The 288,358-nt window shown below is 39.0% G+C and overlaps 1 protein-coding gene across 4 annotated transcripts; it reads right to left on the bottom strand.

The window, feature by feature from the left end:
• Positions 1 to 18,796: 18,796 nt before the first annotated feature.
• On the bottom strand, positions 18,797 to 218,236 carry sorcs1 (sortilin-related VPS10 domain containing receptor 1). 4 transcript variants are annotated; one of them, XR_009064113.1, is made up of 27 exons: positions 217,520 to 218,236; positions 117,628 to 117,695; positions 112,837 to 112,936; positions 95,278 to 95,436; positions 90,141 to 90,214; positions 87,682 to 87,746; positions 84,804 to 84,922; positions 84,565 to 84,654; positions 81,371 to 81,550; positions 78,174 to 78,320; positions 75,514 to 75,616; positions 67,862 to 67,938; positions 66,661 to 66,752; positions 66,188 to 66,295; positions 62,029 to 62,146; positions 56,272 to 56,405; positions 54,338 to 54,451; positions 50,147 to 50,318; positions 47,914 to 48,100; positions 47,526 to 47,659; positions 43,545 to 43,671; positions 39,583 to 39,695; positions 36,968 to 37,102; positions 30,181 to 30,280; positions 26,417 to 26,522; positions 22,820 to 22,946; positions 18,797 to 19,715 (listed from the first exon to the last, which is right to left on the bottom strand). XR_009064113.1 is itself a non-coding variant. In XM_057843098.1 (27 exons), the coding sequence occupies exons 1-27, from the start codon at positions 218,126 to 218,128 to the stop codon at positions 19,654 to 19,656; spliced, it is 3,648 nt and encodes a 1,215-aa protein (XP_057699081.1). In that variant the 5' UTR covers positions 218,129 to 218,236; the 3' UTR covers positions 18,797 to 19,653. The 4 variants fall into 4 exon arrangements, 2 of the variants coding, with proteins under 2 accessions (XP_057699081.1, XP_057699080.1); XR_009064112.1 differs by having other exon boundaries at positions 22,820 to 22,973; XM_057843098.1 differs by having other exon boundaries at positions 22,820 to 22,977; positions 43,545 to 43,668.
• Positions 218,237 to 288,358: the final 70,122 nt, after the last annotated feature.

Here is a 288,358-nt window from a genome sequence, read left to right on the forward strand (position 1 = left end):
TTTGGGGTCGCTTTCCTGTCTCTGGCACTGGACTGCTTGACCGTGTGCATGGCATTATGAAGTCTGAAGACTACCAACAAATTTTGCAGCATAATGGAGGGCCCAGTGTGAGAAAGCTGGGTCTCCCTCAGAGGTCATGGGTCTTACAGTAGGACAATGACCCAAAACACACTTGAAAAGCGCTAGAAAATGGTTTGAGAGAAAGCACCGGAGACTTCTAAAGCGGCCAGCAATGAGTCCAGACCTGAATCCCATAGAACACCTGAGGAGTGATCTGAAAATGGCAGTTTGAAGAAGGCACCCTTCAAATCTCAGAGACCTGGAGCAGTTGGCCCAAGAGCATTATAAAAAAACTCATTGATGGCTCCCGGAAGCAGTTGTTTGCGTTTATTTTGTTTAAAGGTTGTGCTTCCAAGTATTAGGCTGAGGGTGCCAGTACTTTTGTCTGGCCCATTTTTGGAGTTTTGTGTAAAATGCTAATGATTATAATAATAATGTTTTTCATTGCAAGCTAAATCAATGAAGATATTACTACCAAAGCATTTGCAATTGCAAACATTTTCTGGGAAAAATTTAGCATTATCTGACAGAATTGCAGGGTTGCCAATACTATATACAGTGGGGAGAACAAGTATTTGATACACGCAGGATCTTAGCTGTCCCTAGGATTGCGCTCTACTGAACTGAGACGTCGACGTTATTCCTAGTATCAGTTGGAACCATGCAGACCAAGCTCAATCTTGGTCTCATCTGACCAAAGCACACGGTCCCAGTTGAAGCCTGGGACCGTGTGTATTTTTGTGTGAGACCAAGATTGAGCTTTTTGGCAACAAACACTCTAAGTGGGTCTTGCGTGCCACGAAAGATGCGCATGCTGAAAAGCACCTCATACCCACTGTGAAGTATCGGGGTGGGTCAGTGATGCTGTGGGGCTGTTTCGCTTCCAAAGGCCCTGGGAACCTTCTTAGGGTGCATGGCATCATGAATGCTTTGAAATACCAGGACATTTTAAATCAAAATCTGTTGCCCTCTGCCCGAAAGCTGAAGATGGGTCGTCACTGGGTCTTTCAGCAAGACAATGACCCTAAACATATGGCCAAATCTACACAGAAATGCTTCACCGGACATAAAATCAAGCTCCTCCCATGGCCATCTCAGTCCCCAGACCTTGTTTTGTTGGCAAAAGGGGGTTGTACAAAGTATTAACACCAGGGGTGCTAATAATTGTGACACACATTATTTGATGTCAAATAATTTTTTCTTTATGTGGGAGTTTTTTCCCCACTGAATGAATGCACTTGTATTGAAGGTTGGATTTTTCTCTTTTTTTCCATTAAGGTCCTATATTATTTGAATTAAAAAAATATATATATTAGAAGCTAAAAAACACATTTTAACCAGGGGTGCCAATAATTATGGAGGGCACTGTATATATATACTGTATATATATATATATATATATATATATATATATATATATATGATTTTCGTTACATATATATGATTTTCGTTACCTTTTTTTAAATGCAAAATCAACTGATATTTAAATTGGGATTATATTTGCTTAATAAATTCTTTTACTACATGACATCCAAGAGTAAACAAAGTAAAACTCCTTACCTAAGCGCGTTTCGCCATTTCTATCATCTGGAAGGACAAGAGGAAGCAGCAGCCAGCAGGTCTGCAATGGTGTGTCCCGTCCTCCTCTCTGTTTGAATGGTTGAACAATCGCCGTTCTGATTGGTTAGAATTTTGGCTCACGTTTACCCCGAAATTTATTTGTACATGCTCAGAAAACACTTGTAGATCATAAAAAAATAAATAAATAAACACATAGAACCAGACACGGCGCTCCGCGTACGCATAACATGCACTGCGCGTAGGGCACCAACTCTGCCTGAAGGGGCACCAAAAAAAAGAAAATCAGCACCAACTCTGCCTGAAGGGGCACCAAAAAAAAAAATCAAGTTTGTAAAAAATCCCAAAAAATAGTAATTGTAATAATAACAACAATATATAGTATTTAAAACAAAACTTTGTAAAGCCTGATAAATGCAAGTAATACAAATATAAGTAACATAGGCTCATTATTTACACAAAAAAAGAATCTCCTGTGCGGCCCTCTCATCAGTCTACCTTTGGTGCCCCCCCCCCCCCCAATTCCCTAGTGGTTTGCTCCATTATGCTTCAGTCGCAAATTTGGCAGAAGTTTATTCTTGAAAGGAAATGTCATCGAAAAGACAACAAGAGTCGGGGGCGGAAAAAAGGAAGAGGAAAAAGCAGCGAGATGATGCCCGCGCATCACTTGCAGGTAAGAATGTTTTTTTTTTTTGTTTGTTTGTTTTTTTAAACAATTGTTTATTTATTATCAGCTACGTTTACATGACTACAATAATCTGATAACTGGGAATAACCAGGTAATGACAATATTGAGATTTGACGCATTTACGTGCACTTCAGTGATGTGATAATCAGGAAAAACCTGGTTTACATGTGAAGTCAATAGTTCGATTTCTTTCCAAGTACATGACGTATAACTCCATGTCTACCAAAACCCATGCTTGCTTGAAGTTGTCCCACTGAACCTCTTCAAATGCGAGTGTGGCGATTGCGTTACACAAGCTCGCTAACTGCAGAGTAGGCCCATAGGCTGAAAGCGAATCAGTTTGGCGTCCCTAAGGCCTCTTTAGCGACATTCATTTTTCCATTTGTACACATGCTCAGAGAAGTAAAACAGCGGTGTTTATCAGATAAAGGATAGAGGATCATGCTCTGTACATGACCACTTGAATAATCTGGTAACTCCAGAAATCGGGTTATGATCGGTTTATTAGTGTGCACAACCAAAAAAAAAAAAACATTCCAAAACGCTGTGGTGGAAATGATGTGACTTGCAAACCACAAAGCATTTATGCCTAGGGCACCAAAATAGCTAGCGCCGGCCCTGCATAGAGCTATTCACTAGATTGTTTTCTTAACATCCTTTTTTTAACCACAACTTGGACAGATATTTTGTGGTTGTTTTTTACAACAGATTCTTTGGATGTACAAGTAGTTTTTTTCATCAGTGGTTACGAGTGACTTTTGTCTCACAAAACGCAACAAGGGTGAGACATAACTCGTACACTTGCAACTGGGCGTTTTTTAACCCAACAGAGGAAAAAATCACTTGCAGAGAAACAAAAAACACTTGAAGAACAAATTACTACCCTGTGATTTTTTTCCCGTTCTAATCGTTTAACCACCATTTGGAGATTGTTTTTGTGCTTTTGTTTTACAACACAACATTTGGATGTACAAGTAGTTTTTTTATGTGGTTACAAGTGACTTTTGTCTCTGAAAACGCGAAAAGGTGGAGACAAAACTCGTGCACTTGTAATTGGTGGTTTTTAACCTGTAGCGAAGAAAAAACACCTGTAGAATAAAAAAATCACTTGCAAACAGAAAAAAACAACTTGTAGAATTTTTTTTTTTACATTGTGTTTTTTTTCATGTTTATTTCACAACACAAAATTTTGAAATACAAGTTGGTTTTTTTTGTTTTACAAGTTAAAATTAGTCATTGTACAGAGATTTTTTTAAATTTTATTTTAAAACTAGGTTACAAGTAACTTTTTGGCTCATAAAACTCGACAAAATTGTGACAAAACTTGTGCACTTGTAATTGATAATTTTTAACCCGTAGTGAAGAAAAAACACCTGTAGAACAAAAAATAAATAAATACTTGCAAACAACAACAACAACAAAAAAACAACTTGTAGAACAATTTATTCCTTCGTGTTTTTTCCATGTTTATTTTACAACGCAAAATTTGGAAATACAAGTGTTTTTCTTTGTTTTACAAGTTAAAATTTGTCATTTTACAGGGATAATTTTCATTTTACAACTTCACTTCTTTTGGCACAATTCTATCTCAATGGTAGGTCTTTATTCTAAAGAGGAAGTTCAGAATTTTACATAGGCTTCATCTTCGCATTAGCAGTGTTTAATTTGTCGGTGAAGTTGATTTCAACAAATTCCGTGCAGTTTGTCAGTTATTTGTAAAACCCCTTTTAGATTTATATCTCTGAAAATTCCTGTGTAAGGTGACGTGGGATTTACCTGTGTCATGGCTTTCAGACTTGGGGAGAAACCCAACCCGGGTACAACTTGTCGCCTGTTGTCGACTCGGCGCTCTCTGTGTAGGGATGGTAGGTGATGGGATTTTACAACCCAAACATGTCATCATTTTTGCTCGCCATCAGCAACAAAATAAACCACACATTTCCAAAAATGGACGATGGACTGTCTCTTCCCTGGCTCAACGATCCAGTAGCAATTTAATTTCGTTATGTTTTGAGTTTAATGTTGCTATTTTCAATTTGCCATGTTAATAATTGGGATGGGTTTTTTTTACCGCTTTTCATGTTTCTGCAAAGAAAGAGGAAATGACAATTGGCTTGCCACAATATTTACGTCATCAGCCTTCGCGCTGTGACCCGGCAAATTCAACGCCTGCTTTCACACATGTCCCGTCCCTGGTGCTGGACATTATGTGAAGATGTGACCCAGTAAATGTCCACGTAATCTCCGTGTCGTGTTGACTCATAAAGGCTGTGGTGTTCAGGTATGTGTGAAAGAGGCTGAGGGGAGCACGAGTGGCTGAAGAACTCGTCTCTATTGTAGTTGCATTACGCATCAAAACAAATAGTCCTGCAAAATGAAAGGAATTACGGCTGTTTGGTGTGACATTGTTTTGGCCGCATGGGTATTTCGAATCGACCAAATAAACCCTTGCTAACTCGAAGATTAAGCCTTATGTCAAAAATTCTGAACTTAATCTTTAAATTCATTTATAGGAAAATTGTTTACATGCAATTACATTTTTCGGCCACCGGCTGCGCCTATATGCTTTGCTTTTGTTATTTTGACCAATATACTGTACATTTATACATATTCATATTCAACTAGTTTTGTGCTTGTGTTTTGCTTTTTCGGGTTGGTTATTGTTTCACTGTGGGTGTCATTCAACTTTAAAAGAAGGATCAGAGAGATGAAACAGATGTTTTTTTCACAGGCGCAATCAACAAGGAGGCTCACCATCTGGATCCATTATGAACTGTTTGTTTGGAGCACCGCTTTTAATGAAACTCACAGTTAGTATGCACCTAAATAGTGTTTTGCATAATGTAGTGATTGCAAACCTATCAAAAGTGGCGCATAAAACTGTTGTCATTATCACCACATGACTGGTGCATGCAAGGTCATTATAGTATGTGGTCAAAATAAAACCTGAATTGGTATGAAACTTTATGTACAGTACATCCATACCGGGATATAAGATTATATACCTATATCAGAAAATAACTTTTTCTCCGCGTAGCTCTAGAGGACACTATCATCTAATCTCCTTGCTGTTTGTTAAGCTCTTTTCGGTTTCCTCGCTTCTGCAATATTGAAAATGTGCTCTAGCTGGATTTTCAAATACTTTCTCATTGGATTTCAAATCAAGAGACAAGTCAAGTCGGATTTTTCTTTTCACTCCGCAGGTCAGTTATTTACGTACATTCATCAATAGTACCTACTACTCCAAACTTGTCTCTGAGCATGTCAACTACCGAGAGCAAGGATACGCCGATTTCCCACAGTGAAGTCAATTAGGTGCAGTTTTAGGTGTAGGCGCCACCTCAGGTTGTGCAAATTGTGTTATTTATAAACCTCTGTTGTCTGGCCAATTGTGCATCAGTACTACAAACTTTTTCATTTTTTAAACTTTAGTTTACTGTAAGTGTGTGTGTGCTCATAATGACATATTTTTTTAATAATGTTGGCAACTTGCTGACAGTCTTTTTTTCTCCACTGGTCAAGCCACTTTGAAGTGTCTAATTCTAGACTGTGAGTGTGCCCACGCCATGGAGAAAAATGCAGGAAGAGAGAATAGGAAAAGAAGGTGTTACCAGCTTGCTGACCCAGCAATCGCCACTGGTCAGGCCACTTTAAAGCCCTCATTCTGGGCTGTGAAATTTGTGTCACGTGTGGCTTATTGATTTCAATAATAAGATAATCCTTTATTGATCCCTCATAGGGGAAATTCAGGCAGTGATCCCTCATAGGGGAAATTCAGGCATTTCAGCAGCATCAAATAGTATACAATCAAAAGTATAAAATATAGAGAAGCTATAAATACTTTACAAAGGTATGTACATATTGCGTACAACTAGAGTAAGTACAAGTGGAATCTAAAATGACTGCAGATCGGCACTATGCAAAAACAAACAAACAAAATTGTGTACCTGACAGTGTCCTTATGTTTAATGTACATTTGAAGATGAGCACAGACCTCTGCTGTTGTAAAGTCTGATGGCAGTGGGCGCAAAGGAGCACTAATAGCGATCAGTTCTGCATCTAGGTGGCATAAAGCGCTGGCTGAAAGAGCTGCCCATCTGCCACAGCTCATGATGGAGAGGGGTTATCTAAGATGGCTTTGAATTTTATTCTTACCCACTCTCTCAAGACTGCCCAAATCAAGCCCCCCCACAGGCCTTCCTCACCAGTTTATTAAGTCTACCCACCTCACTTGTCTTGAGACCGCTCCCCCTAGCACACTACAGCGAAAAACAGAGCTCTGGCCACCACAGACCGATAAAAACTTTTCAGTGGCCTAAAACAGACGTTAAATGATCTGAGTCTCCTCAGGAAGAACAGCCTGCTCTGTCAGTTCCTTAGGAGGGTGTCAGTGTTATGAAACTAATCCAGTTTATTGTTAATGTGAACCCCAAGGTACTGTCAGGCGGCAGGGGCATGGAGGACCCAAACGCAGGGAAACAACAGGTAAAAAACGTAGAGGCAAGACAGGGTGACAGTGAAGTCAAAAATGTTTTAATCTTAACAAAAAACCCAAAGTACAAACAAAAAGACCGGGTATCAGAAGGCAAAGTCCAAAATAAAGTACTCAGAAGACTGGGAAACAAGCCAACTTACTACGTAAAACAGGGTCAGCAACACTGGTCACTCACAGACATGGACAAGACGTTGGGATAGACATTACGCAACAAGGATTGCACAAAAATGGGGAGCTTAAACAGACATGGGGTAACAAGATAATGAGGCACAGGTGGGTAATACAAGAGGCAGCGGATTGGTCAACACACAAGGCGCAGACACAACAGGTGAAATCAATGTTTAAAAACAAGGACCAGACACACTAGTGTCACGAAAGAGACGGAGGAACCAGTTGCCTATCGCAGACACAGGACTTTATTGATGTTGACAGGCAAAGGAAACAATCAGGTCAAGCGGTAATGGACAGTTGACATGCTAGCATACGCTGGAACGTTGACGACCTGACACTGAATGTGATTTGTTTGTGCTGTGGTGACCCTTTATTATAGGACATAATTCACCCACGGAACTTGTGTGTACATTTGGCCGAGCTCGTTACCGGCTACGTCACAGTCACGTGACAGATACATGACAGCCGTGCGCGTTCCAGCTTAGTTTAGAGTTCACGAGAGTTCACAGAGAGCAGCAGAGTTAAGAGCGGCTGGACACAGTAACACGAGCTAACAAGACTCTCAACATTTCAACTGCTACATTGGTGACCCTGACTTGCCTCGTTGAAGTCTCAGAGGCATTTTTGAATACTTTAAGCTATGGCGGACTCTAGCTTTCTCGAGCTAGCCTTGTTCGACGTGTCTTCTGCGGCCCCGTGGTTTGCACTCGCGGAGGAGCAGTTCGTCCTCCAGGGTATTTCCGATGATACCATTTGCTTCTACCACGTGGTGGCCGCGCTCGGGTACTCAACGGCGGTCAAAGCACAGCGCTTCGTGGTTTATTCGCCGAAGGTGGACAAGTATACGGGGCTCAAGGCGCACCTCCTTAGACTTTTTGAATCGTTGTACAAATTGACTTCAATGACGCCCAAGGTGCCCGCCTCGAGTGTCCTACTGCCCGAGGTTCCCGCCTTCGATGGTGGCGCTTCCACCCCGGTTCCTCGCGATCATACTCCTGTCCCGGTGCCCGCGCCGCCACAGCCCGCTTCCGCTATGGCGCTTCCCGACGCCGACGTTGCTGTCTCGTCTCCGGCTCCACTCTTGCTCGCTTCGGCTCCGGCGCTGCTCTCCGTCAACGCCGCTCCGCCCGTCCCCAGCTTTCTCAGCTTCGGCGCTGATGCGCCCGCTTGCGGCCTACTCAACAACAGTGCGCCCGCCTGCGGCCCACTCGACAACGCCCCGTCCGCCTCGGGCCTACTTGACGACGCCCCGTCCGCCTCTGGCCTTCTCGACGGCGTCCCGTCCGACCCTGGTTTTCTCGTCGACGCTGCGCCTGCTCTTGGCCTTCCTAACGACGTCAATCCTGTGCCTGCGTCTCTGGCCGCTGCTGACGTCGCTCCAGCACCTGCGCCTCTGGAAGTCTCCTAGGTCACCACAGTGCCGGTGCCGCTGGCCGCCGCCGCCACTGCCCTCGCTCCAGCGCCTCCGGGAGTCTCAGAGGTCAGTCCTCTGCCAGCACCGCTGGCCACCGCCGCTAACCTCGCTGCTGTGCCAGCGCCTCTGGAAGTCTCCGAGGTCGCACCTCGGCCAGCGCCTGCGAACGTCGCACCCGACGTCTCTCCTCGTCCACTGCTTTTGGACAACGATGACGTCGCTTCGACTCCGGTTTCGGCGTTTCCTTCGCTCCTGCTTCGACCGGTCGGCTTGGTGCATTTAGCCAGTTGCCCTCGTCCCCGGCCACGACTGGTCAGCTCCGACCGCCGCGCCCATTGCCCTCGTCTGCAGCCTCGACTGGGTGGTACTGCTCGTCGCACGTCTCGACCTCATTCTCGACCGCAGCAGAGCAAACTGTGCCGCCTCTCTCGGCGTCCGCTTCTCCGGCCATGCCTGAGCGATGATGCACGATGCGCTCCTCGTCCCGGACGTCCTCTTGATCATCGCTCTCGGTCTTCCAACGCCTGGCATCTCGGGCGTCCTCCTGATCGTCACTCTCGGTTGTCCAACGCCCGGCATCCCGGGCGTCCTCCTAATCGTCGCTCTCGGTCGTCCGGCACCTGGCGTCCAGGACGTCCCCCCGACCGTTCTGCTTGGACGTCCCGCATCTGGCATCCTGGACAGCCGCCTGATCGTCCGTTCGGTCGTCTTCCAGTCTTTCTAGCCATTGAGATCACTGGGTTGTCTTTTCTTTGGAACTGGGACATCTTCCACAGGTTGAAGACTGTGTTTTGGTTGTTGGGCTGTACTAAGTACACTTGTAATTAAACGCACCGCCCTGAGACACAGCAAGAGGAGAGTGGACGGGGATCTTCAGTTCACACAGTTTATTTGCGTTACAAAGTTTGGGCTAACCCGCGTTTGACTTCCTCGTCACACTCAGGGTACTCTCAATCCTCCCTCTCTGTGCGGCGTCCGTCCACAGAGAGGCCGGTCCACCTCCTCGTGTACTCTGGCCACGCCATATTTGTAGCCAGCCATACTCCCCCTCAGCCAATTAACCTGTCCAGGTGTTCATCAGCCTCAATAGGGAACAGCTGGGGAGAAGGGTTCATGCTCACTCATTGCCTGCCACACCTTCATTCCCCGCTGTCTGTTTACACACTTCATGCGCTGTATTTCTTGGGTCAACAGTTTTGTGTGATTGTTTTTTTTTTTTTTTTTTGGGGGGGGGGGATAAGCTAGGAATGCCAATGTACTGATGAAATACATATACAGTGTATCACAAAAGTGAGCACACCCCTCGCATTTCTGCAGATATTTAAGAATATCTTTTCATGGGACAACACTGACAAAATGACACTTTGACACAATGAAAAGTAGTCTGTGTGCAGCTTATATAATAGAGTTAATTAATTTTCCCCTCAAAATAACTCAAAATATAGCCATTAATATCTAAACCCCTGGCAACGAAAGTGAGTACACCGCATGGGAACTACGTACATCCCTAAATGTCAAAATTGAGTACTGCTTGTCATTTTCCCTCCAAAATGTCATGCGACTCATTACAGGAGTACTGTCAGCATTGCTGCAGAGGTTGAAGAGGTAGGGGGTCAGCCTGTTAGTGGTCAGACCATACGCCGTACTCTACATCAAAGTGGTGTGCATAGCTGTCACCCCAGGAGGAAAGCCTCTTCTGAAGACGGTACACAAGAAAGCCCGCACACAGTTTACTGAAGACACGTCAACAAAGCACATGGATTACTGGAACCATGTCCTATGGTCTGATGAGACGAAGATTAATTTGTTTGGGTCCGATGGTCTCAAGCATGTGTGGCGGCGTCCAGGTGACGAGTACAAAGATAAGTGTGTCATGCCTACAGTCAAGCATGGTGTAGGCACCACCTCTTCAATCCCTGCAGCAATGCTGACAGCACTCCTGTAACGAGTCACATGACATTTTGGAGGGAAAATGACAAGCAGTAATCAAATTGGACATTTAGGGATCTACGTAGTTCACATGCAGTGTACTCACTTTTGTTGCCAGGGGTTTAGATATTAATGGCTATATTTTGAGTTATTTTGAGGGGAATATAAATGAACTCTATTACATAAGCTGCACACAGACTACTTTTCATTGTGTCAAAGTGTCATTTTGTCAGTGTTGTCCCATGAAAAGATATACTTAAATATCTACAGAAATGCGAGGGGTGTACTCACTTTTGTGATACACTGTATGCTATGGAAAAACAAGCGTTTGGTGAGTTCATTCATTTTATCTCATTTTTCAACTTTTTGGGGAATTTTATTTCATAAATAATATCAAACAAATGACAACTGATGTTATATGTCATTAAGATATACATGTATATAGAAATATAAAGTATATAAAATAAAATACAAGTGTTATATATTTCACCCAAAAAACTAAATAAAAATAAAATGGAAACTCCACGCAGGATCTGTGATTTAGAACTTAGATCTCAGAACTGTGAGCGTGCACTGCAAAAACACACCTCCTTAAAACTAGTTAAATGTCCCTTGATTTCACTGTAAATCTGCTTGAAATAAGTGAAATTATCTAGCATTGCTTCAAGTAAATTTTTTTCACTTCAATTTCTTGAATTAAGAAAAATAGGTAGCCGAAAATAGGGTTTAACAGACCTATTTTAAGCAATAAACTAGTATGTTTAATCTGAAAAAAAAAAAAACACCTTGTTTGTTAGTATTGTTTTCATGGCTTATCACAAGCAACACGTCACTTCCGCTCATTAATATTCATGACGTTGGCAACTGTTGCTAAGGGGAGGACACACTACCGTTTGTCTGCAATAATTAATGAATGGAAATAGTGTACAAAGGAGATGTTTACAGAGCTAAACCTACCAATTCTGTCTGAGAATGATGTCCCTGGTGCCAAATTTACTGGTAAAGATGTGGAAGAATATACAAATGTTCAGTTAAAGAGTGTCGAGGGCTGAAAAGGACGGAAAAAAGAAACTAGCTGACCTAAGCTTAGCCTTAGCTTTTTTATCGACACCTTTTTCTTACGCCACTGACAGTGACATTCTCCTGTTTCAACAATCTATCCTTTACCACCATATGCCCTGTCTTTCTTATATATTATATCCTCTGGTTGTCTTATGTCTCTGACTGTTCTTTTGGGCAATTTATAATGCTATTTTTGTGTAGCGATCGCAAATGCTACTCGTTGACAGCTAACAAACACTTTTATTTTTTCATTAATAACAAATCTTAATTCTATAATTTATTTACACTTCCCCCTTACTAAAGTTGTTTTTTTTACTACAGAAAAGGTAACAATGACAGTCAGATACCATTTTAATTTGTTCAGGTCATTCATTGTCAGACAGAAGGAGCATGACAAAACGCCACGCTAAAAAATAAGTAGGAAAATATCAAAATGGCTTACCTTTTCATTCTCTGAAGGGCCATGCCCCCCAACAACATGTTGACTGCATATGAATTGTGAATGGCTTCACCTTGCTGGCGCTAAACGTCCGCGCAAGTTGATCCATTTTTCACATTTGTTTTAGTTTTTGAAACGTATGAAGAAAACATCCTTCATATGTCGTACTGTCTACAGTCGTTTCTACAAGTTCCATATCAGCAGTGCTTGATCGGAATGTTAGTTTTTAAAATATTACCGGAGAAAGCTAGCAGCAATATAATGGTTTGTATGCAAAGGGCATGTCTATAATGTCCCACTTCCACTTTACGATGCGACGTCACGGTCTAAAAATAGCATTCGTGTGGTACGCTATTCAAGAACAAAAATAGTTCAAAACAAGATTTGAAAGCAAATTTGTCTTGATTTAGGTGAAAAATGACAAACTTTTACATGTATGGACATAAGGAGAACAAAGTCATATTTAATTAAAGTAAAATGAATAATCTGACACATTAATCGGATAATTTGTTTGAAACACTCAAAACAAGATGGAGAAAATTATTTGACTAGATTTGAAAAAAAAAAAAAAATCTGATTAAGACGTTATGAATTTGCAGTGTACATGCTTTTATTTGAAGTTATTTGGGGGGAAATGGATCTTTAATTTATCTTTACAAAGGTAAAGTTGTCCAACTCTTGTTTCTAATGAGGCTTAAATTTGAATTATGTAAGGTAAATGTGGTGATTGAACAACTCAAAACTTGCTTCAGAAGGTCTGTGTATTGTTTGCCTTGTCACTCTTGCACACACAACAAAATCCTATTAAAGTGTTTCAGTTGAAAGACTAAGAGATGAGGGCATGCTTTTACTTCATGACAAGGATGGAAGTCTCAGAGGAATTAGCCGTTCATCAGCAAGTATTGCACAAAGATGTTATCTGGTGGAAAAGGGCACATTTGCATGTACTGTATCTCTGTCTGTCTGCCTATCTGTCTGTCATCTAACCTTCCTTCACCTCTTACTCAAACTTGTCTGGGATCCAGCTCACTCATAACCCTTAACAGACCAATGGATTGAAAATGGACGGATGAATGAAGAAAGTCTCCTTGTAGGCTATAGTTTATTGTCAGCATCTGTTACTACCAAATTACTTTGCAGACAGAAGCTGTTGCGAGTTGCTTGATGCATTTCGAAAAAAAAACAAGATAAGGCCCTCGGTGAATTATGGATTGAAATGATCAGCACAATTCAAATGTATGGCAGATAGTTAGTATGCTCCATTTCCATATACATCAGATCAATTTTAAGACTTTTCTGGATACAAAAGCTGGAAATAAAAATGCCTTTGCAACATTTTATTGAAATTAAATTCCACATTAAATTGAAAGGATACAGTTTTGGATACTGTCATGGTAATGGATACGGTATTTTTGTGAGGGTCTTTGCTTCTTCGATTTCTGGGTCTCTTGTAACCATCAATATAGAGCATCCATCCCATTACCAAAGAAAGAGCTGTGCACAGTGAGGAAACTAGTAAATGCCATGGAATGAGAACTCTTTCCCAAATTTGAGCTAATGCAGCCCAAAATCAGATCGATTATTTAGTTCTTATAAAAAAAAAAAAAAAAAAAAAAAAATTATATCATAGCAGTAGGGAATCCTTTTTAATTAGAAAAGGAATTTCAAAGAGGAATTCAAGAGTTCAATCTCAGCTCCAGCGGGTGGTTTAAGCGCATTACCTCTACCGCCCTCTGGCGTGGAGGAGGACTATCTCAGACAAAGATTGTTTATTTATTTATTTAATATTATTATAATTACTCCACTTCGCTACTTCGCCTTCTCACTGCGTGCACCAAACCGTGATGCCCGTAACGTGACAGTACGGGACGAATACAAATACGGTTACACTCTCAGTATATTGGTATTACAGACTTGTCACTCTCGTGGTTTGAATCTTATCTCGCAAATGGAACACACCGTGCAATTCATGTTAAAGTGACATCCAAATATTGTGATGATATGTGAGGTCCCACAGGGATGAGCTGCTCTCTATTATTTAGCATTTACTACAGTATATGCTGCAGCATGGTAGTATAATTCGCATATATAATGCAGTGGAACCTCTACTGATGACTTCAATTGGTTCTGGAAGTAGTCTCGTAACCCAAAATTTACTAAATAGGGACGCGTTTTACATGTAAATGCCCTAATCTGTTCCAAGCACGACTGACATGCCACATTAAATTTTTATAATTGAAGTAAAACCAGAATAAAACAACAGCCATACACATTTGAATCATTTGTAGGGACCACTACCTCCTCGTAACATAATTCACCCACAGAACTAATGTTGGGGGTTGTGTTCAGGAAGGGAACTCTTTGTCGCTCGGTTTCCAGCAGAGAGCGTGAATTGAAAACGAGAGACATAAGCAGCCGAACACAGCACACGAACTCAACTCTACAAGCGACGAGACTCACCAACATCATCCGCTACACATTCCATAAACCAAGCCTAAAAGTTAATACCTTTAATGAAGTAGATAATACAACAAACTGCAAAGAAATAAATAAAAATATATACGGCGGAAAACACTCAGGTGACTTGAAGTTCCGCTCTGAGACCCCCAATTTAGCCAACTCTCAAAATTGTCCGATATGCATGTGTGATACGTCATTGGAAAACTTAAGATCTCCATTTTCTTGGGGAAGAAACATTTTGAACAGGAGGGCATTAAAAAATGTTTTTTAAACAGCAAAACCCTATCTAGAGGTGAGCGCACGCGAGAGCAAAATTACAGACGCCATGACTTTAACGAGATATTATCGCGTACTTACCGTATTTTTTGGACTATAAGTCGCACCTGAGTATAAGTTGCACCAGCCATAAAATGCCCAACGAAGAGGAAAAAAACCATTTATAAGTCGCACCGGAGTATAAGTCGCATTTTTGGGGGGAATTTACTTGATAAAATCCAACACATAGAACAGTCATCTTGAAAGGCAATTTAACATAAAAATACAATAGAGAACAACATGCTGAATAAGTGTACAGATGATGATAATGAAGATAATGTTACATGATGCATGAACAACGAAATGCGAATATACTGTCCTCACCAGGACGCTACGGCTCGGTCCTGGCTATACAGCGAGATAAACTCCCGAATGCCGATGCTGGACGTCTGTATAATTTGCTGACTTTATTTTGGCCATCGTTATGACACCACCATTTGAAGAGTGAAACTAAAAATAGAAATAATACTAATAAATTTCATCCTCGAAACCAAACAGGTTTGCATCAACATAAATAAATAATAATTAGCTGCTGAATTAACAACAGCAATGACACAAACGGTTAGCATGTGTTCGCTAGCATTAGCAAATCATTCAAAAAACCACACAACTGTCTCTAAGTGTCTGATCGCGGTTGGAAAACACACAACAACAATAGAAAAGATGATACACACAGGTGTTGCCTCTGTAGAGATATTTTACAGGCATAAACAATGGGCGTAGGTCCGCAGCCGTGTTTCTCTCTCTCTCACTCAGACGATGTGTAGCTGTCTGTCTTTTTCTGGCATGTGGGCGCTCTTCTTCGCGTAAACAAGTGCGAGTGCGCCCACACTTGGGCATGAAAGCGCAACAAACTAAAAGCATGCATTTCAATGTAAAAAAGTCAATAATACAATTGAACACATATTGCCAAAGGCAGAACGCGAACTTGGCCATAACTATTAAGTTATTCAGAAAACTATAGCATAAATAACATTCTAATAAGTTTACCAAACCATCAGTATCACTCTAAAACACCAAAATAACGTGAAATGATATCATAATGTGTTAATAATTTCACACATAAGTCGCTCCTGAGTATATGTCGCACCCCCAGCCAAACTATGAAAAAAACTGCGACTTATAGTCCGAAAAATATGGTACCTTGTTTCGATCCAAAAACTCCATGTAGCATGTACCACTGAGTGTCAAGACACTGCTGTGAATGGCCACAGCTGGATTTTAGGGGGATTTTATGGGTGAAACATGGTTATATAACAAGGGTCGCGATGCAGAAATCGCAGACATCAAGGAGTGGTCAAGATTTTCTTTTTCATATATTTACCCTTTTTTTCAATTTTTCTTTGTTTGGATCGATTATTTATTGTCAACATAACGGAGAAAATGCGACAGTAACAAAAAAAAAAAAAAAATACAAATAAGCGATAGTTACGAGGTAAATATCTTTGACTTTTTTTACAGACGTCATTTTTTTCATTGTGACATAATTTGTTTAAAAGTTTAAAATATGTGAGTGAATAAGTTTTTAAAGTTTTTTTTTTTTTTTAAACGAAATATGAGATCAATTAATGATTCTAAGCTAAAAACGACAGACATTTTGAATAATAAATATAATTAATTACCTTCGTTTTATGGCTGGGTTGAAACAAAAGTGGTTGCGCGACATCTGTAAACAGGGGTTTTCAGGGTAAAACGTGCTAATGACAAGTAGTTCGGGGGCTTAATGTGCCATGAATCTGCTGTGGCAGCATATAGACATATTGTTCTATCAAACACAACAGTTGTTTTGGCTTAAAATACAGCAGTTTATGTTAAAGAGGAGTGCAAGAGCAGAAACTGCTTTTTCATTCTTGTCTGTGTTTTCCGCCATATACTAGTATTACCTTTCAAGTGAGGCAATGTCCTATCATGAGATCATTGGTGCCTATCGCCTATGTCCAACTTCAGGACACAAAAACGAAAGGAGACCTATGATCCAATATGCTAAATGTGCTGTAATGAACCATCTGTGGCTTAAAAAAAAATTAAGGGACTTGTGTTCTTTTGGCTCAGACGTCAACCCTCTCGTAACCTGAAATGTCTTTCTGAACAAGAGGCAATATTTACCCGTTTAAACGTGTCGTAACCTTAAAATAACGTTTGTAGAGATGTTCGTAAGTAGAGGTACCCCTGTATTAACTTCCATTCCTTTGCCAATGATACCCATTTATAAATGCCTTTAAAGTCCAATGACAGCAAAAAAGCATGTTTATTTTATATTCCACGCGGTATTTTATGCTCCTGAATTTGAAATGGACTGCTTGGATGTGTGTTGTTGCTGCACCAGGGAGAGGCGTGTTAGCCTTTTTGGGTTTCAAAAAGTTCCCGTTCACCACGGAGATTGGCCAAAACAAGTCAGACAACCGTGGGATCATTGGACTAACAAGGAAGTGAGAAAACATTGTGTTTTGTATTATGTCAAATACTGGGATCGTGGCACACATTTTAATAGGGAGGTGGCTTGTATTTTGTGGTTGACAACGCTCCTTTTCAACCGAGAAGGCCACTCGGTCGGCGGCTTGTCGCACACCCCCCTCGGTCCTCTTCGTGTGCCCGCCGGGAGAGCGCTATACTTGGCATATGCTCGTGCGGTTCTCCATATCGTTCAGATTTCCAGCCCCATCTGCTCTCTTCATGTGCCCGGCAATAGACCACTATCCTCGGGTGGGCTCGGGCAGCTACACGCTCATCCGACGTTGGCCGGTTTGTCCGGCAGTCATTCTCTAGCTGCTTCCCTGGCAACGAGAACTCCTGCCCACAGCAGGGGACGACGAACTGTAACCTGCTCGCTCCCGGTTGGATTGCCGATGGGTGAAGGCAATCGACAATCAGTTTGTTTACGCTGTCCGAAATGACAAAAGACGGACTAACTCTGGTGGCATAAAATATTGTTCGGAAGGTGTAAAAAGTCGACAGTTTTGACCATTATCGAGTAATTTTGCCCAGTTGTACTAAATACGTCGCATTTTCCTCATTCTGAATCTTCCCCACTCAATGGACTGAATTGTAAATCAGATGAAATCGTGATCCTGCCGACGTCATCCTCCAGCGGGGGATGCTAGAGCGCTAAAATGACAAGCGGGGCTAAACGGAAGACTAATTTCTCGTCATCTGCGCTTTGCCAAATGGTTGTATATAGTTAATTCGTCTCAAATATGATTCTAATTCACATAATAATGTTATTATTTTAATGCTGTCACAGGCACTTTAATAAATATTATTACCCACATAAATTAGCCATGTTCCTGCAGTTTTTTTTTTTTTCAATAGCAACACCGTGGGTCTGAAAGAGAGGTACTAAATCATAAAAAAGTGAGATTTTGTGTCGTTTAGCCAGTACTATCTCTTGCCGTCAGACTGGAAAATACAATGAAAGTCGAAACACATTGCGAATATTCATTTTGTGTACGTCAATGTTTTTAACACTTATGTTTACTACACTTAATAATAACTACTTTTTCTTCCTAATTTTTTGTTGGTTGACTGTTTTTTCTTACGTTCCATGTTTTGTTTTCATTTTCCAAAAATGATAATAGGTATGAAAAACACAACATTCTTTGTCCGTTAACCACCAGAGGGAGACTGCATACCACATAACTGAGAACCAGTGTTTTATCCTGTTCAGAGTAGTGACATTGTATGACAACGTAGCATTACACTACTGCCTGAATGCTGAAAGAAAGAAGGATAACAACCACTTGTAGAGGAAACCACATCTCAAGCTGGTTCTTTTTTGTAATAGCTTTCATTTGAGTGGGATATTTTATGTTTAAATAACAATTTAAGATTTAATCCAGGCATTTATTTTGAATGCCGTTTCTGGTCTGGGTTCCGGTGTAGTGGAGCCAATCCATTGCTGAGTGGGATTTAGTCCCACGCTGTCTTTGGCAAAGTTTGGTGAATGTACACCTATGTCTAATATCTAAAATAAAACTATTATGTATTTTGTTCCCACAGTGACCTAATATTTATATCCATGGGGTAACCAATAAAGGAATAAAGAACACATTCAATGAAGTTCTTCCCATTTAATAAATATGATTGTAAATGCATCAATTACATAGCACAGTTGAGGTCAAAACACCATAACATTAGTTTTTATTCAAAATCTGTACAGCAATAAAAATGCCCCCCCCCCCCCCCAATTATTATTCAGATTTCTCAAAAAAAAAAATCTGTATTTCTGCAGACTGGAGGATATGGTGTAAAAGAGTGGCACATAACACTTGCAGCACAAACCCATGAATAATGAAAAAGCGATAAATGTTCTTTTAACAGCACTTTTCATCAGCACAGACCTAGTAGATCCTTAACATAACCAACCAGATGATTTTGCCTGGCCCTTCCAACTGTTTCTAGAGTGTAATAGCGGTGTTTATTTAGGATTACTTGGATCAAATAGGCTCTAATTCTGAAATATTTATGAAATGTGTTCAGTTTAGGGCAACAGCAATATTAAAACCATTAAAAACACACCCTGTCCTAAATAAAAATTATAAATAGAAAAAATGTATTGTGCCATGTTTTCTAAAAACAACACATTTGTGGCAATAAAATACTGTTCCCTATTCATAACTTATGCAACAATTTTGTTTTATATAACACTTGTTATTTAAATACATACTGCATATTATTAACACGGAATGACATTCATTATTTACAAAGTACAAAGACGTAATTCAGTTCAATAACAACTTTAAATGAATAAATAATACACTGCTGCCTTCTTAGGTAGGTATAACCAAGCATTGCTTCTTATGAAATCTGTCAGCCTTCTTGGTCATGCTATTAATGAATTGTTGATGTGAGTTATATAAATATAGTGATAAAAATAGAGTTTATTGGATGTGTGTAAAGAAATTTATTCTCTGGTTTTAGTGGGGTACGCTATGTGACAGCTGGGTCGAACATGCACAGGTACGAAGCTAAAAGACACAGAGTCCCACATTTTTAAAAACAAATACAGTATATGATGCAGCAGGAGCAGTGTTCCATTCCACAGGTTAGACGACATACGTGGGGAGTTCTGTGGAGAATTTCACATAAACATCAGGTTTCTTACATCCTAGGAGAGGAGAAAAGCAAATATATAGTGAATTAATTGTCTTTCTTATAATCTAAAAAATGATTTTGTGGCGGGGGATAATTAGAAGCGTTAGTGAACACGTATAAACAGAGGTGGGTAGTCTAGCCAAAAAATTAACTCAAGTAAGAGTAGCGTTAATTCAAAATAATATTACTCATGTAAAAGTAAAAGTAGTCATCCAAAAAATGTACTCAAGTAAAAGTTAAAAAGTATGCAATGAAAAGAATACTCAAGTACTGAGTAACGGAGTAGCTGCTTATATTTTTGTTCGATTTTTTTTCTTTAATGGAATTTTTTTTCTCACCACAAAGTTATCTATATGGACTGTTGTTATAATGATACTGTACAACAACCCATTACATAACCACAGTAACCCAAAGAAATACAAAAAAATAAAAATAATAATCATAATTCATTGAAAAAAAAATCATTGAATTCCGGTGAAAGAAAGAAAAAAAAAAAGACAGATATGAAGGATTATTCGCCCAAGGAGCATGAGTGCCCTCTAGAGGAGAAAATAGTTCCTAGTTTGAATAGTGAATACTGTAGTTCCTTCATAGTTACAATTATGAAATTAAAAGGATCATATCTCCAGTTTTCTGTGGTCAATCGGTGCCAAATAAAAACTGGGAGAGAGCTTAAAATCCGCACTTTCGAGTCATGTCGAAGGCAGTGCTCTATGTCAAATACTTCAATTTTTACGGCGCTTTAAAGACTCCACGTCAATGAACAGGCTGGTGTCATCATAGAACGGCAGGCTTGCGTTAGATTGGCATAATGGAATCATGTGATGATCGTTGCGACGTCTCATTGGTGAAATTGTTAGAGGTACTCTTGGCATCGCTAGCAAAAAAATAATAAATGGAATAAAGAGGAAAAATGTAACGACTTGTGTACCGCAAAGTAGGGGAGTAAGTGTAGTGTTTTTTTCTTCACAAATATACTCAAGTAAAAGTAAAAAGTATGGCTTCGTAAAACTACTGTTAGAAGTACATTTTACAAGTTACTCAGGTAAATGTAACTGAGTAGATGTAACGCGTTACTACCCACCTCTGCATATACTCATATAAACAAACTTATTGCACATCAAACGCACGCACATACATAACAAATATACTGTATATATGTATATATATACAGTATACCTTATATACATAATATGATTAATAATTATAAATAATAATATAATAATATATGTTTATTGTTGTGACATCTCATTGGTGAAACAGGAAGCGCTACTGTCGGCATCTTTGGCAAAAATAAAAGTAAGAAAAATGTAACGACTGTTTTGTAGTCCAAAGTAGCAGAGTAAGAGTACTGTTTCTTCTTCAACAATCTACTCAACTGAAAGTAAAAATCATTGTGTGGTAAAACTACTCAAAGAATTACATTTCTTTCTCAAAAAGTTACTTAAGTAAATGTAACGAAGTAAATGTAACGCGTTACTACCCACCTCTGACGCTTACTAATGAGAGAGCCATGCAGACTGTACATGTGAAAATGATATCTATTCTGTGGCGCTACCTTTATTGACAGTCTATGGATGTTCCTGCCCGTTTGAATTGAATTGTTTATTTGACTATCTAGGCAGAGCTCGGCTCTAGGGTGGCGGAGCTCGGCTCCAGAGGGCTCCACTCTATTTTAACCCCTGAGTACAGCCAAAAGAAAAATTCATGCTCCTAAGGGTTACACGTGACCTCCTGGCATTGTGGGGGTCATGACTTACCATTTTCAAAGCACAGAGTGACACATGGTTTTTAGGTAAGAGGCATTACTTTTTTCAGGACAATTTCTAAATTTTAAGATCTTCACCATTCTTTTTATACACTTTACATAAAATGGTTCTAGTTCTGAAAGTTTTATCAATAATAAGCATGAACATAGACTTCATAATGTATTGACAGGACAGATCAATCATGCTCTGCGCCTCGCATTCAAGTAGGGGGCCGCTTACATCAAGTGGAGCTATTCACAAACACACACGCAGTGATCTAACGCCTGATTTCTGTTGAAAAAGTATGAAAGCTGTACCGCATGCAAACAGGAAGGATTGTCCTAGGAGTGATTTCTTTGAGGATTAAAGGTAATTATTATATTTTTCGTACCATGCATACATTTTGACACGTTGTGAAAAAAATCAATAGGAGAAGTTAGTCGCGACTGCATTGGCATCATAGTTCGCAATATTTACGTAAAATAAATGTTAACTGCACTTTTTTTTTTTTTTTTTTGCTTTTAACCAAGAACCGAGACTGTTTTACGTCCATATCTATAAAGAATCAGGGATTTAAGTATTTATTCACAAGAATTTTCACCGGAAAAGCTCTGTTTACATAAGGCGGCAGCTAGCTACATTCAGACTACCATTGTACTTCAACATATTTACGTAGAATAAATGCTAAAAGTTTTTTTTTTTTTTTGCTTTTAACTAAGAATCGAGACTGTTTTGCGTCCATATATGTAAAGAATTCAGGGATTTAAGCATTTGTTCACAGGAATTTTCAAGGAAAAAAGCTCGTCCGTGATTCCACTCGGTAAGCTTTGACGGCCTCGCCAACAATGCAGGCCCCCTATTTATCGGCCCCGTGTCCCATCAATACATTATTAAATCTATGGTATGAGGTATTTACGTTCCCCAGCCAGCCATTTGCTTGCTATCTGTTGGTTTAGCTTTTAGCCTAATTAGGCTAATTAGTAGGGTGTGCTCTTCACAAATTGGATGGAGATGACTGTCATACTTGACTTGAATGTTTTTTCTGCTTTTTCTTATTTAGTATTTTATTAATCAAAATAGATATACATTGACAGAAAACAGAAAGGTTAGTTGGAAAAATACACTACTTCAGTGAAAATCTTTATATGAATCTTATCTGACTGAACTGTTATTATTCACTTATGTACTGATCCTCATACGCATCTAGCGTTTCAGTTTCCATGCACTCCTGGACCGGAACATGTAAATGCTAAATCATGGGAAAAACAAAAACAAAAAAAAAATGTATAAGATGAGCTTCATGACAGACCATGTACATGATCATAAAGTTACGAGATAAAAAATAAACAGCCGTAAATGACATGTTTACCAATATGCTGTGGGTTGAACGCTGTGTCCAAAGTCTCCACAGAATGATCCACGTCCTGCTTGGAGCTGGGCGTAGCCTCTGTTGGAGTAGCTGGACTGATCATTTCTTGTTCCTTTTCGTTCTGCATCTGCGCATAGACGTTGAGGCCTGGGATCTTCCTTGAGAAAATATTTACATTGAGGCGATCGGATGAAGGGTGTAGCCTAACTTAAAAAAAACATGAGTGGGGAAACCACCTACAAACTATTTAATTTGTAATATTTCTCAATGTAATCAGAAGGGGTGTGGCAAAATATTGAAATGGTGATATATCATTATCCTTTGTATCCTAAAAGTTCATCAATATGCTCCTGCCAAGAATCGATAATCGTTTTAAAACAGTGTCACTGTTTAAAAAAACAAAAAGGAACCAACAAGTTGCTACCAAAATCTTCCACAAGAATAGTGTCTCTGTTAACTCATTTGACGGCGCTAGACGCCCAATCCATTTAGACTGGGCGGAGCGATTGAACATTTGTTTAATTGAAACCAGAGCATTCACAGCCATTCCGATTTTCGAAGCATTTACATTCTCATTTTCAGGTATTTACAGGTAACTTCCTGTTGAGTTTGAGTCACTGCCTATTCATTTGAGACAAATCCGGGGTCACTTTCTGTTCTGTGTCCTAAAATCAAAAGGAAGTGACTCAAAATTAACAGCAAATACCCAGAAACAAAAATCATAGCTTGCTATTGAGAGCCATAGAAATCCAATCCGTTTGAAGGAGGGGTGACAGCGAATTAACAAAGGTTTTTCGCTACCACCCTCCCACTTCTAATGAATTGGACATCTACTAGTGATAAATTCAATATTAATAATTTCCTGACCCATGCAGCGATAATTAAAGTGGTATGAAAAAGTATCTGAACCTTTTGGAATTTCTCACATTTCTGCATAAAAGGACCATCAAATGTGGTCTGATCTTTGTCAAAATCACACAGATGAAAAAACAGTGTCTGCTTTAACTAAAACCACAGTGAGCCATCACATCTAATATTTTGTGTCCCCCTTTGGCAGCAAGAACTTCAACCCGACGCTTCCTGTAGCTGCAGATCAGTCTGGCACATCTGATCTTGGACCATTCTTCTCTACAAAACTGCTGTAGTTCAGTCAGATTCCTGGGATGTCTGGTATAAATCGCTGTCTTTAGGCACAGCATCTCAATGGGGTTCAAGTCTGGACTTTGACTTGGCCACTCCAGAACGTGTATTTTGTTATTCTGAAACTATTCTGAAGTTAATTTACTTCTGTGTTGTGGATCATTGTTTTGTTGCAGGATCCACCCTCTTTTTAGCTTCAACTGTCTGACAGATGGCCTTGGGTTTTCCAGCAAAACATCCTGATAAACTTCATTCTTCCATTAATGATTGGAATTTGTCCAGGCCCTGAGGCAGCACAACAGCCCCAAATCATGATGTTCCCTCCACCATGCTTCAAGGTGGGTATGAGGTGTTGATGTTGGTGAGCTGTTCCTTTTTTCCTCCACACATGATGTTGTTTGTTTCTCCCAAACAATTCAACTTTGGTTTCATCAGTCCACAAAATATTTTGCCAAAACCTCTGTGGAGTGTCCATGTGCCTTTTTGTGAACATTAAACGAGCAACAATGTTTTTTTAGGCAGCAGTGGCTTCCACCGTGGACTCCTCCCATGCACACCATTCTTGGCCATAGTTTTACATATAGTTGATGTGTGCACCAAGATATTGGACTGTGCCAGTGATTTCTGTAAGTCCTTAGCAGGTACGTTCAGGTTCTTTTTTTAACTCTCTAAGTATTCTGCGTGGAACTCTTGGCGTCATCTTTGGTGGATGGCTACTCCTTGGGAGAGAAGCAACAGTGCCAAACTCTCTCCATTTGTAGAAAACTTCTATGACTGTCGATTCATGAAGATCCAGACTTTTAGAGATGGTTTTGTATCCTTTCCCAGCTTTATACAAATCAAAAACTGTTGATCGCGGGTCTTCAAAGAGATCTTTTGACCGAGACATGATGCACATCAGACAATGCTGCTCATCAAGACAATTCTTACTGGTTGTGTGTTTTATAGTGGACAGGGCAGCTTTAAACCACTCATCAGGGATTGAGCACACATCTGACTTAAATTGTTTGGTAAAAAATTGTTTTAATTGCTCTTTAAGTCTACTGAGGCAGAGGGTTCACTTACTTAGTTTTTCCCCTTCTGTCATTGATTGCATGCTATCCTCATTAAACTATGAAAACCTATAAATGTTTGGGTGGTTTCAGTTAAAGCAGACACTGTTTTTACATCTGTATGATTTTGACAAAGATCAGATTGCATTTGATTTTGATTTCATGCATAAATGTGAGAAATTCCAAAAGGTTCAGATACTTTTTCAGACCACTGTATATCGCCATATTGTGAGGTACAGTAATCCCTCACTTCTTCACGCTTCAGACTACGCACCCTCAGTCCATTTCAAATTTTTTTTTCCAATTTGAAAAAAATATATATACAGCTAAACTGTCCCGAGCCAATCGCGTAGTCTCACTGTCACTCCCACCCTCCCCCTCCCTTTCTCTTTGTTCGTCAGGCCGTGCACTGTTACTTTTTAAAGTTATTGATGTTGACAGATGTTTAAGTTTAATCTTTCCACAGATGCTTGTAAGCCAAAGCTCCAAAGTGCCGCATGCGTCAATCATCGTTTAACTTGTAAAACAGTTGCTCCGGCAACTCATTGTGTGTACATGAGCAGCTGGAGCGGATTTGAGTCGACTCACTCGATGAAGCATTTAATAAAGCCAAGCATTTTTCTATTACTTTAATTTTGTTTAAAAATAATTCGTAGGGACAGTAACACGTTTAAAACTTATCATAATCATACATTTGAAGCATTTCTTAAAATTAACATATACGTATATATTCTTTAATTCTACTTTGCAAAAAAAAAAGTTAAAAACATGTCTTACATGTATCTCTTTCAAATGGTAAATCTAAATACATATATTGAGCACACACACAAAAAAAAAGGTTTTCACTTATCGTGCCGGGTTTTAGTCCTCATTAATCGTGAAAAACCAGGGATCACTGTATTCGTTATCGTGAGCATGGTATCGCAAATCGTATCATATAGTGAGGTACCCAGAGGTTCCCACTCCTAGTCAACAGTTATCATTAGAGGTGATGAGGTTTTGGTCTTTGCGTTCATCAAGATACCTTTTACCCTCCTACCTTGCAACAACACATTCGTGAGAAGAAATGTTTCACATTTGAAAAAGGTCAGCTGTCTACATTCAAAGGGCCTTCTATTGATAAACAATGATGATTGGCATTTTTTTGAAAAAAATAGAAAATATATATATATCTATAAAATGACTAAATACATGACTTCAACAGGGAGGTGAAAAGAGGATTTTCTTCCATTGTGCTTAAACTGGCTTTTGATGGGTAGGTATCATTGCAAAATGTAACCTCAGAAAATGCTTTCGTTTAACAAAGCTGTCAGGTTACCACTGACAAGTAACAAGCTTACAGCAACTTTCACCTTCTTGCTTCATGTGGAATGCTCATACACATTTCATTTCATAAATATTTTACCTCTTAAATTTATAGATGACAAATACAGCTAAACCTCCAACCACAACTGACAGCAGCATCAGCATGGCAGGGGTATTGTGGTTCTCACTGCTGTCCACTAGGGGTGCTGCACAGAAAACAGAAAATGGAGGTATTTTTTGTACTTTGCATCGCTATTTCCACACAGATAGATCATGCTTTGTGATGTGTAAATTATAGAATAACTAGGGTGACCGGACATGTCCTCTTATTACGTGCTCTCCTGAGCATCCGGCCGGTTTCATAAATTCATGAAAATGTCCGGTTTTTATGATTTTTCACGGGACCAATTTGAAGAGAATCCCTCCGGCCGCTAGGGGGCAGCGCCTGCCTGCGTTGATGTAGCTCCGATTAGTAGGGGCGGGCGAAGGAGTAGATCTTCTTTTTGTTTTTTGTTGGCAGTTCACTCTATGTTTCATGGGGAATTACCACCATCTACTGATGGTTTGGCGAGAGATTAGACTACAGTAAGGAGTTCAATAAAGAGTTCTAAAACGTGGCTCCATACACCTTTCTGTAAGTTTATCTCCTGTTAATGTTGATCATGTGTCCTCTGTTGTATATTGGTTTATATGTGTACACAGAGATGCAGTATATTGTATGAGTCTTGTATTTGTTCTGCGTTCATTTATTTGGTTGAATGTTAGTGTTATATTCTAAGTAGCTGTGTTTCTTATGAGTTTTTTTTTTTTTTTTTTTTTACGATAAATACGTATATAATTGCAACTGTTGACTTCAGTCGGACATTTGTACTGGCGTAATCTGTAAAATCCCGTTTGGTGTTGCATCGTTGCACTGCAGATGACTGTAAACTTTTATAGCAAAGTGTGATTTCGCCTCGGGTCCTGGTACTCGCTAATAGGTGAGATCTTGTGGGCATTATGAGCAATGGAGTTTTGAACTGCTGCGTTTGGAAACATGCTGGTTGAATAGCTTGTCAGTTTATTTCGGGTATTGTTTGCGTACACTATAGAACATTGAATCAGAATAAAAATTGAGTGGGAATAACAATTTGTCAATGACAATTGTCGTGATAGTAATTTATAAAAATGTTGGGTTGGCACATAGCCTACTGTGTGTGTGTATTGACTGGACTACATTTCAATGGGTCTGCATTATATTATAATTTTTTTAATCATTATTGTTTTTTTCTTTTTTTTTTGTTTTCTTTCACTTGTTTGATTATTTTCTTTAGGAAGAATCAAGCCTGTTGAGTAACCAGTTGAGTAAAAAAAAAATATTTCCATATAGTATATAATTTGTAGTATATGGCAATAGGCCTGCTTTTTTGTTTTTTTTTTAAATAAAACTGAATTTTTCTATCCAGACGGAGGAGGCACACTTTATATATATAAAGTGATATAAGCATCTTTGAGTGAACTTCGAGTGAAATTCAAGTATCTCGAGACTGGGCCGAGTGTCCTCTTTTTTGGAAGTCAAAATATGGTCACCCTAAGAATAACAATATTCCAAATGTGCCTCAATTTCCTTAAATACTTTCCATGGCCATTTATTTACTCACTCACAGAATGAATCAGAACAAGAAGGCCCAACAGGTGACTCTCAACAAATTGTAGAGAATTAATTAGAATGTTCACATGGCAAAGACCTTTTTTTTCTTCCTCATGTGATATTCTACTTTCTTGAGGTGGTATCTGTTGTGTTTTTATTAGCTTTTTATTAGGAAAAAAATTGTTTACCATATTGTACTGACTTTTTTAATTGACCTACTGAAATATGGCAGCATGCCCATGTTACAACAGCAGTGATGGAGTGTAAAGAAGTAAAAGCACTTTGTTGCTGTACTAAAGTGCATTTTTGTGTATCTGTACTTGTTTACAAATAATAAGTGGTACTTTTTACTTCACTACATTTTACGGCAGGTATATGTGCTTTTCACTTCACTACTTCTTAAATTATCGGCTGCGTTACATGTTACTTATGTTTTTCTTTTTTTTCCTCATAGTGAATTAATAGTTATGTTTTCATACCTCCGGCACAATCAATAAGACCCGTGCAACTATACCTAACCGTACCTGAGCACTAGAGGCAGCTTCACAAGTACAAGTAAAATTTGGCAGATGAACAAGGTATTGACGAATAAAAACCACCTTGTACAGTAGGTGGTGGTATTCACCTGATAGTTGCTTGCAATCCGCCATCAAGCTAAATTTGGAAGTTTTTGAGCTTGTTAAGCTTCTGTTTACAGTGCAGTCATTATTTTTTGTTTTTTTCCATTCAATGGATTTTCTGGTTATTTCTTTGAATACTGACTCAGATCTCAGTATGGTGTACCTAATAAAGTGGCCGGTCAGTGTATATAAGGTAGACCTATATTACATTTTTGCATCATTAGAAAAATTCTTTTACTTTTTACTTGCAAATTTTACAGCAACTTTTAGTTGAGGACTTTTTTTCTTAGATACTTGCATTTTTAATTAAGTAATTTTGTGCACCTATATCTGTACTTTTGAGTAAAAAAAAGGGAGTACTTCATCCACCACTACCAAAAAGACATCCCAAGTCTCCTAGAAATTCTGAGAGTCTTCATGATATTGATAATAGGTCCTGATGCCTGGAAGTCAGATAAACTATCCCGGCTTTGTCGACTATGCAGAGAATGTTTTTATTTATTTATTTTTTTTTTTTGACAAGGCGAGTGAATCTGAGTGACAGCGTGCAGGCATAACAGAGGAAGGACTGGAGTCTGTTTTTAAAGCAAGTGCTCCCTCTGCTCATGGCGACTGCTTGAAAGAGAGCGCGCTGATTAGTTGTGTCAGCAAAATTAGCAAATAAGGTTTCGATACACATGTCCCTGAAATGAGTTGTTGGAACTTGGGATCTCTGTAATACTGTGCGTATTCATTGTGTAGTACGCATGGGTCAGGTGACTTCGCATACAGTATGCTATATTTATGCATTGGTACGGGTTCAGTGAAACAAGAAAAACAAAAAGACTTTTTTTTTGTTTGTTTTTTTGATCACAGCATTTGATAAAATTTATTCTATTGGTTAAAACTAAAAATCAGTTCTTATTAAAATTCAAAATAAATAAAAGAATACGTCAGAAAGAAAGAAAACATTTGAATTTGTATTTTATTGCTCAAACATTCTTTAATTCAGTTTATGTGCAAAATTTGACAACACACCCGTTTTTGTAGGGATCGACTGAGGTAACAGTTAAAGTCAGATAGCACTCGATAGCTAGCAACCTTTAACTTTTTTTTTTTTTTTTTTTTAATAAATACTACTATTTTCAATTTTGGGTTACACACAGTTAATTGTTAACCATTACCAGTGATTATACACTCCCACATAAGATATATTTTATAGTGGCTAAAATATAATTAAAAAAGTGAAATTATTTCCAAAACTGAAAAAGCATCCCTTGAAGTAGTGCAAAAATAAATACCTAGTGTTTCAGTGACTTCAGCCTAGAGCTAGAGCAAAATAGACATTTCCTGATTTAAAATTACGTTCGCCATAACTTAACTAGTAGTGATTAATGATAACTTCTTAGTCTGTTTTGGTTTGTTTTCTTTTACCCAGAATGTTGTTTGTTGGTTTAGGGTGATTACCTCTACTGGCCTCTGAAGTAAAGGAGGACAAACTCCAACATGGATTTATTTTTTTCATACTCAAACATATTTGACGTCTGACTGTGGCACCGAACCATGATGCCCGTACCGTGACGGTACGGGACGAATACAAATACCGTTGCACTCTTAATGTGGCTGTGTCATTACCTGCTGAAAGGTGTGCTGCGTAGACTGTGACCTGGACCCCAGGCCGCAGGGTGAACTGAACCAGATTTTGATTCAAGGCATTCAGCATCATCTCACAGAGCTGTGGGTAATAAGAATGAAAAACCTTGATCACCCATTCATCCATGTTTTCCCGTTATTAGAGGTCAGGTCATGGGGGCAGTAGCTTCAGCAGGGAAGCCCAGACTTCCTACTCCATAGGCACCTTGTACAGCTCTTCCAGGAGGGGGACATAATGTCCCCAGCATTTCCTGAGTCAGCCACACGGCCTCCTCATACAACTTTCACCCTATATTGGTTGTTATATGACACCTAAGTAAATTCTCATCATATTATTGGTTGTTTGCTATCAGTCATTTGGTCATTGTGCAATCTTGCAATTTGAAACCACTGATTGTGCAATTTTGGACCTCACGTTGAGGGGTTCGTATGTTCACGCTTGCTGATGCGTATGTGCACAACTTTGAAGTATGTTTTCTGATAGGAATGCTGATGTGGGTGAAGACAGCAACATTAAACATTTCACTCACTTGCTGAAGCTAGTAAAGCTGCAATAACCTCCCTTTTCTTTCTTAATATGAATAAAGTCATGACTTTCTTGTGCAACAATTAAACATCCAAACAATGGTGCGTGGGTCGAGAGCAGTCCTACTTACTTGATGCAGCTACGTCATGTTGCGTTTTGCTGAGGGACCTTTCATACTGGGGTCCCATTAGTGTGAAAAGTCTTTAAAACACTGCCCCTGGTATGTTGCTTGTGTTTTTAGCTTGCATGCAATGCGACAATAAAGTATTGATGGACTGCATGCTGAGCACCAGTGTTCCCTGTTTTCATGTGTCTGAGAAGACACACAAGCTCTCTGAGGTCACTGAGGACCACTGTGAGCAACATCAGATGTGTATGCTGTGGCCACACACCAGTATCACACCTGTTCAAAACCTTGGATCGTAGCAAGTTACATGGCTTATTAAAGGAATGAAATTACAGCAGCAATTTTCATTAGTTTACTTTTAATATAATTGATTTGACCAACTTAAAATGAAAAAGACAGAAATGTGGTTGTTCATGAGATGTGTACTATGTTATACTGGACTGTCTCAGAAAATTAGAATACACAATATTCTAATTTTTTGAGACAGTCCTGTGTATATATACAGGACTGTCTCAGGAAATTAGAATACACAATATTCTAATTTTCTGAGACAGTCCAGTATGTGAGAGTCCTGCTTGAACAATAGGAAGAGTCCTGATTTGGCCTGTTGTGGCATGGGCGAGTTAATAAATGAGTGGGTTAATACATAAAACATAATGAAAAAACAAAATGGGAGTATATCAAGTTCCCACATTAAAACTGTTCAGACAATAAGGACACTCAAGATTCCTATTCCTTGTGTCTAAGCAGCTATGCAGGACGCAAAAAAAAAAAAAAAAAAAAAAAAAAAAGATTTCACTCAGTTTCACTGCTTGTTCTTCAATTTGCACATACTCCGACAGCCATTAAATCTTACTTTGGCTTGATGGGTGTAGTATCGCTGCCCATTCCTTTCGCCATGAAAAGGGGTTATCATTTGCGTATCATAACTCCGCTGCACTGTTGTTAACTAGTTAACCTGCACGACACGTTTGGGGAGGGCACATATGCACAACACTGTCACAGCTATGATTGGCTGCGTAGTTTAAGTGAAGTGAACTGTATCGTATTTTTGGCTAGACACCTGTTTCTCATTCATTTACGTTGCAAAATGGTACAGAAAACAATTCTGTTGATCTAATTAACAAGAATGTATCAGTTTTAATGTTATATTACTAGTTGACTTTACACTCTTTATTTCCTCACCCACCCAGGTCATGCACATTACAACTATATACAATCGTGGTGTAGTAACCTACCAACGGGAGCATTGCGTTTTTGTATTGAACGCAGCAATAGGAGAAATGAGTTGCTGTATCGAACGCACCAATAGGTGTGTCGCGCTGACTCATCACTGCGGTGCCGACAGTAGTCCTCTATTAAATTTTATTTTGAGTGCTGCATATTTTTTCTTGTGCGCCGAGTATGTGCAAGCAGTGAGCAATTGCGCACTTGCGCAGCTTAGAGGGGACATTGCTAAGCTCTAACATCTACATAGCTGGCTAGCTACCCAACTTCTTTAACAGACTCTGCTCCTTTCCCTTTAAACTTCTAAATGTATATGTAAATGACCAATCTGCATTACTTTATATGCAAGCCACTGTGACTGAAAGAAAACATAGTCCTTTCACCAGCAACTACTTTACTTACAAGTGAAAGTCTGTCAGCTCCCTGGAATTATATACAACTAGGCGTGAAAGTGGGCCGGCATGAGATTTCGGGCTGGAACGGCATTCCAACATACTGTGCTTTGATCCCGAAAATATGACGGCAACTGTCAAAACCCCATGTTAAGCAAAAAACACGCCACACACGCATCTCCAGTCAGAACAATCTATTAACGTCAGATTTACATACACAAGTGTTAACAACAAGCCTAATAAACAGCTTGTGTAGCATAATCTGCTTCCACCGATATTTATTATTAATTTATTTATTCTATTTAGGGATTCCCAGCGTCTCTCTCTGTAACTGACAAGTTGTGTCGTCTTGCACATGCAGGCAGCAGAAAAAAAAAAAAAAAAAAAAAAAAAAAAACTGGACTCTGGAGCTGTCCGTTCAATTGGCTGACATACTGACATGTGATCAGCATGGATAGTTAGCTCTGATTGGTTCAAATGCACGTCTTTTTGGAACAACAATTAGAGGGAAAAAAACAAGCTTGGTGAATTAAAAGGGGAATGCAATGGAAAATGGATCAGATCTTTACTAAGAGTTGCTATTTTATTTTTAATTGGGAGGTTCAGAAAATCTTCCATGTTAATGTACACTTTGGACTTATTTTTGTTCATTTATGTGAGGCTGCTTATTTACAATGTTTGCTTTGTCTTCAAAATACATTCCATTTCACTGTGCATAATGTAAGTCATTTGTTCTTATTTTTTTTGTTAATTTATTTTACTCATCTATCTTTATTATTAAAAAAAAAAAAAAAAAAAGTTTACATTACCTTCGATTTTAAAGTACATCCTATGTTCCTGAATAGTTAAAATTGAGGTTTTGCGTTTAGATTTGAGGAAATGAGAGAAAATAAAAATTAGATGGAGTTTTAGATAGAATTTTGTAAATGAGTGAAAAAAACACTATTTTGGATGGAAATCAGTTTCTCATATATACCTTGTTCCAGTGTAATGAAGTAGCTTCTTACATGTGTGAAACCTTTCATTCATTCATTTTCCGAGCCGCTTATCCTCACGGGGGTCATGGGGGGTGCTGAAGCCAATCCCAGCTAACTATGGGCAGTATGCAGGGTACACTCCGAGTTGGTTGCCAGCCAATCACAGTGTACAAGGAGATGGACAACCATTCGCGCGCACAGTCATACTGTCAAACTGTGAGAGGAATGTGCAAACCATTGTGTGTGTGAAACCTGTTGTGTTTTATTGTGTGTTATATTTATAACTGTGCCAAAAGCAGTTTTTGTATTTCGGTGGTTTTACAAGGCTTCAAAAAAACAAAACAAAAAAAAAAATAAATAAACTTTATGTCAGGGAGTTCCGGCAAGAACTTCTAGCCACTTTCACCCCTTTATACAATATTACTTAATTGAAATCTAATTTTCAGATTGGTACAACCGTTTACACACTAAAAACATGTACTGTAAATTCGATGTAATGCTCTATGTATTGTAAACTTACACATATATTCCTATACTTAAATTGATGCATATGCGCAACTATCCTAAAACTGAGGCTAAGGTAATTATAATCACAACGAAGCAAGCTACTATATGTGCCTCGTAGCAACAGTTTGCATTGAAAAAAAAAGACTGGACTACAACTGCTTAGGGTGGTGGTCGGCAACCCGAGTTTTGAGAGCCGCATGTGGTTCTTTAGCGCTGCCTTGTATGTTTGAAATGTTTGAAAATGGAAAAAAAAGGGGGATGGAAATATATTTTTTGTTTGAACATGGTTTCTGTAGGAGGACAAACATTACACAAACAATTTTCACCTTTTCCAATGCTGTAAAAATGTGTAAAATAAATCTTACATTTCAACGTTTCTGTCAACAAAGATTTGCGTCATAGCCTGCAACGCACCTTTCCATCTACAGGGTGGCTGTTGTAAACAAACATCACCGACGGCTATATGATGGGACATGGATTCCAAAGAGGAAAAGAGAAAAAAAAACTGAGGAGAATAGAGGATTCAACGTTTCTTGGGCAGAATCAATTGCATTAATTGCCAATGCGGAAGGATTTTCAGAAGATATGCTCTGTAGTTGTCAAGTCACAAAACGAGTATTGTGGAAAGACATTTGGAAAGAAGCCATACTACCTTTGCAGCCGAATACCCAGTAAGTGCGATTGCATTACTTCTGGAGAAATTATAGGATTGCAAAAATAGATTTAAAAAGTGGATTGCATCTCCAAACTCCACTAATGCTTCAAGTTTTGTTGCAACCCGGGATAAATAAAACATGGAAAACCGTTCACAGATGGTGACTGGTAAATGAAGGAGTCATTCATCAACATATCAGAACACCTATTTGCAGACTTCAAAAACAAAACCAAGATTACAATACAGAAAATCAAATACATGCCTCTCGCACTAAGACAGTGAAGGAGAGGGCCATAAAAATGGCAGGCAACTTCACCAATCAGCAAATCAACGACATTAAATCAGCGGCAGCATACTCTGTGATGAGTCGTGTGATGTGATCGATATTGAACACCCATCGCTTACTTACAGGTATGTGAACTCCGATTATATACTTTACCTTTTCAAAAGGGTGCCGTTTTATTTTTATAAATGCAGGCTGCGGTTTTTTTCACTATGTTTGTTGCCCAGATAAGGGGCACGTTATGCACGTTCTATTTTTTTTAGGGCTGTCAAAATTATCACGTTAATGGGCGGTAATTAATTTTTTAAATTAATCACGTTAAAATATATGACGCAATTAACGCACATGCCCTGCTCAAACAGATTAAAATGTACAGTACAGTGTAATGTCTGCTTGTTACTTGTTTTTTGGTGTTTGGCGTCCTCTGCTGGCGCTTGGGTCCAACTGATTTTATGGGTTAGTACCATGAGTGACCATGGTGTAATTATTGACATCAACAATGGCGAGCTACTAGTTTATTTTTTTTGATTGAAAATTTTACAATTTTTAATAAAACAAAAACATTAAGAGGGGTTTTAAAATAAAATTTATAAAATAACTTACTAACATTTATCTTTTAAGAACTACAAGTCTTTCTATCCATGGATCGCTTTAAAAGAATGTTAATAATGTTAATGCCATCTTGCTGATTTAATGTTATAATAAAGAAATACAGTACTTATGTACCGTATGTTGAATATATATATATATATATATATCAGTCTTGTGTCTTATCTTTTCATTCCAACAATAATTTACAGAAAAATATGGCATATTTTATAGATGGTTTGAATTGCGATTAATTCCGATTAATTGTTTTTTAAGCTGTAATGAACTCGATTAAAAATTTTAATCGTTTGACAGCCCTAATTTTTTTGTTGTTTTTTTTTTCGAATCTTCAAAATACAAATGACATCAAAATTCAAATTTCTTTATTGCATTTCTTTAATTTTATCAAAACAATTAAACATAATTCATTAATATTGTAATGAAGTTAAACTTGAGGCAGTATTGGACAAGAACAAGTAGTCACTCCGTACGTCATTCTGTTTAGAATGCACCGCAAGGAAAATAAACATTTAATCATGAAGGCTCATAATGTATTCATAGCCAACTTAGTCATTTTGATAGTAGGCTACTATAGATACATACAACATGTGTTGCCTTCATTGTAATGCTTCTATTAGGCTTTTAATTTTTTGCAGCTCCAGACATATTTGTTTTTTGTTATTTTGGCCGAATATGGCTCTTTCAACATTTGGGGTACCGACCCCTGGTTTAGGGTAACTGAAGTAGTCATTTATGTTTCTAAGCAGAATAAACTTCTTTTTGTTCCACTGTAATGTATAAGATGGTCCGTAAATCTATCTATAAATTTCATTATGCAGAGTTCCTTTATGGTAACAACCTTGAACGAAGATTTATTGCCGGGTAGAATAATCAAAAGACCTTTTCCACGTGATTGACCACATGAATGTGAACCAAATTGATTTCCTTTGCAATTTCATATTTCACTCACACTCACAGAATTTTTTCAACAGAGAGGAGATCAAATATGATCACAATCAGTTACTTGAATGAGAAACTCAGAGCTTTTCGAAGTCCCTTTTTAGTCAGAAAAGATTCCGTTATTAATCAATCCAGACAGTATCTGTCTCCCTTTTCGGCTCCCACGAGATTTGCCACAGGGGAGTTTCAAGATCATTCTTCCTTGGTAATTTTCTAATATCTCCCTGGTTTAGATCAAATCGATGAGCATAATGAAGTGATTCCTCAAGGGTGGACATGTACTAGTAGTGTATCAACACTGACATCTACAGGAAGAAGATTGAAGTCAATGTGAGATATTATTTTCCAAATGCATTTACACATTTGATGGCCATAAACTGCAAATAACACTTTAGATTGCAAGAATCTCATTGGGGGAAAAAAAGCTAAAAATCAGCCTGCCCACACAAATACTCAAAAGCTTCAAATAATAATCAGAATAAAATACAGGTTGGTAGACATGGTGGTAAATTCTCAAATATTCTTACCTGATTTAAATGTGCAGATTTCTTCTTGTGATCCACTCCATTAAGCTGTTTGTCAAGCAGGAGGAAAACCTCTGCTGTTGTTGGCAAACCTGGGAGTACTGTGACAAGAAGATGATCCCATCTTACACCTGTGGCCTGTGGAAGAACATGTAGAAGAGAAAATCATGGGTAGTTCTGTAAGAATAGAATAGAATAGAATAGAATAGAATAGAATAGAATAGAATAGAATAGAACAGGTGACACAAATTCACAAACAAATTCACACATTCACATCACACATTTACAGTATCTTACACAAAAATGGATTAACGTAAATAAATACAGTAAATAAAAATACTACTAGCATACTTGTAATTTTGTGGCTTTAACATATTTGCGCAATGTTGTTATACAACACCATGTTACAGAAAAAAAAATACAATTTACCATTGTAGATATGAAGGAATTATATGTTTTTATTAGATATTTTGTTCTTTCCATTACTGAATGTGCTGACAACAAAATCACACAAAAATTATCAATGAAAATCAAATGTATCAACCCAAGGAGGTCTGGATTTCCAGTTTTACTTAAAATAAAAGTGGAAAAACGCTACAGGTCTAACTTTGATGTAATGTCCTTTAAACAAGTCAAAATGAAGCTAAGTAGTGTGTGTGGCCTCCACGTGCCTGTATGACCTCCCTACAACGTCTAGGCATGCTTCTAATGAGACGACGGTGGGTGTTCTGCAGGTGCTCCTCCCAGATCTAGACCAGGGCATCACTGAGCTCCTGAACAGTCTGAGGAGTAACCTGGCGGTGCCTGATGGACCTGAACATAATGTCCCAGATGTGTTCTATTGGATTTAGGTCAGGTGAATGTGGGGGCCAGTCAATGTTTTCAATTCCTTCTTCCTTCAGGAACTGCCGGCATACTCCAGCCACATGATGTTGGGCATTACCGTGGACCAGGAGGAACCCAGGTCCGACTGCACAAGCATAGCTTATGACAGTGGATCCAAGGACATTACATCAAAGTTGGATCAGCCTGTAGAGTGTTTTTCCGCCTTAATTTTGAGTATAACACCAAATCCAGACCTCTGTGCGTTGATACATTTGATTTCATGGACATTTTTTGTGTGGCTTTGTTGTCAGCACATTAAACATTGGAAAGAACAAACTATTTAATAAAAAAAAAATTATAATAATAATTCATACAGAGCTGCAATATATTACGCTAGTGTTCCCATTATTTTTTGAGCAGTGTATGTCACTGTTGGCCAAAAGTATTGGCACCCATGCAATTCTGTCATTTAATGCCCAAGAAATGATTGCAATTACAAATGCTTTGGTAGTAATATCTTGATTTATTTTGCTCGCAATGAAAAAACACAAAAGTGAATGGGAAAAAAAAAAAAAAATTAAATCATTATTATTTTACACAAAACTCCAAAAATGGGCCGGACAAAAGAATTGGCACTCTTTGAAAAATCTTGTGATACTTGTCTAATTTGTGTAATTAACAGCACCTGTTACTTACCTGTGGCACACAACAGTTGGTGGCAATAACTAAATCACACTTGCAGCCAGTTAAAATGGATTAAAGTTGACTCAACCTCTGTCCTGTGTCTTTGTGTGTACAACATTGAGCATGGAGAAAAGAAAGAAGACCTAAGAACTGTCTGAGGACCTGAGAAGCAAATTTGTGAGGAAGCATGGGAAATATCAATTCTACAATTTTACCTCTCTGCGCTAAACTCTAGGCATCATCTTTGGTGTACAGCCACGCCTTAGGAGAGAAACAAAAGTGCCAAACTCTCTCCATTTGAAGACAACTTCTGACTGTCAATTGATGAATATCCAGAATTTTAGAGATAAGTTTTCTATCCTTTCCCAGCTTTATACAAATCAAACATCCTTGATCGCAGGTCCGGTCGACAAAGATCAGATCACATTTGATGGGGATTTGATGCAGAAATGTGAGAAATTCCAAAAGGTTCAGATACTTTTTCATACCACTGTAATTACTCATCTTGTACTTTCTCTGATGAATATTTGCTGTTGCTGTGCAGTTTGCAGATGTTTTTTCATCTTGTCACATTTTTATCTCATATTTTGGTGGATACTCTGCCTCACAGGCTGTAGGTGTCATGGAAAACTGATGCTAATAATAAATAACGAAGACATAGCCTCTGGTAGAAGGAAATACTGTGTATTTTTTTCTGGCTCCAAGAAGAATTGTGTGCAGCCAATTTACAAAGCAAAACACTCAACTTCCATTCCCCATAAGTTTGAACTACAGTCTATCTCTCGCTTGATGAACTGCAAACACATTGATTTGAAACTACCCCTTTTGGGGGGCTCATCTTTGGTGTTTCATCTTTCATTGTCCCACCACTTCCATGTCCTGTGACACTCTATTCAGGTTTGCCAAGCCCTGTAATCCAAATGCTCTTGAACACTATTTTCACCTGCACTCTTTCTGTCTTATTCTATTATCGGATTCATCAACATAAAAGTCAGATTCACTTTCAAAATGTCATGCTGCAACTGCAGACTGTGAGATAGTCTGTTCAAGCCAGCAGTATTTACCAAAGAAATTCAATATTTTTGCAAGAAAATACCATATAATCTTACCTGGATAAGTGAATTTTTGATGACCCTACTCATATCCAACCTCCATTCTGGAACATCCGGATTGTGTTCGTCCAGGTTTGAAGAAAAAGCCAGTAAATGAGACTGGAAATATTCTAGATGAAAACAAAAAGATATTAGCTTTTACCTTGCTCACATCCTTAGAGTTAATTCCATTGGAGGCCATCTATCGTACTCCATAATGTGGACCATGTTGTATTGTGTCAAGGTCTTTTTTTCAGGGTAAATGCAATCTGAGGATTGTTGAGGCAATGTAATGACCACGTAATGATACAAATGTACTGTTCTTCTCAAAAGATGGTAAATTACACAGCAAGATGACATAGGACGCATAAATAAAACAGTCAAAGGTGCACAATGTCCAATTGAAAAATGGTACTGCAACTATATCAAAATATTGACTAGCACAAAAAGTCCCCCCAACCCCCCTTCGTGTTGCCTGAATACCACTTCAAATTGGAGAACCTGCAGGAAAAGAACTTTAAGTGGCAAGCAAGGAGTCCTCTGCGGAAGGTATATATTGTTTAATTTTAATGCAAGATGTTTTCAATGTAATTATGCCAACATTTAGTAATGACAATTAAAAGAGCCATGGTACGAGGTCCAAGTGCATTTATGTCATCATGACCGTACTACTTTTTTCAATGTATGGGCACACTGGCAAATAAATAAATTATTTGGTAATGCATTGACAGCATCCACAAAGACTATTTAATTGCTCTATCCATTTAATTTCATTTACTGACTAAATATAAGCACGTGTGAAGACTATCTTTGTCTCGGTCAATGGTTCAACATGCTAAATAACGCAGCGCAACCACGCCAAATGAATGTATATCCTTGTTTTGCTTCTTTTGTAATCCTGAACAATGTTCCCTCTAATTTGGCATGTGTCTGAACAGATACACAAGCTCCCTGAGCACACAGCGGATCACGGTGAGCAACATCAGATGGGTACACGGTGGCCACACACCAGTATAACGCCTGTTCAAAACCTTGGATCATAGCAAATTACAAGGCTTATTAAAAGAATGAAATTACAGCAACAATTTCTATTACTTTACTTTTAATATACCGTAATTTTTGCACTATAAAGCCCACTTGACAATAAACCGCCACCCACCAAATTTGGCACGAAAACGGCATTTTTCATAGATAAGCCGCACTGGACTATAAGGTGCAGGTGTTCTCACTGTATAATGGGAAATTCACATCAAAAGATATTAACCGGTAACACTTTATTTGACAGCGGCATCATACGACTGTCATAAGACTAAATGAACCACCATGAAGGTCATAACCAATTGTCTGCAAAGCTTCATTGCTTCAGGAAGCTTCGTTTCGCCATCACTACTCCCTTAGGGGGAGACAATCAACGTCTTCCACCAACTGCTGTCAACACTGTTGGTGTCCAACATGCCATTTTCTGTGCTAATTATTTCTTCAGTTGCTGTTCCAGTTGTTTCATTAATCGCTAGTTATGGTATTTAGTAACACCATATTTGACAGTGACGCCATAAGACTGTCATAAGACCGTCAAAATTATGACATGGCACTGTCTTGAGCATTAATGAATGCTTATGACGGATGTCATTTAGTGTCATCCGGCAAATGATCTCAATTTTGAATGGATATAAAAGATCAGAGCTGGACATAGTAATAAAATTTACCAGATTACACTTAATGACATTTGTCATAAGCATTCATTAATGCCCATGATAGTGTCATGTCATAATTAAGACGATTTTATGACAGTCTTATGACGCCACTGTCAAATGAAGTGTTACCTGTTAATCCAAAAAATGGTCAGTACTTATATAGCACATTTATCTGCATGGTTACCATGCCCAAAGCGCTTTACATTAGCACACATTTACCCGTTCACACACACACACATTCACATTCACACACCAATGGGGCTGCTGCCATGCAAGGCGCTGTCAACCCATTGGAGGCAAATCAGGGTTCCGTGCCTTGCCCAAGGGCACTTCGACAGTGGGCAGTCTGTGCCGGGAATCGAACCACTGACCCTTCGGTCCAAGGACAACTCCAGCTACCAACTGTGCCACGGCCGCCCACAAAATTCATTAAAAAAATCTACAAATAAACCGCATTGGACTATAGACCACAGGATGATAAAAAATTAGGGGAAAAAGTAGGGGTTTATGGTCCGTAAATTACAGTAATTGATTTGGCCCACTTAAAATGGAAAAAGACCAAAATCTCGTTGTTCTTGAGATGTGTACTATGTTATATATGAGAGTCCTGCTTAAACCACAGGAAGAGTCCTGCTTTGGCCTGGGTAAGGTCCAGTTATGGCATGGGTAAATTACTAAATAAAATATAATGAATAACCACAATGGGAGTACAATATATCAAACTCCCAGATTGAAACTGTTCAGACAATAAGGACACTCAAGATTCATATCCTCCATATCTAAGCAGCTCTACTGCAAAAACACACCTCCTTTGAAACTAGTTAAATTCCCTTGTTCTCAGTGTATATAGATAATAATAAATAACAGATAATAATTAATATTGTAGGGCTGGCAAAGTTTGGGAGCAGAATGTTGTTTCATCAGAAGAGAGTCAAGCTTGCTTTTCTCCACCAAAGGCAGCGTCGCGTTGCTGTATCGAACGCACAAATTGGAGCATCGCACTGACACATCACTGCGGTGCTGACAGGCAGTAGTCCTATTGACGCCACAATACGTTTCTGTTGAATTTTATTTTGTGCGCCGCTTAGATTTTCTTGTATGCTGAGTATGTGCAAGCAGTGCACAATTGCGCACGCGTGCAGCTTAGAAGGAACATTGGTCTTGAATTCTTTGAGATTCGTAACAAGGTATTTTATTTTTTGCTTGAGTGGTAGGCAAGTTGACACCTTAGTTTATCCCTAAATTCTTTATAGATCTGGACGTAAAACAGTCTCGGTTCTTTTCTTGGTTAAAAGCAAAAAAAAACAAAAAAAAAACGTGCAGGTAGCATTTATTTTACGTAAATATTGCAAACTATGAGGCTAGTCTGTAAGGAAATTAGCAGCCGCCATATGTAAACAAAGAGCTTTTTCAGTTGAAAATTATTGTGAATAAATGCTTAAATCCCTCAATTCTTTATAGATATGGACGTAAAACAGTCTCAATTCTTGGTTAAAAGCAAAAAAACTGTGCAGGTAGCATTTATTTTGCTTAAATATTGCAAACTATGAGGCTAGTCTGTAGGGAAATTAGCAGCCGCCATTTGTAAATTAACAGCTTTTTCTGTAGAAAATTCTTGTGAATAAATGCTTATATCCCTGAATTATTTATAGATATTGACGTAAAAAAAGTCTCAATTCTTGGTTAAAAGCAAAAAAACAAAAACAAAACAAAAAATGGGCAGTTTGCATTTTCTTTATGTAAATATGTTGACAAATGATGCTAGTCCGTAGCGGTTAATTTCTCCAATTGATTTTTTTCACAACCTTTCAAAATGCATGCATGGTAGGCAAAATATAATAATTACCTTGAACCCTCAAACAAATCACTCCTGAGACAATCCTTCCTGTTTGTATACGGTACCCTTTTTTAAACCTAAATCAGGTTTTGGATCACTGCATATGGTGACTCTGCGAACGACTGCGAATAACTGAAGCGGACTGTACGGCAGCCCCCCAACTTAAAGGCGTAGTGAAGGTGGAATCCGACCCGTCAATCATTATGAAGTCTATGGACAGTCTTATGACGCGACTGTCAAATAAAGTGTTGACCAAAAATAGTGTAAAGCATGTTCAATAGGTCATCCCATCCTGCGCTATGCACATTTGTGAACATACATTAAACCCATATGCAAAATCAATAACTAGTAACCATGTTTTGAAGTACTTTGACAATGATATTACAAAAGTTTCTTGTTGTAGTCTGTCATTTTTCCTACTACAATATCAGAAACAAACGTTCACTCACCGTGGACTGAAATGGCCTTTCTCTCCTGCAGAATAATATTCCCTGCAGACACCTGAACAGTGACTGTGCTGATTCCTTCCTGGGAAAATGTACACGTCAGACTTGGCTCAAGGGTAATTATGGGCTGCTGGGAAAATAAAGTCAGAGAGGAGTGGAAGAGAGTTGAGCGTGTTACAGTCACAGTCGGCACCTCAGAGCTCACGTGAGAACCTTAACATTGACTGGTGAACAACTCTCTCACAGCTGTTATTTACACTATAGATGTGTCAACTTGATTTGCAATGCAACTGTGTCTAGAATAAGCCACTTTACAACTCTTGTTAAATGAGAGTCAACCAGCTGTCAATCAAAAGTGCCTTCTAACGCTTTTTCTGATGGCTTAAATATTGAACTGACCTGCATTTAAAACTTACATGAAATAATATGTATTTGTTTCCAACATTTTTCTACAGCTTCCAGTCGTTTTTGGGTTAGTTTTCTTTTTTGTTCAATCAGAATTCAGCTTTTCTGAGTTGCTATCTCAACGTGACCAGACCAGGGCTTCTTTTAATCAATCTAAACCACTCGGATTTCAGTTTTAATTCAGATTAAAAAATAACAGATCAAGCAATATAAGTAAATAATGACTCTAAAAAAAAAACTGTTTTTGTCATATACATGCATACATATTCATTGTTAATATATTTACTATATTTTCACTTTAATGATCATCTAAAGCAGGGGTGTCAAAATCATTTCACGGGCAACTTTCATGGCAATTAGTTCTTACATATGTGGGCCGGACTAGTTTATTTTTGGCCAAATATGGATAGATGGAAGTTAACTCACTGGCTGCCATTGACGGAGCAGGACATACAATCCAATGGCGTACCGCACGCAGGCTATTTTTAGACCATGACGTCACATCGTAAAGCGGAAGTAAAGCCGAAGTGGGACATTATAGACCCGCCCTCGCATAGACCCAACGTAATTAGTGCTACTTTTCTCCAGTAATCTTTCAAAAATGAACATGCCGATCACGCATTGCTTTTTTGGAACTTGTAGAAACGACTCTAGACATTACGACACACGAGGATGTTTTCGTCATATGTTTCCGGAAACCAAAAAATCGGGAGTAAAAAATGTGAAGACCGAATCAACTAGCGCGGACTTTAACACCAGCTCGGCGAATCCATTCACGTTTCATATGCAGTAAACATTATGTTGGGTTGGCATGGTCTTTCAGAGGACAAAGAGGTAAGCTATTTTTATATTTTTAACTTATTTTTTTAGCGTAACGTTGTGCCGTACTGCTTCTGTCTGACAATGAATGACCTGAAAAGAATTACAATGGTATCTGACTCCCACTGTTACCGTTTCTGTTATACAAATATATATATATATATATATATATATATATATATATAAACAACTTTAGTAAGGGGGAAGTGTAAATAAAATATAGGATTAAGATGTGTTATCAATGAAAAAATTAAAAGTGTTCGTTGGCTGTCACTGAGTAGCATTTGCGATCGCTACACAAAGCTAACTAAATTACCGCCAGAACAGTAAGAGACATAGGACAACCAGAGGATATATAAGAAAGACAGGGCTGATGGTAAAGGATAGCATGTTTAAATAGGAGAATGTCATTGTCAGTCGCGTCGATAAAAAAGCTCAAGCTAAGCTTAGGTCGGCTCGTTTTTTTCATCTTTTTCAGCCTTCGACACTAAAGCCATCTCTTTAACTGAACATTCTTATGTTCTTCCATATCTTTGCCAGTCAATTTAGCACCAGGCACATCATTTTCGGAGAGAATTGGAAGGTTTAGCTCTGTAAACATCTCCTTCATACACGATTTCCATTAATTTCCTATTAGGGACAAACGGTGGCTTGTCCCTACTTAGCAACAGTAGCTAATGTCATGAATATTAATGAGCGGAAGTGATGTGTTGCTTGCGGTACGCCATTCGAATGATATCCATATCAAAATGGATTAGACGTCTCGCGCCCTCAGTGGCACTGAAATATGAGCATTCACAGCAAATGTTCGCAGTTTAAGTGTTATTGTTGTCATAATAAGTCAAAATGTTGATTTCGGGTCACGTCCTTGTAATTTTAGGGTACTTATGTTTCACTTACTGTACATTTTGGGGCATTTCGGGATGTCTTCCTGTATATTTTGGACAATTTCCTTTTAATTTATGGATTTTCTGGGCCGCTACCAATTCATTGGTCTATTCCTGTTGATTTTGGGTCATTTCCTGTTGGTTTAAAGTACTTGTTAATGCTTTGCCCATTGTCCAATCCATTTTGACTGGGAGGGAGGAATGAACAAATGTGACCAGAGGTGGGTAGTAAAATGTTACATTTACTCCATTACATTTACTTGAGTAACCTTTTGAGAAAAATGTACTTCTTGGAGCAGTTTTACCACACAGTACTTTTTACTTTTACCTGAGTCGATTTGTGAAGAAGAAACACTACTCTTACTCCAGTAATTTGGGCTACACTAGAGACTTTACATGTTTCCTCTTTACTTTTTTTTTTTTTTTTTTGCCAGAGATGCCCACAGTAGCGCTACCAGTTTCGCCAATGAGATGTTGCAACAATAAACACATAACTCCATAATAATTCAGAGATAACAATGTTTTTTTTCTCCACTAGAGAGCACTCATGCTCCTTGGACGGGTAATGGGCAATAATGTTCTGGTCTAAATTGGATGATTTTTGTGTAATCTTTTTGGCATAATACTATTATGTAATAGGCTCAGCAACTCAGTAGGGATCCCCAACCATCGCGCTGGGGACCGGTACCAGTCCGTGGCGCATTTGTTACCGGGCCACAGAGAAATAATAAAATAATTTGTTAACAACCCCAATCTGACCCGTGTGCCAGCGTCAGTAAATGTAAACAGTAACGTTAGCTGCTGTTGGCTGGGTGCTGCAGACGGCAACATCTTTGGACAGCTTTTTTACAGGGAAAAGGCCACCTACTGAGTCAGAAGAGGAACCTACAACCAAGTCCATTCTCTATATATAGGTGGCTAAAAGCTAGCAAACGAGGCAACAAATGTGAATGCACTGAGAGCATCATACCTCGTTGCGAACCGTATTGCTAAATCCAAGAAAGACTTACTCATTATGCCTGTGACCAGGGATATTTGTCGTCAAGATTTAGGAGACGCCACTGTTAAAAAAGGTTGATCTGGCGTACAGTGAGTTACATTTTCCCTGCACTTAAAGTTCGTTTTTAGCCCTGTCGTGTTATTTTATATTTACTGTAATTTTATGCTATACATTGCCTGTCCGTGAAAAAAAAGGCCCATATCGCACCGGTCCGTGGTGTAAAAAAGGTTGGGGACCACTGGGCTATAGTACAGTATTATAATAACAGTTAATATAGATGAAGCTGAGAAAAAAATATATCATTATTTTTTTTTTTTAATCAAACATTATAAGCAGTTAGTCACAATGTTACTCTATATTTGAGTATTCTTTTCAACGAATACTTTTTTACTTGTCCTTGAGTACATTTTTTTTATCAAACATTGTAAGCAGTTACTCACAATGGTACTATATATTTAAGTATTCTTTTCAACGAATACTTTTTTACTTGTATTTGAGTACATTTTTAGGTGACTACTTTTACTTGCGTAATATTATTTAGAAGTAACGCTACTCTTACTTGATTTAAATTTTTGGCTACCCACCTCTGAATGTGACCGAGGACACAAGCGTGAGTCATGTGCAATTGTGTACACAGTCGATCATACAAAACACAAATCTCCGGTTTTATGATGTCGGTGTCAAAATTAAAGCATGTGACCTTGTATGTACAGTATGAATGAGCTACAACGTACCTGCCAGGCAGAACCCCGCAGGCCACATCATATGTTTGACACCCCTGATCTAAAGCAACTGAAGTGTTCTCTTGTTAGCTATCATCTACCAACATTCAGTACAAACATTTAAGCCAACTACAGTATATGCATACAGTACCTCAGTGCTATTTCCAATCCACCAGATATAGGTGACTGTTCCCACTTGGCTAGGCCACAGGATCGCTGTCAGGTTCACTTTCTTATTCTTCACAGCAACAAATGGAGCGGAGAGATGTAAGGATTCCAGTAGACCTAAACAAGATCACATACAATACTTGCATACATAAATGGAAGGGAAAATACTGTACATCACCTATGAAGTGTGATGCTCCATATTCAGAATTTTTTTTCTGTGTTATTTGACCTTTGGTGCATCTACACGACACATAAGTACGTACTGTAATGTGTCTTATTTACCAAATTTGACCACAAAACTTAAGAAAACTATCTACCTAAAAACAAACTTGTGAAAATATATATGAAATAATAAATGATGTACATCTCACATATAATGTGCAGATAAAGAATAGCAGTTTCTGTGCCAAGCTTGTTTTCCCCCAGAGCAGTAACCCGGTAGATCCCTGCGTTTTTGTAGATGTGTTTGATCCCATTCTCAATGGAGCTGAGATTGGAATACGTTAGGGCGTGACCGTCCCCGAACTCCAGGGTGATGCTTGTTTGTGCTGCGTCACCCTGTAAAAAGAGACAGGAAATCTGAAAGTCCACTTGTCTCTAGTGCAAAAATTAATGTCATCAAATCACTCTGTAGCTAAAGTGCACTGCTATCTTCTTTGAAAAGGTATATACTGTATTGGTCATTCCTTTCCAAAAATATTGGAAAAATATAGAGCAATTTCTTTTTTTCCCCTGTAGAGTGAAAAGGCTTGGGTTCGACATGTAAAGATGAATACAAAGATCCAGGTTTAAATTTACATTACTTTTAGTCTTCATTTTAGGCAAAAATAAAGCAACCTGATCTGGTGGGTGAGGTAATTGGGGATGGGAATTTCGACAAATTTCCCTGCCGACTACTTTCAGATTTTGTTTGCGACTAGTCTAAAGCAAGAAAACTCACAATTTAGTACACATATTAAATAAAAGGTTTTGTATATCTATGAGCTATTTTAGCCCAAAAAATCAGAATGTTATTTAGATTCTATTGATGTAACAACAACTGACTGGATAAAGGTAAACAATTGAAAGAGAAATACATTCCTGAGACGTTCGCCAAAACTTCCCCAATCTTTGTGTACCTGCCCCCTCCTACGTGTATGGATGGGTGGTGGAGCACTTCTCTCCTTGGCTACTAAGTCCTTTTCAGACTTATATCACGCTAAATTCTCGTGTAATGTGACACAGGATTTCTCCGTGTCATGGCTTTCAGACATTGGCAGATGTACCACGAATTACCAGGGTTGGACACTTTCAGACTTGACCCGTGTTGGCGACTCGGCGCTCTCTGTGCGTGGAGGGCGAGGCACGGGATTTTATAACATGGACATTATATCATTTTTGGTTGGCATTGGCAACAAAATAGACCACACATTTCCAAAGATGGACAATGGGCTGTCTCTTCCTTGGTTCAAAGATTCTGTACCAATTAATAGCGTTATGTTTACAGTTGAATTTTGCCAACTTTTCAGTTTGCCGTGTTGATAATTGCGATGTTTGTTTGCAGCTTTTTATCTTACTGTGAAGAAAGAGGAAATAACAATCGGCCTGTCATGATATTTATGTCATCAGCTATTGTGCTGTGATTTATCGGGCTGCTTTCATGCATGCCGCGTCCCGGTGAGTCCCGGACATTATACGAGGATGCCACTCGGTTAATGTCCGTGTCAACTCCCTGTCAGTCGACCAGGGAAATTGCTTTCAGACATAAGGGCTACCAGTTTAAATTCTGGGATTTAACCGGAGTTCAGCATATGTCTGAAAGGGGCTCAAGATGCCTGATGCTGGGTTTAATTGATTAGTAAAATACTAAATATTTAATTATGAGTAGGCGGTTCAATGATTAAACGAGTAGTCGCACACACCCTGAGTGGTAATAATATATATATATATTTTTTTTACCAGAAAATACCAAAATGAATTTGGACAGGACGGGAGTTTTCATCCAAAGAGCTCATAGTCTGCTCGCTAGAACGCACATGTATTACATAATGTACTCTGTCAAATTGCCGTGTAGTTAGTTTGTTTTTCTGATCGCGAGTTATCCAGCATGAATTGAAGATGAAGGAATGTATCAATCTTACAATTTTGTTTTTTTGTCCTTAAATGTACCAATGGCAAAGCCCAAAAAAATCTACAGATGAATCTGTTGTGCCATCTTCGATGCAAACTCTTTGTCACTGTTTCAGGCTATTAGCTCTATTTAGTGGTAAAAAGCTTGAACTGAATTGATCAAACTTTAATCAAGTTAAGACTTTCATGTTTTGAGCATGCATCTGGGTTCACTTGACCAAAAAGGGCAAGACTGATCTTTGCAACAAACAAGCAAAACATTTAGGGTTCACTTGACCAAAGAGGGCAAGGCTGCTCTTTGCAACGGACATGCAAAAAACTTAGGGAACTTGCTAAATGTTACCTTCCGAGCTCTGAAATATTTGTGGTTGTGATCTGTTATTTTAATTTTTAATCAAATTTAAACGATAACCTCAACAAGCAGTTTGTACAACCAGAGCAGTGATCAAATCAAACCACTCACATTTCCTAGGTAAAAGACAAAGAGGTAATTACATGCTCCAGAAAAATGAGGAAGGTGACATTGGTGCCCACTACAGCCGATAGTGTACCCCCACTGGTAACCAGGTGAAGACCTTTGGGTGCTTGCATGGTACACTGCTGCTTCTTGGCTGTGTATTCCACAATGACTCCAGCTGTACAGTTGTTTGAGACCACCTTCCTGTAGCTGTTATTGAAATAAACACAAATGTGTAATCATGACTGTTAGAAAATCTGATTTATGTCATTCTAATATGCAAAGGCAGAGCGTTAAGATTGAAAAAATCTTAATTGAAAATCTTATCAAGTTTTAAACCACAGCCTCGCATATAAAATCCTCCATGGTTTGGCTCCTCCACCCCTTATTAACGTTATATGTATAAGGTCCAATATCAGTCACCAAACCAGACGAATATCTAGAGGTGACTGTGTGATTTCTTTGCGAAACACTGAATTTAGTAAATCAGCTTTTCTATTAAAACCTCAAAGGTTTGGAATAGTATTCCCACACCAATCAAAGAAATCACTTATTTCTTATAGGGTCCCTGTAATTTTATACTGCTCTGGCTTTTATTCCTCCTTTTTCACTCGTTTTTCTTTAACCAAATGCTTTGTAATGTCTTCTACTGTGTTTTTTATTTCATGAAAATCATTAATGCAAATGTTTTACTGTTTCCAGGATGCCTATGTACATCTGGCCTAGGACTACATATGAAAACCACCCTTTTGGCTTATTGTGGCATATTTTACAATGAGTTGTAATTTTATTATGCACTGTCAATGTAAATACTATAAATTAACTAAAATAACATCCACAAGATGCAAAGAGTTTTAATTTTAATGTAAAGATCATCTCATCTCAAAGACTGGGTTTTGTACTAACAAGCATGCTCCCTAGGAGTTTCACTGAATAGCATTTTTTCACATTTATAAGAGAAAAGAAAAACAAGCTGCCAGCTGCCAAATACACAGTTGACTTCCTAAAGCTTGCCTCAGGAATCTCGTCGCCATGCTGACATGCTAATCGGTGCGGTTGTCCACAACCAGCTGCCACTCCTGAATGAAGTAAAGGGCATAAGGGGAATCATGGAACATTTGAATAACATACTGCAGATTCGTTTGAATTTACTTTAATTTGTCCATTTTAAGGGGAAAAAATGTGACACTCCAGCACAAGTTTGGTCTGCAGGTGTCACTAAGGGGCTCTTTACATGGTGACGCTGCAGGAATACGACACATTTCATGTTTGTACTAGTATTTACATGGTTCTGTCTCCATTCGAACGATGTTGCAATTCCACATGAAAACGATGTAGTATTCATGCCAGGCCCTGGGGGGCAGTGCAGTTTTACAAAGCGACAGACAATCATGCACTTCCTTGACAACAACCTCCTCAGTCCGGAAGAAAACATACAGGGCCACTCAAAGAAATGGCGTCCCCACCTAACACTATCTATTATTTTGCAGTTTTATTCACAGTTTTTACTTTATGTTTAAATTTTCTCCTGTATTTTTAGTAGGTTTGTTGTTCTTGACAAGTTTAAATGATTGTATAATATTGCTGTCAATAAAAAAATTAAATAAAAAAAAAACTCAAAGCAATTGCGTCCATGCATTTTTTTTTCTTTTTCTTCAACAGGCACAAAAACGCGAAATTGAGTAAAAATATTATAAAAACAGTAAATTAAAACCGCCGTTCCGCCATGTTTGGTGTTTTAATATTTATTAGCATCAGTGTTGTTAATAACGGTGTTAATAACGGTGTTATTTTTTTCAGTAGTGAGTAATCTAATTAATTACTTTTCTCAGCTTGGCAACGCCGTTACTGTTACTGAGGCGAGAAAGGCGTGCGTTACTATGCGTTACTAAGTTGGTTAAATAAAAAAAGTCAGAGAGACGGACTCACGGAGACTAGAGAGCAGAGCAGGAGTGGGGAAGACGCCGTTGCAAACGCGATGCTAGGTGGCTCCAATAATACCTGACTGTAGCCTACAAACTACGCCCACATGATACGGTAGACATCACATATTATAGAACTAGATGCTAAAGATTGACACGGCTGCATTGGCAACGTTTTAAGGACTACATGCATTAGTAAACAGCCACCATCTTAAAGCAGTAGACCTCTCAGGAAGGCTCTGTTGTAGAGATCCTTCCTAGCGAACCTACTTTTTTTTTTTTTTTTTTAAAATCTAAAATGGTCCTAAATCAGCAAAATCTTGACTTAAATCTATCTTTAAATGATGAAGCAGTTTTAAAACTTACACATGTTGAAAGTAGACAGAAGGGAACTAATGCAATAGCGGGAGCAATTTTAACAACTTTAACGGTTGATTCACAACTTTAAATGACTTCCACACATAGCAAAGGTTACTATCTAGTTATCGCAATACCCTTGTGTCTAGTTAAGTGGAGGGTAAAGAATTGGGCTAGGGCCAATTGTCCCAAAAACCCTTTAAACTTCACATTGTGTGACCTTTTTTTTTTTTTTTTTTTTTTTTTTGAGAAAAAAAAAAAACATGAAAATTATCACTAGTTACTTTGCCAAGTAACTAATTACTCTTAAATTCAGGTAACTGAGTTACTAACGCAATTACTTTTTGGGAGAAGTAATTTGTAACTGTAATTAATTACTTTTTTAAAGTAAAATTAACAACACTGATTAGCAGTGACTGAGCATGCCCAAAGTGACGTGTGCGAGTGCTGACGTCAATCCCTACAATCGTATCGTTATGCTTTGTAAGAAACTATAAAATATTTTATTTATACTTTTTGAAAAGGTTCAGTATTCACACTGCGCCAACCGAACTTTCTGAGTAGCATCAGATGGACGAAAGGCGTACTCATTGATTGGACAACTTTAGAAGACGAAATACCTCCCTCTTAGGAGGGGAGGGAGTGTCGAGCGGCTGCACGTAATGTAGCATAAGTGCACCCTGTTTCGTTTGCATTCACAAGTGAAGCATGGTGCACTTAGAACGGACCGAGACCTACTATTTTTGAGTGAACCAGAGTTTGTTTCTTTTTGGTCCAAACTACAGTTTAAATTTAAAAAAAGAAGCTGACTATCTGAGAAAAAAAACTCAATTTAAAATGGACCAAACAGTGAAACAGTAAAAGCACCCTAACACAGGAACATTTTTTATTTGCAATAATAATAACAATACTTATTATCTTTACAATTACAGGTAGTAACCGGGTTACAAACAAGTTCCGTTCCTAGCTTGCGACATAACCCGAATTTCCGTGTAAGTCACCTTTTAAGTCCCCTTAAATACACCCTAAATCTCAAGATAACTAAACAAAATCATGTATTTTATGTCGTTGTACTGTCCTTGCCAAGACGCTGGCGCTAAGTCCTAGCTAGACAGCGAGCTATGCTGTAATCTTCCCCCCTCTCGCTCTCTTCCTCGTGTATGCGCAAATATGTTCTTCTTCATGTGATTATGCACTCTTACGAGGGTGTGATCATAATACCTGCTCTACACCTCCTGCGCCAAAATGAAAGCATGCATGACAAAACCAAAGTCAACATTATAATCAAATACACATTTCGCAAAAGGGCAGAACAGTCATATTCATAAAATACAGAATATATCTAATACAAAAAAATATATACTGTTAGGTACAATAAGGTACTGTTTACACAACTAAAAAAAAAAAAAAAAAAAAAAAAAACTGGAGAAAAAATGCGGACGAAACTCCGACGTACTAAAGTCAAAATCACGTAAGTTCTAACCTGGGGACTACCTGTATTATTTATTCGTTAATATAATTTTATAATTTTATCCAATGATTCACTGAAGTGATGAACAGTCATGTCCATAAATATTGGGACAGGATAAGATACGTTATTTTAGCGTTTCAAATGTGAAGTTCATTACAGCACCAATTAATGCAATGATAGATTTCTGCTATATATAAGTGAATGATTTTTCTATTGTTTTGTGTTATGACAAGTAAATTACATTAGGTAAGCAATCAAACAATGTTTTTTTTTTTTTTTTTTTAATTCATCAGTATTATTAATTTTCACCTCTTTTTGGTTCAAATCCTTAACTCGATATGCTGGGTGAAAACAACCCAGCATTGCCTCTGTCCTTTTTGTGCTCAGTTTGGGCTACTTTTAACCCAGCATTTTTAAGAGTGTGTCTCGAGCAAAACTGTTAACCAAGGCCAGTGAATCGGGCGTTATCCTGTGTTTACCCGGTGCTGTTCAAGAAGGTCATCCCTGTGGTGCAACTCCTGGACATCACTGATGGATGGAACCAAAAGGCAGGACTACACTTGCCATCCGTCCGTCGCTCGTAACCGTAATCACTGTAGGGATCCAAGCATTGACAATATATTTTCATAATAAAGAGTCTGAATTTGGGACTAATTTGCTGCCCTGTATCAAATCCTCTCAGATAATGATTGCATTTAGGATAAGGGGATGCACAGTTACCCTGCTAATATACATGCTTCGGACATACAGCACTTCAGCAGCTAAGGATGTAAAAATATATATATTTTTTTTTTAAACCGTCAAAAAAGAGCTCTGTGTGAGGTGACATTTTAAAAGGGCATGACATATAAAGCCTCCGATTGGAGACAGACTTATATTACTTAGAAAACATATATATTACTGTATTTTCCGCACTATAGGACACAATGGAAAGCCTTAAATTTTTTCAAAAGCAGACAGTGTGCCTTATAATCTGATGCGCCTTATATATGGATCAATAGTAGTTAATCATGGCTTGGCATTCCCTTTAGCATAGCACCATTTAGTGAATGTAAAACGCAACCCCAACCACTACTACTACTACTACTACGACTACTACAACTCCACCTTATAATGTGGTGTGCCCTATATATGAAAACAGTTTTAAAATAGGCTGTGATGGTTTGTTTACAAGTATTGTATTTGTCAGATAATGACCTCTGGTGGCGGCTTTGGGTGTAGTTGAACTCCTGCTTTTTTTTTTTTTTTTACTATGAAGCAGATGTGTCAAACATTGCTAAAGGACAGCTACGCTCTGGTTCGGCCCATATGAGGCTGTAAGTTGTTTCAACTGATGAATTTTGGTGTCGGTATTTGTAGTTAAGTTTTGAGATACTGTTTGTAGAGTTATGTTTTGCGAATTGCTAGGAGAGCGGTGTAAAAACTTTAGCATTTTTAGCATCAAAGCTAGCAGACTTTTGTATGCAAATTGGGCAGATTTAATTTACAAAATTTATATATTGATTGAATTGAAGGGACGTCTAATGACCATTTGTTTTTGTGAAATGTTTATTATTGATATATGTGCCATTCTCAACACGACTGTATGTGTGAGTTGCAGCTTTACAAATTCATCAAAGTGAGGAAGTAAAAGCTTCAAAAATCCACTTTTGCCTTGTTTTGCTGTCTGTCAAACTAAACTAGCTCACGTTTAGTGAGGACAGAACAAAGGCCATTCATTGAAGGTGCACTTTATACGCCTATGCCCCTTATAGTGCAGAAAATACGGTAATTAAACCTTGGCAACTTACTTGTGCTACAAGCTATGCAGGTTTCTGTTAGGGAGAGAGGTTTTTATTTGTTGTTGTTAGGTGAAGTCTGATGAGAAAAGCTGCAAAGTTTGTTTATAAACTACAGTATATTTTTGTGCTACTGCACAATTCCAAAATTTCATTTTTCAGAAGACTCACTTTGAAAGGAGACATATGCTATATCTCGGCTATTAATTCATTAATTTTGCTTATTTTTCTTTGTGTTAAAATATAATGTTTATTAATTAAGTTATATATTGTTATGACTATTTCTTAGCCATTAAAAGAAAAGTTGGCCATTGAGCTTCAAAACAAAACAAACAAAAAAATATAGGATATATATATATATATATATATATATATACTGTATATATAATCATTATTGGAGATGTCTTTTGCATGCTCTAAAGTACTTCCAGTCACAGTGAACAGTCTGATAACATCATTTTATGGATTAGCACTGTTTCAAAATGATGCAAAGTAATAAGGTTTAAACTATGACCTGCGGGCTGACTTTGGCTTGCCACGCCCTTTTGCCTACGCTATTTATTTAAATGTTCCCTTTAATGCTTAGAATCTACTCTGAGTTTATTATTTCAAAACAAACAAACAAAAAAGCTTACCATTCAAAGTCAGCCTCCGTGCAGTCACAAGGACCTGACGACATTAAAACGGAGTACACCTTTCCCATCACACACCTGGATGTAGGCTTCAGCTTCCTATAAATTCTTTTCACTCCCATAAGACAGGGCTCCCCCTGTGGATAAGTTTTAAAGGAATGTGAAAAGAAAAGATGCATATTTTTTTTCTAACTGTTACATCTGCGATAAATAACTCGGAGGCATCATATTGTGTTGAAAGGCCCATTTGCATTGTTTAGCTTTAGAATGTGATGCCTTTCTGTTTTGAGGCTTATACTGAGTGTATGACACACAATAGGGAAAATAAGTATTGAATGCATAAACTGTTTCACATTGCAGTTCCTTCCAAAGCTGCAATTCAAATGAAATTTCTACCACATATTGGTGCTAACTCGAAAAACCCACACATGAAAAGAAATAACATTTGAGTCCATAAATTTACAGAATTACAGAAAAGAACAGAATAAAATAGAATAGAAAAGAATAGAAACCCTTTTTTGTTATCATACAACGAGATCTAAAGCTTTGCCATAACGTGCACCACATAAAACAAAAGTACCGTATATTCCACGCTATAAGGTGCGATTAAAAGTCTTCAATTTTCTCAAAAGTCGACAGTGCACCCTATATATGGATCAATATTGGTTAATCGTGGCATGACATTCAGTTTAGCAGCTTCATCTTGTGATGCATAACACAACCCCAACCACTACTACGACTACTATTGGGCCTTATAATACAGTGCGCCCTATATATGAAAACAGTTTTAAAGTAGGCCATTCATTGAAGGTGCGCCTTACACGCTGATGCGCCTTATAATGTGGCAAATACGCTACAATAAGGCTAATATAAAAACACAGGTTACAGGGCACACAAATTGGGAGTAAAGTGAATAAGTGACTAGCAGCAAGTGGTGAGGCAGTGGTAATCAGAGTCATGTAGAAAGAGAGTTGCTACAGTCCCATAGGGATCTATTATGTGATTTTAATTCCAGGTTCTTCCGGGTAACGTAGCCTCAAATAGTTACAAACAGCACTTCGTCGAAGGCGGACACCATTCTTTTAAATGGCTGGCTGTCAAATATATTTGGAGGTAAGTCGTTCAAAAAACGACCTCTTTTGAATTTTCAACTGTCTGTATTTTATCAGAGGCACTTTATGATGTATACGTTGAGCTTTATTTGTATGTGCATGGTGTAATTATATTATATTTTTTAAATCTTGGTGGACGAGCAATTTTCTCCCATTTTTTAAGGTGACTCTGCTAACAGTGAAGGTATAAATTGATTAAGTCACTACCTCTTTTAGATTTTCAACTCTTTCAGAGGCCCTTTGTGATGAATACACTTATCTGTATTTATGCGTACTGATAGACGACCAGCTTTCATGTGCATGTTAGCTCGATTTTGTAAGCTTTGAAGGTATCGCCCTCATCGTAGAGTACCAAGTTAATGCATGACAACCTGTATTTTTTACATAAACGATTTTTGACATTATTATATTTTAGAGATGTGTATAGATTGAAAAGTGACGTAAATAAGTAATAGATACAAAATTATAATAAAGTATTTTAACGTAGATTTTTTTTTTTTTTTTTTTTTTTTTAAGGTCAGATGGCTGTGCCCACTGAGCCCATTTTTAAACAGCAAAAAGCCTTTCAATTTTATGTTTTGATGGCTGACAATAGCCATTTTTTTGCTGCTGTTGGAAACCAAACATACAATAGCCCTTTTCAGACCGATGATACAAATTTCACCAATTGTTCAATAAAAATATGATTTCTTTATCAAAGGGTAATGAGTTATTATTTATACATTACCACAGGTAGGTGAATGGAGGAAAATCTAGACATTCTTTGGAAAAACAGTATTGTACGGTACTTGTGAAAAACAAAAAACCTGTGAGGGTCCGCAAACGGGGAAGCGAGATTGGACCTCAAAACAGACAAAAACTGAGGGATGTGTTCAAGGGTTTATTAAATACAAACAAAATAAACATTTGATCGCAGAAAGGGGGGGCATAACAAAATGGGTCCATGACAATAGGTCGACAGGGATCAATAATACTAAACTAAGCGGTTGGCAACAAGCCAACAAAAATAAATACACTCAAATACCTGCACAAGGTAGACGATCACAAAACAAAAGCGGCTGACGAACGAGCTACCAAATACAATGTGACTCGAACATACAAGGTAATGTAAAAGTTTATTTCCTGTGCTTATGCTAACACAAACATGAAGCTTTCCCTCCAAAACATGGGAAAGTTCACTTCAGCATAACAGTTTTCAGTTGTCACCTTACCACTCCAAATGTAAAACGAGCATTTACAAATATGTTACAATGCAATGACATAATCAAACAAGTACTTAGATATGTGATTTTATCAATTTTCCCCATTAATTTCTAAATAACTACCATCGTCAGTTCCATAGAAAACCGCCTACATGAACCACGTGATAACCCGCGGCGAGATCAGAGAATGTCGCAACTTTCTTTCTACATGGCTCTGGTGGTAATATAACAGTGCATATAGACATTTTGAAGTACTCAAACTAGGAGGCAGGGGGCTGACTTGATATGATAGATACATAGATATTGATGTAACAGTGCAAAAATGCTATAATGCTATAGTGCAAATACTGCATATGCAGTATACACATTATGCAGTATCCAGATAGAGACAGATGTTTGAGAACATAATACTTCATGAAATGGATGTGAAAATGTTGTGGCATTAGCAGTGCAATGACAGTGAAATTTCAGTATGGTGACAGCTCTTGGAAAGGCAGTCTCTCAGTCTGTTTGTTTTGGCAGGATTGGTCCTGCAGCGCCTACCAGAGGGCAACAGGTTGGAGTCGTGGAAGCTGAGGTGTGTATTGTCTTTTATGATGCTCCTTGACCTTTTTCAGCACCAGCGTGTAGATGGTGAACAAGGGAGGAAGGGGGTACCCAATGACCTTTTGTGCTTTTTTATGGAATTACATGCAAAAACACAGGAAAAACGTATTGAACACACTAACTGAGACTCATTTAATACTTAATGGAGAAGCCTTTTTTTTTTTTTTTTTTTTTCAATAACAGCTTCCAAGCGCTTCTGGTATGATTGAACTTATCGCCCTCACTGCTCAGATGTTATTTTTGAACCACTCCAACAGACATATTGTCTTTAAATCTTTCAGTGCCCTTTGATGAACCCTTTTCTTTTTAGTTCTTTCCACAAATGTTCAATTAGGCCATTTTAACAGATTATTTTTCTTTTAATGAAACCATTTGAGAGTTCTAGCCACGTCTCATTTTCATATCAAGAATTTGCCGATGCATGGCTCTATCCATTGCTTCTTCAATTACAGTTTATGAAGTTTGCCCATACCACAAGATAAGAAACAACCCCATGCCATGATGATTCCCCCTACAAACTTCTCTGTTGGTAAAAAAAAAATTTTGGTTCACGTGCTGTGCCATTTCTTCTCCAAACGTGTACTATGACTGCCTACTTTGGTCTCGTCCAGTGTAGTTAACCTTACTTTTAAAAAATTAATTAGTTACAAATTCCTTCCCCCAGTTACCTCATTGTAAGAGTAATTAGTTACTCAATAAAGTGACGTTACTTTTCATGTTATACATGTATTACATTAGACATACTACAACATCTTTCATTATACATACTACAACATCTTTCACATCAAAGATGTACATACAGTAAGTATACTGTATATTAACTGAATGAAGAATACGAACAGTATATACAGTATTTTAGAACGTTTGGTATTTATTTGGATAAAATATATTAGTCTGTTAAGAAAACACAAATGTTAACTGATCATTGACCAGTGCAAATCTCTGAAAATATATGTGAGGCCTATTGCACAATAAGGAGAGCACTATCCTTATTTAAGAACACTACCTTTAAAATTCCCTGGTGCATTGCCATTATCGTCTTGTGTTTGCCAGGGCGTGAATTGAGACAGCGTGTGCAAGTAGGGCATGATCCGCCCACCTAGCCGATAATCATCGCATTTGCAAAGGCGTCACCACCCCCTTGCCTCCTCCCCGCTTCCTCTCTGCTCTCTCCTAGGCAGCTGATGTGTGACAAAATTAGACAGCTCACGCTATATTCAACCAAATTGTAGTAACGCGCCCCTTCACATCCTCAGTAATGGTAACGGCATTACAAACATGGGAAGAATAATTACCGTATTTTTCACATTATAATGCGCACATAAAAGCCTCTAATTTTCTCAAAAGTTGACAGCGTGCTTTATAATCCGATGCACTTTATACATGGATAATAATCTGGATACATAGATAATATCTGGTTAATAATGACATGACTCTTTAGCGCAGTTCCATCTAGTGGATGCATAAAGCAACTCCAACTGCTACTACTACTACTACTGCGTCCTATAATGCAGTGCGCCCTAAATATGAAAATAGTTTTAAAATAGACCCTTAATTGAAGGTGCGCCTTATACTCCGATGCACCTTATCGACACGTTTCCAAGGTACTATCGCTTTGCTTCCGCATTTCTGCTTGCGACTTCCGTTTTACACTTTCTCTAACCAAAACAACAGTGGAGCTGAAGTGGCATCACTCATCAAAATCCCTCAAAAAAATGAATTCGGAAATACCGCATCCATCTGCTATCATCATGACATGAGAGGACAACAGTTCATGAAGACAGATGTGGAACCAAGCCCGTGCCACCACAAAGACCGGGTCTTTATGCAGCCATGCTGCCGCTGTGTTATGGAAGGTATGTTCTTCCTATCCCTGCATTTTCATGTGTCCAGTGCTCCAAAAATACTAAAGCTAAAATCTTGCGCATGAAACGACTCTTACAGGGGACAAAAACCTACCATGAAAATTTCAAACCCACCCATCATTTCTAAGTGGGAGAAGTTGCAAAATCGAAGGGTGTTTAAATACTTATTTTCCTTAACGTACCACCAATGTCTGGTAGAAATTTCATTTGAATTGCAGCTTTGAAAATAAGTAGAGATTTTTTATTTATTTATTTATTCAATTGTTGTCACATTCAATATGTATTTTCCACATTGTACTTCTTAATATGTTGTTGGGTTTTTTTTGTCTATATGAGTTATGAAATTTCTGGGGCTTTTTGGTTTTATTTTTTTACAATACTGAAATATTTAACACTGCCTTTTTGCTATTGTTTATTACATGTCAAAATATTATTTCTGCTTTGCTTTCTTACATGTTAGATCATTTCAAGTACTTTAAAACAAGATTTAAATCCTATAATTAGTTCGGCAAGAATGACTTAAATGTCTTGCATTTTCATTAAATTGTACAAATGTACCCTGAGCAGCAGTCAATGAGTGCTTTGTTTATAGAGCTTCCGTTACGGTCTAAATAAAGGCATTCTGTTTTCAAGAATTTTTTTCTTTATCTGAACCATACTGTAATCCACAAGTGAAGAAAAAAAAAAGATAAAAAGGTCAAAAGTAAAAAGTAAAAGTGCAAAACGTAACATTGCTTTTACTAAGAGTGAAAGGGAATAGATTTCAACAAAATGAAGAAAAACAAATCTTAACTGCTACCAGTATTTTTTTTTTAATAAATTGGGAAAAAAAAAAAAATCACATAATGTGAAAATGTTTATAATAAAATAGCAAAGTGCACAGTGTATGGTCATATATTTGAAGCATATTTTGTGACGTACAAAATCATTTACCATGAATGTACGTAATCATTTTTTCCTATGCTGGCCTGATACCTGATTGTGAAGGTGCCAAGTCTGATAATCTTCCTCTGTGCATCTTCTGTTGAAAATGGATCTGAAGTCAATTTTCACTAACTGCCACTCTGAGCGATGGCTGACGTGGCCAAATATCCTGTAAAAGAGCCATGCATGCCTCCATTTTTAACAGTACATAAAAAAAAAAAATAAATAAACATGTCCACTCATTTTTCCAAACATGTTGAAAAATATTTCACAGACTTAATTGGCTTAATAAATCGACGGCTTGACTCACATGTAATACATTTCGTCATTACCGTAAAGCCTCTAATCGTTTCTTCTGCTTAAAATAGCATCAGCTGGAAATTTTCGTATCAAAACCATTCTTAATGAGCTTTGGGTCGAGGTTTGTAAGCAACCGTCTCTGGGTTCAGAACCGGACCCTAATCTGCCAGTTAGTGACCTGTTGTATGTAGTGTTCAACCAACCAATGATTTTTTGGGATGTATAAGAAAACTCATTGCTCAGTTTCAAGTTGAGTCAACAAATTGTTGTTGTTGTTTGTTCAACAATACTCAACATCATCCTATATTGCTAAATCATCAAGACCTTTGTGAGGAAACTTTTCATTTGAAAAGAGAATGGGAGAAATTAGATCCTATTTGTTTTGGAGACAGATTCAAACATTCTGCGTAGAGATTAGAGAGAGAGAGACCGATTATTGGCCGGGTCGATTATTTGCAGTGATATTTGGAAATTTGACTTATATCGGTAGTCTTTTTTTTTTTTTTTTTTTTTTGTAAATCCGACCGGCCGATATGAAAAAATCAATTTAAAACAGTTATTTCGGCTCAGATGCAACCCTGCCTCCCTCTCATGCTGGCTGTCTCCTGCACTAGTATTCACACCGTCCACTGATTGGTTAAATGGTAATGGTAAATGGAGTTACACTTGTATTGCGCCTTTCCACTTTTTTAAGGCCCTCAAAGTGCTTCACACTTAGCCTGGTGCTCCAGACTCACCGCTGTTCCAGCTATTGAGTCTGGCCACCATTAAGTGGATAAAATTTCCAGGGCGGAGCAAGCCACAGCAAACAGACAGCGGAGTGGACCAATCAGCGACGGGCGGGACGAGGGACTTGCGCGCGGAAGTAAACATACGAGGAGCGCGGAGTTTATTCAACATGGCTAACGCGAGACAGACTGTTGTCAATGACTTGTGTCAATGTGTTTTTGGTAATTTAAAACTGATTTTACCGTGGATTGGAACATATTCTCACCTCTCCCGTTCGCCATCTGTGTTGTTGTGGGGACGACTTCCGACACGGAAGAGTGACGTAGCTCGTTAAGAACAAGTCATGATAATAAACGAATCTGATTTGTCGATTGATTTTGTACTTGCTCGAGAGGCCGTTAATGGGCTGGGTCCCAGACTATACTCTCAGTGTTTGAAAAACACAGGGAGAACAGTCTGGCCGTGCCAGGTAACTTCACACTATATCCTCATCTACCTACTGTTGATGCAGCACCAGGAGCAATGTGGGGTTTAGTCTCTTGCTCAAGGATACTTAGACGAGGTCATCAGGGCTTTCTTTTCAGTGGAAATATTTCAGAAAGCTATATATTCAACTTTTTATTTTTGTTTTGTTTTTTTTATTTTTGTTGACTTATAATATTGCGAAGTTGGAGCCAGCCTTACTCCTCGTCTGGCTCTCTTTGGTGTTTTGCCTTATTGTACGATTGCTGTCGACTTGTAATAAATTGTCAACTTGTGTTTCTAAACCTTTTTCCAGCGTTTAAAATGGACTCAGTACAAAGGGTTAAAACTAAAGTCAACGCGCGAAGTTTAGCCCTTTGGCCGGATCGTTGGAATTGTGCTAGCAAGCGCGGTTAGGCTTTGGCTAGCAGGATTCCGGCAATCTGGCTAAAAGGTCAAATTTCTTCATATTCAACTTTTTAAGAGATGTTTCTGGGTGTTGGACATTTAGGCACTTCTAGAGTTATTATGTTCTATTTGTCTGATTCAATAAACGTGCTTTAGGCATTTCAATGAAGTTCAGTTTTTGCATTATTCAAATTTTTTACGGCAATTTTTACACTTTTACTGCAAAGGAAAATTGGCTCCAAAAATTGGTAATCGGCCCCTCTAACTATTAAAAATTAGTATCGGTCCTGAAAAAACCCATATCGGTCGATGTCTCGATTTCATCCACGTAAAGTTTAGAAGGCAAGGTAAGGTGGAGTATATATATCTTTGCAAATGTAGTGACCTGCTTTTGAAAGTTAGTTTGTTTTTAAGCATTCAGACACCACGAGTTGGTGATGTTGATGCGTGTTTATCTGGTTAGTAAACATATTTTTAGAATTCAAATATTTCTGTGTAACACCTAGAGTGAGGAGCAGAAGTATTTGCACCCCTTGTGACTTTGCAAGTTCACCCACTTACAAAATAGGTAGAGGTCTGAAATGTCAATCAATCAAGCATTTCCACTCATAAAGAAATAATCTGTAAAAAAAAAATTCAGAAATCACATTGTATGATTTTTTGAAATAATTTATTTGTTATTTACTGGGGCAGCTGTTATTTACTGTCTGTACCCCTGAGATTCAGCAATAATTCTGACACTCAAAGCGTTGTCAGTCTACCTTAAAAAAAAGTCCACCTTTACCCCATGACTATCCACCAAACCACCACACATGTGAGCTCATTATTGTCACTTGTGCACCCCACAGTCAATCATAAACCAACTGCTACCGTGCGCAAGACCAGAGAGCTTTCAAAAGACACCACAGAAAAACTTGTTGAGTTCCACAAAGCTGGAATAGGCTATGGGACAATTGGAAAGCAGCTTGGTGAAAATAAATCAACAGTTAAAGAAATTGTTAGAAAATGGAAAAGGCTAAACATGTCTGATACTCTACCTCAGACTGGGGCTCCATGTAAAATTTCTCCTTATGAGGCATCACTCATGATGAGAAAAGTGAGGGCTTAGCATAGAACTACACGGCAGGAGCTGGTCAATGACCTCAAGAGAGCTGAATGCAGAGTTTCAAAGGCCACTGTCAGTACAACACTACAGTGCAATGGTTCAAAATCACGCATTGCTCAGAAGGTTCGCCTGTTGAAGCCAGAATATGTGAAGGCCCATCTGAAGTTTGCCAGGGACCATCTGAATGATGCAGAGGGGTCATAGGAGAAAGTCATTTGGTCAGATGAGACCAAAGTAGAACTTTTTGGTGCACTTGTTGTGTGTGGAGGAAAAAGAAGGACGAGTAAAATCCCAATAACACCATCCCCACTGTGAAGTATAGGGTTGGAAACCTCATGCTTTGGGGCTGCTTTTCGGCATAGGGGACAGGACAACTGTACTGTATAAAGCAGAGGATGAATGGTGAAACGTATCGTCAGATTTTGAGCCACAACCTCCTTCTCTCAGTCAGAGACTTGAAGATGGCCAAGCTGACCAAGGAGTGGCTCCGTAAAAAGCATATCAAAGTTTTGGAGCGGCCTAGCCAGTCTCCAGACCTCAATCCAATAACAAAATCTTTGGATGGAGCTGAAACTTCGTGTTTCTCAATGACAGCCTAGAAATGTGACAGATTTAGAAAAGATTTGTGTGGAGGAATGAGCCAAAATCCCAGTTTTCATATCTGAAAACTTGGTGAAGAACTACAGAAAGTGCCTGACCTCTGTAATTACAAATAAAGGCCTCTGCAATAAATATAAGCACTGATTTTCTCAGCGGTACAAATACACTACTTATGAACCCCAGTAAATTAAAAATAAATTATTTTTAAAAATAATGCAATGTTATTTCTGAATTTTTTTTCAGATAATGTCTCTAAGTGGAAATGCATCTATGATTGAAATTTCAAACCTCTACCTATTTTCTACGTGTGTGAGCAAAATCACAAGTGGTGCAAACACTACTGCTCCTCACTGTGTAAAATCCAGTGTTAAGATATGAACACCTGCGGCTTATAGTCAGGTACGGCATATTTATGGATTTAATTCTAAAATTTTGTGAAATTTGGCTGGTGCGGTTTACAATCAGGTGCACTTTTTAGTCCAGGAATTATGGTATATCCCATTTGTTATGGAAACAGATTCAAACATCCTACGTGTCTTTCTATGTAGTTCATTGTGTGGATGAACTGTGGTGGATACACTTCTGTAATGACAAATCGTAACTCACGTCATGATTAGTGTCTCTTCCCCTGGCTCTCCCAGCACACCATCCATGAATAGAGGTGTGCTGGTGAAGCTGTACTTGTTCCACTGTCGTCCTTCATCAAAGCTTAACCTGGGAACATAAAAATCAATTACACTTGGTGCCCACGCTAATCTCTTACAATGTGTGCACAATGTAATGATGCTGAAAGCTGTTTAATGTCTGTATTTCATATCCTGCACAGAGCTCAGATGCCACACCTGAGTGGTGATTTAACTCAGGTCGTTAGACCAAGAAATGTGAAGACAGAATGGTGCGATCAATTGTCGATGCATATAGCCTATATGGTTTTAGATTTCTGGAAGTTTCACCCTACTTTAAGAGTTCCCTCCAGTTAGACAACAAATTCATTTGGTTTTAATTTTGAATTTAATTTTGGGTTTCATCTCCTGAAATGAGTTACTGTGATTGATTGCATCTATTTCACCATGACTCACCACAAGTGTCGGATGGGAAGTGGGGTGTGTCTTATTGCAACTAAGGCTCCTCCTTGGTCAAGATAGAGAACTGCATATTCCTCATTGAAGATCTTAGGGCCAAGACAAAGAGAGAGAAACACTAATAAAGTTTTTTTTTAATTACTATTATTTTTTTTAATTTAAAACTTATTTACATTCACCACAAAGTACTTATAAACACAACAGTGTGTATCCTGAAAGAATGTTTTCTTGCTTGCTTGATCTGATTTGGTGTCAATTGGTAAAACCAGTCTTGAGATATTGAGTATACTGTATACATTTTCTGACTAAATTCGTATTTACTTTTGACAGTTGTCTGGGAAACACTCTCTCAAAGCACTGCAATATGTTTGCCTTTGTGATTGCTGGCTTAGCTGAAATAATAACTGTTATAATAACACATTTTAACCACTCATTTTGCTTGAAGATATCTACAGTGGTACCTCTACTTACGAAGGTCTCTATATACGGAATTATTGGGTTAAGACATGCCTCAGTGGGAAAATATTGGCTCTTGTTAAGAAAGAAATTTCATGATACAAAAGGAAAAAATACTGTATCACTGGTACACAGCTCCCAGAGTTTACTGAACATAACATACTTATAGCTACTCTGCCATTGGCTATTGCCAAGCATCTTCCGGGCATCCAATTGCCTAAGAGGGACCTATACTGTATGTGTGCATCCCAGCTTCCTCTTCATTTGTCCCCCGTGTTCTGACGGCTTTACGACTGTTATTCTTTACTATATTGTTTGTTTTTTATATTCTGCACAAGTATGACGTACAATTATTGTGCAATAAACCAATTGTAACATGTATTTTTTACATGTTTTGAAAAAGATTGATATAAAAGATTTATGTGCATGAATTTTGAGGAGTCTGTAATGGATTATGCATAGGCGGACTTTGACTTTTGGGGAGGTGGGCGGGAGGCAAAATATGTTGATGACCCCGAAACGCAGAGTGTCAGCAATAAAATTAACTTGCAACATGCATGTATGTATGTATGTATGTATGTTATACGTATATATGGACTTTTCAGTTTACGAAACTACTTCTAGAACCAATTAATTTTTAAAGTAGAGGTACCACTGTACTTGTCATCTATTAATGGAGAACCATAAAAAAAATGTTAAGCCTTATGGATGACAACATTCTGTATGTACTATAAACACCTACCTGTCTCCATGTGTTGCCTGCATCCGAGGTTATGTATACACTAATATTGCTGGTGGAGAGCTCAGAACCAAAGGAACCTTTGATGCATACAAATGACAATGTGTGAAGAGAGAATTCTTGAAAAAATATGTACAGCAAATTCATTATATTCTAATGAAAAGACAACAACAGTGTGTAATGGTGGGTGCTGCCAAATGGAGGTGCAGACTGAAGTTAAAAATACTCTACATTACATTAAGTATATAATTTTAAGCATTTACAAAACACTGACTTCCTTAAAGTAATCAAACACTTACAAAATAATGCGTTCATATTTCAAATGCATGTTGAATATGTGTTCCTACATACTGTATGTAAATTCCTCCTATTACATATTAATTCTCAATAATCCTATGTTAAGTGGACAACTGAAATTGCACTTGAGGAATGACCATTGCTCGTGTAGTGTAAATTGAGTTGTTGTTTTCTTTATATAGTACCTCTGAAGGTGCCGCTACATTACCAAGAAAGAATTCAGGTTTTGGACATTCAGAGATCCAGATTCAATCAAACAAAAAATTACAAGTGTAGATTTGAGTAAATATAATGGTTACTGAAAGGAAAGTAGTAACTTGTAAATTTGTTTAAAACTATATAATTTAGCAGATTATGATTAGCTTAAATAATTTCTTGCTGTGTATAAAAATAATATTTAAAGAAAATCCAGTGTCTAGCAGCTTTCATTACTGTTTGACCGGTATTCATGGTCCCGTCATATATATGGCGGAAAACAAAGACAAGCCTGAAAAGGCAATTTCTGCTCTTGCACTCCTCCTTAAAAGAAACTGCTGTATTTTAGGCCAAAACAACTGTTGTGTTTGATAGAACAATATGTCTATATGCTGCCATAGCAGATTCATGGCACATCAAACCCCCGAACTATTTTTAATTTGTCCGTTTTGCCCTAGAAACCCCCGTTTACAGATGTCGCGAAATCGCTTTGTTTCAACCCAGCCGTAAAACGAAGGTAATTTATCATATTTATTATTCAAAATGTCTGTCATTTTTAGCTTAGAATCAATAATTGATAGCTAATATTTCGTTTAAAAAAAAAAAAAAAACACTTTAAAAAAATTATTCACTCGCATAGTTTAAACTTTTAAACAAATTAAGTCACAATGAAAAAAATGGTGTCACGGATATTTACCTCATAACTGTCTCTTAATTGTATTTTTTTTGTTACTGTCACATTTTCTCCGATATGTTAGAGAATAAATAATCAATCCAAACAAAGAAAAATTGATTAAAAAAAATATTAAAAAATTAAAGGGTAGATATATGAAAAAGAAAATCTCGACCACTCCTTGATGTCTGCGATTTCTGCATCGTGGCCCTTGTTATATTATCATGTTTCACCCATAAAATCCCCCAAAGATCCGGCTGTGGCCATTCACGGATGTGTCTTGACACTCAGTGATACATGCATCATGGAGTTTTTGGATCGAAACAAGGTAAGAACGCGATAATATCTTGTTAAAGTCATAGCGTCTGTAATTCTGTTCTCGCGTGCTCTCACCTCCAGATAGGGTTTTGCTGTTTAAAAAACCTTTTTTTTTTTTTTTTTAAATGCCCTCCTGTTCAAAACTTTTCTTACCACAGAATATATATATATATATATATATATATATATATATATATATATATACACAGTGCTGCTCAAAAGTTTGTGAACCCCCTCAACATTTTGGAATTTTCTATTATTTCAACCTGATTTCCTAATCAATCAATTCAGTAGTTTTTTTTTTGTTTTTTTAACAGTTGTGTTGTCGAGACTAAATTAAAAAGAGTTTTCATCAACTGATGTAGGTGCAAAATTGAACTGTTTGGTCACAACCAAAACCGCCATGTCTGGCGAAAAGTCAACACTGCATACCACCAAAAGAACCTTCTCCCAACAGTGAAGCATGGAGGTGGGAATGTCAAGATCTGGGCTTGCTTTTCATCCTCAGGACCTGGACAACTCCACATAGTCCAGGGAATCATGAATTCTGAGGAATATTGTCAAATCCTAGAACATAACCTGACGCCATCTGTTTTGAAGTTAAAGCTTGGCAGAAGGTGGATCATGCAACATGATAATGATCCAAAGCATTCCAGCAATACAACCAAGGAATGGCTGAAAAAGAAGAAGATTCGTGTTCTGGACTGGCCCAGTCAAAGTCCTGACCTAAATCCCATTGAAATGCTGTGGCGGGACCTGAAGCGAGCAGTTCATGCCAGACGCCCATCAAACCTCTCTCAACTGACTGCGTTCTGCAAGGAAGAATGGGCAAAAATCCCCCAAAGTAGATGTGAGAGGCTGATTAGTCACTACAGAAACCGTTTGGTTGAGGTAATCTCTGCAAAAGGAGGCGCAATATCCTATTAACTGAAGGGGTTCACATACTTTTGCACACATGATATCTGAGTTTTTCTTAAATCAACCACTTTTGTTAAATAAAGAATGACAATATAACTATTTCTTTTGTTTCAGTCCATTATTTGGAATGTCAGTATTGTGGATTTGGGTATAACTTAACATTTAATAAGGTTATTTTAGTTTTTTTTTACAAAAAATCTGACCATCGCTGTGGGGTTCACAAACTTTCGAGCAGCACTGTATATATATATATATATATATATATATATATATATATATAACCGCAAAGGCAAGACTAAATATGGCTACAAGGTAGGATTGTTTGGCCTTTTTTGATATTGGTAATAGTTAAATTCATGTTTTTTTAATAATGGTGGCCAAATTAATGCTTGAATGCTGCATTAATGTATTGCCGTATTAATGGCATTACATTTTTTTTAATGCATAATGCAAAAAAGTTTTTTACCCTGTGAGGTAAAATGAATAATGTCAGTTCAGCATTAATTTATCAATTAGCTTTAGCAGGGTAGTCTGGGCGTCCTTGTTCAAGCAGTAGATGATGGATAGATGGATGGAGATATTTTACTGTAAATAAAATATAAGGGAGCTCAAACAGTTGATTAAAAAAAATTACTGAGTCAACATAGCATTCTTTTTAAGATAGCTTTGGTAAATGTCCTTCATGAACATAATGCATAGCTTTAATGAGAATCACCCAGGTGTACTTTGATGGCAACGTGGCTCTATTTGTTAGATCCCCTCGTCTGACGTTGATTGCATGAATTTCTTTATTCGCAACGCACAGATGAAGCAGGTTGCTAAGCGGTGGTCATGAGAGCTTAAGTGCATATGCCCTTTTAAAGGGATTGCCCCCCACCTCTGGATGCGATCTTAAACCTGTGTCTCAGGTGGGCCATTGCCCTTTTTTAGTGACCTAACATCAGAGGTGGGTAGAGAAAAAAATTACTAAAAGTAAGAGTAGTGTTACATCAACACAATTTTACTCAAGTAAAAGTAGTCATCCAAAAAATGTACTCAAGTACAAGTAAAAAAGTATTTGGTAACAAGAATACTCATGAGTAACATTGTGATTAACTGCTTAAGGTGTTTGATTTATTTATTTATTTATTTTTTAACAATGGTATTTTCTTTCTCAGCGCAAAGTTATCTATAGGAACTGTTATTATAATACTGTACTATAACATGTTACATAACCACAATTAGCCAAAGAAATACAACAACAACAACAACAAAAAATACATTGAATTCTGGCCAGAGACAAAAAAACAAACAAACAAACAAACTGAAATTAAGCATTATCCCCTCCAGTGGAGAAAACATTTGCTATTATGAAACTAAAAGGATCAGAGGTCCAGTTTTCCGTGGTCAATCAGTGCCATATAAAAACACGGAGAGAAAATTAAAGAGTCTGAATAAAAGAGCCATACTGACGGTGGCGCTCTGCGTCAAATAGTTTAATTTTCACGGCGCTTTAAAGACGCCACATGATTGAACAGGCCGGCGTGATCATAGAACAGCAGGCTTGAGTCTGTTTGGTATAATGGAGTCATGTGATTATTATTGCGACTACTCAGTGGTGAAACTGGTTGAGCCACTGTTGGGATCTCTGGCAAAAAAAAAAGAAGTAAAATCTAATATGTAGACTTCATAATTATATTGATGGGTCAGATTTGACCAGATTCGTGCGCCACGCCTTCAAGTATCCCATCCCACAATCCGCTTCAGTCATTTGCAGCAGTCGGTCGCAGCCGCAAATGCAGCGATCAAACACCGGATTTATGTTGAAAAAGTACGAAACAGATAGGATTGTCTCAGGAATGATTTGTTCGAGGATTCATGGTAATTATTTTATTGTTCATACCATGCATGCATTTTGAAACTCAATGGGAGAAATTAGCCGCTACAGCATTGGCATTACACTTCGCAATATTTAAGAAAAAATAAATGCTACCTGCACGTCTTTTTTTGCTTTTAACTAAAGACACACGATAATATTGGTTATCGATAATTATCGGCCGATAATGGCAATTATGATGTCACACAGATAATACAGATGAAAAAAAAAAAATCAACCGATAATGCTATCCGATAATTAGATACTTGATTTAGCCTCCAAATGTGCGCAACCAAGAAGTTTTCTCCACTTCTCCACCGCCACCTGCTCAACCCCTCCCCTCTCTGAAGCCCCTGTGGGAGGAGGGGTTGAGGAGTACGGCGTCATAGAGGAGGCGGTGTTATCAGTGTTGAGGCGCTCTCACTAGCGTGCGTTGATTTTGTGTGAAATGAAATAAACGACGCTCTAGCCATCTACAAAACATGCACTGCAGGAGTTCCAAGAGGTGTAAAGAAAGTGTCCTCATTGAACACCACTAACCCAGCAGCCATTTAAAACTGCATCACAAAGATGTTTGGAACGAATACGAGGCTGCTGCTTGCGCGAATGCTAAAGCTATTGTAAACACAAATAAACGATAAAGGAAGCTACGGGGCTTGTGATGATACAGAGACGCTGCGGTCCTTCCGGAGTTGGGTTGTTTGGGAATGCAGCCCAAAGCGGGTGGTAAACTCCCATCTATGGCTAAACACCTCACGAGACCGATAGTCGACAAGTAGCTGTCTTCTGACGGAGCCCGCCGGTCAGGCAGGCCGCCGCCTTGCCCTAGGCGAGCAGAGCAGTGCCATGCACCAAACACGCCGCAGCGAGCCAGCCGGGGCGGGCGGATATCCGGTACGAACTTAGCTGCCGCCGCCACTCCAATTCAAGACAGAGGCCTGGCGCGGCTGCTAATTTGGCAGCCGGACGGACTGAAGGGCACAGATGGGAGGAAATTCCTGAAATGACCCGATAGCCAAACCCCTGGATGAAAAAATAATGCAGTTTATACGACCACGATTCTTCGTGAAAGACATGCCAATCACATCAGTTTTACCACGGACATTTGGACAAGTGATGTCAAGTAAGCATTTTTATCATGACGGCACAGTGGTTAGTTGATAATTGTAACATGCACCAAACCACACAAAGAAGTCATCCGGTCAGTAATGCATTCAGTACGCTTTAAATTTATGACGTCTTAATCAGATCATTCTTCTTAAATCTAGTCAAATAATTTTCCCCATCTTGTTTGAGTGTTGAAGACTAGTTAACAGATGAATACGCCAGATTATTCCACTTACTTTAACTAAATATTGCCATTTGTTCTTATTAAGCCCAAACATCTAAAAAAACATAAGGTCATTTTTCACCTAAATCAAGAAAAAATTGATTTCAAATAATGTTTTGAACCATACATAGTCTTGAATAAAGAACATTTCTGACAAGGTTTTTTTTTTTTTTTTTTTTTTAGGATTATGTATAATAATTTATTGCTTAAAATAAGGCTGTTAAGCTCATTTTCAGCTGGCTATTTTTCTTCAAGAAATCTGAGCAAAATATACTTGAAGTGCTGGCAGTTAATTTCCCTTATTTCCAATAGATTTACACTGAAAACAAGGGAATTCAACTAGTTTTAAGGAGTTGTGTTTTTGCTGTGTAGTAATGTTATACATTAGAAATGGCTTACTTTTAAAGCCATTTTTGTGCAACTTAGGTATTTACTCTGTAAGTAATTGTTTACCATTACACAATGTCAGACAATCTGTCTTTATTTAGATGTTGGAATTTACTACTTGTTCACATTTGATGTTGAAAAAAAGAGGAATAATATTTTTGCACAGTAATATTTTCTCTTGTGTATACTTTAAAATTTTACATAAATCTTTTAATAGAATTATCGGCTTGACATTATCGGTTATCGGTTGGAACGAGGAGGAAATTATCGGTTATCGGTATCGGCTGAAAAATGCATTATCGTACATCACTACTTTTAACCAAGAATTGACTCTTTTATGTCCATATTTGTAAGGAACTCAGGGATTTAAGCATTTATTCACAATAATTTTCAACGGGAAATGCTCTTTGTTTACATACGGCGGCTGCTAATTTCCTTACTGATTAGCCTCATAGTTCGCAATATTTACGTAAAATAAATGTTACCTGCATGTTTTTTTTTTTGTTGCTTTTAACCAAGAATCAAGTTTGTTTTACATCCATATCTATAAAGAATTCAGGGATTAAAGCATTTATTCACAAGAATTTTCACCAGAAAAGCTGTTTACATATGGCGGCCGCCACATTGACTGACAGACTAAAATCATTTCCGTGAAATAAATGCTAACTGCAAGTTTTTTTTTTGTTTTTGTTTTTTTTTTTTTGCTTTTAACCAAGAATCGAGACTGTTTTACGTCCATAACTATAAAGCCAACAATGAAGGCCCCCCATTAATCTGCCCCGCGCCACGTGTCTTGCCAATATCATTATCAAGTCTATGATGAAGAATAAAGAGGAAAAATGTAACTACTAGTGTAGCCCAAAGTAGCGGAGTAAGAGTAGCGCTTCTTCTCCACAAATCTACTTAGAAAAAGTAAAAAGTATGGCTTAGTAAAATTTTTTAAAAAGTAAAAAGTTAATCAAGTATATGTAACGGATTAAATGTAACACATTACTACCCACCTCTGCCTAAACTATATGTTAAAATTATAAATGGACCTCCACTTGTTAAAGCACTTGTTTACCTTCAAGGTCCCCAAAACACTTTGACACTATTTCCCTGGTCACCTACTGATGACGCCGCATCAGGATACACATAGGGTCCAGTATGTTGCTCGAGGACACTTCAACATTCTAGACTAGGGCGGTGAACCCACAAACTCTGCATTGGGGAATGACTACTCTACCACTGAGCCATGCCTTCCCATTTATCATTACGCTGCGTTAGTTTAGAATTTACTGTATGTGTTTGAAAAAAAAATGTTTTTTTTTTTTTCATTTATTTCCATTTGAGTGACACATTTGCGTTTGTGGGAATATGTTTTTGCATTTGGCTAAAAAGTGGTTTTCATTTCATGAGTAAACCATTCCTATGAACTTGTCCCAAGCTTAGTTTCCAAGTTTGAAAACACTTGCAAACAAGCAAGCAATAAAACGTGATTTATATAACTGGAAGTAATTTAACATTCATCTTGCACAAGGACACTCCAACGGTGACTTACTGTATCTTCTTCTTTTGTGGGGGAATTATGATATGATCATGGTGTTGGTATCCTATGTTTTGCTAGATTTTCTTTTAGTCCTGCATGTATTGTACTACTTTATCAAAACACAAGGTAAGGAAAGAATGCTTCATGAACTTACCTGATGCCACAATGATCCCAGGTGCTGAGTCCCTACTTGCGATGTTTCCAGATGTGTAGGGATTTGCAGAGACATGAAGATGAAGATGCAATGAACAATATGGCTGCATATAAAAAATAAAAAACATCACCCTATTATTCATTTTATTGAGCCTGATACATAGTTCCAACAGATAATAACAGATAACAATTTGAATGTGGAACCCTCCCATGGCATTCAATGTATCACTCCTGCCATTTAATATAGGGTAGTCTCACCATTAGTTTTGATTTGGTTAACCTTTAACGGCACAATTCTCATTACCACCGGGCAAAATGCCAGTAATTCAGGCCGTGCGGTGACAGGCTGTTTAGGGGTTTATTAAAACGTTGACATATCCTGACAAATTGCTGGATAATATCGCTAGAAGGCAAAGCATGCTACAGAATGGCAAATTCAAGAAAGAAGAACAATTGCTCTTGTGTATAGGGGAATATTTACATAAAATCTGCAAATAGTAATCAATGGAAATATTTAACTACTGTGCATTGATGCTATATTTCCCGTTTAGTCAGAGTGATCCTTAAAAAACACAAGAGCTATAAATTATTTTGTTTATTATTTGGTGATGCCCTTTATTTTGCTGATACATATAAACTGTTTTTGCCAAAATGTTTCGTCACAATTGCCAAGCACTAATCATAACCTGACTCGAGCTCCCTAGTCTTCCAACGAAAAGGTCAGTGTCCACAAAATAAGATAATACTGAATATATTAATGGGTGCAATTAGACCTGCAGCGAATAATCGATTAACTTGAGTAATTTGATTCGAAAAAAGCTTCGAATCAAATTTTGCTGCTACGAGGATTCGTTTAATTAGTGGTGTTGTAATGGTTTGTTTTGAAAGTGCTTGCATGTCATTTTATTTATTTGGGTGGATTCATTGTTGCCCTCTAGTGGCAACAGTGAATCATCTCACATGGTTGGATCCAGCTGCTCCCTGTTAAGACCAACATCAAGTTTTTGTTCGAGCTAATTTGATTGTTCATGCATTCATAATTTAGTTCAGAGGTAAATTTCTCAGTTTTTTGTGGGAATATGTGTTAGAACGATTTGTTAAATCAATAGTAATAATACCAAATTAATAATAATAAAAATATATAATAACATAATAAATAATAAAATAATTTGTCGTTTTTTGAAAGCAGAACTGTATTTGTTAAAATGAATGTAACTGCCTAAAATGAAATGAATTTTTTTTAAAATCATATAAATAAAAGAAAATAATAATAAATAATATGTAACAAGAATAATAATAAGGATGTTACAGTATATATATATATATATATACACACACACCCTGGAGACCCCCGTTTAGAACCCACGAAACAGCTTTTATTTCAACCCAGCCATACAAAGAAGGTAAATAATTGTATTTATTATTCGAAATGTCTGTCATTTTTAGCGTGGAATCATTAATTGATGTCTAATACTTAAAAAAAAAAAAAACACGACTAAAAAATTATTCACTCGCATATTTTAAACTTTTAAACAAATTACTTCACATTGAAAAAAGTAGTGTCTGTAAATAGGTCAGGGATATCTATCTACCTCATAACTACCGCTTAATTGTGTTTTTTTTTTTTTTTTTTTTTTTGTTACTGTCACATTTTCCCAGATATTTTAGATGATAAATAATCGATCCATACAAAGAAAAATTGGGAAAAAAATGTTTAAAAGGGGAAATATTTGAAAAAGAAAATCTCGACCATTCCTTGATGTCTGCGATTTCTGCATTGCAACCCTTGTTATATTACCGTGTTTCACCCATAAAATGCCCCAAAAGTCCGGCTGTGACCATTCATAGCTGTGTCTTGACACTGGGTGAGACATTCTATATGGAGTTTTTGGATCGAAACAAAGTAATAACGCGATAATATCTTGTTAAAATCATGGTGTCTTTAATTATGCTCTCTCGTGCTTAGCCTCTCACCTCGAGTTAGGGTTAAGGGGTTTTAATTTTCTTTTTTAAATGCCCTCCTTCTTCAAAATTTTTCTCCCCAGAAAATTGAGATTTTAAGCTTTTCAATGATGTGTCACACATTGCATATAGGACAATTTTGAAATTTGGCCAAATTGGGGGTCTCAGTGGAACTTCAAATCACCTGAGTGTTTTCCGCCATATATATATATATATACATTGAGTTTGAAAAAACTCAGGAATTTTGTTTTACATCTGCTAAAATTTATTCTGCAACATATGTAATGTTACTAATCAGATTACTCGATTGTTCGAACTAACTGACTGATAGATCAATCAATTAATTAAATATTCGATAGCTGCAGTCCCACGTGCAATAATACTGTATATGTTATTTTGCTTCTTCTGTTCACATTAAAATATTATACTGCAGCACTACAAGATGCCTTCACATTTGTGACCTGTTTGGTAAGTGTCAATATAAAGTGAGGAAAACAAAAAGTGCCATTACGTTGTATAATTTTTCATCGAGCAATTAAAAATGTACTACATCGAGGCATATTGTTAGCTTGGTATAAAATTGTTGATTTTTTTCCTTCCCTGTATCACCCAGCAATAGTTTCCAACTTTACCATGACTTTCATGATGACTAAACAGTATACAAAATAGATGCATTGATAAATACAAACAGGCACTTACTGGCATACAGTGTATGCTATTGCCTCGCAGGTCTTTGCTTGGGGCCTGCAACAACCTCCAATCTCTTCCTCTGTTGTAGGTAATGTGAGTCTTTACTTGCTTCTCTGTCTTTTTATTGGCCAAGAACATGCCTTTTATGCCTGCCACCTGTAAACGCAGAATAAAACTAAAAGCTATGAAACAAAAACACAAATTGCCGTCTTAACTTGATTTTTTCTCCATCGTGTTTTCTAAAACATTTTCGAATTCTCTCTGGAGAGGTAGGTGCTTTGGGTTGCATAACGGAAGTGAGTCATAAGCAGTTGCCTCAGACAAAAAACACTTCAATAAGCCCCAGAGGAAGAGTTAAGAGAACCTGCATTCTGCGTGATGACTCCAATGAAAGCAGTGGTTTGGACGCCTTAATTCGGACTAAACAAGAGATAAGCATTGGTCTCCGCACCGGAATTATTTCCTCCTTTTTAAATTTTTGCTAATGTACTGTACTGTACTGTACTGTAATTTTTCTGCAGCTTATAATCAGGGTTCTTGCACGCTTTTAAAAGTCAAATTCAATGCTTTTTAAGGCATTTTTAAGACCTTAACATTTAAGACCAAAACCTGTTCGCAACAATTTCTGATAAAGACAAAATACTAATTTTATTTCACCGTACAGTGGAATGAAAAGCATCTGAAGCTTTTGGAATTTCTCACATTTCTGCATAAAATCACCATCAAATGTAATCTGATCTTTGTCAAAATAACACAGATGAAAAAACTGTATCTGATGTAACTAAAACCGTCCAAACTTTGATAGGTTTTCATATTTTATGAGGGTAGTATGCAAACAATGACAGAAGGTGGAAAATAAGTAAGTCAACCATCATATTTAATATTTTGTGCCCCCCGCCCCCCCCACCCCTTTGGCAGCAATAACTTCAACCAGACGCTTCCTGTAGCTGCAGATCAGTCTGGCACATCCATCAGGACTAATCTTGGCCCATACTTCTACACAAAACTGTAGTTCAGTCAGATTCCTGGAATGTTTGGCATGAATCGCTGTCTTTAGTTCATGCCACATCATCTCAATGGGGTTGAAGTCTGGACTTTGACTTGGCCACTCCAGAATGTGTTTTTTGTTCTTCTGAAACCATTCTGAAGTTGATTTACTTCTGTCTTTTGGATCATTGTCTTGTTGAAGCATCCATCCTCATTTTAGCTTCAACTGTCTGACAGACGGCCTCAGGTTTTCCTGGAAAACATCCTTGAGTTCATTCTTCCATTAATGATTGCATGTTGTCCAGGCCTGAGGTAGCAAAACAACCCCAAATCATGCTGTTCCCTCCACCATGCTTCACGGTGTGGATGAGGTTTTGATGTTGGTGAGCGGTTCCATTTTTCCTTCACACATGACGTTGTGTGTTGCTCCCAAACAATTCAACTTTGGTTTCATCAGTCCACAAAGTATTTTGCCAAAAATTCTGTGGAGTGCCTTTTTGCAAACATTAAAAGAGCAACAATGTTATTTTTAGACAGCAGTGGCTTCCTCCGTGGAGTCCTCCCATGAACTCCATTCTTGGCCATAGTTTTACATTTAGTTGATGTGTGCACAGAGATATTGGACTGTGCCAGTGATTTCTGTAAGTCTTTAGCAAACATTCTAGTTTTTTTTTTTTGTTTTTTTTTTTTTTACCTTATTCTGCACTAAACTCCTGGTGTCATCTTTGGTGGACAGCCACTCATTGGGAGAGAAGCAACAGTGCCAAACTCTCTCCATTTGTAGACAACTTCTCTGACTATCGGTTGATGAAAATCCAGACTTTTAGAGATGGATTTGTATCCTTTCCCAGCTTTATACAAATCAACAATCCTTGATCGCAGGTCTTCAGACAGCTCTGTTGACCGAGCCATGATTCACATCAGACAATGCTTCTCATCAAGACAATTCTTACAAGGTGTGTGTTTTATAGTGGATAGGGGAGCTTTAAACCAATCATCAGTGATTGGGCACACAACTGACTTGAAATGTTTGGTAAAAATTGGTCTCAATTGCTCTTTAAGTCTCCTTATACAGAAGGTTCACTTACTTATTTATCCCCCTTCTACCATTGTTTGCATGCTATTATCATTAAAATATGAAAACCTATCAATGTTTGGGTGGTTTTAGCTGAAGCAGACGTTGTACTTTCTTCTGTGTGATTTTGAAAAAGATCAGATCACATTTGCATCAACGAAAAATACTTTTTGCAGACCTTTCTATAGAACCTTTGAGTACTTCACGATACGATTAGCGATACAAGGCTGACAATAGTGATCTTGCGATATGGCAATACAAGTATCGTTCTTTGGTCAGGAAATCATTCCAAGATATTCTAAAAAACAACTAATAAACAGAAAAACAAGCACTTTTCATCCTTCTGCTGTAAACTGGAATGAGTTTGACATTCATCCATTCGCTGCAATCCCTCCAGCTTCAAATGGATTGGACTTCTACGGCAGTCAATGTGTTGATTTAGGGGTATTTCACATCATTTCCTGTTGATTTTTTTGGTCAATTCCTTTTTATGTTGAGGCATTTACGGGTCAATTCCTGTTGATTTTGGTGCATTTACAGGTCACTACCTGATTTTGGGTTACTTGAAATGGAAGTGACTAGAAACCAACAGAAAGTAACCTGTTATTGCCCTAAAATGAACAAAAAGACACCTGTAAATGCCCACGAAAGAATGCTCTGGTTTCAGTGCCATTGACAGCGCTGGACGTCCAATCCAGTCAAAATGAATTCGATGTCTAGCATGCCATTTGATTCATGTAAATCTTAGGATTAGGTTTGTGTTGGTGTAAAAAGTTGCATATGCACATCAAATCAAACAAACTGAAAATGTAAGCATCATAATCTTCTACATTCAAACAATGTGTTTTTAAGACAGAGACACAAAGAACATCGCTGGAAATAATATATTTTTTTCCGATTAATTTAGAATAAGATTATACTTATTCCTTTTTATTACAGTGTTCATTTTAATGAAACTGTTCACGAGCTGACAATGGGGTTGGCATGCAGAAGACCCCATACTGCACATCCCGAACAATATTAATTATCATCGCTGTGCTAAAGTGACCTATTAAGGTAACCCACCACTTATGAGAATCACTCATAAAATAGGATTAGAACACATACACTAATTCAAAAAAATCACAAGACATAGTCTGTTTACCTCATATAGATCAACCATAACATTTCCTTCAGGACCCATGCTACTGACAACATTCTCCAAAGACAGAGTGTAATAGATGCCTGATGTGTCAGACACGTACAAATTGTATGTTTCATTTTGGTTCCACTCCTGTACAGCTGCCACAACACGGTTTTCATCTGTACTGATAACATGCAAGTCCTGCAAGAAAAGGAAAAGCCATTATTTTTTTTTTTCTGTTATATGCATGATTGTAACATAGTGAGAATCATATACAATGCTCAAGTGCCTTGCTGTCCTTGTGTTAGAGCCGGGGATATATAATCTTAATGCAAATGAAATAAATAAATATGATCTATTCATTCAGTATTATTCATTTATTTATTTAATAGTTTAATGTCAACTGTGGGTCATTGAAGCTCTTTAGGACCTTGCAGTGATTAAGAGCTATGAAAATGAATGTGACTTGACTATAATGATAAATGTGTTAAACTTACTGCAAAAGTAGAAATAAAATGAGTGTTTTAATCTAAACATTTGGAAACATCGGACAGTATTTTTGTTAGTCTCTTGTTCATGAATTCAATTGTTTGAACAATGAGCCTTTCATAAATTGGGACTCCACTGTTTTGACGACATCAAGCTAGTTAGCAAGCCTATTCATAAATCAGATGAATCACAGTTTAAGCGGCAGAGTTCATAGCAAATTCAAATAATAGCAACATACATTATATTTAAAAACTGCAGTACTTATATTATGACAATCAGGTAGTGTTGGTTATAAGGCTAGAAAAAAATCATTAAAATCGGTTAATAAAATTACTTGCCAATGAATTTGATAATCAATTTTTACTGGCAGCCATGAGCAGTCCCGTTTGGGTCCTTGTTTGTGTGTAATGTGAGGCTGCGCGCGCTGCCAGTGATTAGAGCAGGAAAGAGAGAGAGTTCACTGTTACACTCAGATTGGCATGCTGAATTAATAACATTATGAAGGGTCAGGAGTTAGATTGTCTTTTGTGTTTTTAGATCCAGTGGGCCTCCGTCAGAGCTGAGTAAATGAAGCCAATTGTATTGTTTGTATTCTTTGTTAATGGGACGTTACTACTTAGCATGGGGCGCTAAACTAGTTAGGGATTATGGTAATCAGTGGCTTGACTGTCTGTTTGTATTGTGTTTTTGAGAAGCATCTTAGCTCTTGAGTTATTGTTAGATTATAAAGTTCTCATTTCTTCTAGTAAAGAAACCACACACATAAACTGTCATATTTGGCTCCTTGTCAATTATCTGATATCCGAGTGTGGGCGGTGTTTCCCTGGATGCAGGTGCTTCCAGTGCTCATCAGCTGCGTATTTAAACGCAGGCAACCCAAGCAAGGGTGCCAGGATATTTTACTTGCTGATTGCCATTCGACACTTGTACCCTCGAAGTCCATTTGTATTATTTGCTAGCTTGTTTGTCAGCTGTTTTTTGTTCTGCGATTCCTCTACCTTGTGCAGGTGTTGAGTGTGTTCTTTAGTTATCTTATTGACTTTATGCCCACCGTTTAGTTCAGTGTTATTCGATCCCCGTTGACGTCTTGTCACAGACCCCTTTTGTTATTCCGCCTTTTTCCACGATTGCGTGTTTATTTTGTTTGTATTAATAAACCCTTGTGCGCATCCCCTCTATTGTTGTCTGCTCTTGGGTACAGTCTTGCAATCTGCAGTCGCAGACCGTAACATAAACCCGTTTATATGACAACTTAAGCCCCTTTCACATGCCCCGAAACACCGGGAATATCGCAGGATTTAACCACGCAATAGTTGTATGTGAAAACAATTTCCCGGGTCGACTGACACGGAGATTACACAGACATTTCACGGGTCACGTCTTAGTATAATGTTCGGGACTTTCCCGGGAAAAAGTGTGTGTTAAAGCAGGTGTCCCTGGTCACAGCACGATGGCCGATGACGTAAATATCACGGCAAGCCGATTGTCACTTCCTCTCTCTTCACAGTCAGACAAAAGGGTGTAAACAAACATCGCAATTATCAACATTGCAAGTTGAATATAGCTAAATTAAACTGAAAATATAACGAAATTAAATTGCTACGGGATCGTAGAGCTGAGGAAGAGAGTCCATTGTCCATCTTTGGAAATGTGTGGTTTATTTTGTTACTGATGTTAGGGTCCGCTACTGCGAGTATTCTTTCAACACAAACTCCCATTCAAGCTGTAAATTGTCAAACGAGATTGGGCTTTAAAATTGCATGTTGATTTTGTTTATAAACAACTGTTTGATAAAGAAAACTGATTCATAACAGGCTGCTTCCTCAATTTGATTTTGTTGTTTAGTTTGTTTAAAGAAAAAAAATAAACGGGTCTTTGACACAATTTATATCGGCGCATTGCCCACAAGAAAAAAGTGTCAATCAGCATCACTTTTTAATTTATTTGAATGAATAGAACTTTTCTCTGATTGGTGTAATAAGAAATTATTTTTATCTTCTATACTCAGGACCTTTATTTTATATGTACTTAAGACAGTACAGTTGTAGACTACAATTAAGCCATGAAGCTGAAATAAATTATTATTTTTGAGGAAAACAGTCATCCATTTTATCTTCATTGTCTTACAACATGCCTAAAACTTCAAGTTAAATTGTAAAGGTAATTGAAAAAAGTGACATGTATTCAATTAATTGATTTTTTTTTTTTATTAATCATCCAATTACTCGATTATAAAAATAATTTTGTTGCTTCGAGTATTCGTTTAATTAAAGTGGAGTTGTAACGTTTATTTTGAAAGTGTTTGCATTTAGTTTTATTGATTAGAGTGGATACACAGCCCTCTGGTCTGCCCCTTTTCACATGGCTGAATCCAACTGCTCCCTGTTAAGACCAACGTAAGCTAAGTTTTTGTTTGAGCTAATGTTTTTTAATCCATTAATAATTTAGTTTATAGGTATATTTAACTGTTTTTTTGGGAACATGTGTCTGAACCATTTGTTTAAGAGCATTGTAAAAAAAAAAAAAAAAAAAAAACTTTGTCTTTTGTTGTACATAGATCCTCATTTTTAATTTTCTTTTTATACCGTTTGAGGCTCAGCTCGGGTATTTTAATTTTTCATGTTCCTTATCCAATTACTCGATTATTCGAACTAACTAGTCCATCGATTAATCAACTACTAAAATATTCGATAGCTGCAGCCCTAGTTGCAGCACTAATTGGTTACCTTGGGCAGTGTGTACTTTGGCAATTTCATTGGTGAAAAGACATCTCTTTTGGCAGACACATAGTAGATTGTCTTCCCTGTAGTTGACACCTAAAGGTGATAATAGCACAATCAAGACAAATAGGTAAAACACATATCATAAAAGAGTTTTATCCAACAACTTAGGAATGTCTCTAATTCTTCACAGAACACTTAGCTAACATGTATTCATTAGGATCCTGAACTTAACAATTACCCACCTGGACAAACACATACTCATCTTGAACAACTAGAGAATTGGTGTCAATATATCCTGGGAACGGTTTGCGCTTGTTGGCATCCGTGCAGTTCTGAAGCTTGCAGGTGACATACATTGCATCTGCTCCCACACACACGCACACACAGAGCACAAACATACATCAAGGCATCAGTCTTGGTATTAACCAATGAAGATAGACAACCTTCCCAAAAATCCAGACGGCCTTTACGGCCTTACCATATTACTTGTGTCAATAAAGTGGTCCCACAAATCTTGTTGCTAGTTGGAGCGGAAGACAGATGAGCAAAGAGGCCAGTTGTTTTCTTTTAGTTCAATTGCAGTCTCAGGAGAGACTTGGTCCCCACATGCCAGCCTCTGCCAAATGTGTTGGCTCTCTCCACATGAACATGAGCAATAGTGATAGTCTCTGGCCTATGATTGTAACATCTGACTCAGTAAATGTTATTTTGTTGCTTTTTGGTTGGCCTTTCTTTTTAGAGCTGATGTCAAAGAGAAGCATTATTCCATTGTTCTGTTATGCTCTGTGTTACTTCATACTATGTTTAGTTATCAATTGAAATTGCACAAAATTTGTGTTGAAACAAATTTATAACTCTATTTATTTATGAAAGAAAGAAAGAAAGAAAGAAAGAAAGAAAGAAAGAAAGAAAGAAAGAAAGAAAGAAAGAAAGAAAGAAAGAAAGAAAGAAAGAAAGAAAGAAAGAAAGAAAGAAAGAAATTGATGTGAAGAGCCAAGAAACCATTCACTAAAGATGGAGAATATCCAAAGTTAAGGATTGTTTCAAATAAAAAAAGACAAAGTGCAATATGTAAACAGCAAAGTGTTAAAGGTGCTATGTATAACATTATCAATTTATTCTATATTATTATTTTTTTAATTTATTATTTATCTATTATTTTGTTAATAAATTTCTTGTGACTGCAAGGAACTGAACCATTTCGCTGCCATTCATGGCATTAGGCGTCCAATCCATTTTAACTTAACAACAGCAAATCAGAAAACACAACGGCAAATCAAAAAACTAAATAACATTAAGGAACCAGAAAAGGTAGGTATCAGTCAAAAAGTACACTCATCGCTGATTGGACGAATTTACCGTTAAGGGTAGGTACTAATAAACTAGGAAGTTATTCTGCTTCTGGCGTGGTATTTGAAAATGAGAATTACCAAAGACTTGAACGTGGCTGCCGCTATAAATTAATATTTTTATTCATTTTTTACAGCAGCCCCAAAACATCACTGCTGTAGAGGAGATCTGCATGGAGGAATGGCCCAAAATGCCAGCAACAGTGTGTGAAAAGCTTGTGAAGAGTTACAGAAAACGTTTGGCCTGCGTTATTGCTAACAAAGGGTAAATAACAAAGTATTAAGATGAACTTTTGGTATTGACCAAATACTTATTTTCCACCATGATTTGCAAATTAATTCTTTAAAAATTAAACAATGTGATTTTCTAGTTTTTTTTTTCCACATTCTGTCTCTCATGGTTGAGGTTTACCCATGTTGACAATTACAGGCCTCTCTAATATTTTGAAGTGGGAGAAATTGCACAATTAGTGGTTGACTAAATACTTATTTGCCCCACTGTATGAATGAATACTTTACTTTAGCGTCACTAAGAGTCGTGCTGGCGCAGCGATGGTGCGACTTTCCTATTGTTGCGTTCGATGTGGCAACGCAACGCTCCCAAATACTAAAGAGCTGTTGATTGCATGACATGGGTGAGTGCGGTGTAAATAAAATATATGTGAAAAGTGAGCTTGACTCTTGTGTTGAAATTTGATTTACTTTCGATAACCGTATGACTTGGACACATAATCCAAATTGTGTCATCGTATTAAACAATAACAATTTTAATGTCAATATTTTCTTATTTTTCATTCCATTCTCCGATAAACCAATCGTTAAATTAGGAATCCGTACTTTTTCACTGTACTCTGCAATGCCATCGTCTTGCACTTGCAGCTGGACCCTTTCACACCGGGCTGCATGCCAGGAGTGAAAAGCCCTCAAAGTACTGTGCAGTCCAAAATATAGAAGTTTATTTTCCTTAAGAGTCATGATTCATTTTTTCCCTACATAAGAGACTATTATTTTCCTTGGTTTTCATAACATCAAAACACATACAGTAGCCTATATTTGTTTTCTATTCCATCTTCAAATGGCAATCCAAAGATCATTGATGGTAGTTTTGCATGTATGCAAAAGCTACCATCTATATTAATATTCCTTTTTTTCAATGCTGTTTTTTCAGCGCACCACCAAACCAAAATCGTTTGACCTACCAACACCATTCAAACACCATTATTTGGGGGCCAATAACGTAAATTTCGGGCAGAATTTGCCAAAAACACACCCCATCGAAATTCCCCATTCATTTTCACTGGTGCAAAACAGTTTACATTCAATTCCATTGATTTCCAATGTGGAAACCTGCAAAAATCTACTTTGGCGCACATAAAACATACAGGAATCTAATAGTTGTTGTGATTTTTTTTTTTTTTTTTTACCAAAACCTGCCCATAAAAGCCCCTTGAGATTCAATTGGCCAAGCCATTGACACCCCTGTATGACCATTCAAATGACGGTCATGTATGTTGATTCCAAAAATGCCCATGAACGTCATTCAATCAACAGGAAGTGACAACTCATGTTCCCAACATCAACAAGTCACTACGAAATGCCAAAAATCAACAGGAAGTGACCTGATATACCACCAAAGAAAAGCTACCATCGCAATTTCTACAGATATAGCATTTTCTAGTAGTTATTTGCTCTCCCTTTTCCAGTTCGCAAATTTCACGGTACAGCATAAAGACATGAGAAAATGAAGTGAACGTGAAGGCCAAATACTTACGTCCTTTAGCAATGGTTGTTTCCAGGTGAATCAAACCTGGCTCCTTGTCCAAACCCATTTTTGACCTGAAAGGGAAACAGTTTGCCTCCTTTACCACCTGAAGCTTAGCATACTGATATATCCATACAACTAAAGTGGTCTTGATGAACAAAAAAAAAAAAAAGTCAAATCCGATCTCGCGTGACATGGTAAGTGTAAGGGGACTATCACCCACCCTTAACCATGGAGAAAGATGTTTGCTGACATCATCATTTGCATGCCGGGCATAGTACTTGTGCTAGGTTGTTGGGACGAAGGTTTGTTAAATCAACACATACAGTATAAGAAACCTCGAAATCAGGGCTTCCCCATGATTTAAAAAAAAATGTATGCTGGATTGATTTATCAAGCATTATGGCCCAGCGTTGCTCAGGTAAAAAAGTGAATATTGACGTTTTCTATGCTAATTTCTTTAGTTTAGAATTAATTTTCCACAGTAAATGGAGGCCTGCAGGGATCAAACCCATCTAAGAACACTCCCTGACACATAAAGAAGAACTGAGTAAAAAAATGAATGAAATGAATCGCTGATTAATATTCTGGAAAATGTATCTTTTTTTTTTTCTTTTTCAAATCCAGCATCTTTTTGTGGAGTACTCAAAGCCACGAGTGCAGTGGTAAGAAAAAGTATCTGAACCTTTTGGAATTTCTCACATTTCTGCTTAAATCACCATCAAATGTGATCTGATCTTTGTCATAATCACACAGATGAAAAAACTGTCTGCTTTAACTAAAACGACCCAAACATTTATAGGTTTTCATAGCCATAGTTTTACATAGAGTTGATGTGACTTACAGAAATCACTGGCACAGTCCAATATCTCTGTGCAGTCTTTAGCAGACACCCTAGGGTTCTTTTTTACCTCTCTGAGTAGTTCTGCACTAAACTCTTGGCGTCATCCTTGGTGTACGGCCACTCCTTGGGAGAGAAGCAACAGTGCCAAACTCTCTCTATTTGTAGACAACTTTTCTGACTGTTGATTGATAAACATCCAGACTTTTAGAGATGGTGTCGTATCCTTTCCCAGCTTTACACAAATTAACAATCCTTGATTGCAGGTCTTCAGACAGCTCTTTTGACCGAGCCATGCTGCACATCAGACAATGCTTCTCATCATGACATTTTTTCCCAGGTATGTGTGGGAAGGGCAGCTTTAAACCACTCATCCGTGATTGGGCTCACACCTGACTTAAAATGTTTGGTGAAAATTGGTTTAATTGCTCTTTAAGTCTCCTTAGGCAGAGGGTTCACTTACCCCCCCCCCCCCCCCCTTCTGTCATTGTTTGCATGTTATCCTCATTAAAATATGAAAGTCTGTAAATGTTTGGGTGGTTTTACTAAAAGCAGACACAGTATTTTCATCTGTGTGAATTTGACAAAGATCAGATCACATTTGCTGGGGATTTTATGCTGAAATGTGAGACATTCCAATAGGTTCGGATACTTTCATACCACGGTATCGTCACAGCATATTTAAATTTATGAAACATAAAGTTTGAAAGCCAACTGTGACATTGCAATCATCTTTTGCCAAAAAAAAGATGGCGCTAATCCTCCACAATCAGGTTGCATTTTTCATGCTGATTTTTGGAGTACTGAATGAATTTTTCGCACTAAATGGAGGCGTTGGTTGTTTTTGGAGCTTATCTGCTGGTTATGTTCTCAGTGTCCTTCACCTCTGCTTGTCTGAGATGTTTCTTGGCCTGCCACTCTAAGCCTTAATCAGAGCTGTGCCTGTGGTCTTTCATTTCCTCACTTTTTTCCTCACAGTGGAAACTCACAGCTGAATTCTCAGAGCTAGCTTTTTGTATGCTTTTTCCAAACCATGATAATGAATAATTATTGTTTTCAGGTCATTTGAGAGTTGTTTTGAGGCTCCCATGATGCCACTCTTCAGAAAAGGTGCAAGGAGGAGAATCACTTGCAAATGGTCGTCTTAAATACCCTTTCTCATGATTGAATTCACCTGTGTATGTAAGTCAAAGGTTAATGATCTTATCAATCAAATTTATTGTTCCAATAACTAATGCTAAGAGTATTCAATTAAAGAGACAAGTTTGCACAAATTTATGCACCTGGCTTTTTTGTTATTTTCCTGAAAATTTATAAAGTTGTTTTGCTTTTTACTTCTCAAATATTACTGTTTGTCTGCAATATAATATTTGTAGCAATTTTGTTCAGTTCTAACATACAAAATAAGTCTGATTACAAAAAAACAAATTCAGCTTGTTTTTCCTCGCCAAAACTGCTTGCTTAATCGAATCTGATTGCTTTAGATTTATCAAAGTCAGTCAAAACGAATTACAAGGAGAAAGAAAAAATCTAAAACTGAATGAAGTGATTAATTATATGCCAATTAAAGTACAGTTCACAAAAATGAGCTATCCACAACTTATTTAGCACAAATGTCCTTACTTACCAATAAAAACGATTTGGAGTGACTCTCTCGTGCACCAGTTGCCACCTTCTCCCAAACTCCACTGAGCTGTAGAGCTGAAGAAACATGAACAAACCCTGATGAACATGTACTCTGATGTACGATATTTATGATATTTAACTCTACTGGCAGAGCACTTTCATACCAAATGTTTATATGGCAAGACAATTTACAATGGCCATTTTTTAACAGCAACAACAGTGTGTTATGTATGTGTTTTGTTTTGTTTTGTTTTTTTCCCGATTGCAATAGCGTATGGAAATTAAATTGTCCCGCAGACGCTAGGATTTGAAATTGTGTAAAGTCCTACGTCACACTCTATACATTCATGCAAGTGCCCGCCGTCTTCATTCGTCTTTCACGACCACTATTAATTATCAGGAGCTGAGCAGGGAGACGTCTGAAGGTTGCCACTTTCTGCATATGTTATATACCAGATTTTTCACACTACAACCCCTGCAAAAAATTATGGAATCACCTGTCTTGTAGGACGTTCATGCAGGGCAGATAAAGAGTTTTTCTGACTTTGTAATGTAATTTGACGGATTTAAACTTTGGACAAGTTCGTCGAAACGACAGTCATTTCTAACGCATAACTGCGAATTTGCGTTTTTTTTTTTTTTTTTTTTTTTTTTTTTCGCACACCGTCAATACTGCCTTCCCAAACCCCGAAGTGTGACGTCATTGACAGAAGGCAACAGAAGACATGGCAGACAGCAGCCTCAGTGATAGTGATATTTCCAACAAAAGTAGTGATTCAGATCGCTTTTTCATGACGTTAACGATGACTAGGTCTCCCAGGAAAGATTATTTACAATGTTTGAAATTGAGGCGTCAGATGATGACGATTTACTTGGCACAGCAGATTGGAGGCTCGACATTTCATGAAAGGAAGAGTGGGAAGTCTATGTATAGTATCATGATTTCTTTCTGAACCTTTCTTCCCCCAGTCATTCTGTGATATAATTATCAGTAATTGCTAAACCAGACACATAGTTATAGATAGATTCAGTAATAAATGTATCAAATTCACTTGAATAGATGACCTGTCAGCTGCCTTATCTACTTATGACAGGCCAGCAAAAACAACAACAAAAAAAGGTCGCACTTCAACGAACGGGCAGTAGGATTTGCCCTCCTTTATCAACAGAATTTGCATCAAATTTTAGAATTAGAAAAGCCATTAAGGGTCAACTTACATCTTTAAAAAAACAAGGTTATAACCTCCTTGGATTTCAAAGCTGTCGTCACTGAATTGTTGAAAACAAAGAAGTGATCGAGCAGCCCCTCACAAGAGATGTCCAAATCCTTGCAGAAATTTTTTTGGGCCACTGATTGAGTGTCAAGCCTTCGTGTGAGCAATTCATCGCAACATATCAAGATAGCCTGATGAATCTCGCGTGCAATACCCTGAAAATCTTATGCAATGTATGGCGACGATAGCGCAGTGTTATACTTTCATATACAGTGCCTTGCAAAAGTATTCGGCCCCCTTGAATTTTGCAACCTTTCGCCACATTTCAGGCTTCAAACATAAAGATATGAAATTTATTTTTTTTTGTCAAGAATCAACAACAAGTGGGACACAATCGTGAAGTGGAACAATATTTATTGGATAATTTAAACTTTTTTAACAAATAAAAAACTGAAAAGTGGGGCGTGCAATATTATTCGGCCCCTTTACTTTCAGTGCAGCAAACTCACTCCAGAAGTTCAGTGAGGATCTCTGAATGATCCAATGTTGTCCTAAATGACCGATGATGATAAATAGAATCCAAATGTGTGTAATCAAGTCTCCGTATAAATGCACCTGCTCTGTGATAGTCTCAGGGTTCTGTTTAAAGTGCAGAGAGCATTATGAAAACCAAGGAACACACCAGGCAGGTCCGAGATACTGTTGTGGAGAAGTTTAAAGCCGGATTTGGATACAAAAAGATTTCCCAAGCTTTAAACATCTCAAGGAGCACTGTGCAAGCCATCATATTGAAATGGAAGGAGCATCAGACCACTGCAAATCTACCAAGACCCGGCCGTCCTTCCAAACTTTCTACTCAAACAAGGAGAAAACTGATCAGAGATGCAGCCAAGAGGCCCATGATCACTCTGGATGAACTGCAGAGATCTACAGCTGAGGTGGGAGAGTCTGTCCATAGGACAACAATCAGTCGTACACTGCACAAATCTGGCCTTTATGGAAGAGTGGCAAGAAGAAAACCATTTCTCAAAGATATCCATAAAAAGTCTCGTTTAAAGTTTGCCACAAGCCACCTGGGAGACACACCAAACATGTGGAAGAAGGTGCTCTGGTCAGATGAAACCAAAATTAAACTTTTTGGCCACAATGCAAAACGATATGTTTGGCGTAAAAGCAACACAGCTCATCACCCTGAACACACCATCCCCACTGTCAAACATGGTGGTGGCAGCATCATGGTTTGGACCTGCTTTTCTTCAGCAGGGACAGGGAAGATGGTTAAAATTGACGGGAAGATGGATGCAGCCAAATACAGGAACATTCTGGAAGACAACCTGTTGGTATCTGCACAAGACCTGAGACTGGGACGGAGATTTATCTTCCAACAGGACAATGATCCAAAACATAAAGCCAAATCTACAATGGAATGGTTCAAAAATAAACGTATCCAGGTGTTAGAATGGCCAAGTCAAAGTCCAGACCTGAATCCAATCGAGAATCTGTGGAAAGAGCTGAAGACTGCTGTTCACAAACACTCTCCATCCAACATCACTGAGCTCGAGCTGTTTTGCAAGGAAGAATGGGCAAGAATGTCAGTCTCTCGATGTGCAAAACTGATAGAAACATACCCCAAGCGACTTGCAGCTGTAATTGGAGCAAAAGGTGGCGCTACAAAGTATTAATGCAAGGGGGCCGAATAATATTGCACGCCCCACTTTTCAGTTTTTTATTTGTTAAAAAAGTTTAAATTATCCAGTAAATTTTGTTCCACTTCACGATTGTGTCCCACTTGTTGTTGATTCTTGACAAAAAATTAAAATTTTATATCTTTATGTTTGAAGCCTGAAATGTGGCGAAAGGTTGCAAGGTTCAAGGGGGCCGAATACTTTTGCAAGGCACTGTATCTGTATGTATTATATACACACTCACTGGCCACTTTATTAGGTACACCCTGCTAGTAACGGGTTGGACCCCCTTTTGCCTTCAGAACTGCTATAAAATTATAGCTAGTACCCCCAAAATAAAATGGTGACTTCACACAGAACCTGCGCTTGAGCCCTTGAGAACTGTCAGTAGACATGCTCTTCCTCTGTGCCTCCCTTTTTACAAGTTATTTGGGGAAAATTCATATTTGATTCATCTTTACAAGTGTAAAGGCAAACTCTTTTCTTGTTTGGAGAGGCTTAAATTTGATGAACTCCTGTGCTAATAGGTGTATTTAAAAGTTGAAATATATAATTTATGCATTTTAAAAAATCGCAAGTTTACTATTGACAGCATGCGATTTTAAAATATTAATTGCTTGACAGCACGATTATTATTACAATATTTTAATAAGTTGGGTCATGACATAAAGAGGGCCGGTCTGTGGCACAAAACTTTAAACTGAATTTAGATTTATCAATCCTGGGGGGACCCTGTTTTAATTGTTTCTTCAATAAATGCGCATTCTTTTGTCAAACGCACTTAGTAATTGAGGTTAAATTTGATGTTCAGTGCTTTATTTTTTTAATATGATTAAATATTATCTAAATAATGGGTGCGAGAAAAGTATTAATTTTCAGTTGAAATAACATTAAAAAAGGTCTTAAAAGTCTTGAATTTAGATTTATCAATCCTGGGGGGACCCTGTTTTAATTGTATCTTCAATAAATTTGCATGCTTTTGTCAAACACACTTTGTAATTGAGGTTAAATTTGATGTTCAGTGCTTTGTCACCGCATTGTCAAGACAATTCAAGGTATTGTCAAGGCAAATCAAGTTCTGTTTAATAAAGCCCGTAAAAGAGAAACAGCTTGGTTCGTCATTTCGACTCGAGAGGGAATTACAAATATGATTCAATATTATCTAAATAATGGGTGCAAGAAAGTATTACATTTCAGTTGAAATGGCATTAAAAAAGGTCTTAAAAGTCTTGAATTTAGATTTATCAATTCTGGGGGGACCCTGGACATGTGCGAGTGCTGACGTTATCGGCGCGGGAGCGTTTCATTGATATGGATGCAGAACAAGACCCCTAGCCCCCGCAATCGAATCCTTCCACTTTGGAGGCAGGATTCCAAGTTTTGCGTCTTTGCCTTCTGTCTTCGCTGACACCATATGAACGCGAGGCCACTCCGCAACACAGTCATTGCATATTGGTGTCGCAGAGTCGCCATGTAAACTGCCCCTCAGTATCCTTGAGCAAGACACTGAACCCCATGTTGCTCCTGGTGCTGTGTCACCAGTAGGTAGATGATGATATAGTGTCAAAGCGCTGTGAGTCCCTAAAAGGTGGAAAGGCGCTATACAAGTATTACTCAGTTTACAATTATGAGAATTTCTCAAACTTCTCAAATCAATCTCCTTTGTCAAAATTATGTCTTTGCACATGTTCAATCATCCCACAAACTCAGAAACAAATAAGCAGAGAATGACATAAATTTGAGATGAACAAATTTGTCTCACGAGACAACATTAAGAAACATATGAGCAACCAATTTTTGCTATGGGATGTTTGTGGTGTACTCTACTCTGCCTCTCAAGCAAAGTTGGGTGTGTTAGGTTACAGCATAACCACTACATGCATGACGCTAATCAATACAAACAATGGATCGAAGGATAATCGTATTTACGGAAAATGTGAGTAACTATTGTGAATTAATTCTTAAAAACGATGTAGTGTAGCCCTCATTTAGCAAAATTACTCTCCACTACCACTGGCACATAATAAATCACACAAAAAAAAAAACGGTGCAACATTAAAGAATGTAAAATTTGTGATAATAGATGAGTATTTAGTAGTGTCTAGTATTTTACAATGGCAGGTAAAAATAAGGTTATTTTAATAGTATTTGCTGAACATTGCGGATGTCCTTCTGTACACATGTTGGGGTGAGTCAGTCTTTCTTGTCAAAGTCAAATGAACCAGAGCCAATTGCTTACCTTTTGGTCATGACTATAAGCCAGAATCCAGTCCTCTTGCTCAGGATGGAAGAGCAGGCTGAGGATATAGAAGTCCAGCCGATACTTCTGGTATGTTGCTCCTTCATCAGAACTTATCAGAAGACTGTTCTCCACTTCAGTATCCGTTAAGAGCATAATCTTTGGAGAGAGATACAAAGTGAGATATGGAATTAAGGCAGGTTTTCATGTGCACTCCCTGAGCATCTAACCACAAATTCTCATTGAGAGATGTTACAAATCAAAGTATGAATTAGTAGTCAATTTGATTCTTACAACACATTTGCTATTTTTATATCAAATTTGAATTTAATTTTTAAAGCCACAGGTGGTGCTACTAAACACTAGAAATGTGTTTGGATTTTTATTTCTTTGTTTGTTTCTCATGATTCCATATTTTTTTTCTCAGAATGGAGTGATTCCATATATATTTCCCTGCACTTGCTCTATAAAAGTAATATTTACTGACCACCACAATGTTTTCTATTCATTTCTTTTAGTGTTTCTGAATGCTAAAGAATTGCACTTTTGAACTAATTCATTATTTTTCAAGCTTTTTATCTGAGTTTGTTCTGCATGATAAAATGTCTGAGTGAGTGCTCGTCCGAGACTGGTGATTCCATACTTTTTGCTAGGGGTGTACATGTTTTTTTTTCCATTTATCTGCTTTGACAGTACATCAAAATAAGATTCTGGCTACTTGAAGCTCTGAATATTCATTAACTACCACCTAACTGTGCCATTCTGCGTGCCTGTAAATCTCACACATGAAAGCCAAATCAGTTGACACACTAATCAGTATTATGACTTACTTTCTTCCTGCTGCATTGGTGAGGTGCTACCAGATGTTTGAGCCGGTGGATGAAACAAACGCAGCTCTTTTGATGTGAGGCATTTACTGTCAGGGCCAATGGAACACAGCCTGACATTTGCGCTCACCTAGACCCGTTAGAGACCTGACAAGCTCAGCTCCTGCCTTTCCCTTGAACTGAGTTTTTTTTCAAGTTGTATACTACTGTAGTCTTCGATCCTTAGTTGGCATAGCACATAACAGAGGATAAATACAGTGCATAAAAAAAAAAAAAAAAAACTTATAATAGCTTATCCACAGTAATAGCAAAGGTTCCCTGCTATAGCATCTGAATTTTTGCGTAAATTTTGCAATTCATTTTTTAAAGGTTTTAGGGTGGGCGTGGGGTTGGTGGTGTGTCCCCTCTTCCCATCCCTGAGGGCCGGTGGGATGGCCGATGGGAGCGCGGGTGACCCGGGGGACCACACTGGATACCGGGAGGGGGGTGGGTGACGATGGCTCCTTTGCTGGGCTGCAGGAGGAGGGATGGGCCACGCTGCCCGACCCTAAGGGCTGGTTTGGCGGGAGCCGTGGCCCTCGGTTGGCGCCTACACGGCGTCTCCGCTCTTCTGCGCGGCAGTCGCGTGTTTGGTGGGGATCGCGTGCGGCTGGATGTGATTGGACGTGCTCGGGTGGTGGGTCCCGTGCTGGGATTGGCGGTGGGGCGGCATAGGGTCGGTTGCCAACTTGCTTACACTCACAAGGGATTCACACGATTACTGGGTTCTGGATCTCAGAGCTGATTTGTGTACACTCTTGCCCTCCCAATCACCTAGCTTATAGACTTCCCCATCCCCCTCCCCTTCTTTCCCTGGTCAACAGGCCCCCCACATTGTGTCAACCGGAAATACATCTAGCTGACGATAGCACCAACATATTAATAGTTAGTGTATGCGTTCAATGTATTTCTTGTTGTTGTTTTTCTTTTCTTTCTTTCCTCATGTTTCTTTTCTTCTGTTCCCCCATTACCCCTTTCTGTTTGCTGATTTGCCATAATAAACGAGGTATGTTGAATGATCACAATGGGAGTATGTCATACTCTCAATGTGAAAAATTGAAAAACTGTTCAGACAAACCGGACACTTATATATCCATTCTCCGTGTCAAACAGCTGAACAGGACAGCTTTAAAAATAAATAAATAAATTAATAATAAATAAAAAAGAACAACAAAATTTGATAATACTGTAATGTCTGTAACTTAGCGTGGGTCATTAAAGAGGCGATCAGTTTGGGGTGTGTTGACGTAGCGGGAAGCGAGTGGAGAGAATGGGAGAAAGCGAACGTTAGCAGTCGCATGTTGCGGCAGCCCGCTATTATTTTGCTATTTATTTTATTGTTGCCACAATAATGTGGGGAAAACCATCATCGACTCCTCTCCTTCCCCCCGCTCTCCATCAATGATGATGTGTATGAACTGTTGTTGAAAAGTAATAATCAAAACGAGTCTTTTGACACAAAACCTGTGCTTTATTCTTCATATACTAGAAGTGTGAAATGTAAATAAGGCACGGACTCACAGCAAACATATGTACACAATAAATGATGAAGTGCACCAACCAAAAATACGATATAAAATGATAAAAAGCTGGCAGTGGCACGGTTTTGGTCAACCGTGTCACCGCTTCAGGTGGCCATTCGCTTCCAAACACACACATACTTGTCTCGGTGGTTCTTCCATTTTTTTATGCAATCGCTTACCTTGCCATTTGGAAATCTTTATAATGTCATGACGAGACATTGTAGAAGTTGTCGTTCTTGCTCTTCGATGATACTCTCAGCGGCTTTGTCCATTTTTGCGAGTAGCAAAACAATGTTTGGAAATGGTGATTTCGCGCTGAACCGGAAATGACAGTCTGAGCGGACCAATCACAGTCCATTTGTGCCACGTCACCAAGCGTCGGCACGTCAAGCAGTCAGAAAATTGTGGAGATGCACGTCAGGCTACGGTGAAGGGTCATAAATCGGGTCTGCCTTGGAGGTGTAGGTCTGCCGCAGAAGCATAACTTAGCCTTAACTTGACAATGATGTGCAGAGACAGCAATGATGTGAAAAGTCAACAGTACTATAGGTGCTAACTAGGGATATACCAAAAGCAAAATCGTAGACAATAAAACGGACCGATGCAGAGTCTGCATCACTGCAGATGCTGCACCACACCACCTGTCGATCTCCCACTCTTTCCTACCCTCACTCGTGAACAAGACCCCAAGATATTTGAACTCCAACTTTTGGGGCAGGATCTGATGCCCAACCTGGAGAGGGCACACCACCCTTTTCTGACTGAGGACCATGGTCTCGGACTTCGAGGTACTGATTTTCATCCCATCCGCTTCACAATTGGCCACGGACCTATCCATTGAGAGTTGGAGATCACAGCCTGATAAAGCCAACAGCACCACATCATCTGCAAAAAGCAGAGATGCAATGCTGATGCCACCAAACCGGACCCGCTTAACACTTCAGCTGCACCTAGTAATTCTGTCCATGTAAGTTATGAACAGAATCGGTGACAAAGGGCAACCTTAGTAAAGTCCAACCCTTACTGGGAATGAATTCAAGTTACTCCCAGCCATGCGGATCAAACTCTGACACTGGTCGTACAAGGACCGAACAGCCCTTACCAAGGGCCTCAGTAACCCGTACTCCAGAAGCACCCCCCGAAGGACTCCCCGAGGGACACGGTCGAACACCTTCTCCAAATCCACAAAACACATGTAAACCAGCTGGATGAACTCCCATGCACCCTCGAAGGACCCTGCCGAGGCTGTAGAGCTGGTCCACTGTTCCACGGTAAGGGCAAAAACCACACTGCTCCTCCTGAATCCTAGATTCGACTTCCGAACGAACCCTCCTCTACAGTACCCCCTAATAGACTTTACCGGGGAGGCTGACGATTGTGATCCCTCTATAGTTGGAACACACCCTCTGGTCCCCCTTCTTAGATAGGGGGACCACCACCACCCCGGTCTGCCAATAAAGAGGCACAGTCCCCGATGTCCAAGCAATGTTGTAGAGGCGTGTCATCCATGACAGCCCCACACCATCCAGAGCCTTTATGAACTCCAGGCAGATCTCATCCACAGCCTTGCCACAGAGGAGCTTGTATTGTATTGTATTATATTGTATTTCTTTCACTCCAAATGAAGTGTCTGAATGTCCTATTAATTAATGCAAAATATATATTTTGTTCTTTTAAACCTATCCTGTTCGGGTGTTTGACAAAGAGAATGTCTGAGTGTCCGGTTGGTCTGAACAATTTTAATATTTCATTGTGATCAGTCAACATATCTCATTTATTAAGACAAAGCAGCAAACAGGAAGGGGTTGAATGAATGAATGAAATGTTTATTGTCATCATCATCGGTATCATTGACAGTTGCAAAATGTGGAATGATTAGCACGGAGAAAGAAAGAACCGAAGAAAGACAAGGGCAGACGGGAGAAGCATATGCTTATCAAGACCCGTCCCCCTGCAGCCAAGGACGCACACTCAAACATGGTAGAGTTGCATACATCATATTACATGACCTTTTTTTTTTTTTTTTCCCAAACATGAATTTTATTCCCAAAAGTTATTGATTTGCCATCGCACTTAAGCAATGTTGTCGATTAGTGTGAGTTCATTGATTAGGGTGATTGTCAGATTTGTGTAGGGATGAATATCCAAACGTGAAGGTGTTGGCTGGACATGGGTGTTGGTTTGGTCAGTGTTGTCACAGATTACTTAAAAAAGTAATTTAATTACTGATTACTGATTACACCTCAAAAAAGTAATCTAGTTACTTTACCGATTACTCTATTATCAAAGTAACTAAGTTACTTTAAAAGTAACATCAGTTACTTTTTACCAATTTTTCTCCTTTTGCTGCCTCAACATAAAAATGACAACAAAAAAATGTCATCGCATGTAATATAATTTTTCACATAAGGCTTAATCTTTGAGTTAGCGGTGGTTTAATTAGTCGATGGAGTTGATTTCAACCACCATTGACTCGCACTAGCTTAGCCACCCCGAAGCCCTGAAACTAACAAATAACTGACAAACTGCACGGAATTTGTTCAAATCAACTCCAACGACTAAATAAACCCCCGCTAACTCCAAGATAAAGCCTAATGTTAAAAATTCTGAACTTCCCGTTTAAAATAAAGACCTTAGCTGTTGAAATATTGTCTATAAAAGTTGTAAAGCAATAAAACAAACAAGAAAAATTATTGAAATGAACAATAATCCTACAAAGTATTTCATAATGGGTCAAAATCATTTTTCGAGCAGATCATGTGACTAGCACCTAAGACACTAGCTTTTGCTTTGCTAAGCCAAAACTATACCTGTGGAGGCAATATGGGTATTTAGAATTTCTGTAAACCTAAGCTTTCAAACGCAACCAACAACAACTGAGCTTGAACAGTTATATACTGTATATATGTATATATATATACAGTATTGGCCAAAAGTTTGGCGACACCTCAAAGGTGGACACTTTGAAGAATGTAGAATATAAAACCTGTTTTCAGTTATTTCACTTTTTTTGCCATTCCACATGTTCTTTCATAGTTTTGATGTATTCAGAGAGGATTTACAATAGTAGGGAAAATATATAAAACGTAAAAATGTTTAGGTGTGTCCAAACTTTTGACTTTTGTTTCAATCATCAACGTGCTTTGCCCCCAGCCCCACAAAAGTAAAACTCCGCCTATGGTTACAAACACTGACAATAAAATGTGCTTGAAGGCTCGTTACCAACTGTAGAAGTCCTGGCTGTCTTGGTACCTGTAGGCTTTTTCGAGTTTTGTCGCGTTGTCCTGTAATTCCAAGTGCTTCCTTGTTGAATTGGATGTAGTTTTTAAAGGCCGACAGTCTTTTTCAGCCAGCGTAAAGTTTGATATTTTTGTCATCTTTACTGGACAGAAATGTGAAGTAATGGCTGTATTTCCAGTGAGCAAAGGCATCCATTTGCGCTATATATCCTGCCTTTTACTGTTAGCCTCGCTGCCTCGTCAGAATGCTATGTTGTTGACCGCCGTGGCAGACAGCCTCAAACAGCATCGTAATACACGTGGCCCGTTTTTTTTTTCCCCGATGAGAAATGCACTTCGTACATGACTGCAGTATTCTTCATTCTACATACATTATGAAGTAAAAACAAAATAGTAACGCACAGGCACTACTGTAGGGAAACTAACTTTAATCGGATTACTGGCTTGGAAAAATGAACGCGTTAGATTACTCGTTACTGAAGAAAGTAATCTGATTACACTGGGTTTGGTGTAGGTCGAAGTGTTGAGAAAATTCTGTCCAGTGAACTCAGCGTCCAGTCAAGCAGCTCCATTGTATTATTGCATTGGGTTGTGGGGAAACAGAAGAAAAGAAGGAAAGAGAGACAAAAGAAACACAAACAACAACAAGAAATACATTGAACGCCAACACTAAGAATATGTTTGTGCTATTGCCAGCTAGATGTATTTCCGGTTGACACCATATAGGGGGCCTGTTAACCAGGGAAAGAGAGGGGGGGGGGTCTAGAAGATTGGGAGGCGTGGAGTGTACATAAATCAGCCCTGTGATCTAGAACCTAGTAATCGTGCGAATCCCTTGTGAGTGTGAGCCCGTTGGCAACCCACCCTACGCCGCCCCATCCCGGCACCGAGGTCCCCCACCCAAGCGTGCCCAATTACATCCAGCCATGCGCGAGTCCCAGCAAACATGCAATAGCCACGCAGACGAGCAGAGACACAGCACGGGCACCTGAACCACCACATGGCTGATGTGACAGAGTAAGGTGTCAGAGTAAGAGTAAGTGCGGCAGAGATTTTACTTTCTCTTTTAATGTTCTCTCATTGTTGGCGTCAACTGCGGCAGACAGTAGGCGTGTTGTTTTGCACAAGTTCTGAAATGAATAATTTAAAACCTGACGAAGCTAGCGATTTTTTTTGACGATGTTACCACAATAATAACTGTCACCTTAACTTAAAAAGACTGGCGAGCGGAGGTCAGAGGAGGACAGTCGAGATCGTAGACATTCTACGGCCGTATTGTTGAGCCAGTTCACGGATGTGCTTACCACACTAATATATTTCTATCATTTCCATCTTCATTTCAATGGCAAGCGTCACCTTTTTCCTTTTTTCGCCACCTGCATTAACCTTCTTGGAACACATGTTGATTTCTCTCACAAGAATATCCGCCATGCATCAGTCTTGCGGGAAAACAAAGAAACTGCGGCACTCTCATAAATTGTTGTATTTCGAGCATGTTCGTTGTCGAAAAGATCATGTGTTGAAGCGATCGTATGTCGAGCTACCACTGTATTAGGACTCAGTCACATGCTTAAGGGATCCTAAAGGGATCTTAAAGACAAGTAATTCTTAAAAGATAAATGTTATTATGAGTTTTAATAATTTGATATTAAAACCCCTCTTAATGTTTTCGTTTTAATAAAATTTCCAAAATTATTTTAACTGATAGTTCGCCATTCTTGTTGACGTCGCAGTGCGGTGATGTCACAGGGCCCGCTTCCAACCTTCCAGCGTGTCACTTGTTAGCTACCCCAATATGTCATCGGTTCTGCCCTTCCAATTTGTACCACAGCGGAAAAGTGAAGAGGAGGACAGCACTGTCGGTTATTCACAAGACGAGCAGCAAAGGCAAAATGCAGAGCAGGAAATACCTGATAAGACAGGAGTTGGGCAAAACTGGTGATGTATTTGCGGCAAGTGCTTCTCAATGACAACGGAGCGAGAGTGTTAGAGTGCTGTTGAAAACTCTGTTTTTTGTTAGCAGATCTTCAAGGGCAGCTATTAAGTGATCAAACTTGTTCCAAAATAATTATGTAGATTGTTAGCATCCAGAGCTGTCGTGTTATTTACTTACAGTACAGGCAAAAAGTTTGAACACACCTTGTCATTCATGCATTTTCATTTTCATGACTATTGACATTATAAACTTTCACTGAAGGTAATAAAACTATGAATGCACACGTGTGATAATTGGGATCGGAGTAGTGTCGTGGCTGACTGTCCTCATTGAATTTGTCATCTGTACATCCAACTCACATTTAGCTACATAAGAGTGGTCCATATTAAGTGCTCGCCATGCATCAGCTGGCCACTGTCTGGATCAGTTTGAGTGGCAGCATCACTCATATTAGGTGAATACTGAACAGAAACACTTACTGCCTGATGTATTGGCCCGAATATAAGACGGCCCTGATTATAAGACGACCCCCTCTTTTTCAAGACTTAAGTTTGAAAAAAGACTTTTTGAACACCAAATTATTTTTTATACAGAAAATAATTTCAATACATCCGAAACAAATGATTATAACAATATATTTGAGAGAGAAAGCATGTTATTTTGCCTCATTCAAATCTTAATATCTGAACATTTAAATATGTAAACTAAAGTGCAATCACATTTGTAAACAAATGGCTTCTGGTTTTTGAAATGTAAATAAATCAATCTATTGTGATAAAACAACAAAATTGCAATAACTGCATTAACCATCAAAGTGAAGTCTAACTAACTGTAGTCTTGAAACAAATCTGAATAAGGAAAAACATTGCAATTTTTAATTGCAATGTTGCAATGTTTTGGTTAAACTTGAGAGAAGCTGAGATCTGTCATGACAGAATATCGCTTCAATGATATCTGGCGCCATCTACCGTCGTGAATGGGTATAATGTCTAGACCGCGAATATAAGAGGACCCCCTCTTTTTCAGTCTTATTTCAATGCAAAAAACACAGTCTTATATTCGGGCCAATACAGTATTAGCTTCCTCTGCGACGAGCGGTACGCCCGAAGGTTCACCTACCGCTGTAGCGACAGGAGCGGCTTGCCTGCTTAATAGAGCGACCAGCAGTTTGTCTTTAATGCTTTATTGTGCACATTTCACTCGCTATCCGAGCGCGTTGAGGCTTCATGTGAGGGAAAATAGTTGGAACAGTATTTGATTTTAGTCTCCACTTATATCCAGCTGCTCCGGTGAGCTCTTTCATAAGTTGTCGTCGACTAAAAGCCTTGAACGGGGTAGGAGAAAAAGGGCGAGAACAAAGCCTTGGGTCTTTGGGAAGTTTTGTCAGTCTACATGCATTTCCCCAAACTTTTCTCCTCTTCTTGTCAATAGACCGTACTCACCTACGTCACCAAATGACGTGTCACTGTATCCGGCCGCCATATTGTCCATCATTTTTTAGACCTATTCTCATTGTTTTCAATGAGTTGTGCAAGTTATAGAGCAATTCATGGAAGCCCCGGTGTTATCTGACGCTGTAAACTCATTGGATGAGTTGCATAAAAGGCGTTATGTGGAAAAGCTTCAGTCCATCCATTCGCCAGATCCATATTTGATGCCTAAATCGATATTTTTCGACCCGCTGTCTTCGCCCTCTCTGCCTGACATCTGCTACCTTGATATCTACAACTATCTTGTCCACACAAAATCAGCCTATTCTCACAAAAGTTTGAAAAACTTTAAGAGCAGCACTCTAAGCAACATTACATTACCTCGTGTGACCCTTTACTTCCAATTTTCTAAAATGCCGACAATCAATAAAAAAAAAAAAAAAGGTGACTGCGACGCGTCAAGGATAGGTGCATATTGGACTATTTCTTCAATAAAATACACAACGGTGTCTGCCTCATTTGCAAAGAGACAGTCGCGGAAGATACGCAACGAGAAATTAAAGCAACTTGAAGCTAATTTAATTTCACAGCAGCAGTATTTCGCAAGAGCCCGAGGGTCGAAAGAGAACGCCACAAAGGCGAGATTGTTGAAATTATGTATTTAAAAAAAATAATAATAAAGCAAATGTGACACACAGAAGGGCTTGCTAAAATTTCTTTAAATGTATTGTTCTACGTAAATCAGCCCAGGTAGCCCCCCATATTTTTACCACACCAAATCAGGCCCCCTTTGCAAAAAGGCTGGACACCCCTGTTTAACCGATGATCCGTAGACGAGGCCAGCTTCTTTCACTTGTTACCAGCTAAATATTATTCAAAAAATAAAGATGGTGGAACGAATAAGCATCTTGAATTTGAAACGGCATGTTGTCGGCGATTAGCCTAGCAATGATCTTAATTGTGGTTGTCAGCCCAAAACCCTCTAAATATAGATTAAATGCATTTTACCAGATATGAAATGACTACTACATAATCTGTGGTAGTCGTTTGGAGCCCAGTTTTCTCGTCGAATTGCAGCAGTCCATCTCGCTCTCCTCTCCGGGTCTCTCGGAATACGGTAAAACTTCAAGTCTCTCCGTCTATCTTCTCTGTTTTTGCAACCGACCGTCACACACGCCTTCACCATTTTGATTATTAATGTTAACAAGCAGAAAAACACGCCATAATAGGAGGAATTTACGAAGAGGTAATGCGTTAACATGACGAGTAGACGGACAACATGACGCGGGGGCGTGGCTGTGACGTCACGCGAGTAGGGTCTATAGGAAATCTGTGGGGACTCACATCACTCCCCTTGTTTCCATTTAACTGGAAATTGCATCCAAAAGCAGCACATTGTGGCATTTTAATTAGCGAGTTTAGGCAGAAATACACAATTGTTGTACCCAATTGGAAACCTCCCAATTACGTCATCACTCCGAACCCGAAAAACATGGCGCCAACTATCAGTCAAAATATGTACTAAATATTAAATATTGCCTTTAATTTAACATTTTATGTGTTTCTAACAACATAATTTAGTACAAGAGAACAATTGGTGGTTTATTGGAGCCTACTTGTCTTTAAGATTGAGGATCCCTTTAAGTCCCACGGAAAAAATGGCAACTACTTGTTGAAGAAATGCTTTTATGTTTACAGGTTACTGTTGATGTGCCCTGAAGCACCATCACCAAATCCTGCTAGAGTGGTGCAGCACTATTTCACACCTTTCCAAATTCTCCCTACGTGCCTGCATGTGTTTGGGCTGGAAGTGATGTGCAACACATTTACTACACAGCAGAGTGTGAGCTGAATTCTTAATGGATTATAATGAGTCTAATAAATAAACCCAAATCAGGAAAATGGGTGTTTGCATTTGGTATTTCATCCATACCTCATAAACAGAACGAGTTGTCGTATCCGCAAGGAAAAATGCCTTCATTTTCTGAGTTAATGGTGTCAAAGACCCCGCCCAATAGATTTTAATGTCATGGAAAAAGCTTCAATGCCTATGCGGGCACAGACAGCAAGATATGTGATTGGAGGAAATCAGATCACCATTTTTGTTCAATTATTGAGCACTGGTTCTCGCCACATACTGTCCATACAAGGTCATGTTTAAGCATGAGAGTGTCCATATGTGTCAATGTAGCAGGATGCAGTTTGATGATTGTCTTGGTCACTCGTGTGAAAAGACCGGTGGAGCTGACAACTATTCACTACTGTATGATGAGTTGGCTCTGATTGTGGGGGAGGATTCTAGTGACTGAAAAAAACCAAAAAAGATTCCAAGTATAAGCAGCCGAAATGAGTTTTCTCTGCAGGGAGTTCGGGCTATCCCTAGGGATAGAATGAAAAAGCTCTGTCATCTACGACTGACTCGGAGTAGAGCCACTGATCGTTCGTGTTGTGAAGAGTCAGATTAGGGGGTACAGGCATCTGATTGAGATGCTTTCTGGTCACTTCCCTGGAGAGGTGAAGCACAAAGGACGACCAGGAGACACTAGGGAGACTATGTCTGCCCAGACATGCCTCGGCATCCCCCTAGAGGAGCTGGACAAAGTCGCTGAAGGGAGAGAAATCTGGGCTTCCCTTTTAAATGTATTGCCCATGCCACCCAAACTCAAATGAATTGGAAGAGAATGTATGAATGAGAAAAAAAATTATATACTAGTATTTCCAAATTCCAGGGGCTGTGGCGTAGTTCGTAGCGCAAGTCGTCCAGGGACCAATCCCAGCTATGACTGCCACTGTCAAAGTGTCCCTGAGCTAAACACTGAACCCTAAATCTCTTTCTTGAAATATTCAGCTCAGGAAAACACTTTTATTGCATCTGACTTCCCTCTGTGTGTTTTTTCTTTTTAAAAGATATTTATGTACAGGGGACATTGTCCGGCAATGACTTTCGCCCTCTATCCCCAGCAGCATTCATTCGTTCATCTTCTGAACCACTTACCCTCACGAAGGTTGCAGATGTGAAATGATGGAGCACATCCCAGCTAACAACAGGCAAGGTACACCTTGAACCGGTTGCCAGCCAGTCGAGGGGCACAAAGAGACAATTTGGAGTGTTCGATCAACCTACCATGCATGTTTTTGGGATGTTGGAGGAAGCTGGAGTACACGAAGAGAACCCACGCAGGCACGGGGAGAACATACAAGCTCCACACATGAGGGTCAGAGCCGCGATCGAACCAACAATCTCAGAACTGTGAGGTGCACTTGCTAACCAGTGTTGCGCCCCAGCAGCATAGGTATGGAACCCCAAAAGGGTAAAAATTAAATAAATAAAAACAACTTTTGAAATAAATAACATTTTAATATAGAACAAACAATTGTGTGATATGGCCCTTAAATTGTAAAACAAGATAATATTATTATGCGTTTTTCACAGTATTTTTTTTAATTCACAATGCCTTTTTCTACAATAGCCTTGTTATTTCATAATGTCGTTTTTCAGCACAAAGGGATTTTACAAGATAAAAAGTGTTTTTCACATAGTAATTATTTTATTCCATAATGTCATTTTTCAGCACAATGAGATTTTACAAGCAGCATGGTGTTCGGAGAACAACCTCATTTTGAACACCACAAAAACAAAGGAAGTCATACTGAATTCAGGAAGAACCACAGCACCAGCACCGCTCACCATCAATGGGAACTGTGTACAGAGAGTCAATACTTTCAAACTCCTGGGGGTACATTTCTGATAACCTCTCCTGGTCTGCCAACACCATAGCAGTGGAAGGGAAGGCCCAGCAGCAACTCCACTTCTTGAGCGTGCCCAAGAGAAACCACCTGGAACAGCAGCTGCTGGTGTCCTTCTATAGAGCCACTGTGGAAAGCATACTGACATACTGCATCATGGTGTGGTATGCTGGGTGCAAAGCAGCAGACAGGAGAGCCCTACAGAGAGTCATCAACACAGCCCAGAAGCCCTCTGCCCAGTCTTGAGGACATCGCCTGCACCCGCTACTAGAGAAAAGCTGTTAACATTATTAAGGACCCTTCTCATTCCGGCCACCACCTCTTTGACCTGGTGCCCTCCGGGAGACGCTACAATTCCCACAAAAAAGGACTAACAGGCTGAAAGACAACTTTCCCTCAAAAAAAGGACTAACAGGCTGAGACACAGCTTTCCCAGGGCCATTACTACCTTAAACACAAAAAACTATGAACGCCTAACACTTTTTAAAACTTTTTAACTTGGTTAAACCATGAACCTGCACATTACTTGGACCACTTTTCCATTTATATAGTGTTTTTTTAAATTATTTTTATTCATATTATATTCTCTGCACAAATGGCGCTGCTAAAATTCGGACAGCATTGCACTATTTCCGTCATCTACATATTTGAGTCTAAGTAAGCTATAATTATGCACTTATAGCACGCGAGCATATATTTTTCTATTTATTTATTTATTTTATTTATAAAATACATATGTTTATACTGGAGTGCCACGTCCAATTTCGTTGTTCACAATTTTCTGTTGATGAAAATGACAATAAAGACCTATTTTTACAAGTATTCTATTCTATAAAAAGCATTTTTCACAAAGTCATTTCTTTCATAATGTCTTATTCTGCAATGGCCTTTTTATTTCATAATGTCATTTGTCAGCACAATGAATTGTCTTCTGTCAATCAAACATACAGTTCTGGCCAAAAGTATTGGTACCTCTGCAGTTCTGTCAGATAATGCTGAATTTCTCCCAGAAAATGATTGCAATTAAAAATGATTTGCTAGTAATATCTTCATTTATTTTGCTTGCTCTGAAAAAACACAAAAGGGAATGGAAAAAAAAAAACATTTACACAAAACTCCAAAAATGGGCCAGATAAAAGTATTGGCACCCTTTGAAAAATCATGTGACTATTCTCTAATTTGTGTAATTAACAGCAGCTGTTACTTACCTGTGACACATAACAGGTGATGGCAATAACTAAATCACACTTGCAGCCAGTTAAAATGGATTAAAGTTGACTCAACCTCTGTCCTGTGTCCTTGTTTGTACCACATTGAGCATGGAGAAAAGAAAGAAGACCAAAGAACTGTCTGAGGACTTGAGAAGCAAAATTGTAAATAAGTGTAAAGCCCATGGCATTGTGGCTAACCTCCCTAGATGTGGACAAAAAAGAAAAATTGACGAGAGATTTCAACGAAAGATTGTGCGGATGGTGGATAAATAACCTTGAGTAACATCCAAACAAGTTCAAGCTGTCCTGCAGTCCAAGGGTACAACAGTGTCAACCCATACTATTGTCGGCGTCTGAATGACAAGGGACTATATGGTTGGATACCCAGGAAGACCCCACTTCTGACCCATAGACATAAAAAAGCCAGGCTGGAGTTTGCCAAAAACTTACCTGAGAAAGCCAAAAACGTTTTGCAATAATGTTAGGTGTAAGGTGGTGGCAATAGCTAAATCACGCTTTCAGCCAGTTAAAATGGATTAAAGTTGACTCAACCTCTCTCCTGTGTCCTTGTGTGTACCACATTCAGCATGGAGAAATGAAAGAAGACCAAAGAACTGTCTGAGGACTTGAGAAGCAAAATTGTGAGGAAGCTTGGGCAATCTCAAGGCTACAAGTCCATCTCCAAAGACCTGAATGTTCCTGTGACTACCGTGCTAAGTATCATCAATACTGTAAGTGTAAAGCCCATGGCACTGTGGCTAACCTCCCTAGATGTGGACAGAAAAGAAAAATTGACGAGAGATTTCAATGAAAGATTGTGCGATTGGTGGATAAAGAACCTCGACTAACGTCCAAACAAGTTCAAGCTGTCCTGCAGTCCACTTCTGACCCAGAGACATAAAAAAGCCAGGCTGGAGTTTGCCAAAACTTACCTGACAAAACCAAAAATGTTTTGGAAGAATGTCCTCTGGTCAGATGAGACAAAAGTAGAGCTTTTTGGGAAAAGGCATCAACATAAAGGTTAAAGGGAAAAAAACCTAGGCCTTCAAAGAAAGGAACACGGTCCCCACAGTCAAACATGGCGGAGGTTCCCTGATGTTTTGGGGTTGCTTTGCTTACTCTGGCACTGGACCGCTTGACTGTGTGCATGGCATTATGAAGTCTGAAGATTACCGACAAATTTTGAAGAATATAGGGCCCAGTGTGAGAAAGTTGTGTCTCCCTTAGAGGCCATGGGTCTTCCAGCAAGAAAATGACCCAAAACACACTTCATAAAGCACTGGAAAATGGTTTGAGGGAAAGTACTGGAGATTTCTAAAGTGGCCATCAATGATGCCAGACCTGAATCCCATAGAACACCTGTGGAGAGATCTGAAAATAGCAGTTCGGAGAAGGGACCCTTCAAATCTCAGAGACCTGGAGCAGTTGGCCAAAGAAGAATGGTCTGAAATTCCAGCAGAACATTGTGAGGAACTCCATGATGGATACCGGAAGCGGTTGTTCGCAGTTATTTTGTCTAAAGGTTGTGCTACCAAGTAATAGGTATGTGTTTTTTTTTTTTTTTTTCATTTTCTTTTGTGTTTTTTCAATAGCAAACAAAATAAATGAAGATATTACGACCAAAGCATTTGTAATCATTTTCTGGGAGAAATTTGATCATTATCTGACAGAATTTCAGGGGTGCCAATACTTTTGGCCAGCACTGTAAAAAGCGGATTCAGTTAAGTTATTGGCTGGATCGTGGAGTTGGTTGCCAACAGTCCCGGATTTGGCGGGAATTTAGGAAGTTTTGATAGGTACCGTCGCCGATGGTCGGCGGTACCTATTAGAAAACTTTCTAAATTCCAGGATGTCCCGCGCAAACCAGTACTGTTGGCAACCATATCGTGGAGTCTGGTCTTTAGCATTTGGTAGCGTCTGGTCATTAGCAGTTGATAGCATTGATGAACTGTAAGGTAAACTTCCAGAAAGCCTCTCAATAAAAACACACTGCTGCTGAAATCCTGGCTCAGGCTGAGGTAAAGGCCTTTCATTACTATCCAACCGGTTCGCAACTTCTCTGAGTAACTCTGAAAGTGAGACTACCAAATGGTAACGCAGCCAGAGCCATGAACGCAGCTAGCCCAGTACTTCTAATATAGTGTGGCGTGAATTTGAATTTATTCTTGTTTATTGATTTTATAAAATTTTATTTTCAGTATCAAATGGTCAAAAATGTACCTTGAGTGTACTTTTACAGTTGGGATGTGATTTTTTTTTTTTTTTTAATTCAGGCAGACTGATGCATTTTAAGTATTTTCTGTTACAAACAAAATTGTTAATAAGGTTATACTTTATTGTAACTTGATTTATATTACTTTGTGTCCTTTTTTACATTCAAGAAAAAATGTTACGCGGAGGTGTCCTTATAATAGTAATAATTTTATAGACAAATTATCCTATTTACAGTGGTGGCAGAGTTGTGGCGGGGGGGGGGGGGGGGGGGGCAAATGTTTATGTCTTCCTGAATAATAATTAAAAAGCACTGAGCGAGCCAGACTCCATGATCCAGCCAATCACTTAACTGACTCCGCATTATGTATTTGATTGACAGCACATTCTTCATTGTGCTGAAAAACGACATTATGAAATAAAAAGGCCATTGTGGAAAAAGACATTATGAAAAAAATGACTTCGTGAAAAATGCATTTTAACTTGTAAAATCTCATTGTGCTGAAAAATGACATTATGAAATAAAAGGGCTATTGTGGAAAAAGCGTTATGAAATTTAAAAAAAAAAAAAACAACAACTGAAAAACGCATTTTTTCTTGTAAAATCTTTTTCATAACAATGTTATCTTATAATAGCATTTCCTCGTTATTTTACACAATTTGTCTTATTTCTCAAAACAGTTTATTTCAAAATATTGTTTTTACTTATTTAATTTTGACCCTTTTGGGTTTCCATACATAAGAAGCCTAATTTAATTGCAGTAAGCTGGCCTATTAGAGGGACTTGATTGCCAACAGCATTGATCTCTCAGTAGCATCACCTTAGTGTCAAAGAAGTAGTGAGTCCCTTCAAAGAAGGTTTGCAAATTGTGTTAAACTATTTAAATTACTCTTTTTTTGCTGGAACTTTGAGAAATATTTAAAGTTTGCACATTTTGAATGTAAATATAATTCATTTTGATTGTTAATGTAGGAATTTTGGGTTGACAGATTCCTGTGGTGTTCAGTACCTCATAGGTAGCATTTGTTGCTAGATAAGAAATATCAATAAAATGCATTGCTTGTCATTGAAGAATACACATGTATTGGGAGTAGCGTATTTATATTTAACTACATGGTTACCATGCCCAAAGCGCTTTACATTCGCACACATTTACCCTTTCATGCACACATTCACACACCAATGGTGCTGCTGCCATGCAAGGCGTTCCCAACCCATTGGTGCCAAATTAGGGTTCAGTGCCTTGCCCAAGGGCACTTCGACAGTTGGCAGTCTTAGCCAGGAATTGAACCGCTGACCCTTCGGTCCCAGAACAACTTGAGCTATCAACTACGCCTCGGCCACCCTGTACATATAGTGACAGTACTTCAGTAAAGTGTGTCATAAATGCATTACCTTTCTTTTGTTGTTTGGGCTCACGTACAAATAACTGAGTATTGTCTTTGCTCCAACTTTGTCATTCAGCTTCTGGTATGTTGCTCCATAGTCAGTCGACCTGAAATTTGATCAGAAAGGTCTGTTGAGCGTTTGAAAAATGACATCTTGCAATTAAAAAACTCCTTGTTAGTAGAATATGACATGGATTACAGCACTGATATAATTAAGTCTCTATTAAGCTCAACATCAACTCCCACAGGATTGCATTGGTCACGTTATAATGACCGCAGCACACAGAAAAACAGACTTCATTCTGTAGTAAGTAGTAGTCTCCTATATTTTTTCTTAATGATAATGCTATGTTTGGAAATTATCTCTCATTTCTTTTGTTTTTATATTTTTTTTAACTGTCCTTCTTATGTCCATTATGGTTATTATTCGGTGATGTAAAGTCATTTATTTTCTTGCGTTTGACAGAATTTAATTCAATATTTGAAGGCAAAGCAAGCAACTCAACTAAAATAGCACCTTTAACACAGCAAAAACACACCTCCTTAATACTAGTTGAATTGTTTTCGTTCTAAATGGGAGCAGAGGCTGAATGGATCAAATAATTGGGGACTTTACATGCTAAAGGCCTAAATGAAAATAATAATTAAGAATTAATAATTAAATCATGAGAATAATATATACAGTACTGTGCAAAAGTTTTAGGCGGATATTTTTTTTTTTTAATTATTAAATTTATTACGATCATGGAAGCTACCACTTGGGGAAAATATATACATACAGTATATCCTGTATATACATAATATAATTAAAATGTACAATACTGTATGAGGATGCATATATGGTTGTGAGGAACCTAAAATATAAGGAACATTGGGGGATAATGTTATAAGTGCTCAGGGATTGTTCTCTAGGGGTGCCTTTTTAATAGGACCGGCCTTATGAAATTTCATTTAATATACTGGAGCTTATATGAATTACTTGATGGGTTTGTTTTGTTTGTCAACATATATTTTTATGCTTCTTTATTACTTTATTGGTTGTTCTACAGTGGGGCAAATAATTATTTAGTCAACCACTAATTGTGCAAGTTCTCCTACTTGAAAATATTAGAGAGGCCTGTAATTGTCAACATGGGTAAACCTCAACCATGAGAGACAGAATGTGAAAAAAAAAAAAAAAATCACATTGCTAGATTTTTAAAGAATTTATTTCCAAATCATTTGGGATATGTCTATTGAACTGTAATGTTACACTGTATCACAAAAGTGAATACACCCCTCGCATTTCTGCAGATATTTATGTATATTTTTTCATGGGACAACACTGACAAAATGACACTTTGACACATTCGTAAAAAAAGTAGTCTGTGTGCAGCTTATATAATAAAATTAATTTATTTCCCCCTCAAAATAACTCAAAATATAGCCATTAATATCTAAACCCCTGGCAACAAAAGTGAGTACACCCCTTATAAACTATATCCCTAAATGTCCAAATTGAGTACTGCTTGTGATTTTCTCTCCAAAATGTCATGTGACTCGTTTGTGTTACTAGGTCCAGGTGTGCATAGGGAGCAGGTGTTTTCAAATTTGTAGTGCAGCTCTCACACTCTCTCATACTGGTCACTGAAAGTTCCAACATGGCACCACAATGCAAAGAACTCTCAGAGGATCTTAAAAGACGTATTGTTGCACTACATGAAGATGGCCAAGGGTACAAGAAGATTGCCAACACCCTGAAACTGAGCTGCAGCACAGTGGCTAAGATCATCCAGCGTTTTAAAAGAGCAGGGTCCACTCAGAACAGGCCTCGGGTTGGTCGTCCAAAGAACCTGAGCACATGTGCTGAGCGTCACATCCTTTCTTTGAAAGATTGTCGCAGGAGTGCTGTCAGCATTGCTCCAGATATTGACGAGATGGGGGGTCAGCCTGTTAGTGCTCGGACCATACGCCACACTCTACATCAAATTGATGTGCATGGCTGTCACCCCAGGAAGAAGCCTCTTCTTAAGACGGTACACAAGAAAACCTGCAAACAGTTTGCTGAAGACTTGTCATCAAAGCACATGGATTACTGGAACCATGTCCTATGTTCTGATGAGACGGAGATTAATTTGTTTGGTTCTGATGGTCTGAAGCATGTGTGGCGGCGACCAGATGAGGAGTACAAAGATAAGTGTGTCATGCCTACAGTCAAGTATGATGGTGGGACTGTCATGGTCTGGGGCTGCATGAGTGCTGCAGGTGTTGGAGAGTTACATTCCATTGAGGGAAACATGAACTCCAACATGTACTGTGAAATACTGCAGCAGAGCATGATACCCTCCCTCCAGAAACCGGGTCGCAGGGCAGTGTTCCAGCATGATAATGACCCCAAACACACCTCCAAGATGACCACTGCTCTACTGAAGAGGCTGAGGGTAAAGGACTGGCCAAGCATGTCTCCAGACTTGAACCCAATAGAACATATTTGGGGGATCCTCAAGCGGAAGGTGGAGGTGCGCAAAGTCTCAAATATCCGGCAACTTCGCAACGTCGTCATGTAGGAGTGGGAGAGCATTCCAGTGGCAACCTGTGAAGCTCTTGTCAACTCCATGCCCAGGAGAGTAAAGGCAGTTCTGGATAGTAGTGGTGGCCACACAAAATATTGACAGTTGACGTTGACAGATGATGTATGTTAATATTGATGACTTTCACTAAGGGGTGTACTCACTTTTGTTGCCAGCGGTTTAGATATTAATGGCAATATTTTTAGTTATTATGAGGGAAAAATAAATGAACTCTTTTATAAAATCTGCACACAGACTAATTTTTATTGTGTCAACGTGTCATTTTGTCAGTGTTGTCCCATGAAAAGTTATACTTAATTATCTGCAGAAATGCGAGGGGTGTACTCACTTTTGTGATACACTGTATACTGTGGTATGAAAAAGTATCAGAACCTTTTGGAATTTCTCACTTTTATAAAATCACCACCAAATCTGATCTTGTCAAAATCACAGCGATGAAAAAAACAGTGTCTGCTTTCACTAAAACCACCCAAACATTTATGTAGAGGTTTTCATATTTTAATGAGGATAGCATGCGAACAATGACAGAAGGGGGAAACATAAGCCAGTGAACCATCACTGTTAATACTTTGTGTATATATTTACAAGAGTGAGGGGTTATATAATAATAGTGTTTGGTTTCAATATTAATCTATTATAGAAATTGCATGGGTTTGGTGTGATTTACCTGTAAAAATTTAGATATAGTAAAACTTATTAAAACACGTTAAAAAAAAATAAAACTAATTTTTCCTATACAGTATATGTATATGGCGGAAAACACTCAGGTGACTTTGGCCAAATTTCAAAATTGTCCTAAATGCATGAGTGATACATCATTGGAAGCTTAAAATCTCCATTTTCTGGGGGTAGAGAAATTTTGAACAGGAGGGCATTTAAAAAAAAAAAAAAAAAATTCTTTTTAAACAGCAAAACCTTAACTGGAGGGGAGAGCACGCGAGAGCATAGTTAAAGACGCCATGATTTTAACCAGAGATATGATCGCGTACTTACCTCTTTTCGATCCAAAAACTCCATGTAGCATGTATCACTGAGTGTCAAGACAGAGCTGTGAATGGCCAAAGCCGGATTTTTGGGGGATTTTATGGGTGAAAAATGGTAATATAACAAGGGTCGCGATGGAGAAATCGCAGACATCAAGGAGTGGTCGAGATTTTCATTTTCATATATTTACCCTTTTAAATGGCTTTTTAATTTTTTTTTTCAAATTTTTTTTGTTTGGATCGATTATTTATCATCTAAAATATAGGGGAAGATAACAAAACGGTAACAAAAAAATACAATTAACCTTTTGACCTTTTTACAGACACCATTTTTTTTCATTGTGACGTAATTTGTTTAAAAGTTTAAAATATGCTAATTATATTTTAAAGTCGTTTTAAAAAAAAAAAAAAAAAAAGAAAGAAAGAGACTAAATATTAGACATCAATTAATGATTCTCAGCTAAAAATGACGGACATTTTGAATAATAAATGTAATTACGGAGCTTCTTTTTATGGCTGTGTAGAAACAAAAGCGGTTGCGCGACGTCTGTAACGGGGGTTTCCAGGGTAAAATGGACAAATGTTTTATGTTTTCTCCACTCAAGGGCATTCATGCTTTTTGGACAAATAATGCTTCATTACTGTAGATTTTTTTTTTCTCTCGCCGGAATTCAATGTTTTGTTGTTGTAGTATTTTATATGTCTTAATGTAGTTCTGTAAGATGTTATGATATGGTACAATGATAACAGTTCATATAAATAGCTAAAAATATCAGTTAAAAAAATCAAGCATCTTAACACTAGAATGTTACTAATGACTTGAGTAGTCTTTTCACCAAATACGTTTTTACTTGTACTTGAGTACAATTTTTGGATGCTTACTTTTACTTTTGTAATATTATTTTGAAGTAACGCTACTCTTACTTGAATAAAAGTTTTGGCTAGTTTACCTACCTCAGTTCACAAGTAAGGATGGGGCACATTACAATGTAAACGAAAACTAACACTGAATGCCCAAAACCTTCAATCCCTCATGCAACACTGCATTAAAATCAATTGTCATTGTGTAAAAGTATTACATTAGACCCTCAGGAACACTAAAGAAAATCATTGTCAGTTAATACAGTCCTTTGCTACATCTGCAAAAAAAAAAAAAAAAAGTAATTTATATGTTCCACATTTAACAGAAAATTGTCTTTTTCTTGAAATATAATGTGAAAATGTAATAATATACTGTAAGCTTACCTCCATAATGAACTCTCAGTCACACTGTTGAGGTTGAAATCAAATAATTTGGTCAGCATCAAAATCACCTAAAAAACAGGACACAGTGAAATGAATACATGTATTATTTCTCTCAAAAAATAACAAATGTTCAAGATATTTTTCCCCTTTTCAGAAAGCTAAACAATTTTTACATGGAGAGATTTCACATTGAGTTAAATATTATTTTTGTAAGCCATACTAATGATACATGATAAGTGAATGATTGTATGACATCCATAGAAACAAGATATTAACAATCTTCAATACATCAAAATAGTGACAAAATACAACGGGGGGTGGGTGATTGGGTCCTGTCGTTTCAAGCTACAACATTGTCTTTATCACACGCTGCAAAAAAACCTCTTGTGGAAGCTCATTCAAATAACTTGTGCCCGCCAAATGCTGCAGAAAGCCTGACAGGTACATTGCAAATTTATATCGTCTTAATCAGATTATTTTTCTTAAATCTAGTCAAATAATTTTCCCCATCCTGTTTTGAATGTTAAAGACTAGTTAACAGATTAGTGAGTCAGAATATTCCATTTAATTCTAGTAAATATTACTATTTGTTCTTTTTAAGCCCATACATCTAAGAGTTGGTCATTTTTTACCTAAATCAACTTTTGCTTTCAGATGTTTTGAACAATATCTATTTTTGAATTAGGAACATTTGATATTTGAAAGTTTTTTTTAAGTGTAAATATACTAATTTAGGATCTTTTCCAGACAAACCCCACCACTAATCCAAAAAAGTGCACGCGTGAAAAGTTAAGCCCCGCCCCCTGTGTCAGCTCCAATTTAATGCACGCACTAAACCCCGCCCTAAACCATAATGCGGCACACACCGATGTTTAGTGGACAGCTACTTGTGTGAGTTCATTTGGAGGCAAAGGCAGTGGCGCGGGAAGTGGCGTGCTGAGGGTGCTGTACCACCCCCTGGTGTTGGGGAGAAAAAAGAAGTGTTTTGGTAGATTTTTTTTTTTTTTTTTTTTAATTAACAAATAAAGCATTTTGAAACAATTACACGTTTACCTTTGGGGATTAAACATATATGTTCTTGTTTATAACACCACCTGAAACCTTGCTTGCTAACAGGTCACACTGAATAAGGCGCTATTTGAACGGAAAAGTAAACTGTTGACAGAGGAGGCGTTAACATGGCACAAAAAAATAATTAGATTTTCTTTCCAAAAGCAGCAGCATTTTCTAAAATTCAGTTCGAGGTCGAAAATGAAGATGGTTGTCCTTTGTTGTCTTCAAATAGGTAAGACATGCTTGCATTGTAGCCATTTTATTGTTTGTTGTTCCTGTTGAGCTGCCATTGTGCAGAGCGCTGTTGGATATTTGAGTGCAATTTATTTTAGTGTTGTGAAAAGGGGTGTTAAAGTGCGTACGACAGGAGAAAAAAAAGTCTTAAATAGGAATATTATGTGAATTAGAATCATATTGTGAGACGATTCAACTATATAAAACAATTTAGCAAAGCGCAGATGACGAGAAAATAGTCTTTTAATCTGCCGGTTAGCCACGACTACCATTATAGGGCTCTAGCTACCCCAACAGGTGGATGACGTCAGCGGAGTCACGATTTCATCTGATTTAGTATGCAGCCCTTTGAGGGGAAATTATTCACAACGAGGAAAACGCGACAAAGAGAGCCGCAAAATGTCATTGTTTCAGTCTCTCTACTCCAATATTTTTACAGGATATTCTTTTTATCCAAGTATTTTTCCCCAATAGCTAAATAAATGGCTTGAAAGGACCAGTCAGCCCGTTGAGGGGGAATTATTCACAACGAGGAAAACGCGATGAAGACAGCAGCAATGTGTCATTGTTTCAGTCTCTCTACTCCAATATTTTTACAGGATATTCTTTTTATCCAAGTATTTTTCCGCAATAGCTAAATAAATGGCATGGTTATGACAAATAACAGTCTTGTGCTAAATGGAATACGAAATAATAAAAATTCATTTATTCAAGACGACATGGCAAAATTACTCCATAATGGTCAAAACTGTCGACTTCACCTTTACTGTCGCACCCCCCGTATGATATTTTATGCCACCTAAATCGGCTTCCCTTCCCCAGCTTCGAAGAATGTAAACAAACCAAGAGGCGTGACAGCTAGCCGACATGCTAACCCGAATTGAGTGATGTTTCAAAGTCTTCGAAGGGGAAAATCACACATAACTAGCCCGGATCATTTCACATGACGACTGGGTTGTCGATTCTCTTCTCTGATCGGCAAACCGCCCACTGGAGAGCAATTTACAGCTCGCCCCCCTGCTACTACGGACAGGAGAGCTCGCCGGGGAAGCAGTTGGACAATGACCGACGTCGGAGGAGCGTGTAGCTAGTCCTTTATTTAAGGAAAGTTTGTAGTGTTTACTAGGTAATCGCTGTATTCACGGCTATTTTTAACTCAAAGTTGCAATTTCTGATCGGTCGAAAAATTTGACAAAACACCAGGCACATGAAGAGGGGAATAAGAGTATAGTGCTCTCCCGGCGGGGGGATGTGCGACAAGCCGCCGGTGTTGTGCCGAAAAATGGCCGTCCCGCATAAAATGTCCCCCCTGACGGGAACGCTTATTTATAACGCTTTTTTGAGCGTTTAATTAATTTATTTTATTTTATTTATTTGTTTATTTATTTTATTATTGAGTGCCCACACATCACTCATACAAACAGCTTTTTCTTACCAATCGATGGAAATGGAAATGATTTTCTTGTACCGTGAATATGTATTATTTTACTCTGCTTGAACTAATAAATGTCATACCTGTGTGATTGTCATTAGGATATGGTCGTGAAAAACTGTAGACTAATACATTTCTGCTCAAAGATGGTGATGTGGCCCAGTCCACGATTTGTTACTAAAATACAGTACTAGTATTATGTGTAAATTATTTATTTAAAACTGATTTTACAGTCGTAAATCCATTACTGTAATCCATGAAAACATTTGATATTTTCACCTCAACAAAGCGTTATAAACAAGCGTTCCCGTCAGGGGGGACATTTCATACGGGGCGGCCATTTTTCGGTCGTCAGCGGAGTCGACAAGGAGCATGTAAGCCACAAAATGCAAGCCACCTACATATTAAAATGATCCCAGTATTTCACATTATACAAAAAACGACGTTTACTCAGTTCCTCGTTAGTCCCATGGTCCCACAATAGTAGGGCTTGTTTTGGCCAATATCCACCGGTGAATGGGAATCTTTTGAAACCCCAAAAAGGCGCATACGCCTCTCCCCCGTACAGCAAGATTTTTCTGCAGCCTTATGGCTGGTGTGATGTGAAAAATAAACGTATTAATCCGCAAAATCAGCTGAATCTTTAGTCCTTCTCATACAACAGTACAGCTGTATAGTGAAGAGGACTCCTTCTCCCGTACACGTCACAGCGCCCTCTTCCTCAATGCAAGACCAAAGCCGGAAGTCTGTCATTTTCGTAGCGCGGGATTCAAAAAATTGAATAAATATATCGATCACTTTTTCACACATCCAAGTGGTCAATTTCATTCATGAGTATAAAATACCGCGTGTATTATGAAATAAACATGCTTTTTCGTGTCACAGGCACTTTTAACCGAGGCTTATTGGCTGTTTTAATTTTCAAATGTGTTTGTGAGTCACTGCGCCGTCTAGTTGTGGGGATTTGCATTATAATACAAGGATGCTTTTATTTCCAATAGTAGCCTAATAGTAGTAGGGGGACTAGCCAGCATGCGTGTGTACTTCCATGGTGCACGCCTTGTATGGAGGAAATGCGCGAGCATAACAAATTTGGGCCGAAAAGCAGTTTTTGATTGGGGAAAAACTAAAAAAGATCCTCAGCACCCCCTGCTGTGCATGATTTCCAACGCCCCTGGACACAAGTACTGAAATAGGGACCTTTTCATGCAAATTATTAATGACATGTCCCAATTTCACCCTCTTTAACAAAAACTAAAAGTACAAGTTTCATAACTTCTTTTTTATAATCTTTTTTAGGTGGCAGGTGTTAACTTTGTGGCGGGGCTTATCTAGAAGAGATCCCTAATTTATTGCTTAAGATAAGTCTGTGAAGCTTATTTTAGGCTATTTTTCTTATTTCAAGAAATCTAAGCGAGTAAAATTTACATGAAGCACTGGCAGATAATTTCACTTATTTGTAGTAGATTTACACTGACCCTGGAATTTAACTAGTTTTAAATAGGTGTGTTTTTGCAGTGTACACATTAATGCTGACTGCAACTGCACGTTGTTCACTAATGTATCCATTTGTTTCGGTCGTGTTCACAGGTACAACTCAAGCAAATGGGGTATAGTGAAACTTGGATGCTTCAACTGTTGTTGAGTCCATTGGAACGGGTAACTACATTGCTTTTTTGGGCTGAGCACAGTCAGGCCCCGCCTCCAGAGGGGATCCTGAGATCCTGTAGGAACATGGTATATAAAAATCACCTTTTCAAGTGTTGTTCATCATACAGGGTTTCAGAGTCATGCTTTGTCTGGTCCCTTACAATGGATGACCACAACCTAGCTCATGCAATACATTGCTTTAATATTAATACACACTGCAGCAGAATATTGCATTAGCGTTGCCCCATTATAAAATGTAATCTTGGGACTACACAAATAAATTACAAATTATGAGGTTGTTATGCAGCGGACAAAATATGGTCATCAGAATGAATTCAGTGTTTTTGGCTGTAGAGGGACAGAAGATTTTGTTTGTGTTGTTCTGAAACTACAAATGTATTTTCTTTTAAGTTCATACGTTCCAACCATATAAGACCAAGAACTGCTAAAAGACTCAGTGATTTATGTACACTTGAGATGATGGAACAAAAGACTTAAAGATGTTGACAGAGTATTTGTATACATAACTAATCAAACAAAGCAAGTGTTTTCCTAAAATTCCTTTTAACAATGTCCACTTATTCAGCACAAAAAGGCAGTTGGTGTATTGATGTTTTTCAAATATCTACATTCATGGAAAACCTTAAGGATGGTATTAAAAAAACAATTAAAATCATTTTCTGTACATATTACTTTGCATTGTATTGAATATCAACACATTATTATAGCCTTTGCGCTGTGAATTCGAATGAGTCCAAATTAGTTTTATCTTTACGTGGCAAATTTCTCTATTTGAGAGACTACTGTAGCGCAACAAATGGCACAATGGGAATTATCTTGTTATTAGTTCTTGATCGTAAGGCAACTGCATTAACTATTTTTCATTCTTTATTCATACTACTGCAGGTCTTCAAAAAACAATGGCCTTGGATCAAAATACAGTGTATCACAAAAGTGAGTACACCCCTCGCAATTCTGCAGATATTTAAGTATATCTTTTCATGGGACAACACTGAAAAAAATGACACTTTGACACAATGAAAAGTAGTCTGTGTGCAGCTTATAAAATGGTTAATTTATTTTCTCCTCAAAATAACTCAAAATATAGCCATTAACCCTTTAAGGTCTGGGCCTATTTTGTCTGATTTTGCATGCCCTTGAAGTTGCCTTTATATTTCAAAGACAGAATTGTTTACGATGGCCTGGTTTGGTCCCTTTTTTTGTGACACCTTGAATTTCATGTCCAAACTGTTGTTTCCTTCACTGACCAATTATAAATAATAATTTTGGGCCAAAAAAGACCAAAAATTCCAAAATTGTTTTGTCAAAATTTTTAATATTGGTGTCCAATTGACAACCAAACATGCGTAACGAACCGTTTTGAAACTTTGTAATATTTATTCAACATGTTAGGATGAACATTCAACCAAAAAAATTTAGAATAAATAGTCTTTTATTTGACAATTCAACATAAACAACAGGTATAGCCATAGGCGTTTTTTGCATTTATACATGCTCTAGTCAAAACAGGTTATATACAGCAGACCAAACAGTGAAGAACAGTGAAAAAATATACCATCTAACACAAAAAGTGTTTAGAGGCCATCTCTTTATGAGTTTAGGTATTGCGGCCCATCACCTGATGAAAACTATGTACACACAATCAAGCTTCTTGAACACACATTTATATACACAAATTGAGAAGACTGATTGTGGGAAAAAAAAAATATATATATATATATATATATATATATATATATATATATATATATATATATATATATATATATATATATAACATTGGGGAAAAAAGTCTTTTCAAAAATATTTACAATAAACAAGTTAAATTTTTTTCAGGCATGCCACTCCGAAAAGCAGTTTCGTCCTGGAATTAGGCACAGGGCTACATCACAGCCCACACTTCCATGGGGTGTCGGTCCTCTTTCCACCCTTCCATTTTCATTTCACTTTACTTTCATTGTCACTATAAATGTACATGAAACAAAAGTCAGTATTTATGAAAATAATAAAGTATAAAATAAAAATATATACAGCAATAAATAATAATGGAAATCTATATGTATGACAATAGAAAGAATACCGTAGCTGAATATGTGCTACATCCCTAATCTTCATATAGAAAGAAGACCACAAATTATACTTTGATCTGATATGCACATTTTATTATTACATACACAAACACGCACTTATATTGCATCAAAATTAACTTTGTCTTGCAATATCAAAAGAAACTTTTACAGCATTAAAAAAAAAATAAATAAATAAAAAAGCGAGTTGGCTTACCTCTGCTCGTCGATGGCGTCACCCACGTGTTCAAATCCGTCACTATCTTCACTCGAGGACTCTTCCGAAGAAGACGATGATGACGAATTTGGACCACCCTCTTCCTCAAGTTGATCAAAAAGCACAATTGCTTGCGCTAAATTTAGTTTTCCGTTCATCCTCAAAGTCACACAAAGTCACTCGCTCGCTTGCTTGATTCAAACGGCCGTCGCTTGCCCCCTCGCTGCTTCAGAACACTCCTGCCTCTCGTTCGGTGGAACCTCACACGGCAGTTATATTTATAAAAAAAAAAAACGCATTTTGTGCTTCCACTGTGACTTCGAAAGGGTTCGTTTGATTTGTGTTTTTTTCATGGAGCTTCCGTTTTCAAAAAGGACAAGAAATGATGGAAATATAGACATAAACAAATGATCCATGCAGCGTTTTAATGTTTTTTTGAGAGGACAATAAAACTATAAAACTTAAATGACAATATCTCACGTTTTAGTTGGTCGATTGACTTCAAATAACAACGAGAGTAAACCGCAACTTCCGCACTTTAAAACGAGACCAACCAACGGCATGTGGGTGACGTAATTAAAACGCGAGGGTGCTTCAAAGACGACGTGCGCTGAGGACGCGCCGGCGCGTCCTTCGACTCTCAAGGGTTAATATCTAAACCCCTGGCAACAAAAGTGAGTACACCGCATGGGAACTACGTACATCCCTAAATGTCCCAATTGATTGATGCTTGTCATTTTCCCTCCGAAAAGTCATGTGACTCGTTACAGGAGTGCTGTCAGCATTCTCGCAGTTGGCGTGATGTCACGATGACATCATCTCACTTGGCAACATGTCACCATTTTGAGATGGGGGAACGCACAGGTAAACATCCGTAGACAAACGTCTGAAATTCATATATTTCAGCTGTGTTTTGCATCTTCTTTTCATAAAAACATCTTAAACATGACTTATTATTATTACGAGTCACTGCCGACACACGCGAGGAGGCGATACAACTTAAAATTAGCATGTATTGGCTTGCAAATCTGCCCATACAAAGTTGCAGCTGATAGCTGGATAAACAATCCAAAGGAATGGCCTGCAGTGGAGTTCGGAAACATCTACAACTACCTCATAAAGTCACACAGTAAGTTGACCTTTATCAATTCTAGGCTTTTTTTGTTTTAAACAAATTAAAATAAATGGGAAGGTATTTTAATTAATGGATGCATTAATTGATGATTATTTCTGTCATAACCGGTAATTCACCTCCAAGCGTTATTTAGCTGTGAACCGTGGTAGAAGAACTAAATGGGGTGTCACGAGGCAAGAACGCAGTGCATGAGTCACGTCACGGCAAAATAACCAATTCCCACCAGGCCAATAATATATATATATGTATATATATATCAGAGCAGTTCATGGCAAAAGAAAAATAACGCTTTGCGAGTTGTCGGTTACGGTAATAATAACCACTGCCTAGTCTATTGAATCCTTGCAGCTAATTGGGGTAAAATAAAATTGATTAAAGTTTACTCACCAGTAATAAAATATCGGCTGCAAATGTAAATGTGCCTGGATTTAGGTTCCCACAGGCGAGAAGGGTCCACGGAACCGTCTTCCTTTACTGTTCCTCGATTGATTGCTTTCAGCCATTTGCTTCGCTTTATCTTCTCACAAGGAAGAATGAAGAACTTCAAATGCGGCTCCGAACTCTTCCTTGTGTTACAACCCGCAGTACAGCAATTTTTAGTCATTCTGACGGAAAAAAAGACCGCAAATAAGACAAAAGTTCAACGCGTTTGTACTACAATGCACGACAGAGCAACTGCATGTGACTCGTGTTTTGCCCCCATTTCAAGATGGCGACGCTTTGTTGTGGCTGATGACGTCATTAATGCCTGGATGTCCGACTGCGAGAATTGCTGCAGAGATTGAAGAGGTGGGGGGGGGGGGGGGGGTCATTCCCACCACCATGCTTGATTGTAGGCATGACACACTTATCTTTGTACTCCTCACCTGGTCGCCGCCACACATGCTTGAGACCATCGGAACAAAAATAAAAAAATAAAAAATGTTCCTCTCATCAGACCATAGGACATGGTTTCAGTAATCCATGTGCTTTGTTGACATGTCTTCAGCAAACTTTTTGCGGGCTTTCTTGTGTATCATCTTCAGAAGAGGCTTCCTCCTGGGGTGACAGCCATACACACCAATTTGATGTAGAGCACGCTGTATGTTCTGAACACTAACAGGCTGACCCCCCACCTCTTCAATCTCTGCAGCAATGTTGACAGCACTCCTATAACTAGTCACATGACATTTTGGAGGGAAAATGACAAGCAGTACTCAATTTGGACATTTAGGGATGTACGTTGTTCCCCTGCGGTGTACTTACTTTTGTTGCCATGAGTTTAGATTTTAATGGCTGTATTTTGAGATATTTTGAGGGGAAAATAAATTAACTCTGTTATACCAGTATAGGCTGCACACAGATAACTTTTCATTGTGTCAAAGTGTCATTTTGTCAGGGTTGTCCCATGAAAAGATATGCTTAAATATCTGCTAAAATGCGAGGGGTGTACTCACTTTCTTGATACACTGTATATGTTTCATCTTTTGGAACCCTACGAAAAATCTAAACTAGCCCTGAACGATATTGGAAAAAAATATCATTGCGATATTTGGGGGTGGGTGGGTTATATTGTGATATTATATTTTGATATTAAAACTAGAAGAATTTTCACCAGATAACTTCAATAGTAACTCTGTTTAGGATAGGCCTGAACAATATTAGTAAAATTTAACTTTGCGATATGTATTGCCAAGGCACCATACTTTTCGCATTGGTTGCAGTGCAACTTTTTTCTTAAGGTGCACCAGCACAAAATGGAGGCGCACCCACATTTTCATTGCATCACTTTTAAGGGCATACTTTTAATCACTCTCCATAACATTCAAATAATTCGATCATTCATTCATCTTCTGAACTGCTTATCCTCACAAGGGTCACAGGGTTGCTTGAGCCTATCACATCTAACTCCAGGCAGAAGGCGGGGTACAGTCGTACAGTCGCAGAGCACATATAGACACACAACCATTCACGCAGACACTCACACCTACAGAGAATTTGGATTGTTCAATCAGCATACTATGCTCGTTTTTTGGGATGTGGCAGGGACCCAGAGAAAACCCACCGACGCATGTGAAGAATATGCAAACTCCACACAGGAAAGCCAGAGCTGGAAAAAGTGGACGTGCTAACCACTGTCCCACCGTGCCGCCTTCACAATGTGAATTATTTTTTAACAAGACTAACGTAGAAAAATGCTTGTCTTATTTAAATGCTTCATTGCGTGAGTCCACTCCAATTCACTCATGCTTTGATGCTCACGCTGCCGAGAACAGCCTCGTACTTACACAATAAATGAGTGATTGACACATGTGTGCCTTTGATTGTAGAGCTATCGAGATTTCTGTGGCAAGATCAAAGCTACAAACCTGTCAATCATCGTTAACATTAAGTACCAGAAGCCAGCTGCACTGTGACCAAGAAAAACAGTTTGGTCGCACTGCTTAGCAGGAGGGTGGGTGAGAGGCTGTGGTGCTGTATGTGCATGAAGCAGAAAAACAGCTTACCGTATTTTTCGGACTATAAGTCGCAGTTTTTTCATAGTTTGGCTGGGGGTGTGACTTATACTCTGGAGCGACTTATGTGTGTCGGTGTTTTTGAGTGACACTGATGGTTTAGTAAACTTCTTAGCATGTTCATAATGCTATAGTTATCTGAATAATTTTTAATAGCTATGTTACATAAACATACCAGCCACGTTCGCATTTCGTTGTTCATGCATCGTGTAACATTATCATACTGTACACTTATTCAACATGTTGTTCTCTATTGTATTTTCATTTTAAATTGCCTTTCAAGATGACATATCTGTTGTATGTGTTGGATTTTATCAAGTAAATTTCCTTTAAAAATGCCGCTTATACTCCGGTGCGACTTATGTTTTTTTGTTTTTTTCCTCCTCATTGCATATTTTTGGGATGGTGCAACTTATAGTCCGAAAAATACGGTAATTAAAAACCCGATCCTTCTCACTCATTTCCGATCTTCTGAAAAATGGCACGATCAGCCCAATTTCCAATCACGTGATTGGATCGGGGACATGCCTAATTTAACATAAATCCGTTTAATGTAGGCTTGCTGTGTATCAAAGGGATCCCAGATCTGCACACTTGCTGCTTTTATGAAGTACAACAAAAGTTAACATGTTTAAAAAATAAAAAAAAATTGCACATCCAACAATGTGACAATTGAGCATGCACACATTGCAATGGTAATTTTCAAACGAAATATTATGCAGGCCTAATCTAGACCGCGACGGTCGTCTGGAACAGGACTGCTGTGTGTTCCAAGTAGGGGTGCACGATATCCATTTTTTGAAACAGATACCGATATCGATAACTTCCTGCTCTCAAAGCTGATACCAATATCGATAACCGATAATAAATATATAATTTTTTAAATGTATAAATGTTTTTGAACACCTGGAGGTTTAAAAAAAAAAAAAAAAAAAAAAACTTGTGGTGGATTCAACATAGATTTGCCTTTGATCTCACCAGATTTTTCATAATGACATGAAAAACACAGTGCGTTTCACTTCTGCACTGCCCGACAGCCAGCTAAGAACGAATGCACTTCCATAAACCACAAGGTTTGGTCTTTTCTTGCTTTTATGGGAAGACACTCGTCTTAATATTGTGAAAGTACAACAGAAAAATACACATATTCAATACTCACCATACAACAAACTGCACAATACACTTATATACACAACTACCAGTATTATATGTATAGCATAGCACACTAGCTTGAGCAACTTATGAAGTTCTGTACATATGACCCTTCACCACGGAAGTAAACATATATTGCACATCCATATGTTATAGTAAACATAAAATACTTACATATATTTCCGAGGCGGAAACGTAACAGAAAGTATTCATGACTGTCAATGCTACTGCTAGACACCGCAATGTGTAAGTGATTCAACCAAACTACTGTAACAAAAAATAGATGCAGTGAATTATTCTGACCAGCAGGTGGAAGCAATGCCCCGCAAATGGTCAACTGATTTCCCATACTAGTGTGTAAAATGTAAAAGCCAGAACAGTTCATATTATCGGTCCTATTAAAAATGTTATTGGATTTATCGGGATGACGTCATAATTCCTATTATCGGACCGATAATTATCGGACCAATAATTATCGTGCACCAGTCGTTCCAAGAACAAGAACTAAGCAGCATGAGTGAGGTAGCATTCAGTGACACTTACTATGCTCCTCACTTCTGGAGCAAATTACCTGAAACTCTGAATTGTGCTCAAACTGTTAGCTCCTTTAAATCAGAGCTAAAAACGCTACTGTTTACCACAGCATATTCATAAGTGCAAATATTGTTCAAATTTCATGTTAAATGACTTTTTTTTTTAATTCTTTTTTTTGTTTGTTTGTTTTTTTTTTTTTTTTTGCTTTATTTCTATTTCCTATTTCAAGTGTTTTTGTTTTTCACTGTCATTTCAGATATTTCATGTGATGTAAAACACTTTGAATTACCTTGTGTTGAATTGTGCTGTACAAATACATTTGTCTTAACTTGCCTAGTCTGCATTCTACTTGTATATGGACCTTGGAAGATACTTAAATGAGGAAATGGGGTGAGCATGTCATATCAAGCATCAAATCAATCATTCATTTATTTCCACACCGCTTATCCTCAAATGAAAATGTAGGTGTAAACCATTAGTGAACATAGTTGTACAAAAACGGATGATGATCCAAGATATTAATCACTAATATCAGGGATCTCTCCTTCTGTTAATTATTGGCCTTGCAAGAGCTGTCTGTTATTGGAGCAGCGGAGGCACTGCATGACTTGTGTGACTTTGGGAAAGTCTCCCCCAATTACAGGATTCCTGTGAGTACAAGAATAACAGATTGCTTGGTTGGGGCCTGTGTGATATTGTTTATTAAGCATGAGGTAACATCTGCAGGCCCCAAAACACTTTAGATGTGTAGTGCATTTGGCCAGCTTCGAGCTATTAAATTGTGCAGAAGAAAATAACCACTGGGATAACCGCATTAGTAAAGGATGTTTATTAAGAGTGATTTCGGAAGAGCATGTTGTCAGTTTGGGTAGAATTGGCCTGGGGAATGAATAACCTTAAATGTCTAGACGAGACCAGACCTTTGCATGCTAATGACTGACCAAGTGCTTTCAGCTGCCCAGCTGGAGGCTAAATTGACACTTGCACCACACAGCTTCTCATTTCCTTTGGATTCATTCACTTTCTCTTTTATATTCTTCTGTTTAGGTTGTGCTGATGTAAACTGACATACAGAGAAACAGTTCAAGTCGAACCATCCAGCAGTCATCCAATTAAAGGGGAAATTCCATTATGTACTTAGTGTTTTTTTTTTTAAATATACACTTTAATCAGGTTTGTAAGATAATTTATGTGATCTTTTCTCAAGATATTTCAGTATGCCTTTTTTGCTTGACTGCAATATAGCAGGATTTTTATTGAGTCATTTACTGTCACATACTCTTTTGACAGTCTTACGCATTAAACTGTGGGGTGAAATGGTCGTCACAAGGTCACCTTTGAGAAAATATGACCTTAATGGACTGAACCAAGCATCAAAAGCAGACCTTAGCCATTCTCGGTCCCTAACATAATCATATTAATCGTTCAATCATCATATCTTCAATCATATCGGCAATAATATTGTACCTCCCACTTTTCTATGACTTTACCAACACAGCAGTTTATCTATCATAGATACAGTGGTATGAAAAAATATCTGAACCTTTTGGAATTTCTCTCATTTCTGCATAAAATCACCATCAAATGTGATCTGATCTTTGTCAAAATCACACAGATGAAAAAAGTGTCTGCTTTAGCTAAAACCACCCAAACATTTATATTTTCATATTTTAATGAGGATAGTATGAAAACAATGAAAAAAGGGGAGAAAATAAGTGAACCATCACATTTAATATTTTGTGCCTCCCCTTGGCAGCAATAACTTCAACCAGACACTTCCTGTAGCTGCAGATCAGTCTGGCAACTCGATCAGGACTAATCTTGCCCCATTCTTCTCTAAAAAACTGCTGTCATATTCCTGGGGTGTCTGGCATGAAGCTTTAGATCATGCCACAGCATCTCAATGGGATTCAAGTCTGGATTTTGACTTGGCCACTCCAGAACATATATTTTGTTCTTCTGAAACCATTCTGAAGTTTATTTATTTTGTGTTTTGGATCATTGTCAGGGTGCAGCATCCATTCTCATTTTAGCTTCAACTGTCTGACAGACAGCCTCAGGTTTTCCTGCAAAACATCCTGATAAATTTTTTAGTTCATTCTTTGATTAATTACTGCAAGTTGTCCAGGTCCAAATTACTATTATACAGTGTTACCCCCCCCCCCCCCCCATGTTTAGTCTTGGCAATGTTTAAAAAAAGAAATAATAATAAAGTGTTTTTAAAAAATCCGCTTTAATATGGTATCTGCTTGAATTCCATGATATGAATTAACTGTGAATGCCGTTTTGTTTGTATTCTTCAGATTCATTGAAGAGGCAGATGAGGACGGAGGCATCAGAATATGCATTCGCTGCTGTTGTGCAGAAGTGGCTATTCAATGCTCCAGATAGTGTTGGTGGCGAGGGTCACGGCGAAGATCGACAGAATGAGGAGGAGGCTTAAGTTTGAAATAAGTTCACTGAGCGTTAATAAAGTTTTCTGTTGTTGTGATTCAATTAAAAATAATTTGAAATCTAGCCAATGTTTTATATTTATTATTTATTTGAAATATATATGTATATATATATATTTTTTTAATCATATGTTATTAGTCAGCCTAGTTGTTTATTCAGTCTGTAAATAAACAGGACCTCTAAATATTGGCGTATTTGAAAGTATTAACAGCGTCATGGTTAAAAAAGAAGAAAAACATGAAGAAACATTGCCACGACGGGCCATGGGTATGGAGGACCCAAACACAGGGAAGCAAAAGGCAGGGCAAGGCAGGTTGTGTGGGAACTCAAAAATACTTTAATAATCAAAGACTGAAAAACAAACTGCAAACAAAAGCAGCGGGGATCAGACAAAAATACAGGAATCAAAAACTTACTTTGGGAAGAAAAAACGAGGCTTGGACACTGAATAGACAAGAAATGGACACTCGTAAAAACACTTGGATAGACACTTGGATTGACAGTGGCCGAGCAAGAACAGACAGTACATCAACATCCACCAACGTCTACTGTGCCAAGTAAATCGTCGTCATCTGACAGCTCAGGTTCAAACATGTAGGGATTAATTGTGCGTCACCAAAGAGCAATCCTGAATGGCTACTTTCGGTGGAAATAGCACTAATATCGCTGGTGCTGCTATGCTCACTATGGATAAAGTCTGTCATGTCTTCTGTTCCCTTCTGGAAGTTACGTCACAATTCCGGGTTTGGGAAGGGACTATTCACGGAGTGCTAAAAAACTAAAAAAAAAACACAAATTATCCTCGAAGTTACGCATTAAAATGACATTGTTGGATATGTTGTTGAATATAAGATCGACAGTGGAATGTTGATTCAACATCTTTTCAATGTCAGTTTGCTATTTGGGTCATTTGCTACCGGTCCAAGAGAAATAATAAATAATTTGTTAACGACCGCAATCTGGCCTGTGCTTCTTGACACATCAATAAGCCTGTATTGACTAATCTGAGTAGAGGTTTGTGTATGTCGCCCTCTAGTGGTTGGCCGCCATTACTAAGGTGTTTGCGATAGCACCCCAGCGACAGTCTATGTAAACAGTAACATTAGCTGCTGTTGACGGGGTACTTCCGTTCGTTTTGCTTGGATTAGTGCTGTCCTCGATAATGACGTAGGCGCATCAAATGTGTTCCCTGATATAATAAGCCCACACGTTAGCGAAGGTGACTGAAAAACAGCTTTGCTACGGGGAAAAGTCCACCTGCTGAGCTAGAAGCTGAGCTACAACCAAATCCATTCTGCGTAATATGTGGCTGAAGGCTAGCTAACGAGGAAACAATCGTGAATGTACTGAGAGCATCAAACCTGGTGGTGAACCGTACTGCTAATTTCAAGAAACCTTTCTTGGAAACCTTCTTGATTTATGCCTGCGACCAGGGATATTTGCCTTCAAGTTTTAGGAGAGGCCACTGTTAAACAAGGTTGATAAGCATATGGTAAATTACATTTTCCCTGCGATAAATGTTTGTTTTTTGCCCCGTCGTGTTTTTCTAGATTTACTGTAATTTTCTGCCACACATTGTGTCCGTGGTGCAAAAAGGTTGGGGACCACTGCTGTATATCACTAAAATGACTACTTATAATTGCAGTAATGTGATCGCAAACATTAAAGTCTTTCAAATGGCCGTTTTGAAAAAGAAATTGCCCACCCTTGAGGGAAAGTAAAGGTGCACAATTAATCAAATTTGAATAGTAATCACAATTTTGGCAGCCGTGATCAAGTGAACCTGATTGTTGATGATTTTTACAACTAAAAATATTTAAGTTTCATTTAACACAGCAAATTGTTGTTGGTCAAGGATTCTTGCAATTGCTGACTCACTTCAGTGAGGTTATTAATTAATTAATTAATTAATTAAATATTATTAGGTTATCATCACTAGTCACCCGGTGTCCCCTTTCCCCCCTCCCCTCTGGGGAGGGGGTATTTTTCAGCTGCAGCCTCCTGACTGTCCAGACCCCTGGCTGGATAGACGTCCTCGCTGCTACCCCCGTCTCATCTGGCTAGATGGACCTCTTCTTGCTCCTTTACTCCACTGCATTTTTACGGACTGTAACTTCGCTTGCTAATTCCCATTAGCAGTTCTGGGGTTCCTGTCTATCCGTCCTGGGAGTGGATCTCTCCTGACTGTGGTACTCCCCAAGGTTTCTCATTTTTCTCCCAATTGACTCTGGAGTTTTGGGAGTTTTTCCTTGCCGGCATGGAGGGTCTTAAGGATAGGGGATACCCAGGACTTGAACTGTATCTATTCATCTTTGTTGCTTCATTTCTAATTGTGTATCATATTGCCTCTGTAAAGCCCTTTGAGACATCTGTTGTGATTGAGGGCTATACAAATAAAATTGAATTGAATTGAATTATTACCATAAGAGGCAACTAGTGCTGCAACGATTACTCGATTAACTCGAGTAATTCCATTAGAAAAAAAAGATTCAAATTCAATTTTGCTGCTTCGAGTATTCTTTTAATTAACGTGGCATTGTAATGGTTTGTTTTGAAAGTGTTTGCATTTAGTTCTATTGATTTTATTGATGCCCTCTAGTAGCAACAGTGAATATGACATAACTAATTTCACATGGCTGAATCCAGCCGCCCCCTGTTAAGACCATAAGGTAAGTTTTCGTTTGAGCTAATGTTTTTTTTTTAATGCATTGGTAATTTAGTTTATTTCTATATTTAGCCGTTGTTTTGTGGGGATATGTGTTTGAATCATTTGCTAAGAGCACTGTAAAACATTTTTAGCATGTTATAGAATTTAAGCTGGCGAACTTCTGGTATGTATGTTAGCCAATTGCTGTTTTGTTGTACTCAGATCCTCATTTATTTATTTTTTTATACCGTCTGAGGCTCAGCTCGGGTATTTTAATTTTTTATGTTCCTTATCCGATTACTCGATTATTCGAACTACTTCATCGATTAGTCGACTACTAAAATAATTGATAGCTGCAGTCCTAGAGGCAACATAATGCCCAATCATATTAGAGCGTCTGTTGGCCACAGCTAAAGCCCAAGCACATCACACACTCCCACACTTGCAAAACATGCACACTCTGCACATCCCCACACATACACTCCAACATTCATTCACATACTACTTCTTGACTTGAGGCGTAAATTTAAATTCTATGTATAGTATCAGTGTGCTCACTGTCAGTCATTATTAATCAACATTCTTTATTCAACCAGGTAGGGATATCATTGAAATCGAAACCTCTTTTGACATTGTGACCTGGCAGTTACAACAAGCACACAAAAAACAAACAATTCACACATGACAGAAGCACAAAGGTGGGATTAAAAATTTCAATTTTTATCTAATGAAATATAAAAATCAAATAATATTGCACATCATTCCAGGTAAATAGCGCAACATTTTTTTTTTTTTTTTTTTTTTTTTTTTTTTAAATTGAAGAAATGTAAAGGGAATTTCTTTGGATCCTATGTCGGAGTAACTAATAGGTGGATGTGTAAGACTCGGCTTTATTAGTTGAAGGGCAGTGTGCATGTCGGGTTCCTTCTGTCTCACGCATATGGAGACTATGTGGGCAGTCCTCAGTGAGAGGTCCTGTCAGATGGACTCCCACTGGAAAGTGCATATGCTCCATCACAGGCTATGCCAATTAGGCTGGTAGGCTTTTCCCATTGTAAAGAGGGTCAGCGTTGACGGCCTATGGTCTCATACACTAACTTTTGGACAGTTTGGAGATGTATAGAAGAATATTAGGTTATCATTAAGCATTTCATGTAGTTTATTTGTTTAAAGAGAAATCTTGCCAGTTATCGTTTATATTTGCAGGATTTTCTTTCCCTTCCACAAAAGGCAAGGGGAAATGTATGGTGGTTATTGTCATCATACTTACATATATAGTATAGATTTGATCTTAAATGTATCCAGCAGTTAGCACATCTTAGAAGTGAGGTGTGCTGCAGGCAGTGGCATGCACAGACAATTTGGGGGAAAGGGTCAAAAAAGGGCACATTTTGCAGCGTATGTAACTGCCAGCCCGGCTGCCTCGTTAAAATAATGTAAATTAATAATAGAAATAAAAGTCATTGTAGATTATGTAATTACATATTTATTTATATATATATATAGACAAATAGCAAAAGAATAAGCCTGCTTTAAACCGGCATTGTTGTTCTAACAGTGTGTCTACTGTATGTGCCTCTACTCATACGAGGGGGCCTACAGGGGGCCAGCAGTTTTCTAGGAGCTTATTCACTTTCTACTATACACACTCAGTTTCACTTCCTCCAAGTAAGTTTCAAATACGTATATTTTTATGTGTGCATTTATTTTCATTCTTATTAGCTTATGTTGCAGCAACATTCTCCCGAAGTAGCAGTACTAGTACTAAATATGCAAACACATTACTAAATATTGAGCTATAATAATGTAATAATCCCTAACTATGTGCGGTCCCTTTAAGAGACGTTCTAGACGTGTGGGCTGTGACGTAGGGAGAAGCGAGCAAATGGAGTGAGAGACAACGGGCTGGGAGCAACGGGGAGTGGTCGCACTCCGCAGCAGCTCGGTGTATTATTGTTGTCATTGTTGTCACATTAAAGTGAGTGAAGCCATTCCTGGTTCCTCGCCTCTCTCAGCCGAGGGCATTACAGTACACAGTTTTATTTATTTTTCCTACCGACACTGGTTGTGTGCTGGTCATCTATTAATTGGTTTATGGTGGGTGGCTCACCTAGCTTGTTTAACAGATGGGACTGGGCATTTAGCTAATTTAGAGAGTTGCACAGAGATAAAGGCTACTTCAAGAGACAAATAGTTAAGCAACTGAGATTATGGAGGCAAATAGACGTTATGTGTTACCTCTGCGTAGGGGCTGCAGGCGGGGGCAAGGAGAGGGCATGGATGGAAGCTAGTGTACTGTGCTGCGGCATGTTTCCATGTTTGGAGGACAGAAGGCGCTGTCACAGTGATTACGGCTGCGGTGCTTAGGGGCACACGCATTACTAACATAATAATGATCATGACCTAATAATAACCTTGATAAGGCTTGAGCACCACCTAGCGTCAATGTGTGCACACCAGTGGTTGCAGGTGTGGTAAAGGAGTTTGTGATGTAAATTTGAGTCTAGACTGTTCAACCACATCTGCTAATGTTACCTTTAGAACTTGTGCACTTCTTGCCCTTTAAATGACCTAACAAAAGTTGAAAAAAATGTGCCTGACTTTGGGTGAATGACACACGTTAAAGATCACATTTCACAAACTTGACTTTAGCAGTACCATATTTGTTCAAACATGATGATAACAGCCATGTAAGGTCATGTGTTAGCGTTTGACTCCTCCCAGGAACTAGAAGCAGGAACTGCTCCCCATTCGGGGAAGACGCTGGGGTTACAGACAAGTAATCTGCCACATTGTTTTCTCCAAATTGCAGTTTGTAAAAAAGAAATCTCATCATTGTACAAAACCTTTCGTTGTTTTGGTTTCCCTGGACAAGACAAGTTCAAGGTGGATTTGGGACTGCATCAGGAATCAGTTCTAAGCCCCTTCCCGATTAGAATCCTATGGATAGGCTGACATATGAAGTTCACTAGACTCCCCATGGCCCATGATGCCTGCAAATTAAATTTTCATCTGCAGTGATAGCAGGGAGTAGGTGAAGGAACATTTAGAAAGATAGTGTCATGCTTTGGAAAGGAAAAGAATGGAGATTAGCCAGGATAAAAATGAATATTTGTCGATTCATAAGAGGAGTGGAGAAGGAAGAATGAGTATAAGGGGAGAAAAAAACGGCAAAGGTGGATAACTTACTGTATAATACTGTGGGTCAACAACTCAGAGCAACAGTGGGTGGTAGGGAGGTGAAGAAAAGGATACAGGCAAGCTGGAACTGGTGAAGTGAAGGAAGGTTGTGACAGAAAAGTCACATGAAATATTACTCTTAGCCAAAATGTTAAAAAATTAAACAAAATTATTACTGTCACCTCAAAATATCAAGATCAGCTTTGTTTCAACTTGTATTAATTTCAAGTCAAATAAGTATAAATACTGTAACTGTAACGATGATCGTGATTGGTTAAAGTCTCCATCCAGCAGACGATTGCATGAGTCATTATGAGTCCCAAGGCTTACCTGTTGTGGGCAAATCGAGTCTAATCACAAGTTTATGTCGAGTCGAGCCAGGTCACAAGGTTGTAAAGACAAGAAAATGTCAACTCAAAGGTTGTAACGACAAGTCGTGTCAAATCAAAAGGTTGTCGAGTCAAGTCGAGAGCGGCCAAGGCGACCAAGCGGATCACAGGCAGGTGGGAACCAATCTACGATCCAAGTTTTTCAAGTCAGCTTGTCAAGCCTCGAGTCATTGTCTCACGAGTCAAGTTAGAGCCGGACGGTTTACAAAAAATCGTTCATGATGACCAACGTAATTTTGACCATGAAGTCTTTTCAGCCCGCTTTGACTACGTGTTTTTCGGTCCCGCTGATTCCCCTTTAGCTACAGCCAGTGTCCTTAGGTGTGAAGTCACGTGACTATCAGGAAATCAAACAAACAAGCCAGTTGCGATCAACCGGTATGCTAACGCTACAAGTGAACGTGATGGGGTCCAATAATAGTGAAACGGGGATTGTGGGGTTCTGTGCATGTGTGGGTAATTGTATTGGGTGGGGATTGTGGGGGTTTGTGCATGTGTGCGTGCATTTCAGTAAATGCTATGGAAAAAAAAAAAAAAAAAAGAAAGAAAAACTTGAAACCTTGTGTGATACTCAGTCCTCTGTTTGAAGTGCACTGTTCAAGCCCTTCTTGTTGTAAGTCATTTCTGTTACAAAGACATTTTTGCACGGTGGCCACCGCAATATTTACAATATTGTACATTTTTCAAGTCATACAAGCCGTTATAAATGTTCATAATTGAATGCCTATTGTTTACAAGATATTTCTATATACTTCTGTTTACACTGCATGCACAATTGTTAAATATGTTACAATGAAAGCTGATAAATAGATAAAAAAGAAACGGTTAATTGTTATTTCATGCATTGATTCAGATTTTTCAAAATATATAACAGTCCTCTAGGGCAAAATTATCGTCATTTATCGTTATCGAGGTAAATCAGCTCAATTTACCGTGATAAGTACCTAAGGCCATACCGCCCACCCCTAATTTGAGTCTTGAGTTATTGCCTCACAAGTCGAGTCGCGTCTCGGACCCAGCCAGCTCAAGCAAAGTCAAGTCCGAGTTTGAAGTTTGAGTCGAGTTCCGAGTCATCAAACTAGCGACTCAAGTCAACTCCCTGTGACTCAAGTCCAATTGTCTGCCATTCAGGAAATATAGCACTTTTGTTGAGGATGTGTAAAAGGTTCCTTGATTCAAGAAAGGAAGCTTCTTGGTCCCGGCTCATTCCTTAATGTGCATTTCAGAGACGCTCCTTAAAATGGCGGCGTGAGAACTTCTGGGCAGTCTTCAGTGTTTTATGGATTGAGGAGCAAGGAACTTTGCAATTAAAAGACTTGAGATAGACAGCGAAATTTCACCAAAATCAACAGGAAGTCACCCAAAAGTGCTTTACCATTAACAGGAAATCAACCCAAATTGGTAAAAATCTTAAAGCAAAGTGACTAAAAATCTATTTGAGTTTATCGATAAGCATAAAACCATTTTTATGCAATTTCTTCAGAAAAGGTATTTTCTAGTCTTATTCATATAAAATTTATTGTCATTTTATATCTTCAAGTAAAGTTTCAGGAAGCTACTTTCTGATTAATCTGGGCAGTTAGCGAGATATGAAAACACAATATCGCAGAAGTCACAGTGAATAGCACTATCACTAAATCATACATAGGACTCTGAAGGATTAAAACCCCACTAGCGGACAATCCTTTGTTTTATAATAATTAAGTAAACTGATGTCTGAGCATACTGGTAATCTCCAAATAATCACATAGAGGCTCCACCAAAGGCAAAGCAAATCTTGGGAGCATTCTCTAACACTCCATTATGTTGTCACAAAAACAGCATAAGATGATGCATAATTAGATGTCTCCAAGGTGAAAAATGTCCCAGCAGCTAGAAAAACAGCTGGCAAATGTGATTATGAAAGTATCAAGGTGCAGAAAATCTGAATTAGCTTTGAGCTGTTCTTGGAGGCCCAACAGATGTTATTTGTAGAGGGCAAAAAGAGGAATGTTTTATGATACAAATAAATGGGGTGATCCAGTGATCAGATATCAGCCAGATATTTGAGCTACTAAATGTGAAATTTATTGCAATGTGATGGTCTGGGATTGCTTTGGTGCTGGTAAAGTGGGAGGTTTGTACAAACTAAGCCTGTGATGACACGCCTATTGAAACTGATATCGTGAAACTTGGTGTAACGATTCTGTCTCGTGGTGTGAGACGATAGAATCATGACATACCTTCAAGCACGGTTAAAGGGCCGTTTACATGGTGACGCTGTGACAGGAAGGCAAAGACACAAACTTTTGATTCCAGCCTCCACAGTGGAACGATTCAATTGTGGGGCTTGCTCCACAACCGTACGAATGGAACGGTCTCGCTTCGATGGTGTCCGCACTCGCAACGTCACTTTGGACATGTGCAGTTGCTGCTACTAAACATTCAAAACAGCAAACATTTCAGAATGTCAGCTTTAATTTACTGTTTTTATAATATTTTTAATTTGAATATATTTATGTTGTCGTTTTTGTGCCTTTTGAAGCAAACGGAAAAAAAAAAAAAAAACGCCATTGCCTCGAGTGGGCAGGATTATAAATAAGGAAGGCTGGCACTCCATTTTGAAATGCCATGACATACCCTGACCCAAATGGACCAAAGCACACCTCCAAATTATGCAAGAACTATTTTGGAAAGAAGCAGGCATGTAATGGAGTCTCAAGCACTGTCACCAGATCTCAACCCAATTGAGTTGATGAAGGAGCAGGTTGACCATATAGCACCCAGGAAGTGCCCTAACCTAATCCAAATTGTTGGAGGGGCTTCCGGAAACATGTGGTGAAATTCCTTCATATTACCTCAACAAATAAACACTTAGAATGGCAAAGGTCTGCAATGCATTAAATAACTGAAAATGGAACATTCGAACAAATGCAAAGTTTGAATAAGAAAATATTTCAAATATTTTTTTTTTTAAATTTCTAACCTTGTAAATGTTTTGACTACATTCCCTATTCATTATGCAACTCATCTGATGAATAAGTGTGACTTTTCACGGAAAGCACAAATACTGTATGTATGTGTAATAGATGGGGTGAGGGTCACGGCAAAATGTACAAACACAACTTAAAACATTTCTGTTTTTGTGTGATATATCCCAAAAAAACAGGCAAAAGAATTGTCTCTTATGTTAATAGTACCTGTTATTTTGGTGAATTTGCACAGCACATTCTTGACAGTTTCTCCAAGATAAATAGTCTCTTGCCCCAAGTTAGAATAGCACTACCGGTCGCACGATAAGGTCAACGAGTCTCGACTGCTGTTTTCCATCGAATCCAGAGTTGTTAGCGTCAACAGTGACGATAACGAAAAGATTTCGTCGACGTACAATTTTTTTCATGACGATGACGAGCTAAAAACGTGTCTTGGTAGACAAACATAACTGGACGAATGTCAGTTTTCGTCTGACAAGACGAGAACGAGATGAAAATTCGCCAGTTTCCTTCATATGTTCACAATTTTTGACATTTTGTTATCGTATGTTAGCAGTGCAACGGTTTGTGGTTTAAAGCCGAACCGTACGGTTCGCCCTGTACGGTTCAATACGCCTTTATGAACCACGCCTTTTCGGTTTTGCAATTAATTTATTCCGAACGCTTGTGGAATGAATTGGTCGAGCTCTGTGTGCTTGTGTGCAGTGTTGTTAATAACGGCGTTACAATATAACGGCGTTACTAACGGTGTTATTTTTTTCAGTAGTGGGTAATCTAATTAATTACTTTTCTCATCTTGGCAACGCCGTTACCGTTACTGAGGACGGAAAGGCATGCGTTACTATATTGGTCGAAAAGTCTGAGGGAGACTGACTCACCGAGACGACAGAGCAGAGCAGGAGTGGGGAGAAGGCAAGAAAGTTGTGACGCCAAGCAAACGCGATGCTAGGTAGCTCCAATAATACATGTTGTAGCCGATAGCCTACAAACTACGCCCGCATGTTTTAGTAGATATGGTAGACATGGTAGATATCACATGTACTGTATATAGATATAACTAGATGCAAAATGACAGACATGGCACTAATTGCGTTAGTAGACAGCCGCCATCTTAAAACAGTAGACTTTTTAGGACGGCTCTGTTGTAGAGAACCTTCCTAGCGAACCTAAGTAACTTTTTATCTAAAATACTTCTAAATTGGCAAAAATTCATTCAATACTCCAAAAATCAGCATGAAAAATGCAACCTGATTGTGGAGGATTAGCGCCATCTTTTTTTGGCAAAAGATGATTGCAATGTCACAGTTGGCTTTCAAACTTTATGTTTCATAAATTTAAATATGCTGTGACGGTACCGTGGTATGAAAGTATCCAAACCTATTGGAATTTCTCACATTTCAGCATAAAATCACCAGCAAATGTGATCTGATCTTTGTCAAAATCACACAGATGTAAAAACTGTCTGCTTTAACATATACATGTTCGAGTGGTTTTAGTTTTCATATTTTAAAGAGGATAGCACGCAAACAATGACAGAAGGTGGAAAAATAAGTGAAAGTCTGCCTAAGGACACCTAAAGAGCAATTGTTACCAATTTTTACCAAGCAATCTAAGCCAGGTGTGTGCCCAATCACTGATGAGTGGTTTAAAACTGCCCTACCCACTATAAAACACACACCTGGTAAGAATTGTCTTGATGAGCATCGTCTGATGTGCATCATGGCACAGTCAAAAGAGCTGTCTGAAGACCTGCGATCTAGGATTGTTGATTTGTACAAAGCTGGGAAAGGATACAAAACCATCTCTAAAAGTCTGGATTTTCATCAATCGACAGTCGGAGATGTTGTCTACAAATGGAGAGAATGTAGCACTGTTGCTTCTCTCTCAAGGATTGGCCGTCCACCAAAGATGACGCCAAGAGGTCAGCGCAGAATTCTCAGAGAGGTAACAAAGAACCCTAGAGTGCCTGCTAAAGACTTACAGAAATCACTGGCACAGTCCAATATCTCTGTGCAGACATCAACTATATGTAAAACAATGGCCAAGAATGGTTTTCATCGGAGGGCCACTCTTTTGGAGGTCCACTTTAATGGGAGAAGCCACTGCTGTCTACAAAAAACATTGTTGCTCGTTTAATGTTCGCAAAAAGGCACTTGGACTTTCAACAGACATTTTGGCAAAATATTTTGAGAACCAAAGTTGAATTGTTTTGCAGTAACACAAAATGTCATGTGTGGAGGAAAAATGGAACAGCTCATCAACATCAACACGTCATCCCCACCGTGAAGCATGGTGGAGGGAGCATCATGATTTGGCCGTTTTGCTACCTCAGTGCCTGGACAACTTGCAATAATTAATGGAAGACTACAGCGGTTTTGTAGAGAATAATGTGCCAAGATTAGTCCTGATCGATGTGCCAGACTGATCTGCAGCTACAGGAAGCCACACAATATTAAATGTGATGGTTCACCTCCTTATTTTTCCCTCTTCTGTCATTGTTTGCACACCATCCTCATTAAAATATGAAAACCTATAACTGTTTGGGTGTTTTTCGTTAAAGCAAACTGTTTTTTCATCTGTGTGATTTTGACAAAGATCAGACCACATTTGATGGTGATTTTATGCAGAAATGTGAGAAATTCCAAAGGGTTTAGATACTTTTCCATACCACTGTACATACCCCTACAGGCAGTGTCGTAATGAAGTAAAAATTAAAACGTATAGTAATGCATCATTGCGGCAAATTACCTTTAAAAATATGATAATTAGAGCCGTCTGTTGGAGTGATTTCAGTGTGGTTCTAGTCCAAAGCATCGCAAGGTGCATTAGAGGAAAGCGATGAGGGTGTGACCCATCTCCCCAAAAAAGAAATGACAAAAAAAGAGAAATAAGCCCGAGCACTTGCGGTAATCCTTCCAGAGGGACAGGAAATGACATAAAACACGTTTATATCCTCCTTAAGGATGGTTTTACAGCAATTAGAAAAGATTAAGGTGTTGGAATCTTAAAAGCAGAAGTACTAAGCATTTAAACACTAAATGTAATCCCTGCTTAAGTGAATCAATTTATTGACAAGTATCTCATTAGGCCCCAGCAATACCTATCACGTGCGCTATGAAGAAGGCACTGTGACTGACGTATATCGCATTGACTTTTAAGTCATGGATAATGTGGCTCTTGTCCAGCAAAATCTATTGCCATGAGAGCTACCAAGGGCATATCTGATGAAGACAAGATGAAGCAGCAGTTAATCATTCCTCTGCCTCTCCTCTCTATTTGAACCCAAATGTGTGCACAATTCACATAAGTATAGAGAAGAGAAGACACTTTTAAGTAGGCACAGGGAGAACATGTAAACTTCACACAGAGTCTGGGATTAAACCATTGACCTCAGAACAGGGAGGTGTCATGCTGACCAGTCATCCACCTTGTTTTAAGATAATAATGTATACGCTCAATTAAGCCTGTCGCGATATGCAATAATTCCATTTATCGCACGGTAAATTAAAATGAAGGCGGTAATTTTCCCGCTGTGATTTATCGCCTCATGTGCATGTGCTTGCGCGCGCGCGTGCGGCAGATGTGCTGTTAAAAGTTCGGCTTCCTTGTTACCAACTATGCAATATGCTGTGACGAGGACTCAGGGCTCATATACACCGGGCGCATCTTTGCTCTGGGTTCGGTCCAGGTCAGGCAAAAAATAGCGCCGGAGCCAATCAGTTCCCTCTATATCTTATTGTTCAACGTATACCGGCAGCGTCAGTGCTCTGATTGACTGCGGACCATCTCTGGCGTGCCGGAGCCCGCCGGATGGTTTAGACGATTTTCTATTTTTGCCCGAGACGTAGCTGTCAAAATGGGCGCACGCAGGCCTGGAGTCAACAGCCCAGTTGGTTATTCACGGTTTAAACACCAGCGAACATGGACGAAGAACATTTCATCATGGAGGTTGAAAGTCACGAAGTTATTTATGATGCAGCAGATCATTATTATAAGGACAGCATTCAAAAGGGAGCTGCAAGGTGTCCTATTATGTGTAAGGATGGGAATCGAAATACGATTCCAATTCGGAACCGGTTCCTAGTGTTTCGAGGCCTCGACATCACAATGAAAAAGCCTTAACGATCCCTTCAACGAGTCCTGAAGCCGCATATTGCGTCGTGACTGTCTTGTTGTCCAAACGCATCAAACTAGCATGGCGCCAAGAGCCACCCGCTCCAAAGTTTGGCAACACTTCACCAGGAAAGAGGGTGAAAATGAAAGGTTACGATGGTTTAGCACGAAGCACGAGCATTGCAGCCGTAAACATAACAATGACAGCACGTAGGTTCAAACGCTGGAAAGTGTGTCTTCACTTCACGAGGAAAAATTACAACAAAACGACTTGCAATCATTGCAAGGTGGAGATAACTGCATCGGGAAGGAAGGTGGAGATAACTGCATCGGGAGGGAATAGACTGCACTGTCCTCACCGAGACAGCTATACAGCTAGCTAAACTCCGAAATGACGATACAGAAGACGTTGGTATAATTTATTCAACCATCACTTGAAGAGTCAAACTAAAAATAGAAATGAAACAAATCAATTTCGTCCCCAATAACAAACAGGTTTGCAACAACGTAAATCAGCGATGATTAGCTGCTAATTCAGTAATAACAAAACAGTTAGCATGCGTTCGCTAGCATTAGCACATCGTTCAAACCACTACACAACTGGATTTAAGTGTCCGATCGCGAGTGGAAACACACAACAACAACACAAAAGATGATACATACAGGCGTTGCCTCTGTAGATATTTTACAAGCATTAACACTCACTAACTAGCTCACTCGCTTGGATGCGGCATTTCTTCTTCTTGCGTGTAAGCGCGCTCCTCTTCACATGAGCGCGTTCTTCTTCGTATGAGGAAGCGCAAGGGCGCCCCCACTTGAGCGTGAAAGCACCATAAAAACTAAAAGGCATGCATTTCAATATACTGGTAAATAATACACTTTAACAGGGGTCCCCAAACTACGGCCCGCGGCGCCCCGACATTTGGTCCGGGCCCCTGAACAATACCAGAGCATTTTGATTTTTTTTTTTTTTTTTCTCAATAGTGTTATGTATTTTCTGGCCTTTTTCTGTGAAGAACTCAGAGAGGGTTATTTGGTTATTATCTATTTGATTGATAGTGTTATTATTATTAATTATTATTATTATTAATTATTATTATATTTAGGGCTGTCAAAATTAACATGTTAACGCGCGGTAATTAATTTTTTAAATTAATCACGTCAAAATATTTGACGCAATTAACGCACATGTCCCATTCAGACAGTATACTGCCTTTTGGTAAGGTTTACGGCAAGGCTTTTTATGCTGTCTAAAAGCGAACTCTTGTGGTCGCTTTGCGACATGGTTTACTTTTTTCTTGCCAGTTCTATATGGCTGCACGACGTCTCTGTTGTGCTTATATGATCCTTGGACAAGATTTGTCCGTAAGTATGGTTGTTGTAAAGAATGTACATATTATGTTAATAAGCTAAATGTTATATTTTTTGTATGAGACGCTTTTTGTTTATGTTTAGTTGACCTGTATAGCGTGCTAAGCTAACGTTGTTGCTAATGCAATGCTTGTGTACTTTTTTTTTGTAGCTTTACAACGGTCTAAAGAGGACAATGGTTTGAGGCCATTTTATTAATCAGATGAAAAAGGAAGAAGTCTGATTATTAAGGCGTCGTTCACTAGCTGTCTAGCTTTGGAAAAAGTAGACGCTTCGGCGTGAGGACAGCATAGACAGATTTAAATGACAGTAGAGTGAAATGCCCACTACAGTCCTTATTTACCGTATGTTGAATGTATATATCAATCTTGTGTCTTATCTTTCCATTCCAACAATTTATTTTACAGAATATATATATAATTCACAGAAAAATATGGCATATTTTATAGATGGTTTGAATTGCGATTAATTGCGATTAATTATGATTAATTAATTTTTAAGCTGTAATTAACTCGATTAAAATTTTTAATTGTTTGACAGCCCTAATTATAATATATTATTATTTTTATTTTATTTACTTTTGTTCCGTGAAATATCCAGAAAGGGTTATTTGATTGTGGCTTTCTGAAAAACAATATTTTTTTACATTTAGGCACTCCTGCAATCGTCACACTTTTTCTGTTACAAACTGACCCCGGCCCCTCATCAGAGAAGGGAAAAGTTATGCGCCCCTCACTGGAAAAAGTTTGGGGACCCCTGCAAGTTTAACACATATTGCTAACGGCAGACCAACGACCTATATGCCAATATATACTAATATTTTTTATTTCTATTAGAAAAATGTTTCAGTAAAATGTTAAACATTCTTGTGCATTTGCCACTTATTGCCACAGTTAATATTGAGGCTTTGGGCCTCTTTTGACCTTGTTGTGAGTTTGTAAGGTTGTGACTTCTGATTAAACAAACTCGATGCCAATCAAAATGTTTGTTCTTCTTTTTCCACAAATTAGAATCGATAAGAGAATCGATAAAGAATCGAATCGTTAAGCAATATCGATGATGGAATGGGAATCGTAAAAATCCTATCAATTCCCATCCCTAATTATGTGTATTTTTCTGGCAATGATATCACACACGACGTGCTGACAACTTTATTTTTAATAACACACGGCGCTAACAACACTTCCTCAATCTGTAGCTCTCGGTAGACTCGCTTTTTCACTCCCGCATCACATGAACAAAATAACATCACCATAGCGTGCACGTCAGTGTGCCTCGGCAAACATCCAATCAGAATATTACACATGGAATGCCATAGCAAAAGCTATGAGGATGGACGGGGAGTTTTTATGCAAGTTAAGTAATTCAAAACGGTAATTAAAGTGTCGCAAACTCATGGTTAAAGCAAAAAAAAAATAAAAAATTGTGGAAAAAATGTTCAGTCAAATCAAGTCCACCTCTCTCTCTCTCTCACTCTCTGTTTCTCTGATGAGTACAGACTCCGTGTGCTTGTCTTTATTTTGAATGCCACATTATGACGGGACGGAGTTGGCGCCGCAGCTGTGCGCAGCCGGTATGTTTTGCCTATTTTTGACGTACTGCGGGGCACGCAGTCAACACAAAACCATGCCGGACCTGGAACGAAGATGCATCTTCGTGCTGACAACTTTATTTTTTATCAACACACGGTGCTAAAACACCTCCTCAACCTGTGGCCCTCTACTCGGCGGGCTGTGTCCGTCTCTCACTGCCGCGTCACATGAACAAAACAACATCACCGTAGCGTGCGCTTCAGGGTGCCTCGGAAACCATCCAATCAGAATATTACACATGGAACGCCATAGCAGAAGCTATGAGGGGGAAAGTTTTCATTTGCCTAAATTTATTTTTTTTCTTGAAAAAGACATTTTATTTATTCTGTGTTTCTGTGCGGTGCTAATATTGTTGTCTTTTACTTAAAAGAGACATGGTCTATTGTCTTCAGTTGTGATTTCTTAAATAGTATTTTTTAATTTAAGAGTAAACATTTATTGCGTTTAAATGGGTGTACTTGATCTATGCTGTATTCTCACTGTGTTATTGTAAATTAGTTTAATTTTTTTGGGGGGGGAGGGCGCAATAATATCGCATATCGCAATAATTTATGAGATAAATTATCGCCCACTAAAATATGTTATCGCGACAGGCTTAAACCCAATCCAAAAAAATAGCATCTATATTTTTCTATAGCCCTAAATAATCAAAACATCTCAGAGAGCTTCACAGACAAATAACGGTTTATTTATTCTACTTATTAGAAATAAAAGTCTATATTAAAAAACAATTAATCTAATCTATGATGACATCATGTGTTCTATCCCCCACCCCTCAAACGGGTTAAATTTCATCATCATTTTTATTTTTTTTCAGTTATCCCTGTGACCACTGTGTTCTTTCATTAGTAGCAACACGTTTAGGCAAGTGTGCATGTTTTATGAGGCAGTTTGGCAGAAGGGGCCACTGATTGCTGTTTCAATTCCCACTTACCCCCACAGCTCAGAGTACCATATGCCAAATTGCTCCAGAATTTGCCCTTCGTTTGTGATTGCAATCATGAGTTCTTCTGTGGCAAGACCACAGACCCTTAGTAGCATACATTTTGAGGTGAAGGAGTTAAAAAAAAAAAAGGCACAGAGCACCAAAACCAAGCCATGAATTAAAAAATAACAAAAAATAAATAAAATAAAAACACAAGTAAGATATTTACAGTAGCTTACACCATGTATTATTTTTGTTGACACGAGTCAAACTAAATGGGGTAACACAAATGACCAAGTGGAATAAATACATGACTTACAGGAAAAACTTAAAATTTCTAAAGCACTTAAACCTTATTAAAACTACCGAAATAGTGTTGTTTTCATCAACAATGACAATAATGGAAATATTTTGTTGACAAACAATTTTTTCATGACGATGACGTGACGATGACGAGCTAAAAACGTGGCTTGGGAGACTAGAACATAACGAAACAAATAGCAGTTTTCGTCTGACGAGACAACAACGAGACGAAAATGTGACATTGTTTCTGTATTATGTTCACAATGCGTGAAATGTTCATATTGTATGTCAGCTTGCAACGTTGCAGTGTTTGGGTTGTGTCACACGTAAGATGTGCTGCGCCTCTCCCTCCTCACCACAGTCTGCTCACCAGAGTTTAGGATGTGTCTCAAGCTCAGGTGCGTGCCATCTTGCTTGTTTGGAAACACAGTAAGATTTGTTTTCTTATCTGGCAAGAGAGTTGTTGCTTTAGCCTTTAAAGGTCTATACTGAGTGTTCATCAAAAGCTAAATATAATCCTTGCGTTAGTGTCACATTCAGAATGGCGAGCGTCCTCTAAAAACACCAAAGCAGAGTACCTTGGCTTTTCTGGTCAGTAAGTCTGGAGGATGTTAAGCGCCCGGACATTTTTTAAAAAATGTTTTACATATGGTTCGTGGCTTCTAGGTAGGTTTAATTGAAAATAATTTGCTGCTCTGTACTGCTGAGTGTGTATTATCATCACCAATTGGGAATTATACTTGTAGACGCTAAAATATGTTCTTGTCTGTCTATGTTCATTTTAAATTTTTGGATAACTTTATGATGATTTATTGCATGAAATACTGCAAAAATCTATAAAGGAAGTGAAAGGAGGGAGCTTGAGAAGTAAAAAGATGAGAGAATATTACAGAAATCCAACTTGAAATTAATTCTATTAATGGAGCTATTATTGTGGCCATCAAATCAGACAGACTGGTACAGTGAAATTATTATTTTTATTTTTATTTTTTTTTAAATCATAATGCATGAGGTTGAGTTGCCAACACTAAACAAAACAATTACAATGCAACTGAAATGGACAATTTTGATATGTTTGATATGTTTTTTCTCTGTTTTTTTTTTTTTGTATTTTTGTATTTTCTCCCAAAGACTCTGGAGTTTTTGGAGTTTTTACTTGCCGACATGGAGGGTCTAAGGATGGGGGATACCCAGGACTTGAACTTTATTTATTCATCTTTGTTGCTTCATTTGCTGTTTCTGATTGTGTATCATATTGCCTCTGCAAGCCCTTTGACACAACCTTGTTGTGATCCAGGGCTATACAAATAAATTGAATTGAATTGGAATTTTTTATTATAAAAGAGTACTCACTTTGCTTTGCCTGGGGTGGTCTCATCAGTGCCAGTCATCGTCCTCTTTCCTGATATCTCGGGACATTTAGGTGGCTGCGCGTGTATGGTGGGCACCGCATCTGCTTTCAGCAGCAATTTCTTAGCAAAACCTGATTTCATTTGTCCATAGTTCGAATAGCTTTCAGGTGTAAAATATGCACCACACAAAACCGTGCCTGAGGCTAGGTCTGCAAAATTAGCCCTCTTTGCACGGATGCAGTTTACTCATTGTCTTCGTAGTCCAGCTCTTTTTTTCGCGTTCGGGAACTCATGGGTACTACATTGCGACAAATGGCTATTTGTACACTACATAGCATGACAGGTTTGAACCATTTTAGCGATTTTTTGGATTAAAAAAACGAACGCAACTCTCTCGTCGATAAACAATGATGGCACCTGCCTCGACCTTTTGTTTCCTGGCTGTGACGTCAAAGCCCCATTCGGCTGTTTCCGGAATACTTTAGCAAATGTTTGTAATTTTCGATCTATTTTCGATAATTGCTCATGAATGTGATTTATTTTTTTGTTAACTTTTTTAATATTTGTTATCTTGCCACATAACGGTTCTATTGATATCTCACAGCCCCTTAGTATTATTGTTCTCTTTAAATAAAGCCTGTATGTAAGACACGTTAGCCACGCATCGACAGTGGTCAAAATTAATAGAAACCTAGCCCTCCACAGGGCAAACTTTACGTGAGCGAGTGACAGTAACGTTAATCATATTTATTAGCGCTGAGAGGTCTACTGCTTTAAGATGGCGGCTGTTTACTAACGCCACTGACTCGTTACGTGAGCGCGTTTACTCTAGTTCAACATACACGTGATATCTATGAGACGATTCAGACGCTACCTGCTACCACCGTAGCATGCTCTGCGTAGCATCATACGGGCTAGCTTTTAGCAACGTCGGCGTAGTTTGTAGCGGCTGTTGGCAGCAGTAGGGTTTTTTTTTTTTTTTTTTAATTCCTTCTTCCTCTACGCACGTGACATCAGCGCGTTGTCCTGCATTAAAAAGTAGTCTGGGCAAAATTTGATGCTTAGAGTAAAATTAAATGATTCCTCGAGGTGAATAAAACTACTCGATCAGTTTTCAAACTCGAGTTACTCGAGTTGCTCGAGTATTCGTTAGCTCTAAACTAGACTATTGAACTGTTGAATCATTTGCGCACATAACAACGGGGAAGGCTCTCGACTGCTCCCGGTTGAATGAAGTGGCTTCCTCTGATGAGTCCGGATCTGTCTTTTTTTTTTTTTATCATCTTCATCATTGGTTTCAACCTCAGGCTAGAGAGTAACGCAATGTGAGCTCCGCAGAACGCATGTGGAACTTGACGCTGTTGTGGACGTCACCGTCTGTCTCATCAAGATAGATTTTTTTTAATCCTTCTTTGACGATGATTTCGTTTTCTTTTCAAAACTCCTCCAGTGCCGTTTACCTTTTTTTTCTGATTGTTCTCCACATTTTTCTCAAGTTCTCCCACGTCTTCACAAGATCCCTCCAACTTCGGTTTTTTAACTATTTTTCTTCACTTCCTTTCTTGGCCCGAGATGAGTTCTTACCAAATGTGCTACTGACCTCCAGTGGCCAGTTTTATTGCTTTAAAATGGGTTTTGAGCTTTGTGCATTGCATTTTAGATAGATCGGAACCTATAAATGCCTCTTGTTAAAAAACACGCAAAAGACATATAAATACGTTTTTGGGACACTGAAGCAATTAAAAATAGAACGTATCTATACGTTAACGGGAGCAAATGAATTAATATGGCATAATGAATACAAGTACAACAAAAAATGAAATGGTACCCCGTCTGCCATTGCTGAGGTGTGCCGCCTGCAGCACACTACCAACAGCAGCTAACGTTGCTGTTAACATTTACTGACTCTGGGCTGCTATGGGTGTGCAAACACCCAAGTAATGGCGGCCATCCACTAGAGGGCGACGTACACAAATCTTGACTCGGATTAGTCAATACCTGGATGCACAAGCTAATGTTTTGAGCTGCCATTTTTTTTTCTAAATAACTGTTTGTTAATGACATGGTATGCTTCCTTTCAGATGTTTTTTTTTTTTTTTCATCTCTAGAATCATGCATTTAACCAGGTGTGGACTAAAGCTTGTTTTTTAATAAAAAGATAAAATGTTATAATGAAACCCATATGTTGTTCAAACATAAAACAAAAACATGTTCACTTGAGTGCTGGATGAAGATTTGGGATCAAATTAATATGAATGTACTGTTATGTCCATTTTGATTTGTTTTTTCTAAAGTGATATACAAATATCCCAGTAATCATCCTAAAGTGTACTATCGGGATTAATCGGGATCAAATCAAATCTTTGACATTGAGTCGTGATATAAATCATATCGCCAGATACAGTGCCTTGCAAAAGTATTCGGCCCCCTTAAATCTTGCAACCTTTTGCCACATTTCAGGCTTCAAACATAAAGATATGAAATGTAATTTTTTTGTCAAGAATCAACAACAAGTGGGACACAATTGTGAAGTGGAACAACATTTATTGGATAATATAAACTTTTTTAACAAATAAAAAACTGAAAAGTGGGGCGTGCAATATTATTCGGCCCCTTTACTTTCAGTGCAGCAAACTCACTCCAGAAGTTCAGTGATGATCTCTGAATGATCCAATGTTGTCCTAAATGACCGATGATGATAAATAGAATCCACCTGTGTGTAATCAAGTCTCCGTATAAATGCACCTGCTCTGTGATAGTCTCAGGGTTCTGTTTAAAGTGCAGAGAGCATTATGAAAACCAAGGAACACACCAGGCAGGTTCGAGATACTGTTGTGGAGAGGTTTAAAGCCGGATTTGGATACAAAAAGATTTCTCAAGCTTTAAACATCTCAAGGAGCACTGTGCAAGCCATCATATTGAAATGAAAGGAGCATCAGACCACTGCAAATCTACCAAGACCCAGCCGTCCTTCTCAAACAAGGAGAAAACTGATCAGAGATGCAGCCAAGAGGCCCATGATCACTCTGGATGAACTGCAGAGATCTACAGCTGAGGTGGAAAGAGTCTGTCCATAGGACAACAAATCTGGCATTTATGGAAGAGTGGCAAGAAGAAAGCCATTTCTCAAAGATATCCATAAAAAGTCTCATTTAAAGTTTGCCACAAGCCACCTGGGAGACACACCAAACATGTGGAAGAAGGTGCTCTGGTCAAATGAAACCAAAATTGAACTTTTTGGCCACAATGCAAAACGATATGTTTGGCGTAAAAGCAACACAGCTCATCACCCTGAACACACCATCCCCACAGTCAAACATGGTGGTGGCAGCCTCATGGTTTGGGCCTGCTTTTCTTCAGCAGGGACAGGGAAGATGGTTAAAATTGACGGGAAGATGTATGCAGCCAAATACAGGAACATTCTGGAAGAAAACCTGTTGGTATCTGCACAAGACCTGAGACTGGGACGGAGATTTATCTTCCAACAGGACAATGATCCAAAACATAAAGCCAAATCTACAATGGAATGGTTCGAAAATAAATGTATCCAGGTGTTAGAATGGCCAAGTCAAAGTCCAGACCTGAATCAAATGGAGAATCTGTGGAAAGAGCTGAAGACTGCTGTTCACAAACACTCTCCATCCAACCTCACTGAGCTCGAGCTGTTTTGCAAGGAAGAATTGGCAAGAATGTCAGTCTCTCGATGTGCAAAACTGATAGAAACATACCCCAAGCGACTTGCAGCTGTAATTGGAGCAAAAGGTGGCGCTGCAAAGTATTAACGCAAGGGGGCCGAATAGTATTGCACGCTCCACTTTTCAGTTTTTTATTTGTTAAAAAAGTTTAAATTATCCAATAAATTTTGTTCCACTTCACGATTGTGTCCCACTTGTTGTTGATTCTTGACAAAAAAATTAAAATTTTATATCTTTATGTTTGAAGCCTGAAATGTGGTGAAAGGTTGCAAGGTTCAAGGGGGCCGAATACTTTTGTAAGGCACTGTATGAGGCAATACACACCCTACTGTATGCATTGTGACTAGCATGATGTTAATAGTAATAATACTTCTAGAGCGCTTTTAAATATACACAAGAAAGACTTCACAAGAAAGATGGCAACACAATAGCTCAGTAAAAAAACATCAAAAGATTAGATTAAAAGCAGGATAAAAGTAAATAAAAACTTATCAGGTCAAGGTAAAACCGAGATAAGGATCAATGTGAGTAAGAAAGATTAAACAGGTGTGTTTTGAGCTATGATTTAAAAAGTGAGAGGGCAGATATATTGTGAAGATCGAGGGGTAAGGAGTTCCAGAGCAGACGGGCACAGTGACTAAAAGCTCTGGAACCGAAGGGGGCGAGATGGAAACGGGGGACCGAAAGGTGGAGGATAGAGGAGGAGCAAAGTGAACAGGGGGATGGTTAAAACTGAGGAGATTGCATAGGTAGGAAGGGGGAGGGGAAGGTAATGACAAGGATCTTGTAGTTGATTCTTTGTTTGACTGGGAGCCAGTGAAGTTGACTGAGGATGGGGGTGATGTGGTGTGTGGTGGGGGTCCGAGTGATGAGGCGTGCTGCTGAGGTTTGGAGGAGCTACAGTTTCTGAATGGACTTATTTGGGAAACCAAAGAGCAGTGAGTTACAGTAATTGAGCCTGGAAGTGACTCGACTACAGACAAGCGTGAAAGCAGTATGGCGGGTGAGAAAAGGGAGGAGGCGAGAAATATTGCGAAGGTGGAAGTAGGCTGATCTGGTGAGGTCGTTGATATGGGAGCGGAAGGGGCGCGTGCTGTCGAGGATGATACCCAGACTCTTAACCTGAGTAGAGGGAGAGATCGGTACATTGTTGATGGTAGTAGAGAAGTTATTGTCATTAAAGAGCATGGCATTGTTGCCTACAAGGAGGACTTCTGATTTTGAACTATTGAGGAGGATAACAATACTCTAATGATTTGATTCATATTCTGGTATAAAAAAAAACTCATTATTTGAACAAATATATTTAGGTAGGTAGATAGCGACAATACAACTTAAGTTTGATACATGCATTGGGCATGAACTGGCACAGTTGGTAGAGGGGGGTGTTCAGTGATTCAAGGGTCAGCAGTTTCTATGCTGCTCCCACTGCCCATTGTAAAACTGTCTCTGTGCAAGACACTAAACATTCAATTCTTCCCAGTGGGGCTGGATCCACATTCCATAGCAGCAGCACCAAACTGGTGTATGAATGGCTCAATGTTAGCCTGTAAAGGGCATTGGTCACTGTAATGCTGCAACCACTATATAAGTCCTCACCATTTCCATAAAAGTCATTATGTTAATATTGATTTTTTTTTAATGGAAGTTTATAGCACTTCACATAAAGCTCAGAAAAATGTGGCAATTTAATTAATGCATTTAGTTTTAAACAATTAGATTCTATCGGTCAAATGTTGAATGATCTAAAATTCCCAAAAGTATGTTTGTACGGGTGTTCGTGTGTGGCGACAGATGCCTGCCTGACCTTGGCAAGTCCCACTGCAAAGTCTGCTGGAATAGGGGGGGAATGAAAATGCTGTCCCGTTGCCAGTTCTGGGAGATCAGTCACGTCACATAGGCCATTGTTCTTTACAGTGGTTTATACAGTGAAGTGATGAAGTGCTGCAGGCAGGGAGCATGAGTGCTGGCTGACCTGCTGCCAGTGCCCTTATATAATGAAGAAGTCATGCAGGAGGATGATGACTGTGAGTTAAATACATTTTAAGAAATGTTTATTAAGCATTTCTCTTCAGATATTTATGTTTGAATCTATTACAATGCATTAGAAAGTGGCATTATTTCTAGCATTGAAGGCACCTGGGCATGTAGACTAAAGATGGACCGATATATCAGTCAGCCGATATTTCAGGCCAATATATGGACTTATCGTCTTTAGATGTCTGCAGTCTCCTGAATTTTTTTTTTAATCGGTACCGGCCTTCGAAAATCACATATTGGTCAAACTGTCATATGTTTTACACTAGTGGAAGGCCAGTGTCTTTAGGCAAATGACTTTAGAGAATATATGGATGAATAAGTACACACGTGGACAAAACTGTGTTCCCTAATTAAAGACAAATCCACAATAGGCACTGAAATCACTTGAAACTTAACATGTAACAATAAAGTGGGAATACTATATATAGTTTTAATTTTTAAACTTTAGCAATCAAAATGAGCCATTACTTTTCGATTTTTATTCAACAGAATTAGTTTAAATAAAATAATAATAACGATTAAAAACAGTAATGACATTTGACTGTTAAAAATCCATGATACCCCTAACAATATTTTGTTGCACAACCTTATTAGGCAATCACTGCAATCAAATCATTTCTGTAAGTGTCAATAAGACTTCGACATCCATCAACAGTGGCGGTTATAGAGGTGGGGCCACAGGGGCACTAATTTGAATGGCCCCTGAAGTGCCCCTGTTCCCATTTTAGCGTGACAATCCGTGAATCCTTTAATTCTGAAGTAAGAGAGAATGAGAAAATGTTGTTTCTAGTGTAAGCATGAATGATATATTGTTTGAACATTTTCATTGCGTTGTGCTGATCAGCAATACTAGCATTGCAAGGATGTGCGATATTTCAAAAAGAAAAATTTTGACTAGCAAACTTGTTTTTCTGTTTTATGCTCATACAGCGACACAGCCGCTCTCACCCTCCCTCTTGCTAACAGTGCGAACTAACTGTTTTTCATGGTCACCCGTGCAGCGGGCATTTGGGACTTGAAGTTAACGATGATTGACAGGTTTGTAACTTTGATCTGGCCAGAGAAGACTGTGTAGCTTTCCCATCAAAGGCACAACTGTGTTTATCATCATTATGCTAGTTCCAAACTAGCCTTAGCCCAGTCTGAAGTGTACTGTGGCAATTCATTCATTGTTTAAGTGAGAGGCTGTTCTCGGCAGCGTGATCATCAAAGCGTGAGTGAATTTGAGTGGACTCACTCAATGAAGCATTTAATAAAGACAAGCATTTTTTTGCATTATTCTTATTTAAAAAAATAATTCACATTATAAAGGCGGTGTGTGTTAGCCTGGTACACCAGACTCACCGCTGTTCCAGCGGTAGAGTCTGACGACCAATGAGCGGATCAAATTTCCAGGGCGGAGCAAGCCACAGCAAACAGACAGCGGAGTGGACCAATCAGCTACGAGCAGACGTGACGTTGGTAAAGCGATAACTCGCGCGGCGCGAGCCGAGAACGGACAAGTTTATTTAACATGGCTAGCGCGAGACAGACTGTTGTCAATGACTTGTGTCGATGTGTTTTTGGTAATTCAAAACTGATTTTACCGTGGATTGGAACATATTCTCGGCTCTCCTGTTCGCCATCTGTGTTGTTGTGGAAACGACTTCCGACGTCGAAGAGTGACGTTGCTCGTTAAGAACACATCACGCAAATAAACAAATCTGATTGGACGGATAATTTTGTACTGGATCGAGAGGCCGTTAAGGATGTGTGTCCTAGACTATTCTCACAGTGTTTTAAAAATACAGGGACACCAGCCTGTCCATGCCAGGCAAGGTGTGCGTGGTTTTTCTCCGGGTTCCTGCTATGTCCCAAAAAATGTGCATGGTATGCCGATTGAACACTTCATATTGACCGTAGGTGTGATTGTGTGCATGAATGGTTGTGTGTCTAGATGTGCTCTGCGACTGGCTGGCCACCACTTCAGGGTGTATCCCGCCTTTTGCCTGAAGTTAGCTGTCATATGTTACAGCACGCCCGCGACCCCCATGAGGGTAAGTGGTTCAGAAGAAGAATGAATACTATAAATATTACGGAGAGTGATTAAAAGTATGGCGGTAAGGTTGATACAATAAAAAATGTGGGTGCTTTCACTTTTTTTGCTGGTGCACCTTAAGAAAAAAGTAAGTGTGGCGCCTTGGCAATACAGCATATCGCCATCTAAATTTTGTCCAATATCATTCAGACCTATCCCAACCATAGCTATTCAAGTTAACTGGTGAAAATTCTTCTACTTTTAATATTGCAGTATAATATTGCAATGTATCGCAAATCCCCGGAAAATTGCAACGGTAGTTTTTTCTAATGGCGTTCATGCGTATTCTAGAATATGTTAAATTTTAATGTTGTTTTTCGTGTTTAAAATGGCTTTTCAAAAAAGTGATTAAAATTATTACTCCATGTATTGTATCCTTACTTGCACACAGTATGATGAAATGCGAATTGTTACAAACTTTACTGGTTCATCTCTGCTTGACAGTGTCGAGTAAATATGTTTTTACCACCACATGCAGGATAATCTGCGTATTGCCATGTTGACCAGAACAAACACTGAACAAATATAGCAGCAACATTTGGCCCTTGACGATTACATGTGGACTGCTTTTGGCCCCTGTTTCAGAGATATCCTAAAACCGCCACCGCCTGTCAACAACCATTTTGGCATTTTCCTCGTGTGTAAACTGCTCCAGTTGCCTCAGCCTTGAAAGGTGCACACTTTAGATTGCATCTTTCAGCTCCTTCCACAGATGATCAATGGGATTTAGACCTCTTCTCATAAAAAGCCCCTTCAGAATAGGCCAATGCTTTCCTCTCAACACAGCGTTGGGATTTCAGTGCAAACTTTCTCAGTAATGACAGCTGCTTTGCCTTGGAGTCACAAATCAATCCATTAATTCAGGTAAAACAATACCAGAGTGAGTGGGCGGGAACAGTGGTCATTAGTGCTGACAAATGAAATGCCTGGGGAACCTGGCTAATATATTTCTAGCTGAATTATCTGCTTCAAACACAAATAAGGGGGAAGATGCGAGAAAGTCTTGGATTCATTTTACTGAGCATAACCTTTCATATTCCTTCAAACAATGAATGACAGGGCAAAAGATAATTGATTTAAAATTTGGATATATGAGAAAATTGAAAACCATTGCTTATTTCATTCATTATCAGTACCATTTCTTTCTCAGGAACAACTGCAAAGAACCGCATTCATTCATTCATTCATTCAATTAAAAGGTCTATTAAGTTGAATTCACCTGATGTCATTCATTCAAAAATAGCAGTATTAGCCGCTGCTAGAAGCTATCTTCTAATGTTAGCATGAATTCTAGTGAGAGTGACCAAAAATATAAAACACAAAAGATCGATGACCAAACACCAAAATCAAAACATCTATTGTATCAGTGTGTTTCAAGAAATACTAATCGATGAAATAAATACAACAACAAACAGCTTTAAATAACATTGACGTACGCTGTGGTGGCCAATTAAAAATATGAGTTAGGGACAGACACATTAACTCATTCACTCCCAGCCATTTTCACCAGAGCAAGGCCCTTCACTCCCGGCCGTTTTTCTGGATTTTGACTGATTTTGCAAGGCCCACAGAAAATTCTGTTCTATTGCTATATAAACATGGAACCCACCAAAAGAAAGATCAGACTCTCTTCTTTCAGCAGAAAAAAGTAGGTTCATATCTTTTTCCATTCTTTCGAAATCAGCATTAGAAAATAGCTTAGTTTGAATTTCTGATGAAAAAAACGGAGAAAATGAGCTTTTTGTAAATGCATACATTTAAAACATAACTTTGATTTTAACAAAGCTGTTTTTTGCATTAGTTACATCCCAAACATCTGAATAACACAATACAATTACAATACATAACATGAACAACCAGACAAATAGAGCTTTTGATAGCAAAGTAACAATTTACAGTATTTACACATGACTACTGAGAGATGACGCTTTGTCGCCGAGATGGCGCCATTGTCGCCACGTCAGCCGAGTAAACTTTTCCCTCATCGTTGTCTGTCTCACAAAGATGGATTATTTTTGCGTCTCTGCGGGGTCTGCTCGGCGAGCCGCTGTACTGGGGGTCCTACTCGTTTTGCCCGGTCGTCCAGCGCCTGGCCTCCCAGGCGTCCTCTCTGCTGTTTTGTTCGGTCGGAGCGCCGCCTGGCATCATGCCGCCAGCGCTCCGACCGTACTGCCCGGCCGCTCATTGCTGTTGAATCGGGATGGGGGTCTTATAAAATGCGCTACTGCCCTCCAGTGGCGAGTGGGGTTAGCTTTAAAATGGGTTTGGAGCCTTGTTTTTTGTTTCTCAGATAGATCGCAAGCTATAGATGCTTCTTGTAAAAAAAAAAAAATAAAATAAAAAAACGCAAAAGACGTATAAATACGCTTTTGGGACAATGAAGCATTTAAAAATAGAACGTATTTATACGTTTCTGGGAGCAAATGAGTTAAAGCCTCAATCTTAGCAAAAGTTGATACGGCTCCTAAATTTTGCTAAATCAGGCCCAGTCCATTCACAAAGAAGACAAGAGTGGAAAAAGAGCGCAAGAGGCTGGAGGAAGCTCAAATTATATCTTCAGTTCAGCATAGTGATTAGGCAGTACCAGTGGTCGTTGTGGAAAAAAGGGATAAGTCACGTTGCCCGTGTGGTGATTACAAAGTGTCAGTTAATCAGGCACTTAAAACAGACAGTTACTCCTTACCACATTTGGAGGAACTTTTATCAACGCTGAGTGGAGGTAAAATCTAAAAGACTTATTTGGCATCATCTTATCAGCAAATTTTGCTAGATGAGAACTCAAACAAATATACGGCCATCAACACACACAGAGGTGTGTTTGTGTATATTCCACTTCCTTTTAGAATTATAGTTGGAAATTATAATGAAAGACCAGTTGTAGTTTTTCCTTTGACCTTCTGATTAGGAAATGCTCTGAGTAGGACCATCTATTACACCTTCAAAAGGTCTTTAAACGCATGCAGGAGAACGGACTACGAGTGAAACGCTCAAAGTGTGAGTTAGGTAAAACTCAGTTTGAGTACCTGGGTCATGTATTGGATGAGTGTGGCGTTCATCCTTCTGAAGACAAGGTTAGAGCGATACAGGAGGCTCCGACACCTACTATTGTTAAAGAGCTCTAGGCTTTTTTGGGACTTTTTAATTATTATGGAAGATTTGTTTCAAACCACAGCACAGTCCTCAGAGAAAATGTGGCTTGGGAGTGGAAAGTGGCTGAAAACTCTTGTTTTTGTGAAGTCTAAAAACCTTTTGACGAATAATCAGTTTTTAGCTCTCTATGACCCCAGTTTGCATCTGCATATGGCATTGGAACAGTGATACAACACGTCATGCAAAATGGTGAGAAGAAACCTATTGCTTATGCTTTCATTATGGGCAATTATTTTGTCAGCTTATGATTACAACATTATCTAACAAAAGTCAGAGGAACATAGCAATGCTGATGGACTCTCACCCTGGCCTTTATCCGAGACAACCAATACAGGAACTACTATGGCATCAGTAAGTATTGATTTGTTGTTGGAAGAGCATCTTCAAAAGGCACCACTCAACGCCACACAAATTGCACGTTTGGCACGTACGGACAGTGTGCTGGCCATAGTCTACATGTTTGCCATAGAAGGCTGGCCAATGCAAGTGGAAAATTGAAAAGTGTTTTTCCCCAAAAAACTGACCTATCAACAGCCCAAGTTTGTGTCCTATGAGGAACTAGAGTCGTTGCACTCTCAATAATTAGGGAAGCAGTGTTAAATAAGATTCATTCTGGTCACCAACGTATAGTGAAAACAAAAGCTCTTGCTCGAAAATATGTTTGGTGGCCAGGACTTCACTCTGATGTGGAGCAAATGTACAAGGGTTGTGACACCTGTCAGCTAGAGTAAAAAAAGGCCTCAGCATGTTCCACTACACCCATGGGAATATCCTGGAGAATCGTGGAAAAGAATTTACATAGATTTACAGAGATAGATTTACATAGACATGTTGTTTCTTGAACAATATGTTCATGATTGCGTTGGATCCGTAAGGCTGTTTTATGCTTCTCCGTTGCGGTGATGAACTTTTGGTATTGACCAAATACTTATTTTCCACCATGATTTGCAAAATAAATTCTTTAAAAATCAAACTATGTGATTTTCTGGGTTTTTTTCCACATTCTGTCTTTCATGGTTGAGGTTTACCGATGTTGACAATTACAGGCCTCTCTAATATTTTCAAGTGGGAGAATTTGCATAATTAGTGGTTGACTAAATACTTATTTGCCTCACTGTATGACCAAAAAATAAATAAATAAAAAAACAGAATTGTGCGTTAAGACCTGCAGTATGAACCCGCTCTGAGAAAGGGAAAATGATGTTATTTCCAAAATTTCACCTCATTGGTGAGTTTGTTATGTGATACTATTTTTGGTAAATGTGTTTCTCATCTTAAAAGGGGGATATTGATGTGCATTGATATATTTGTATTGCAACACTTACACTCAGTAAAAGTTGGCTACAAAAACAGCTCTGTGTGTGTAAAGGATATCATGAATGGTCTGAAAGTGTTTTAAACTCGAAATGTTCAGCATTTGTATTGCACATTTTCAAGCACTCAAGGAAGGTAATGTTGCATCATTCTCTCTTCCACCTAATAATGATGATGTATGCTGCCACGGAAGAAGAGTAATCATTTTGACATGATCAGTGTGTCAGGTACGGCTGCCAAACTCTCTGAGACAGTAGAATTGGACTACAGTATCATGACGTCTGGAGTGTACCTCTATCAATCTTTCTCATGTGTTTGACTGATTCTAATATCCCCATGTGTTGTTCATGTCATCAAATTGTTGGAATGTCTACAGGTTGGGAGCACGGCTGAGACAATGATCATATGTCAACAACTGTAAAGTCTGAGTAGCAACAAGGGGAAAAAAAACGTTTTCACCTCAACTCGTTGTTTGAGTTCAAGTTATTGTTGGCATGGCCTTTGATCAATCACAGTAAAATAATTTAAAGTGTCCCTAGGTTGAAAATAACAACTTTCATAAGTTGAGAACCCTGTAAACCTGTAAACAATTGGACAGCAGAGTGGTTCACACCCCTGCCTCACAGTTCGAAGGTTTAGGGTTCATATGCTCTCCTCACGCTAACATGGGCTTTCTATAGGTATTCCACTTTCCTCCTGTTAAGTTCGTTTAAGACTTTTCTTTTTGTTTCAATGTGATTATGAATAGTTGCATGTACCCGGCGATTGTTGTTGATAGGTTCCAGCTCACCATTGAGCCTGATGAGGATCAGCAGTGTAGAAAATGTATAAGAAACTATTTCATGTTTTAGCAAGACTATGATCCTTTTAGTCATTATTCTGACCTGGTACTTAGTTTTGAAGCAATATATAAATTGGATACTCTGGCAGTCACCAAGTGCCTCCATTGCTCAACATATAAGTAGAACTTTGCCCCCCCCCCCGAACATCAATTAATCAGTGCAGCTCTATGGGTTCAGAAAAGGTAAGGTTTGCCGTAGGTGTGAATCTCAAAAGATTCTCCACTTTGAAAAAGAGTACGTAATTATACCTCTACTTGAACAAAGCAAATCTTAGAGAGGGAAGCTCAAAGAAATCCTAATGGCCGCAATAGTTTTCTCTCTGCTGCCTCATTACAATGCTAAGGTAAAGAATCTAAGCGCTGAATTCTAAGGAAAAGTGGAGAAAAGCAGAACCTTGACAAAGCAGGGCCTATTTCCAGCCTGTCTCTGCACAAAGAGACACTTTCAAAAAGTTATTTGTTCAATATTTCCTATATAAGATGAGAAAAAAACTTCAAAGCTAAATGTTTTTCATCTAAAAGGTGGGAAAAAATGGATATTACATTCGAAACGGCACGCAGAATAAAGAGGGGAAAAATGTGACAGAAAACGAAAAAAAAAATCAAATGTATAGTTTTTCAGATATTCATTCTTCAACAATAGCTATCTAGTAGGCCTGCACAATATATCGTTTGAACATCGTCATTGCAATGTGCGCATGTGCTCTAGTCCATCACAGGACGTGGACGTGCGATTGTTTTTTTTTCTTTTTTTTTTTTTTTATTATTCATAAAAGCAGCAATTGTGAAGAAACATGGCTTCCTGGATCCCTTTTATATACACCAATCGTCATCAATCACAGATAAAACCTCCTTGGCCTGGATTAAACGGGATTATATGAATACTAGGGATGGCCGGATCGCATATTTTTGCACCCAAGACCGAGTCACCTGATTTTGAGAATCTGCCGATACAGAGTCCTGATCCGATACCGGAAAAAAAGGTTGTTTTTTTGCTTTGACGCTCAGACTGCCGAGAACACGTTCTCACTTACACAATGAATGAGTTGCCACGGCACACTTCAGACAGTGCACCAAGCTCAACGATGATTAAAGGCTGAGTTATGCATCTGCAGCAGACCTACGCCGTCCAGTCAGACCCGATTTACGACCCTCCGCCGTAGCCTGTCGTGCACCTCTTCAGATTCTTGACTGGGCGTCACGTCAACGCGTGGTGACGTGACACAAATGGACTGTGATTGGTCCACTCAGACTGTTGTTTCCGCTTCAGCGCGAACTCACCGCCATTTCCAAACATAGTTGTGCTACATGCAAAAATGGACCAAGCCGACGACAGTATCATCGAAGAGGTCCGCAAGTACAACAACCTCTACAATGTCTCGTCAAGACATTATAAAGATTGCCAAATGGCAAGCAATTCGTGGAAGGAGATCGCGGAAAATACGGGGCTGGAGGTTAGCGATTGCATAACAAAATGGAAGAAACTCCGTGACAAGTAGAGAGTGCCTCGGTGCTTTTATGATAATGTGTTTACCATCAAGGCTTCCAACGCAGTTTAGGAAGTTCCATAGCTGGACGGACCACCTCCGCAACCGTCTTCTGCGTCCACTGCGCCTCAACATTTGTAATGTAATAGCCACGTATGGGGGGAAGAAGGAGAGGAGTCGATGATGGCTTTCCCCACTTTATGGTGGCAATAATAAATTGAACAAATAACAAAACAATAGCTGGCTGCCGCAACATGCGACCGCTAACTTTTGGTTTCTCCCGTTCTTTCCACCCGCTTCCCGCTATGTCACAGTTCCCCAGTCTGATGGCCTCTTAAAGGACCCGCACTTAGTTACCGACATTATAGTATGATCAACATTTGTTGTTCAATGTTGATGAGCTGAAGATCCACATTCAAGCGTTACATTTTCGTTGGCATTGTTGTGTAACAAGAAGAAAACCAGAGTAAGTCGACAAGAGTCTCCCCAAACCGTACAAACACAACACCACACCCCTCTAGTGGCTTAGCGGTGAATTACAGAGCAACGCGTTCCCTTGGCGCAGAACTATCGAGTGCTCAATGACGCCGTAGTTGCTAAGGCGTCACCCCAACGCAGAAGCATGACTCAGGCTTAACAAGTTTGTACCTTTGATCGTAGAGCTACCGAGGCTACAAACCTGTCAATCATCGTTAACTTTAAGTGCCAAACACGAGCTGCACTAGTGACCAAGAAAAACAGTTTTGTTGCACGGCTTCGCAAGAGGGAGGATAAGAGGCTGTACGAGCATGAAGAAACATAAATATGTTTTTCAAATTAAAAATCCGATCCTTTTCACACAATTCTGATCCTCTGAAAAATGACGCGATCAGCCCGATTACAGATCATGTGATCGGAATGGGACATCTCTAATGAATGCAATTTGGTGAAAGTGAGTCAACCAAAGTCTTCCCAAACAGAGCTATTCAAATCATCTAGTTAAAATTCTTCTAGTTTTATCATCACAATATACAGTATATCGCAATATATCGCAAACCCCCAAAGTCGCAATGTCACTTTTTTTCCAATATCGTTCACCCCAAGTTTGAACTGAAAAGGGGGATAATAAAAAAGGTTTCAAGTTATATAGAAGCCACTGTTGTTCTAAGCTTTGCTTTAGTAGGCATTTTTTGGTTTGACCACATTTTATCTAAAGCAAGGGGATGCGCTGATAATGTAGATTTGGCTCAGTACAGCTCCGCCATGAGAAAGCTTTTTAAACTAAATATGCCTACCTCTGTTGTAGAAGAAGCAGCAGTGTTGTGGTGACTTTTTTGGAAAATCCATAGCAGCCAAGTTAAATAAAAAGTCGTAAGCTCAAAACCCGCAGCTGTTTTAATTATGTTTTATAAAACATAAATTTGACTCCAAAGAAACCTTTAAAGGAAGGGGTGAAACTCCCTTGTTGGAAAGATATACTTTCCTCATCATCAGAACCACTAGGTTGTGACCAGCACATGTGCTCACATACCCACAAAGTAGATCAACTGATTAGATCCTCGGGCGTGCTGGTGCTAAGTGTACATGTGGACACCCGAATGTCTTGACATGGTGTTTGCTGTGGATAGTCCGTGACAAGTGCTGCTCATTCTATGGCCATTGGAGCTGTTCCTTTCAATTACTTCTCTCCAGGTCTCACTGTCACTCTCCAGCTGATGTTTGGTTCTTAGGCACAAACAAAAGTCAGAACCCATCCATCCATCCACTCAAAGCAGAGGTAGACAAACACCAACGGAAATGCACCACTTGGGTCAGTATTAGTGTTATTTTTGGTAGCCTTTTTAATTTTTGTTTTAGTTTTTTGGACAAAAATACTTATTATTAGGGGTGAAAGTGACTAGAATTCCTCCCCGATGTAAAGGTCATCACGGAGCCAGAAATTTTATATATTTATTTATTTTTCTTTCATTGGGGGGCGAGAGGGGGGTGTCAAACCTCGTAAAACTACTGAAATGCAAAGAAAACTGTTTTGGCACAGTTATTTCTATGACACATACAAAACTGATTTTTTATTCAAAATTGTATTTTTTTCAATGATTTGCAAAATAAAAGTTAACAAAAACAGCAATAACCACAACCTCCATCTCCTCTAATTTTTATTTTCCCTCATTTCCTCACATACTAAATGCCAAATCTGAATTTTAACTACTTAAGAACATACAATGTATATTAAAATTGAAGTTAATTTAAATACTTAGTTTTTTTAATAAGATATAAGTAACATACATTCAGAAAAATAAGTGCAAATTACTTATTATTATTAGAGTGAAATGGAATATATTTTGAAGATCACGCAACATTGACTTTTTTAAATCATAAGGAAATGAATAAATCGCCTAACATAAATGAACAAATATAAGTCCAAAGTGCACATTGACAGCTAAGATGTTCTGAACCTCCCCATTAGAGCAAATAAAATATGATAAATAAGCCTCCTCAACTCTTTTCTTGCTCTTAAAGATTTGATCCATTTTATGTTGCATTGCCCCTTTTTTGTTGCATCAATTCAACAACTTTTTTTTTGTTTGCTGTTCCAGAAAACATGCACATTTGAATCATTCAGAGCTAACTATCTCTGCTGATCACATGTCAGTATGTCAGCCAATTAAACGAATAAATGAGTCCAGCCATTTTGCTTTGCTGCGTGCATTCGCACATTGACGTGACTCATCATCGTCAGACTCGGCTAACTGCAGCAGCTGGGGAAACCTCCATTTTCTTAGCTTACAAACTACGCTCACATGATGCTACGATAGATATCACATGTATAGAAAACTAGATGCGAAATGATAGCCTCGCCGGCGTTAGTAAACAGCCGCCATCTTAAAGCAGTAGACTTCTCAGGAAGGCTCTGTTGTAGAGAACCTTCCTAGCGAATCTAAGTAACTTTTTATCTTAAAATACTCCTAAATCGGCAAACTCTTGACTTGAATCTATCTTTAAATGATGAAACAGTTTTATAACTTTCACATGTCGAAAGTAGACAGAAGGGAAGTAATGCAATAACTGGAGCAATTTTAACGGTTGATTCACAACATTTAAATGACTTCCAAACATAGCAAAGGTTACTATCTAGTTATCGCAATATCCGTAATACCCGTGACTAATTAAGTTTAGGGTAAAGAATTGGGCTAGGGCCAATTGTGCCAAAATCCCATTGAACTTTACGTAGTGTGAATGATGTTGATGTTTTTTTTGTTTTGTTTTTTGAATGACAAAAAAAAACATGAAAAGTGACAGCAGTTACTTTGCCAAGTAACTAATTACTCTTACATTCCGGTAACTGAATTACTAACTCAATTACTTTTTGGGAGAAATAATTTGTAACTGTAATTAATCATTTTTTTTTAAGTAAGATTAACAACACTGCCAATCGGGACATCCCTAGTATTCATATAATACTGATTAATCCAGGCTAAAGGGGCTAGTCTGTGAATGATGATGATTGGTTTATATAAAAGGGATCCAGGGAGCCATGTCTGCACAATTGCTGCTTTTATGAAGAAAAACAAAAGTTTGCATTAAAAACAAAAAACAATCAGACATCCTGCGATAGGACTACTGCGTATGCGCACATTGCAATGGTGATGTGCGAACGATATATTGTGCAGGCGGCCTAGTTCAAACTTAAGTCTGTTAGGTGGTTGACTCGTCTCGTCTCGTCTCGTCTCGTCTCGTCTCGTGCTTGTCTGATTGGTCACTATGCTCAACATTGTCCTTTATGGCTTAAGATGTTTAAAGTTTACCTTTAAAGTGATAAGAACAATTTCATTAAATACCAATGACAACGCTTAAAAATTCACTTGCACTCAAACATTAGAACGCCGCTTCGATGTAAGCATGCACAGGGATGGGCCGAAGCTCTCCAGCTCTGCCACCTCGGAATTGAGCTTCACCACCCCAGAGACGAGCTGTGCCTCCTTAGTTAAATAAACAAATAGCCCCCACTTACCGTATATGAAGGTATCGCCGTGGACTAGATGTCATTTTTGCATGCACAGTTTGCATGGCGCTCTCATATGTAAGCGCTGACATGCTCAACAAATCAGAGCGCAGCATCAACCTTTGCTGGTCCCGCCATCTTTAACACGCAGCATCTTCTGAGTCAGTCAATCCACCAGTGTTCATCTGAATCATCTACGGTTTGAATGTTTCCACGGGAGTCTATTCAACCGAATATTCAAACAAATGATGTGAATAACGATACATTTATTAAGATGAAGAAGTTCTGGAATATTGAACAATTCATCAGGCCAATTAGAAGAATTTGATTCTTAAAATGGCTAGCTATTCTAGATTATATGCTTTCTGTAATGAAAAAACGTTAATTGTTATCCCAGTCATTTTAAAAGTAGAGGCTGTGACTGTGACTGGTGGGATTGTTTTGAATGTTTTGAATATTTATATAACTGCTGAAAAATCTAATCAATTTAAGTGTTAATATCTAATTTTTTATTATTGTTAAAGATGGAGGAGCATGATGTCAACAAGAGGGGGAAAAAATAAGTCTCTATAGCCTATAGTTTGGTATAGCATCTACCGTATTTTTCGGACTATAAGTCGCATTTTTTTTTCATAGTTTGCTGGGGGTGTGACTTACTATACTCTGGAGCGACTTAAGTGTGTATTTATTAACACATTATTATATCATTTCACATGTTATTTTGGTGTTTTGAAAGTGCCACTGATGGTTTGGTAAACTTGTTAGCATGTTCTTTATGCTATAGTTATCCGAATAACTCTTAATAGCTATGTTATGTTAACATACCGGCCACGTTCGCATTTCGTTGTTAATGCATCGTGTGACATTATCATACTGTACACCTATTCAGCATGTTGTTCTCTATTGTATTTTTACTTTAAATTGCCTTTCAAGATGATATATCTGTTCTATGTGTTGGATTTTATCAAGTAAATTTCCTCCAAAAATGCGATTTATACTCTGGTGCGATTTATATATTTTTTTTTCCTCTTCGTTGGGCATTTTATGGCTGGTGCGACTTATAGTCCAAAAAATACGGTGTACGGGTTTGGTTTTTCAATTTAGTCGAATGCCAAGTCGTTGTGTTACGCTGTTAGTTTGCTTTTTCTTTTTGTTCGTTAACCATATTAGAATGCATGTGTATTTTTCCTGTTAATCTTGCCCGTATTTTTTCTTTTGAGGATACATGTACGTTATTTTCCCTATTGTGTCCCAACACCAAATTTTCAACTCCCCCACCTGTTAAATCCCACTTTAACCACTGTGCATACAACATATTTAAATTAATATTTGACTGTATTTTAGTCAGAGGTGGGTAGCAACACGTTACATTTACTCTGTTAATTTTACTTCAGTAATATTTTGAGAAAAATGTACTTCTAAGAGTAGTTTTACTAAGCCATACATTTTACTTTAACTTGAGTAGATTTGTGAAGAAGAAACACTACTCTTACTCTGCTACTTTGGACCAATGAGACATTGCAACGATAATTATATGATTCCATTAAACAAATCAGACTCAAGCTTGCCATTCTATGATCATACCTGCCTGTTCAATCACGTAGAGTCTTTAAAGCACCTTAAAAAATTAAGTATTTGACATAGAGCGGTGCCGTCAACATGACTCGAAGGCGTGGATTTTAACCTCTCTCCCAGTTTTTATTGGGCACCGATTGACCACCGAAAATCACAAATATGATCCTTTTAATTTCATAACAGTAAATATGTTTCCTCCATTAGAAGGCTCTCTGGACGAATGGTGCTTCATTTCTGTATTTTTTTCTCTCGCCGGAATTCAATGATTTTTTGGGGGGGGTATTTCTTTGGCTTAATGTGGTTATGTAATACAGTCAGTAAATGTCTGCGTACAATATGATAATAACAGTTCAAATAGATAACTTTGTGCTTACAAAAAAATACCATTGTTAAAAAAAATTATAATAAAAAAACATTGTAGGCAGTTACTCACAATGTTACTCGTTAAATGAGTATTCTTTTCAGCAAATACTTTTTTACTTGTACTTAAACCAAAATTAGGTAACTCAGTTTTGGTCGATTTTAGCAACGCAGGTGGACAAAAGTGGTAGTGTTTTGCCTTAAGAAAGACTCCGTTTCACATGAGGAGCTGCGCACAGCGTCGTAAAACCCTGATCTCCCGGTTGCCTGCAGCTGGATTAAACGACGTTTCTGTTTCCAGCGGAATTGTGAGGGATGAATAGTAATGACGTGAAGAATCCAGTTCATGCCAGCGAGTCAAAGCCGGGCCAATGTTTATTCTTGAGTGCCCTATTATCGTGGTAGCCACCCTTTTATTTCTTTTGTTGTTGGTTTTTAAATAAAGGTTGAAAAGTTACCTTGTGTTGCTTTAAGTATTTTTTGGATGACTACTTTTACTTTACTTGAGTAATATCATTTTGAAGTAATGCTTCTCCTACTTGAATCAAATTTTTGGCTACTCTACCCACCTTTGATTTTAGTCGTGATCATGTTGAGGTACGGTGTTTTTGAGATACCTGGGTTAAAATATTTGTGAACCACTGCTTTAGATCAACTTTTTGACACCAGTTGTCATTCCGCTAGCCGTACTGTATCATCAAGGACACAACCCTGCTACGTAGCTTTGTGCGGAGTGGCCTGCCAAGTTCCCAAACAGATGCAGCTAGGCTTTTGGCTGAATAAAAATAAAGATGCGCCAGTTTTCTGCCCTACAGCTAGGAGACATGGAAGAGAATTTAGGATGGGTGGAAGGACAGCAGAATCTTCATCACAGTACAGTAAATGTGTTGCATTGGTTCTTAAATAAGTCATTAAACACAAATTTGTTATTACTCCAAAATTAACTGTTTCTCCAGTTACTGGTGTTCAAATACACAAAAATATGTACAACTACAGCCCATTTCGTGCTTGTTAAGTAGTACATAAGTAAGTATAAATTTGTGCATATATATATATATCCACAAGGAGAAAATCCACTAGGAGAAAAAACATTTCCATCAGCGATGCTTATGTTTCTGCACCTCTCATCCCTAACCTGATTCAGTCAACATCTGACAGCAGAGAGTGAAAGAAGCAGTCCAAGGGAAGATGTAAGTACCCCTACACCAATATTGTTCCTTACTTTCAACTGCCACTGCAGAAATGTATTTTATTGTTCATCTCATCAAAATATAATAGAAATTATCTTAAAATAACTAATTGGTGGTAAATGATGATAGCTTTGCATGTAATGCAAATGCTAACACCTAAAATATTTAGGGTTGCCAGCTGTCCTTTGAAAAAGGGAATTGTCCAGTATTCAGAAAGAAAAGCATGTATGCCATATTAAACTTACAAGGGACATGCTTTGTCTCATATTATCATTAAAATCGAAAATAGTATTTTATTTGTAGAACGAAGGAATTGTCAAGAATATGTAGGGAAAGGCATTCCCCTGCCTCTCCTGCTTTCTGACCAATGAGCTGAGAGAATAATGACAATCCTGCTCTTATCATTGGTCGAGGAGGTACTGTCGTTTGCCATGAGGAAAACATAAGACAAAACGCCTGCTTTCTCACGCCGCGTAATCTCCGTGTCAATTGCTTTTACACAACAAGGCTACCTGTTTAAATCCCGGGATGTGTGAAAGGAGCTTAAGGGGCACAAAAGTTCTAGACAGTTTTTGCCAAAAGGGTGTGGTTAGGCCAAAATTTTCCAAAAACATACCCATTCATTTCTTATGGCCAAAATTTGCCAGTCTTTCCAATGGCTCTATTCGCCATTCATTTCAATAGCACAAAAACTTTCATTCATTCCTATTGTTTTCCAACCCACATGACCTTATATCAACAAGAAGTGACCCTGAAATGCCCACACTTAACAGGAAGCCACCCTGCATTGCCTCTAAATCAACAGAAAGTGACCTAATATGAACAGGAAGTGACCGTGAAATGCCCCCGACTCAACAGGAAGTGACCCGATATCTGCAAGATGTGACCCTGGAATGCCTCAAAATCAACAGGAGGTGACCCAATATGTATGGGAAGTGAATCTTAAATGCCCCAAAATAAACAGGAAATGACACGATATCTACAGGAAGTCCAAAAATGCCTCAAAATCTAAAAGAAGTGACTCAATTACCAACCATCACAGTAAAGTGACATCGCAATTTCTCCAGAAGTTGCATTTTTTCATTCCCATTAATATTGAACACTGTCTATTTATCCATACCGATGAGCTGCAAAATACTGCAGGTTCAATCTCTTATCACTTTTATAAAAAATATTGTTGGCGGGGTAAAAAAGTTCTTTAGCGTTTCTTTTGCAAGTAACTTTGACTGCGTACTGGGCATACCTGCAGGAGGGGCTGCACATTGTGATGAGAATGTGTTTGGCCACAGTTTTTCTCAGCATGCATTTCTGCAATGCTCTTTGTACTTTTCTCATTGATTGCTCCTTTCTGGATTTACAGCAATCAAGGTTACATCGCCACAGCACATAAAGACAGCTATTTAAGCAACTTTTGTATGCCATGTTTGGCCGTATAGATTGAAGAAGCGTTACACACTTACCACATTTTAATTTTACTTAAACGCACACTGACTGAAATATATTTAAGCTTTAACTACAACATGGGAAAAAAACAACTGGTGAAAAGAACTAATTTCAAAAATGTATTTTTATTTTACTTCGTTTAACCAGGAAAAAGTCTTGTTGAGATTAAAAATCTCTTTTACAAGAGAATCCTGGCCAAGACAGGCAGCAGCCCAAACACAGAGTTGCGCATTCAAACACAGATTAAAAAAAAAAAAAAAAAAAGCAGAAAAAAAAAAAAAAAAGCAGAAAAAAACAGCTCACAAAATAATAATAAAAAAATAATAATAAAGTCAGAAGTCATAGCATCTACAGCCAAATCTATACTTGCTTCCAAGTCTTTCAGAATAGCCTTAAAAGCATCAAGTGACACAAAATCCTGTAATTTTAGGGGTTTTTTTGCAGCTCATTCCATGCAGAAGGGGCAGCATAGCTGAAAGCCATGGCTACCTCGTGAAGTGTGAACCCCTCGCCATAATCAATAAAAACAAGTCCTGAGATAATTCCCCAATTAAGATGAAAGCGGGCCAAGAATGGCCTTATCAATAAAGACATGCCAGTGAAAGAGTCTACGGGTGACCAGACCTTCCAACCCGGGCATACAAGAGCAGAGGTAAGAGATCTAATTTTAGTAGAGGTGCATGATAATTATCGGTTCGATAATCATTGGTCCAATAATAGGAATTATGACGTCATCCCAATAAATCCAATAACATTATTTATCGGCCCGATAATATACTGTATAATGTTTTTGCCATGGTGTCGGTGGATTGGGATGTGTGCGTTTGTTTCCACTCCTGTTTTGCCAGTATGCAAAGTTTTGTTACTGTTCTAGAGGCCATATTTTTTCATTACTGAGTGATAAACCTTACAATGGCAATTAGCAAATGCTTGCATTTTACAGTGTTAGTTATAGGTTAGTAAGGTATTGAGAGGCCTTTTGGTTATTGATAGGCTTGCTGTCCTATAATTGCCAGGTTAAGGAAGTTGTTTCATGGGCCAAGACCACAAAAGTCTCCTCTCCTGTTGCACCAAATGTTTTTATCTGATGACAAAGCACAATACCTGTTGGGTTTATCTTTTAGTTCAGTGCTCATTGTTCAGGGAACACATCTTCAATGACATTGACTGATTGTGATTGACTCAAATTATATTTACTTGAAATAAATATGGGCCCTTTATTTGAAGTCAAAACTGTTCATGTCTTTGTTTTAGTTAATCATAATAATGTTCATGTTATCATGAAAATTCTGGTTAGGTCAAAGGCAAATCTATGCTAATACCACCACTGGTATTTTTTTAACCTCAGGTGTTCAAAAACTCAGGGGAATATACATTTTAAAAATTATACATACAGTATATATATACAGTGGGGAGAACAAGTATTTGATACACTGCCGATTTTGCTGGTTTTCCCACTTGCAAAGCATGTAGAGGTCTGTAATCTGTATCATAGGTTCTCTTCAACAGTGAGGGACGGAATCTAATACAAAAAAACAGAAAATCACATTATATGATTTTTAAATAATAAATTTGCATTTAATTGCATGAAATAAGTATTTGATACATCACAAAAATCGAACTTAATATTTGGTACAAGGTTTGCACACACTGCAGCAGGGATTTTGGCCCACTCCTCCATGCAGATCTTCCCCAGAGCCTTCAGATTTCGGGGCTGCTGCCGGGCAACACGGACTTTCAGCTCCCTCCATAGATTTTCTATCAGGTTCAGATCTGGTGACTTCTTACAGAGCCACTCTTTAGTTGCCTTGGCTGTGTGCTTTGGGTCGTTGTCATGCTCGAAGACCCAGCCACGACCCATCTTCAGGGCTCTCACTGAAAGAAGGAGGTTGTCAGCCAAGATCTGGCGATACATTGCCCCATCCATCCTCCCCTCAATACGGTGCAGTCGTCCTGTACCCTTGGCAGAGAAGCAGCCCCATAAAATGATGTTTCCTCCTCCATGTTTCACGGTTGGGATGGTGTTCTTGGGGTTGTACTCATCCTTCTTTTTACTCCAAACACGACGAGCTGAGTTTAGACCAAAAAGTTCAATTTTGGTCTCATCCGACCACATGACTTTCTCCCATTGCTCCTCTGGATCATCCAGATGGTCAGTGGCAAACTTCAGACGTGTCTGGACATGCACTGGCTTCAGCAGCGGGACCATGCGCTGTAGGATTTTAATCCATGACGGCGTAATGTGTTTCCGATGGTTTTCTTCGAGACTGTGGTTCCAGCTCTCTTCAGGTCATTGACCAGGTCCTGCCGTGTAGTTCTGGGCTGATCGCTCACCTTCCTCATGATCAGTGATGCCCCACGAGGTGAGATCTTGCACGGAGGGCCAGAACGAGGCAGATTGACCGTCAACTTGAACTTCTTCCATTTTTTTTAATAATCGCTCCAACAATTGTTACCTTCTCACCAAGCTGCTTGCTTATTTTACTGTAGCCCATCCCAGCCTTGTGCAGGTCTATTATTTTATCCCTGATGTCCTTACACAGCTCTTTGGTCTTGGCCATTGTGGAGAGGTTGGAGTTTGTTTGTTTGAGCATGTGAAGAGGTGTCTTTTATACAGGGAACAAGTTCAAACAGATGCAGTTACTTCCAGTAATGAGTGGAGAACAGGAGGGGTTCTTAAAAAAACAACTTAGAGCCAAAATATTTACTAGTTGGTAATGTATCAAATACTTATTTCATGCAGTTAAATACAAATGTATTATTTAAAACATCATACAATGTGATTTTCTGGATTTTTGTATTAGATTCCGTCCCTCACAGTTGAAGAGAACTTATGATACAAATTACAGACCTCTACATGCTTTTATTAGGTACACCATGCTAGTAACGGGTTGGACCCACTTTTGCCTTCACAACTGCCTCAATTCTTCGTGGCATAGATTCAACAAGGTGCTGGAAGCATTCCTCAGAGAGTTTGGTCCATATTGACATGATGGCATCACACAGTTGGTGCAGATTTTTTCAGTTGCACATCCATGATGCGAATCTCCCGTTTCACCACATCCCAAAGATGCTCTTTTGGATTGAGATCTGGTGACTGTGGAGGCCATTTGAGTACAGTGAAATCATTGTCATGTTCAAGAAACCAGTCTGATATGATTCCATCTTTATGACATGGCGCATTAGCCAGCTGAAACTAGCCATCAGAAGTTGGGTACATTGTGGTCATAAAGGGATGGACATGGTCAGCAACAATACTCAGGTAGGCTGTGGCATTCCAACGATGCTCAATTGGTACCAAGGGGCCCAAAGAGTGCCAAGAAAATATTCCCCACACCATTCTGGTGTCACCAGTAGGTAGATGGCGAGATAGTGTAAAGCGCTTTGAGCTCCTTGGAAGGTGGAAAAGCGCTATATAAGTATAACACCATTTAACACCATTTACACCACCACCAGCAGCCTGAACAGTTGATACAAGGCACGATGGATCCATGCTTTCATGTTGTTGACGCCAAATTCTGACCCTACCATCCGAATGTCGCAGCAGAAATCGAGAGTCATCAGACCAGGCAACGTTTTTCCAATCTTCTATTGTCCAATTTCGATGAGCTTGTGCAAATTGTAGCCTCAGTTTCCTGTTCTCAGCTGAAAGGAGTGGCACCCGGCGTGGTCTTCTGCTGCTGTAGCCCATCTGCCTCAAAGTTCGACGTACTGTGCATTCAGAGATGCTCTTCTGCCTACCTTGGTTGTAACAAGTGGTTATTTGAGTCACTCTTGCCTTTCTATCAGCTCGAACCAGTCTGGCCGTTCTCCTCTAACCTCTGGCATCAACAAGGCCTTTCCGCCCACAGAACTGCCGCTCACTGGATATTTTTTCTTTTTCGGACCTTTCTCTGTAAACCCTAGAGATGGTTGTGTGTGAAAGTCCCAGGAGATCAGCAGTTTCTTAAATACTCAGACCAGCCCTTCTGGCGCCAACAACCATGCCACGTTCAAAGTAACTCAAATCACCTTTCTTCCTCATATGATGCTCAGTTTGAACTGTATCTATCTATCTATCTATCTATCTATCTATCTATCTATCTATCTATCTATCTATCTATCTATCTATCTATCTATCTATCTATCTATCTATCTATATTATCGGTTATCGTATCGGTATCGGCCTTGAGGAGCAGGAAGTTATCGATATCGGTATCGGTTTCAAAAAATTGATATCGTGTGCCCCTAAATTTTAGTAATGAATCTCAGTGCTCTGTGGAAGACAGTATCCAATGCATGAAGACAATGAGCAGCTGAATGGAAATAAAGGACATTGCCATTTTCAAGTACAGTCGTACTTCTACATACGAAGTTAATTCGTTCCAGGACCTTGTTTGTAAGTAGAAATGTTCGTATGTCGAGCAAGATTTTCCCATAAGAATATATTATAATCCTATTAATTCGTTCCACAGCCTGAAAACCTACACTGAATCCTAAACAAATGCTGCTAGTATTACTGCAAATAGTAATTACACAGAGCAAAACAAATACATTGAGAATACAAATGAGAATAATGATATAATAATAGTAATAATAATAATAATACCTGTAATAATGTAACGAATGGGGTTCTAATGTGGCGGATGTGTTTTGAGTGGTGTACCTGAACGCACCACGTGGCTGACTTGACAGAGGGAGGGAGGGAGGGAGGGAGGGAGGGAGGATGCTTACTTTCACTTTGTTCAGCTGGGGCAGATGATAGGCATGTTTTGTTGCACAAGTTCTAAAAAAAAAAAATGATTAAAAACCTGACGAAGCTGGTGACTTTTTGGCGATGTTACCACAATAATAATTGTCACCTTAACTCAGTGCTTCTCAATTATTTTCTGTTACGCCCCCACACCCCAGGAAAACGTAAACACCCCCCTCCCTTTGTCTATAAAATTCTTATTATTATAAGTACACCTCTGCATAACATTGTGTCCTTTTTAATATTTAAAAAAAGTAATATGAACAACTTACAATAAAGTGTAAAAATAATAATAATAGTAATAATAATAATGATATTTAGATTGATTAGCAACATTGACTCATGAAGAAAATATGCCAAACAATTAGACCGAAAAAACAAAAATTAATAGAACAAAAACGACAGTGTCTTTGGACAGAGGGATGGTGTTTTATTTTTGCTGCAGGCGGTATCAGCTCCTTTGCTATAGTGTGGGGTTATTTAGCACTGAGCAACTTGGTATGCCACATTATATGATGCTAACAGTGCTCGCTAGTTTACTGATGTAACACTGACAAAGCGGGATGATTGTTGGCAATATTGGGCACGTTTTCACTGAATTAAAAAAAAAATTCTTGCTGTCTACTGTGAACATTTTTAGACAAAGTAAACAGACTGGTCTTTCCTCCTCTCCTGCTGTACTAAAACTCAAAGCCAAACGTGAAATGCTACATACGCCTCGTCATATTTCCTCGTCTTATCTTTTCATGTCTCCAGTGCTCTTTGCTGTGTGCTCTTCTTTGGTTTAAAAATACTGCACAAATGCTGAAAATGGGAGCGCCACTGCATGCCACCCTCTGATTGGATGTGAAATTACACTCTGCATTCTAGTACGGCAAAAAAGTATGTTCCCCAAGGTCACATGCCCCACCCCCAGCATCGCTCCACTATTTGAGAAGTACTGCCTTAACTGATAAAGACTGGCAAATGGAGGTTGGAGGAGGACCATCGAGATTCTAGACATTCTACGGCAGTATTGTCAAGTCAGTTCACAGACGCGCCCACCATTCTCATATTTTTGTATCATTTCCATGGTAAGCCTTACCTTTTTCCTTTTTTTGCCACCTTCACTAAAATTCTTGGAACCCATGTTGATTTCTCTCACAAGAAAATCCGGTGTGCGTCAGTCTTGCGGGAAAACAAAGTAACTGTGGCGCTGTCATTAATCGTCGTATTTCGAGCATGTCGTCGGATGTAGAAACAAATGACGAGTCAAATTTTACGTCGGACGTCGAAAGGATCGTGTGTCGAAGCAATCGGATGTCGAGGTACCACTGCACAAACATAAAAGTTGATTCAACAAGCCTGTTTTTAGAACTCAATGAAAAACAGGTCTTGCCTGTAAAATAAAAACCCAATTTCAGCTTCAGTTTTTTGACCAACTGCTGAATATGAGTCTTAAAAGACAGTGAATCATCAGTTATCAATCCGAGATACCTAAATTGTGACACTGTCTCATTTTCAGTACCCTGAACAATTGCAATTAATTGGCCTGCATTTCGCCTTTGTAAATGTAATGACTTTAGTTTTATCAGCATTTAAAAGAAGCTTCAGGTTAAAAAGGGTACACAGTACATTGTTAAAGGCAAGGTGTAGCTGGCAGAGTGCCTGATTTAGAGTAGGCGCAGAACACAAAATTACAGTATCATCTGCATAAAAATGAAAATTTGCCTCCACGGCTTTTTGTTGAAGACAATCGATGTAGATCAGGGGTCCCCAACCGGACCGGTTTTATTTCGGTCTTTTTTTTCACGGACCGGTGTTCTGACAAATTTTGCAACCCATCAAAAATTGCAACGATGCGGTTCTGCGCATGCGCGTAACGTTAAACATAGCCGCAAAATGCGCAAATGCAGCGATTCCAAAGTAAACACAACAAACTTTCTTGAACGAAAGGAATATTAACTTATGTTTGATCATGGAAGGACTTGTAGAAAAGCTCTCCTCAGATTCATCCTGCCATGTAAGCTGCACACAACAGCTGCACACCGTGCTCACCATTAACGACTTCGCCTTGTCGTTAAACATTAATTAAGAAGCCCGCTTCACAAAGATACGATGTTGGAAATTGTAGCAAGGTTTTCAATGCTCTTGTCGCGATGTCAGGATATTCCAGAATTACTTTAATCCAGAACCTCGGTAGAGTTGTTGTCTCAAATGTACGTTTAATAAGGTCGCCGTCATTTGCGATCTCTCTGTTTATTCACAAACGGGTCACGAATCCACTCCTTTGCAGTTCGTGGGTCTTCGAGGTTGTAGGCTCGTCAGGTGCCCTTTTCGCCGTAAAAATATCCTTTTCGCCGTAAAAATATCTCCAAAGACGTCTGTTTTCCAGTTATCTTCGCTCGTGTGGGGGCTAATTATTTCCGGGAACAAATGTGCTGCGCCCACGGCCTAGTAATACGCTATTATCGAGGATAAGCGCACATAGATATATTATATATACAAACAAGATGTACTGCTAGCTCTCCAATCAATGGACATCTATGACAACATTGTAATCTATCCCGTAGTATTATATCTAGAGTAGACAGAGATATTAGTGTGTTAAGCAGGGGCACAGAGTTAATTCGGCCAGAATGCGGTCGTTATTATTATAATTATTAATAATTATTATTTCTGTGCGGCCCGGTAGCAAATGCGCCACGGACCGGTACCGGTCCGCGGCCCGACAGATGGGGACCCCTAATGTAGATTATAAATAGTAAAGGCCCAAGGACTGAGCCCTGAGGCACACCATTGCATCAACAATCGATTTATAATAGAATCGTAGCCTCTGAATCATAATTGAATCATTAGGTGCCCCAAGATTCCCACCTCTACTGTCCAGTATTTCTTTTAATACGCTCTTCATTGTAGAAATTGCTTGTGTGGCAATTTGTAAAATTAGCGACTGGTAGATTTTAAATATAATCTCAGTCAATCTTGTACTCTTTTGGGAAATTAATTGCTTTGGCAAAATCTGATCTCGCATGGGATTATTTTCGTCTGCCTTGGGCCGGCGTCACACTAAAATTTGGGCTTTGAAATCTGGTAACATGAAACACTACAATAATATTGTTTTACATTTTCTTGCCAGATTATCTAAACATGCAACACACGATTTAAAAAATATCGGGGTTACAGCACACTATAACATTCTATCCAGATTGATACATAATAATAAATAATGATGTTATGCCCTTGCAAGGGACAAGAAGGAAAAAAATCGCCAATGCTTAACACTCGCTTTATTTAACGGGCGCCAATTCAATAAATGGCGAACACATTCCAAGCTGCCGTCGGCTACAACTCACCCCAGCTTGCCAGCAGTCCTAGTGTCCTCTCCTTCTCTTCCAGTTTTGTCAAACTTATAGTGCCCCGTCAATTCCCTTAAACGCTTACACATATACGTTTTTACATTTTGCAATAATAATGATGATGATGTTTGTTGTGTGTTGTTGGTGTCTGTGAGCATGTAAGCAGAATGACTTGCTCAATATGTTTGATGAATTTAACATTTCTAGAATATGACGAGTTTCAGTCTCGTCAACACACAATCTATAAACCAATCAAATGACTTGAAAATACATTCAGACAACTCATAGGATGTGTGGTCACCGCACTGCGAAAAAAAAAAAATAGTATTATACAACAATATATATATTTTTAAGCTATTGTAAATAAATTGTACTGTATTTAAGGATACGGACAATGTTATTAATAACGGTGTTAGACTATAACTATATATATAACTATTAGGGCTGTCAAACGATTAAAATTTTTAATCGAGTTAATTACAGCTTAAAAATTAATTAATCGTAATTAATCGCAATTAATCGCAATTCAAACCATCTATAAAATATGCCATATTTTTCTGTAAATTATTGTTGGAATGGAAAAATAAGATAAGATGGATATATACATTCAACATACGGTACATAAGGACTGTATTTGTTTATTATAACAATAAATCAACAAGATGGCATTAACATTATTAACATTCTGTTAAAGCGATCCATGGATAGGAAGACTTGTAGTTCTTAAAAGATGAATATTAGTACAAGTTATAGAAATGTTATATTAAAACGCCTCTTAATGTTTTCGTTTTAATAAAATTTGTAAAAGTTTCAATCAAAAAATAAACTAGTAGCCCTGTCCTCAATGTGTGTGAGCACACAAATTGACGGATAGCGAACATAAGTTCCAAAAAGAAATCAGACGGTGTGGCAAAGTTGCATGGGCTTTACTGAAGTCATCTCTTTTTGACAGGAGCACGTTTCTTGTATTTTTGTAAAACTGAAAATAACAAGGCAATGTGTCAATAACTTGCATAAATCACAAAATAACTAAAATGTACACACACGTGTCCATTTGAGCAGTAGCACTAGCCAATTAGCTCACAAGCATCTAACAATGTAACTGCATTTCACCATATATGTGAACAAATTCAAATACACATCATCAATAACTATCTAATGCTCATGAATATAAACAAAGGAGGAATATTACTCACAAGCGATGCATGTATTAGACACAAACAGTGTGATGGGGCTATGAGAAGTGCCACTGAATACTGGATGCAGACGTTAGCTGGTCTGAATAGCACTGTCTATTAGTGTGAGTTCGCGTCGACATATAATCACGTCAGAAAAGCGCGCCGAAACCCAAATAATCAGCTGCACTGAATCGCCAGCAGAGGGCGACATTACGCCACATAACATATGCAAGTCACACCCAAGCGCCAGCAGAGGGTGGAAAAAACTCCATAAAGCACAATTAACAAGTTGGCCTTTCACTGTACTGACATTTAAATCTGTCTGAGCGGGCCTAGTGCGTTAATTGCGTCAAATATTTTAACGTGATTAATTTTAAAAAAAATTAACGCCCGTTAACGCGATAATTTTGACAGCCCTAATAACTATATATAACTATAACTGGTGTTTTTTACGATGTTATTTTTTTCAGTAGCGAGTAATCTAATTAATTACTTTACTTTTCCCAAGGGAAGTGTTACAACAATTTGGTTGAATAAAGCGCAAGTTTTCTCAGATTTTTTTATCACAGCTGCCTGGAAGAGAGCAGAGACAGGGTTGGGGGAAGTGGAAGAGGATGGTGACGTCAATGCAAAGGCGATTATCGCTAAGCTAATTCGCGGTTTCGTTAGCATTAGCATTCAGCGTGGCGAGCGTCATCTTAAACTTTTTATAAATACAGTTCGTGGTGTCCAGGTGGTTACAATTAATTGAAAATATTGTACTGTTTTCCTGCTGAGTGTGTATTATCATCTCCAAGTTGACGTTGTCCTTGTACACGCTACAATATACTAATATATTTTTTTACAACCAAAAATAGTCACTTGCCCTAAACTTTTCTTGAATGACGTATCCATGAACCTTGTGTGCTGTTTTTCAATCGAAACAACTAGAGCAAAGACAGGAGAGGCAGGAGATTCAGAGCCTCACCTTCATATTGGAAAAAATATCTATATACAGTACATTAAGGGGTGTGACGATACAGGCAAGACACGGTTCTGTACGTAAGGAGATCACAGTTTGGTGAGGGTTCATTACAACAGGAAAAACAAAAAGGCTTTTTTTTCACAGCCTTTGGAAGTTAAAGTTTGTGTAACGTTACACTCTTTTATAGGTAAAATTTAAAAAAAAAACATGTAAAAAGTGTGACCTACATTTTTTGAATGAAAAAAATCAGTTCAATTTCAATCAGTTAATATAAACATATTTGATGTGTGAGATGTTACAGAATGTATAACGTGTACAAAATGAAAAGTAACATCAGTTTTCACTGAATAAGTAATTACTTTTACAATGAGATAACTGAGTCACTAACGCGATACTTTTTGGGAGAAGTAACTTGTAACTGAAACTAATTCCTTTTTTAAAGTAAGATTAACAACACTGGATATGGGTTAGTGTCGACTACAGATACATACTCAATGTATACTCTATATGTGTATTTTAAAAGTCTCAGTGGCCATCAGGTGGATTTTATTGCTTAAGGTATTCAGGGTTTGCTCACTCACCACGTTACTGTTTAATTATCTCGGGGTTTTGTTCACAAGTGACGGAAAAATGGAACGAGAGATCGACAGGCGTTCAGTGCCGCGTTTGCAGTGATGCAGACTCTGCATCGGTCCGTCGTGTTAAGGAGGGAGCTTCGCCTTTCAGCTAAGTTGTCTATTTACCGGTCACGTTCCTACCCTTACCTATGGTCACAAGCTGTGGGGCGTGACCAAATGAACAAGATCCCAGACTCAAGCAGTTAAAATGAGTTTCCTCTGTAGGGTGTCCGGGCTCTCCCCTAGCGATAAAGTGAAAAGCTCGGTCATCCGGAAGGGGCTCAAAGTAGAGCCGCTGCTCCTCCACATCGAGAGGAGTCAGATGAGGTGGCTTTGGCACCTGATTAGGATGCCTCCAGGGTGACCCAGGACACGCTGGAGAGATTATGTCTCCGGGCTGGCTAGGAAACGCCTTGGGATCCCCCAAAAAGAGCTGGATGAAGTGGCTGAGGAGAGGGAAGTCTGCGCTTCCCTGCTAAAGCTGCTGCCCCCGCTACCCGACCTCGGATAAGTAGCAGCGGATGGATGGATGGATGGATGGATGGATGGATGGATGGATGGATGGATGGATGGATGGATGGATGGATGGATGGATGGATGGATGGATGGATGGATGGATGGATGGATGGATGGATGGATGGATGGATGGATGGATGGATGGATGGATGGATGGATGGATGGATGGATGGATGGATGGATGCGACTAACAACGATAGATGTCCAGTTGACTTAAACTGGGAAGACTGGCTGTGAATGCTTACATTGACGGTGCTAGCCATCCAATCCTTTTGTCCCCTTTGGATGTCTCGCAACTTCAATGGCAGCCAGTGAGTTAACTTATTTGGTGAAAAATAAACTGGTCCAGCCCACATGAGAGACATAATTGCCATGAATGTGGCCCGCGAACCAGAATAACACCCCTGCCGTACATGATCTAAATTCCTACCTTCTGTCAGCCTCACTTCAGAAACTAGTATGTAATTCAAATCTCCAGCAAAGGATGTCTATTACATGTAAGATTTTAATTGTCAGTAAAGCCAAAAATGATCATTGCCATTTGCCAGAGACCGACAAATTGGATCAATGCAGAGCACACATGCTGAATGTTGCCTGCCCGATGTCCACAAATGCTGCCTGTGGCCTTGGAGTATGCAGCCTAATTGGCATTTGACAGACAACACATGTATCGATTTTCACCATTGGAACCCTGTTCTTTTCCCAGATGAGATCAGGTTGCAAATGAGTACGTGCCAGACACAAGGAATGAGGACGATGAAAAGACTCATTGTCATACCATACGCCAACGCACTTGGCCCTGGCTTCCCTCTGGTTTCATGGCAATGTCATGACCTCATGTAGCCAGGAAAAGGATGAGCATATTAAATGATCTATTATTGCTTGATTTGATCTTAAAGCGGTTATATTCAATCTCAATTTATGATTGTCCCCAAAAGAATAGGAACATGACATTAACTAGGGCCTGCTACATACCAAGTCATGTGCCGAAACACGACTAAATTGGAAAAAAAAAAAGTGGGGGGGAATCAGTCAGCAATGACTGACCACCAACTTGCTGCTTGGGAAAATAGAAAATATGGGGCACCGGAAATGTTTGGAAACAGAAAATGGGCAAGAATCATGTTTTGGACAAGCTACTTTATATGAAATACAGTGGTATATAATTCGATTAATTTGTTTCACAGCTTAAAAAATTAAATCCTAATAAATATTGCTGGTACAATTACAAATACTAATTACACATTGCAAAACAGATAAGTTATAAATACAAATCGGAATAATAATAATATAATGACAATAATAATGTAACGAATCAGGTTCTAATGTAGCCGTTGTGTTTTGCATGCTGTTCCTGAACACTCCGTGTAACTGACGAGAGAGAGAGAGAGAGAGAGAGAGAGAGAGAGAGAGAGAGAGAGAGAGAGAGAGAGAGAGAGAGAGAGAGAGAGAGATTTTAAGTTGGACTTTGAAGCGATTGTATGTCCACTCGATAGATGAAATAATATCTTAAAGTAATTTCTGCAGTTTCCAGCCAGAATACTAGCCTCAACGTTAAAACCCTTTCTATGAACCTTCACCTTTTAGTCCAGTAGGGCTAATTTTGGGATTTTTACAGGCTAATGACTTGTATATACACTCACTGGCCACTTTATTAGGTACACCTATCCAACTGCTCGTTAACACTTAATTTCTGATCAGCCAATCACATGGCGGCAACTCGGTGCATTTAGGCATGTAGACATGGTTTAAGACAATCTCCTGCAGTTCAAACCGAGCATCAGTATGGGGAAGAAAGGTGATATGAGTGACTTTAAACGTGGCATGTTTGTTGGTGCCAGAAGGGCTGGTCTGAGTATTTCAGAAACTGCTGATCTACTGGGATTTTCACGCACAACCATCGCTAGGGTTTACAGAGAATGGTCTGAAAAACAAAAAATATCCAGTGAGCGGCAGTTCTGTGGGCGGAAATGCCTTGTTGATGCCAGAGGTCAGAGGAGAATGGCCAGACTGGTTGGAGCTGATAGAAATGCAACAGTGACTCAAATAACCACCCGTTTACAACCAATGTAGGCAGAAGAGCATCTCTGAACGCACAGTACGTGGAAATTTAAGGCAGATGGGCTACAGCAGCAGAAGACCACGCCGGGTGCCACTCCTTTCAGCTAAGAACAGGAAACTGAGGTTACAATTTGCACAAGCTCGTCGAAATTGGACAATAGAAGATTGGAAAAACGTTGCCTGGTCTGATGAGTCTCAATTTCTGCTGCGACATTCGGATGGTAGGGTCAGAATTTGGCGTCAACAACATGAAAGCATGGATCCATCCTGCCTTGTACCAACGGTTCAGGCTGGTGGTGGTGGTGTAATGGTGTGGGGAATATTTTCTTGGCACTCTTTGGGCCCCTTGGTACCAATTGAGCATCATTGGAACGCCACAGCCTACCTGAGTATTGTTGCTGACCATGTCCATCCCTTTATGACCACAATGTACCCAACTTCTGATGGCTACTTTCAGCAGGATAATGCGCCATGTCATAAAGCTGGAATCATCTCAGACTGGTTTCTTGAACATGACAATGAGTTCACTGTACTCAAATGGCCTCCACAGTCACCAGATCTCAATCCAATAGAGCATCTTTGGGATGTGGTGGAACGGGAGATTCGCATCAGCTGACAAATCTGCACCAACTGTGTGATGCCATCATGTCAATATGGACCAAACTCTCTGAGGAATGCTTCCAGAACCTTGTTGAATCTATGCCACGAAGAATTGAGGCAATTCTGAAGGCAAAAGGTGGTCCAACCCGTTACTAGCATGGTGTACCTAATAAAGTGGCCAGTGAGTGTACATGCCGCAATACAATGTGGACACCCGTGGTTTATACAGTTAGTCCCCTGTTATGAACAAGTTTTTATTCCTGCGCTGGCGATGTGACCCGAATTTCTGCATAAATTGGAATTAACCCTTTAAGTACCCCTAAATCTCAAAATAACTATCTAACTACAATTAATAACTACAAAAAGTCCCAAAGTATTGTAATTTGTTTAATGATGAAGGATACACGCTTATACGCCTTGTATGACTTAATGAGTAGACTCATCTGACATGGATAAAGGACATTCCGGTTACGTCGCCAGTGTAGGAATGGAACTCGTTTGTAACCCGGGGACTACCTATAACTATTTACAAAGCCTCTAAATGACAGACTTCGGACCATTTGTTTCTACATCCGTCGACATGCTCGAAATACGACGATTTATGACAGCAGTTTCTTTGTTTTTCCGTAAGACGGACGCATGGCGGATTTTCTTGTGAGAGAAATCAACATGGGATCCAAAAATGTTAGTGCAGGTGGTGAAAAAAGGTGATGTTTACCATAGAATTGAAGATGGAAAAGAAAAATATGAGCGTGGTGTGCATATCCGTGAACTGGCTCGACAATATGGCCGTAGAATGTCTGCTCTCGACGGTCCTCCTCCGACCTCCGTTTACCAGTCATTATAAGTTAAGGTGACAATTATTATAGTGGCAACATTGCCAAAAAAATCTCCAGCTTCGTCAGGTTTCTAATAATTTATTCCATCAACTTGTGCAACGCAACACGCCTACTGTCCGAAGAAGCTGAACATGAAAAGTGAAAGTAAAAAGTCCTATCTCAGGCTACGTCTACAATAGGACAGATATTTTAATCCAGGGTATTTTGCCGACTATTTTTATGCCTGTCCACACTTACGTTTAAGGTGCGTTTAAGGCCCCTCGCTTCTGCAAGGTGCACCTGCATTTGTGCAAACTACGCATGCGTAGAAAGGAGCAGCCCTATATGTTACATTATCGCCGGCGCGGTTTACATCTGAACTGGAAAGTCATTACTCGCCGGCGGCAAATTTAAAAATTACTGCACCTTCTAGACTGTCATTATTTTGTGATTACTGTTTTTTTCGTGAACACAATTGAACGCATCACGAGTTGTGATTTAAATAAATTATTGGAAAACAAAAAAAGCCTGACATTGTTACTTGGGATGTTACAATCGATGCTCAGTTGAGCTCTCACCATTTGGAAAATAACCAATAGAAGTATATGGTGTGACGCTGCGTATATTTCCTGGAAGCCGCAACCAGGAGTGCTTGTGCATAACAATGGCGGTCCTGGAAGTGGCGACAGTTTTGACAGGCAGAAATGTCATGGAAAAAAACTAATCACGCGCCTCTTTGACTGGGGGTACCACGCAGGTCACTTTTCGGGGTTTAATTTTCCTCTACGCATTTTATATACTCATGTTCAGTCGGCATTAAGTTGGGAGGGGCCAGCCCCGCAGCTGGCTGATCGGAGACAACGCGGGAGACGAGCTCTGTAAGATAACGCTCATCTCCGCGTCGTCTGCGATGGGAGGACCACAAATGGACACTGAATTGAAGCATATTATTACGCCGTAGTTTGAAGGTTCAAGAAAAATGTGTGTAAAAGAAAAGACCAGGAATACCACGTAATGATCATCCGCCTCCATTGTTTACGATGCCGTAATGCTGCACTAAAGTATCCGATTGTTGTACGGAGACAGCAGTCCATACTAAGCGACAGCTAATATTACCCGCCTACATTATCTGTCTAACAACTAATCTGGACAATAGGCATACTAGTGTAGCCGACATGCCGTATAGTCCAACTAATTACAAGTTTAAGGCCATTATCTGTCCTAGTGTAGATGTAGTCTCACTTTGTCAAGTCTGCCTTGCTCTGTGTTCAGGTACACCACGCAAAACACATTCGCCACATTAGAATCTGATTCGTTACATTATTACAGGTATTATAACTATTATTATTCCTATTTTTATTCATAATATAGGGTTTAGGGTTAGGGTTAGTACCAGCAAAGAGTGTGTCATCTTCGGCACCCCACGATTCGATTAGATTACGATTCAGGGTGCTACGATTCGATTATTGAACGATGATCGCGGTATTGGCGATGATCACGATTATCATGATTATCGATGCATCGTACATTACTAATGCATAAAGTAGCCAAACAAATTTATATCCATAATTTATTTAAAATATCCTAATGATTCAACAGGAACGATGAAAACAGCCCATACAACAAAAAGCTACCCTTAAATTGCTTCTATTTTTTCTTTTTTTTTTCTTATTTTTTTTTTTTTTTACAAGAAAGTGCAAAAACATTAAACATTTTAAAGGCAGTACTTATTTCTCAACATGCCTGTACAACACACAGCTGACCTTAAGAGGCTCTTTTTCACAAGAAGGTGCAAAAACAGCTGTTTCAAAGGCAGTACTTATTTCTCTAAACAATACAATAAAATTTACACAGGTGGATTGAATTCCACATTTTCTGGAAACAAACAAAGTGTCTTTAGAAATAAGACTTCTTTTAATCAATATACTTTGTTTTCACATATTTCTGTACTATTTTGCATGTTTGTAATGTTACTGCTGTACTTGATCATGGCTTTACACGTTCTGCACATGGAGTAACTTTTGTACACCAACAAACACCACACAAATAGACATGGAAATACACGTTAGCGAATTCGATAATTAGCTTAGCGATCAGCGCTAACTATTAACATGTCAAAAACAACAACAATAAAGGCTAAACTGTACAAGAGAGTTCGTGTACTCACCTCTTATAGACTCACACGGGACTTAGCAACACACTCAGGACATTTTTCAATTGACATGTCTTAAAACTACTGCTGGACAACTGAAAGACAAGGAAGGAGCAACGACCTATCTCTCTTCCCCTCTCGCTCTAAAAAATAACTTGCGCAGAGAAGAGGACCCAAAGCGCAAAAGCCAGGTTCCTGCCTGTCTCATAACCAAATTTATTTTCGAGTCTTTTGAACAGCAGTAAATCTCTCGCTCAATAACTTCAGCTGTATCCATCATAACGTTGTGCGTGTGTCCGTTAAAGGTGTCCGAGTGGCAGACGTGTCTTGAATTTCGTTCTGCTACTAACGGATGTCATAAATGTATCAGGGAAAATCATTGTCTTTTAACATTTATGGATCGTAATCGAATCGCCTCGTGTTGAATCGCGATGCGTCTAATATCGATTTTTTGGGCACACCACTATTACCAGCAGTATTTGTTAAGGATGTAGTGTAGGTTTTGGGGCTGTGGAACAAATTAATTGAAATATAATGTATTCTTATGGGAAAATCCTGCTCGACATACGACCATTTCAACTTACAAACAAGGTCCTGGAACGAATTAACTTTGTCTGTAAAGGTAGCACTGTAATGACTTATTTATCTGTTTTTCTGTGGTCAGAGATTTCTGTGGAAAGGCCAAGTGATGTACACCCAAAGAGACTTCATACTGAAAGTCATACCAGACTTGGCCCTTAAACTCATTGGGTCACTGGCACCTGCCAATGAGTGTACCGGTAGTTGGCCAAGTGCAGAGAGATGTCGCGTTGAAGTCCCCTTGCTGGAAGGTCACCAAAAAGAGCTCTGGAAGTTGAAAGACTATCTCTGTTGGATGCTGCATTTATTTATTTAATTTATTATTTCTTTTATTTTATCGTATATATATTATTACACAGACACTCCTGAAATACTAAAATATTGCTTTCATGTCATATAACACTAAAGGATTGCAAAATACTGAACACAAAACCTCTTAATATTTCTACATTGGAATTTTTCAGCATTCTGATTATTCAAAGATGAATTTAGGTTTAACTATCCAGAATAACAAATTTTAGCTAACTTTATTTTGTGAAAACAACGCATTTTTCAGAATGAGGTCTTGTTAAGACTGGCAGCCAAAATCCGATTTTTAGCCCATTCAGATTTAAACTGGATGTGTCATCTGTAGTCTGAACATTAATAAAGCAATGAAAAGTGAAAGCATGTACAGTGGGGCAAATAAGTATTTAGTCAACCACCAATTGTGCAAGTTCTCCTACTTGAAAAGATTAGAGAGGCCTGTAATTTGCACCATGGGTAAACCTCAACCATGAGAGACAGAATGTGGAGAGAAAAAAAAACAGAAAATCACATTGTTTGATTTTTAAAGAATTTATTTCCAAATTAGAGTGGAAAATAAGTATTTGGTCACCTACAAACAAGCAAGATTTCTGGCTGTCAAAGAGATCTAACTTCTTCCAAAGAGGTCTAATGAGGCTCCAGTCGTTACCTGTATTAATGGCACCTGCTTTAACTCATTATCGGTATAAAAGACACCTGTCTACAACCTCAGTCAGTCACACTCCAAACTCCACTATGGCCAAGACCAAAGAGCTGTCGAAGGACACCAGAGACAAAAATATAGACCTGTGCCAGGCTGGGAAGACTGAATCTGCAATAGGTAAAACGCTTGGTGTAAAGAAATCAACTGTGGGAGCAATTATTAGAAAATGGAAGACATAAAAGACCACTGATAATCTCCCTCGATCTGGGGCTCCATGCAAGATCTCACCCCGCGGCGTCAAAATGATAACAAGAACGGTGAGCAAAAATCCCAGAACCACACGGGGGGGCCTAGTGAATGACCTACAGAGAGCTGGGACCACAGTCACAAAGGCTACTATCAGTAACACAATGCGCCGCCGGGGACTCAAATCCTCCACTGCCAGACGTGTCCCCCTGCTGAAGAAAGTACACGTCCAGGCCCACCTGCGGTTCGCTAGAGAGCATTTGGATGATCCAGAAGAGGACTGGGAGAATATGTTATGGTCAGATGAAACCAAAATAGAACTTTTTGGTAGAAACACAGGTTCTCGTGTTTGGAGGAGAAAGAATACTGAATTGCATCCAAAGAACACCATACCCACTGTGAAGCATGGGGGTGGAAACATCATGCTTTGGGGCTGTTTTTCTGCAAAGAGACCAGGACGACTGATCTGTGCAAAGGAAAGAATGAATGGGGCCATGCATCGAGAGATTTTCAGTGAAAATCTCCTTCCATCAGCAAGGGCATTGAAGATGAGACGTGGCTGGGTCTTTCAGCATGACAATGATCCCAAACACACAGTCAGGGCAACAAAGGAGTGGCTTCGTAAGAAGCATTTCAAGGTCCTGGAGCGGCCTAGTCAGTCACCAGATCTCAACCCCATAGAAAATCTGCGGAGGGCGTTGAAAGTCCGTGTTGCCCAATGACAGCCCCAAAACATCACTGCTCTAGAGGAGATCTGCATGGAGGAATGGGCCAAAATAACAGCAACAGTGTGTGAAAAGCTTGTGAAGAGTTACAGAAAACGTTTGGCCTCCGTTATTGCCAACAAAGGGTACATAACAAAGTATTGAGATTAACTTTTGGTATTGACCAAATACTTATTTTCCACCGTGATTTGCAAATAAATTCTTTAAAAATCAAACAATGTGATTTTCTGTTTTTTATTCCACATTTTGTCTCTCATGGTTGAAGTTTACCCATGTTGACAATTACAGGCTTCCCTAGTATTTTCGAGTGGGAGAACTTGCACAATTAGTGGTTGACTAAATACTTATTTGCCTCACTGTATGAGAGGTAGTTTCATATTCCTAATAGATATGGACAAGGTGTTTCTCAGTCTGAACAGCTCAGATGAGTTTTGACTGTCCGCGACATCACTCGATGCTTGATGATGCCTCCGTTGCCATAGCAACCTGTCAGGCGTGTCAATAACGTTGCCCAGTCTGAACAGGCACAGATCTGATTTGGAAACGTGCAAAAGAAGGAAAGGATGAAGGAACCAGATTTGTCTGCAGTCTGAAACACAGTCTTTGTCGCACCAGAATGTAAGTCACACTTGCCTAAAAATGCACAATGAAAAGGGAACTAAGTATCAGGGTTTCTACAGGTATCAGCAAATCTCATTTAATGCTTTTTAATGCCACCTTAAACTAATTTAATGTCCATGCCCGACTGCAGATAGTTTCAGACACACAAATTGTAAGTAGAGTTGACCAATAATGACTTTTTAACCGATAACCAATATCCCCATTTTGTCCAAAGCACTGATTTGCTGGCAGTGACTGTTGAAAGCAAACAATTTATAAACTCCCCTATTTTTTTAGAACATGAAATACGGTGCTGAATCCTTCTTAGCCTCCCATTTACCTCCTCCCATCACACACCTCCACACTGAATCACTCGAGCATGCGATGAGTTAAGTACAGAAAGTGGCTACAACCCCTCACACACCGATCATCACTTACAATAGCTTACATACTGAAATGGAACTGCTTTTTGCCTGAATGACTTAGCTGGACTCAGAGGTGCACAAAACAACTGTGGTCTGACTCTCATAGAACTACTAGAGGTTGTTGTTTATTGCTCATTATTTTTCCTAACCCACCAACCTGAATGGATGAAGTTATAGTATGTGACCACGCGATCAGTTTAACATGCGCAAGAAACAAGCATGATTTTAGTCAATTACTTGTTTCGTTTTGTTTTTTGCTTGTTTAAAGATGTGACATTTACTTCATCTTTCTAAACTGTGGCAGTAGAGGAAGAGTTTCTAAATATGATCCAAGGTGATAACAAGTCAAGAGCCTAATTTTACTTCTGATAGATTCTGATGACTTCCAGATTGTGACACGTGGGCTTTGGGCGATCAAAGCTTTACCTGAGGGATACATGGTAATTCGACTTGGTGATGACAAGTTTGAATTAAATGTGTTCTGACATTAGCATATGTGGGAAGTTCTGATTCTCCAGATGCCTTCACCTGTCCTATTTCAAGCAGCACTCACATAACAGATGGGGCCTACCCAAAATGCAGTAAGTATTCTCCTGTTCATTTGGCACTAAAATATGGCTTTTAGCACCAGTTTGTAGCATTTTATAACATTTCAGAAAGAGGGAGAAAAAACATGAACATGTGAATAACAGGGGATGGTTTTAAACAATTTCAGTGTGAGAACAGAACTGGGGAAAACTGCCTTTTCAGTAATATGCCTCTCACAAATGCAATAATCTTCAAGATCAACTGAAATTGACCTTTCTCAAAGTCCTTCTCCAAAACAGCCATCGACATATCATACGTCCTCGAGACCGTTGTTAAAGAGCAAGCTCCGTCAAGCTTTCAGATGCCCTATTGCCTAATTGATTTATTTGGTGGTTTTGCAATCGCCTAGTTTCAGAAAACGAAGAAGACGAAAAGGCTAAACAAGCTGCGGACGTCAAAAATGATGAAGCGATGTGCCTATGGAATATCTAAATCGGACACGATGTACCCCAGGAATATACAGCGTATCACAAAATTGAGTACACCCCTCACATTTCTGCAGATATTAAAGTATATCTTTTCATTGGACAACATTGACAAAATGACACTTTGACACAATGAAAAGTAGTCTGTGTGCAGCTCATATAACAGAGTTAATTTATTTTCCCCTCAAAATATAGCCATTAATATCTAAACCTTGGCAACAAAAGTGAGTACACCCCTTAGAAACTACGTACATCCCTAAATGTCCAAATTGAGTACTGCTTGTCATTTTCCCTCCAAAATGTCATGTGACTCGTTACAGGAGTGTTGTCACCATTGCTGCAGAGATTGAAGAGATGGGGGGTCAGCCTGTTAGTGCTCAGAACTCCCCCAACGTGAATGTCGCCACGGAGCTAGAAATTTTATGTAATTATTAATTTTATTTTTTTGGGGGGGGGGGGGGGGACCTCGTAAACTACTGAAATGTAAAGAAAATTGTTTTAGCACAGTTATTTCTGTAACACACACAAAAAATTATTTTCATTCAAAGTTATATTTTTTTCATGATTTGCAAAATAAAAGTTAACAAAAACGGCAATAACCCCAACCTCCAGCTCCTAAATTTGATTTTCCCTCATTTCCTCACATACTAAATGCCGTATCTAATTTTTAACTACTTAAGAACATAGGATGTATATTAAAATTGAATATTAAAATTGAAGTTAATGAAAACATTTACTTTTTTTAATAACAAAGATATAAGTAACACATATTCTGAAAAATAAGTACAAATGACTTATGTTATGCAAAGTAAAACGGAATATATTTTGAAGATCGCTCAAACATTGACTTTTTTAAATCATAAGGAAATGAATAAGTAGCCTAACATAAATGAACAAATATAAGTCCAAAGTGCACATTGACAGCTAAGACGTTCTGAACCTCCCCATCAGAGCAAATATAACTAAATATGATAAATAAGCCTCCTAAACGCTTTCATTGCTCTTAAAGATTTGATCCATTTTATGTTGCATTGCCCTTTTTTTGGTCGCATCAATTCAACAACCTTTTTTTTTTTTTTTTTTTTTTTTTTTGCTGTTCCAGAAAACATGCACATTTGAACAAATCAGAGGTAACTATCACTGCTGATCACATGTCAGTATGTCAGCCAATTGAATGGATAAATGAGTCCAGGCGTTTTGCTTTGCTGCGTGCATTCACACATTGACGTGACTCATCATTGTCAGACTCAGATAATTGCAGCAGCTGGGGAAACCTCCATGCCGTCTGTGGAATAAAATGAATAATAAATATTGGTGGAAACGGATTACACTACACAAGCAATTTATTATGCTTGTTGTTAACACTTGTGTATGTACAGTAAATCTGATGTTGGTAGATTGTATCTCGATATGAAATGTATGAGTGGCAGCTTAGCATTCTTTTTTTTTTTTTTTTTTTTTTTTTTTTACATCGGGTTTTGACAGTTGCCGTCATATTTTCGGAATCAAAGCACCGTGTACCGGAACAGCATTCCGGCCCTGAATCTTGTACCGGAACAGCATTCCGCCCTGAATCTTATACCGGAACTGCGTTCTGGCACTGAATCTTATACCGGAACTGCATTCCTGACCGTTCAGGCCCACTTTCTTGCCTGGGTGTACTCACTTTTGTGGTACACTGTATCAGTATAAAGACTGTTTTTTCCCTTCCCGAAGCCGATATGACAACTGGAATCCAATGGATTAAGAAGTCGGGACATACAGCGTAACTCACAGCTAAATGTCATCAAAAGAAACAAGCATACAGATGTGTTCTCTTAAAGTGCCTGTGACACCATGATAAAAATCTTAAACGGCGTTATTATTGGAAGGAATATCATATTTTTAGACGATTCGACTACAAACAACAATTTGGCAAAGCGCAGATGATGAGAAATGAGTCATTTACCATTTACCATTTTAATCTACCGTTTAGCCCCTCCTGTCATTATAGCACTCTGGCGCCTCCATCTGGGTGATTACGTTGGCGGAGTAGTGATTTCAGAATTCAGCCCAATGGAGGAGAAAGCGTTTTTCAGTGATTCTGGTTCAAGTGTGGATCTTTCAAGTGATATTGTCGATCCAGAGGAAGCCTGTGGCATACAGCCATATACTAGTATGTTTGAGGCGTATTTGGAGGAGGAGGAAGATTCAGAACGACAACAAACACGAGGCTGAGTTAAGTTATAGTTGGAGGTTGACCGATATGGGATTTTCAAAGGCTGATGCCGAAATCTAAAAAAGATTTTCAGCCGATTGCCAATATCCAAAGCCGATTTTGTAAGCCAATATTTGTGGCTGATATACTTTTTTTTTAGATTATGAAAGGCAATTTGTTTGAAAATGTTTGCTGTAAGCAAGGCATAGCGACGAGAATGCCACCTGTGGATATGCAGTTACTAGAGGAGTCTTAAACAATTATTTTTCCCCCAACTAAGCTATCGACTATGATTAGTCGATTAGTTCTAACGATGAATATCCTTTAATAATATAGCGATCATTTTTTGGGTTTGCTATTCTTAATTCACATAACATTTCTAAACACTTGTTTAAATTGAGTAAGAGTTTAAGATGACGCTTGCCATGCTAAAGCTAATGCTGATGCGAACGCTACGCTAGTGCTACAAGTTACATTTAGATTACACATTATTGTGGGGTGGTGTGGCTCAGTGGTAGAGTAGCTGTCCCCCCAACTCAGAGGTTGTGGGTTCAATTCTCCTCCCCGGTGAACTCGCCCTAAGTGTCCTTGAGCAAGACACTGAACCCCACGTTGCTCCTGGTGCTGCGTCACCAGTGGGTGGATGGCGAGATAGTGTAAAGCGCTTTGAGCGCCTTGAAAGGTGGAAAAGCGCTATATAACACCATTTACAAGGATCACTCTGAACAACTTAAGAGGCTAAAGCAACATTGCATATTCTCTCATGCATGATAAAAAAAAAATCTTACAATATTATATATATATATATATATATATATATATACAGTATATATATATATATATACAGTTGTGGTCAAATGTTTACATACACTTGTGAAGAACATAATGTCATGGCTCTCTTGAGTTTCCATTTATTTCTACAACTCTGATTTTTCTCTGATAGAGTGATTGGAACAGATACTTCTTTGTCACAAAAAACATTCATGAAGTTTGGTTCTTTTATGACTTTATTATGGGTGAACAGAAAAAAGTGATCAAATCTGCTGGGTCAAACATATACATACAGCAGCGCTAATATTTGGTAACATGTCCCTTGGCCATTTTCACTTCAATTAGGCGCTTTTGGTAGCCATCCACAAGCTTCTGGCAAGCTTCTGGTTGAATCTTTGACCACTCCTCTTGACAGAAGTGGTGCAGTTCAGTTAAATTTGATGGCTTTTTGACATGTACTTGTTTCTTCAGCATTGTCCACAAGTTCAAGTCAGGACTTTGGGAAGGCCATTTGAAAACCTTAATTCTAGCCTGATTTAGCCATTCCATTAACCACTTTTGATGTGTGTTTGGGGTCATTGTCCTGTTGGAACACCCAACTGCGCCCAAGACCCAATCTTCGGGCTGATGACGTTAGGTTATCTTGAAGAATTTGAAGGTAATCCTCCTTCTTCATTATCCCATTTACTCTCTGTAAAGCACCAGTTCCATTGGCAGCAAAACAGCCCCACAGCATAATACTACCACCACTGTACTTGGGGTTAAAGGCCTCACCTTTTCTCCGCCAAACATATTGCTGGGCATTGTGGCCAAACAGCTCGATTTTTGTTTCGTCTGACCACAGAACTTTCCTCCAGAAGGTCTTATGTGATCAGCAGCAGACTTCAGTCGAGCCTTAAGGTGCCGCTTTTGGAGCAAGGGCTTCCTTCTTGCACGGCAGCCTCTCAGTCCATGGAGATGCAAAACACGCTTGACTGTGGACACTGACACCTGTGTTCCAGCAGCTTCTAATTCTTGGCAGATCTGCTTTTTGGTGATTCTCGGTGGAATCTTCACCCTCCTGACCAATTTTCTCTCAGCAGCAGGTGATAGCTTGCGTTTTCTTCCTGATCGTGGCAGTGACAAAACAGTGCCATGCACTTTATACTTACAAACAATTATTTGCACTGTTGCTCTTGGGACCTGCAGCTGCTTTGAAATGGCTCCAAGTGACTTTCCTGACTTGTTCAAGTCAATGATTGTTCAAGTCAATAATCATTCACAAGAAATTGCTCATTCGTGTTGCTGTATGTATATATTTGACCCAGCAGATTTGATCACTTTTTCTGTTAACCCATAATAAAGTCATAAAAGAACCAAACTTCATGAATGTTTTTTGTGACAAAGAAGTATCTGTTCCAATCACTCTATCGGAGAAAAATCAGAGTTGTAGAAATAACTGGAAACTCAAGAGAGCCATGACATTATGTTCTTCACAAGTGTATGTAAACTGAATCATAGGGGGCCTATCTCCGTCAAAGCTGACAGAGTGGAAACACAGAGAGATTTTTCCGTTGAAAATTCTTGTAAATAAATGCTTAAATCCCTGAATTCTTTTTAGATATTGATGTGAAACAGTCTCGATTCTTGGTTAAAAGCAAAACAAACGTGCAGGGAACATGTATTTTACGTAAATATTGCGAACTATCAGGCTAGTCAGTACGGAAATTAGCGGCCGCCATATGCAAACAAAGAGCTTTTTCCGTTGAAAATTCTTGTGAATAAATGCTTAAATCCGCTCACATTAATTATTTAAATATAATGCTAACAGTCGTAGCCGATAAAAAACAAAAAACAAGCTGACAACTATGAAATTACGAGCATGAACAATTAAAACAAAACAAAAAATGGACACAAAAACACATTTAACGCCACTATTCTTCCACCTAGCATGATGAGGATTGTTCACTATCTATGTGCCAAGCCTTTATTCACTTTAGAAGGCATATTCTCATCATGATTGAAGGAGCAGACGCATGAACTTGGAAACGCAGAACTGGAAATAAAAGCACGAGCAGTTTCCAAAATAAAGGTGCTGCTCTAAATAGAAGGTAATTAAAATCAAAGGATAAACTATTTAACAACTTTAAGGATTCTTAGCAAAAAGGATATAAATACATTATACAACTAGGTCAAATAGTAAGTAAAAAAAAAAAAAAAAAAGATTCTTTGATTCTTTGCACATTACGTATCAAAGTCAATCCTAGGTGAGCGACACTGTTAACTGATCCAATCCCCGCCCTCACTTCCTTTATGTTGCGTTGCGTGTAGACAGTAACTGCGGTCTGCAGGGGGCCTCATTGTAACACTTGGGGCAGCAATTACAATCGCAGACAATCACTGCCGTGCACAACGCATACATGCGCCCCTAGCAATTTGCCGCCCCGGGCGACAGCCTAATCTAACCGTGTCAGGAGCCGCCGTTGCCTATTACTATATATTCTTAAAGAATTTTCAATGTGTGCTTGACATGAAAATGTAGGTCATCCACTTGGGGAAAACACAGTACTTACCTAAAGAAAAAGTAAATATTTAAAGAGGCCATCATGTGTCACAACTTAGTGTCCACAGATATGCGACAAGGGGAAAATCAGGAAAGTTGTATTTGTTGTTGAAGTGGAACAGGAATCCTTATCATATGCTGCAAGGAAAAGACCCGCCATAAACTGCTATTCGTCTTGGACGTCAGCTAAACCACCCACTCAAACACATCGTAATCAGCCAGAAGAGCACATTCAGTGGCAGGCTGCTGTCTGTGTCATGCTCATCTGACAGACAAATTCAATTCTCCCTTCCATAAACCTTGGGGTAAACAAGGGAAATAATTTCAGAGAGCTGAGGCTCAATTACTACCTTTGCATCTTGTATTGCACAACCAAGTGCAGTTGTAATTTTTACAATTAACGCTGAATTGCAGTACAAAGTACTTTTTGCTATTCTAACACATTTTTTCTGAGCTCATCCATAGACTTAAAAAATCTATTGACTTGATACTTTGTCGTTCTTTGTGTCATGTACCATGTACCAAAGTCCACTATATTAAGGAATAGTCAGTCGAAGACAGAACACGCTGCGAGCCCAAGTTTGGATTTTTTAAAAAGTACGAAAGCTGTACCGCATAAAAACAGGAAGGATTGTCTCAGGAGTGATTTATTCGAGGATTCAAGGTAATTATTATATTTTTCGTACGATGCATGCATTTGGAAATGTTGTGGAAAGAATCAATAGGAGAAAATAGGGTCTACAGCATTGGCATTATACTTCGACATATTTACGTTAAAAAACTGCTAACTGCTCGTTTTTTCTGCTTTTAAGCAAGAATCGTGACTGATTTACGTGCATATCTATAAAGAATTCAGGGATTTAAGCATTTATTCACAAGAATTTTGAACACAAAAAGCTCCTTGTTGTACTAAGGGGGCGACCACAGTGACTACACTAGCAGCACATTTGACATATTTACGTAAAAAAAACTGCTAACTGCCCGTTTGTTTTTTTTTTTTTTTTTGTAAACCAAGAATCGAGAAGAATCGAGACTGTTTTACGTTCATATCTATAGAGAATTCAGGAATTTAAGCATTTATTCACAAGAATTTTTAGTACAATAAGCTATACAATAAACGTTGTTGTACTAAGGGGGCGACCACAGTGACTAAACTAGCAGCTGCTAACTGCCCGTTTTTTGTCTCAAACTCAGGGATTTAAGCATTTATTCACAAGAATCTTCAGCGGAAAAAGCTATTTGTTTGTGTTTCCACTTGGTCAGCTTTGACGGCCACGCCAACGATGCTGGCTACTATGCCAGCCTCGAGCTCCCCAAGAGCACCTGGTCCTACACCAACCCCTACACCGACGGCAACAAGCAGATCTTTGTCTACTTTGACCCCATGCAGTTTTGGAAGAACATCTACGGCAGCTTCCACAACAATGGCTGTATGGTGCTACCCAGGTGTCCTGGAGCTTAAATAAGTGGCCAACATTATTCACTTTATAAGAAAGATGAATCAAAACACCTATCTTTCTAAAACAAACTTGTCTTTAGGAGCCTGAGAGGCCGGCTGCAAGTTGACCAAGAAGATGCTGGCGCGCTCTTCGATCATCATGGCGGTCGTCAACCCCAACACGGACGACGGGCTGAGGCTCTTCGCCATGACTACGGACAAGCAGGAACACAGGGACACGGCCTGGAGATGTTCCATAGGACAAGGGAGAGATGGAGACGAGCTGGACAGTCTTCAAGCGGCTATCTCTCCCCATGGCCCACATGGCGTCCTTCGGAATGTCGCTGTGGGACTCACTGATGTCCAGGAAGCACAAGAGCACCTGCTGGAGTTCCTGGCGGTCCAACTTCAACTGTTTTGGTGTGAACTTCTCCAAGGATGTGACTTCAGAAGCGAGGATGAACGAGGCCTTGGAGTGGCTGACCAGCAGGAAAAGGAGCAGAGTCAAGGAGGGCAGAAAAGAGACGGCGAGGAACAAGGACTTGTACAAGTCGAGGAAGCTGACCAGAAGACGCAAGGCATAGAAAAAGGCTATGTGATTGTTGAAAGACAAGGCTCATATCCTGGTAATACCACATTGATCATTTGAACTGCCTGAATTATAGGACTATCTCATACACATTTTATATTTATGTTTATTTAGATTTCATACTTTATACTTGCAAGTTACTTTTGAGATTTTAACGTATCTTATCCTGCACTGTAAAGGGAGATGCTCCACATTTTCATTGTACAACTCTATAATGACAATACAGGGCTCCTCTTCCGGTACCCAATCGCCCTTGGTCTCATATTGCCGTTGACTTTGTCTGGTCTTCCTTTCTCCCGGGGGAATACAGTTGTTCTCACTATGGTGGACCGGTTTTCCAAGGCGGCACATCTGGTGGCATTGCTTAAACTTCCTACCTCTGCTGAGATGGCCGAACTCCTTATCCAGCATGTTTTCCGGCTTCATGGGTTTCCCTGTGACATTGTTTCAGACCGAGGACCCCAATTCACATCTCAGGTATCACCCTCAAACCAACGGACAGGCTGAGTGGACTAACCAGAGTCTAGAGTCCGCCCTCCGCTGTGTGTCTGCTCTCCACCCGACCTCCTGGAGCAGGGATCTGAATGGGTGGAATATTCGCTTAATGCCCTGTCCTGCTCCGCCACCAGCAGGTCCCCATTCGAGGCCTCGTAGGGATACCAACCTCCTTTGTTTTCTGTCCAGGAGATCGAGGCCTCGGCCCCCTCCGTCCAGGCCCACCTTCGGCGTTGCCGACAGGTATTGAAGGAGGTTCGCACTACCTTACTGCGTACCAACGCGCGCACCTGCCGTGGGCCAACCGTCGCCGTTCTCCTGCCCCGGTGTATCAGGTTGGGCAACAGGTCTACCTCTCCTCTGCCGACCTGCTGCTCCAAGTCTCATCCAAGAAACTGGCTCCGCGGTATGTTGGCCCCTTTTCAATTGACAGCGTTCTGAGTCCCGCAGCTTTTCATCTCAAACTTCCTGCCGCCATGAAGCATGTGTATCCAGTGTTTCATGTCTCAAAAATCAAGCCTGTCTCTTCGAGCCCTCTGATGCCCTCTTCCCCAGCTCCTCCACCACCTCAGTTAGTTGAAGGACACCCCCAATGGAAGGTCCGGCGTCTGCTGAAGGTCCGCCGCCGTGGTCGGGGTTTTCAATACCTGGCTGACTGGGAGGGTTACGGCCCAGAGGAACGATCCTGGATCTCCAAGCAGATCATCATGTGTCCCTCTCCCCTTCGGGATTTCTACAAAGTCAATCCTTATGCCCCTGGACGGCCACCAGGAGGCATAAGGAGGAGGAAGGGGGTACTGTAACGGCTCACTCAACTTCACCTTCACATCCTCCTCCACCTCACTGACTCAGCTGTGCACACCTGTCACCAATTTCCACACCTGCCTCCACTTCCCAATCAACTTCCTGCCACTATAAGAGACCAGTCTGCACATCATTCAATGCCAGAGCTTCACCTCACCTCTTATGGTAAAAGTACAGGCCACTCTAATTACTAACTTTGTGACTCATTTTTACTTGCTCTCTTTACAGCAATACCGAGCCAACTCAGCCTTCAAGTACAATCAAGAAATCTGCAGAGCCACCACTTTCCACCGACTTTCCTTTTTTTTCCTCTTTGTCTAATAAACACACCCTTTGATTTTGAATTCCAGACTTCTCATTGCTGTGCTTTTGGGTCACACCATCCAGCCACCTTAACAATTATCTCTGCATTTGGTGATTTTTGTGAATCTAGTGTAAAATCTGAGAATTTTATAGCCATTTTAAGTTTTGTTATACTATTAAAAAATAATAATTAATCGGGATTTTATAAGGGAACAACTTTGAATTTTTTTTTATGCTGCTGCTCATGGAGACTCATACAGTACTGTGCAAAAGTTTTAGGCAGGACACCTGCCTAAAACTTTTGCACAGTACTGTACCTTTTTATGATATTATGTATATACAGGATATACTGTATGTATATATTTTCCCCAAGTGGAAGCTTCCATGATCCTAATAAATTTAATAATGAAAAAAATATATATACAGTTCTGTGCAAAAGTTTTAGGCAGATGTCCTGCCTAAAACTTTTGCACAGTACTGTTTATGCCTAAGATAGGTGGCTGTTCTGGTTTTAGGTTGGTAGCAGCTTTGGTTTTGAAAATATTTGAATTTGAAGTTTTTGAGAACATGCCCCATACGGATCGGCCCTGCGCCTCATGTCAATGTTATGAAGTCTATGGCTCATCATAAAATGTACAGTTTAACAATTCATTTGCATCCATTTCATGCTCTACCATTGTCTAATAAGTTGCACACTGTATTAGGTTTCATATCCCATTCAATGTCCATTTGTGCCTTGTCAAATCACTTTCATTAGTCTCTTAATTTACTCAATCGCATCAAAACAATCTTAATGTCCTTAAGTTTAATTTTAACAGAACCTCAACTTTGTCTTCTTTACACAGTCTGTGGCAATCTGATGACTCATCTGTTTATCTATACATGCAAAGCTGGGAAGATTAAGGATAACCTCTGCTTGTCGCAGCATTACAGATTTAGTGCGGTATCAGTTTTTCATGCTGTAATAAATTGTTTATGAATGAAAAGAATCTCGATAGGTTGTTTTTAAATTGAATCTACACTTCAAAATATTTTTTGCCACCTATAGGGAGGGTCACTTTCATTATGAACAGATTGGAAGGGGTTGATATAAAAGCTGGTGGTAAGAGTTTGTCACAGATTTGTGTGGAACACTAAAAAAAAATATTGACTTATGGAAGCCAACTTGGAGGAGAGATGTTCAGACTTTTACTGGAAAACAAATTAGAAAGTGATTCATTATGTATGTCCTGTCCTTTTATTCTCAACACCAAGTTATTTCTAATTATATTTCGATTCTGGAAGAAGCAGCTGCTTCTTGCCTTCGGCTCTGCAAAAAAAAAAAAAAAAATTATTATTCTAACCATGCATCTCACTATTATTTGCTAAAGGTCTCCAAGGATGACGTTGCTTATTATTATTTAAAGTTTAAAACAATAAAAAAATGCATTGCAATCTAGGATAACTAGGATAATGCAATGTGTTTGTATTTGAACTAGTTGTTTGCTTGGAATTAGCCTGAAATAATAATTTTAAATTAAAAAAAAAAAAAGGTTTTCTATTAAGAAGAAATAAATTAAAATTTTAAAGTTTAAAATATGCGAGTGAATAATTTTTTAAAGTCGTTGTGGTGGCTACCACTACCACCACAATTTAGTGTTTCAAGATTTTTATGTGATATTTTTTTAGACATGTATTTTATAATGGGTGCACACTTTTGTTAATATTTGTCCGAATGTTTACTGGATTTTATTTTCTAATTTGAGGTAACGACCACAGCTGTGTAAGATCTGGCACCTACCATTCTGGAGGGGGGATATTTAAGTTGATTTGATTATGCCTGTTTGGAGTAAAGCTTTCACTGTTTGTTTAAATGCACATTAGTTGATTATTGTTTGAAGTTAATGTCATTTTTACATATGTTGTTTTATTAAGTTGACAATGTTTTGTTAACTTGTCATACGTCCTTCAGGTGGTCGTTAGTCGAGTCCGCCCTGATTTAAAAGGCCACAGAGATGTGTCTGGACGTCAGTTTTGTCTAAGTCTTTTCATATGATGGCCTCTTTTATGTTGGGCCCAACATATTTTGTTATATTTGTTTTCTTTTGTGACTTCATTAAATTGAATGTTCACTTGAGTTGAAACACCAGTGTCCTCGTGTACGTTTGGTCCACTACATTTGTTTTTTTTTTGTTTGTTTTTTGTTTTTTTTTAAACTAAATATTAGACATCAATGATTCTAAGCTAAAAATGACAGACATTTCAAATAATAAATACAATTACTTACGTTCTTTTTATGGCTAGGTTGGAACAAAAGCAGTTGCGCTACGTCTGTAAACGGGGGTTTCCAGGGTAAAACTGACAAATTAAAAATAGTTTGGGGGCTTAATGCGCCATGAATCTGCTATGGCAGCATATAGACATATTGTTTAATCAATACAACACTTTTTTTGGCTTAAAATACAGCAGTTTATTTCAAAGAGGGGTGCAAGAGCAGAAACTGCTTTTTTAGCCTTGTCTAGTTTTCCATATATGTTGGAAAACACAAGACTGAAAAACAGTTATATGGCCATTCACAGCTGTGTCTTGACACTCGGTGATACATGCTACATGGAGTTTTGGGATCGAAAAGAGGTAAGTATGCGATAATATCTCGTTAAAATCATGGCGTCTTTGATTAAGCTCTCGCGTGCTATCACCTCCAGATAGGGTTCTGCTGGTCTTTTTTTGTTTTTTTAAATGCCCTCCCGTTCAAAATTTTTCTTCCCCCAGAAAATTCAGATTTTAAGCTTTCCAATGATGTATCACACATGCAATTTTGAAATTTGGCCAAATTGGGGGTCTCAGAGCAGAACTTCAAGTCACCTGAGTGTTCGCCATACACATACATACATACATACATACATACATACATACATACATGTGTGTGTATATGTACATCTTGACACTGTTCGTGTTTAATCCTCGGTTCAAGCTCAGCTGTTGTTGAAGCTTTTGAAACGCACTATAACTTATGTCAAACATTCTGAACTTCCCGTTTATATTAATTTATAGGAAAGTCTATTACATGCAATGACATTTTTGGGCCACCACGGGGGGCATTGCCCCCCCCCCCCCCCCCTCGGCCCCCCTCAATCGCTGCCTATGCCTACAATGTAGAAATAAAGTTTGACTTACCCAAGTCGGGATGTTTGCAATTATGCAATATGTCTTACATGTCTTAAACTTGAACACATGCACTGCACGCATGAATACATTGCTTTGTTTCAGTGGTAGCACAGATGTGAAAACACCATACGGAACCACAAGAGACCATTACTGTAAAATGTAACATAGCCTTCAAAAAGGGTTTTCAGAGATCAGTGAACACTTTTCCACTTATCCATTAAAAAGGGAAGGTTACTCTCATACAGTTCCATCTTGAGTGTTTTATTTTGTATTGTCGCTTTCTTTTTTCGTCTTTTAGTAATTAGGACTATCCAAAAACAACTACAAAAACCTAATGGCATTTGATATCTTTACCAGAATATTTTCGAAAAAATATAGATTGTTTTGACTTGCTAATCTGTTAGGTTTACCATAAAAAAAACATGAACCACTTATGATAGTATCATCATTAGTATGAGATTGTGAGCAAGAAATTTTTTGCATAGCCACCATTCTAAGGCTGCAACAACTAATCGATCAAAACCGATTAATAAATTAGTTGCCAACGAATTTGACAATCGATTTTTGCCAGGAGCTAATGGTCCTTTTTTGTGTGTAATGTAAGGCTGCGCGCACACCAGTGATTACAGCAAGAGAGAGAGAGTTCACTGCTACACTCAGGTGGGGTTGCTGAATGAATAATATTACTAAGTGTCTAAAGTTAGATTGTCTGTGTTGATAGATCCAGCGTGCCTCCGTCAGAGGTGAGTTAATGAAGCCAATTTTATTGTTTTTATTCTTTGTTGATGAGACGTTACTACTTAGCACAGAGTGCTAAGCAAGTTAGTGACTATACTAATCCATGTCTTAAGTGTCCGTTTGTATTGTGTTTTTGAAAAACATACTAGCACTTGAGTTACTGCCAGATAGTAAAGTTGTCCCATTTCTTTTTTTATAAAGAAACCATATTAATAATTACAGCTTAGTCTTTTCAACACAAACGCCCATTAAAACTGTAAATTGTCCTCCAAGAGAGTGTGCTTTGAAATTTGATTTGTATTTCTAGTTATGAGCAACCGTTTGATAAAGAAAACTGATTCATTAGTCTGCCTCGTCCCTATTCGATTTTGTTGTTCAGTTTGTTTAAAGACGATAAATGAGTCATTGACACAATTTAAACCAGTGCTTTGCCCACAAGAAACAAACAGGTAATCAGCAGCCCTTTTTTTATTTGAATGAACGGGACTTTTGTCTGTTTTGTGTACTGAGAAATTATTTTAATGTTTTATACTCAGAACCTTTATTAAAAACTCTTACAAGTTTTATGTACCTAAAAACGTACAACTGTAGACTACAGTTGTATGTCAGGAAACTGTAATAAGATATTTTTGAAGGAAATACTTTATCCATTTTGTCTTCATTGTTACTTACAACATGCCTAAAACAACTTCAAGTTAAATTGGGAAGGTAATTGAAAGTGACATTCATCCAATTAATCATTTAATTAATCATCTGATTAATGGATTATAAAAATAATCGTTAGTTGCAGCCCTCCACCATTCACTGCCAGCCCAGGTATGTGTATAGTATTTACACAGCATGTGTTGTGGTAGTTAGTAGAAGAAAAAATACATTAAAAGCATTCTAGCAGCAATAGCCATCCAATCAATTTGGACGGGGGGGCGGGGGCTGGCAGTGATCCAATGATGCAGCAATTGATAATTTAAGTAATCGATTAATCTATCAATTACTCTGTTTAAATACTCGAGTAATCTGATTACTAATACATAACGCGTTGCAAAATAAATTTTAGGAGAAACAAGGAAAAACAAAGACTTGCTGAGATTGCAGTTTCAAAAGAGCATTAAATGTGAATAAAAAATAAAATTCCCGAGTGTTTTTTTAAACTATGCAGAATTGCACTGTCATTTCACAAGCGTAATCAATGCATATAAAAATAAATTAAAATACCTGAGCTTAGTCAAACGGTATAAAAATATATATAAATGAGGATCGAAGTACAGCAAAAGAACAATTGGCTAATTTGCATAGCAAAAGTACGCTAGTTTAAAGCAACACTACAACAAGCCGGGCCAATGTTTAAACTGTATATCCTTATAGCCTGCCTTTAGATGAGTTACAGTATATCATATTCACTTAGCCACTAGAGGGCAGTGTATCCAGCCAATTGAATAAGACTAAATGCAAACACTTTCAAAACAAACCATTACAATGCCAGTCTAATTAAACGAATTCTCAAAGCTGCAAAATTTGATTCGAAGCTTCTTTCTAATCGAATTACTTGAATTAATCAATCATTGCAGCACTAATGCTATCACACAGACCCATGTGGTCCATAAGGCGAGCTAGGCAAATGCTAGGGGCGCCGCAGCATCCTAAAGGGCGTCAAGAAAAATGTTCAAATATTATTTGATGATAATAGTATTCCAGAAATTATACCAGACAATAAAACAAAACAACAATACATGTAGTAATAAGTCTTTAAATAATAATTAAATCATTTTTCTACTGTGCTTTCTGCCTGTTTCACTCTTTCCTGTTATACAGTAATTTCACCACAGTCTCTAATCTCTCTTCTTTTATTTTTCAACCTCTCCCGTCAAACTTAGTGCCTGTATACGAGCACCTGATTGACCTAGGTATACAGTAGGCTGCTAAAGTTAGGCACTATTATGGTTATGTCAAGCTAGTTTCATAATTAACAGCCATTTGACAGCTAATTGAATGTGACATCCCACTTTATTCTCATTATAGATGCTCTTCTGAAATATTTTCCTTCCACCTCTGTACATCCCGGGCCATCTTTTACAGCCACCTTATCCACATCAGCACCAAGTCCAAGCCCGCCAAGCTCAGTACCTTCCCACACACAAACTACTAGTGGAAAAAGAAGTACAGTGTGTTTATATATTTTGGTGAAAATGGCTATTGTCGCAGAGGGCACCAGCAAATATGTTGCCTAAGTACCAATTTGGTCAGAACGGCCCTGCATGCTATCACAACTGTATGTAACACTTTGGTCAACAATTACTTCATTAATCATGTTGTGAGACAAATGCTTCATTCATGCATGAATTAAAAATAAATTATAGTTGGATTCTGTTATCTTTCGGGTCAAAGAGTATGTATTTTCCAAGGGCGTAGGTTTGCATACACTGTAAAATATTAAAAGTTGACTTTACTAAAAAAATATATGCAAACTTGCTGCCTTAAAAAAATTAATTTATGTTGACTTAGATGAATTAGATTTGATTAACTTAATTATTGTGAGTTGGCAGTACTCAAATTAACTTAAAAAATTTGGATTATAGTCACTTGTTTTTATTGAGTTGGCAGTACTCAAACTAACTAAAATAACTGGATTACAGTAACTTGTTTATTTTGAGTGTACAGTACTCCCATCATATTCAGGTCAACTTAATTTTCTTGACCTAAAAGAATTCCACAATAGAAATTACATCTGCACATACTAATTTCATTAAAAACACATTATCTAACAGTAATGACCCCCAAAACACAATAAATGGAGAACACTCATTGGATTAATTCAATGGAATTAAAATTTACTTTAAAATGCTCAAAAGTGCATTTAATGAGAGACACTGGCTCCTGGCAGGCTGAACGGTGTTTGGTTAATGCTCAGTATCAATGAACAATCAGTGGATTAATTATAAACCTACTTTTGCAAACATTTTGCACCTCATACAAAGTATAAGTACCTAAAATAACCTTTTGCTACAGAAATTACTGAATAATACCTGAACTGCATCAATGTCCACTCCTATCCTGTAATTTCCAAAGACTAACAGGCGAGATCCTATTATTATCATTTCAGGACATTAACTCAGCATTGAAGACATGGCGTCAAACTAGTTTCCCATTACAACATGAGCTTGAGCTCTGGTAAAGCTAACAGTTCTGATTTCTCCAACAATATTAGTGATCAAAACTGGAACTACAATCAACATTGCGCCATGGTTTAAACTGTGCAGCAGTGATAAAATAAACATAAAAATACAGAACTCCTTTTAAAACACACAACTCAGTTCAAATTCAAATTTCACTTTAACACCTGATACAGTAAACAAGATACTTTGTTTTTTTCACATCACTAAAAGAGTAAATGCAAAACGTGTACTGGAGTTATACACCTGAGAAACCTAAAATCTTACCAAGAATATGTGTCTTATTTTTATTCAAATTCTAATTTCATATTAAGCTTTTTCTTCAAAAAAAAAAAAAAAAGTAATTTCTATTCAAAAATATTTCATTAGTATATATATATTATTATTTTTTCAATCAAAGAAAAAGTCATGTCAATCAAAAAAATTTGTTTGAATGCAAAAATAAATTTGTAAGTCAAAAAATATGTTTGAAAACTATTTTTCTTTGATTGAAATTTTTTTTTAAAAATTTAATTCTTTTTTTTTTTTTGAAACAACTTTTTTGATTGATGTAATTCTGCGTTTGGACCACATTTTGGCTAGGACATTTGTGTCTTTATTATTCAATCCAAAAATAAGTTGCTTCAAACAAAAAATGTATATTTCCAAAATAAAATCACTTCAATTAAAAAAAAAAACAAAAAAACAACAACAAAAAAATTGTAGAAAAAAAGGTTTGAATGTGAAAAAATATTTGAGACTCAGAAATTTACGCTTTATTTTTCATTGAAACTGTTTTCTTTGATCGAAGCAATCCTTTTTGTTTTTGAGCCATATTATGGGTAGGACATTTGTGTCCAAATCATTCAATCCCAATAAAAGTTGCTTCAATCAAAAAACTATTTTTAATCAAAGAAAAAAAAAACTTTTGCAAAAATATTTTTTTGAAAAAAAATTTTTTTTTTCAAATTGACATGTCACTTTTTTTTGAAAAGCAAAAAGTTTTAAACTTTTTTTTTTTTTTTTTAAGGTGGAAAAAGTTTTGAAGGCACTTTTTTTTTTTTGAAGTGGAAAAAGTTTTGAAGGCACTTTTTTTCGGTTGAATCATTTAGACACGAAGATCCAACTTCAACGCTACTTCTGACATGTTTGAGTGGCAGGTGATTACGCCAATGGCATAAAAGCAGGAAGCAAAAATAATGGCCACCAGGGCTCCATCCAGCCATCGGACTCTGCTCGAGTCCAAGCCGAAAATAGGGCACCGGTACGGGGGTGTGACATCGGCATCCCACCGGTGTGCCGGCGATGGTACGGTGCCCTGTTGCGGCACACTGGCGGACCCCGATATCACTACCCCGGCGCAGAGGCCGGCTGTTGAGTAGACGGCCCGCGACTGACACGACACTCATTCAAAGCTGAAGCGACGGGGCTCCCGGCGCGGGCTACTGGGCAGGCTAGTGTCGGCCACTCCCATACCGGCGCGTCGCGACACTGCGGTTGGACCCCGATTGCCAACCGTCACGTCAGGGCAGTGGGTGAAGTTCCCCTCTTGAATCACATTAAGCAGCAGCGCACCATACCAGCGCGGGCACTCCGGTGAGATGCCGATGTCACCCCCATGTACCAGTGCCCTATTTTCGGCTTGGACTCGAGCAGAGTCCGATGGCTCGATGGAGCCCTGGTGGCCATTAGTCATTCTTTTATGCCATTGGTGTAGTCACCTGCCACTCAAACATGTCGGAAGTAGCGTTGAAGTCGTATCTTTGTGTCAAAATGATTCAATCGGAAAAAAAAGTGCCTTTAAAACCTTTTCCACTTCAAAAAGAAAAAAAAGAAATGCGTTCAAAACTTTTTCCACTTTAAAAAAAAAGTTTTAAACTTTTTCCTTTAAAAAAAAAGTGACGCGTCAATAAAAAATATATATATTTAAAAATATATATATTTTCAAAAAAATATATTTTTGCAAAAGGTTCTTTTTCTTTGATTAAAAATAAGTTTTTTTTTATTAAAGCAACTTTTATTGGGATTGAATGATTTAGACACAAATGTCCTACCCACACTATGGCTCAAACACATTTCACATTTCTTTGCTTTTGTGTGCAGTGAAGGTCGAATAAATACTGCTCTGAAAGTTAGTCTTGATATGGGCAAGTAACCATTTGCCTCAGCCTAAGATGTCCTCGCAAATGGGTAAAGAAGTCTGCTTCTGAGCAGGGCTCCACAAAGTTGCACAACTGACGGTCAAATGCAGTTTCTCCACTTTTGCCTGCATCTTTTTGAGAGTGCCATGTCGATAGGTGTACTTTGAGTGCATTAAAAGATTTAAATGTGCAGAGGCAGTCCTTATGAAGACATGGGAGTAGGGATGTCCGAGTGTGGTATCCATGTTTTAAGCGGTAATGCTTAAGCAAGTAGGCTCTTTTCAGCAGAAAATGTGCAGTACTTGCAAGTCCACTGCATTAGAGAATACTGCTTTGGTTGACCTGAAAAGACATGATAATTTCAGCATTGAGAACTTGTTAGAAAAAAAAAAGTTAATTTTTTTCTTAACAGTCACAAATTAAAATGTCCAATTATTTTTAACCACAAATTAAAATCTGCAATAAATTATTTTAATATTCACAAACTAAAATGTTTAACAATGAGTTATTTTTAAATTAACGTAATTGATTATTTTTGAACATTCAAATTGAGATGTACAATTAATTTCTTAATCCATCTGTAAAAACATTAATGCATGTTTGTTATCCCAACCCATGAAACAAATACAAATATTAAATGATTCATTGATCAGTGTATGAAACATACCTGTAATTGCTGAGACTGAGGTATGTGTGGACTTTTGACCATTTGCTTCAGCCTGATTGGGGGATGGTGAAAAAGAACACAAAATTAAGGCAACAATTTCAAAATATAGGCACATAAATGACCAACCTTAAACACACCAGGTTGTTATGGCGTCGAGTGTGATCTCTGCACTCTTTCTATCTGTATTCCTATATTAGGTTAGACCAAAGTTAAAGTGGTGAAATAACAGGGGGAAATGTGATCTAGTCCTCTGATTTTTGCGATTAATGCATTTTAAAACAATTTCAAATTATCAGTGCAGTTTGATCAAACATGGAGGGGGAGCACTGCACATGAAGAAAAGCAAATGGAAGGGCAGATGACAAACACTCTAAAGCAGGGGTCCCCAAACCTTTTCCTGTGAAGGCCACATGACTTTTACCTTCTCTGATGAGGGGCCGGGTCAGTTTGTAACAGAAAAAGTGTGACGATTGCAGCAGTGCCTAAATGTAAAAAAATTATTGTTTTTCAGAAAGCCATAATTAAATAACCCTTTCTGAATTCTTCTTGGAACAAAATAAAATAAAAATAATTATAACATAATATAATATCATATAATAATGAATAATAATAACACCATTAATTAAATAGATAATAACCAAATAACCCTGTCTGGGTTCTTCACAGAAAAAAGCCATGAAATAATAACACTATTGGGGGGGGGGGGTTCAGGGTGTCCGGACCAATTGTGGGGGCGGGCTGTATCCGGCCGGCCCGCGGGCCGTAGTTTGGGGACCCCTGCTCCAACGCAAGAACCGATTACGTTGGCGCACATAAGGTCTGACTGTGCATTTAGCTCTTACCTGAGCCGAAATAGACAGGCTGAAGCTGACTTAATTCTAGCACTAACTCTGTAAATAAATCACTTTATCGACATTTCTAACATTTTTACGCGAGAAAGTAGCCGTTTAGATCCACAACGTGCAAATTCGGCGCTACTCAAGCTAGCCGTAGTGATTAAGGCACTTCCTGTTAGTTTCACAAAATAAAACACCCGCTAACGATAGAATTAGTGTTTTTATTTTTAAAACAGGAAGCGAACCTCCCCTCGGTCTAGCTAACTTAAAACCGCTCGGTAACTGTTTTAAATCGGTTTTAAAAACCTCTCCCATCGCCTAAAAACGTTACGAGCCCCGTCTGTCAAGAATTCAAAACGCCGGCCGGCATAAAATGGGAGTCTACCATAAACTGTAGTCTACATTTGTTTCTGAAAATGATGAGGTTACTGTCACGGTCATATAGCATGCTTGCTAGCGGTGATATTTGATGTAATTGACACTTCTCCTCCCTGGCAGCACACAGGCTACTACACTACAACAAGACAAATCGACGGTTTACAAAAGAGTAAAATATGTACTTACCAAATCAGTGTGCTGAGGACAAGTAAACCCACAATGGCGAAAATAACTGAGAAAGGTGTTGGAAAGAGCGCGAAAGTGGGCAGGGCAGATCTGCGCATGTCTGATAGAACGCCCAAAGGACACTGGGTACAAGAAATTATTTTTTCTAATTTGACTTAACTGGAATATATCAAGTTAAGCAAGTTCTCCAACCCCAAATTACTACTTACTTATTTAAAAGTAGTGTTCACAACAGGTTGATGAAAATTGAGTTTAGTTCACTTATCACATGTAATTAATTTGAATGTTAGCATTTACAGTGTAGGGATGGTAGGGACATAACACTACCAACATTTCAGGATGCTCAAATTGTCCCCACCAACTTTTAAGCAACCTTATTTCCATTATATAATAATTTCAGTTAAATAAGTCATTTAGATTGACTTCCTATATGTTGTAAGGATAGAATTGACCCTACCATTTTAAAGCGAATTGCTTTCATTAGGTTCAGACTAACCCTGACACCTTTTCACTTGCTGCATACGGCCTCCTCCGCCCCCTTTTAATGAGAGGGAATATTAGAAATTATTTTCTGCCTGCAGCAGCCACTGCAAGTAATGTAAAAATATGTCAATGTTGTGGAGGTGGTGAACACACCACTAATTTTGCAACTGAAAGTCCTACCTGCATCAGAGTTAGCATAACATTAATCTGTGTGAATTTGTTGAACTCGAGTAGGAACCTTTTTAAAACAAAGGTTTGAATCCAATGGTGTATTACCTGAACCAATACATATGCACTGCAAAAACACACCTCCTTAAAACTAGTTAAATTCCCCTAATTTTCACTGTAAATCTACGAGAAATTAGTGAAATGATCTGCCAGTGCTTCAAGTAAATTTTACTCAGATTTCTTGAAATAACAAAAATGGCTATCTGAAAATAATCTTAACACACTTATTTTATCAAAAAATTAGTATATTTCATCTTTTTAAAAAATCTGGAATAGTCTTAATTCATGAATAGATATTGTTCAAAGCATTATTTGAAATCATTTTTTTCTTGATTTATGTGAAAAATGATCGACTTTTAGATGTATGGGCTTAATAAGAACAAATGGTAATACTTAAAGTAATTGGAATAATCTGACCCATTAATCTGTTAACTAGTCTTGAACACTCAAAACAAGATGGTGAAAATTATTCGACTAGATTTAAGAAAAATTATCAGATTAAGATGTTATAAATTTGCAGTCTGAAACAGATTTAGTTTGCATTGATCATATAGCTTACAAATTAGGTTCATATTCGTGACAAATGTAGGCCTGACCCCCATTCACCACATCTGTTTGGTGTACAAAAGTGTACATGCAGGTTATGCTGTTATATCGTCCCTACCAATTTTTAGACCAAAACTACGCCCTTGGTATTTTCCCAAATTGATCAAAGGTATAAAGCAATAACCTCTCTCTTCTCCTTCTATGACACATTTGCGAATTCAGTATTTTTATGAAAACATTCACACACTTTCAGAGTATGAGCCAGTAAGACCATTCTAGTAGTCAGGGGAAAATATCACTCACGCTGCTATTCTGGCCGGACCAGTGCACCATAGCTTGGTTGTGAGATGAATCCCCGGTCAAGGCAAAGGTGGAGCTGTTAAGTTTGAGCTCGCCTTGCCTGGCTCCGCCGGCTCTCCTCTCCTCACTGGTCCAGCGCAGTTCAGAGCGCGTCACTCTGCCACCAGAAGCCTGGCGTCCAACTCTTCTCCCGCGTTCTTTATTCGCACCGCCATCACGGTCGTATCGTGGAACTTTGATCGCCGAAAAGTGGTTCTTGGTGATTTGTTCATTTGAGCGCTGCGTTTCTGTATTCCGTGAAAGCCTCGACGCGTCCCCCGAGTCTGGAGCGCGTTCAGCGGGCGAAGATGCGCGACGGAGCCGTGGAGTTCTGCCACTTTCATCCCGGGACCTCCCAGTCTCAAAACTGCGTCCATCAACTTCCTTAAATCCTGTCAGATTTTCGTTTGTGACAAATTTTAGCAACAATTCCCGCGCAACACCCCTATTTCCAACCTGACACGACCTGCACGTTATCTCAGGACTGGCGCCTTGAAATATGAAGAATATCAACAACATGGCAAACCAAAGCGCACTGTGCCACTTTGGATCAAATGTATTTCCCCTTTCCATTGTTGGTGGCAGAATATGATGCTGCAGTAGATTGTACCCGTACGCTGCCTTTTCGATGATGCAGAGCGCTGCGTTAAGTTGCGGCGTAGCCCAATTGCAGTGTGGTAAAAAGTGGTATGGAGCCAAACTGGTCCAAGTTGAAGAATTTGATCATTTGAAGGCTCGCACGCCAAGGGGAGGAGCTGCGGATGCAGTGAAAAAGAATAATGTCCCCACTGTCTGCCTGTGTTGTTCACTGTCATGCTCCACTTATAGACCACGCGTGTCTGTTGCGCTTTTATTGTTTTACAGGAAAATATTTCTGAATTAAGTATTAATTTGGTTGGATTCAATATCATTTTACACTAATCAAATCCAAAAGGAAATGATATTTTTAAAGCCTTTAAGTGAATATTTTTGTAATAGCAATATTATCTCGTGTTTTTTTTTTTTTTTTTTTTTTTTGGTGTGTGTGTGTTGTTTTTTTTGTTTTGTTTTTTTTTTAACCATTTTTAAATATACTGCACTCTTTGCAGTTGCACGATAAAAACGTAGTGTTACACTGACCGTTTAAATACATATTGCATTACATTATATTATCTATCCATCCATTAATTTTCAATACGAATATATTCGATTGTCAATTTATTTATTTTAAGGCTGTAATGTGGATGCCATTTGCTTTGATTTGCAGTGTGTTGCGCATTTTCAAATTTTCTTTAAAGGTGCACTTGAGTATTTTTGTTGTTGTTGTTGTTTTTTTACATAATTTTTCATAAAATTGGATACCATTTTTGCACAATAATTTGCGTGAAAGTGCCCAGAATGTGATTCTCTAAGCCACGGGTGTCCAAACGTTTTGCAAAGGGGGCCAGATTTGGTGTGGTAAAAATGTGGGGGGCCGACCTTGGCTGACGTCCCTTTACGTAGCACAATATATTTAAGCAAATTTTAGCAAACCATTCTGTGTGTCACATTTGCTTTATTATTTCTTTTTAATTGATTTCAACAATCTCACAACTAGCCTTTGTGGCATTCTCTTTCGACTCTCGGACTCTTGTGAAATACTGCTGCTGTGAAATTAAACTAGCTTCATGTTGCTTCAATTTCTCGTTACGTATCGTCCCTTTAATCTTGTCGTACATGTTAGCATGTTTGGTAATATCGCCTCACATTGAACTCTTTCAGCAACAGCAACTGTCTCTTTGCAAATGAGGCAGACAGAATTGTTGCGTATTTTAGTGAAGAAATAGTCCAATTCCCACCTAGCCTTGAAGCGTCGGCCGTCGCAGTCAACTTTCATTTTTTTGTTGATTGTCGCCATTTTAGAAAATTGGGAGTAAAGGGTCACACGGGGTAATGTTGCTAAGAGTACTGTTGCCTTTTAGTGGGTAAATGAGGAGCAGCATTTAGTGTGTAAGCTACTTCATATGCTAGTAGCAGTACTGCTGACCAATTTATTAAGTCTGTGTGCAGGCCAGATGATATTGATTTTATGACAGAGGCAGGGGGCCGGATGAAATTTTACCATGGGCCGCATTTGTCCCCCGGGCCGGACTTTGGACATGCCTGCTCTAAGCCATTTTAGGGTCCTTTACAGGCTCCTCTGCTCTCGGCTAATGTGCATACTCTTTGCTCTTATTGGCCGTTGGTGGAGAAGGTGGGTCGGTAGGAAGCTCGTGGGCGTTGCCAATGCGTGTGGTGACTAAAGGCTGATTTATGCTTCTGCGTTGCGTGATGTTGGACCTACGCCATTAACGCACACCAGGTTTACGACCCTACGCATTTGCCTGAAAACAAAACCCTCCAAAACACCCTGACTACACGTCACGTCAACGTGACGTGACATAAATGTCAAAGGACTGTGATTTGTCTGCTCAGAATTTTATCTTCACAAAAATAGCAAAATTTTCTAAAATTCAAATCAAGGTCAAAAATGAAGATGACTATATATATATATATATATATATATATATATATATATACATATATATATATATATATATATATACAGTGGGGAGAACAAGTATTACACTGCCGATTTTGCTGGTTTTCCCATTTGCAAGCCATGTAGAGGTCTGTAATTTGTATCATAAGTTCTCTTCAACTGTGAGGGACGGAATCTAATACAAAAATCCAGAAATTACATTGTATAATTTGTAAATACTAAATTTGTATTTAACTGCATGAAATAAGTATTTGATACATTACCAACTTCTTTTTTAAGAACCCCTCCTGTTCTCCACTCATTACCGGAAGTAACTGCACCTGTTTGAACTTGTTACCTGTATAAAAGACACCTCTTCACATGCTCAAACAAACAAACTCCAACCTCTCCACAATGGCCAAGACCAAAGAGCTGTGTAAGGACATCAGGGATAAAATAATAGATCTGCACAAGGCTGGGATGGGCTACAGGAAAATAAGCAAGCAGCTTGGTGAGAAGGTAACAACTGTTGGAGCGATTATTAGAAAATGGAAGAAGTTCAAGTTGACGGTCAATCTGCCTCCTTCTGGGGCTCCATGCAAGATCTCACCTCGTGGGGCATCACTGATCATGAGGAAGGTGAGGGATCAGCCCAGAACTACACGGCAGGACCTGGTCAATGACCTGAAGAGAGCTGGAACCACAGTCTCGAAGAAAACCATCGGAAACACATTACGCCGTCATGGATTAAAATCCTACAGCGCACGCAAGGTCCCGCTGCTGAAGCCATTGCATGTCCAGACACGTCTGAAGTTTGCCACTGACCATCTGGATGATCCAGAGGAGCAATGGGAGAAGGTCATGTGGTCGGATGAGACCAAAATTGAACTTTTTGGTCTAAACTCGGCTCGTCGTGTTTGGAGGAAAAAGAAGGATGAGTACAACCCCAAGAACACCATCCCAACCGTGAAACATGGAGGAGGAAACCTCATTTTTTGGGGGCTGCTTCTCTGCCAAGGGTACAGGACGACTGCACCGTATTGAGGGGAGGATGGATGGGGCTATGTATCGCCAGATCTTGGCTGACAACCTCCTTCCTTCAGTGACAGCCCTGAAGATGGGTCGTGGCTGGGTCTTCCAGCATGACAACGACCCAAAGCACACAGCCAAGGCAACTAAAGAGTGGCTCCGTAAGAAGCATCTTAAGGTCCTGGAGTGGCCTAGCCAGTCACCAGATCTGAACCCGATAGAAAATCTATGGAGGGAGCTGAAAGTCCGTGTTGCCCGGCACCAGCCCCGGAACCTGAAGGCTCTGGAGAAGATCTGCATGGAGGAGTGAGCCAAAATCCCTGCTGCAGTGTGTGCAAACCTTGTCAAGGACTACAGGAAACGTTTGGTATCTGTAATAGCAAACAAAGGTTTCTGTACCAAATATTAAATTCGATTTTTGTGATGTATCAAATATTTATTTCATGCAATTAAATGCAAATTTATTATTTAAAAATCATTGCGTGATTTTCTGTTTTTTTGTATTAGATTCCGTCCCTCACAGTTGAAGAGAACTTATGATACAAATTACATACCTCTAGATGCTTTGCAAGTGGGAAAACCAGCAAAATCGGCAGTGTATCAAATACTTGGTCTCCCCACTGTATATATATATATATATATATATATATATATATATATATATATATATATATATTACGGCTGTCAAACGATTAAAATTTTTAATCGAGTTAATTACAGCTGAAAAATTAATTAATCGTAATTAATCGCAATTAATCGCAATTCAAACCATTGATAAAATTTGCCATATTTTTCTGTAAATTATATATATATATTCTGTAAAATAAATTGTTGTAATGGAAAGATAAGACACAAGATGGATATATACATTCAACATACGGTACATAAGGACTGTAGTGGGCATTTTACTCTACTTTCATTTAAATCTGTCTATGCTGTCCTCACTCCGAAGCGTCTACTTTTTCCAAAGCTAGACAGCTAGTGAACGACGCCTTAAAAATCAGACTTCTTCCTTTTTCATCTGATTTATTAATAAAATGGCCTCAAACCATTGTCCTCTTTAGACCGTTGTAAAACTACAAAAAAAAGTACACAAGCATTGCATTAGCAACAACGTTAGCTTAGCACGCTATACAGGTTCACTAAACATAAACAAAAAGCGTCTCATACAAAAAATATAACATTTCGCTTACTAACATAATATGTACATTCTTTACGTCAAATTGCGTCAAATATTTTAACGTGATTAATTTTAAAAATTAATTACCGCGCGTTAGTTGTCTGTCATTTTGACTGACAGGGTCATAAAAATCCGGTCATAATCTATTTTTACCTGTCACTTAAATTTTTAAAATGATGATAATGACATTGTGGTGACCAGAGGTTGCACTAGACTTTTTCGTTGTCTGTCATTTTGACTGACAGGGTCATAAAAATCCGGTCATAATCTATTTTTACCTGTCACTTAAATTTTTTAAATGATGATAATGACATTGTGGTGACCCTTTGTTTGGCATAATTTACCTTCCGTACTTGTGTGTCCATTTGGCCGAGCGCGTTCCCGGCTACGACAGTCATGTGACAGAGACACTTAAGGTTCAAACACACCAGCAACGTGAACGTCGCGTCAACGATCTCGCCGCGATTACGCACCAGGGATGCTCGGCGTCAATTTCCATAGGACGCGTTTCACGAGCAGCGCGTCTGTGGAGCGGCTCGATCTGTTCACGCGAGGATTGCAAGATCGCGCGAGAATAGCGGGTATTTAAAGGTAATAAAACAACAACACTTTGCCTTTCAGACCCCGCGTATTGGCGAGCTTTCTTTTTGAAAGAAGAAAAAAGAAGTCATGTGCTAAAGCAAAAAGCAATCCCAATGACAAAGATTTTAACTTTTTTTTTTCTTATGAACATTTTTCTAAGCTTTATTGATGTTTTTTTCTCAAGTTAAAGCACCACGCAGGAATTAATTTTATTGTGTAGCAGGATTTGTGTATTATTCGTATTATTAGAGGTGTTTTAGCTCATTTCAGTTTATTATATTTATGTAGGAAGTTACGGTTGCATATTATTTTGAAAATCGACCGGATCCACCGTATTTTTACACGAGTGACTTCCGGCCTGCCCGATCCTACCTAGTAGTATTGACGCAGGGGGGCTGCGTCTCGCGTCAAAAAACAAACTCTGCTGTTCTTTTCGCGTGCGTCGCGTTTAGCGCTTCTGGGACGCATCTAACACGCGGACGCACTGCAACTGGTGTGCATTGGCTGATTGACTTTAACGGCCGCGTTTCGAAGCGTAATCGCGGCGAGATCGTTGACGCGACGTTCACGTTGCTGGTGTGTTTGAGCCTTTAAGAGCCGCGCGCGGTCCCCTCACTATCCACTCGCTCTCGCTATATGATTGGCCGAAGAGTCGAAATGCTCTCCCGTGAACTGCCTGTTTAAAAATGTTCCTGTTGTTACTTCTTGCGTTCGCTTATAAGTGCCCATTTAAAAAGGAAAAGCGATGGATGATACTACACACTGAGTGTATTATTAACAAATGTTAAAGTTGTATAATCGTCTAGCGAGAATAAGGAACGTCACTGACAAGCGCAGGTCCCCACGAGTGGATAGTGAGGGGTCTAGGATAGTGCGCCTACAGCTAACAAGACTCTTAACATTGCATACCGCTTCAACATATTCAATAGTATTCAGTTTTCATTCATTTAAAATTAATATTCTGTCCGAACAAGCTTAACAGAGAATCCACACCGTGCCATCACACATCAAGCAGATGAATATGTAACTTTTTCTCCGCAGTGACAAAAACAGCTGACTGTGGCCCCAGTAGTTAGGTAGCCTACCATATGTAGCATATGGAACAATGAAATTAATAGTTCACCTGCTGTGGCCTGAACGTAGTTTCACACTTTCCTCCTGGTGCGCATGGACTTGAATTGCGTGCCCGCTTGTACAGTCCCTGTTTTTTCACCTCTTTTATCAACACCATCGTCGTTTTGGGGCTTTTTGAAGAAACTTCGGACACTCAGTTGCCTTGACATTTTTCAGAGTAAGGCCAACGACGTCATGCATCAAGAGAGACAATAGCTAATTAATATGCTCACTCGCCACCCTGTGGTCTGGGGTGTGAATTGCAACCGGTCAAAATGACGGATGGACTTCAGTTTTTTCCGTCACCGTTTTAAAAAATCGGTCAACGACGGAAAATATTCGGTTAACGCGACCCCTGATATATATATATATATATACAGTGGGGAGAACAAGTATTTGATACACTGCCAATGGGTTTTCCCATTGGCAGTGTATCAAATACTTGTTCTCCCCACTGTACATATATAATATACAATATATAATTTCCAATACAAAAACTCCCACACACACTGTAGGTGAAAAAGAACGCTGTATTTGTAATAGCCTAGTAGTAGTACGCGAACTATCCAGCATGGAGTATACTGCCATTGTGCACGCCTTGTCTGGAGAAAAGGCGCAAGCATGACAAATTTGGACCGAAAAGGCTGTTTTTGGATGGGAAAACCAAAATAAGATTCTCAGCACCCCCTGCTGTGAGTGACTTCCAGCGCCCCTGAACAACACTTTCATTTTCAAATACAGTGATACCTCGGCTCACGAACGCTTAAGCTCACGAACTTTTCGCCTCAAGAACATTAAATTCGCGAGCATATAGTCTCTGCTGACGAACTAGTTTTCGGCGGACGAACCAATTAACGCGGTCGAAAAGCGCCACGAGAAGCTGACGCACGCTCACGGCGTCCCAGTTCGTCCCCTCACTTTCGTTGAGTGCGGACGTGGTTTGTGTTTGATAGAGATTTTGGACCATATTGAGTGTACTTTTGCTATTATGGGACCGAAAAAGAGTTACCTACAGTCCTTATGGAAGGTGACTCATGTTACCAATTCGCCCTCGACTGGTAATTGGCGGTGCTTTCAGCTTCCCACCGTAGTGAGAAGTGGACCGGCGAGTCACGTTGGCTCGTTGTCGTCGGTTGTCTTCGGTTCGCCCGATTTCCTCTCCAGAAAGGTGGCGGCGTGCGTACAAACACCCAGAGGCGTCGGACGGCTTTTATTAACAACCAAAAGCATGTGGTGGGCACAACAGTGGAGTCTACGCTAACTGCGCACTTTGCCGGTAACACTCTCCTTCCAAACAGTAACTCCCTCCCTCCCTCCTTCTCCCACTCCATTCCATCAAGCCATCAACTACCATCACAAAGGTAAATAAAACGACTTTATTATACAGTACAGTTTATTTCTTTAATTATAACACAATAGCACATTTATTATACATAAAATAAGGTATATTTTTGTGTAGTTTTAAGGCTTATTTAGTAGAAAATTATGTTTTATGGGGACCTGGGAACGGATTATTCTCATTTTAATGGTTTCTTATGGGAAATAAATGTTCGGAAGACGAACTTTTCGCCTTACACACACTTTCTGGGAACCAATTATGTTCGTGAGCTGAGGTATCACTGTATTCGGAAATGTCTTCTGTGATGCATTAGGTTTGTATACACATTTGTATTCACATTTACAACATTTGTTATTTAATATTGATTAGCTGCAGCTGCAAATATACACGTTCCATCTCTGTTGCCATGGCCGTCTATGACTGGAGGAAAACTAAAGGAATTAGACAGGAGTCCCCCAAAACCGTACAAAAACAAAGCCACACCCCTGTAGTGGCTTTGAGGTGAATTACAGGGCAATGCATTGCCTTGACACAGAACTTTGAATGCTCAATGACTATGTAGGGTCACAAATGCCAAATCAGGCTACACATCACGGAGACGTGGTCTACAATCTTCTGAAAAATCTTTTTCACAATTACACAAAAATAAATTATTCATTCACTTTACACTCCTGGCTTCAACAGGGTTCGATATGCGCATGTGTGCAGCGATGCGCATTTCGGTCAGGTGGCAAGATTTTGCTATTACTTCCTGGTTACAAATAGCTTATTTCCACTTAAATAAAACATTCACTCAACTGACGCCAAAACACTCATATTGTGTGGGGAATTCATCATCGTCTTACGTCTCGCAAGAAAATGCACAGGAGATGCGTGGGAGGGTTAAGTTTATCAGACGAAGACAGCAACTAAAGCCTGAGTTAAGCTTCTGCGTTGCGGTGACGGCGTAGCGACAATGGCGTCAATGAGCATTTGATAGATCAGCGGCAAGGGTAGGTGTTGCTCTGTAATTCACCGCCAAGCCACTAGAGGGGTGTGGCAGTGTGTTTGTATGGTTTTGGGGGCTCTTGTCGACTTCCTCTAGTTTTCTTCTGGTTACACAACGTCAACAGATATGGAACGCTTGTATGTGGATCTTCAGCTCATCAACATTGAACAACAAATGTTGACCATACATATGTTGAGGCGCAGGTGACTCAGAAGACGGTTGCGGAGATATTCCGTCCGACTGTTGATCCCGCACAGAGACTGGCAGTTTACGAATTCTAGCATCGGGTGGAAGCCAGCAAGCTGTGCTGTCCAGCGTTTTGTCCGATTTCGTTGCCGTGTTCTACAACAAGCCAATGGGAAGCCATATGTCTTGATGGTAAACACATTATCATAAAAGCACCGAGGCACTCTCAATCAGTGATGATGTATCAAGTGTGTGAACTGTCTGTTGTTGAAAATTAAACATCAAAACAACTCTTTTGACACCAAACCTGTGCTACATTCTTCATATAATTGAAGTTTAAAATGTAAATAAGTCACAGACTCACAGCAAACATATATACACAATAAATGATAAAGTGTACCAACCAAAAATACGACATAAAGTGACAAAAAGCTGGCAGTTTTTGGCCAACTGGGTCACCACTTCGTGTGGCCATTCGCTTTGAACAGACACATACAGGCATTGTAGAGGTTGTCGTACTTGCGGACCTCTTCGATGATACTCTCGCCGGCTTGGTCCATTTTTGCGTGTAGCACAACAATGTTTGAAAATGGCGGTGATTTCGCGCTGAACAGGAAGCAACTGTCTGAGCGGACCAATCACAGTGCATTTGCATCACGTCACCATGTGTTGACGTGACGCCCAGTCAGGAATATGTGGAGGTGCACGTCAAGCTACGGCGAAGGGTCATAAATCGGGTCTGCCTGGATGGCGTAGGTCTGCTGCAGAAGCATAACTCGGCCTTAAGGCAGCGAACAAGCCGGCGGAGGTGCCTCTCAGGTAGGTAAATGGTGGGGATTGTTGCGGAATTGAGGTCGTGGGGGGAGTGACAAAGACAGGAACTGGTCATGCGACGAAAGTATTGCACTTAACAACAGTAATTGCACATGTATAGATTTAAATAATCTATTTTTTATATACCGTGTGCAGGAGGTGGCAACCTCCAGACGGTTCGGTGCTCCTGATTATACTAGATGTGAAAGATGAATGAAGAGGCTGGGTTACTTTTTTGCCCAGTGTCACATCACACTTTGCACAATTTCAAATTCTAGCGTCTATAAGAGAATTTAACTTTAAAACGCTATTGCAATCAAAGAAAAAAAAAAAAAAACAACACTTGTATATCACATTTCAACGAACCATCTTATGCATGCAAATGTTCAAAATATTGGAAACAGTAGAGTACCTCTTTAAGAAAATGTAAAAACAAAATAAAGCGCACTACACAGGGCGGTCTCAAATAAAATTGTGGTTCAGGCCCCATAAGGACTTGGGCCGATTCTGAGTGGACTACACCCTGGATTAACTATCAGTCAGTCACTGAGAGACAGACAACTCACTCACATCCGTGCCATCTCTGAGCAGGATATCTATCTTGTACTGTACATGCTAACATTATTTATTTATTGGACACATTTTGAGCTGGTGAATTTTTATTCAGGGAGGTTTTGTAAAATTAAAGGGACATGAAACAATGATGCAAGATCTCAGAGCAGATATCAGAATGATCATTTGGAATGGTGCAACACATACTTTCCTTATGAATCATTTTAACACTTGAAAATCTTTTATGAATATGAATATATTTACAGTTTTCTGTTCTACCACCAACCAGGATTGTTGCTGTACATATAGGCGTAACCAGGCATTCAAGTGGACCGGAACCCTCTGGAGCCGAGCTCCGCTACCTCAGAATCGCGTTCTGCCACTTCGGAGCCGAACTCCGCCTCCTTTGTCAAATAAACACATAATTCAATTCAAACCGGCAATAGTACCCATAGATTGTATATAAAGATAACACCACGGACTACATATCATTTTACCATGCAGTCTGCATGGCTCTCTCATATGTTCAAACAAATCACACAACACAGCATCGCCTTCTGCTGGCCCAGTCTTCTTTAACACGCAACATCTACCGAGCCAATGAAATCACCAGTGTTTGTTTGAATTGTCTGTGGTTTGAATGTTTCCGCGGGAGTCTAAAATGGTGTTTAAGCCAGAGAAAGTGAATAAAGGTCAATTTGGATGTTCTGAGTTCTGCAATAATCAACAATTCATCAGGCCAATTAGAAGAACTTTTATTTTAAAATAGCTAGCTTCTTATTATTTGCCTTGTGTAATTGGAAAACAATAATGGTTACGCCAATTTGCTCAAAAGTAGAGGCTGTGACTGGTGGGATCAATCTGAATGTTATGAATATTTATATAACTGCTGGAAATCTAAGAGTTAATATCTGAAAATGCTGTTGTTAAATATGGAGTAGCATCACTGATTATTTTCAAGAGTAAGGATTTGAAAAAGATCAACCAGTAAGAAGTAGATGCAGTCAAAATATTTTCATGTAGAATAATGGTGTTATCTGGTTAAAATGTTAGCAATTACTGAAGATTAGTAATTCTCAAATAGTGAGGCGCGCCGCACAAGGAGACGCCAATTAAACCCCAATCACATTGATAAGCCGCTTAATTTTTTTTTTTAAAGCGAAAACGTGCCAAATATTGCCAACAATCGTCCCACTTTGTCAGTATTACATTCGTAAACCAGCAAGCACTGGTAGTGTCATATAAGGCAGGAGTCTCCAAACCGGTCCTCGAGGGCCGCTGTGGGTCCTGGTTTTTGTTCATACCGATCAAGCACAGACCTTTTAACCAATGTGGTTTCTACTAAGACAAGCAGCACCTGATTACAATCAACTGATTACACTTATAAAACACCAGATTGGTGAAAAGGTGTGGTCTTGTTTTGTTGGAATGAAATCCTGCACTCACTGCGGCCCTATGTGGAATAGTTTGGAGACCACTGATATAAGGTGTCGTACCAACCCCAATAGCAGGCGACTGCGTGCCTCAGCTCGCCAGATCCGCATAGCAATCATACCCGCTTAACATCAGTGCGCCAGATGCAGCCCAGATTAGCACTATGAAAGTTTTGCCTTAATTGTCGCCTTGATTGCACAGATGGGTGAGCCTGGGACCAGGTGCCGCTGATCATCGTCAGCAGCTGACTTAAACCGGTCCTTGGCCTCACATCATCGCCAGATCAACAACTCACCTACAGCTATGTGACTTTCAGTGAACAAAGAATCTTGTAATCCTGATACTGAGCGCATTTTTGTGCCCCCACCGCCCCCCCCCCCCCCCCCAGATCCTGTACAGCTTGCCTGGCAAAACGCCTGCCTGCCTGTTCACCTGTTCTTTCACCAAACTGCCCACCGGATTCTTCGAACACTATCTAACACTCCCTTTCATCATCAATGAATTAGGTCCCCCGTTACCCAAGAACCTTAACAAATACAATGTTGGGTGTATTGGGTCATCTTTAATGTTGAGTTGCTTGTTCCAATTCAGTTAAAATGTGAAAAAAGAATGTTGTATTGTGATGTTGATGTATGTTGAATTAATAAATGACATGTAAAAGTGTTGTCATTATTGCTTTTAATCGACAAATTTAATTTGCAACATGAGCACATTACAGTAGGATACATTAAACAAACGGTTTTGATACAAATCTGGCCCAGATTGGGTAACGTGTGCCATATAAGTGCCATACATTAATGTCGTGTCTGCTACTTTGGACCAGTTCTGGCCCAAAACTGGTTGCTGATCCGGCAAGTGACTCCTTACTGAGTTTGGGCCATTGTTCAAAAAGACACTAGGGCAGATCCGTTTTACGAAGTTGGGCCGAAATTTGCAGTACATCTTGCCCATGTCCGCTCCAGTTATATTTTGCTATCTGGGAAGTTGCTCAGTTCAAAATACAACCCAACACCATAGCAAAGGAGCTGATACTGTCTGCAACAAAAATAAAAACTGTCCCTCTGTCCAATAACAGTCATTTTTAATCAATGTTGTTTTTTTCAGTCAAATTAATTGGCATGTTCTCCTCATTAGTAATGGTGGTAATCAATTTGAATTTATTTTATTGTTTAATTGTATTAAATTATATTTTTTGGTGTCAAATGCTCAAAGAATGTACGTTGAGTTTTTCTTTACAGTTGGGATCTGACTTTTTTTTTTTTTAATTCAGGCAAATAGATGCGCTTTAAGTCTTTTCTTTTACAAACAAAACAGGTTTGATAAAGTCATACTTTATTGTGTTTTGTTCTATATTTGTTTTCTTTAATATCAAAAAGGACACATTGTTATTCAGAGGTGCACTTATAATAATAAGAATTTCATAGACAAATTATACTATTTACAGTGGCAGCAGAGAGTTGGGGGGTGGGCGCAAAACATTTATATCTTCCTGGGGTGTGGCATAACGAAAAATAACTGAGAAACACTGCTTTAGATTGTAATTACTTCAGATAATTTCATGTTTTAGTATTTGATGTTTTCCCATGTGGTTATCTGTGTGTGCTGATGTTGCCTTGTCTAAGGCGTATGCCATGACATAGCACTTCTCCAACAAACGACACATATTGTGCGTTGATTCCTTTACAGAAAGGTTTTGTCAGCGTGATTTGAGGATGATTTAGATTGCTTCATTGTCACATATTGTTTAGCCTGTCTTAATTTGACATATATTTTCTCCTTGTGTAGCATATGTATTTAGGTTTACTTGCCGTGTTTCCTCCGTCTCACTTATCTTCTCATGTCTTTCATCTGTCTTGTTTCACTCACCTGTGTATCTAAATAGGTTTGGTTTTCACTTTAGTCTTGTTCCAAGTCTCTGTGTTAAGATGTTAGCTTGCTGTTTCTTTGTGTTAGTCAGGTTTGATTGTTATGTGTGTTTTTCCTGTTAAATTGGCCTATATTTCTCTTTAGAGAATCAAGTCATTACAATTTTTCTCCATCATCTATGTAATTTTCCCTACTGTGCCGCAACATCGAATTTTAGGAGTCCCGCACCTTATCCCCCACTTTAACGTCTGGGTGTAACCATTCGATGGAGTATTGTTTTTAAATTGGGCTCAATAATATTACTTCAAATAGTATGCATCCAGACCACCCAAACCATTTATCTTTTATGCAGGGTGTCAGACCAATGCTGTTCAATCCATTAATCAACCCATCCATCCATCCATCCATCCATCCATCCATCCATCCATCCATCCATCCATCCATCCATCCATCCATCCTTCGCTTAAAGTAGACATTTACAAAGTAGACACTATGTAACGGCTGGGTCTAGTGTCTTAAATAATGTTTGAGTGGGCGTGAATGGGATCTTTCAATATTGAATTTTATGCACTTATTTTTTTCATTTGAACTGAAGCTATCAGTGGTGCGGAAAGTTGGATACTGAGGGTTCTGCAGCATCCCTGGTGTTGGGGGGGGGAGGAGTTTTGGTAGATTCTTTTTTGTTGTTGTTAAAAATAAATAAATGATATTGAAACAATAGCGTATTTAACTTTGTGAAATAAATATATATGTTGAAAAAGTTTTTTTTTGTAAATAACATGGTCACCACCTGACTCCTTGCCTGCTACAGTACATGGTCACGTTGAATAAGGCGCTATTGGAACAGAAAAGTTAACTGTTGACAGAGGAGGCGTTAACATGGCGCAAAAACAAGTTAGCCATTTTTTTCTTTACAAAAAAGCAGCATTTTGTAAAATTCAATTCCACATTTAAAAGGACGATGATTATGATGATGTCTTTGCGCCGTGTAGCTGTGGGAATTTGTATTATAAAAGACCGGTGCTTTTATTTCCACTACAAAAACTCACACACACACACTGTAGGTGAAACAGAATGCTGTTTTTGTAGTAGCCTAGTAGTAGTATGTAAACTATCCAGCATGCGTATGTACTCCCAATGTGCTTGCCTTGTATGGAGAAAACGCACAACCATGACAAATTTGGACTGAAGTGGCTGTTTTTGGATGGGAAGAAGCTAAAAAAGATCTTCTACACCCCAGAAGCGAGAGGGTAGTTTACTCCTTTTTTTTGGAATTCATTATGTGATTTCTGATTTAGATGATGGGTGTCCAGCTCATTTTGGTTCGCGGACCACATTCATGGCAAATAGAAGTCATGTGGGCCGGGCCAGTTTATGTTGTGCAAAAAAAGTTAACTCACTGGCTGCTACTGACGGTACTCGACTTCCAATCCATTTTGACTGGGAGGGAGCGAATGAATATTCGTTCAAAATGGACCGCCGTCAATGGGAGAACATGGAGGCGGAGTTTTCAGACACGCTGGGCCATCGTGGCCCATTTTTATTTAATAAAAAACAAAAAGGAACAAAATCAACAATCGTAACAAACCAAACCTTCCATTTTAGGGGATCACGGCCACGCCGTGGAATGCCTCTCCAGTATCTCTCCTTTAGTCTTTATGTACTTCTCCCCTTTTGTATAATGGGGTGAGAGCTTTGATGACAATAGCCTCATCAGGTGTTACCTGCATTAGGACACTGGGATGCCACAACATCCAGTCATTCCATTTTACGTAAATTGGAAATCTATCGTTCTCAATGGAAGCCAAATAGTCAATTTTGGGTCACTTCTTTGTAATTTCAGGCTACTTTGGGTCAAATCTGGTACATTTTGGGACATTCTGGAGTCACTTCCTTTTTTGGGCCAGCATTTCTAGGTTACTTCTTATTAATTTCAGGTCGCTTCCTGTTGGTTGTGGTGCATATTTGTCTCTCCTCCTTATTAACTCATTGGCAGTCATTAACTACTAGATGTCCAGTCCATTTTGATAGGGAAGCGGCGAGTAAATAAATGTGACTGCGGACACAAAAGTGAGCCACGTGCAGTAATGCAAGCACTCGATCAGAAAAACCACCAATCTCCGAATTTATAGCGCCAATGTCAAAATAAAAAAATGGGATTCTGTATGTACAGCAAGGGCGTAGGTTTGCGTAGGGACGGTAGGGACAAAACACTACCAACTTTTCAGGTTGCTTCAATTGTCCCCACTTTTAAGCAACCTTATTTGCATTACATAATGTGTTCACTTATATAGGTCATTTAGATTGTCTTCCCATACTGTATTTTGTAATGAAAGAATTGACCGTACCATTATTAAGTGAATTATTTTCAGATTTACATTTACCCCTTTTTCAGTAGCTGAATGAGCCAGTCCAAGGTTTTTTCCCCAAACGCACGTTTGATTGGCTGATGACTTGACCCCCACACTCTCACAGTACAGAATTACATTACATGTCGACACGCCGCCTCCTCCGCCCGGAGGAGGAATATTATAATTTTTTTTCGGCCAGCAGCCATTGTAAGTAATATGAAAAGTCATTGTTGTGAAGGTGGGAAACGCACCACTGATTTTGAAAGTCCGACCTGCATTATCATTACATTACATTAAACTATGTGAATTTGCTAACCTGAGGAGGAAGCTGCTTCAGGAGAAGTGTCCTCCTGTATGTGTATTCTACTATGTTAACGTTAATTAAACTGGGAAATATAGTGAACTCTGCTCAGCTGGAAGAAATGTAGTGAACCAAGGTTGACCCCCATCCTCCCAGTTTTCATTTTTATTTTGCTTATGTGGTCTTAAAGCATCTCAAAGGAGCTTTCATTTTTTGTTGAGTTTGGCTGTGCTTGTTGCATTCCTGGATTATTAAGAGATGATTAACAATTTTGTATTTCATTGTATGTTAATACACAAATTTGTGTTCAAATATTACAATTTAAATTTGCTAATTAAATCCAGACATTTATTCTGGAAGTTTTGAAAATGTTTCTTTAGTTGTTTTGGAAAACAAATGTTTGAATCGTATTGTGTATCACCTGAACCTGCCCTGCAAAAACCCATCTCCTTAAAACTGAAAAAAAGAAAAACTTAAATTCTCTTGTTTTCAGTGTAAATTTACCACAAATAAGTGAAATGATCTGCCAGTGCTTCAAATAAATTTTACTCAGATTTCTTGGAATAAGACAAATAGCTAGCTGAAAACAAGCTTAACTTATTTTTAGCAAAACACTTTTATATTTAATCTTAAAAAAAACTTGTCAGAAATGTTCTTAATTCAAGAATAGATATTGTTCAAAACATTATTTGAAAGCATTTTTTTTTCTTGGTTTAGGTGAAAAATGAACAATTTTTTAGATTTTTGGGTTTAATAAGAACAAACTGTAATTTATTGTAAAAGTAAGTGGAAGAATCTGACAAATTAATCTCTTAGCCAGCCTTTAAACTCCAAACGAGATTCAGAAAATTATTCGACTAGATTTAAGAAAAATGATCAGATTAAGACATTATACTGTATTTGCAGTGTGAAAGTTAGTATTAGTCAATACAGATTTATTTGGCATTATTCACTTAGCCTATCAACTAATTAGGTTCTTATTGGTGAGAAATGTAGCCCTGACCACCGTTCACCCAGTCTGCTTGGTCTTATTAATGTCCCGTTCCCAGCAAAAGGTGTACACTATCGTTCAAAAGTTTGGGGTGACTTAGAAATTTCCTCTTTTTTGAAGGAAAAGCAGTTTTTTTCAATGGAAATGACATTAAACTAATCAGAAAAACCCTCTATACAATGTTAACGTGGCAAATGACTATTCTAGCTGGAAGTGTCCGGTTTTAATGCAATATCTATGTAGTTTTGTAAAAAGGCCCATTTACAGCGAACATCACTCCAGTGTTCTAATGGTACATTGTGCTTGCTAGTTGCCTTAGAAGGATAATAGATGATTCGAAAACCTTGTGCAATTATGTTGGCACAGCTCAAAACAGTTTAGGTGGTTAGAGAAGCTATAAAACTGATCTTTCTTTGAGCTAGTTGGGTATCTGGAGCATCACCTTTGTGGGTTTGATTAAACTCTCAAAATGGTCAGAAAAAGACAACTTTCACATGAAACTCGACAATCTGTTCTTAGAAATGATGGCTATTCCATAAGAGAAATTGCCAAGAAATTGAAAATTTCCTACAACGCTGTGTACCACTCCCTTCAGAGAGCAGCACAAACAACATCTAACCAGAGTAGAAAGAGAAGCGGGAGGCCCCGCTGCACAACCAAGCATGAAGACAAGTACACAAGAGTCTCTAGTTTGAGAAATAGATGCCTCGCAGGTCCTCATCTAACAGCTTTATTAAATAGTACCCGTAAAACGCCAGTGTCAATGTCGACGGTGAAGAGACGACTCCGGAATGCTGGTTTTTAGGGCAGTGTGGCAAAGGAAAAAGCTTTATCTGAGACTGGATAATAAAAGGGAATAGGCACCATTCTCGCACACAGCATATAATTGTTTGCATTAGTCTAACACATTCGTTATAGTAAAGCATCTAACTATAGGCAGACTTCACTCCATGCCCTTTGACACAGTAAAGGGAATCACCTTATCAGCCCTGTCAGGGCTCATGAGGGGGAATTTAAAAAATGGTACCGTTTCTCGTAGGCACCGTATAATTGTTTGCATTACTCTAAAACACGTAATACAATTAATCAGGGAATAGTATCATTTCTCATATGTACTGTAGGACTGTTTGTACTACTCTAACACACCTAATATAAAATAAATAGCACTTACACCATAGTTTAATAAAAAAAAAAGCAGAATAGAGTATACACAACGCCATCTTATCACAGAAGCCCAACGTGTGTGTCACGAGCAAGATTGACGCACCAACTCTCGCAATCAGTTCTCCCGGCCACTCCAGGACAAAGAGAAGGGTGCTCTGTCCTAAAACAAGTAGCACCTCGCCCAGCCAGGATAACAAGTTGATAGCGGGCGCTTTGGACGTCAAGACCGGTGTCGGTCGCTGTGGAAACCACGCCCCAGCCACGAAAGATGACGCATGAACCTAACCGCCCAAAACCGGCCACAGAGGGACGATCCCAAGACAACACCCAGCCACACCTTCGGCCCGGCCCACTCCACCGCAGCTTTCAAAAAGGCTGGACACTGAGATAACAAACTGTCGCTGCTCGGGAACATTAGCCTTGTTTTGGATCCAGCAGGGCCCCTCCGTCGTCTGTTTTGCCTTGTTTTTTGACCATTGTCGACGAATAAATTGTCAACCTGTTTTCGGTGAGTCTTCTTCAAACTTTTGGAACATGGAGTCAGTACAAAGGTTTAACACAGGAGGGGAACGCGCGAAATTTTGGCTTCTCCCGGCTCCTCACGGGAGCGTTCTCAGCGTAGCACTGTTTCCGCTCGGCTGTCGCCGTTTCCGCGGCTTGGCCGGGTGGGCCGAATTCCTTCAAAGGCAACAATTAATATGGGCAAAAGAACACAGACATTGAACAGAGGAAGATTGGGAAAAAAGTGATATGGACAGACGAATCAAAGTTTGAGGTGTTTGGACTTTGGATCAAAGAAAAGAACATTTGTGAAATGCATAACAACTGAAAAGATGCTGGAAGAGTGCCTGATGTCATCTGTCAACAATGGTGAAGGTAATGTGATGGTCTGGGGTTGCTTTGGTGCTGGTAAAGTGGGAGATTTGTACAAGATTGACGGGATTTTAGATAAAGAAGGCTATCATTCCATTTTGCAACACCACGCCATACCCTGTGGACAACGCTTGATTGGAGTCAAGTTCATCCCACAGCATCACAGTGACCCAAAGCACACCTCCAAATTATGCAAGCACTATTTAGGAAAGATGCGGGCAGCTAGTATTCTATCTGTAATGGAGTGGCCAGCACAGTCAACAGCTCTCAAACCCATTGAGCTGCTGTGGGAGCAGCTTGACCATTTGGTACACAAGAAGTGCCCATCAAGCCAATCCAATTTGTGGGAGGTGCTTCTGGATGCATGGTGTGAAGTTTATCCAGATTCCCTCAACAAATTAACAGCTAGGATGCCATAGGTCTGCAAAGGTGTAATTGATGCTAAGCGAGCATTATTTGATGAAACCAAATTTTGAAGGAGAAAAGGATGATTTCAAATAAAAATCCTTATTTCTAACCACGTCAAAGTATTGAATATATTTTCTATTCATTTTGCACCTCATTTGAAAATCAAAGTGTGACTTTTGATGGAAAACACAAACTTGTCTGGGTGACCCCAAACTTTTGAACTGTAGTGTATATGCAGGTTGTGCTCTTATATTATATTGAGACCAATCAGAACAAGCCTGCAAGCCGGTTTGGATACCTCGCACGCCACTTCTGGCTTCTGTTTGACACGGCTGATGAGTTAATTCAGTAACTTTTAATGAGATGTGTGTGAAATGTGGGAATAAGATTGTTTAAGTCTTATGAATGACCATTTGTCTGGATTTGCTATGTGATTGACTGACGTCCAATCCAGGGAAGATTCTATTGGTAGTTACAAAAGGCATTTTACCACACAGGGATTTTATTCATGTAGTTTGTACAATTCAAACACAATGGCCTTTGTTCTGCTCTGTAAGAAAGGGCCCACTCTTTAAATTCCACCATCCTACAGTTGCAAAACAACCTCACTCCAAAATACTAGACTTTGGTTATGTCTCCAATATTTTCAGCAGAATTGTGACCACCAACTGATTGTTCAGGCATGGATTTAAGGAAAAGCATGTTTTGTGCTTGTCAGCTTGTTGGCATACTTCACATTACCAGCGTTTGCCTGCATTAGAATCTTACCTTCAGTCAAATTTAAGTCACATGGCAGACCAATTTTATTTAACTGTCATACAAGTGTAAAACAAAATCAACCCCAAACAATAAAATGTGACACCTATTCATTACAAATTACAAGCATATGGCAAACGGAATGTCATTAGTCAACTACTGTATTTACCCGCTCCTTCCGGTGAAACGGCACATAAACATTTACTGTAAATCTGGGTAATAAAATGAGGTCACGTTGCTATCTACACTCAAATTCCGCCTCAAAATGTTAATTTTTGCCTGACATGTCACTGGTTAATAAATTCTTATTCTCCTAAGGCATGTCGTTTCGTTAATAAGTCGGATAAGCACCAGTTGATTTAAGACCAAAATGAAGCTCTATTGCTATTGCTGTACATCAAATGAACCAAAGGCAATCAGTGGTGAAATGTAACGAAGTAAAAGTCCTTTGTTACTGTGATTAAGTACATTTTTGTGTATCTGTACTTTACTTGAGTACAAATATAAAGTGATACTTTTACTTCACTACATTTTACAGCACGTATCTGTACTTTTTTCTACACTTCCTTTCAAATTGTCGCCTGTGTTAAACGTTACTTTTGTTTGTTTGTTTTTCTCTCATCGTGAATTAAGTTTCGTTTTCATGCCTCCAGCACAATCAATATGCCCCGTGCAATTATCCCGTTGTTGAGCACGAGAGGGAGCAACACAAGTACAAGCAAGATTAGGCAGGTAAACAAGATATTGCCCGATAAAAAAACAACAGTGAGAGCATCGCACCTTCAAATGGGTGCTGCACACTCTTGTACAATCAGTGGGAGAATGCACCTGCATAGACTTCATAACCTATTGACTTGACACTTCGTCATTCTTTGCGTCACGCCTTACTATTGGGGGCCGAGCTTGAAGCTTCATTTTGCAAAAGTCCGCCGAAGACGGCACACGGTCTTGTCAAATTGTCAATTGGATTTTAGACGAACTACGAAAGCTGTACCGCATACAAACAGGAAGGATTGTCTCAGGAGTGATTTGTTGGAGGATTCAAGGTAAATATTATATTTTTCATACCATGCATGCATTTTCGAACATTGTGAAAATAATCAGTGGGACAATGGGAACCGCTATGGCATTGGCGTCATTCTTCGACATATATATGTAAAATAAATGCGTAACTGCCCAGATTTTAGCTCTTTTAACAAAGAATCGCAACATTTTTACGTCCATTTCTAAAAAGAATTCAGTGATTGAAGCCTTTATTCGCAAGAATTTTCTTCTTTTTTTACACATGGAGGCAGCTAATATTCATAACTGACTAGGCTCATTGTTCGCCATATTTACGTAAAATAAATGCTACCTGCATGGTTTCTTTTGCTTTTACCCAAGAATCGACTATCTGATAGGCATTTTATATTTGCAGTATGTTTATTTAGATTTCAAGCTTGCACGTCACTTTTGAGATTTTAACTTACCCTGCACTGCAAAAGGATGCTCCACATTTCATTGTATAACTGTATAATGATAATAGAGGGCTATTCTATTCCATAATAAGTTGTGATTGTATATAGAATCTATCAATAATCTATTTACATATCATTTATAATTGATTCTGCATGTTTTCCTTAAGTTTCTGATGTTAAATTGAGTGATTTATTAGCTGTTGAAAACTTGCAGTAAATTAAAAAAAAAAAAACAAATGAAGATGCTATTTTGGTCAAAAATATGATGTTAAATATTGCTATTGATCCTGAACATATAGGTGATTATCTCTGCATTTGATGATTTTTGTGCATCTAGTGTAAAATCTGAGTCTTTGGTAGCCATTTTAAGTTTTTTTATACTTATACAAAAAATAATTAATCGGGGATTTATAAAGGAATGACTTTGAATTTTTTGATGTCGTTGCTCATTGAGACATATATGGCTACGGTAGGTGCCTGTTTTGGGTTTAGGCTTGGTTTTAAGTTTTTGAAAATAGTCCCCCTATGGATCGGCCCCATTTCCCGTGTCATGTCAATAGGTTATGAAGTCTATGGCACCTGATAGTTGTTTGCAATTCATCGTTAAGATAAGTTTTGGAGTTTTGTGAGCTTGTTAAGCTTCTTTTTACAGTGCAGTCAATTTTACTACTTAGTTCCATTTCTGCACGGTTATATAATAATATTTATATTAAAATATAAAACATTTATCACATTTTAGCATCTGGAGAAAATACTATTATATACTTACTTATACAGGGTGACCCAAAAAAAAGTTTACACTGCCATAATGCAACTTAAATGCCATGTTTATTCATCTTAGAATTAGAATTTAATCACAAATTATACATTATTGTCAAGAACATGTACAGTGCACTCTATTTTTCAATGTGTCCTCCCTTAAGCCTCCAGGCACCTGCGGAACGCTTGACAGGTCTTCTTTCTGTAGGATGCTGTCATCTTTTCCCAAGATCTAACAATGGACCTCTCCAAGGCTGCCACAGAAGTTTGTGGCTTCTTACAGGCACTGTCCTCCACAGTTGCCCATATGCTATAATCCAGGGGATTGAGATCTGGACTCTGGGGTGGCCACATATCACCTTGTCAATCAACTTTTTAGTCCGCACAGATCGGCACTTTCAGACCCAGGTTTTCGTGAGGCTGTTCCAGTATCTTTCAGCTTCTTTTTAACTTTGTAGACTGCACATCTGCATATTCTCAGATTTGCTGCAATCTCAGTAGGTGTCAGACCGGCACGCAGCAATTCAGGTACAGCTAAAGTTTTCTTCATTTTCAGCAGAAGCACAGGAATTGTAGAGACGAGAGATTGCCAGCTGCATTGAGTGACCTTAAAGAATCACTTAAGCATGACAACCTATTTAGATATGTTTCAATGGTTTTTAAACAAGCAGTCAACTGAGTGTAAACTTTTTTTTGGGTCACCCTGTACAGTGGTACCTAGACACACGATCTTTTCGACATCCAACGTAAAATTTGACTCACCATTTGTTTCTACATCTGGCGACGTACTCGAAATATGACAACATGACAGTGCTGCAGACGGACGTACAGCAGATTTTCCTGAGAGGGAAATCAACACAGGTTTCAAAAAGGTTGGTACAGGTGGTGAAACAAGGGAAAAGGTGAAGCGTACCATTGAAATGAAGATGCAAGTTATAGAAAAATATGAGCATGGGGTGCGCATCCGTGAACTGGCTCGACAATACAGCCGTAGAATGTCTACGACCTCCACAGTCCTCCGCCGACCTCCGTTCGCCAGTCATTATAAGTTAATGTGACAATTATTATTGTGGTAACACTCCAAAGAAATCACCATTTTCGTCAGATTTTAAATCATTTATTTCAGAACTTGTCCAACACAACACGCCAACTGTCCGCCGCAGTTGACAGTGTTCTCAACAAAATATTAAAAGTGAAAGTAAACTCTCAACCGCGCTGCTCCTTCTCTCTGTCACGTCAGCGACGCGGTGCGCTCAGGTACAACACTCAAAACACGCCTGCCATATTAGAACCCAAGTCATTATATTATTTCAGGAATTAAAATTATTATTTTATTATTATGGTTTTTATTAATACTTTATTTGTTTTGCTATGTGTAATTGCCATTTGTAATAGTACCAGTAGTATTTATTAAGGATTTAGTGTAGGTTTTTGGGCTGGGGAACGAATCAATAAAATTATCATGTATTCTTATGGGAAAATCCTGCGCGACATACGACTAATTCGACTTACGAACAAGGTCCTGGAAGGAATTAACTTCGTATCTAGAGATACCACTGTTTACTTAAATACTACTTTTTGTTTTAAATTTTAAAGCAAATACTTTTGTACTTTTACTTGAGTAATTTTTTTCTCAGATATCAGTGTTGTATTTGACAGCCCTTTTAATTTTGGCTTAGTCTTTAGGACGATAATACTTATTAGTCTTGGTTAAATTATTGTCATTTCGAAATGTGCTTGTCTTCGTCTAGTTTTTGTTGAGGAAAACTCAAGACAAATTTTGTCTCGTTTTAGTCGGCATTTACGAAAAATGTAAAAAAAAAATTTTTTTTTTAAAAAGATTACTCAAAAAAAATAAATGAAGGTTTTCAAATCTTTCGAATGAACGTTGACAGCAGAGCACATATTGAAGCGTTCACAAAGACAACGCTAACTTGGTGATAAAACACACTCAGCAGGAAAACAAATTACTTTATTTTCAATGAATTATATCCACCACAAACTTAGAGTTTAAGAGGAAGCTCACTATTAGCATTATCCCAATGCTAACTTCAACCCTATGCTAACGCTACGAGCTGCATTTAGTGTGTGATGACCACTCAGCACAGACCTTTGAAGGCAAAAGCCACATTGTATATTATCTCTGGCCAAGATAAGAAAGCGAATCTTGTGTTTGCAAGCTGGAGTGACTGGAGATGACACTGGAGAGTCGGGGTGGGGGGAAGAGGGGCAGCACACCACGAGTAACACAACCAAACACGGCTACAATGCAGGCTAACTACACATAAAAATGTCACACATTGTGAACATGTGACAAAAACTTTTGCGCATTTTCGTCTGGTCAGATGAAAACTGCCATTTGTACTGTCATTTAATCGTGTCTCCCAAAACACGTTTTAAGCTCATTACCGTCTTGCCACACTGTTAGACACTTTTACTTTTACTTCAGTATTTTTTTCCCCCTATATCTGTACTTTTACAAAAGTAGAAAAGTGAGTAGTGCATCCACTGAAGGCAACATATCAGTATAAACTCATTTTAAATTTAATAGGATTGATTGATTTGATTGAAAATGGATCAATCGTTTATGTATAATGTTAGAAACATTCATTTTAGTTCGTAAATTTAGAGATTAGAATTGAACTCTTTAGTTGACAGTATTCCTTCAACTTGATCAAATTATTAAGTAGGCTGGGAAAACTAGGGGCCAGTGTTTTTTTTCGTGGAGTAATGAAGACAATAAACAGAATAAACTTGGCAAGGTGTTCTAAAAATAAAAGCTTCGAAGTCTGATGTGGATGGTGAACCTTTGCTCTATAGTAATCAAAGATGTATTTAAAATTGCTATCTTGAAAACAAATTCTCAAAAAAAAAAAAAAAAAAAAAACACTTTAATCAAAGCCATACCCTTGCCACTACCTCTTTGACTGACAAAACACTTTCAGTTTAACCGCCTTCTAAGGCTCGCCGAAGGTATCAGGATGGTTTCTGTCAGCTTCTTGGCTCAGCCTTCGACAGTCATCTCCTTCATTCCGCTGTGAATGCTCACTCAGTCAGTCAAACCGGACTGTACCAGACCAGGTAACTCTGAGAAGTTGTCACCCCCATTAGACGGAAACTTATAGAATACCTATGGCTTTCATTTGTGCTAGGTTTGTGCTAATGAAAATTTGTTTGTGCTGCTATCCTTTTTGAGATATTACCAGTTCTTTAAAAGGTCAATAGCCCCCCATTTTAAATAACAATGGCTAAAAATGGTGTCAATTGTTTGTGCTACGTTTGTGCTGATTTGTGCAGTAAAAATCTTTGTTTGTAGTGCTATCGTTTTTGAGATATTGAGATATTAATTTCAAGTGATGACGTAACAAAGTCCCCATTTATTGCAAAATGGACCGGAAATGGTGCCATCCATTTATGTTACGCTTCTGCTCATTTGTACGGTAAATATTTGTCGTTTGTAGATATTGAGATATTAATGTTGAATGATGTCAATCGCAGCCCCACCGTCGCAGCTGACGAAGCGTACCAACTCTCTCAATAACAGAGGGACAACTAGCGGAAACATAACACAAATGAATGGCACCCCTTCGGGTCCATTTTGCAGTAAATGGGGCGCCGCGAGTTATGACATCACTCGAAATTAATATATCAAGCCCCCCAATTACTCCGAAATTGACCTGTTTTCAATCAAAATGGGGGGCTGGTTGACCTCAGCTTGACCTATAAAACAATTGTTAAAAAACGATAGGGGCAAAACGAAAAAATTGCACAAACCTTGCACAAACGAATGACATTTTCTATAAATTTGCGTCTGGTGGGGGGACAACTTCATGGAGGTAGACCAGGTTTAGGTGTGACTGAATTTTCCAAGGGACCCACCCCCTATTTTGTTAGTTGATGTTTTGAGCTAGTCTATTCTTAAAAATCTATATGACTTCAAAGTTTGTCATCGTTTTGACAAGACGGAGCATCTCAATAACAGAAATACTCACTAGAATTTCGTTTTTTAAATGTATTAATTTACTCATCCATTTTTATTGTGTATGATTTTGTCGTGTGTGATGAGAATTCCAAAATGTGTTTGTGAGTCCTGTCCAGGAAGTAAGTCGATGAAGAGAATTAAGTATTCTATTCTATTCAGGAGGAAAGTGGCTACATTTTCTTGCCAGAACACCTTAACATAAAGGTCTCCACGGAGCCATATTTTTAAATTTTAAAATTTTTAATTTTTTCAATCAAACCTCCTAAAATCACGGAAATGCAAAGAAGACTGTTTTGGCAGTTATACCTATAACACACATTAAAACACAACAGATTTAACACATTCATTAGGCGACTGCATTACACTTACTGTAACAAGGCATACATGAGAAACTGATTTTTACTCAAAATTGTATTTTTTTCAGTGATGTGCAAAATAACAGTTAACAAAAACACCATATAGTAACCCCAATCTTCTCATTTTTATCTTTCCTCATTTCCTCACATCTAAATGCAAACCTCAGTTTTAACTATTTAAGAACATACATAGGATGTACATTAACAGTAACATACATTAACAGAAATGAGTACAAATGACTTACATTATGCACAGTGAAATGTAATATATTTTGAAGATTACGCAAACATTGACTTTTTTTTATATATTATAAGGAAATAATTATGTAGCTGAATATAGGTAAATGAACAAAAATAAGTCCAAAGTGCACATTAACTACTGTATATTGCCAAATGTATCACTTTTGAGACAAGCATTTCTAGACCTCATCGCAGTAGAAAAAAAAAATTTTTTCTTAACTTTATTATGCTCAATCTGACTTTAGTTATATTTGTTTTACCCCGAGAACTGCATGTAATGCTTAATGTATCATTTATGATGCAAATTAGAGAACATCTATAAAAATGTTTAAAACAGCTTTAAAAAATTTAACTTTATTATGTTTAAGGACCACAAAACCTTACAAAAAAAAAAAAAAAAAAATCTTAATTCTCTGTTCCTTATTTCTGGAGTCAGGCATTATAACATGGAAGATGTTCTGAACCTCCCCATCAGAGCAAATAAAATCAAATAAAATAAAATAAACCTCTTCAACTCTTTCCTTTCTCTTTTAGATATGATCAATTTTCCGTTGTAATGCCTTTTTTTTCATAGCACATTTCAATAACCTCGCTCTTTTTTTATTTCTTCTTGTTTTGTTGTCCCAGAAACTTTTGAACCAGCTGTTGAAGTATTTGAACCAAAGCTAACTCCATTCTAATCCCATGTCAGTATGTCAGCCAATTGAACGGACAACTGGCACATCGACACGAGTCGACTGTGTTGTCGCACACAGATACATACACACGGTGGGAGAACTACGTGGAACTCCTTATGAGGCTTGTCGTTAACACTTGTGTATAATCTGACAACGCTAGTAGATTATTTTCTTCTTGGATATGCGTGTGTGGCAGCCTGTCAGTTTATTTTGAACATGGATGTTTTACATACTGTATCCGTCATATTTTCTAGCACCGTTCCGCAAATTTTATACCGGAAGGGCGTTCTGGCCCACTTTCACCCCTGATTCTATTCTATTCTAATTTATCAGATGAGGCAGAGGTCTTGGGTCAGCTGGATGTTTCTTGCCATGGGGAAGTTTTTCAACATCTGTTGCCTAGCGCTTGCTCAAGTGTGGTTTATTTAACCTAATGGCTGCAATTGATGGCAATACACTTCCAACACATTTTACACGTTACAACAGGAAGTAATAAACACGTTGTATTTTTGAGGGAACTAAATAATTGAGTTTATTCATGTCAATAACTGACTGGTTCCAGAAAATTGTAATGCGTTGTAATACCTTTCAGATGATTTGATCTCATATGACATTAATTTCGTGAATCTTTTTTAAAGATACATGGGATTTTGTATAATGGAAAACTCCTCGTCAAAATGTTTCTGTCTTCTTGCCAGACATATTTGACTGGGGCACGTGCAGGGGCACCGTATAGGGGTGAAAAGTGATACTGATTCTAAGGGCCTATGCCCTGATGGGGGCCCACAAAGAAAATTAGAACATTAGGTAATCATTTGCAAGTTAAAATATTAATCATTATAATTTTAATATGAATAAAACGAAGGGTTTCTTTTTCTTGTTTTGTTTTTGGCAAAAAGTAAACACCCAGGGAGCATATGTATTGCCAGCCACCACCCCCTCCCAAGCCCCGTATTTTCATTAAATGGTTTGGTCTGCCCTTCCTTCGATCAGACCGGGAGCAGCGGTGCACATTAACACCAGTCAATGACTCGGAGTGCGCGGAGCGCGGTGTATCAGAAATGTTTTCTAAACAAAAATCTGGTCTTCATAAGAGGAAAGAAAAGAAAGCAAAACAGGAGATGGGTAGAAAAGGCCAACAGGACGTGACAGAGTACTTCACAAAAGAAGGTTGGTGTCTTGTGGCAGTGTAGTGCTGAAAATTAACCTGTTAACTTTGCTCCGAAAGGAGGTCCCAGCTCACTCCGTAAGAAATACGGGATTTTTCCTGCTTCAATAAGCGACATTCACCTATTCAAAAACATGAATTCCAAATCATGACTGCATTTTTTGGTATACTACAGATGTTGAAAGTTGGTGTAGAAATTTTCTTTTTTAATTTTAATTTATTGAATTTAGTTTGTCATGAATTGAATTTAGTTTGTTAACAAGGGACCTCGCTTAGGAGCTGTAGCCTATAGCGGAGATCGCGAGTTTCCAGATGAGACTGAGCTTACTCCATAATGAAATACTGTAAGTGTTTGCTAGCTACTGTTTGCTCCACTTTTAGCTTACATTTAATCAGTACAGCAGGCAAACCCTTAGCAATCTCTTCATACTAAAACAGTTGTATACTTTATACTGTAATGTATACTGTAGTATAGTTAAGTTAAAACAAAAAAAATTATTCCAAGTCATTCATTATGGTATTTGCTTTGAGAATATTTCTAATAAACATATATTAAGACTGTAAAAGATGGCCTTCAGTACATTTCTTAGAGATGATATCAGTCTATTCATTATTGCTCTATACGCTGTATGTTTACATAAATATATTATCATCTTAAATTAATGCAGAAAATGCACAAATTTGTGTGTAAAGATTCACCAGAATGCAGGAAATTACGTAGATGATACTCTAAATGTGTGTGTGTCCCCTGGCACTGGTGTTGGGCCCTAAGTGATTTCTTTTCCTGGGGCCCAAAATCGCTGGCAGCGCCCATGGGCATGTGCCCCGGTACTGATCTGCAGTGCCCTTGTATAAATTTCACCAGTAAAAAATTCAATAAGACAAACTATTTTGTAGTTTTAAGTCTACGTAGCATAATATACAGAAAGCGCATATTTAATATGGTCATATTACTCATTCACTCCATTTACACAATCAGCACATGGCTCCTTAATATGGTAATTTATGTATGTACAGTGCCTTGCAAAAGTATTCGGCCCCCTTGAAACTTGCAACCTTTCACCACATTTCAGGCTTCAAACATAAAGATATAAAATTTTAATTTTTTGTCAAGAATCAACAACAAGTGGGACACAATCGTGAAGTGGAACAACATTTATTGGATAATTTAAACTTTTTTAACAAATAAAAAACTGACAAGCGGGGCGTGCAATATTATTCGGCCCCCTTGCGTTAATACTTTGTAGCGCTACCTTTTGCTCCAATTACAGCTGCAAGTCACTTGGGGTATGTTTCTATCAGTTTTGCACATCGAGAGACTGACATTCTTGCCCATTCTTCTTTGCAAAACAGCTCGAGCTCAGTGAGGTTGGAGAGTGTTTGTGAACAGCAGTCTTCAGCTCTTTCCGCAGATTCTCGATTGGATTCAGGTCTGGACTTTGACGTGGCCATTCTAACACCTGGATACATTTATTTTTTAACTATTCCATTGTAGATTTGGCTTTATGTTTTGGATCATTGTCCTGTTGGAAGATAAATCTCCGTCCCAGTCTCAGGTCTTGTGCAGATACCAACAGGTTTTCTTCTAGAATGTTCCTGTATTTGGCTGCATCCATCTTCCCGTCAATTTTAACCATCTTCCCTGTCCCTGCTGAAGAAAAGCAGGCCCAAACCATGATGCTGCCACCACCATGTTTGACAGTGGGGATGGTGTGTTCAGGGTGATGAGCTGTGTTGCTTTTACGCCAAACATATCGTTTTGCATTGTGGCCAAAAAGTTCAATTTTGGTTTCAACTGACCAGAGCACCTTCTTCCACATGTTTGGTGTGTCTCCCAAGTGGCAAACTTTAAACGAGACTTTTTATGGATATCTTTGAGAAATGGCTTTCTTCTTGCCACTCTTCCATAAAGGCCAGATTTGTGCAGTGTACGACTGATTATTGTCCTATGGACAGACTCTCCCACCTCAGCTGTAGATCTCTGCAGTTCATCCAGAGTGATCATGGGCCTCTTGGCTGCATCTCTGATCAGTTTTCTCCTTGTTTGAGAATAAAGTTTGGAAGGACGGCCGGGTCTTGGTAGACTTGCAGTGGTCTGATGCTCCTTCCATTTCAATATGATGGCTTGCACAGTGCTCCTTGAGATGTTTAAAGCTTGGGAAATCTTTTTGTATCCAAATCCGGCTTTAAACTTCTCCACAACAGTATCTCGGACCTGCCTGGTGTGTTCCTTGGTTTTCATAATGCTCTCTGCCCTTTAAACAGAACCCTGAGACTATCACAGAGCAGGTGCATTTATACGGAGACTTGATTACACACAGGTGGATTCTATTTATCATCATCGGTCATTTAGGACAACATTGGATCATTCAGAGATCCTCACTGAACTTCTGGAGTGAGTTTGCTGCACTGAAAGTAAAGGGGCCGAATAATATTGCACGCCCCACTTTTCAGTTTTTTATTTGTTAAAAAAGTTTAAATTAGGCAATAAATGTTGTTCCACTTCGCGATTGTGTCCCACTTGTTGTTGATTCTTGACAAAAAAATTAAATTTCATATCTTTATGTTTGAAGCCTGAAATGTGGCGAAAGGTTGCAAGATTCAAGGGGGCCAAATACTTTTGCAAGGCACTGTAACTTTACCTATGATCGGCACATGAGTTGACACTTCCGTGAAGCACCTTCGGGAGATATGCTGCGTTCGTGTTTGTCAGGAAAGCTGAGTTCCCAAGCTGGAAAAGCCTTCTGATGTGAAAGTCGTAATGTAGGATAATAACATGGTTGCTACATATAGTAGCCTATTTTAATGATCCAACGATACATCACAAGTTGAGTGACTGTTTGGCACTTTTTATTGACACCATGTAATAGCGATTCTTTTTTTTTTTTTTTTTTTTTTTTAATACTCCAACAACACGTGAATGCAGCATCAACTTTAAGATGTGTGTGTGTGCCAATCATATAGTCAGCAGTGCAAATGATATCATCCCACCTGCTTTACAGGTTAGTTCCAGATCAACTGCCCATCCTTGTTGTTCGTTTTTACCTCTGAGTTGATGTTTGTTTGGTCGTCTGGTCGCAAATTTAAGTAGTAGTTTAGCTGCCATCTTTTAGCTAACTGCCTATGAATACAATGACAATTAAATATGATTTGAGTGAGAGGCTCTTACTCAAGAGCTATGTCTAATATTTAGTTAAAATATGTGATATTTGAACTTTATCAATACTGATGCGATTTATAACTATTTTTTGTATGACCAAAATGAGAAGAATTAAATTGTATGAATTAATTCCCTATCTTTGGGATATATCCTCGAACAAATGATGCAGTATGCTCATCAGAACTTCTAGCTGTTTTACAAGCATTTTATTTGTGACTGCAGTCCCTGTCATCTCTAACAAGATGTGTTATTTTTTATTTCTATTTGATTCAAACAGCATTACTCATGCAAATGGATATGGAAATGGAAAGTTATTTGCTCGCAGCAAGGATAAATCAGCAAAGAGGAATGAGAGAGGTAAGCTAGGTAATCCACTTAGGCAACAAAAAACACTTTTAAGGCACAACATACTATTTGAGAAACACTGATTAATTGCATAACAATTACAGTGATATATCCCCATTTCTGTCCGGACAAAGTCCAGCAGACAAAGCAGTAGAGTGCAGGAAGAGGTGAAAGACATACGATGGTAAATTGACCATCAACAAGGGATGTCCCAATTTTGATTTTGAATACTAACGGCTGAAAAACGTTTTTTGTTTTTTACAGAAACCTGTATTTAGGGCCCGAGCACTAAGCGTGCGAAGGCCCTATTGTTTTGCAAAGGATTATTATTATTATTATTCGGGCCTGAGCACTAAGCCTGCGAAGGCCCTATTGTTTTGCAAAGGATTATTATTTTCTATTATTTTTTATTTTATTTTTTTTTTTTTTTCAGGGCAAATGAAAACGGACAATTTGGAGGCCTGAACATGCACGAAAAATCACCAAAATTTGCACATACGTGCGGAAAATTGTAAATTTCGATAATTTTGCAACGTTGCAAAAAAATCTAACAAAATGGCTCAGTGGCACCCCCTTGAAATTTTAAAAATTGGCCTATAACATTAGGGTCTGTCAGCGTAGAGCGATGAAATGTGGGGAGTCTATACCTTGCCAAAAACCGCTCCAAAAAAAGCATCTACACCCATATTCCAAACCCAACAGGAAATCGGTTATTTTGGATCGAATATGAAATTTTTATCGGTTTACAGGGTGCACATTTGAGACCTTTTCGCCGAGGGAGTTAGTTGGATCATCTTCAAAATTGGTGAGACTGTTCAGGAGACATATGAGATCTTAAGTTTTGAAAATGGTGCGTTTTCATTCACGGATCTGACCTGGGCGTCGTGCCAAAGTCGGCAATTTTTTCGGCAAAATGACAAATTCGGTAAATGACTAATAGTTCCTTGACACAACGTTCAATCTTTTTCATATCTGGCATGTATGTGCGGTATCCCACCCTTAACACGAGTGCATTGAAACATTACCCATTAGGCCTAGCGCCCCCTAGTGAGAACAGGAAATGCCTTTTTTTACCAGACAGGCTCCTCCTCCAAGGGAAAAAAATCTGTTGACCTCAAACCTGCATCAGCGGAGCCTTAAGACCTGTGTTCAGGTGCCTGATGAAAAATATTGAGGTTTCGTTGAAGCAGAGGGGTCCAAACAGGAAAGAGAAAATGACCGTCAACAATTTGTCTCGCAAAAAACTTTGAACAGTCATAACTCGGTAGCTATACTACATATCTGCGCCAAACTTCCCGTGCTTGTTGAGAGTCGTACCCTGAAGGGTCTTGTAAGGGTCATTTGCATTAAATCTACAGTGCCAACTAGTGGCGACAGAAAGCAGTTTTAAAAAAGGACTTTCCTATTGGGTTTTTTCAGTGTAGGGCAATGACATTTTGTGAGTCCATACATTATGCAAAACTGTTCCAAAAAGTCTCTTGCACCCATTTTACAAATCCAACAGAAAATCGGGTATTTTGGATCGAATGTGAAATTTTAATCCATTTGTAGTATAGTTGACATTTGGAGGCCTGAACATGCACGAAAACCCACCAAATTTTGCACATACATGCAGCTTTGCGTGGATTTCGATAATCTTGCGACGTTACAAAAAATGTAACAAAATGGCTCAGTGGCGCCCCCTTGAATTTTTCAAAAAGGCGTTTCCTATTAGCTTTTTTTTAACATAGAGCAATGAAATTTGGGGAGTCTCTTGAACCCATATTCCAAACCCAACAGGAAATTGGGTATTTTGGATCGAATGTTAAATTTTTATCAATTGACAGGGTGCACATTTGAGACCTTATCACAGAAGGAGTAAGTTGGATCATCTTCAAAATTGGTGAGACTATTTAGGAGACATAGGAGATCTAAAATTTTCAAAATGGTGCGTTTTAATTCATGGGTCTGACCTGGGCGTGGTGCGAAAGTCGGCCATTTTTTCGGGAAAATGACAAATAGCTCTAATAGCTCCTTGACACAACGTTCAATCTTTTTCATATCTGGCATGTATGTGCGGGATCCCACCCTTAACACGAGTGCATTGAAATATTACCCATTAGGCCTAGCGCCCCCTAGTGGGAACAGTAAATGCCTTTTTTTTCTCCGAAACAGGCTCCTCCTCCAAGTAAAAAAAATCTATTCACCTGAAACCTGCATCAGGGGAGCCATAAGACATGTGTTCATGTGCCTGATGAAAAATACCGAGGTTTGGTTGAAACAGAAGGGTCCAACAGGAGAAGTGAAAAAGACTGAAGCCATTTCGTCTCACCACAAGTTTTGAACAGTCACAACTTGGAAGATCTACAACATATCTGCGCCAAACATCTCGTGCTTGTTGAGTCATACTCTGAAGGGTCCTGTAGGGATCATTTGCATCAACCCTACAGCGCCAAATAGTGGCAATAGAAAGTCACTCGTTTTTCCAATACATGTCCAGTTCTTTTCAGGTTGGTCATTGTAGTTTCAAGACCTTTTGAAATACTTACAGTATTTTACGGCCCATGTCCACATGTCTCTGTCTGTTGCCGTGACGACCCTTTGTTCGCCATTAAAAGGAATTTTTTTTTCAGAGACTCAGGCAGCTTATAGAGCCACAGAATTTGGCACACTTGGTCGAATTGGCCCAGTTAGAAGATTCATTTTGGTTTTGAATAAGGGTTTGGCTGCACAGCTCAGTAGTGGCTCCTTTTTTGTAGTACTCTCTCCAATAGGGTTTTTTATCTCTTAGGTGTGTGAATGTAAAGAGGCGACTTTCGAGCATGTTAGGTTCTAATAAGATGATTAGAGAGGAGGATCTGACACCACCCTGACCTGCACACTGTCCGAGTCGCGTGACGTCCGAGTTGCGCTAGATTGCGAGGGCCCGTTCAGTCCTGCTTGCGGGCCTAGTATGGTTTTATTATACATAGTTTAAAGCACTATTTCTGACTTTTTATGATGCATAAGTGCTTGGAAAAAAAAACTTCCCTCTCTCGCCAGTGCCCTGCTGTGCCCCAAACTTTGTATTAGGTCTAGTGACACCCCTAGCTTTTGCTAGAGCTTGACCTATGTCTACCTTAACCCATAAGGTCGTGTATATACAGTGGTATGAAAAAGTATCTGAACCTTTTGGAATTTCTCACATTTCTGTATAAAATCACCATCATATGTGATATGCTCTTTGTCAAAATCACACAGATGAAAATTAAAGATACTTTAACTAAAACCACCCAAACATTTCTAGATTTACATATTTTAATGAGCATAGTACGCAAACAGTGAGGGGGGAAAATAAGTAAGTGAAGCATCATATTTAATATTTTGTGTACCACCCCGCCCCCCCCCCCCCCCCACACACACACACCCTTTGTCATTAATAACAGCAACCAGGCGCTTCCTGTAGCTGCAGATCAGTCTGGCTTATCCATTAGGACTAATCTTGGCCCATTCTTCTCTACAAAACTGTTCTAGTTCAGTCAGATTCCAGGGATTTCTGGAATGAATCGCTGTCTTTAGGTCATGCCACAGAATCTCAATGGGGTTCAAGTCTGGACTTTGACTTGGCCACTCCAGAACGTGTATTTTGTTCTTCTGAAACAAATGTGAAGTTGATTTACTTCTGTGTTTTGGATTATTGTCTTTTTGCAGCATCCATCCTCTTTTTAGCTTCAACTGTCTGACAGACGGCCTCAGATTTTCCTGCAAACATCGTGATAAATTTTTGAATTCATTCTTGCATTAATGATTGCATGTTGTCCAGGCCCTGAAGCACCAAACAGCCCCAAATCATGATGCTCCCTCCACCATGCTTCACGGTGGGGATGAGGTGTTGATGTTGTTGGTGAGCTGTTCCATTTTTCCTCCACACGACGTTGTGTGTTACTCCCAAACAATTTGACTTTTTTTTCATCAGTCCACAAAATATTTTGCCAAAACTTCTGTTAAGTGTTCAAGTGCCTTTTAGCGAATATTAAACGAGCAACAATGTTTTTTTTGGAGCCAGCAGTGGCTTCCACTTGGCCAACTTTTTATATATAGTTGATGTGTGCACAGAGATATTAGACTGTGCCAGTGATTTCTGTAAGTCTTTAGCAGACACTCTAGGGTTCTTTTTTACCTCTCTGAGTATTCTGCGCTGAACTCTTGTCATCTTCTTTGGTGGACCGCCACTCCTTGATAAAGAAGCAACAGTGCCAAACTCTCTTCATTTGTAGACAACTTCTCTGACTGTTGATTGATGAATATCCAGACTTTTAGAGATGGTTTTGTATCCTTTCCCAGCTTTATAAAAATCAACAGTCCTTGATCGCAGATCTTCAGACAGCCCTTTTTACCGAGCCATGCTGCACATCAGATAATGCTTCTCATCAAGACAATTCTTACCCGGTGTGTGTTTACAGTGGGCAGGGCAGCTTTAAACAACTCATCAGGGATTGGGCACACACCTGACTTAAAATGCTTCTTAAAAATTGGTTTCAATTGTTCTTTAAGTCTCCTCAGGCAGAGGGTTCACTTACTTATTTTTCTCCCTTCTGTCATTGTTTGCATGCTAGCCTCAATAAAATATGAAAACCTATAAATTTTGGGGTGGTTTTAGTTAAAGCAGACACTGCATTTTCATTTGTGTGATTTTGACAAAGATCAGATCACATGTGATGGTTATTTTATGCAGAAATGAGGGAATTCCAAAAGGTTCAGATACTTTTTCATACCACTGTAACTGTTCTCCTCTTGTAACAATGTACTCGCAAAACTCCTGAAGGTGCAAATTGATGACGAATCAACATTTTGCGCTCTGCTCCCAAATGATACAAGCTTGCTTTCTGTCCGCAAGAGCATGTTCTTTCTACTCCTTTCTATAAAACACACTGATGTGCACGACTGGGTCTGCATTCTGTAGTCACTGACAGCTCAGGCATCCAATTTAAAAGGCAGGCCTGGGAGTTGGGTCTGCAACAAAGGCTGATAATTGGCATCCTTCTTCTCTTATTAAGGAAGAAACAGCAGGAAGGAAGTCCCTTACCTCTTTTGGCCTTTCCTGTAAAGATTTGCGACAGTTCAGCCCCCAAACAAGACAGTGAATTACTTATTTACATTATGCATACAAAAGATAAACCGAGGTATCTCAAAAGAAGACGAGCTACAATTGTTTGAAAAAGAAATTCTGGGCATTTTCAATGCAATTGATCTGTAAAACCAGAAAAAAGGACATTAAAGATTATAGGAAGTAATTTTCATTCAAGGCGACCTTTCATTAAATTTTGTTTGAATTGAAGTTTAAAGCCTCATTTTGTTTCTGTCAATCCATCCAGAAAGTTGATGCTTGCTACGTTTCATCTTTATCTCTACATCTGTCTGTCAACTACAGTATTTGTGGGTGTACGTTTTATATCTTAACCGAATGAAATGTTGCATTTTTTTAAGTCAAAACTCTGTGAATTTATAATATTCCAGTGTTTTGCTATGAAAGCAACAAATTACAAAGATGGAGCTTCTAGCACAGCACAACCCTACACTCCTTTGAAACCATTGATATTTGGAACTTGTGATGCTAATTCAGTAACTTTTTTTTTTTTTTACCTGTCTTGTTCAGCTGCTTAAACACGGAGAATAGGAATTTGAGTGTCCTTATGGTCTGAACAGTGATACAGTGGCCCAGGAGTCTTTGACAGACCGGCTCACTTCATGGACGTTGTTGAAAGGCATCCAGACAACGAGAGAAGTACCTGTACCTGTACCTTGATGGAAAAAAAAACCACAGTTAATGTTGTTTTGGAAAAAATAATATAGTAAACAGTAACCTCAGCCCTTAATTAGCCTAGAATAAAATATTTACAACAGTGTGGGGGTTTTAAAGCATGTAGTGATTTTAATGCAAACAGGTCATTGATACAATAAACTATAACACGAATGAACCATTAGACAACTGTAACCTGATCAAAGAACACTTATAGGACTTTTAATTTGAATTTTCTAAATATTGGTCCAATAAAAAATGCAGTTTTGAGTATGTGAGCAGTCAGCGTTCCACTACTAGATTTCACCAACCTTGGCCAGAACTTATTCAAAATTGTGGGTTTACAGTAGCCGAACACAAAAATGAGAACTCTAAATCGATCAAAGTGTACATGTAGGAATTTTAATTCATTTTTCTAAATATTGGTCCTGTGAAAATGCATACAACCCAAAAAGTATGGAATCACAGTCTCGGACGAGCACTTACTCAGACATTTTTTTGTGTAGAACAAACTCAAATAAAAAGCTTGAAAAAAATAATGAATTAGGTCAAAAGTGCAACTCTTTAGCATTCAGAAACACTAAAAGAAATGAATAAAAACGTGGTGGTCAGCAAATGTTACTTTTATAGAGCAAGTGCAGGGAAATAAAAATAGAATTACTCCATTCTGATGAATAAAATATGGAATCACGAGAAACAAACAAAGAAATAACAATCAAAACACATCTCCAGTATTTAGTTGCACCACCTCTGCACCTTTATGACAGCTTGCAGTCTCAGTGGCATGGACTTGACAAACAGTATTCTTCATCAATTTGGCGCCAACTCTCTTTGATTTCAGTTGCCAGATCATCCTTGCAGGTCAGAGCCTTGCGGTGGATCTTTTTTTTTTTTTTTTTTTTTTCCCAATTCCACCACAGATTTTCAATAGGGTTGAGATCTGGATTATTTGCAGGCCATGACATTGACTGGATGAGTCTTTCTCCAAGGTATGCTTTAACAGTTTTAGCTCTGTGGCATGATGCATTGTCATCTTGGGAAATGATTTCATTATCCCCAAACATATTTTCAATTGAAGGGATAAGAAAGCTGTCTAAAATTTCAATGTAAACTTGTGTATTCATTGAAGATTTAAACACAGCCCTCTCCCCAGTTCCTTTGCCTGACACGCAGCACCGTATCATCAAGGACTGGGGGAATTTTGATGTTTTCTTCAGGCAGTCATCTTTGTAAATCTCACTGGAACGGCACCATACAAAAGTTCCAGCATTATCACCTTTTCCAATGCAGATTCTTGACTCATCACTGAAAATAACCTTCATCCAGTCATTCATAGCCCATGATTGCCTCTCCTTAGCCCATTGCAATCTTGTTCTTTTCTGTTTAAATGTCAATGATGGTTTCCTTTTAGCTTTACTGTATGAAAATGTCATTTCCTTTAAATGATTTTGTACAGTTCTGTCACATACCTTGACTCCAGCTTCCTCCCATTTCTTCATTAGGGCCCGAGCACTAAGCGTGCGAAGGCCCTATTGTTTTGCAAAGGATTATTTTTTTAAATTTAATTTATTTTTTTTTTATTTTTTTTTTTCAGGGCAAATGAAAACGGCCAATTTGGAGGCCTGAACATGCACGAAAAGTCACCAAAATTTGCACATACGTGATGACGTCATGATGATGATGATGATGATGATGATGACAATGACAATAAATTCAAATTCAAGGTGAAAATTGTAAATTTCGATAATTTTGCAACGTTGCAAAAAAATATAACAAAATGGCTCAGTGGCGCCCCCTTGAAATTTTAAAATTGGCCTATAACATTAGGGTCTGTCAGCGTAGAGCAATGAAATTTGGGGGGTCTATACCTTGTCCAAAACCGCTCCAAAAAAGCATTTACACCCATATTCCAAACCTAACAGGAAATCGGTTATTTTGGATCAAATATGAAATTTTTATCGATTTACAGGGTGCACATTTAAGACCTTTTCGCCGAGGGAGTTAGTTGGATCATCTTCAAAATTGGTGAGACTGTTCAGGAGACATATGAAATCTTAAGTTTTGAAAATGGTGCGTTTTCATTCACGGGTCTGACCTGGGCGTGGTGCCAAAGTCGGCCATTTTTTCAGCAAAATAACAAATTCAGTAAATGACTAATAATTCCTTGACACAACGTTCAATCTTTTTCATATTTGGCATGTATGTGTGGTATCCCACCCTTAACACGAGTGCATTGAAATATTACCCATTAGGCCTAGCGCCCCCTAGTGAGAACAGGAAATGCCTTTTTTTACGAGACAGTTTCCTCCTCCAAGGGAAAAAAATCTATTCACCTGAAACCTGCATCAGGGGAGCCATGAGACATGTGTTCAGGTGCCTGATGAAAAATACCGAGGTTTGGTTGAAACAGAAGGGTCCAACAGGAGAAGTGAAAAAGACTGAAGCCATTTCGTCTCACCACAAGTTTTGAACAGTCACAACTTGGAAGATCTACAACATATCTGCATGAAACTTTCCGTGCTTGTTGAGAGTCATACCCTGAAGGGTCTTGTAGGGGTCATTTGCATCAATTCTATAGTGCCAACTAGTGGCGACAGAAAGGAGTTTTAAAAAAGGCCTTTGCTATTGGGTTTTTTCAACGTAGAGCAATGAAATTTGGGGAGTCCATACCTTATGCAAAACTGCTCCAAAAAGTCTCTTGCACCCATTTTCCAAATCCAACAGAAAATCGGCTATTTTGGATCAAATGTGAAATTTTTATCAATTTGTAGTACAGTTTACATTTGTAGGCCTGAACATGCACGAAAACTCACAAAATTTAGCACATACATGCGGCTTTGCGTGTATTTCGATAATCTTGCAACGTTACAAAAAAATGTAACAAAAGGGCTCAGTGGCGCCCCCTTGAATTTTTCAAAAAGGCATTTCCTATTAGGTTTTTTTAACGTAGAGAAATGAAATTTGGGGAGTCGATACCTTGTGCAAAACTGCTCCAAAAAGTCTCTTGAACCCATATTCCAAACCCAACAGGAAATTGGGTATTTTGATCGAATGTGAAATTTTTATCAATTAACAGGGTGCACATTTGAGACCTTGTAACAGAGGGAGTTAGTTGGGTCATCTTCAAAATTGGTGAGACTATTCAGGAGACATAAGAGATCTAAAATTTTCAAAATGGTATGTTTTTATTGACATGTCTGACCTGGGCGTGGACCTAAGTCGGCCATTTTTTCGGCAAAATGACAAATTCAGTAAAAGACTAATAGCTCCTTGACACAACGTTCAATCTTTTTCATATCTGGCATGTATGTGCGGGATCCCACCCTTAAAAAGAGTGCATTGAAAAATTACCCATTAGGCCAAGCGCCCCCTATTGGGAACAGGAAATGCCTTTTTTTACTAAACAGGCTCCTCCTCCAAGGAAAAAAAAAATATATTCACCTGAAACCGGCATCAGGGGAGCCATAAGACATGTGTTCAGGTGCCTAATGAAAAATACTGAAGTTTGGTTGAAGCAGAAGAGTCCAACAGGAGAAGTGAAAATGACTGAAGCCATTTCGTCTCACCACAAGTTTTGAACAGTCATAACTTCTACAACATATCTGCGCCAAACATCTCGTGCTTGTTGAGTCATACTCTGAAGGGTCCTGTGGGGGTCATTTGCATCAACCCTACAGCGCCAACTAGTGGCAATAGAAAGTCACTCATTTTTCTAATATATGTCCAGTTCTTTTCAGGTTGGTCATTATAGTTTCAACACCTTTTGAAATATTTATTTTACGGCCCATGTCCACATGTCTCTGTCTGTTGCCGTGACGACCCTTTATTCGCTCCTTTTTTGTAGTACTCTGTCCAATAGGGGTTTTTATCTCTTAGGTGTGTGAATGTAAAGAGGCAACGTTCAAGCATGTTAGGTTCTAATGAGATTAGGGAGGACGATCTGCCACCACCCTGACCTGCTCACTGTCCGAGTTGCGTGACGTCCGAGTTGCGCTAGATTGCGAGGGCCCGTTCAGTCCTGCTTGCAGGCCTAGTTTGTCTTGTTGTACATCTGTTTTCAAGACATATGGCCTTTAGTCGTTTGTCATGACGTTTGGATGTCTTCCTTGGTCTACCAGTACACTTTAACAACCTTGCCATGTTGTTTGTACTTGGTCCAGCTGACTATGAACAGCCCACATCTTTGGCAATTATACGTGTAGTGTTACCTACTTCAAGAAGTTTGATAATGCTCTCCTTGGTCTCAAGAGACATCTCTCTTGTTGGAGACACGATTCAAGTGAATCCACTTGGTCCAGCAGACCTCCAAGGTGTTATAACTGCAGTTTTTAACTGCTTACTAACAAGCAGATCTGAAGCAGGGGCCCAATTAAGGAAAGGAAATTGACTGGGTGTGTCTGTATTTTCTACTCAAAATGGAGTGATACCATTTTTTTTTTTTCAGAATGGAGTGATTCTATATTCCCCTGCACTTGCTCTACAAAAGTGAAATTTACTGACCACCACAATGTTTTTTTCTGAATGCCAAGGAGTTGCACTTTTGAACTAATTGATTTTTTCCAAGCTTTTTATCCGAGTTTGTTATACATGATAAAATGTCTGAGTGAGTGCTCATCCGAGACTGGTGATTCCATACTTTTTGCTAGGGGTTGTAGTTTTGAGTGTTGGAGTCAGAGATCTACTACTAATATACACCAACCTTGGCCAGAATTTATTCAGATTTGTAGATTTCCAGTGCCACAAAAATGAGAACTGTAACCAATGTTACCTCTAATTTTTCATTTGTCCAAGCAGACACACAAGCATCCTGTGTGCTGTGAGCAACATCAGATGTGTACCCTGTGGCCACACTCCAGTATCATGCCTGTTCAATACCTTGGATCGAAGCAAGTTACATGGCTTATTAATAGAATCAAATTACAGCAGCATTTTTTTAATCAGTTTACTTTAATATAATTGATTTGGCCAACTTAAAAGGCAAAAGATAAAAATCTTGTTCATGAGGCGTATACAGAGTTTCATGTGAGAGTCCTGCATTAAATATAGGAATAGTCCTGCTTTGGCCTGGGTAAGGTCCAGTTGCAGCATTGGTGAGTTAATAAAATGTAATAAACAACCAAATTGGAAGTATATCAAACTCCCACATCAAAACTGTTCAGACAATAAGGACACTCAACATTCTTATTCTCCCTGTGTAAGCATCTTTACAGGACATGTTGGGGGGGCATTTGCGTCTTTTATCTCCACTGCACTGTTAGCTTGCTAACCTGCACGGCACATATGGGAAGGGCACAGATGTAAACATTATCAATGTCATGATTGACTGCATAGTGTAAGTGAACTGTATTGAATTATTGGCTAGACACCTGTTGCTTATTGAGTTACGATGCAAAATGATACAGAACCAATGTTATTTGTCTAATTCAGTAAATTTTATCAGTGCTAGACTTAGATATTAATACTGTAGCGCATACACAAATTGGAAGCGGAATGTCGCTTCAGCAAATACTGGCTTTTCACTCATTTTTCTCCTTATTCCTCAGGTTATGCACCTCACAACTAAATACATTTGCGGTGTCAGTAACCAACCAATGGGAGCACTGCGTTGCCATATCTAACGCACCAATTGGAGTGTAGCCTTGCCATGTCGAACGCACCAATAGGAGTGTCGCGCTGACATATCACTGCGGTGCAGACAATAGTCCTAGTGAAGCTACAATAAGTTTTTGAATTTTAATTTTGTGCCCTGCATAGATTGTTGTGCACAGTCTGTGCAAGCAGTGCACAGACTTGGCGCATGCGCGCAGCTTAGAGGGAACACAAATACATAAAAACTAAAACTACCCACTGCTGAAGGGAATCACATAATATTGTGCTGATGTCATGGAGGTTAAAATTAATGAACTCTGGTGGAGAGAGACACCGTGCGACCAAGAAGATACTAGAGCCGTTTTACAGGTCACAATGTTTATTGCACTTACAAGTGCTAAAAAGGCTTCAAAATTAAACCCGCATAAAAGCTAAAAAAGGGCCAACAAGCTAAAAATGCTAAAATCATAAAAGTCACAGGCCAACAATTAGAGGAGGCCACTAGAAGTCGTTCATACGCAGGTGGAGTCCAATGTCCTTTGTGCCAGCAGCTCTTCTTGTCTCTTCACCGTAGGCAAGCATGTGATGCAAAAAACAACGAGCAGCAGTGCGGGTTCCTGAGTCTCCAACGCCCCTGACAGTAATAATTTTTCCCCGCCACGCTCGTCTTTCTAATACTCACCACCGAGGAAGACCCTATTGCCCTGCCGCTGCGGTTGTTTCACACTGTGACACGCCAGCCAGGTCCTTCCTTTGGTCATCTCCCGTCTATTGGGCTGCCTGGTCGTTCCTGCCGCCTCTCATCATGCCTTGGCTTGGCTTAGTGTCCTCCTGGCTCTGTCCTTTTTCTGTCCATGTCACCTGTGCCTTTTATTGACCAGGCTCACTGCTTTGTCCCACCCCTGTCGGCCTCCAATTGGCTTAGTCCTCTGTCTAGTTAGATTGGCCAGAGTGTTGCAGGTGTCCTGCATGAGTGTTCTAAGTGCTGTCAATTAGGTTGGAACTCAAACTACACACTACAAACAGTTGCCACGTTTACATGGAGCCAAATATTCCAATTACAATCGGAATATTTGTTCAAACCGAATAAATGGGTTCCATATAAACACCTCATTTGGAATGAACAGGCCCAAACCGAATGGAATTTCATTCCGATTCACAGGGGTGGAATATTCCTTTTCCCATACCGATTAGAAGTAAAATTATATCATGTAAACAGGGAAGCGGAATGGTGTCTGGTTGCGTTCTTTCTGCACATGCTCCGTACTGACGTGGTGACGTCACTTGGTGACGTAAGTAACGTCACATGCAACATGGCTTCCAAGCACACGCACAGCGCACCCACACAACTTTTTAAATGAACGGCGTGTCATTCTGAAGTTTTGTTTCCACTCGAAAAGTTAGAACAGCAGCTGATCTGACGATCGATCTCCATGTTTTGCAACGTGACGCTTTGTTTTGATTAATCTGCGCATGTCAGACGGCAGTTGTCAAACGTCCTTTCGGAATAAAGGCAGACACATGTAAACGCTAAATCGGAATAGATGAAGTGACATGTAAACAGCTGATGTGAAATTTCCATTCGGAATGATTTGAATCGGTATGAATAAAAGTCAGCATGTAAACGTGGCTAGTGAATATAAAAGCAAACCAAACCACACAAAACAAAAAACAAATCAAAATATTATTAAAGCACTTCCACCCTGTGACACTGACGTGACAGTGCACATAACGGATATGTAGATAGAGCAGTTTTAAGATCAGGCAGCTATATTTACTTTATTAAATAATGACAATGATAGCGTTTCATATTTTAGAGTTTTGAGAATGTTTTTAAGAGTTGGGAACAACGCGAGCACCAGGAAGCTGCTCGGTCGGAATGCCTTTACCGTAATGCTTGGATTAGACAGGTGTGCTAATTTTAGGGTCCGCTCATTTGACCACGGGAACATGAACGTCCGCCGGCACCAATTCCTACTTATTTTTCACCCAATACTTCTTTTCCAGTGTACGTGTAAAATATGTAGGGTCTCAGTTCGCGCATGTGTAGTGACACCAAACCTTACTTATTTTAGGAATTACGACACTACTTATTCCGGGAAAATCCCCAGTATCCCTGTATGCTATGTGATTCACATGGAAGTTTAATATACTCCCATTGTGGTTGTTCATTATGTTTTAGGTATTTTATGAAAGCAGAAAACAGGAAGGGATTTAGGGGGGACAGAAAAAAAGGAAGAATACAGAAGAGGAGACGAACAAACAACAACAAAAATTATGTTATTAAACGCCTATGCTACCAATGAACATAGTGGGGCTATCGTTATTTAATTATATTTAACCGCAGACACCATGTGGGGGGGGGGGCTGTCAACCAAGGAGAAAGAGGAGATGGGTTAGTCAAAAGGAAACATGATTAGGCAGGGTTTAGCATACACATTTCAATTCAATGTGAGGTAAGGAACGCAGTATTATGTAAATTACCTGTAAGTGGATATGTTGACATCCTATTCTACGCTACCTGATTGCTAATCCTGGCACTGGCAATCTTGTTTACTTGAGTGTGTCTAATCACACCTAATCGTGTATGAACCCAGTCAGATGTGTGACAGTCCTGCAGAAAAGTGGAAATGCTGCACGGGGGCAGCCGCCTTGGGGGGGGGGGGGGGGGGGGGGGGGTTGGCGCGGCACACCCCTTCCTCCTCAGCTCCGGCAAAGGGGCTACAGTCATCCCCCCGGGAACCAGGGCAGTCAACCAGCCCTCAGGGAAAAGACGGAGGGAATTTAACAGTTAATTTACGATCAGATATATTTTATTTTTCTTTTGCTGTTGAATAGTCAATGCACTTAAATGCACATCCATGGTGTCAATGTACGTACAGTTTCTTCGTTTGATGATTCATTAGTTATTATTTATAGTGCAAATGTCTGGTGCTAATTCTTGTCTAAAAGGTGATGAATACTTACACTATGGGTACTGAGTAGACACAAACAGCTGCAGGAGGGATTTAAAATGCAACACATCACCAGCACACATTTTCAACCTCCTGACTTCAGAGGTAATGTCATAGAGGAATATACCTCGACAGATACAAGTGCAGCTTTCATAAATGAGACACTCTGTATAAAACAAACTCATTTGCAGGCATTAATAACAAATGGATGGCGTAGGTTGTATTATTCTTGTCTTGGCTTTACTGATTGCACACAGCCGTGATTTAATTCTATTGTACATAACTATTCATATCATGCAGATTTAACTTTGTATCATTTTAATCAGAATTAGGTTGAAAAAAATAATTTTTCCCCACCTGGTTATAAAATAATAGATTTACCATATCTCTACCAGCAGCTTATGAAAATAACAATAGAAATAGAAATAGAAACTAAAAAATGCAATTTTGGGAGAAATTGTGATGGTAACTTTGCTGTCATGGCTGGTCTATCAGTTCACATCCAATTGATTTTGAGACAATTTGGACTTCCTGTAGCTATAAGGTCACATCCCGTTGATTTGAGGGGCTTTTGGGGTTTACTTTCTGGAGATGTTGGGTCACTCCCTGCTAATTTGGGGGCATTTCAGGGTCATTTCCTGTTGATTTGGAGGCATTTCTGGGTCACTTCCTATTGCTATCGGGTCACTTGGTTTGGAAATAAATCAGAGTTTTTGTGCTATGAAAGCAAATAGGACCGTTGGAAATGAATGGGCGTTTTTGTGTTTCTGGCTAATTTTGTCCAAAGCATACGTTTTTAGCAAAAACTGAATGGAATTATTAATTGTGCCCCTTCGCGTCTTGAATTATTTGATGAATGAATAATGTGATTTGGACAAAAATTGTAGGACAAGTAGCTTTCTGAAATGTCATCTTTAAAAAAAATAATAAAATAAATAAATAAATAAATAAACACATTTTGGGCAAACGGTCATTTTTGGGGTGTCAAACAAAGGAGAGCCTGTGTTGGGTCAAACGGTTTTGACTGGGCAGCGCGCCAAAGAAATGCCATTGGGGGGGACAAAAGGAATATTATAAATGGTAGCATTTGCATGCAAAACTACCATCAATAAAATACAGTGGGGCAAATAAGTATTTAGTCAACCACTAATTGTGCAAGTTCTCCCACTTGAAAATATTAGAGAGGCCTGTAATTGTCAACATGGGTAAACCTCAACCATGAGAGACAGAATGTGGGGGAAAAAAACAGAAAATCACATTGTTTGATTTTTAAAGAATTTATTTGCAAATCATGGTGGAAAATAAGTATTTGGTCTATACCAAAAGTTCATCTCAATACCTTGTTATGTACCCTTTGTTTGGCAATAACGAAGGCCAAATGTTTTCTGTAACTCTTCACAAGCTTTTGACACACTGTTACTGGTATTATGGCCCATTCCTCCATGCAGATCTCCTCTAGAGCAGTGATGTTTTGGGGCTGTTGTTGGGCAACACGGACTTTCAACTCCCTCCTCACCCCGTGGCGTCAAAATGATAACAAGAACGGGGAGCAAAAATCCCAGAACCACACGGGGGGACCTAGTGAATGACCTACAGGGTGACCCAAAAAAAAGTTTACACTCAGTTGACTGCTTGTTTAAAAGCCATTGAAACATATCTAAATAGGTTGTCATGCTTAAGTGATTCTTTAAGGCAGTGCTTCTCAATTATTTTCTGCTACGCCCCCCCCAAGCAAGACGTAAATGTTTTGCGCCCCCCCAAACTCTCTGCCGCCACTGTAAATAGTATTATTTGTCTATAACATTACTATTATAAATACGCATCTGCCTAATATTGTGTCCTTTTTTTCTAATAAAGAAAAAAAGTAACATAGATCAACTTATAATAAAGTATAACTTTATTAACATTGTTTTGTTTGTAACAGAGAAGACTTGACGTGCATCAATTTGCCTGAATTAAAAAAAAAAAAAAAGTCACATTCAAACTGTAAAAATACACTCAAGGTACATTTTTGACCATTTGATACAGAAAAATAAAATGTAATAAAATCAGTAAATAATAACAAATTCAAATTGATTAGAAACATTCACTCATGAGGACAATATGCCAAAAAATTTGACCGAAAAAACAAAAATGAATAAAGGAAAAAAAAAGAGTGTCCTTGGACAGAAGGACAGTTTTTATTTTTGCTGCTCACACTCAGTATTACCTCCTTTGCAATGGTGTGGAGTCATTTTGCAATGAGCATGCTAACAATGCTCACTGGTTTACTGATATAACACTGACAAAGCAGGACGATTGTTGGCAATATTCGGCACGTTTTCGCTGAAAAACAATCAAGCCGCTTATCAATGAGATTGGGGTCGAATGTCTTTAAGTGGCGTCTTAATTGTTTTGGCTTCTGGCGGTCCGCTATAATTATTTTTAGACACAGTAAACAGTCTTTCCTCATCACCCACAGTATTAAAAGTCAAAGCTAAAAGGCAAACGGCACGAACAAAGCGCATTCTCGGCGGCCAAGGTAGAACCGTAGGTGAGGGCGGTCGTCGTGACGATCCCAAGCCGAAAATGGCACTTATCGGGCGGCGGCGTGAGAACCGGACAAGACAGTGGGTCGCTGCGTGAGTGAGTCCGGTCGGAAAACGGCTTTCGAAAACGGCGGCGGCGCACTGCTCTTCATATTTGTTTTCTGTGTGATGAGTGCTCTTCCTTAGTTCAAAAATACTGCACGCACTCTGAAAATGAGAGCGCCACTGCCACCCACTGAGTGGATGCGCAAGTACACTTTATTCCAGTACGGCAGAAAAAAAAAAAAAAAAGCATGTTCCCCGAGGTCACACGCGCCCCCCCTGGCATCGCTCTGTGCCCCCCCAGGGGGGCGCGCCCCACTATTTGAGAAGTACTGCTTTAAGGTCACTCAATGCAGCTGGCAATCTCTCGTCTCTACAATTCCTGTGCTTCTGCTGAAAATGAAGAAAACTTTAGCTGTACCTGAATTGCTGCGTGCCGGTCTGACACCTACTGAGATTGCAGCAAATCTGAGAATATCCAGATGTGCAGTCTACAAAGTTAAAAAGAAGCTGAAAGATACTGGAGCAGCCTCACGAAAACCTGGGTCTGGAAGTGACGATCTGTGCGGACCAAAAAGTTGATTGACAAGGTGATATGTGGCCACCCCAGAGTCCAGATCTCAATCCCCTGGATTATAGCATATGGGCAACTGTGGAGGACAGTGCCTGTAAGAAGCCACAAACTTCTGTGGCAGCCTTGGAGAGGTCCATTGTTAGATCTTGGGAAAAGATGACAGCATCCTACAGAAAGAAGACCTGTCAAGCGTTCCGCAGGCGCCTGGAGGCTGTTGTGACACTTAAGGGAGGACACATTGAAAAATAGAGTGTACTGTACATGTTCTTTACAATAATGTATAATTTGTGATTCAATTCTAATTCTAAGCTGAATAAACATGGCATTTAAGTTGTATTATGGCAGTGTAAACTTTTTTTTTGGGTCGCCCTGTACAGAGAGCTGGGACCACAGTAACAAAGGCTACTATCAGTAACACAATGCGCCGCCAGGGACTCAAATCCTGCACTGCCAGACGTGTCCCCCTGCTGAAGAAAGTACACGTCCAGGCCCGTCTGCGGTTCGCTAGAGAGCATTTGGATGATCAGAAGAGGACTGGGAGAATGTGTTATGGTCAGATGAAACCAAAACCTTTTTGGTAGAAACACAGGTGCACGTGTTTGGAGGAGAAAGAATACTGATTTGCATCCGAAGAACGCCATACCCACTGTGAAGCATGGGGGTGGAAACATCATGCTTTGGGACTGTTTTTCTGCAAAAAGACCAGGACGACTGATCTGTGTAAAGGAAAGAATGAATGGGGACATGTATCGAGAGATTTTGAGTGAAAATCTCCTTCCATCAGCAAGGTCATTGAAGATGAGACGTGGCTGGGTCTTTCAGCATGACAATGATCCCAAACACACAGCCAGGGCAACAAAGGAGTGGCTTCGTAAGAAGCATTTCAAGGTCCTGGAGTGGCCTAGCCAGTCTCCAGGTCTCAAACCCATAGAAAATCTGTGGAGGGAGCTGAAAGTCCATGTTGCCCAACGACAGTCCCAAAACATCACTGCTCTAGAGGAGGTCTGCATGGAGGAACAGGCCAAAATACCAGCAGTGTGTGAAAAGCTTGTGAAGAGTAACAGAAAACGTTTGGCCTCTGTTATTGCCAACAAAGGGTAGATAACAAAGTATTGAGATGAACTTTTGGTGTTGACCAAATCCTTATTTTCCACCATGATTTGCAAATAAATTCTTTAAAAATCAAACAATGTGATTTTCTGTTTTTTTTTTCCACTCTGTCTCTCGTGATTGAGGTTTACCCATGTTGACAATTACAGGCCTCTCTAATATTTTCAAGTGGGAGAACTTGCACAATTAGTGGTTGACTAAATATTTATTTGCCCCACTGTATATATATATTTCTTCTTTTAAATCATATCACTTCAAATTTAACACATTTCACACAGTTGAGGTTAGCATTTTGTTGTGGCCCTCAACAACTGTTTCAATTTCTTGCTCTGACTTACCATGTTTGTGTTAGATGCATGACCATGTTTGGACAGTCAGTTAATATAGCAGTGCTGAACTCGCAAGCAAACATCCTCAACCTTTTTTGTACCATGGATCACTTTTACATTAAATACAATATTTTAAGAATCTTAAGAACAAACAGTAGTAATGTTAGAGGTGCTGTCATATGCTTTCGCGTCCTTTGTTTGTTTCTGATACTTTAAGCATGTTGATCATCCTTGTTTTAGAATTAGACAATACCGAAAGTTTATGCATAAGACATTTATTTTTGTTTACGGCATTATGACAGTGCATAAAGAGTTAAGGTTTATTCAAAAGCCTCAAGGCATCAAAGTTTAAAGCGCGACATAATGAGCTGCAAACACAAATGAGATCTTTTTCAGCAAATAAGCTTAGACGTCTAAGCTCAAGGAAACAATTCTGACCACTTTCAACTTCCCCCCACCCCCAAAATTATTTTATGAACAAATGGATTTCTCTGCATTTAATTGTATGATACATACATTGCCTTTACATTTACTTGTGTGATACAAGCAGCCTACAACTGTATTATTGATGAAGCTCCCGAATTAGATGGTAACCTTTAACATTTTGTGACTGTTGTGTCATTCTGTTCCTGACAAATATAGCAGCAACTGAATTGCTCTGATCAAGTCTCTGAGATAGGAGTTTTAAATGCCATCACATTAACAATGTCTCGAGGGTCGAGACAGTGTCCTGCATCACGATGAAGCATTGTTGAATGTGGTCCCATTGCTCATGTCATGTGACTCTGGCTGCCATAATGACAACTTCAGGTTGATAATTTGGTGATAGCCGCTGCATGCTTCCAATTAGTTTACTGGATTTATCGAATCACAATTGAAGCATGTTTGAAAGTATATATTATGAATATTATCCTGAATTTAAAAAGTTGAGCTTCTTAACTCTAGTGTCTCTTTTTAAATATAACATTGACATTTGTGTTGTTTCTATGAATTATTAAGATAGGGAATAAAAATCACGTTTTTTATTCCCCTCACAGCAGAGATATATTGTCTCCAATCACTCCATTATTTAGATGCTCAATTCAGTGTTGATCAATTGCTTTAGACCTGCTTTTGTCAAACTTCAATTTTGCAAAAGTATGCAGGTATGCAGTATGCAGCACCCTGAGGGTGCAGATGATGATTTATTTTTTTCTGTCTTTTTTTGGTGCCTCCCACACAAAACTGCATTTTTTTTGTACTTCAACTTACCGCCAATTCAAAGCCGAGAAAGTCTCATATCATGAACATGTGCTCTGCCAACAGGTAATTCTTGTCATGTAGCGGGCACTTTTCTCTTGTTCACGGATGGTATCCAAAGCCGTTTTCTTATTTGAAAAAAACGGTGCGACTGATTTATCAGTGCGGATATTTTACCTTCTGTTTACCCGACATGAAAAGCAAAATGTGGAGCTCTTTATTATAGAGTATGCGTGACAAAAACAAATCCCAACGTTCCATCAAATCAGCTGAAAATAACTAATTATCACTTAATCAACTCACTATTATCAATTCAAGTTAAGTAGATCAAATCTAATAATGTGTATCTCATATTACAAACATCACTTGGGAGTCAGTAAAAAATATTAGTTAATGTCAAGTTTCATACAAATAAAATGAGAACAGCACATTCACAAAATCTGAAACAGCACTTGTCTGTGGTGTTTCACGGGCTGAAGGCAGCTGACCTATATTTCAAAATATACATTGCACCCCCTTGCCCACACAAGTTACATGTTACATGGGCTTTGTGCACTAGTGCTGTGAAATGCGTGATACAAACAGTGTCCATTTGCCATTCTTTCATTTTCAGTGCAATTGGGTTGCTGTTATTAAAGGACATTAACAGGACAAGACAAAAACATCCAATCCCTGTACACCCAAAGTACGAGTTGTGACCGTGTCCTTGGCTGTAACTTGTGGGTGTTGGCCCTTGCCAGGGTTGTGCTTTGTCACTAATTCTGTTCATGATTTTCATGGACAGGATATCGAGGCGTAGTCACGGGGAGAGGGTTTACAATTTGGTGGGCTGAGGATTCCATTGCCTGATGACCTGCAGCATCCACTGGATCGGTTTGCAGCTGAGTGTGAAGCAGTGGGGATGACGATCAGCACCTTCAAATCTGAGGCCATGGCTATCTGAAGGAAAGCAGTGGATTGCCTTCCCTAGGTAGGGAATGAGGTCCTGCCTCAAGTGAAGGAGTTCAAGTATCTCAAGGTCTTGTTCACAAGTGAGGGAACAATGGAGCAAGAGATTGGACAAATAATCGGGACAGCAGGAGCAGTATTGCAGTCACTTTATGGCACTGTTGCAACGAAGAGGGCTGAGCTGACAGGCAAAGCTCACCATCTACCGTTCGATTTTCAGTCCTACCCTCACCTATAGTCATGAGCGATGGGTCAAGACTGAAAGAACAAGATCGCGGGTACAAGTTTTCTCAGGTGCATAGCTGGCATCTCCCTTGGAAACGGTGAGGAATGCTGCTATTCGTGAGAGGCTTAGAGTCGAGTCGCTGCTACTTCACATAGAAAGGAGTTAGTTGAGGTGGTTTGGGCATCTTGTGGGTGTCTCCCTTGGGAGGTATTCCTGACACGTCCAGCAGACTTCGGGGCAGGCCGAGGACTAGATGGAGGGATTATATCTCGCTACTGGCTTGGAAGCGCCTCAGGATTCCCCAGTCAGAGCTAGTTAATGTGGCCATGGGAAAGGGAGGTTTAGGGTTCCCTGCTGCCTCCATGACTCTACTCTATGGCAACCGTCTGTCTCAAAAGACAATGGTGAATGCGCCGTGTAAAAGTGTCATTAGATGGCTGAGCTGCAGCCTCGGGTGTGGCTGTAGAGCCCAATCCTTGAGTGGCAGATCTTATTGCAGGTGACGCATGTGAAGACAGAGTCGTCTGGTGATAGTATGTCACTTCTCTCACGTCTGCGTGCTCGTCTGTCTGCCCACTGAACCTCTCTCTTCTCCTCAGCTGTCTTGATGGCAAGCCTGGTGGTGGCTCGCCAACTGCTGCGGTCTTCTGCAAGTGATTCAAGGCAAGCTGGAACAATGCCACCCATTTTCAGGTCCCGCTTGCACACATCTTTGTATCGTAGTGATGGCCTTCCTGTTGGTCTGGAGCCAGTGGCAAGTTCACCGTACAAGATGTCCTTGGGTAGTCTGCCATCTTTCATGCGGGTGACGTGGCCAAGCCAGCGCAGACGTCGTTGGGTGAGCAGGGCAAACATGCTGAGCATTCCTGCCCTTTTCAAAATGTCATTGTTGGAAATGTGGTCCTGCCATGAGATACCAAGAATCCTCCTGAGACAGCGTTGATGAAAGGTGTTAAGCCTGCGTTCCTGACGGGCGTATGGAGTCCAGCTCTCGCTACCATACAGTAGAGTACTCAGCACACAAGCGTGATACACGAGGATCTTAGTCTTGATGGTGAGCTTGGAGTTCTCCCACACTCTCTTGGACAGACGAGCCGTTGCTGCTGATGCCTTTCCAATTCTAGAGTCAAGTTCTTTGTCCAGGCTGAGGCTGTTTGAGATGTTGGAGCCCAGATACGTGAAGTTATCCACAACGTCGAGAGTGCTGTCGCCAATGGATATGGAGGGGGAGGTGGTTTCATCTTGGCACATGATTTTTGTCTTTTTGATGCTGATTGTCAAGCCGAACTCAGAGCAGGCATGCGCAAAGCGGTCGATTAGTTTCTGAAGGGCAGCCTCAGTGTGTGCTGTCAGGGCTGCATCATCAGCAAACAGCATCTCACGTATAAGTACTTTGTGTATCTTTGTCTTGGCACGAAGGCGCGCGAGGTTGAATAGACTGCCGTCACTTCTGGTGTGTAGGTAAACCCCATCTACAGATTGCTTGTAGGCGTAGCGAAGCAGCAGCGAGAACAGGATACCAAAAAGTGTCGGAGCAAGAACGCAGCCCTGCTTAACTCCACTCTTTATGGGAAAGGGGTCTGAGGAGGAGCCATTATGCTGGATGGTGCCTTTCATATTCTCATGGAAGGAAGTGATCAGCCTCAGGAGCTTGGGGGGACATCCAATTTTCTGCAGGAGGGTGAACAGCCCTGACCTGCTGACCAGATCGAACGCCTTTGTCAGATCGATGTAGGCAATGTAGAGGGGGCGTCTCTGCTCACGGCACTTCTCTTGCAGCTGTCTGAGGGAGAATATCATGTCGATCGTTGATCTCTCTGCGCGAAAACCACACTGTGCCTCAGGGTATACACGGTCTGCTAGCCTCTGCAAACGGTTCAGTATGACACGGGCGAAAGTCTTCCCGACTATACTGAGGAGGGAAATGCCACGATAGTTGTTGCAGTCACTACGATCGCCTTTGTTCTTGTACAGTGTGATAATGTTGGCATCACGCATGTCTTGAGGCACTGTCCCTTCCTCCCAGCATTGAAGCAGCAGTCCATGGAGATGTACAAGAAGACTGCCCTGCTTGCCCACTTTGATGATCTCGGGAGGGATCCCATCCTTTCCTGGGGCTTTCCCGCTTGCGAGTGACTCAATAGCTTTACTGAGCTCCTCAATGGTGGGTGGGACATCAAGCTCTTGCATGACTGGCAGAGGGCTGGTATTCTCCACTGCTGTGTCTGTCACGATGGTCTCTCTTGAGTATAGCTCTTGGAAATGCTCAGCCCATCTCTCCATTTGCTTTGAGCAGTCAGTAATGATTTCGCCAGTTTTTGACTTTAGTGGAGCAGTCTTTATTTTGCTTGGACCAAAGGCCTTCTTCAAGCCCTCGAACATAGCATGGATGTTACCGCAATCAGCAGACAGCTGGATATCTTGACAGAGGTTCTGCCAATAGTCGTTGGCGCACTGTCTAGCAATTCGTTGAACATCGCTTCTGGCTTTTCTAAGGGCAGCAAGCGTCTTTGGGCAAGGGTCTTGTTTGTGATTGAGTAGGGCGGTTCTTTTAGATGAGATGGCTGGCTCTAGCTTGGAAATTCCAGCTTCGAACCAGTCAGGGTCTTTCCGAACTCTTTTTCCGAAGGTGTTGACAGCGGACTTGTAAGTGGCCTCACGGATATGGTTCCATCTCGCATCTGTACTTGTTGTTGGACAGTTGTTGAGAGCCTCCTGGATGGTGTCGAGAAAACGCGTACGAAGCTCAGGAAGCGAGGTCATGGCTGTATTGATGCGTGGTCGCCCTTTCTGCTTGGATCGGTGAAACCGTCTCGGTTGAAGTCGAACCTTACATGCGACCATGGAGTGGTCAGTGTCGCAGTCAGCGAGGTTTAGGGTTCCCTGCTGCCTCCATGACTAGACTTCGGATAAGCTGTTGAAGATGGAAGGGATGGATAGATTAACAGGATTGTTAACACCCAGACACTCAAATACGGGACACAATCGGCCGCCCAGGTGTGAGTGTGCACTCTTACTGATCATCTGCCTCTGCAGATAGGCAGCTAAATGCCCTATGTATCTCCACTTTACTTGTGCGGCCGGTATAAACAACATTCCATCCGGGATGCACCTCTTTTGGCTATATTACAGGACATCCCAGCTAATACGGGATGGTTGGCAGTTGGCAACCTGATAGCCAGCAGGAAAAAAAGTCATAGCTTCACAAACCTTAAACACCTGTTGCTGCTGCTACTGCTGCTGTTGCTGAAGTGAAGCCGCCCACTTCTTGAAAAAGCTTCTAGTATCAATTAATATTGCATAGTACATACTGGACTGTCTCAGAAAATTAGAATACACAATATTCTAATTTTCTGAGACAGTCCTGTACATTAATCCACCATTTAAAGCAGGGGTGTCCAAACTTTTTGCAAAGGGGACCAGATTTGGCGTGGTAAAAATGTGGGGGGCCGACCTTGGCTGACGTCCTTTACATAGAACAATATACTGGACTGTCTCAGAAAATTAGAATATTGTGTATTCTAATTTCCTGAGACAGTCCAGTATACTGCATATACAGTATTATACATAATAATAATAAATAATAATAATAATACATTTTATTTATAACGCACTTTACATTTGAAAAACAAATCTCAAAGTGCAAATTGCCAAAAATAAATAAATAAATAAATAATAATAAAAAGACAAAGAATAAAAGAAAAAAAGCAAAACAGACAGACATATATATGTATAGTATGTAATACAATATACGTATATAAAACTGTTTATAATTTGCCACAGAGGCGCTGTCAGTGACGAGAGGCAAACACGTCTTCTGGACAGGCAAGCTTTCCTGCACATGCTGCCAATCTGATGAATTCCAGCACTGCATACTGTACTCAGACCAGCTCAGATGCAAGAGAGTGGCTCGCGACATCCGGGGCTTCAGCCCAAGTAGTCACCCCTTATATCCGCCAATGGTATGCAGTATCTAGTCCACAATGATGTAATCATTTCTACGATGTTCTAATTAAACTGGGAACTGTCTGGCGTACGAGAATGGAAACCTGGTGCAAGCATGTCAAATCCCTTACACCTTAAACCTGCAAATATCCTTCCCTTTAACTCTGCAATGATAGTGTATTAAAAGTATTCAGGTGTAAGCATAATTATATTGATTTGTAGGAGTGTGCATGAAGCTCTCCTTTTGTTCAGTAAATCTATGTCTAATCTAAAATATACTTGATCGTGTGGAATGTTGCCTAATCTATTTTTCTTGAAAAAACAAAAAGCCTTTACTCAACCTGAAATCTACTATAGGTGGAGTCTTCAAACCTTTTGCATGCCAACATATATTTTAAAAATGCTTTGTGTATGGTAACTTCCTTTATCGTGTCATTTCGGAATTGTCAAACACAAAATTCCTAATACTGTAGTTATATTACTAGGGAACAGGCAGCAGTTTGGCAGATCATGAACAATTCTCAAAAAGAAGACCAAGTGCTTGCTTTAAACTGTTTTTGCTTCTTCTTGTTAAAGGTCACTGTCAAACAGTGGTATTGCTAGGTTTTATTGTCAAGGAGGGTCTAGCCTGCAGGTAAGGCAATAGCTTTTATAGAGAGGCTGATCTGCAACTACAGGAAACATTTTGTTAAGGTTAATAGTGCCAAAGAAGGGTCAATTAGTTAAATGCCAGGGTTGACTTACAATTTTCCCATCTTGTTTTATATATATATCTACTTGTTAAAAATCTACAAAATTTCAACTTTTTTCTGTGGTATCAGTTTGAGCAGACTGGTCACCTATTTATGTAATTTTGATTATGACTACGTTTTGCAAAAAATCAAACACTTTTTTCATTTGTTCGCTGTTCAAATACTGATGGAGAATGCCTGTCAGTCTGGAACCCGACGGCTTCTCAACGCTCTCCTGCTTCCAAATCCCCCTCTCTTTTCTACCAGAGTATCCTCCTTGGGCAACGGCGCAGGTCTATGGCTAAGTGCTGGTGTATCGGCAGGGTGTCGCCCACTCCGGGTGGGGATCCTGTCCTTCCCCGGGCCTCGTGGGCCGCGGGGGTCCCTCGATGTGCTGCGTCGGTTGTGTGGTTGCAGCAGTGGCTGGTGGTCGGGCGGTGATGGGGTGGGCGTGGTTGGCTGTAGCGAATCCCATCATCCCTTCCCTGAAGGCCGGCTAATGGAGGCGCTGATGGTACGGAGGTCCACCCTGGGTCCCCGAGGGATGTGCGGCGGCCCCCCTTGCTAGAGCTGTGGGAGGAAGAATGGGCTGCGTTAGCTCAACCCCCCAGGATTAACTGGGGAGTGACAGTGGCCCTGGGGCGGCCCCCGCCCCCGCGCAGCATTTCCATTTGTCTGCAGGAGTACCACACGTCTGATAGGATTCATGCATGACTGGGTGCAATTAGACACACTCAAGTACAGAGAATATCAATGCCAGGATTAGCGATCAGGCAGAATAGAATAGGATGTCAAGATATTCACACGTACAACTAATTCACATATGACTGGGTTCTACACCTCACATTGCTGATTTGTGTACGCTCTACGACACATAGTCCCATCTCTTTTTGACTCACCCTCCCTCCTCTTTCTCCTTGGCCCCCCACATGGTGTCCATGGGAAATACAATTAGCTAACGGTAGCAACACTGTATTCATAGGTAGTGTAGGCGTTCAATGTATTTCTTGTTGTTGTTTGTTCTTCTCCTATTTTCTCTTCTGTCCCCCCATAACCCCTTCCTGCTCGCTGCTTTCTCCTTTAGAAACGAAACACAATGAATAATCACAACGGGAGAATATCATACTCCCATTTGATACATTAAAACTGTTCAAAGTACGGCTGTCAAAATTATCGCGTTAAGGGGCATTAATTAATTTTTTTAATTAATCACGTTAAAATATTTGACGCAATTAACGCAGCTGCCCCGCTCAGACAGATTTAAATGACGGTACAGTGAAACGCTCACGAGTTAATTGTGTTTTATGGCGTTTTGCCGCCCTCTGCTGGCGCTTGGGTGCGACTGATTTTATAGGCTTCAGCACCCATGAGCATTGTGTAAGTAATTATTGACATCAACAATGGCGGGCTACTTGTTTATTTTTTGATTGAAAATTTTACAAATTTCATTAAAACGAAAACATGAAGAGGGGTTTTAATATAAAATTTCTATAAATTGTACTAACATTTTTCTTTTAAGAACTACAAGTCTTTCTATCCATGGATCGCTTTAACAGAATGTTAATAATGTTAATGCCATCTTGTTGATTTATTGTTAAAATAAACAAATACAGTCCTGTGTACCTTATGTACCGTATGTTGAATGTATATATCCATCTTGTGTCTTATCTTTCCATTCCAACAATAATTTACAGAAAAATATGGCATATTTTATAGATTGTTTGAATTGCGATTAATTGCGATTAATTACGATTGATTAATTTTTAAGCTGTAATTAACTCGATTAAAAATTTTAATCGTTTGACAGCCCTAGTTCAAACCATAAGGACACTCAAATTCCCATCCTTCGTGTCAAAGCAGCTGAACAGGAAAGGTTAAAAAAAGAAGAATAATACCGGGGCAGCGTGGCACAGAGGTAGAGTACAGGTTATGCGTTCGATTTCTTTTTCTGATTACCTCATCTAAGTATCCTTGAGCAAGATACTGAACCCCACGTTGCTCCTGATGCTCCGCCATCAATAGGTACAGTGAAGAAAATAAGTATCTGAATACCCTGGTATGTTGAAAGTTCTCCCAATTAGAAATCATTGAGGGGTCTGAAATCATCATCGTAGGTGCATGTCCACTGTGAGAGAAATGATCTAAAATCACCAGAAATCACAATGTTTTTTTTTTTTTTTTTTAAACGATTTATTTAGTGTGAAACAGCGGCAAATAAGTATTTGAACACCTGAGAAAACGAATGTTATTATTTGGTACAGTAGCCTTTGTTTGCAATTACAGAAGTCAAACGTTTCTTGTAGGTTTTCACCAGATTTGCACACACTGCAGGGGGGATCTTGGCCCACCCCTCCAGACAGATCTTCTCTAGATCAGTCAGGTCTCTGGGTTGTCACTGAGAAACACGGAATTTGAGCTCCCTCCAAAGGTTTTCCATTGGGTTTAGTTCTGGAGACTGGGTATGCCATGCTAGAACCTTGATATGCTTCTTACGGAGCCACTCCTTGGTTTTCCTGGCTGTGTGCTTCGGGTCATTGTCATGTTGGAAGACCTAGCCAGGATCCATCTTCAATGCTCTAACTGATGGAAGGATGTTGTTCCTCAAAATCTCACAATACAGGGCCTCAGTCATCCTCTCTTTAATACAGTGCACTCATCCTGTTCCATGTGCAGAAAAACACCCCCAAAGCATGATGCTACCACCCCCATGCTTCACAGTAGGGTTGGTGTTCTTGGGACAGTGCTCATCATTCTTCTCCCTCCAAACACGGTTTGTGGAATTATGACTAAAAGTTCTATTTTACTCTCATCTGACCACAATACTTGCCCCCATGACTCCTCCGCATCATCTAAATGGTCATAGGCTAATTTTAAGACAGGCCTTGACATGTGCTGGTTTAAGCAGGGTTAACCGTCCGTGCCATGCACGATTTCAAATCGTGACGTCTTAGTGTATTACTAACAGTGACCTTGGAAACGGTGGTCCAAAGTCTTTTTAGGTCATTAACCAACTCCTGTAGTGTAGTTCTGGGCTGATTCCTCACCTTTAGGATCATTTAGACCCCATGAGGTGATATCTTACATGGGGCTCCACTCCATTTGACCGTCTTGTCTAGCTTCTTCTATTTTCTAATGATTGCTCCAACAGTGGACCTTTTGTCACCAAGCTGCTTGACAATTGCTCCGTAGCCCTTTCCAGCTTTGTGGAGGTGTACAATTCCTTCTCTGGTGTCTTTGGACAGCTCTTTGGTCTTGGCCATGTTACAAGTTTGAGTCCTACTGATTATATGGGGTGGACAGGTGTGTTTATGCCTCTACCGACCTCAAACAAGTGGTGGACTTTTAATAAGCTGACTAACAGTTCTTTCAGGGTCAGAATTCTAGCTGGTAGACAGGTGTTCAAATACTTTTTTGCAGCTGTATGACACAAATAAATTGTGAAAAAATCATGCATTTTGATTTCTGGATTTTTCTTTTTAGATTATCTCTCTCACAGTGGACATGGACCGAGGATGAAAATTTCAGACTCCTCAATGATATCTAAGTGGGAGAACTTGCAATAGTAGGTTGTTGAAATACTTATTTTATTCACTGTAGATGAGTATATAGTGTCAAAGTGCTTTGAGTACCTTGAAAGGTGGAAAGACACTATACAAGTGTCACTTTGTTTACCATCTACTTCATAGATGCTTCATACTGTATGTATATATATATATATATATATATATATATATATATATATATATATATATATATACTGTATATATATATACTGTATATATATTATTTTGTTGTTGTTGTTGTTGTTGTTGCAAGGTCTCCCTAAATTTCCATCAGTGACATTAAAACACAAACACAAATATTTCATTCAATGAATTTATCTAATAAATGGAAGGATTCATGGATAAATTGTATTGAGTGCAGTTTACTATTTGGCAAGATTTTATAATTGTTTATTTTTACCCTATTGGCTATCTTAAAATATTTTATGAAAAGCCTGATAATGATGTTGTGATCATGCATCAAGACTATTTAGGGAGGTTTAAGGAATGAGGTCATAAATTGTCAACATGTCCTTGTCCCAGCCAATGGAGGGGATTAGCCAGAGGGATCAGGGAGTGTGTCTATGCATGAATCAAATCCTTGTTCAAATACAGATGCACTCCTCTGGTTTTAAATTAGACAAAACACCACTAACTTCTTTTAACATGTTTTACATATTCTCATTTGGGGATTTTAAGGAATTCTATATTTCCATAGGCGCCATCTGGTCTCAAACTTTATAACGGATAATAAAGGGAAAGGACATATAGGTGTAGGTTACAGGCTTATAGGCATTTTCAAGAAATATCGAACAGATCTTGCATTATTTTGAATGCGAGACAAAACATCCGTATCTCCCACAGGAGTATAAAAGAAATACTGTATATCAACATATTCATATCATTTTATCACATTAAATTACAGCATTTACTTAATTGTAATTGAAGAATTGAATGAGTAATGTGCAGAGTTTATTAGTTAATTTTTCCTGAATATACTGTAGGTATTACAGTTCTTTGGTAATACACAAATCTCTTCCTCTACTCATTTCCTTCCCAAGATTAGGAAAGCGCAAATGTGAATGTTTAACTGAATAATGAAAGTGCGGCTGTGGGTGGCCAACGGGCACTGCAATCATAAAACTATAATGTCACTCTAGATTGGTGCGGTCTAGCAAAATCTAATAACCATTCACTTCACTGCGCTACCAAAATGTTAAGTGGGAAATTTGATGTCTCAAATGGATGAACCTTTAAGATTTTTTTTTGTGCCTGCATGTTGAGCAGTTTATTTGTATGCTCACCAACTTAAATGGTTATCAACAGAGTATGTTATGAGTTGGCATACAACCTCTTAGTCAATCAAGGATTGTAGGAAAATTTTGGTTAAATTGCATACGACAGCAGAAAAAAAGTCTTATATAGGATTATTATGTGAATTAGAATCATATTTTGAGACGATTTGACTATATACAACAATAGAGCAAAGCGCAGGTCGAGAAATTAGTCTTTTAATCTGACAGTTAGCCACGCCTACCATTATAGGGCTCTAGCGTCCCCAACAGGTGGATGACGTCAGCGGAGTCACGAGTTCATCTGATTTAGTATGCAGCCCATTGGCGGGAATTATTCAGAACGAGGAAAACGTGATGAAGAGAGCCGCAAAATGTCATTGTTTCAGTCTCTCTACTCCAATATTTTTACAGGATATTCTTTTTATCCAAGTATTTTTCCCCAATAGCTAAATAAAAGGCATGATCATGACAAATAACAGTCTTATGTTAAATGTAATATGAAATAATAAAAATGCATTTATTCAAGACGACATGGCAAAATTACTCCATCATGGTCAAAACTGTTGACTTCACCTTTACTGTCGCACCTCCCGAATAATATTTTATGCTACCTAAATCGGGATTATGTCATTTCCCTTCCCCGGCTTTGGAGAATGTAAACAAACCAAGAGGCGCGACAGCTAGCCAACATGCTAACCCGAACAGAGTGATGTAACCCGAACAGAGTGATGTTTCAAAGTCTTCGAAGTGGAAAATCACACATAACTAGCCCGGATCATTTCACATGATGACTGGGTTGTCAATTGTCTTCGTTGATCGGCAAACCGCCCGGCGGAGAGCAATTTACAGCTCGTTCCCCAGCTACTACGGACAGGAGAGCTCGCCGGGGAAGCAGCTGCACAATGACCGCCAAACAAACCGGCCGACATCGGAGCAGTGTGTAGCTGCCAAATGGTCAACACGAATATGGCAAAATAATGCTTTACTACACGGCGAAGTTGTAAACAGCAAGATACTCAGTGGACAAGGGCGGTTGCAGTTGTTGTGCAGCTAACGTGCAGCTAATGTGTACGAGGAGAGCTTTTTACATCCCTATCCATGATCAAACGTATGTAGGCCTTTATTCAAAGAAAGTTTGTAGTGTTAACTTTGTAATCGCTGTATTCGCGGCTATTTTTAACACAAAGTTGCAATTTCTGATCGGTCGGAAAATTTGACAGAACACTGGGCAAATGAGTGTATAGTGCTCTCCCGGCGGGGGGGGGATGTGCAACAATCCGCCGGTCGTCGGCCGAGGGGACAAGGAGCATGTCAGTCACAAAATGCAAGCCACCTACATATTAAAATTATCCCAGTATTTGACATAATACAAAAGACAATGTTTACTCACTTCCTCGTAAGTCCCATGGTCCCACAGTAGTAGGGCTTGTTTTGGCCAATATCCACCGGTGAATGTGAACCTTTTGAAACTCCAAAAAGGCGCACAGGCCTCTCCCTCATACAGCAAGATTTTTTCTGCAGCCATTTGGCTGGCGTGATACGAAAAATAAACGCATTAATCCGCAAACTCAGCTGAATCCTTAGTCCTTCTCATGCAACAGTACGGCTATATAGTGAAGAGGACTCCTTCCTCCGTACACGTCACAACTCGAGACTGTTGCCGGAAATCACTCATTTTCATGGCCCGGGATTAAAAAAACTAAATAAATATAGCGATCGCTTCCATACACATCCATGCGGTCCATTTTATTCAGGAGCATAAAAATACAGCGTGTAGTATGAAATAAACATGCTTTTTTGTGTCACAGGCACTTTAAGGGATAGGCTTTAAATCCAAATTTAAAAATTATGAACAGATGCTTGAAGCCATCTGATCACTAAGATAAGTTAAAATATTGTACCTTTTCATATACTTTATATAAAATACTGTTAAAAAACAAACAACAAAAAAACCTCTTCCCCCCCATCTCCGTCAAGGAAGGTGAGTGGCTGCTCATCTCCGAGGCCTGGGCGCTTGAGGGTCCTGCACAGTATCTTTGCTGTTCCTAGGATTGCACTCTTCTAGACAGAGATGTCTGATGTTTCTCCAGGTGCAGGTATCTGTTGGAGCCACTTCTACAGTGTCGGGGACACGGCCCCCAGTGTCTCTATGACCACTGTTCCGTTCACCTTCCACGCAATCTTCAGTTCTTCTTCTTATTGGTATTTCTCTACTTCCTCGTGTTCCTTTTTTCTGATATTGCCATCGTTCTGGAGGTCTATATCGATCACAATGACTGTCGATCCATGATCAAGATGGCCGGTTAGTTGGTTTTTCTATTATCCCAGACACTTGTTATAGGTTGTTTGAATTACCTGACATGTTTCGGGGAACACTTCCGCCTTCATCAGAGAGTCACTGGTGTTGGTGTGACGTGTCTTTATCAGCTGATGGACGAAGGCGTGACTCACCTGTCAGATTGACAGGCGAGTAACACCCTCTACTGACCATTCACTCTTACAGGATGCTGGTCCAGGTAGTACCTGTATAGAGTGCACCCTCGTCCCTGTTGATCGTCCTCGGGCCCAGCTTGCGGATCTCAATGGCCTCCCTGATCCAGCGCTGAAGTCCTTTTACTTCGGTCCGGATGACTCTAGCTTTTCCCAGTCCATAATGTTGTTTTCCCTTTTGCAGTGATCGGTGATGGCTGACTTGTGATCTTCATGTTGTGCTTGTTCTTTTATTGCCCCTTGTACTGTAGGTCTTATTGTTGTCTCCTTCTCACACTCCTTGTGTTCTATTTTTCTTTTTATAAAGCTCTCCTGTCTCCCCGATTATTTATTGCATGACTTGCATGGAATTTCATGAAGTTACATTTGTTTTGTGGGTGGATTTTGTTAAAGTCCACCCACAAAACAAATTTATGTTTTAAATTTATGGATTTTGTCAAAATATATAAATAATATGATAATAATATATTATATACTACTATATATATATATATATATATATATATATATATATATATATACACATACATATATTAGGAATGCAACGATACAGTTAAGTCACGGTTCAGTAAGATTTTCGATACGAGGAACACGATTTTCGATTCAATACTCAATTCAATATTCGATTTAATGCTCTGAAACAAAATTTACATGGGTTTTTTTAATGTTTTTTTTTTTTTTAATTTTGCTAACAAGCAAAAATAACAATACCATCATATAAACATGCAGTATAGTGCATCATATTTATGCGCATACTTCTTAGTGATCTGAAGATATTTTGTAAAAAGTGCTGAGAATAAACTTTACCGTTTGTAAAGTGAAGCGGGGCACACTGTTGATTGCTTTTACTCTCTTAACAGGTATGTTTACCACATGAGAAAAACTTCGTAATTGTGGTCCGACTCCATCTGTGTTACCTACGTACTGAATTAACAGTATTTGCAGCATTATCTATAGTCACTGGTATGGATTGATTTGGCCTGCTTAACTTCCATTCAGTCATGGCGGGTTTTAATCCATTGATGTAGTGTATGGACTACGCAATGATCACTCTGAGCTCACACAGCCAATGGCATGGGATCTAACGTAGCACATCTATTGCTATTTGGTGATATCTAGTGTGTGTGCGCAAGTGTTGACGGGCATTAAAAAAATTAACAAACGCCACAAAAGTCACGTCTGCTCAGTACTGCACAACACCAGCATTTGACAATTAACTTTCATAAACAGAACGAGTTTGAAGTACAGCGCTCTTAATTTGCCACTCATTGTTCATCATGTAACGGTGAGTTAGTTCGCCGTGACCCATGGTCTTAACCTGTCTTTTGTAATAGCGAGGTTATTTGGAGCAGTCAAGTCGGCAACTATATATTGGTGGACTTTGTTGTATGTATCCGTAAACACAGTCTTTGTTTAACATGTTCGAGTGAGTATAGCATATCAGCTCACCCCTAATGCTGACAACGGATTTGTACGATAGTGAAGCTGGCAAGCCGCCTCCTTAAGTTTATGACTTTCCTCAAGAGCAATGATCCTCGTTTGCCACAGCTCCCACCTTTCATGCAGAGTGGAGGAGGGGGGCTGCTAGCGGCAGAGTTTGTTGTTTAAGGCAAAGCTGCGCCGGACATTTTAGCGAGAGAGATGACAAAAATAAATTCGGAAAATACATTTTGGGAGCTTTTCATTTGGATCAAATGTTTTTATGTATGGAATCGAAGAGGGCATATCGAACAGTTCAATATGAAACCAAGTATTGTTGCATCAATAATATAAATATAATACATAAATAATATAAAATATAAATAAAACTTACCTTCTTTTTATGGCTGGGTTGAAACAAAAGTGGTTGCGCAGTGTCTGTAAACGGGGGGGTCCAAGGTAAAACGGACAAATTAAAAATAGTCCGGTGGCATAATGCGCCATGAAATTGCTATGGCAGCATATAGAAATATTGCTCTATCAAACAAAACAGTTCTTTTGGCTTAAAATACAGCAGTTTATTCTAAAGAGGGGTGCAAGAGCAGAAAATGCTTTTTCAGCTTGTCTGTTTTTCGCTATGTAAATATATATGGCGGAAAGCACTCAGGTGACGTGAAGTTCTGCTCTGAGACCCCCAATTTGGCCAACTTTTAAATCGTCCGATATGCATGTGTGATACATTATTGGAAAGCTTAAAATTTCCATTTTCTGGGGGAAGAAAAAAAATTGACAGGAGGGCATTTAAAAAAAATTCAGCAGCAAAACCCTAACTGGAGGTGAGAGCACGTGAGAGCAGAATTAAAGACGCCGTGATTTTAACGAGATATTATCGCGTATTTACCTTGTTTCGATCCCAAAACTCCATGTAGCATGTATCACTGAGTGTCAAGACACATGTGTGAATGGCCACAGGTGGATTTTTGGGGCATTTTATGGGTGAAACATGGTAATATAACAAGGGTCGCGATGCAGAAATCGCAGACATCATGGAGTGGTCGAGATTTTCTTTTTTGTATATTTACTCTTTAAAACGTTTTTCAGTTTTTCTTTGTTTGGATCGATGATTTATCATCTAACATATTGGAGAAAATGTGACAGTAACAAAAAAATAAATAAAATGAAATTAAGCGGTAGTTATGAGGTAGATATCCGTGACTCTTTTACAAACACAATTTTTTCATTGTGACATAATTTCTTTAAAAGTTTAAAATATGAGAGAATAATTTTTTAAAGACGTTTTTTTTTTTTTTTTTTTTTTACGAAATATTAGACATCAATTAATGATTCCAAGCTAAAAATGACAGACATTTTGAATAATAAATATAATTTATTACTTTCACTTTATGGCTGGTTTGAAACAAAAGCGGTTGTGTGACGTCTGTAAACGTGGGTTAAAACAGACAAATGAAAAATAGTTGGGGGGCTTAATGCACCATGAATCTGCTATGGCACCATATACTGTAGACATATTGTTCAATGAAACACAGCAGTTTATTTGAAAGAGGAGTGCAAGAGCAGAAACTGATTTTTCAGTCTCGTCTGTGTTTTCCGCCATGTGTGCATATATATATATATATATATATATATATATATAGAAATATAGAAATATATATATATATATATATATATATATAGATATAGATATATATGTGATTGATAATCTGATCAATTATCAGAATATCATCATTCCGAAATTTTGGAACAAACCACCTGTACCTGTAACGTCAGCATATGCGTTTCTGTTAATTCCGGCGCAACTTGTGCGACTGGTCTGTATCCAAGGTGAACACATTGCTGGAGATATTTTAAAATGAGATATCAAAATGAAAGTCTTCATGGTGGAAAAATAGGAAAATTACTCGAAAAAACGCAAACATTCAATTTCTAAATGGATGGGGTGATGTTTTGTTGCCATGGAAGTCAGTACGGCTTCCTTTTCTTCTTCTACTACACTTTCTGGTATATTTGGTCATGGTCTCTTCACATGCTGTGGGAAGGATGAACCTTACCACACTGGTAATTACTGTACCAGTACGTCCTGTTCATGTTCTTTCGATGCCGTAGCAAAAAAAAAACATAGCAGAGATGGAATGCGTGAAGAAACGGCTTTAGACCTATTAATTCATCAACAACAACGAGAAAAAAAAAGATTTTTATAAATGTATACACTAGGTTATTATGATGGCATCAAATATGTGCAAATTGGCGAAATTTTTCTTAAAATAACTTAGCTCCTAGCCATATTTACCATAATTACAACACCATATGAAGGCAACATCAATCTAGGCCCGTCAAAATAATTTGTTCTGATTGAAGTTCTGACGCATATGCACGCAAGTCCTAATATTTTTAGTGTCCATGAAAACAGTGCATCCGATCATAGTTTTAATTCGAATACTAATCGGAGCAAGTCGGGTGAAGTGTTATGCGCAAGGATACAACACCAATGGCTACAATTGGAAGCTAAATTCAAACCCCTGAGCCTTCAATCAATTGCCGACCCGCTCAATCACCTGCGCCACCGTCGCCCCCAGGAGATGCAAAGAATTCCCCTCCACTCAAAAAAACAGAATGGGCTTGTTACAGAATTGGCTTGTTAGTGCATTATACAATATGTGGTCTTACACAAGTCTAACACTGTTGCAGTGTGGTGTGTTTGTTTCATGTGAAAAGTGCAGTCACACTCTGTGGCGTGGCCTATTGGGATCTGGGTACTTCTATTCCATACTGGCTACAGATATTCCTGTAAACTATCCCAGCCACTTGGCTGTGCCTCTCCATATAAGCTGATCCAGCTAGCATCTTACACCCACCTACGATGTGATGGACTGTCTCCGGAGCCTTTTTGCACAGCCCGAGCCTCGGGTCTGATATGCTCTGGTAGAGCTTGGCCTCTACGGCTCTTGTACTTTGAGGGTGTTCTTCTGCATCCATGATTAGAGCCTCTGTGCTGTCTGCCAGTCCAGCGTACTCCAGCTACTAGTAGGATTTCTTGAAGTCAGCCACTTCATCAACTTTCCGGTGGTAAGTTCCATGTAGGGGCTTGTCCCTGCAGGTTGTTTGCTCACTTCTGCACTCACATGGGGTCTCTTCTGCCAGAGAATCCACTTAGAAGTTTATCTTCCGGGCCATTTTCTTGATGTATTCTAAGGTTTTCAATGTTTCATTCCGGACTGTGGACTTGATGCTCACTAGTCGCCGGCCCTTTCCTCTCTGTTTATAGTCTCAGGTTACTGGACTTAGAATGAAACCCTCTGTGCATGGTGAGGAGCTTTCTGGTATTGATATCCTATTCTTATTTTGAATCTTGCGTCTTACAGTCTTATTTTTTTTATTTATTTGGGTTAATAGGTAACACTTTATTTGACAGCGGCGTCATAAGACTGACATAAGACTGTCATAATTTTGACATGAACCTGTGATGAGCATTAAAGAATGCTCATGACAGATGTAAACAAGTGTCATCCGGTAAATT

Source organism: Corythoichthys intestinalis, chromosome 8, assembly GCF_030265065.1.
Source record: "Corythoichthys intestinalis isolate RoL2023-P3 chromosome 8, ASM3026506v1, whole genome shotgun sequence".
Lineage (NCBI taxonomy): Eukaryota > Metazoa > Chordata > Actinopteri > Syngnathiformes > Syngnathidae > Corythoichthys > Corythoichthys intestinalis.

Excerpts from the sequence above, each read along its gene's own strand:
- sorcs1 (XM_057843097.1), bottom strand. The coding sequence starts at position 218,128 with ATGGAAAGGGGAAATACATTTGATCCAAAGTGGCACAGTGCGCTTTGG. Across the intron at positions 95,437-112,836 it reads GCCCAAACAACAAAAGAAAG|ATTATGCTCTTAACGGATAC; the intron begins GTAATGCATTTA and ends CTCTCTCCAAAG. Across the intron at positions 75,617-78,173 it reads ATAGCATACACTGTATGCCA|CCATATTGTTCATTGCATCT; the intron begins GTAAGTGCCTGT and ends TTTTATATGCAG.